Source organism: Oncorhynchus kisutch, linkage group LG27 (assembly GCF_002021735.2).
Source record: "Oncorhynchus kisutch isolate 150728-3 linkage group LG27, Okis_V2, whole genome shotgun sequence".
Classification (NCBI taxonomy): Eukaryota; Metazoa; Chordata; class Actinopteri; order Salmoniformes; family Salmonidae; genus Oncorhynchus; species Oncorhynchus kisutch.
Window position 1 is genome coordinate 20,909,551 of NC_034200.2, and position 278,433 is coordinate 21,187,983.

The 278,433-nt window shown below is 41.9% G+C and overlaps 3 protein-coding genes across 9 annotated transcripts; 1 reads left to right on the top strand and 2 right to left on the bottom strand.

The window, feature by feature from the left end:
* Positions 1-67,491: 67,491 nt before the first annotated feature.
* On the bottom strand, positions 67,492-68,784 carry LOC109871544 (pancreas transcription factor 1 subunit alpha-like). The gene is made up of 2 exons (XM_020462432.2): positions 68,111-68,784; positions 67,492-67,990 (listed from the first exon to the last, which is right to left on the bottom strand). The coding sequence occupies exons 1-2, from the start codon at positions 68,703-68,705 to the stop codon at positions 67,782-67,784; spliced, it is 804 nt and encodes a 267-aa protein (XP_020318021.1). The 5' UTR covers positions 68,706-68,784; the 3' UTR covers positions 67,492-67,781.
* Positions 68,785-81,104: 12,320 nt separating this feature from the next.
* Positions 81,105-201,312, bottom strand: LOC109871568 (disks large-associated protein 1). 6 transcript variants are annotated; one of them, XR_004205811.1, is made up of 13 exons: positions 201,144-201,312; positions 156,201-156,281; positions 119,602-120,737; positions 107,613-107,839; positions 102,639-102,834; positions 100,913-101,153; positions 87,448-87,842; positions 87,076-87,161; positions 85,530-85,969; positions 85,233-85,324; positions 84,970-85,122; positions 82,776-83,073; positions 81,612-82,581 (listed from the first exon to the last, which is right to left on the bottom strand). XR_004205811.1 is itself a non-coding variant. In XM_020462464.2 (12 exons), the coding sequence occupies exons 3-12, from the start codon at positions 120,679-120,681 to the stop codon at positions 82,858-82,860; spliced, it is 3,018 nt and encodes a 1,005-aa protein (XP_020318053.1). In that variant the 5' UTR covers positions 120,682-120,737; positions 156,201-156,281; positions 201,144-201,312; the 3' UTR covers positions 81,105-82,857. The 6 variants fall into 6 exon arrangements, 5 of the variants coding, with proteins under 5 accessions (XP_020318053.1, XP_031662933.1, XP_031662930.1 ...); XM_020462464.2 differs by having other exon boundaries at positions 81,105-83,073; positions 119,710-120,737; XM_031807073.1 differs by having other exon boundaries at positions 81,105-83,294; positions 119,710-120,737.
* Positions 201,313-206,193: 4,881 nt separating this feature from the next.
* Positions 206,194-215,987, top strand: LOC109871599 (carbonic anhydrase). 2 transcript variants are annotated; one of them, XR_004205812.1, is made up of 8 exons: positions 206,571-206,957; positions 207,265-207,462; positions 208,812-208,930; positions 209,041-209,133; positions 209,256-209,318; positions 209,429-209,584; positions 212,956-213,743; positions 214,066-215,987. XR_004205812.1 is itself a non-coding variant. In XM_020462506.2 (7 exons), the coding sequence occupies exons 1-7, from the start codon at positions 206,924-206,926 to the stop codon at positions 213,073-213,075; spliced, it is 783 nt and encodes a 260-aa protein (XP_020318095.1). In that variant the 5' UTR covers positions 206,194-206,923; the 3' UTR covers positions 213,076-215,987. The 2 variants fall into 2 exon arrangements, 1 of the variants encoding a protein (XP_020318095.1); XM_020462506.2 differs by having other exon boundaries at positions 206,194-206,957; positions 212,956-215,987.
* The last annotated feature ends 62,446 nt before the right edge of the window (positions 215,988-278,433 follow it).

Sequence of the window (278,433 nt, forward strand, 5' to 3'; positions counted from 1 at the left end):
TTAGTGAAGCGGTGTATTAAAGAGATTGAGTGGAAAATGTTTGTTCTGCTGAGTGTGACTCTCTATAGAAGCTTTCATGTCATGATATTCAGATGGATTTTGAGACGTGCACAATTTTTGGGGAGCTGTTTTGGCTCGTGAGCTCTACTTTCAAAACGACTGGCCGAAATGATACAAAACCTTTATGACACATCCAAGTTCACATCATCAGATATTACAGATATACAGGTGTACTGACAGACAAACTAACAGATAAGCTTAGTTGTAATTTAAGATAATGGTAGGCTACCTAGATGTAACAGGGATTTGGTTAGAATATCTCTGAATAATTCATGGATTCTTTGGACAAAATCCAAACAGTTGATGTGTGTTTAGATGACAGGAGAGATTGGATGTGTTAGAAAATGCCATGGCAGAAAACAGTAACAACTAAAATATAGGTGGATACAAATAAATATAATGTATTACAATGACAGAAACAGGGTAAAGAAAATAGCTGGGTATGGATCAAATAAAACACCATACTGTAGCGTAGCATGTGCATGTCAAAATCCATCTGAATAACATGACATGAAAGCCTCTACAGAGAGTCACACCCAGCAGAACACACTTACCCAGACACTGAAACGTGCCAGACACTCTCCTGATTCAGAGGGGTTGGGTTAAATGTGGAAGACGCATTTCAGTTGAATGCATTCAGTTGTACAACTGACTAGGTATCCCTTTCCCTTTCCTTTCTCCTGCCTCATTTTGAAGAGTCGGGAGAATTCAGGAAGTATTACTGACCCAGTGATCCTCCCAGTATCCGATGCTCTCAGACGCCAACGCTCATAGCCTCCATTGCCTCAAGAGGATTAGGATGTGAAATGTGTCAGTCAGATAAACAGAGCCAGGAAATCACAAATGAAAGCCATCATGTCAACTAAACACCCTTTCCCTAAGCCTTTCTTTGTGGGCACATTTAGAATCTTACGTATGTAATGATTTCTCCTTAAAGGCTGGCTGGGGTTGGTTTTTTACATAATAATAGATTAAGTTTGTATATAATCCCTTCTATTAAAAGAGTGCACATAGGGTATTGTGGTGAAATTCATCTGTCTGTGTTGCTGGTTGGAACTAACCTCATTCTTATAGCCATAGAAACCCACAGTACAGGTTCTCCAACAGTTAAATGTGTTGGTAATGGAATGTGGTTCAGCTTCTCACTAAACCACTGATCTCCACTCTCCCTATCCTACTAGACCTCCAGGAGTTAAACTAAATGATCTGTATTACAATCCTCTATTAAGTCCTGGCCGCCTCACAGTTAAATGACCCAGTTCAATCCTATAGTATAAGGGACCGATTCTCTCTGTAGTGATGGAGGATGAAGACTCTTCCATTGGACTGTTCCCTCACCATGATACTGACACAGGATGGTAAAACTTCATCATCATGAGAACAGCCCTGAGGGTTCCATGGTATTTGTTAATGAGGAGTTTTTGCACTGATCACAGAAGCCCCTGAATATTGGTGACTTAACATTTGTATGGCACTGAAACATTGAGCAGAAGTCCTGCCATAATCCTTTCTGTAGGGTGAAACTTTGGCTTGCTGAAATTCTTACCTTGAAGTTGTAGGCTTAACAATGCCTTGGAGACTGTTCTTGTCTTCAATAGAGTAGACCCCCAAACCATCTAAAACACATCCAAATAAATAAATAAAATGTTTATTCACAAAAGGACATTCACAATCTAATAAGACAGCTAAGTATATTATTTTACTTACAGAACATTTCAAATGTAGAACATGTTTATTGTTCAAATCAATGCCCCCAAAAAGAGCCATCATGCAAATTTCCGGAGACCAATTTAAATGTAGCTCAGTCAGTAGAGCATGGCTCTTAGTGGATTCGATTCCCCATGGCCGCCTATACATGAAACATTAATGCCCGCATTACTGTAAGTCGCTTTGTATAAAAGCGTCTGCTAAAAAGCGTCAGTATACATGACATTATAGGCCACTAGGTGCTAAAACACTATGTTCTAAACTGTACAGACAGTATATGCATACAGAGACATAGGAGTGTGTAGATTAGATGCATCATTAACTGTCATCATCCTCATAGTCGGAGAACCGCAACCATTTTGGGGGATTTATTTTGTATTTTGGGGGAAATCAGCTAATTTACTGCATTCCAGACTAAGATATGGCTAAGATTCGTGTTTTGCAGTTACAAAGCTAATTTCCTGGAATTCTACACGTTTTGCCATGAGGCAGGGATTTTCTTCTTCTGTTTTATTGCTCATCTCATGTTTTTGTTCATATCATTCACATTGTGCTATCATATGCTATCTGGGGGCCCCAACCCTCCCAAAATATACAGTATATATAATTTTTTGCGTTGGGGGCCCCCTGGAGATTGGGGGCCTGTGGCACATGCCCTGCGTGTCCATTTGGTAACCCGGCCCTAATCATCATAGTGATTAAGATCACTGTCCTGGCTCTCTGTATCATATATGGGAGTGTGGTCTATTTGCAGGCTAATGTCCAAAAATATCTCCCCACCACATGTTCCAGGGGGAGACAGTTTCTGCTGTCATGATTCTCTGAAGCATAAAAAAATGGCTTTAATAGGGCTTTATTTTAAGAAGCTCTGCTCTGTCCTTTCATGTCCTGAGAAAGGGCCTGGCCAAGGGGGTTTCCCTAGCCCTGAGAAATAGCACACAGACACAGGCAAGGAAGCACACAGAGGTCCCTAGCTATGCTTTAGGGTTATGGGAATATGACCTGGCACAAGCAGTATGACCAGTATTTAGTGGGCACTTGAGAGGGCACTGTTTTACAGTGGGGTAAATTGATCAATTCCAGATTAAAGCCTTGCAGAGAAACACCAGTAACTTAGAGGAAATGCTTGAAGATATACACCACTGATTAACGGGGACTGAGCTAGAGAGGTGTTTGTGAGACAAGGGCGGATCCCAAAGGGGTTCGGGGCCGGGTCTTTTCTACAAAAACGTCTGTAGATTCCGAATTGTTTGAGCTACAAGATTGTTTTCCTCAACGACTCTCACAAGCTACAAAGAGTCGTTAGAAGGTAATGGGTTCCTCAACATAGAAGATCATTGGAAATCCTAGGACATACAGTAGTGTCTATAATACTATAATAAGCTCACATAGTTTCTGTGACAAACTCCAAACTCCACACAGTTGTCACTGACTAGTTGGATATTCATTTCCCATTGAGCAAACAATTCCTGTACTTACATCATTCTTATAAATTCATTTTTTATCAGGTTTTTCTTTGGTGGACCTTATTTTTTTGATTGTCAATAAAACTCATGAATGCAACTGTTTATGTCAAATAGTTTTGTGTTCTACTTGTATCCCTGGTTGTCCTGAAAAGAACATGGTCAAACACTTCATTGTGAGGCGAAATATGCAGTGCTTTCAGAAAGTATTCACACACCTTGACCTATTCCACATTATGTCGTGTTACAAGGTTTTTGTCAGCGATTTACACAAAATACTGTATTGTCAAAGTGGAAGAAAAATGAGAACATTTGTAAACAAATCCAAAAAAGAAAACATTTATACATCTTGATTACATAAGTAGAGTCCATACACTTATACATCTTGATTACATAAGTAGAGTCCATACACTTATACATCTTGATTACATAAGTAGAGTCCATACACTTATACATCTTGATTACATAAGTAGAGTCCATACACTTATACATCTTGATTACATAAGTAGAGTCCATACACTTATACATCTTGATTACATAAGTAGAGTCCATACACTTATACATCTTGATTACATAAGTAGAGTCCATACACTTATACATCTTGATTACATAAGTAGAGTCCATACACTTATACATCTTGATTACATAAGTAGAGTCCATACACTTATACATCTTGATTACATAAGTAGAGTCCATACACTTATACATCTTGATTACATAAGTAGAGTCCATACACTTATACATCTTGATTACATAAGTAGAGTCCATACACTTATACATCTTGATTACATAAGTAGAGTCCATACACTTATACATCTTGATTACATAAGTAGAGTCCATACACTTATACATCTTGATTACATAAGTAGAGTCCATACACTTATACATCTTGATTACATAAGTAGAGTCCATACACTTATACATCTTGATTACATAAGTAGAGTCCATACACTTATACATCTTGATTACATAAGTAGAGTCCATACACTTATACATCTTGATTACATAAGTAGAGTCCATACACTTATACATCTTGATGACATAAGTAGAGTCCATACACTTATACATCTTGATTACATAAGTAGAGTCCATACACTTATACATCTTGATTACATAAGTAGAGTCCATACACTTATACATCTTGATTACATAAGTAGAGTCCATACACTTATACATCTTGATTACATAAGTAGAGTCCATACACTTATACATCTTGATTACATAAGTAGAGTCCATACACTTATACATCTTGATTACATAAGTAGAGTCCATACATTTATACATATTGATTACATAAGTAGAGTCCATACACTTATACATCTTGATTACATAAGTAGAGTCCATACACTTATACATCTTGATTACATAAGTAGAGTCCATACACTTATACATCTTGATTACATAAGTAGAGTCCATACACTTATACATCTTGATTACATAAGTAGAGTCCATACACTTATACATCTTGATTACATAAGTAGAGTCCATACACTTATACATCTTGATTACATAAGTAGAGTCCATACACTTATACATCTTGATTACATAAGTAGAGTCCATACACTTATACATCTTGATTACATAAGTAGAGTCCATACACTTATACATCTTGATTACATAAGTAGAGTCCATACACTTATACATCTTGATTACATAAGTAGAGTCCATACACTTATACATCTTGATGACATAAGTAGAGTCCATACACTTATACATCTTGATTACATAAGTAGAGTCCATACACTTATACATCTTGATTACATAAGTAGAGTCCATACACTTATACATCTTGATTACATAAGTAGAGTCCATACACTTATACATCTTGATTACATAAGTAGAGTCCATACACTTATACATCTTGATTACATAAGTAGAGTCCATACACTTATACATCTTGATTACATAAGTAGAGTCCATACACTTATACATCTTGATTACATAAGTAGAGTCCATACACTTATACATCTTGATTACATAAGTAGAGTCCATACACTTATACATCTTGATTACATAAGTAGAGTCCATACACTTATACATCTTGATTACATAAGTAGAGTCCATACACTTATACATCTTGATTACATAAGTAGAGTCCATACACTTATACATCTTGATTACATAAGTAGAGTCCATACACTTATACATCTTGATTACATAAGTAGAGTCCATACACTTATACATCTTGATTACATAAGTAGAGTCCATACACTTATACATCTTGATTACATAAGTAGAGTCCATACACTTATACATCTTGATTACATAAGTAGAGTCCATACACTTATACATCTTGATTACATAAGTAGAGTCCATACACTTATACATCTTGATTACATAAGTAGAGTCCATACACTTATACACCTTGATTACATAAGTAGAGTCCATACACTTATACATCTTGATTACATAAGTAGAGTTCATACACTTATACATCTTGATTACATAAGTAGAGTCCATACACTTATACATCTTGATTACATAAGTAGAGTCCATACACTTATACATCTTGATTACATAAGTAGAGTCCATACACTTATACATCTTGATGACATAAGTAGAGTCCATACACTTATACATCTTGATTACATAAGTAGAGTCCATACACTTATACATCTTGATTACATAAGTAGAGTCCATACACTTATACATCTTGATTACATAAGTAGAGTCCATACACTTATACATCTTGATTACATAAGTAGAGTCCATACATTTATACATCTTGATTACATAAGTAGAGTCCATACACTTATACATCTTGATTACATAAGTAGAGTCCATACACTTATACATCTTGATTACATAAGTAGAGTCCATACACTTATACATCTTGATTACATAAGTAGAGTCCATACACTTATACATCTTGATTACATAAGTAGAGTCCATACACTTATACATCTTGATTACATAAGTAGAGTCCATACATTTATACATCTTGATTACATAAGTAGAGTCCATACATGTGGCAGAGATTACAGCTGGGTGGGTGTAAAATCTTTGCACACCTGGATTATACAATATTTTTACGTTATTCTTTTTAAAATTCTTCAAGCTCTGTCAAGTTGATTGTTGATCATTGCTAGACAGCCATTTTCAAGTCTTGCCATAGATTTTCAAGAAAATTTAAGTCAAAACTGTAACTAGGCCACTCAGGAATATCCAATGTCGTCTTGGTGAGCAACTCCAGTGTAGATTTGTCCTTGTGTTTTAGGTTATTGTCCTGCTGAAAGGTGAATTGGTCTCCCCGTGTCTGTTGGAAAGCAGGCTGTACCAGGTTTTCCTCTAGGATTTTGCCTGTGCTTAGCTATATTCCATTTATTTTTTATTTACAATCCCTAGTCCTTGCCAATGACAAGCATACTCATAAAATGGTACAGCCACCACAATGCTTGGAACATGAAGGGTGGTTCTCTGTGATGTGGATTTGCACCAAACATAACGATGTTTATTCAAGATTTCTTCATCATTTCTTCATCATTTTTTTTGCAGTTTTACTTTAGTGCTTTATTGCAAACAGGATGCATGTTTTAGAATGTTAGTATTCTGTACAGGCATCCTTCTTTTCACTCTGTCATTCAGGTTATTGTTGTGGAGTAACTAGAATGTTGTTGATCCATCCTCAGTTTTCTCCTATCACAGTCATTAAACTCTGTAACTGTTTTAATTAAAGTCACCATTGGCTGGGTGTATTGATGCACCATCTAAAGTGTAATTAATAACTGCACCATGCTTAAAGGGATATTCAATGTCTGCTTTTTTGTATTTTTACCCATCTACCAATACGAGCCCTCCTTTGCGAGGCATTGGAATACCTCCCTGGTTTTTGTTTTTGAATCTGTGTTTGAAATGTACTCCTCGACTGAGGAACCTTACAGATAATTGTATGTGTGGGGTACAGCGATGAGGTAGACATAACTGATAGGGTTGAACATCACCTTTATGTAGCTAATAGCCAATGACAGGTGCTTTTCTGTGCTTTTCACAGCACAGGCTATAGGGTGAATTTTTCGATGTATTGAATGTCAATACTGTATTCTTCTTTAATATCCCAAATGTATTGTGTATAACCAGATAATTGTAGCTGTACTTTGGTGCTGTTATTGATACTGAATGATGACTTATTTAAATGTTTGGAACAAGGTGAAGGAACAAGTGTCTCCTCAGAGCTCTCTCTGACGCCCTCGTGTGGCCATACATGGATATCATATTTGGGAACATTTTCAGACGGATTCGTTAAACTTTAAACTTGTTTTATTAATGTAGAGTAAGTCATATACTATGCTTCATCAGTCAATGTAACATAACATTTTAAGGACCAGAACATCACATGACATTCAACATTAAAAAACAAGCAATGTTTGCTTCATGTTTCTGAATGAAACAAATCTTGCAGCTCATTTCAGCAGGGCTCAGAGAGGGCCCTTTATTCCTGCTTCTCTGAGTGAGTTATCAGGAAATGTGATGTTGTTATGTTCATTTAGTTGTGCTTCCCTGAAAGCAGCAGAAGAGGCACGTGAAAGGACAATCTTGTGTCCTTTGGCAGTGTAACTGAACTGACATAGAACATCCAATGAGAGGTGAATAAGAGAGGTTTGCCAAGTGACTTATGGTTTATTGATTTTATTGCCACTCTTGGCCACAGAAACTGATGGAGCGTTTACTATCACAGAGAAATGACAGAGAACATGGAGGATTATTACTAAAATATCCTTGTAGGCCTTCAAGTGTTTCCTCTCCATTAGGCCCTGATATAAAAGTGTTGCCAATTCACACACGGTTGGCATGAAATATGACAGTCATTATCTCCACAGACTGGGCATAAAGTGGTTGTGTGTCATAATCATAAAGGAGCCATTCTAGTTTTTACTGTTATTGAAGCACATTGCAATAGTCTCGACTAGGACGGGATATAATATGGCTGATGCTCCTCTCCTCAAAAGGCTTGTGACCATTAGAGATGCTATTTCTATGCGTGTGACGTCATCACATAAGAGATCAGAGATGATGTTGGTGGGAACAGATTATAATATTACAGAAGTAAAATATCTGTAGTCTGAATAATATACAATTAGTGTTCTGGCCCCTAAAATCAGTTTAAAACCTTTTGTATTACAACACTTCTCTGCTCCCACAAACAAACCATATGTCTGATTAAACCTCAAAGTGTCAGATGCTGCTAAACCTCTGAGTAATTAATTACTTTATTTATTTGCATATGTAGGCGTCGCAGTTCGGATTATTTCAGTACGGGACGCCATTTGTTCCAAATATTCAAGTTTCCTCTGCGTGATGTTATTGTTGTTGGCTGTCCTGGGTGGGTTGGCCTATAAGAGCTTTGTTTAGATTTTTTTCCTGTCCAATCTGGCTCTCTCTGTGTGTGGACCATGTTGTGATCCCATGGGGTTAATTTGCTGACTCTGTCTGTCCCCTTAACAAGTCGCCTGCTGTGGGCTCTGGCTGCCTCTGAATGATTGCGTCATGTGCTGCCAGGATTAATCTATTTTGTGGCCAGGGTATTTAGTGATTTCATCAGGCCTTGGCTTCCCCCACGTGAGCTATAACTTTTACTCTCTATTCTATTTTAGAAGCTACAGCAATGTGAGGTGATATTTTGGATGTTACAGATATTGTGGGCTGAAAGCAAGATGATGCTTGATTCTGATTAAATCGTTTAGCAACAAATGAAAAATATTATAATATAATTTTAGATTTCTTAGAATGTTGTCTTTTTTTGTGAATCAAAATTCAATACGCATGCTATGTGTATGCTGCTTGCAGATTATATGGAGTCTACATTATGGCAACAGCCTGTTGAATAATTGCCTGAGTGCCCAATGCTGCCTTGGTTGGGTGATTAAAAAACAACAGCTTTGCTGACCTGATTACCCCGAAGTACTAATAATATTAATTATTGGGGTACTGCATTACAAATGCCATTTGAACTATTGTGGTTATTACCAGTGCCGTCATTCAGGGCAGGTGTTTCAGCCTAGCTCAGTGCTTTCTGTGGCAGAGGGGCAGCCAGTGGAAAATCCAGAGCGTAGGGGTTAGGTAGTGTTCTCTAGTTGTGCTGTAATTGGCTCAGTGTTCTGTCACTCATGGGGACACTACACCACCGCCAAATCTAAGGGTAGAGCTTGAAAATTCAAGCCCCTTGGTTGCTGCCAAAGAGTTACATTAGAAGTGCCCATCCAAGAAGGCTCAAGGTCATTGGCCACAGATAAAATTACGTCAAATCACATTATATCTGCAGTAGCTTTGATTGGACTTTCAAAATCTGCAAAATCCTACTTTCAAAGTCTTAGCTAGCAGTCATGAATGAATGAAGTTGACAATCTACTGGCAAATCCTTTTAAATCCTTGTCATATGAAGAGAAATAATGAAGATAAATCATTGATAAAATGTATCAGTGCTCATTGGCCATTGGACATAAACATTACGTAACAAGTTGTAAATCACAAATTCAGCAATGAGTGGTTTGGAAGGAATCAGTGGCTAACTGCAAGCATCGCAAAGCATTCACTAACCTGATATTCAGTGGAGTGGGTGTGTGGTCCCAAGTCTGGACTTAAGGGTCTCTTTTCCAAGCTTAAAATAATTAACATTCAACATTGGCCTTGCTGTCAATCCAGCAAGATGTATGCCGTTCTCAAAACAATTGTTAACTCGGAACTGGGAAATCTGACTTCAGTGAGTTCAAGACAACTGGGAACTCTGGGAAGAAACGAGCTCCGACTGGGAAAATTTGTCTTGAACGGTCATCCAACTCAGAATTTTAAGTCGGGAACTCAAGCCTCTTTCTAGAGCTCTGGCCTGAAGATTACTGACGTCATCATGATTCAACCTCGTTTTTTATTTTAAGAGCTCCAAGTTGTCTTGAATGCACCATAAATCCAGAGAATGCCAGATTTGCTGAAAAAGTTTGATGACACATTATTTCCCACGAAGGACCTTCCTGTTCAAGTGAGTACAGTACAACAAGGTGTGTCAAAAAATGTATTGTATGCTGCTGCATAAATTATGTAATATGCCAGGGAGATATGTATACTGTAGCTAAGAAAGTAATACTAAGTGTATGTTGTGTAGTAAGCTGTTAGTAGCCCATGAGCCTCACCCTAGTCATTTGGTCTATTTTCCCCTCTTAATTTAGCCTACTCTTCTGAAGTTGGTAGTGCACATGTAGCCTATATCCTGTTTTAGAGAAATGTAATCATCGAATATTGTAAGAGTTTTCATTGTCTGCTTATATGACCCCTTTATTTATCCTATGGTTCTGACTTGGTGTACAGGGAGAATACTGTAAGAATGGCCCATATTCTGAATTCTGTCACTGTACATCTCAAAAGTGCTGAACAAATAGTACATTGAATACATCTGTCCTAGCTCACCTATTAATGTCTTAATCGAAATTACGGATTGCCTCTTATCCCTTAATGCTAAATTGTAATTATTTTGCCTCTATGACCTATTTATTGCCTACCTCCCTACTCTTCTACATTTGCACACACTGTACATAGATTTTTCTATTGTGTTATTGACTGTATGTTTGTTTATGTGTAACTCTGTGTTTTTTTTTTGTCGAACTGCTTTGCTTTATCTTGGCTAGGACGCAGTTGTAAATGAGAACTTGTTCTCAACTGGCCTACCTGGTTAAATGAAGGTGAACATAAAAATAAAAATATAAAAATATGCCGTAGTTTGTACATCTCAATTGTCAGTAGGAACCACATTTGTTTAAGCAAATTATATGTTTTTTAAGGCAGTAAATGAGTCTGAATGAACTGTTTCGCTGCGAGACAATGTTCTCTGATAGCAGGTGTAGCAGTGGTAAGGTATTGGGACTGCTGTTGGGACCCTAACAGTATGTGGGCACCTTTTGTCACCGTTATAGTGCAATTAATGTATTGTTTAGTGTTGTGTTGTGCAGTGGCTTTGCTGTCATACATCCCCCCCAAATTTATGGTTTACCCTACCAAGATTTACACACTAAAATAGCCTCTGGTTATTACCATTACAAATGTGTTACATAGGCCTCCAGCTCAGGGTTGTAAAATTAGATACACAATGTAACATTACTGCAATTAGCCTGCATCCACAGATTGACTCATGTGGCCTTTCCCTAAAATATGAATGTGATAGATGGGCAGTTTATCACTGCATGATCTAATTCCCCAAAGAGGCACTATCCTATTACCACCAGAGGGCAATGTGTATCCTACAACTCTGCACCATGACATCATTGTGGGAAATTGTCCTCAATTCCTTGCGTCCTCAGGTTCGTCCTCTTTCATTTCATACAAGCACATTAGGTTCCTCTCCTCTCCTCACTTCCGATTACCCTAGACCTTTTTCAAAATGCAGCGAGGATATACCCGAGCATCCTCTGCCGGGGGAGAGGAGCAAATTCCTCTGTTCAAATTGACACTCTCCTACATATGGCGACCACTAATCTCGATTAACCAGAAGTACAAGTGAATCTGTCCACGAGGGTTTAGGTGATCACTTCTCCGGAGGATGTAGGAGTCGAGGAGAGGAGGATGTAGGAGTCGAGGAGAGGAGGATGTAGGAGTCGAGGAGAGGACCGACTTTTCCAATTGAGAATCTCACAAAATATCAGTCATTCGTGACATAGGCCTAACCAATTTAAATTCCATGAAAATGGAAAGGTAAACAACAACACAATGGAAAGACCACAGTACAATCTTTCTCCCCTGCTTAATCAACCAATACAACTGAAATGTAAGCCTACGGACAATGTTATTTATTTTGGTTATAATGTGTTAAGTTGCTGACACTTCTTGCTTATGAATAAACTTGACTATAACACAGTCTATTAATAGCATTGCAACAGGGCCTATGCAAAGGCCAAACAACATCTTTACGTCTTTAAACTTTCAATTGCAATTAAAGCATTTAAACTGCAGTGAACATGCTTTTCTTACATGCCTCGGAATGACATTAGAAACAATTATATCAATTAGAGACACAGTGTTCACAATGTCTTTTCTCTATTGAAGAAACACCCTTCCAAAATACTCCACAAGGGCCCTTCAGCTCTAGCCCTGTTCCACTGGTGCACTAATTTGTGACAGTCAACAAATCAAATGACTGGTACAGCTCTCTCCACTAAATGCACTATGGGTAACCTATGTGCTTCATCAATAGAAATCGCCAGCTTTACTGAAGGAGCTGATGGGATGAAGGCTGTTCAACATGTATTTGATAGAGCAATGAGATATATTGATACATGCACTATCTAACCTGTGATGTTTAGAGCACGTTTTTTACATCCATTATTTTCAAACATTGACAAATGTGTTCCAAAATTCATAATTTGATCAAAAAGTCTTGCTTGAAATAATTATTACTTTTTTAATCTCCAATGTATGGTGACAAATGCTAGAATGAGACACTCATATTTCCAGTCGTAGTTGTTAACCAGTGTTACTGAACGGTGACCCCTGTGTTTCTCTTCCTTAAAAATGTGACATTGTTCTTGGCTGCAGATGTCCTATTGTTCTCACCCAGTATGGTCAGGACAAATGGACTCTGACAAGTTGCCCCTCAAAACCAACTGTCTGAAAAAACAATAGTTTAAGTTCTGTTTAAGTTAGTTCAACTTCCAAATACGCAAACAACCATGAATGAACAAGATGATTTCTGTATACACACACACTCCTCTGAATCTCCACGGCAGTTAGGATAGATCCCTATTGATGTGTGTGGTATGGATCTTCAGCGTGTCTCCATTCCGGAACCACACAGCTGTGAGTGAGGCACGGCATACAGAATATCTCATACAAATAGGATTATATTCACTAGTGAAGACAGAAAAAAATAAAAAATAACACCACCTTCCGTTTATTGGACTAAACAGTTTTTTAATTAATTAAAGTGACATATTGCCTTGGCCCTCAGGGCAGACTCAGAAGTACAGAAAGCAACGCTGTGCAAAGGGGGGAGGGGAGGGAACATACCTAGAGTCTGCTGCCTCCGTGACTGGCTATGATGGGGCTTTACCAGGGGAATACATTTCAGATTTAGGGATTATGTTGCTCAATCAGACTAAGAGATTATGCTATTTAGACAGACTATTTTAATAGTTTTCACATTGCGGGAAAACAATCAGCTTTGTGATTAGAGGCATCAAAGAACAACACAGATGTAAAGCGGTCCCTTTTGAGATAAACCTTTTTCACTAATCTTAAATCCATTAAAATGTAAAATGTGTACAATGTAATTGGCCCATTTTGGCCCGATTTCAATCATCCAAATACAATATGACAAGATCAAATCCCTAACAGTGAAGCCTGTTATGTCATATGTCATCATACATATGCACATCATCTGAAAGTTGCAGTTTCAAATATGACTATTTTTATAATGCCACGCTGTTAAGAGCAGTTGGTTGATATGAAAAAATATATATATAGAGCGTTGGGCCAGTAACCGAAAGGTTGCTAGATTAAATTCCTGAGCTGACAGGGTAAAAATCTGTCATTATGCCCCCGAACAAGGCAGTTAACCCACTGTTCCTAGGCCATCATTGTAAATAAGAATTTGTTCTTAACTGACTTGCCTAGTTAAATAAAGGTTACATTTAAACATGTTTTTTAAACATTTAAACACTTATTTACAATGACGGCCTACCCCGCCCAAACCCAGACGGCACAGGGCCAATTGTACGCTGCCCTATGGAACTCTCAATCACAGCCAGATGTGATACAGCCTGGAATCAAACCAGGGACTGTAGTGACACCTATTGCACTGAGATGCAGTGCCTTAGACCGCTGTGCCACTCGAGAGCCCTCCATAAAGGTAGGTTACTTTGTACATTGCTTGCATAATAACATAACTTTTTGTTTCTCCATACAATAGCTACATTCACATGTTATATTACAAAATAGATTTATACAATTTAAAAGTTTCTCTTTTCAAACAACTCCAATTAGTCTTGTGCTTTTTGTCTTAGATACAAAACACTACAATAAGACCTGCACCAAATAATGTGAAATGACTGACTGAAACTTGTGCATTCCTCTACATTTGCACAGTGATTAAATTCACTCAGTATCCCCTTTCATCTCATTAGTTAAAAAAATCCTATAACTTTAGGCCTAAATGCATGGGTCTTATATCTGGCCCAGTCCCCGCAGAGAGGGCAAATGGAGGCTTTGTTGTGGGGACGAGAGTGTTAGAAAGGGAGCAGCAATGACTAACCTTGCCTGCAGAGTTAAGCAAATTGATTGGCACACTAGAAACTTTGTGGAGTACTCAACCTTCAAAATTTGAAAGTGACACCAATTCAACAAAGTAGGAACCAAAACGAAGTAGTTACGTCAGCAGCTAGCCTGGTATCATAGACTAGATGTAACTGGGACACTTTGTTAAGACCCGGTTATAAACTCGGGTCTCCGGTGTGAGAAACAGTCACTTAGCAAACTGTGCCACTAATAGTCGGCAGAACCCATAAGATGAGGCAGATACAGCAGTACTTGAGACAGTGTTAATAAAGTAAAAAGGAAAGTTCTTCAGGCAAAAATATAAATCCACAACGTCAAAAGTAATTCCAAGAGAAAAAGGTAATCCTCCAAGTCAAAAGGTAAATCCACAAGGTGGTAGGTACAGCAGAATATAGCCTCAAAAGATAATCAAAAATAAATAAACGAGAACAAAACCAGAGTACCACAAGAGAGTCCAATTGGCGCAACAAATGTTCACAGCATCGCTGGTGCTGGGTGCTAACATTCAAACACAGAGCAAAGAACTGAGGAAAACTAAGGGTTTAAATACATTCAAGGGAAACGAGGCACAGGTGCAAATAATAACTGGAAACAAGGGAAAACAAAAGGGTCAAAAAGCACAATGGGGGCATCTAGTGGCCAAAACCGGAACAATCCTGGCCAAATCCTGACACACTCCAATTAGTTGATATGTTACATTTGGTATGGTTACATCAGACAGAACATTATTTAAAGCAAATATGAAGAGGGTGGTTGGTCGTGGTGGATGGGTGGGCATATATCACAGAATCTAGCAACCCAAAGGTTGTGTTTTTGAATCTCATCACAGAAAACTGTATCTAATTAGTAACTTTGCACCTCCTAACTACTTTTTTAGTATCTTGCAACTACTTAGCATGTTAGTTAACCCTTACCCTTTCCCCTAGCCCTTTTAGCTAACCCTTCCCCTAACCTTAACCCTTTAACCTAACTTCTAACCTTAACCCTAAGCGCCAACCCTAACCCCTAGTCTAGCTAATGTTAGCCAGCTGGGTATCTTGGATTTACGTACAGAATAATACGAAATGCTCTAAGACCAGGTTTCAGCCAGTAGCTGATTTAGTCTGACTATGCTAGCAGCTCAGTTAGATGCATGTCCCTTTAGTTTGACAAGAGCACAGTCTTGATGTGCATTTTGTATTTTAAAGTTAAAGGCTATAATACGTAAGAACATTTCATTATTTGGGGAGGCCTATTCAATTTATACGATATGTCGACTAAACAACATTTAGTTTACAGTATAAGAAGAACAATAATGCTAGATGCAGTTCAGTTGATGAATTGTGCTTGAATGTACTCCTGCTCAACATGTCTACATCCCCCTTTGCTTGTTACGATATAGATACCCTGAAAAAAGAGATTGTTTTGAAAATGATGTTCATACAAGCACACAATGAGCCCAGGCTTCAGCAAGAGGCAGAGTCCTTGTTGGCTATACCAGAATCTACGACAGCAGTGAAGAGTTTGGTGAATCATCATGAGGACGTGAGAGATATTGATTCATTTTTCAAATGTATTTTGTTATATAAATAATGACCATGTTCTGAAGAAAATATACTGAACACAAATATAAACGCAACAGACAACAACTTCAAAATTTTTCCTGAGTTACAGTTCATATAAGGAAATCAGTCAATTGAAATAAATTCATTAGGTCCTAATCTATGGGTTTCACATGACTGGGCAGGGTATAGGCCCGCCCACCGGGAGCCAGGCCCAGCCAATCAAAATGAGTTTTTCCCCACAAAGGTCTTTATTACAGAGAGAAATAGTCATCAGATTCATCAGCTGTCCGGGTGGCTGGTCTCAGATGATCCCGCAGGTGAAGAAGCCGGATGTGGAGTTCCTGGGCTGGAGTGATTACATGTGGTCTACAGATGTGAGGCCGGTTGGATGTACAGTACTGCCAAAATCTTTCATCAGCTTCTTGAAATGCCACACCTGTCAGGTGGATGGATTATCTGGGCAAATGAGAAATGCTCACTAACAGGGATGTAAACAAACTTGTGCAAACCATTTGAGAGAAATAAGCTTTTTGTGCATATGGAAAATGTATGGAATATTTTATTTCATCTCATGGGACCAACATGTTGCGTTTATATTTTTGTTTAGTGCATTCGGAAAGTAATCAGACCCTTTGACTTTTTTCACATTTTGGTATGTTATAGCCTTATTCTAAAAAGGATTAAAACATTTCATCAATCTACACACAATACCCCATAATGACAAAGCTAAAAACTGAAATATCATATTTACGTACACATACAGAGCCTTTACTCAGTAACTTGTTGAAGCACATTTGGCAGAGTTTACAGCCTTCGACTGTTCTTGGGTGTGAGTTTCTCCCATTCTTCTCTGCAGATCCTCTCAAGCTCAGGTTGGATTTGGAGCGTCGCTGCACAGCTATTTACAGGTCTCTCCAGAAATGTTCGATTAGGTTCTCATCCAGGCTCTGGCAGGGCCCCTCAAGGACATTCAGAGACATCTCCCGAAGCCACTCCTGCGTTGTCTTGGCTGTGTGCTTAGGGTCGTTGTTTTGTTGGAAGGTGAACCTTCGCCCCAGTCTGAGGTCCTGATCGCTCTAGAGCAGGTTTTCATCAAGGATCTCTCTGTACTTTGCTCCGTACATCTTTCCCTCGATCCTGTCTAGTCTCCCAGTCCCTACTGCTGAATTACATCCCCACAGCATGATGCCACCACCATGCTTCACCGTAAGGATGGTGCCAGGTTTCCTCCAGACGTGGCGCTTGGCATTTAGGCCAAAGAGTTCAATCTTGGTTTCATCAGACCAGAGAATCTTGCTTCTCATTGCCTGAGAGTCCTTTAGGTGCCTTGTAGCAAACTCCATGCGGGCTGTGCCTTTTACTGAGGAGTGGCTTCTGTCTGGCCACTCTACCATAAAGGCTTGATTGGTGGAGTGCTGCATAGATGTTTGTCCTTCTGGAAGGCCTGTTGTGACATTTTTTTGCCAACATGTACTTTACTTGCATAAAAACATTGGATGGAGACCTGGTTATAAATGCAATCCATGTAGTCAGAGCCATCTACAAGGTGGACACAGTCTGTGTGTCCCTAGTCTGTGTTACAACCTTTCAGTGTGCATTTATTCCCAGCCATCACCATGTCTTGAGACATCTTGAGACATCTGAAGGCATGTCTTAGAAAATGGAGATGTCTTTAAGACCGTCTATATACACTTCTCGAACATACCAATGTCTTGAGACATTTTATAATTTATGGTTGTTTTAATTTTTTATTAGTTATGAATATAATAATAATTCACTCTACAATCATTCACTTTTGGAAGAAATTAATGTCAATGTCAGTTGACTAAAGAATGTTCCATGAATTTTAAATGTTCAACATTTCAAAATTCTAAACATAGTTATGGTACAATTTTACATGAATGTCTTGAGACATGTCTTAAAGACACACATAACATGTCTGAAAACAGTGTCTCACCTCGAGACATGTCTTAAAGACACACATAACACGTCTGAAAACAGTGTCTCATCTCGAGACATGTCTTAAAGACACACATAACACGTCTGAAAACAGTGTCTCATCTCGAGACATGTCTTAAAGACACACATAACACGTCTGAAAACAGTGTCTCATCTCGAGACATGTCTTAAAGACACACATAACTAGTCTGAAAACAGTGTCTCATCTCGAGACATGTCTTAAAGACACACATAACATGTCTGAAAACAGTGTCTCATCTCGAGACATGTCTTAAAGACACACATAACATTTCTGAAAACAGTGTCTCATCTCGAGACATGTCTTCAAAATGTGTGATAAGACGTCTTGAGACGTCTCAATTGTATGCCACAAAACATCACAAGACATGTTAAAACAAAGGTGATGGCTGGGCATGTTGTCATCACTCTTATTGTACACCAAATATGAAAGAGCACTGTGTGTGCATGTCACTATGATGCTTTTGAAATATATTGACTGTGTATCGTTTTATTTCAGGATAACTACCTTAAAAAAAGAGAACACGTTGTAGCTTTTGCCAGTGACACAGGGAGTCTGAAAGATGTGAGGAATGAGATCCAAGAGAAGAACTTCAAGATCGAGTGAACAGCGGAGGGAATATGAGAAGAGAATCTTCACAAAGGTAGGATCAGTGTGTTCTTCACTTTACCCACTTAGTGTAGTGATGCAAATCACATATTTAACTTTGTCTTATAATATGGCTAATAATATTTGGAATGAAGAATGTTCAAAGCTGAAGAATATTCAAGAATATTTCAAGTTTCACCTTGAGCTGCCGGTGGTGAACAATAAGATTGTAGTTACTCATGGTTAGATTAAAATGCCTTCCAGAGAGGGGTGCTGATATAGACACCTCTTGTTTTACCAAAAGCTATTAATTTCTTATCACTCTTTCATCCCTCATACCTTTTATGTGGTGAGTGACACCCCCCAGAAATCAACATTAATGAGATATTTAGTGTTAAAAGGTGAGGTGCAGTCCCATAATTGCCTTGTTTTAATGAGCCCAGGCAGCCACTCATTCTATCTCCCTAAGTCCTCTCTTGGCCCTCAGTGTTTGAGTTTTGTCCAACCCAAGTGGGACTCTACTGTAGGCAGATGGTGGGGAGAGCAGTCACACAAAACCAGCCTCTCAAAGTGAAACGGATGACTGCAGCTCTGGAGAATCGCTCCTTTGTTCTTTGTGCTAATGAGACTGGTCACGGCCATGGGAGAACCGCATGGCTAATCACCCGTAGTTACCACTCTACGGCAGATGGTGGAGCCAGAGGTAAAGGAAGTAGTGTTTCTTCTTCAATCCCAGAGGAAACAGTCCCAGTCAGACATGCGGTGTTCTGAGTTTTAGATACAGTTGTTTAGAGAGAAACAGAGACAGAGGGAGCCTCCATAAAACAGGAAAAACGTGTGTCTATGGCTGTCACTCATAATTAGTAGACATGGTCTTAGATGGGAGAGGGAGAAGAAGGGATGGATGGTGTTTGGTGGTGCATGGAGAGGTGATCATCTGTTGATGTCGGTCGGGTTGGGGCTGTGCCAGGGTAGATGGAACGGTGCCCACGGTATTTACAGAGGGGACCAACTGGGTAATCCTCTGTGGCATGACATGCAGTCTAGCCTAACGCAGTGTCAAAACTGCAGTGTCACACGCAACGCAAGCACTCCTAACCTTGTAATCCCTCTAAATTGTTTATTCATTATTTGATTAACTCGGATACAGCAAAATTGGCTAGTCCGTAGAATGCATGCAGTTATGAAGCATGACTTTAACTATCTGTGTTCCGTTTTGCATTCTAATGTGGCTTTTGGCAACCTGAATGTATTGGGTGGGTCTCTGTTACAAAAATCTATTGAATTCACACAGTTTTGGACTTATTCCAAATTAAACAAAAAGGCATTCATATTATTTTAAAAAGTGAGATTTCTTTACTCAGATATGACCGCTCTTCACAAAAGTACTGTCTTCTTTCATTCTAAAAGAAGAGGAGGAAACAAAACAAGGGAAAAGGAGGGTGGGGGGGGACCTTGAAGCTTTGAAAGCCATTGAACGCCGGCACACTGCACAGTCCTAAGTGTGACAGGCATGCAAAAGCCCTGTTAATGTCCAGGGCATGAATGGTGACTGCAGCACAAAGTGGAGCGCCAATTGCGTGGATATCACAGGAACCTGATGGGCTCCATGCGGCTCCCAGTCTGCAAACTTCACTGCTCTGACATGTGATGTGATCCTGGTGACACTGGCAGCGCTGCCACTGAGGGAAGGCACAAAGGCAACAAGCCCCCCCCCTGGAAGCTGTGCACTCTGCAAACCCCCTGGTGTTGCACAGGCATACTACCCCCAGTCTCTCCCTTCAGCCCTGCCTAGTTACAGGCAGCGGTTGTTAGAGACCAGGGCAAAGACCGTGGATGGAAAGGCCCAGCTGCCTCTTTGGACTTCCAGAATAAATTGACCTGAATGACAGGGGCACACAAACAGTATGATGTGTATTATCCCTGTCAATAAAAATGTCCCCATTAATTATGGTCTTTGTATATAATGTACTGCCTTCTTTCTTCTGGGCAAAGAGGGGAGAGAAAAAACCTAATGGCCAGAGTTTTTTGTGTGTGTGTGTCTCAGCTTTTTATTATTCAGGGGGAAATCGTAGGAGGCAGAAAGTTGTACGATTGCTTTGTCTCTGAATAGGACTCATATTTGCCACGCAGCTTGAGCTGTGTGCCTTTTGTTTTGCAGATTCAAGAAAAAAACTAAAAAAGGAGTTGTCATTTTTTTCTTCAGATCAGCTCTGAGGGTGTGGAGGACTGAGACAAGAGAGTGAAAAGCTCAAAGATGACATTGACTCCATGCAAATTGTCATGGAGCAGGTCTGCAATTCTTTGGAGGCTAAAGAGAAGCGGTTGGAAGACTAAGGTATTGTGTGGATGTTTTTCTTTTTGGTAACAAATCCTATTCCCTGCAGTTTTTTTAAGCACTGCTTATTACCATTTTATAGGATTTAAGATGTTAAGTCATATACTATGGACCATAAAATCCATATTGATGTAATTCTGTGAATCTGTTTAGTGTAACTGATAAATCTTTACTTTTAAACCCCATATGCAATACTTCATGTGCCCCCTGGAGCAGATATTGTCTGAAAACATGAGCTAATGACTCACAGTTAGGCAGCCATTGGTCAGATTGTAATGTTTGACGGCACTTGTCAGAATGGCCATCCAGTCCACAGTGTGGGAGTCCTTCAAGAGAAAGTAAACAGTGCACAGGTGTATTTTCATGGATCAGTGCTCTATCTATCTAAATGTTTGATGTTCAATCATTGCTTATGTAACTTAGGTAACCATCTGAATATGTCCCCCCGAGTGTATAGACTCAAATGGAGCACAAACATATCTCGCCAGATAAATTGTGATAGCGCCAATGCCTCAGTTGACTCCTACATGTTATAATTCATATCAGATGGGGTTTTGAAGAGAGGGCATACCTCATTAATATGACTTTAACCATATTCTTTAAATGTGGTGTGTGGTGTTTGCCCAAGAGCATCTCCTCTTTTATATGCCCTTCATTAAAATACAATAAAGAACCACCTGCTAAAGGGTTTTGTATAGGCTGTGACTAACATTAAGAGCTTTATCTGAAGGAGTTGGGTGCAAAGTTTGCAAACCCAACTTGGCCCTTGAACTTAGCGGTTTTAGGTCAGACCAGAGGAACAGTGGGTGGTAGGCCAAGCTCATCAAGGGCGGAATTCCAGGTCAGAACCTTGTCAGGAACCAGGCCACACTGGTTTCAAGTGGACTTTCTCAGACCACCACTGTAGCATAATGGGATGTGGATGGTCATGTTATACGACTCTCTCAAACTCCAACAACCACGTCTCTTAGACCTACTCTCCCCCTCCGCCCTATTCCTCTGATAGCCCAAAACCAGGTGAAAGTGGAAGTGTTTCCTGTCTCTTGCTATTCATTAAAATAACCAAAGTGCTCTTTCTACTTGTTTCAGCCCATGATATGACTGATGTGAAAGCAAATTTATAGGGTGAGAAGAAATGCCCTTCAAAAGGTAAATGCAACAATGGTTGTTTTGCAAATAAAGCAAATGTAAACGTAAGGCAAAACAATTCAGCTGATCACCATGCATTGTTTTGTATAGAGTGGAGTGATCTAGGATAAATGGTGATCCCCCATTTGAATTCTAGAAGACCATTGACTACGAATATCTGAAAGTAAAACTCAACACTGAGGACACTACAAGAAAGAAGGTAAGTATTCTTTCTCTTGTCACCAGTCTTTACAACCTGGACGGCTCTGACTTAGAATACGTGGACAACTACAAATACCTAGGTGTCTGGTTAGACTGTAAATTCTCCTTCCAGACCCACATCAAACATCTCCAATCCAAAGTTAAATCTAGAATTGGCTTCCTATTTCGCAACAAAGCATCCTTCACTCATGCTGCCAAACATACCCTTGTAAAACTGACCATCCTACCAATCCTCGACTTCGGCGATGTCATTTACAAAATAGCCTCCAACACCCTACTCAACAAATTGAATGCAGTCTATCACAGTGCCATCTGTTTTGTCACCAAAGCCCATATACTACCCACCATTGCGACCTGTACGCTCTCGTTGGCTGGCCCTCGCTTCATACTCGTCGCCAAACCTTCTGGCTCCATGTCATCTACAAGACCCTGCTAGGTAATGTCCCACCTTATCTCAGCTCGCTGGTCACCATAGCATCACCCACCTGTAGCACGCGCTCCAGCAGGTATATCTCTCTGGTCACCCCCAAAACCAATTCTTTCTTTGTCCGCCTCTCCTTACAGTTATCTGCTGCCAATGACTGGAACGAACTACAAAAATCTCTGAAACTGGAAACACTTATCTCCCTCACTAGCTTTAAGCACCAGCTGTCAGAGCAGCTCACAGATTACTGCACCTGTACATAGCCCACCTATAATTTAGCCCAAACAACTACCTCTTTCCCTACTGTATTTATTTTATTTTATTTATTTATTTATTTTGCTCCTTTGCACCCCATTATTTTTATTTCTACTTTGCACATTCTTCCACTGCAAATCTACCATTCCAGTGTTTTATTTGCTATATTGTATTTCCTTTGCCACCATGGCCTTTTTTTGCCTTTACCTCCCTTATCTCACCTCATTTGCTCACATCGTATATAGACTTGTTTATACTGTATTATTGACTGTATGTTTGTTTTACTCCATGTGTAACTCTGTGTCGTTGTATGTGTCGAACTGCTTTGCTTTATCTTGGCCAAGTCGCAATTGTAAATGAGAACGTGTTCTCAACTTGCTTACCTGGTTAAATGAAGGTGAAAAAATTATAATAATTTAAAAAAAACTCTAAGTGCATCCATGTTGCATTTGGCTGGTGAGAAAACTATGTTTACAAAAACACACCTCAAAGCTCTCCATCTTCCACCTTGCCCAGGCTGAACTGCTGTTCTGTCCACATTACACAGCCTGGAATTACACATTACACTTCTACCTGGAAGTGTTTGCAGTCCACTAACATAGAGTGTGTGTGTGTGAGGGGGGGGGGGGGGGCAGGTGACTGTCCTGCTAGTTTTGTCTTCAAAACGGATTGCTCCGTTTCTCTTACTGTAAAGCAACTGGTAAGTGGAGGCAGACAATCTAAATGATTTTATGACGTACTATCAAGCTTTCACTGAGAAAACCAAGGTTAATATTTGACACGGTACAGGGGTTCCATTGGCAAAACATTTGGCAAATGGGCCTTGAGGGTCGTGCTTTAATGTGCTGGATTAGGATTATTTATCATGCTTTATTGATACTGTAAAGATATTTTATCTCTTTAATAGCTGCATGAGGTGTTAAGAATGTAATTCTGACAGATCCTTTTACTGAATTGTGCTAGAAATTCTACAAATTGTGCCTATCAACTCTTTTGGAAAGCTCACCCCTACAGTATATATTTCTTCATTATTGATAGGACCTACCAGGTGTCCTAGTGATTTGACCCATGTAAACATTTTTTTTTTTTTACAAAACAACTACCCCTTAGCTTTTGTTTTTTCATTTACAAAAGGTAGTAATCATCGCCCAAAGAAATGACACGGATTGTTGGTAAAGCAAATATACCAGTCATAATTGTTTTGACAGCCCCCTTCTCTTTTCACCCTAAATACTAACCGGCAGCGGGAGAATCAAAAAGCTGACACTTCCTGTGTTACTCAAGCACTTTTGCCACTTCTAACACACTATATTGAATGTGCTGCCCTGACCCTGTATGGTTGCTAGGATACATAATGCTGACATCATTTTAACCTAATTTAACTTTCGGATTAAGATTCACCTCATTGCATTCCAAATTTGTATCAATTGATCAATACATCATTTATATTGTATTAGGCATACATTGTTAGTTAATTTGTCACATAATACTTAAAATGTACTGCAGGCCTACTCCTCCCTCCAATCATAGGTTTCTTTGGAAATGCAAAACAATTGTCCATCTAAAGGATACGTTCATTATTAGTATCCAACAATAGCCTAGGTCATTTTGGGCGATGTGGTTGAAACGGTCAAAATAAGAGTGAACATCACAGAAAGCACTCAGCACATCAGTTGAAAGGAATCTGAACTTAGATACTGAGCGTCATCATAACGGAAACAACACTAATTGGCAATCTTGGTGAGAGGACGATCACCATTAGAAATTCAACAAAAACATATTGGTTGGAGATCAAAAGTGTGGCTCGTTGATAGACCCCACTCTCGTCACTTCAATAAACACAAAACAGCCAGGGATGAGTAGAGGTTAATGGTGTGTGGAGCAGATGGTGTGACAGAATCACCCCCAGAATCACCCCCTCCTTAGAAGGTGTCTAAACAGCTTCTAAAGAGCAGCTTTAGTTAAAGACTACTAATAAACACGTCCTTAATATAATTTCAATCATCAGTCAAAAGGATTATCCATATTTAGTATAACAATTCAGATCCCTCTCTTCTCAAATGTCTTTGTTGCCTGCCCTTTTGTACCCGTCCTGTGACAGACAAACTCAAAGTTAACTTCTACTATAATGTTTATACATAAAAATGGAAAATGGGGCGAAAAAGTTTTTCAGGTTCTTTTGGTGACTTTAATCAATGAAGCAGAAAATGTGATTCCATAGCTGTAGGCCACCGATGGAGAGACTTCCAATGGGAGGCCAAAGAGTAGCTACTGAAAGCCCAGCTGGGTGTAAGCTTAGCTACCCATCTCAAAGGATCCCTGAATGTCACAATCAGATAGAACACCAACGTTGGCTTGCATCAAGGATGAATTATGCATCTGTACTTGTAAGAATAGAAATGTATGTTCAGCTATAGGGTGACATTTTTACCATGGAGCGGAGATGTGCGTGTTACACCACTGCTTATAACTATAAACAAACTATCTAAGATGTGCCAAATAAATGATCTTCAGCTCAGGGCTCCAGCTATGCATTTGGAAGGCTAACTTGCTAACTAAGTGGCTAGATTGCAAGATCAAGCTTCTTGGTTCCAGCAGAGACAATCAACCTCTCCTGGATCAAGATTCCTGCCGTCCTAAATTTATTTTGTGCATTCCCCTGCCCTCAAAAATACTAATTCAAGGGTTTTTCTTTATTTTTCCTATTTTCTATATTGTAGAATAGTAGTGAAGACATTAAAACTATGAGATAACACATATGGAATCATGTAGTAACCAAAAAAGTGTTAAACAAATCAAAATATATTTGAGATTTGAGATTCTTCAAAGTAGCCACCTTTTGCCTTGATGACAGCTTTGCACACTCTTGGTATTCTCTCCAGCTTCACCTGGAATGCTTTTCTAATGGTCTTGAAGGAATTCCCACATATGCTCAGCACTTGTTGACTGCTTTTCCTTCACTCTGTGGTCCACCTCATCCCAAACCATCTCAATTGGGTTGCGATTGGGTGATTGTGGAGGCCAGGTCATCTGATGCAGCACTCCATCACTCTCATTCTTGGTCAAATAGCCCTTACACAGCCTGAATATGTGTTGGGTCATTGTCCTGTTAAAAAACAAATGATAGTCCCGCTAAGCACAAACCAGATGGGATGGCATATTGCTGCAGAATGCTGTGGTAGCCATGCTGGTTAAGTGTGCCTTGAATTCTAAATAAATCACTGACAGTGTTACCAGCAAAGCACCCCCACACCATCACACCTCCTCCTCTATGCTTCATGGTGGGAACTACACATGCAGAGATCACCCGTTCACCTACTCTGTGTCTCACAATGACACAGTGGTTGGAACCTAAAATCTCAAATTTGGACTCATCAGACCAAAGGACAGATTTCCAAAGGACATATTTATATTGCTCCTGTTTCTTTGCCAAAGTAAGTGTTCTTCTTATTGGTGTCCTTTAGTAGTGGTGTCCTTTAGTAATTTCTTTGCAGCAATTCAAACATGAAGCACTGATACATGCAGTCTCCTCTGAACAGTTGATGTTGAGATGTGTCTGTTACTTGAACTCTGTGAAGCATTTTGGAAAGAAACAGCGCCCCTTGTGTACATTGCCGGTAATACCGTATACCCCGGTATGGTATAGGAACGGTATGAAGGTATGAAAATCTGGATAAAGCCCAACCCTAGGCTTAGATTGTTGACAACATGTAAACTTAGTCTCCAAATGTTTATTGAAAAAATACATACATTTGCAAAATGTTTTAATTTTTTAAATGTATTTATTTTATTTAACCTTTATTTAACCAGGTAGGCTAGTTGAGAACAAGTTCTCATTTACAACTGCGACCTGGCCAAGATAAAGCATAGCAGTGTGAGCATACAACAAAGAGTTACTCATGGAGTAAACAATTAACAAGTCAATAACACAGTAGAAAACAAAGGGGGGGTCTATATACAATGTGTGCAAAAGGCATGAGGAGGTAGGCGAATAATTACAATTTAGCAGATTAACACTGGTGTGATAAATGATCAGATGGTCATGTGCAGGTAGAGATACTGGTGTGCAAAAGAGCAGAAAAGTAAATAAATAAAAACTGTATGGGGATGAGGTAGGTAAATTGGGTGGGCTATTTACAGATGGACTATGTACAGCTGCAGCGATCGGTTAGCTGCTCAGATAGCAGATGTTTGAAGTTGGTGAGGGAGATAAAAGTCTCCAACTTCAGCGATTTTTGCAATTCGTTCCAGTCACAGGCAGCAGAGAACTGGAAGTAAAGGCGGCCAAATGAGGTGTTGGCTTTAGGGATGATCAGTGAGATACACCTGCTGGAGCGCGTGCTACTGGTGGGTGTTGCCATCGTAACCAGTGAACTGAGATATGGCGGAGTTTTACCTAGCATGGACTTGTAGATGACCTGGAGCCAGTGGATCTGGCAACGAATATGTAGTGAGGGCCAGCCGACTAGACCATACAGGTCGCAGTGGTGGGTGGTATAAGGTGCTTTAGTAACAAAACGGATGGCACTGTGATAAACTGCATCCAGTTTGCTGAGTAGAGTATTGGAAGCTATATTGTAGATCACATCGCCGAAGTCGAGGATCGGTAGGATAGTCAGTTTTACGAGGGTAAGTTTGGCGGCGTGAGTGAAGGAGGCTTTGTTGCGAAATAGAAAGCCGACTCTCGATTTGATTTTAGATTGGAGATGTTTGATATGTGTCTGGAAGGAGAGTTTACAGTCTAGCCAGACACCTAGGTACTTATAGATGTCCACATATTCTATGTCGGAACCATCCAGGGTGGTGATGCTAGTCGGGCGTGCGGGTGCAGGCAGCGAACTGTTGAGAAGCATGCATTTGGTTTTACTAGCGTTTAAGAGCAGTTGGAGGCCACGGAAGGAGTGTTGTATGGCATTGAAGCTCGTTTGGAGGTTCCAAGGAAGGGCCAGAGGGCCAGAGGTATACAGAATGGTGTCGTCTGCGTAGAGGTGGATCAGGGAATCACCCTCAGCAAGAGGAACATCATTGATATATACAGAGAAAAGAGTCGGCCCGAGAATTTAACCTTGTGGCACCCCCATAGAGAATGCCAGAGGACCGTACAACATGCCCTCCGATTTGACACACTGAACTCTGTCTGCAAAGTAGTTGGTGAACCAGGCAAGGCAGTCATTAGAAAAACCGAGGCTACTGAGTCTGCCGATAAGAATATGATGATTGACAGAGTCGAAAGCTTTGGCCAGGTCAATGAAGACGGCTGCACAGTACTGTCTTTTGTCGATGGCGGTTATGATATCGTTTAGTACGTTGAGCGTGGCTGAAGTGTACCCGTGACCGGCTCGGAAACCAGATTGCACAGCGGAGAAGGTACGGTGGGATTCAAGATAGTCAGTGATCTGTTTGTTGACTTGACTTTCAAAGACCTTAGATAGGCAGGGCAGGATGGATATACTGTAGGTCTGTAACAGTTTGGGTCCAGGGTGTCTCCCCCTTTGAAGAGGGGGATGACCGCGGCAGCTTTCCAATCCTTGGGGATCTCAGACTATACGAAAGAGAGGTTGAACAGGCTGGTAATAGGGGTTGCGACAATGGCGGCGGATAGTTTCAGAAATAGAAGGTCCAGATTGTCAAGCCCAGCTGATTTGTATGGGTCCAGGTTTTGCAGCTCTTTCAGAACATCTGGAGGGGGGGGGGGGGGCGGAGCTGTTGGCCGAGGTTGGAGTAGCCAGGAGGAAGGCATGGCCAGCTGTTGAGAAATGCTTGTTGAAGTTTTCGATTATCATGGATTTATCGGTGGTGACCGTGTTACCTAGCCTCAGTGCAGTGGGCAGCTGGGAGGAGGTGCTCTAGTTCTCCATGGACTTTACAGTGTCCCAGAACTTTTTGGAGTTAGAGCTTCAGGATGCAAATTTCTGCTTGAAAAAGCTGGCCTTTGCTTTCCTGACTGACTGCGTGTATTGGTTCCTGACTTCCCTGAACAGTTGCATATCGCGGGGACTATTCGATGCTATTGCAGTCCGCCACAGGATGTTTTTGTGCTGGTCGAGGGCAGTCAGGTCTGGGTGAACCAAGGGCTATATCTGTTCTTAGTTCTGCATTTTTTGAACGGAGCATGCTTATCTAAGATGGTGAGGAAGTTACTTTTAAAGAATGACCAGGCATCCTCAACTGACGGGATGAGGTCAATATCCCTCCAGGATACCCGGGCCAGGTCGATTAGAAAGGCCTGCTCGCAGAAGTTTTTTAGGGAGCGTTTGACAGTACCCGTAGCGGATACAGGCAATGAGGCAGTGATCGCTGAGATCCTGATTGAAGACAGAGGAGGTATATTTGGAGGGCCAGTAGGTCAGGATAATGTCTAAGGGGGTGCCCATGTTTACAGATTTAGGGTTGTACCTGGTGGGTTCCTTGATGATTTGTGTGAGATTGAGGGCATCTAGCTTAGGTTGTAGGACTGCCGGGGTGTTAAGCATATCCCAGTTTAGGTCACCTAACAGAACAAACTCGGAAGCTAGATGGGGGGCGATCAATTCACAAATGGTGTCCAGGGCACAGCTGGGAGCTGAGGGGGGTCGGTAGCAGGCGGCAACAGTGAGATACTTATTTCTGGAGAGAGTAATTAAAAAAATGTGTAGTTTGAACTGTTTGGGTATGGACCTGGAAAGTTTGACATTACTTTGCAGGCTATCTCTGCAGTAGACTGCAACTTCTCCCCCTTTGGCAGTTCTATATTTACGGAAAATGTTATAGTTGGGTATGGAAGTCTCAAAATCTTTGGTGGCCTTCCAAAGCCAGGATTCAATGAGCACTTGTTGTCTCTCAAAGACATTGTTACAGTTGTTGGTTCGTTAGCTAGTGAATTTTAGTCATATTAGCATATAACATTAGTCAAAAAAATACATGGTATCAAGAACAAGATAAAGGTAGTTGAAACGAGACACCTACGATTCCCCACATAGCAGCTTCTTGTCATTGTCGCTAGCTGTATAGCATCCCGGAGTCGCCTCTTCACTGTTGACGTTGAGACTGGTATTTTGCGGGTACTATTTAATGAAGCTGCCAGTTGAGGGCTTCTGAGGCATCTGTTTCTCAAACTTGACACTCTAATGTACTTGTCCTCTTGCTCAGATGTGCACCGGGGCCTCCCAACCCTCTTTCTATTCTGGTTAGGGCCAGTTCGCACTGTTCTGTGAAGGGAGTAGTACACAGCATTGTACGAGATCTTCAGTTTCTTGACAATTTCTCGCATGGAATAGCCTTCATTTCTCAGAACCAGATTAGACTGACGAGTTTCAGAAGAAATGTCTTTGTTTCTGGTCATTTTGAGCCTGCAATCGAAACCACAAATGCTGATGCTCCAGATACTCAAGTAATCTAAAGAATGGCACTTTTATTGCTTCTTTAATCAGACAACAGTTTTCAGCTGTGCTAACATAATTGCAGAAGGGTTTTCTAATGATCACTTAGCCTTTTAAAATGATAAACTTGGATTAGCTAACACAGCGTGCCATTGGAACACAGGAGTGATGGTTGCTGATATCAAATCAAATCAAATCAAATTTTATTTGTCACATACACATGGTTAGCAGATGTTAATGCGAGAGTAGCGAAATGCTTGTGCTTCTAGTTCCGACAATGCAGTAATAACCAACAAGTAATCTAGCTAACAATTCCAAAACTACTATTTTCTAGACACAAGTGTAAGGGGATAAAGAATATGTACATAAAGATATATGAGTGAGTGATGGTACAGAGCGGCATAGGCAAGATACAGTAGAGTATATTGAGTGCAGTATATACATATGAGATGAGTATGTAAACAAAGTGGCATAGTTAAAGTGGCTAGTGATACATGTATTACATAAAGATGCAGTAGATTATATAGAGTACAGTATATACATATACATATGAGATGAATAATGTAGGGTATGTAAACATTATATTAAGTAGCATTGTTTAAAGTGCCTAGTGATATATTTTACATAATTTCCCATCAATTCCCATTATTAAAGTGGCTGGAGTTGAGTCAGTGTGTTGGCAGCAGCCACTCAATGTTAGTGGTGGCTGTTTAACAGTCTGATGGCCTTGAGATAGAAGCTGTTTTTCAGTCTCTCGGTCCCAGCTTTGATGCACCTGTACTGACCTCGCCTTCTGGATGACAGCGGGGTGAACAGGCAGTGGCTCGGGTGGTTGATGTCCTTGATGATCTTTATGGCCTTCCTGTAGCATCGGGTGGTGTAGGTGTCCTGGAGGGCAGGTAGTTTGCCCCCGGTGATGCGTTGTGCAGACCTCACTACCCTCTGGAGAGCCTTACGGTTGTGGGCGGAGCAGTTGCCGTACCAGGCGGCGATACAGCCCGACAGGATGCTCTCGATTGTGCATCTGTAGAAGTTTGTGAGTGCTTTTGGTGTCAAGCCGAATTTCTTCAGCATCGTGAAGAAGGCGCAGCAGCACCTCTTCAACCTCAGGAGGCTGAAGAAATTCGGCTTGTCACCAAAAGCACTCACAAACTTCTACAGATGCACAATCGAGAGCATCCTGTCTGTGTGGGTGGACCAATTCAGTTTGTCTGTGATGTGTACGCCAAGGAACTTAAAACTTACTACCCTCTCCACTACTGTTCCATCAATGTGGATAGGGGGATGTTCCCTCTGCTGTTTCCTGAAGTCCACAATCATCTCCTTAGTTTTGTTGACGTTGAGTGTGAGGTTATTTTCCTGACACCACACTCCGAGGGCCCTCACCTCCTCCCTGTAGGCCGTCTCGTCGTTGTTGGCCTACCACTGTTGTGTAATCAAGCCGACCACTGTTGTGTCGTCCGCAAACTTGATGATTGAGTTGGAGGCGTGCGTGGCCACGCAGTCGTGGGTGAACAGGGAGTACAGGAGAGGGCTCAGAACGCACCCTTGTGGGGCCCCAGTGTTGAGGATCAGCGGGGTGGAAATGTTGTTGCCTACCCTCACCACCTGGGGGCGGCCCGTCAGGAAGTCCAGTACCCAGTTGCACAGGGCGGGGTCGAGACCCAGGGTCTCGAGCTTGATGACGAGCTTGGAGGGCACTATGGTGTTAAATGCCGAGCTGTAGTCGATGAACAGCATTCTCACATAGGTATTCCTCTTGTCCAGATGGGTTAGGGCAGTGTGCAGTGTGGTTGAGATTGCATCGTCTGTGGACCTATTTGGGCAGTAAGCAAATTGGAGTGGGTCTAGGGTGTCAGGTAGGGTAGAGGTGATATGGTCCTTGACTAGTCTCTCAAAGCACTTCATGATGAGGGAAGTGAGTGCTACGGGGCGGTAGTCGTTTAGCTCAGTTACCTTAGCTATCTTGGGAACAGGAACAATGGTGGCCCTCTTGAAGCATGTGGGAACAACAGACTGGGATAGGGATTGATTGAATATGTCCGTAAACACACCAGCTAGCTGGTCTGCGCATGCTCTGAGGGCGCAGCTGGGGATGCCGTCTGGACCTGCAGCCTTGCGAGGGTTGACACGTTTAAATGTTTTCCTCATGTCGGCTGCAGTGAAGGAGAGTCCGCATGTTTTAGTTACGGGCCGTGTCAGTGGCACTGTATTGTCCTCAAAGCGGGCAAAAAAGTTATTTAGTCTGCCTGGGAGCAAGACATACTGGTCCGTGACTGGGCTGGTTTTCTTTTTGTATTCCGTGATTGACTGTAGACCCTGCCAAATACCTCTTGTGTCTGAGCCGTTGAATTGAGATTCTACTTTGTCTCTATACTGACGCTTAGCTTGTTTGATTGCCTTGCGGAGGGAATAGTTACACTATTCGGTCATGTTTCCGGTCACCTTGCCCTGATTAAAAGCAGTGGTTCGGGCTTTCAGTTTCACGCGAATGCTGCCATCAATCCACGGTTTCTGGTTTGGGAATGTTTTAATCGTTGCTATGGGAACGACATCTTCAACGCACGTTCTAATAAACTCGCTCACCGAATCAGCGTATTCGTCAATGTTGTTGTCTGACACAATACGAAACATATCCCAGTCCACGTGATGGAAGCAGTCTTGGAGTGTGGAATCAGATTGGTCGGACCAGCGTTGAACAGACCTCAGCGCTGGAGCTTCTTGTTTTAGTTTCTGTCTGTAGGCAGGGATCAACAAAATGGAGTCGTGGTCAGCTTTTCCGAAAGGAGGGCGGGGCAGAGCCTTATATGCGTCGCGGAAGTTAATGGGCCTCTGTATGCCTGTGTAGATATTCCATAAGAAATCAGCCATTTCCAGCTACAATAGTCATTTACAACATTAACAATGTCTACACGGTATTTCTGATAAACTTTGTTATTTTTAATTTGTTGTTTTTTTTTGTTTTGAATTTGACCCCTTTTTCTCCCCAATTTCGTGGTATCCAATTGTTAGTAGCTACTATCTTGTCTCATCGCTTCAACTCCCGTACGGGCTCGGGAGAGACGAAGGTTGAAAGTCATGCGTCCTCCGATACACAACCCAACCAAGCCGCACTGCTTCTTAACACAGCGCCATCCAACCCGGAAGCCAGCCGCACCAATGTGTCGGAGATTTCACCGTGCACCTGGCAACCTTCGTTAGCGCGCACTGCGCCCGGTCCGCCACAGGAGTCGCTGGTGCGCGATGAGACAAGGATTTCGCTACCGGCCAAACCCTCCCTAACCCGGACGATGCTAGGTCAATTGTGTGTCGCCCCACGGACCTCCTGGTCGCGGCCGGTTACGACAGAGCCTGGGCGCGAACCCAGAGTCTCTGGTGGCACAGCTGGCGCTGCAGTACAGCGCCCATAACCACTGCGCCACCCGGGATGCCCAACTTTATGTTATTTTAATGGGAAAAAACAAGGACATTTATAAGCGACCCCAAACTTTTGAACGGTAGTGTATTTATATGGGATGCTGCACCAGTTAGGCTGGGTGAGGTCAGTAATGAAATTAGGATGAAGTTAGGTCCATCATTCAGACAGGTGCAGCCTGGCATCTTGCTAACCCTGTAGGTTCTGTCTTCCTTTACACAAATTATTATTGGAGCTTTGTGTTCACCCACAGTGTCTTTAGAGGGCTCTTCAGTCAATGCAACTGAAGAAACGTACAGTACCAGTCAAAAGTTTGGACACACCTACTCATTCCAGGGTTTTTCTTTAACTATGAAATAACACATATGGAATCGTGTAGGAAGCTGATGACAGCTTTCTCTGTAACAGCCTTGTTTATTCATTTCACAGATGAAGTCGCTGGAACAAGAGCTGGCAAAAGATATACAAAGCATTGAAGATTTCCGCCAGAGTGAAGTAATTGATATGGCATGCTAGCGTTTTGTTACACCCGCAATAACATCTGCGAAACATGTGTATGGGACCAATCAAATTGGATTTGATTTCAATTTGATTTGCAAACGTTTTGTGTGTCGTGGAGGCAACCATTATATTTCCAATACTCTACAGGTAGGAACGTGCCAGGGTCAAGTGCTGCCATCTGCGTTAGGATATGAGAGATCCAGACGTCTCTCCAGTGAAAGACAGTTAGTTCGTCATACCAGACATTAGGCTCATAAAGCAAAGAGAGGGGATAATGTGCTGGGATAGTGTGTTGACTCTGTCCTATTGATATTAACCATGGGAGTTGGGTTAGAATACAACCTGTTCCACATAAGTCAACAGTGAAGTGCTGAATCTTGTAACTTTAAAGTCCTGCCGCCTCATAGCATATCACCATATTGCTTCTGTCCTCACATTACCCAGCTGGATTTATTGAAGCACAAAATATATACTTTGTTATAATTGCCCCAGCATATTTTTTATTATACACATTTTATGATTGTTTTAACACCTAGCCTTGATAACCCCCCCCCCCCCCCCAAATCACCTCACCTCCACCACTATGTTGACTCTATTCAGTTTACTCTATCAACAATAAAGCTGCAGCCCTACAGCTACATATCGCTCTCAGTCTTGCTTATTCATCCCTTGGTCCGGGGGGAGGATAGGGGGTTGGGGGTGTTTCTGTCAACACACTGACCACATAGAGACCGACAGCCCCTGTGCTGAGAGAGAGAGACAGACGGGGACGGGGGGACAGGGGTAGAAAGAGGCGAGAGACAGGGAGAGACAGAGAGAGAGAGAGCGGAATGCAGTGTGCAGCTGACACAACACGCTGATGGCTGGAGTGGATGGGCTCGCCTGATTAATGGGCCTCCACAATGAGGGGAGTTGAAAGTCCACTTCATAAAGAATGACTTAACAATACAGGGAGCATAGTGCCTGACCATTATGGATCTGTGGAGTTTTTGAATGGACAATGCGTACTGTCTCATCCTACTTAGGGCCATGGTCTTATTTAACACGTGCCCCTTGTACAGAAAGTCTCTAACCCGACCAGTTGACACGTTTGCTTTGGTTCCTGTTATTTGTCAGTGCAATGGGCTCAGTTGTCTATTGTTTCGGCATCTATGTGAGGCAACAAAGGTCTTCCTACATACAAGACGATTTTGCTGGGAGGTTTTCTCGGTACCTAAATTGTTATGAAAGAGAAAAAAAACCAATGATGATCAAACTGGAAAATGGTATGGATTTTTTATTTTACCTTTATTTAACCAGGCAAGTCAGTTAAGACCAAATTCTTATTTTCAATGACGGCCTGGGAACAGTGGGTTAACTGCCTGTTCTACGACAGATTTGTACCTTGTCAGCTCGGGGGTTTGAACTCACAACCTTCCGGTTACTAGTCCAACGCTCTAACCACTAGGCTACCCTGCCGCCCCAGGGTAACATATTCTTGTTACGGCCTGGTGGTTTATCCAAGCTGATGAGACTGGCTGTAGGCTACACCCTATTGATGCGGATAAACACCTATGCATTTTCTCCCTTTCTAAAGACAATGAGCCATCCTTTCTTTTATTCTCAAACTGAGACGAAACCAAAGCCCATCCTGACATCCTTGGCTTAACTAGACTAACAACACAGGTACTGTATAATATTCCCACCACTCACCATGGCAAGTCTTCGTCTGTCCCTATTCATACATTTCCACATAGGAACCAACTCGCTCTCCATCTCAAGCCTTTACAACGAAGACCTGCGTTACTCCCTCAGATTATGGGAACATACAATATTTCCTGCTGTTTAATGGCCATTTCAATTCATGATAGGGTATTCATTGATTATTGAATAATATAACTAAGAATAAATCTATGATTTCATGAGCATACATTTCCCCAGCCCCGCCTCTCTTCTTACCAAACAAACAAAGTGTCAGGGTTAGGCTATTGATTTTACAGATGCATTTAAGACATTTTCATACAACAGACACCCAGATCTGTCTTGAGAGTCAGAATTCGTCCTTTGAGGTCTCTTACTTGATGGAGGTCCTCTTAAGAAAAGAGGATGTCCAGCAGTGACCTGAGTTGACCTGACCTTCACACGCCCCGGACCATATGCACTAAATCAGCTAACATGGCCATTCACAATGCCGGCTTAGATTCTGATTATAATGGTCACTAGTTTGTTTAAAAGTAACCATTGTTAGACCTGAGTTAGTGGGATGGCACAAAACATAAGACCCCCTATTTAAATAGAGTTTGAAAATGGATAAAACACCACTGATGTTCACTGATCACCACTGAGTTCCCAGAACTGTTTCAGTAGCCATGTTTTAATTTCTGAAAGAAGCTGAGGAGAAATTGAGTGCAGAGAAGTAGAACCAAAACAGAGGAGTTATGCTTCCTCAGGAGGCCATTTTAAAAGGTCAAGCAGCAATAAAACAGCCTGTGGTAAGATTTGTTCTCTTCAATATCCATGGACATGCATGACATGATTTAAACTAACAAAACAGTAGAAGGAAACCGCTGAATAGATTCACCACTTATTTCTTTCTCTACGTCCAGGTTGTTGAAGGGGGGAAGGTGTTGATCCAACAACTCGATGAGCTGAAAAAGACGACCATACAGAAAAAATAAACAGAGAAGTATGTATCTAATGCATACAATCTCATTCATGTAGGATTGTAAAGAAGAGAGACATGAATAGGTCAGACAATAATATGGTATAATGCATTATCTGGTACTAGTATTACAGTGGTGATGAGTTGGCCTATATGCCACTATCACTCTTCATTGCAGCGTCAAAGATCAACCTTGCTATAACAAAATAATCTATAATAACACATATCATTCTAATCTCAGTGCGTCAGACTCGTAGGGTACATTGCAACCAAGTGGCAGAATGTAGCGCTGTGCTATATATTACCGCTGGATTTCTTAAAAACGCCACTAACAGGAGATTACCTGCATCTGCTTGTTAAAGCAAACTTGCTTGCAACTAAAAACCCACAAGATGAAATCAGCAGATCAGTTGATCTCTCATTGTTACTGTGTCAAGTGATTATGATACTAGACAGCTGCGTGCGTCTAGGTTCTCTACTCCCGCCCCCAATGAAATATGGTTACTAAATACTTAGAGTATAAGTAGTAGGCCTAAATTTCGTTCAAACGTTTCACCTTAAATGGCAAAATAATATAACATATGCAAATTTGAAATAAAAGTTTTTTTGCCTACATTTTCATTCAAGAAAAATATGTAGATGATATAACTAAATCATGATTGATTTAGTTACACACCTCAAATATGGACAGTCCAGGGAAATTTTTCCCCTGGTCTTGATAAGAAATGACCATACCAGACAATTTTATTTTAAAGACAGTTGTATTTAATCAATATCATAAATTGGAAACATAAAATAGAAGAGTAGACTACACCAACACTACTTTTCCATTCATACAACATGTGTCGGATAAATTGCCACAGTAGACTTTCGTGGTAAACAAGGAAATACATGATCTCAGTTGTATGCAATGATTGCCAAATAATGGGGGAATCAGCTAACTTCAACACATCTTTCCATGGTGCAGAGAGAAACATTGGTTATGGTTATATAACAGTTAAACTGAATTGGTCCACTCACACAGACAGCATCGTGAAGAAGGCGCAGCAGCGCCTCTTCAACCTCAGAAGGCTGAAGAAATTCGGCTTGTCACCAAAAGCACTCACAAACTTCTACAGATGCACAATCGAGAGCATCCTGGCGGGCTGTATCACCGCCTGGTACGGCAACTGCTCCGCCCACAACCGTAAGGCTCTCCAGAGGGTAGTGAGGTCTGCACAACGCATCACCGGGGGCAAACTACCTGCACAACGCATCACCGGGGGCAAACTAACTGCCCTCCAGGACACCTACACCACCCGATGTCACAGGAAGGCCATAAAGATCATCAAGGACAACAACCACCCGAGCCACTGCCTGTTCACCCCGCTATCATCCAGAAGGCGAGGTCAGTACAGGTGCATCAAAGCTGGGACCGAGAGACTGAAAAACAGCTTCTATCTCAAGGCCATCAGACTGTTAAACAGCCACCACTAACATTGAGTGGCTGCTGCCAACACACTGACTCAACTCCAGCCACTTTAATAATGGGAATTGATGGGAAATTATGTAAAATATATCACTAGCCACTTTAAACAATGCTACCTAATATAATGTTTACATACCCTACATTATTCATCTATTATATAACTGTATAACTGTTACAGTTATATAATGCTATTCTACACATTTTGTCATGAGGTTAAGAGAAAATGTTGCAGTTTTAAAGCTAATTTCATGCAATTCCATACTTTTTGCCATGGGGCAAAATAATAATTCTACACATTTTTCTATCATATGCTATCTGAGTTGGGGCCCCCGTGCATTGAGTAATCTGGCCCTGGCAAGCAGGACTAAGGTAACACTGTCACGAGATACAAGGAGTGGTGGGTGGAATCAGGCGCAGAGAGCAGGGTTCAGTAGAGTGTCAAAACGGTCACGCCAACACACAGGGCGCATACAATTAACCAGCCCAAAACACCGGACCAAAATAGTCCGGAGAATACATGCACGAAAAACCACCATACAACTGAGTAACAAAAACAATCCCGCACAAAACAAGGGCGGGACAACCTACTATATATAAGGACGCTAATTAAACTAAAATACACACAGGTGAAACTAATAAGACAAAACCAACAGACAAACGAAAAAGGGATCGGTAGTGGCTAGTAGGACGGTGACAATGACCGCCGAGCACCGCCCGAACAGGCAGGGGAGCCAACTTCGGCGGAAGTCGTGACAGTACCCCCCCCCCCTGACGCGCGGCCCCCTCTCAGGAGAGAAGGGTCCAAAATGTCCCCCACCGGAACCCAGCATCTCTCCTCCGGACCGTACCCCTTCCAGTCCACGAGGTACTGTAGGCCCCCCACCCGGCGTCTCGAATCCAGAATGCCCTGAACCGTGAACGCCGGGGACCCCTCGATGTCCAGAGGGGGCAGAGGGACCTCAGGCACCTCACCTTCGTGCAGGGGAGCAGCCTCCACCAGCCTGAGGAGAGACACATGAAACGAGGGGTTAATACGGTAATACCTAGGAAGTTGTAACCTGTAACACACCTCGTTCATTCTCCTCAGGACTTTGAACGGCCCCACACACTGCGGCCCCAGCTTCCGACAGGGCAGGCGGAGGGGCAGGTTTCGGGTCGAGAGCCAGACCCTATCCCCCAGTGCAAACACGGGGGCCTCACTGCGGTGCTGGTCAGCGCTCCTCTTCTGCCGTTCTCCCGCTAACCTTAGCGAATTCTAAACGGCTTTCCAGGTGTCCTTGGAGCGCTGTACCCATTCCTCCACCGCAAGAGCCTCGGTCTGGCTCTGATGCCATGGGGCCAGGACCGGCTGGTAACCTAACACACACTCAAAAGGGGACAAGTTAGTTGAGGAGTGGCGTAGGGAGTTCTGAGCGAGTTCAGCCCAAGGAACATACCGTGCCCACTCACCAGGCCGGTCCCGGCAATAGGACCGCAGAAACCTGCCCACATCCTGGTTTACGCGCTCCACCTGCCCATTACTCTCGGGGTGAAAACCTGAGGTTAAGCTGACCAAGACCCCCAGTCTCTCCATAAACGCACTCCACACTCTGGACGTGAATTGGGGACCCCGATCAGAAACGATGTCCTCAGGCACCCCATAGTGCCGGAAGACATGGGTTAACAAGGCCTCCACAGTCTGCAGCGCCGTAGGGAGACCGGGCAACGGGATGAGACGACAGGACTTAGAAAACCGATCCACAACGACCAGGATCGTAGTACTTCCCTGGGACGGGGGAAGGTCGGTAAGAAAGTCCACCGATAAGTGGGTTCACGGCCGCTGTGGAACGGGGAGGGGTTGTAACTTCCCTCTAGGCAGGTGCCGAGGAGCCTTGCTCTGAGCACACACTGAGCAGGAGGAGACATAAAATCTCACGTCTTTAGCCAGCGTGGGCCACCAGTATCTCCCTCTAAGACTCCGTCCTGTCCTCTCGATGCCAGGATGACCCGAGGAGGGGAGAGTATGAGCCCACCGGATCAGCTTATCCCGGACCCCCCTCGGCACGTACTGAGTCCCCACTGGACAGTTAGGGGGGGCCGGCTCTAACCGTGAGGCCTCCTCTATCTCCGCGTCCACCTCCCATACCACCGGTGCCACGAGACATGACGGTGGAATGATGGGAGTTGGCTCAACGGACCGCTTTGGTGTTTTGGGAGCCTGGCCGGTATGAGATGGTAAACCGAAACCTGGTGAAAAACATGGCCCATCTATCCTGACGTGGATTTAGTCTCCTCGCTGCCCGGATATACTCGAGATTACTATGGTCAGTCCAGATGAGAAAAGGGTGTTTCGCCCCCTCAAGCCAATATCTCCACACCTTCAGAGCCTTACAGCTAACAACTCCCGGTCCCCCACGTCATAGTTCCGCTCCGCTGGACTGAGCTTGCTCGAAAAGAAAGCACACGGGCGGAGCTTGGGTGGCACGCCCGAGCGCTGGGACAGCACGGCCCCGACCCCCGCCTCGGACGCATCCACCTCCACTATGAACGCTAAAGAGGGGTCCGGATGCGCCAACACGGGCGCATTGGTGAACAGCTCTTTCAAACGACTGAAAGCTGTGCCCGCCTCTGCTGACCAACGCAAGCGCATTAGTCCTCCCTTCAGCAGTGAGGTAATGGGAGCAGCCACCTGACCAAAACCCCGGATAAACCTCCGGTAGTAATTGGCAAACCCTAAAAACCACTGCACTTCTTTCACCGTGGTCGGAGTCGGCCAATTACACACGGCTGTAACGCGGTCATCCTCCATCACCACCCTGGAGGTGGAAATACGATACCCCAGGAAGGAAACGGACTGTTTGAAAAACTCACATTTCTCCACCTTGCAATACAGGTCATGCTCCAGCAGTCGCCCAAGTACCTTACGCACCAGAGACACATGCACCGCGCGTGTGGCAGAATAGATCAAGATGTCATCGATGTACACTACCACTCCCTGCCCGAGCAGGTCTCGGAGAATCTCATCTACGAAAGATTGGAAGACGGCTGGAGCATTCTTCAACCCATATGGCATGACGCGGTACTCATAATGACCAGATGTAGTACTAAATGCGGTTTTCCACTCATCTCCTCCCCGGATACGCACCAGATTGATTATACGCGCTCCTCAGGTCCAGTTTTGTGAAGAAGTGCGCCCCGTGAAATGATTCCACCGCCGTAGCGATGAGAGGTAGTGGGTAACTAAACCCCACTGTGATCGAATTTAGACCTCTATAATCAATGCACGGACGCAGACCTCCATCCTTCTTCTTCACAAAAAAGAAGCTCGAGGAGACGGGTGATGCGGAGGGCCGAATGTACCCCTGTCCCAGCGATTCAGCAACATATGTTTCCATCGCTACCATCTCCTCCTGGGACAATGGATACACGTGACTCCTAGGAAGTGCAGCGTTCTCCAGAAGGTTTATCGCGCAGTCCTCTCGACGATGGGGTGGTAATTGGGTTGCCCTCTTTTTACTGAAGGCGATAGCCAAATCGGCATATTCAGAGGGAATGCGCACGGTGGAAACGTGGTCTGGACTCTCCACCGTAGTCGCACCAACGGCAACTCCTATACACCTGCCTGAACACTCCTCTGACCACCCCTTAAGAGCCCCCTGTCGCCAGGAAATCACCGGGTTGTGTTGAGCTAGCCAGGGAATTCCCAACACCACTGGAAACGCAGGTGAATCTATAAGGAACAGACTAATCTGCTCCTTATGATCCCGCTGCGTTACCATGTCCAGCGGCACCGTAGCCTCTCTAACTACTCCTGACCCTAATGGTCGGCTATCTAAGGAGCGCACGGGGAAAGGTAGGTCTAACGACACCAGGGGAATCCCTAGCCTTAATGCGAGCCCACGATCCATGAAATTCCCAGCTGCGCCTGAATCGACTAGCGCCTTATGCTGTAGAGAGGGGAAAAACCCAGGGAAAGAAGTCAACACATACATATGACCGACAGGAAGCTCTGGGTGAGTCTGGTGCTTACTCACCTGGGGTGATCGAGTAGTGCTCCGCCTGCCCTCCCGACTCCCAGACGAGTTCCTCCAGCACCGGTCGGCCATGTGCCCTCGTCGACCACAACTGGTGCAGAAGGACACTCCTCCTCCGGTCCCCCTCGAAGCCGCCCCTCCTAATTCCATAGGGATAGGGGCAGGAGGGCTGGAAACGATAGGACCTGATCTGAACGCCCACAGGCAGCCAGCAGGTTGTCGAGACGGATAGCCAAGTCAATGAGTTCATCCAGTGTGAAGGTGGTGTCCCGACATGCCAGCTCCCTGCGGACGTCCTCCCTGAGACTGCATCGGAAATGATCTATCAAGGCCCTGTCGTTCCACACTGCTCCTGCGGCCAAGGTCCTGAACTCCAGGGCAAAGTCCTGTATGCTCCTCGTCTCCTGACGCAGGTGGAACAGCCGTTCACCCGGGTAATTCTGGGTAATTATCCCTCGCCGAGTCCGGGCCATTCCACACTGCGTTGGCCCACTCGAGGGCTCGCCCAGTCAAACAGGATACGAGGGCCGTCACGCTCTCCTCTCCGGAGGGAGCAGGACGCACGGTAGCCAGGTACAGTTCCAGTTGGAGAAGGAAACCCTGGCACCCAGCCGCCGTTCCGTCATACTCCCGTGGGAGCGTCAGCCGAAGAGCCCCGGAGCCAGATGTGGTTGCAGGAACAGGAGGTGCTGAAGGAGGGGGTGCTGTAGATGAGGTGGGAAGGCCACTCCTCTCCCATCGATCCATCCTCTCCATCATTTGGTCCATGGCCGAACCAATCCTGTGAAGCACGCTGGTGTGATGGAGGACCCTCTCCTCCATCGATGGGAGAGGAGACTCGGCTGCTCCATTATTCCAGTGCGGGATTCTGTCACGAGATACTAGGAGTGGTGGGTGGAATCAGGCGCAGAGAGCAGGGTTCAGTAGAGTGTCAATTTATTCTCTGGCGCACAAAACGGTCACGCCAACACACAGGGCGCATACAATTAACCAGCCCAAAACACAGGACCAAAATAGTCCGGAGAATACATGCACGGAAAACCATCATACAACTGAGTAACAAAAACAATCCCGCACAAAACAAAGGGCGGGACAACCTACTATATATAAGGACGCTAATTAAACTAAAATACACACAGGTGAAACTAATAAGACAAAACCAACAGACAAACGAAAAAGGGATCGGTAGTGGCTAGTAGGACGGTGACGACGACCGCCGAGCACCGCCCGAACAGGCAGGGGAGCCAACTTCGGTGGAGGTCGTGACAAACACCAGCATCAGCTTTTAGAGAGCGGTAATGAGGTGATCAATAATGGAGATCAGCTGTGTGGGTAAATTTAGTACATATTGATGAAACATCAACTGGTGATAATCTGGTGATAGCAACAAATTAAAATACAGTGTGAGTGAACTAACTTGAGATTCTGAAGGCGAGGTATGTATGAATGCCAGTTGACATTTTGTTTATTATTTTTGACCACATTTTTCTCTAAAACATTGATTTAAAAAGTTTCCGAGCCATCAGAGTTCTTATGACAGACGTCGCAGCGGCAGGTAGCTTCACTGCAACAGCTACAGGGTGAGAAACAAAGCATTTAACATGAGATTTCGGGGCATTGTTTGCATGTAAAGATGTATATTAATACATTTGTATAAAGGTAAGGACAGTACGGTGATCTGAAAGGAGCATGTAGTAGGGATACATTTCACTGTGTATAACATTCAAACCTTTGGTGTGATTTTGTAACAATTCCTTGGCTCAGTCACATGAGGAAACCAACACCTGTGGAATACACAGACAGACAGACAGACAGACAGACAGACAGACAGACAGACAGACAGACAGACAGACAGACAGACAGACAGACAGACAGACAGACAGACAGACAGACAGACAGACAGACAGACAGACAGACAGACAGACAGACAGACAGACAGACAGACAGACAGACAGACAGACAGACAGACAGACAGACAGACAGACAGACAGACAGACAGACAGACAGACAGACAGACAGACAGACAGACAGACAGACAGACAGACAGACAGACAGACAGACAGACAGACAGACAGACAGACAGACAGACAGACAGACAGACAGACAGACAGACAGACAGACAGACAGACAGACAGACAGACAGACAGACAGACAGACAGACACACACACACACACACACACACACAGTCCTTATTACATGAGGCTTTTCCTTGTTTTTTAAATGGATACATAAGAGCACAAATGTCAGAGTTTAACAGGTGTTGCCCCATTGAGCCCCTCATATAGTCCTCAATTGGATGTTGTTTATGAAAATTCTAAGGTTTTTTGTTGTTTCCCCCCTCTTTTCCACATATGGCTGTTCTCCTTGAGCTCGGCATGCCACAAGTCAATCATTAGGAAGACAATTAAGATGAAAACAGGGTGGTGTTAAGATCCTAATGCTATGCATGTGACTTTCACAATGCTATACACTGATCAAGCATCAATGCAACCAATTGCAAATAGTTGGCTGCTCCAATTATAAAGATAGACAAGGCTTGTCATATAAATGTCCTTTTTATTTCCTGTAGATGGACAGTCCCAGTTCTTACCAAAGTCCTGTGTACAATAGATTCAAAATGCTGAGCAGATATGCTTTTCTTTTGTTTGTACCAAAAGAAAAAGACAAACATTGAAACTCAATTATTCTATGTTGGATTCTTCAACTAAAGTCGTCTCTGTGTCAGCCCAACATAGGTGGTTGTTTTCAGAAGATGGACAGGATAAGACTATGGACATCAGTGTGTTGAGTGGCAGAGGAACAAATTGTTCAGGTAAACAATTTAACCGACCATTTGGACCAAACCCTAACCAGAGACACACATGCATAGCTCAAAGCTTATCCTCCATTGTCATTGATGCAGGATTTGCATGAAAGTTGAAGTACGTGCTTTTAATCTTTGGTGTCGAATAAGAAATTATCTATTTCATATTTAGAAAAAAATCCAGGAATTTATTATTTCAATATCCCTGAAGGTGTCTTTTTGAGACACGGCTACGACCTATATGAAGAGACCTGTATCTACCGTCCTAACACATACAGTGTAACTTTCCTGATTTAAAAATCATTTTCCATATAGTTCATATACTGTACATGCATGTCCATTTGCCTTTGAAATTAGATTACAGTTGTCTAGGGTTAGGATCCCCTTGCTAACATGTGGTATCAGGAGTGAAGAAAACAGGAATTAACCTGACTAAGCTCTCTTTAATCTCTCTATTTGTACACTATTGACCTTCTGATAATTGGGATCCCTGCTAATGAGCTTAGCAGACCTGACTAATTAATTAAGTAGGCTGAATTAATTATGTCAATATGAAAGCTCTCTCTCAGACAGAACTATCTGATGCACAGAGGCCAAAAAATGTATCCGCTTAGATTATCTCGGTCATCCTGCTGAAATGTGTAAACAATCCAATAACCTAAGACAATGTAACAGTGTCATTAGGAATGGCTACTTCCTTTTTTCCCTGTAAAATGTTTTGATGTCACAGATATGATATTATTCAAATTTTTACGCCAGCCCACACTGTATGTCACTTTTGGTTAAAGGTATCAATTCAAATTTGATGGCAAATATGGATATACATTTTATAGTTTATATATGATTACATGTAGAACTGTTAGTTGTAGTAGAGTTAATGCATGTTTTTGTGATCTTTATATCATGTACTATATTTGTATGCTCTGTGAGGTTTTATAACTTGCTCTAGCCGTATCCAAGTGTCCATTGATACAGATCTAGCTTTGTGTGAGAGATCTAAAGGGCCCTTGATGCAATAGCATAGAGTCAACAAGGCTGACAAGCAGCGTGGTGAAGGGTGACCAAGTTGAAAAGCCACTGGTCTTCAGACCGAGTGGTCCGTGGGCAGTGAACTCTACATTATGCAGCCAGCCCCTGACTAAACCATGGGAATTCAGCCCATAGATCACCATTGACACTCCATAATTGAAACATTGGAGATAAGGCACCAGCCAGCATACAAGTCCTGACACTTATAAGGAGTTGACTAACACTGTTGTCACACAGCATATTCTGATTATTCTGTGGGTCAGTAATCTAAGATGTTCGGAATGATTTTGGCCCTGTGTTGCATGCTTGTGCTCTTTGATTGCTGACCATTTGGATGGAAAGGATTCAGATACTGAGTGAGTGGTGGGCATCCACTGAGCAAGGGGCACATATTACATTGCTAACAGACTAAGCTATAGGCAGTGATTGGAGAATGTATAAACATATTTCTATAAATTATAGTACCAGTGAGGATTTCTTACACCGGACAACGTTTTACAGCTGTTGATAAGTCATCGATAATAATCTGCCAATTTTTTTCATGTCATTACATGAAGATATAATGGGGGTTCATAGCTATATTCGATATAATTCACGAGTTGATTTAAAAACCTACGTTTTACCCTTTATCATGGTTGATGTCTTTGATGGATTTGTCCAAAATCTGTCCTTGCATTTATGGCAGTGTAAGTTGTCATTATATCATATATTAAGCATTAATCATTTAAGTTATACAACTTGAATCCTGTAAGAATCCTGGATATAGCTGTGTGACAGTTTCTTGTATAGAGATCTCAGAAATGCAGTGTAACTAGCTAACATTTCTGTCTCCTTATGTTATGGGGTGAAAACAGTTTCCATGAGCACACAAATCGAATGCTTCTAACCCGGATGTCACATTACCTTGATGCTCTAAACCTAAATCGATACTGTCATTAATGTGGTTCTTCAATAATTACGCATAATACTTGTTGGATGCACATTTGTTGTCCAGCTGATTAGTTATGCTGTGATATTTTCACACAGGAGTTTTCCGATGACAGTCAAGTGATGAACTGACTCACAGCAGGGTCTCCTTAAATTTAACAGAGAAAGTATCAAGGTAATGTGTTCCTGTTTTTGTGCCTCGACGTGGACACTCAGTGTGCAATTGTGAACAGGATAGACTATTGCGCAACACCCAATGCAAGGGGATTGAAGTAGCCTACCTACTTGAACTTGAATTTTGAGCTCAGAAATTCAAGTACTGGAATAGATCTACCTTGAAACTCAGACTTTAAAAAAAAAATTTTTTAAAGATCCCACGTGGTTTTTGGTCACTTTCTCATTATAAAAACAGTGATGGTGAGATTCAAATGGTCAGATTAATGCTACCGCATTATTCATGGCTATATTATGTGTGCCTGTGTCGGCCACTTAGGCTACAGAAAAATTGTCATGCATGCATCCAATCTATTTAGTAAGGCAATGTCCACATTATTCTCACATGTTTTGGAATGTAATGATACTATGAATATCAATGCATTGGCAAGGCCTAAAAAAGGCAGTATTCTTAAAGTGCTAATGACCTACTTTGACACTTTTTGCATGGTTAATTACAATTAATTGTTTGAAAAAGTCATTGAATTTGACTTGCCTATGTCTGTATGAACCCTGCTTAAATTATGCATAGTCCTAGTCCTATGTTGTTGTATAAAGTTGGTGGAGTTATGGGCCGATTTGCATATATTCACTTTTATTCCTCTAAATACACATGTGAAACTGCATGAAAATCCTTTTTAGTTTTGTTTCAAAGCATTTAGAAATGTTGATCCCAATGTCACACATTGTCCCCATTATTTATAAAAAGAGCCTTAATTGTTTACAATTTTTGTTACAGATACATTTTAGATAACTATCGTTTTTCTTAATATATGCACATACTATTTATGCATATTGTTTTTCTCATCATAAGCAATAAGACCCATTGTTTGCTTTTAATCTATATAACATTCCAAGAAAAGCTGAATCTAAACACATACAAGTTAATGCTATCTAAAACCAAAAATCAAAAGGGTATAAATGTTATATTTTTATGGCAAGCTGTTTAAAATGCTTTGATTTTATGCAAAACAAATGCCCTCAAAATATGTTGTTAGAAGAACATACAAGGTAATACATTTTGTCCGTCTTTGTCAGTGAATACGTCTGGACCCCATATGCTTCAGTACAAAGCTATGTGAATAAGGCATTTACAAACCCAGGCCTACCCCATTAAACACTATAACAATCTTTGTTCATGGTAAGTTATCAGCCTCAATTAATCAACTTCAACAATGGAAATTCTGATGTGTTCAAGCACCCTGAAAGCTCTAGGTCAGTAGAAGGGCACATCAGAGCCCCGTTCTCAATTCAGCATCCTTTTCATTTTATTGCCTTTTTCAAGTCTTAAACATTGTTTTCCTATATAAATGTTTCATATTTGAACAACTACTAGAAAAAGAAGGAATAAAATAAACAAAAAAGAGAAAAAGATCAGAGAGCCTAAAATGTTATTTATTCATGGATTTCTAATTGATTAAAAGCCTCCTAGTCACTCCCAAAGGACCATGTCCTCTGTGCTACAATGTGAATGGCATTGTTATGGCCATTCCTCTGCTGTTCAAAGGAGGTAACCACTGGTTTGATTCAGTTACACGGTTTAGTAAAGTTCCCCTCCCACTGCTTTGGGGTCTATGGAGCATCTATGACCTGTTTAGTATTGGCCAGGGATATGTCGTGTCACCCCTCCCATGGGCATTACCCACATACATTTTTATTGGTATAGTGAAACCACTGCTTTCAAATCACAATTTATTGGACCGGACAAGAAATATACACACTGTAAAGGTGGGAATCAATCCACAAGGATGGAGCAATAGTCCAGACTGCAGTGTGTTCTTCAAAGTGGCAATGATCTTTGAATTAAGAAACTATACCAAACAAATGTATGTATAAGTTTGTAAAATGCATTTGCTGCACACATTGAGTTTGTTGCGAGATATTATACATGTCGTCAAGTAGATTTATAAAAACTATATTGTAATGACAGTTTTAAAGGTCCAGTGTAGTCAAAAAAGTGATTTCTCCCGATTTTATATATTCACACTATAAGGTTGGAATAATACTGTGAAACTGTGAAAATGATGATAATGCCATTTTACTGTAAGAGCTGTTTGAAAAGGCCGCCTGAAATTACAGGCTGTTTTGGTGGGATGGAGTTTTGACCTGCCTGGCGACATCATCAGATGGTATAAGTTAATAGACCAATAACATAGAGTGTCAAACCTCGCTGCCAATAGCAGATGGTTTTCAGGTTACATATCCCTCCCAGTAGACTCATCCAAGTATGCCTCTCAATAAGACCACTCCCACTAAGGTACCTTACTATAATTTATTATAATTTTTTTATTTATTAAAATGGTCAAAACGAAACAAATTGCTTCTTAGCAAAGGGAAATTTCTCAAGCAAGAATTTTGCTAGGATTGTCTGGGACTGGGTCTTATTGAGAGGCATTGGCACGTCATTGTTACCCAGTTGCAATGGGCCTTTAGCTGTTTAACTTACAGCCCATGATACCAATATATTAATGCCACATTGATTTCATTCCATAATCCCAGATGAAATCAGCTCCCTCTCCCTCTGTCCCATCAGGTAAACATCATCCCTCACAGATCTGCAATCTGCCCTCCCTCAAAATAAGATACCTATACCAACCTTTATGCTTTCCAGACAATTAAACCAATTAGAACGTTTCATTCCAGATGCATTTCAGTAGCCTCTTTGACCTTATTATTGGAATACACATGCAATCGAGTTGCTATAAACGGGTGTAGGTTTAGTTCCTCCTCTTTCCTGCATGTCTTTCAATTGAGAAAAACTAAGAATTAATAGACAATCATATTTGTCCAAACTAAAAAAAATTACAAATACAACAACAGCATTGATATGTGTTCTTAGGAATAGGAATTTAAAAGAAAGTATTGGCATTCATTAACTCTCATTGATGTATTCACCGAGTGCTTCTCTGTTGCTGGAATGAGTTGTGGAAACCGTCCTAACTGCATGCAGTCGTTCGCCACAAAGTCCAGTGTGTCTTGTGGATATTCTTTAGCTTTCCGCATGCCTCGTACAGCACAAAACCTGTGGAATGCAAGGCTTTGGAGAGGCTCTCAATAGCTCTGCGGCCATACTCACAATGAGTGTGTTGGGGCTCTGATTCACATAAGCCTTTACATAGTCCCTCAGTGAAATGGAAGGGTCAAAAAACGTGCCTCAGAAAAGGGCCATCTGCTCTCCAATTCTCTATATAATCTGTTATACTTCGTATAATATATTGAGGATACTAAGTCAATGTTGCTTTCCCTCCTGTGTAGATGTATATTTAAGGTGGGAAAATTCCTAGCATACTTCAGCTGTTTGTCTTCCCTAATGTTTGGGTATGTATGGGTGGATGGTATCTTAGCTGTATGCTGCAACATTATAAGAAAATCCAGCCAGCCACGTCTCAATTTCCTCTCCCTTTTCCATGGCTGCATGCAGAAAAGGCCCCACAGTCCTCTGCTGCAGGCCCCTTTCATGTCCATCCTCATGACGTTCAACGACAAAAGCTTATAATCAATTAGCAATTTCTCCTTCAATTAAACTTAATTTATTACTGATGATGGTTGGAATATGATGGTCTCTTTCACTGTGCCACAGTCCTCTTTATAGAGATTATGTGATTATGCATGGACTCTTTATTTTCAACAGTGGGCCATTTGGTGACTTTAATAAGACACTTTTACATTCTCGTCCGGCCTTCAGTAAAAAACCCTATGGGCTGTAAGCTAACCATGTTGTCATAGAAACTGCTGGCATATATATTATGTCTCTTAACAGTCTCAGGAGGGTTTCTTACTTGGGATGCTGCTTCCTCTTTCAGAGTTTCTGCATTGGTTGTGAAACAACAAAGTGGGGAATTTTTGTTGGACTCAAAGTAATTGCTTTCATTAAATGCTGGATAAATAGCAATTGCTGGTATGGTGGAGTCCAGCAGAGTTTGAGCACACAGGGTTAATCAGAGTCAGTGTTGGCTGGAAACCTTCCCAGTACCATGGCTCTCAGCCAGTCACCCAAGCTTATAGTCACTTAGTACAAAACTTCTCAGATCAAGATGAATAGACCCACTGTCTGCAAGATACACAATCCCTACACATTAGAATAATATATGCATTTGTCATTATTGATTTATTTGGATGTTCTTCTGCTGCACCAATCTATTAGCATAATTTTGTGAATATCTTTACAAAGTAACTTTTGTAGATATATACAGATCTTCCATAAAACATTGTCAGAATGAAAACCCCATCATCTTGTCTTATTTAATTTAACAATTTTGTTTTCATATGAATCTGAATTTATCCTTCTAAACTGAAACATTGTGTCACTTGACTCTCAACTGCATTTGTCCTGCAAACACATCCCTGCTGCGCAATGCTTAGAATAGGAAAATTGATAATTTGGAAAGACAGCAGTGAAGTTCAAGCTAGCGAATAAGTGAGGGGCCTGTTTCATAGATTTACTTTTGTGAATATTAAAATGGGACCTGGTGAAAAATGATGCATGCTTTTACTCTTCTGAAACCTGGCAACTGAGAGGAGAAAAAATCTTTGCAGAACTCCATCTTGAAGAACAAAAGAGCTGGACACATTTAGCTGGATTGCAACGAGTTTTGTGTCCCAGTCACATGAAGTCTATCACGGAAACATATTGTATCGAAATAGTTTTGAGGAGAATACTGGGGATGAAAGAGAAAGGGTCTCTTTGATCAGGGCCCTGGGGTCCCCGGCTCCCCGAGCGCAGTAAGACTGGCTGCAAGGCGTTATTCACATTCAGCTAGACACACTTACATTGCCTGTGAATGAAATTAGCATATTTGTAATTTATCACATTTTTGTTGAATTTTTTTGTTTCGTTATGCAAGCTAAAAGTTGACTAAATGAAAGTAGATCCATCATCAGCGGAGAGAGCCTTGCAATTAACAGTTTCCCAAAAGGCAGAGAACGCATTAATCAAAATCTCTGTGTTTGATGAGATGTGGAACAAATGAGTTCCTAGCATAACTTTTAAAACATACTTTCAAACGGTTTGTTGTGGAAATGTCCTAATATGCCTTTTATTTTTGATTGAGAAACCTTATGTTTGTAGACTAATCAGTAACTGTCAGGAATAAAGCAGGTCTACCAAAAATGTTTAATGGCTTAATTACGTTTAAGGTAGATGTAATGGCATGACAATTATTGTAATGAATCTTTATAGGACATATGGCTGTAGAAAGATATATATATATATATATATAATGTTTAAATTAAAATCAAAACGCGGTGTCTTGTGATTTTATGAACTCAGAACTTTCAACCCAAACTTTTACTGCATCCTTGACGTGAAAGAGCATCAATGAAAGGACAGTAATATTTCATATGGGGCAAGCAAAAGCTGTGTACAATGCCTCATATTAAGCACGATATCCACTCCTCTTTCAGTCGAACAAAGGTCATAGCAAGACGTCTTTATGGCTAATTCAGTCAAAAGCCCATGTCCCATTCCCCCGTGGAAAGGTCAGTGTTGTTGTGTTTGGTCCACCAAGGGGGCTTTTCAAGCCAGCTGTCTGTCATTGCCCAGCTATTGGGTGAGCGCACACTCTCATGCTTGTTATATTGCTATATAGGGTTACTGATTAAAACATTCTGCAATAAAGAACGTAATTATTTACAATACTTGTGTAGCATATACAACAAAATCACCAACATAATTAAAACGGAGGTACAGTTTGAGATCTTATTTCTACAAAATAAAACAATTCAAACAATGTTATTGGCCTGTAATAGAGGATACCACTCCAGATATTCTATACAATTATCAAAAACAAAATATACTAAAGTATGTGGACACCTTCAAATTAGTGGATTCGGCTATTTCAGCTACACCTGTTGCTGACAGGCAGGGGTGGAAAAAGAATCCAATGTTAATTTTTAAAAAACATTTATTTATTTAACCTTTATTTAACCAGGTAGGCTAGTTGAGAACAAGTTCTCATTTGCAACTGCGACCTGGCCAAGATAAAGCAAAGCAGTGTGACACAGACAACAACACAGAGTTACACATGGAGTAAAAAATACACAAGCCAATAACACAATAAACAAATCAAAGACACAGTAGAAAAAAGTCTATATACAGTGTGTGCAAAAGGCATGAGGAGGTAGGCAATAAATAGGCCATAGGAGGGAATAGTTACAATTTAGCAGATTAACACTGGAGTGATAAATGAGCAAATGATGATGTGCAAGTAGAGATACTGGTGTGCAAAAGAGCAGAAAAGTAAATCAAATAAAAACAGTATGGGGATGAGGTAGATAGATTGGGTGGGCTATTTACAGATGGACTATGTACAGCTGCAGCGATCGGTTAGCTGCTCAGATAGTTGATGTTTAAAGTTGGTGAGGGAAATAAAAGTCTCCAACTTCAGCGATTTTTGCAATTCGCTCCAGTCACAGGCAGCAGAGAACTGGAAGGAAAGGCGGCCAAATGAGGTGTTGGCTTCGGGGATGATCAGTGAGATATACCTGCTGGAACGTGTGCTACGGGTGGGTGTTGTTATTGTGACCATTGAACTGAGATAAGGCGGAGCTTTACCTAGCATAGACTTATAGATGACCTGGAGCCAGTGGGTCTGGCGACGAATATGTAGCAAGGGCCAGACGACTACAGCGTACAGGTCGCAGTGGTGGATGGTATAAGGTGATTTGGTAACAAAACGGATGGCACTGTGATAGACTGCATGCAGTTTGCTGAGTAGAGTGTTGGAAGCTATTTTGTAGATGACATCGCCGAAGTCGAGGATCGGTAGGATAGTCAGTTTTACTAGGGTAAGTTTGGCGGCGTGAGTGAAGGAGGCTTTGTTGCGAAATAGAAAGCCGATTCTACTTGAGTAAAAGTAAAGATACCATAAAATATAATGATTAAAGTGAAAGTCAACCAGTAAAATACTACTTGAGTAAAAGTATAAAAGTGTTTGGTTTTAAATGTACTTAAGTATCAAAACTAAAAGTATAAATAATTTAACATTTCTGATATTAAGCAAACCAGACAACACAATTTTCTTGTTTTTTAAATTTACGGATAGCAAGCGGCACAGCTCAACACTCAGACATAATTTACAAACGGAGCATTTGTGTTTAGTGAGTCTGCCAGATCAGAGGCAGTAGTGATGACCAGGGATGTTCTCTTGATAACTGGGTGAATTAGACATTTTTCCTGTCCTTGCTAAGCTTTCAAAATATAACAAGTACTTTTGGGTATCAGGGAAAATGTGCAATGCCAAACATCGGCTGGAGTGGTGTAAAGCTTGCCGCCATTGGACTCTTGAGTAGAAACGCATTCTCTGGAGTGATGAATCATGCTTGATCATATGGCAGGTCGAAAGGACAAATCTGGATTTGGCGGATGCCAGGAGAACGCTACCTGCCCGAATGCATAGTGCCACCTGTAAAGTTTGGTGGAGGAGGAATAATGGTCTGGGGTTGTTTTTCATGGTTGTGCTAGGCCCCCTAGTTCCAGCGAAGGGAAATCTTAACGCTAAAGCATACAATGACATTCTAGATGATTCTGTGCTACCAGCTTTGTAGCAACAGTTTGGGGAAGGCCCTTTCCTGTTTCATCATGACAATGCCCCCATGCACAAAGTGAGGTCCATACAGAAATGGTTTGCCGAGATCGGTGTTGAAGAACATGACAGATCTGCACACAACCCTGACCTCAACCCCATTGAACACCTTTGAGATTGATTGGAATGCCGACTGCGAGCCAGGCCTAATCGCCCAACATCAGTGCCCAACCTCACTAATGCTCTTGTTGCTGAATGGAAGCAAGTCCCTGCAGCAATGTTCTAACATCTAGTGGAACGCCTTCCCAGAAGAGTGTAGGCTGTTATAGCAGCAGAGAGGAGGACCAATTTTGTTGTTGCAGCCTGCATTTAAATGGATTACATTTAGATTGTTTTGTCACTGGCCTACAATACCCCATAACGTAAAAGTGGAATGATTCTTTTTCCTTTTTTTTTTACAAATGAATTACAAATTTAAAGCTGAAATGTATTGAGTCACTAAGTATTTAACCCTTTTGTTATGGCAAAGTTACATAAGTTACATAAGTTCAAGAGTAAAAATTTGCTAAACAAGTCACATACAGTTGAAGTCGGACGTTTACATACACTTAGGTTGGAGTCATTAAAACTCATTTTTCAACCAATCCACAAATTTCTTGTTAACAAACTATAGTTTTAGCAAGTCAGTAAGGACATATACTTTGTAGACACATGAAAAGTGGGATGTACACGGAAGGTACGGGGCAACAGAAGACTAACAGCAGAGGGGCTAATGACTTTGGAGATGGGGAAAGGACCAATAAACCGGGGGGAAAGTTTGCGAGATGATACCGGGGAGCCGGGGTCCGGTGGTTTTCCGCTTGTCATCAACACCTGGAGGTGGTCTTGAGAAGGGCCGACCGGGCTCTCTTCCAGGTATGATGACAGCGGTCATCTGGGGTGGAGTTAGCTGGGGTGGAGCCCGGAGGATGGGGTTGTTGCCATCAGATGGGTAGAGACCTGTGACAAAGTCCAGGGCTATGTGAGACCAGGGATGGTGAGGAACAGGCAGAGCTTGAAGGAGCCTGAAGGAGACAGGCAGAGCTTGCACAGACCATGCATGCGGCGACAAATGCAGGAATAATGGTAGGCCACCAAAAGCATTGTCGCTCAAAGGCCAGGGTCCGACGGGAGCCCGGGTGGCAGGCAAGCCTGGAGGAGTGGGCCCCCTTCAGGACCGAGGAGCGGACCACGTCAGGAAGAAACATCCAGTTATCTGGGCCACCCTCAAGGTTCGGCTGGGAACACTGCGCCTCACAAACCAGCTTCCCTATCCCCCAGCTGAGTGCCGTCACCGGGCATGAGGTGGGAAGGATGTTCTCAGGATCCTGTGTTGTATCCATGGGGCTATAGCAGTGTGACAGCGCATACTGCTTGACATTCTTGGATCCCGGTTGGTATGAGAGGGAGAAGTTGAACCGGGTAAAAAGCAGGGCCCATCTAGCTTGCCTAGAATTGAGACGCTTGAGCAGATATTCCAGGTTCATGTGGTCGGTACCACACAATGAACGGATGTTCCTTCCCCTCCAGCCAGTGCCGCCACTCCTCCAACGCCATCTTCACAGCGAGACACTAACGATTCCGTAGATCGTAGTTCCTCTCCATGGCGTTGAGGCGATGGGAGAAGAAGGTGCAGGGATGTAACTTGAGGTCAAGGGCAGAACGCTGGGACAGGACAGCCCCCACTCTGGCATCCAAAGCATCGGCCTCCACCATGAACTGGCGGGACAGGTCAGGATGAACCAGGATGGGAGCTGTGGTGAAACGTTGTTTGAGATCCCGGAATGCCCGGTCAGCAGCAGGTGACCACGTGAACGGAACCTTGGGAGAGGTGAGTGCAGACACGGGCGAAGCCATGGTGCTGTAACTCTGGATAAAAGTAGCCAAATCCCAGGAAATGTTGCAGCTGCACCCTGGACATAGGCTGAGGCCATTCCAACACCGCTCTCACCTTCTTGGGATCCATCTGTACACTCCCTGCAGCGATGATGTAACCCAGGAAGTGGATGGTGAAGCGATGGAATTCACACTTCTCCACTTTCATAAAAATCTGCCTCTCCAAGAGGTCGTGGAGCATGTCTTCTTGGGCGGAGCGGGTGAATACGAGGATTTTGTCGAGGTAGACGAAGACTAACCGATTCAACATGTCTCAGAGAACATCATTGATCAGAACCCGGAACACAGCTGGGGTTTTGGCATGGCCAAATGGCATGACCAGATACTCATAGTGACCGCTGGCTGTGTTGAAGGCAGTCTTCCACTTGTCCCCTTCCCGTATCCGCACCAGGTGGTAGGCATTCCGTAGGGCCAGCATGGAGAACATTATGTCCCCCTGAAGCGCGCGAAGGCCGAGGAAATGAGTGGTAGTGGGTAGCGGTTCTTCACCGTGATGACATTGAGACTCTGGTAGTCGATACATGGGTGCAGGTTTTTGTCCTTCTCCACAAAGAAGAACCCTGCGCTGGCGGGGGAGGCAGAAGAACGGATGAACCCTGCAGCTAGGGAGTCCTCAATGTTGGTCTCCATAGCCTAGATCTATGGATCCGACAGTCGTCCCCGGGGCAGAGTGGTGTCTGGGAGAGGTCAATCCTGCAGTCATAGGGTCGGTGTGGCTGAAGCGAAGTGGCCCGGGTCTTACTAAACACCTCCCGAAGGTGAATGGCGGAGAGGTCCGGGGTACCTTCTGAGCCCCAGGAAGACGTCCCGGGGCAGGCTGCACTGACTTCAGGCACTGAGTGTGGCGGAACAGGCTCCAACCCATGATGGCACCAGCAGACCAATCAATAAGCGGATTGTGTCGCTGCAGTCAAGAGAATCCCAATACTACGGGAACCTGAGGAAACCTCTAGGCTACGTGGGATGCTACTGTCCCACCTGATCAACACTAGTGAAATGGCAGAGCGCTAAATTCAAATTAAATTACTATAAATATTCAACTTTATGAAATCAAACACGCAATACAACCAAATTAAAGCTACACTTGTTGTTCATCCAGCCAACGTGTCAGATTTCAAAGAGGCTTTATGGCGAAAGCAAACCATGCTATTTTCTGGAGGACAGCACCCCATCAAACAAACACAGACAATCATATTTCATCCTGCCAGGCGCGACACGAAACTCAGAAATAAAGATATAATTCATGCCTTACCTTTGACGAGCTTCTTCTGTTGGCACTCCAATATGTCCAAAAACATCACAAATGGTCCTTTTGTTCGATTAATTCCATCATTATATATCCAAAATATCCATTTATTTGGCGGGTTTGATCCAGAAAAACACAGGTTCCAAATTGTTTACCATGACTACAAAATATCTCATAAATGACCTGTAAACATTTCAAACAACTTTCCTAATACAACTTTAGGTATTTTTTTAACATAAATAATCAATCAAATTTAAGACAGGATAAACAGTGTTCAATACCGGAGGAAAACAGGTCACGCACCTCTATCAAACAATACACTTCCCTCGAGCCTCGTTCTGAACAGGGCTACTTCTTCATTTCTCAAAGGAAAAACATCAACCAATTTCTAAGTGTAACAGCACACTAGGTGTGGTGAAGGAGAGTCGGACCAAACTGCAGCATGTAGATTGCGATCCATGTTTAATGAAAACAAACGTAAATACGAATAAACACAAAACACTACAAAACAATAAATGTAATGAAAACCGAAACAGCCTATACTTGTCAACTAAATACAGCGACAGGAACAAAGACACTAAGGACAATCACCCACGACAAACTCAAAGAATATGGCTGCCTAAATATGTTTCCCAATCAGAGACAACGATAAGCACCTGCCTCTGATTGAGAACCACTCCAGACAGCCATAGACTTTGCTAGATAACCCCACTAGCTACAATCCCAAATACATACACACCAAAACCCTAAGACAAAACACACCACAATACAAAAACTCCATGCCACACCCTGGCCTGACCCAATACATGAAGAAAAACACAAAATACTTAGACCAGGGCGTGACACTAAGACTGTTGACATCCAGTGGAAGCGATAGGAACTGCAAGCAATTGCCTTAGAAATCTAGAATCCCAATGAAAAGCGAGTGACCTCAAAATATTTTTTTTTCCTGGATGGTTTGTCCTCGAGGTTTCCCCTGCCAAATACGTTCTGTTATACTCACAGACATCATTCAAACAGTTTTGAAGTTTTCAAAAGTATACTCAGAAGTATTGAGTATTTTCTATCCAATTATATTAATAATATGCATATCCTAGCTTCTGGGCCTGAGTAGCAGGCAGTTTACTTTGAGCATGTTTTTCATCTGGACATGAAAATACTGCCCCCTATCCCAAAGAAGTTAATGAGCAGGAATTGGATTGTCTCGCTGTGGTTCCCTGACACCCATAGGTTGATGGGGTGGCATTGTGGGTGACCTGGCCTATAGAGCGCCTGTCCAGCGCTCTAACATCCATGGGAATGGAGAGGGGCTGAGTGGGGATGCCTAGCTCGGACGCCATGATAGCGTCCATTAAGCTCTCATTAGCCCCAGAGTCGATGAGTACCCGAAAATATTTAAACTGGTTTTCCCACAGCAAAATGGCATGAAAATTGAAAAGGGATGCGAGTAAGGGGAGAGGAAAAGTGATCCTTATGACCCACCAGAGTCCACGCTCCTACCGGTGGCCCTGGTCTTTTACTGGACAGGTGGAGACAAAATGGCCAGTAGTTCCGCAATACAGGCAACTCTTAGTCTGAGTCATGAATAGTTGTTCGGCTGGAGACAGCCTAGCGCTGCCTAGTTGCATTGGCTTGGGAAGAGGTGAATCGGCAGCCTTCGGAGACTCGGGGGAACTCGGGGGAACTCGGGTAACCTCGGGTTCTCTCGGCAACTGAGCCGTTGGGGACTTCCGGGATGCCTCAGAGGCGAGGTGGAATCCTTGGATGAGCGAAATCAAATCTCCTCTCCTTCCTTCATTCCCGTAGTTGCCCATGGATGCGAATGGTGGTTCCCCGGCCGCAAGCTCATCCTTTACTTCCTCCGATACTCTGTGCAGGAACATGTCGAACAGTGCTTCCAGGTTCCTAGGCACTCTCAGCTCCCAACATGCGGAAACCCACCACATAGTCTGTCACACTGCGGGAGTCTTGTCGAAGCTGGAGTAATTTCTGGGCAGCCTCTCTCCCGGACAATGGAGCATCAAGCTTTCTTTACCTCCACCACAAACTCCTCCAGATTGAAGCATATGCCGACTGCTGTTCCCATACTGCCCTGCCGTAGCCCAGGTGAGGGCCCTCCAGGACATCAGCGTGATGAGGTATGCTATCTTAGAGCAGTCTGGGGGAAGGAGGAGGGCTGCAGCTCGATAATGATGAAAAACTGTGTGAGAAACGCCCGACAGGTGTCCGACTCACCATCAAAGTGTTCTGTGGGAGGTAAACAGGGTTCCTGGGAAACTGGGGTGGCAGGGGTGGCGACGCTGCTAACAGCCAGGTTACTGAGGGGCTGGGAGGTTACCGTCGTGGTAGGCTGCTTAACAGGCAACCCACAATGTGTTCAACGCTCGGTCATGGCGTTCGGCCAAGGCCTGGAACCATTCCATAAGACCATGAAGCAACTCCTCGTGACTTCTGATGATTGCTCCTTGGGAGGAGTTGGCATGGCGGAGCTGGTCTACTGGGTCAGTCATGGCCAGTTCGTACTATCACGTTTTAGGGAATACCCAGATGCAGACAGTGTCGAAGTAACAAAAGTTTATTACTAGAACAGGGTCAGGCAAAACAACCGGTCAAGGGCAGGCAGAGGTCAGCAATCCGGGACAGTGTGACAAGGTACAGAACGGCAGGCAGGCTCAGGGTCAAGGCAGGCAAAATGATCAAAACCAGGAAAACTACAACACAGGAATTATAGAAAGACAGGAGCAAGGGGAAAACGCTGGTAGGCTTGACGGACAAAGCGAACTGGCAACAGACAACACAGGTATAAATACACTGGGGATAATGGGGTAGGTGGGCGACACCTGGAGGGGGGTGGAGACAAGCACAAAGACAGGTGAAACAGATCAGGGTGTGACAGTACCCCCCCCCCCCCCCCCCCCCCCACACACACACACACCTGGCGTCCTACCTGGGCGCATACCTGGTTGACCGGACTGTTATAGTTCTATTTCTATTTTTGCCCTGTTTATCAAAAGTGTTGGAAAAACAATTAAAAAAACACACAAAGAAAATAAAAAATTACTGCCTGGCTTTCTTGATGCCTATAGTATCCTCTGATATGCAATCTGGTTCTGCTCAGGTTTTGGATGTGTCACTGCAACATTAACGGTCCTCAATGATGTCAACACTGGCCTTGATTCTAAGCAATGTTGTGTTGCTATTTTTATTGGCTTGGACAAAGATTTTGATACGGTAAACCATTCCATTCTTGTGGGCCGGCTAAGGGGTATAGGTGTCTGTCTCTGAGGGGTCTTTGGCCTGATTTGCTAACTATCTCTCTCAAAGAGTGCAGTGTATAAAGTCAGAACATCTGCTGTCTCAGCCATTGCCCAAGGGAGTACCCCAAGGCTCAATCCTAACAAATGTTAGAATTTTTCTTCAACTTTGACATTAGAGTATTTTGTGTAGATCGTTGACAAAAAATGACATACAGTGTATAGTGCATTCAGATAGTATTCATAGCCCTTGACTTTTTCACATTTTGTTACGTTACAGCCTTATTTCAAAATTGATTAAATTGTTTTTTCCCCCTCATTAATCTACACACAATACCCCATAAAAAACTTGACTTTGCTCCGTTCACCTTTCCTTCGATCATGACTGGTCTCCCAGTCCCTGCCGCTGAAAAACATACCCACAGCATGATGCTGCCACCACCAAGCTTCACCGTAGGGATGGTGCCATTTTTCCTCCATGCGTGACGCTTGGCATTCAGGCCAAAGAGTTCAATCTTGGTTTCATCAGACCAGAGAATATTGTTTATCATGGTCTGAAAGTCTTTAGGTGCCTTTTGACAAACTCTAAACGGGCTGTTGTGTCTTTTACTGAGGAGTGGCTTCCGTCTGGCCACTCAACCATAAAGGCCTGATTGGTGGAGTGCTGCAGAGATGGTTGTCCTTCTGGAAGGTTCTCCCATCTCCACAGAGGAACACACAGTGACCATCAGATTATTGGTCACCTCCCTGACCAAGGCCCTTCTCCCCAGATTGCTCAGTTTGGCCAGACGGCCAGCTCTAGGAAAGAGTCTTGGTGGTTCCAAACTTCTTCCATTTAACAATTATGGAGGCCGCTATGTTCTTGGGGACCTTCAATGCTGCAGAAATTTTTTGGTACCCTTCCCCAGATCTGTGCCTCAACATAATCCTGTCTGGACTATTCCTTCGACCTCATGTCTTGGTTTATGCTCAGACATGCACTGTCAAATGTGGGACCTTATATAAATAGGTGTGTGCCTTTCCAAATCATGTCAAATCAATTGAATTGACGACAGGTGTACTCCAATCAAGTCATAGATGATCAATGGATCAATGGAAACACTGATGATCAATGGAAACAGGATGCACCTGAGCTCAATTTCAAGTCTCAAATGGTCTGAATAGTATGTAAATAAGTTCTTTCTGTTTTAAAATATATATATACATTTGCAAAAATGTCTAAAAACCTGTTTTCGCTTTGTAATTGTGGGGTATTGTGTGTAGATTGATGAGAAAAAGAATCATTGTATCAATTTTAGAATAAGGCTGTTAATTAAGTAACAAAATGTGGAAAAAGTCGAGGGGTCTGAATACTTTCGAATATACTATATATAGTCTTCACCGCACTTGCTTGAGTATCCATTAAAGTTAAGACGTCCTTTCACTTTCACTCTGATCTCACGCTGCATCAAACATCACCCTCACTCACTTCACCCACCCAATGAGTCACTCACTCCTTCAACATTCAGCGTCTTTTCTCAGTACAATCTCACATCCAATGTTCATTTCTTGAGCGTGTCTTGGTTTAAATGTGGCTATAATTGGTTAAATAATGCCAAATTACGGTCGGCCAACAGGCTGTGGGGTGGTTTTAGATGGCTCTGATTGGTGCGCTCGTCTGAACGTGCCAGACTATTTTACCTAATATCTGCATATGATTTTCATAATTTAAGATATGTGCGCGTAAACTTCAGTGCATTTTAAGATTCGACTATGGAACTATCCGTTACGCGTAAATGTATTGGATTTATATTTTAATTTAACCAACATAAACCCATAATGGCACGAACTGAACGACCAACCCTACATAATTTGAGGTCTTATTTGGTTATAGACCTGGATAATGTGGTAACATTGACGCTACTACTGCTGCATAGGAAATGTATGTTAGATAAGCCTGTTCAAGTGAAATATTTAAGCGAACATGGACCAAGTACACGACCTGTGATATGGGTACTTTAGTCTAGATTCAGAATTGGCAAAAAAGAACAGAGAAGCTCTCCATGCGCAGCCTTACCTATCCATACACAGCCGAGGATATGGCTCCATGCGCAAAACGGACGCAGAATTTGGAGTATGTATGTCCTTCTCCTTGGGTCCACATTTACAATATTTTTCATCAATAACTGGTGTTCATTTTTCAAGGAGGGTTACAAATGTGTTGAAATTGCGAAATTACTCTTGTTTTATGCTCCAATTAAGAATATTGTCCTTTTTAAAAAACAACTTGCACCATATTGTACGCGCGCGCATTGGGAACACGTGTTGCCATGATCCGTAAGGCTATTGAGAAGTTAATATCCCGTAAAACACAAGTTACCATATCGAGGGCTTCCCCAGTTCAAAAGACTGGTGCCTTAGCACCATATGCTTAATGGATTCAGCCGTGGATGCTTTAATAAAGGTAAAATGCGGTCTTTTAAAAGTTGGAAAGGGTCTTTTATTTAATTTAGATGGAGTACTTGCGCACAAACCAAAGCGCGCCCGGGCATTGACTCGCCCTTTCTTTCAGGAAGCAAAGCGACCATCGTGGAGCGTGTTTCATTACAGCATAAGCTTTTCATCACCCTGCTTTGTCCCGAATGAAAGTAATGCTGTGAATTAAAGAAATGCCAATATTTTCTATCAGCTTGAACATCCAAGAGAAGGGCCCTCGAGCTTGGCAAAAATCAGCCACATCATTCATCATGTCATCCCGCACCTGTGGTCTTGCATTGAAAGTACACAAACCTATTCCTATTAACCTTAATTATTCAAAAACGCCACAATGGTTGAAATAGAGCAGGATGAAGTCTGTTTATTGGTCGTAAATGTTTTTCTGAAGATCTCCCCAACCTCTTTGTTAGTTCGGCGCAGAGTCCGCCTCTTTCTTTCAGACAGAATAGCCCTGGAGTTTTCCATTTTCAATCGTAACATCTGCTTAATCTTACGGATCAAAATATGGAGACAAAACATATGTAATGGAGGATTTGTGAAATCCTTGTAATGAGTTATTAACAGGAGAAAACAATGGGGCAGGATGGAAAGAGCCTTATGGTAACAAGAGTCGCCAAATGAAACGCCTGACAGTTTCCTTGTTGGTAAATGGAACCCGTTTGAACGCCAGGTGATGGTAAGAAAATCAATGTCCTTATGAGCCAACCCAGCTCTAAGTTCTTTTTTCTAATTGGAAAATTAGCAGACATAAATTTAATTGGCTTATCAAGACCCAGCAAAAGGCCGCAGTAATTGCCTGCAGATAGACGGGGGGACACAACAAGATTGAATGTTTGCTGGCTCGTATTAAGGCTTTCAATCCAAGTGTATCATTGAACATGTTTTATTATAACAAAACGTCATGCTTTACAGTTCCCATATTGTATAGACAATGGTTAATGGAACATTAAAGACGAAAACCATGCCAACAGGTCTTGGAGACATTGTAAGGGCCTCTCTCTTTGCTTGTTTTAAGCAGCTGCTGTCCAGGACCCAGAAGCACAAAAAGAACAAGTTTGTAATACCAGGTGCATCCTAAAGAACCTCGACGGGGATGGATATGTTACAGCCTAGGACATGTGAGTAGCAATAAAGATAGGCCTATCATTTGGATTGTAAGGCGCCTCCACGCCCTGTAAAAGGAGAGGCGCCTGGGCAGTGCGTTCTCTGGCAACATCGCCCTCCCCTCCATGGGTCTCTCTGTACCCGTATCCCCGGGCCAAGTCCTAACACCTGTTGGCTAGCCAAGTGCTAACGTCCATACTAACACAATAATCTATTTTGAATGATCACATATAATTATTGAATAATATGTGCGTATATTTTTCAATAATAATTTTTCCCCATTTGAGCATTTTGGTGCTTGGTGCGAAGGATTTAAAAGGCTACTTGCGAGGGTCACACTGCCCCATGGGCAGACTCAACTGGTGTTTGTTCAACCTCGCAGCTGGTACCCCGATGCCACAGTGGAGATACGTTAATGAAATCGCGGGATTTCGGGGATTTACAGACTCTGGGCCCATATTCTTATGCGCGATAATCCAAAGTATCAGCAGTTACTTACAGTTCATGAGAATCTTGTTAGACGTCCTTCCCAGTGTTTACCATACGCTTATCTACGGATTATTATAGTATTAATGGATTATGCATTTAGCCATGTTACTTTCATCTGATTAATAGAGATATGACTGAAATATGTTGGATATCATTAAGTAGAACCAGCATACCTTCATGAAATAGCATAATGTTCTTAGAATTTGGATTTCCAATACAGTCTAATTATTTGTTATTCTCACTGTTGTCATTATTAGCCTATCACAGCTTTTTGTTGTATATTTCTGCATATCTTTGATCTGTCTTCTCCAATTTATGCGCAACAGTTATCCTGTCGTTGGCTCTGAGTTGCATGCAAACTGATGCGCACAGGGCTGCGCTTGTCACGAACAGCCTGGTGCGTCATTTTTTATTTGCAACAACTTTCAAATGGTAACAATAGGCTTGATATGTTAAAACCCACGAACACATTGGGAAAGGTGTCACTGTAATTGACAGCGCACAATGACATAGCACATCCATAACCCTCGTGTTTTTGTTTTTGCCAAGTTGGCACAGGCATACCTTGGAGCCACTTGGGTCTAAATACGACTACCGCGCTAACATACGGCGGTTTTCTATGCCTCGTGACACATTTACTGACTATAAACTTGCCTTGTATGCCAAAGCAGTCAGCAACATGTAGTCAAAGGCTACTCGAATGCTATAGAGCATTGCACGCCATTTCAGTATCACTAACTTATTTTTAACGTAATTGGAGTTTGGCATGGTTTTCCAATGTTTAGCCGGGTAAGAAAAGGAATAAAACCTGTCAGCCTGTAAATTGTGCTCTTTTAAGCCTTGCCAAGACCAAGCACAACAGTGACAAGATAGAGACCCAAGTGTTTGACTGCTTAAGCCTTTCCCTTCCGTTTGATTGGTATTGCACTAAAGGATGTTTTGAGGGGTTTTGTACTGTGCTTGCGCACCAAAACGCACTATCTCAATAGCATTAGGTGTGACCAAACAACTATGCTATACTGTTGTTTTGATGTTCTCTGCCACTTCACCAAATTAAATAGAAATTTTGTCCCCGACAAAATAGATGAAGCCCAGCTACTTCCTGGGCCTTTTATTTCGTTGAAGGCTGACTTGCTGACATTTGACGCTCGAATGAATGTAATTAGATGACATGGTCTCTTGTGTCGTGTCTAGGACGCGCATAACTGTGCTGTTAATGTGACGGTAATACAACAAGAGATGAAATTATAGGTCTACTGAGATTTCCAAAAAAGCAGATCCACGGAAAACTTGTAAAAATATTAACATCCAGTTTCAATTTAGAAAAAAAGCACAATCTCATTCATATTTAGCAACACATTCGAGTACAGTAATAATAAAGACAATAATAACCATAATAATATTATATAATACGATGTATCGTTATTATTAATAATAATATAGCAAGAAGTAAATAATCGAATTGCAAAGACTAATACAGAAAATGAATCTACCTTTCTTTTACCCCCATCCGAAATGCACGTGTTAACCCGAAATGCTCTTAGCCAGTTGGTTTTATGAATGTGTGTTTGCAAGTTTGGGCACAGGCATATATCTGGGCTACCACTACATAGATATGGGAGAGCTGGCGTAAAAATGACAAGGGAACAGGTTGAAAGGATGCCGCTACCACGGGAAGAGTTTTCCTTGAAGCACCTGCAGAACATTGAAGCTAACAGTTTTTACTGCAAGCCATCGGGTTTAATGTACATCTGATGTGCATACCTAATGTAGTTTTACATGAAGTGTGTGTTTGTTTAAGCTACAGAGCTAAGATCCATACAGGCCGCAGCTTCATAAAACGTAGGCCCTGTGAAGGAGTTTTCAGACTCCATCAGATACCCAGTAGAATGAAGATAGTTGCTCATAGAGTATACGCACATGCATGGGTTGAGACCGAGGCCCAGTGTGCATTGCAATTCAACTAATAATGCTCGATATCACTTCAGTTCATTGATTTATGCACGGTTCTGCATGCGTATAACTTCCTTTTATGGATATGTTATCTTCACAACTTGGATATTCAATGATACTTCTTAAATATTTGTAAGCATATTAGCCTATGAAGAAAAGTGGTATAGACCAGACAACACAAAGTATTCATAATTTAAGAGCATTTATCAGATTGCATATACATATAAATTATTTTACAATTCAGTAGGCCTATAAAAATATTTTGGTTTTAGTACAATTAAATACATGTTGCTATACATGATGATTGCCATGCTGCCTGAATTAAGAATAGAGATCATTGCCATATAAATATATTATTTACACTTAAATAATCAACGTTACATAAGAATCAACGTTAAGAGAACATTATATATTAACATGGATTTACCATGGGTGTATAACAATAGATACCTTTAGACATAAACATAAAATAACATTTATTGGACTGAGATTAAGGTTAAAGGAGGCTCGTTTTCAATGTTGGACAGGGAGGATTTCATGTTCAGTTTCCGTGGGTCCTCAGGTGTCCAGACTTTAGCGGTTCTGATTATGTTCTGGTCTTTCAGCTCTTTCTCGTCTTTCCATGACAGAGAGTGTCCGGCGAGGGGAGGCAGCCCGTAGTCAGGATCACTTGGAGATGGAGATCCTGAGAAGGGGACAAATGATTAGTAACGGACCAAGTCTTTAACAAATGAGTAACAATACAGTTCAAAGTTAAGTCATTATCATAGGCATTATCTAACCATATGAAATGTAGGCTACTTACTTGTTCCTCTGTGGCAAATTATAACTTTTTTGGATTGTGTCAGTGCGTCACTGTTGGAGTTTCGGATGCGCATATCGGACTGAACGAGCTCAGCGAGGAAGTTGATGTAGCCAATGGCCAGGCGCAGGGTATCGACTTTGGATAGCCTCTTTTCGTACGGTAGAGTGGGGATGTGAGACCGGAGTCCCTCGAAAGCATCGTTAATTGACTGCATCCTCCGCCGCTCACGGATGTTGGCAGCCTGCCGTAATTGTTGCATCTCCATATCGGATCTCATCCGCCTCCGCCTTTTCAGCATCGGACTTTCTCCTCCCACCTGAGGCGACAGCTCTGAGGTGCTGTCAGTGCATTCATACGAGCAGGTAGACGAGGAGGAAGAGAAGGACAAGTTACTGATGTCACAATAGTCGTGCGCTATCCTGCTGTCCTTATAGTAATCTTGGAAATGGCTGGTGAGAAAGTTGACATCGTCATTCAGAAACTCGTCGGTGTCCAAGTGGTCCCTGGAGGACTGGTCAGTAAAGAAATCATCGTCATCAAAATAAGGGGAGGAGAAGGAGTCCAGTCCAGTAAATGGATCCAAGACAGTGTCCATTTTTAGCTGTTGTTTTCGTGTTGCCCAGTAACAGCAAGTTTGCTCTTTGCGCTGTCTCTGGGTGCTCAAGAGTTAGTTCAGCTGAAGGCTGGCACGCGAGGACTCTTATAACTACATCCAAAGTCGTGTGCCATTAACCAAAAAAAACCAGCCAATCAGCGTTGAGTATACACTACGCTCGGCAGCGGAGGGTGCACCTAGAGATAATAATCTCTTACCACTCAGCCCCCCCCCCCTTCCATTTATGGCGCAGCGTTTACCCCCCTCCTGCCCTACATGGAAAACTGAACATAGGGGAAGCAAAGCATTAGAGGACCAATGACCTACTAAGTCTAAAACCTGCAGCCACCCTAACATTGTACCCTAACATTGTACCCTAACATTGTACCCTAACATTGTACCCTAACATTGTACCTTTTATTCAATACAGTTATTTTTGAGAGGAACTCGCACACTGCTCTTGCACGGATCACCTTTTAATATTATATTTACTTATTAAAGCTTAATTAACCTGTCGGCCTCATTCTTGGCCTTCATCAGAACTTTTGTGAACATCTGTATTTCAGCAAGAGCCGTGTGCAGGTTTCTCTTTTCTTTGAAGTACTCGTATTATTCCCATTCCTTTATTGAATGTTTGTTTCAATACAACCATTACATTATTTACTTGCATCATAAGTGTCCACATCTGGTTGCACGTTTCCACAAGAATAGATTATTATTAGGCTGTTATATTGTAATACACATCAGAGTCCTTTCCGAGGCTCCGCGGAGGCTCCACGTCTTAATTCTCGTATTGATCTTTTGTCAATGCAATCTAAATTGGTTTCCTCTTATTCAAAATCTCAATTTCGAGAACAGAAAAAGTCTGCATTGAATGGGCTTATCTTGCATCTACTACACGCTTGCATCCATTGGGACTAACCAATGTGTAAAGTGAACAAAAAAGATGTAGTAATTAAAGGGTCGGTCATATAACAATGATAACATCTCTGATACCTCATGAAGGCAGTCATCTTAAAGCAGGTACCTGCCCAATTCAATAGCCGACCTTTGGTCTGAGCACTTCATTATTGGAGGAGTCCAATTTCTATTAGAACCCATAGAACGCAGAGTAAACATTTGTATGAGAATAATGTCATTGAAATGAGACGTAATTTCAGTGATAGACAGGCGAACATAATGATGTGTTCATCAGTCATAGGTTTTACGATGCTGCTCTGCCTACCCATTGGCTCTGCACAGTGGACACTCGCCTGTTCACGCCGCAACAATCAAAAGAGAATAGAGAGCACTTTACCGACAAAGCAGGGGCGTTTCTTTGCCTCTCAATAGCGACATACCCTCTGTCACCGTAAACGAGTAATTTATGACAAGAAGTGCTCTTATCTTAAAAAAAAATGTGAAAAGGGCACAATGCAAAACAGCCACAAAACATTGAGAGCCCCTTGCAAGTGTGACTACAAAATCTGTAGCTCAAAAAATAATATTAGGCTACAGCAAAACAATATATATGGAATTTCTCTTTGATAAACAGAATAGTTGGAAATCGGCCTACTTTTCCTATTGCCAACAGGGATGTTTTATTACGTGTCGTCATATATATGAGACTTTATGAAGTCCTATCATAATGTTACGATGTCTTAAAATATAGGGGAAAGGTTACAGACTGAGAATAGCTGTAGTTATCGTCATCAGTATGAGATTATATTACGATACAAAAATGGGTTATACATGCTTATGATTTGACAAAGAAAGCTTGTATAACTGCATCATACCTGTTGATTTGAATGAAACCTAGTGGGATGAGGGATTATCTGTGGATGATCATCTGTCTCGTGCAAAATTGAAATATATCCTATATCGCAGGCAATGCTCAAAATAAGTTATTCATTTTGTTTGATCTCAATCAAAGATAAGGATGCAATTATAGTGCAACACTTATAGTGCAACAGGTAGACTACCTGAAGGCGTAGTGAAATATGGGCGGGGTAGCCTATTAATATCAAAAGCAGCCACAAAATATCAGGCTAGCAAAATGTTCAAACTAAACTTGCATCATTTTAAAATCTCATTGACATTTTTTGTTTCAGTTTTCACATTAAAGGTTGAATTCACCTGCCTTTAATGAAAAGTAGTCTTTCTCGTCGTCTTGAAACCATGTGTGCTGGAGTATTTAAAAAAAAAAGGAACCTTTATTTAACTAGGCAAGTCAGCGAAGAAAAATGATTTACAATGACGGCCCCTGAACAGTGGGTTAACTGCCTGGTTCAGGGGCAGAACGACATATTTTTACCTTGTCAGCTCGGGGATTCTATCTTGCAACCACTATTATTACAGTCATAATTGTACCCCAATGACAATGATATAAATTGTCTGATTAGGAAATATCTGACGATTTGTATCATGTGTTGGGCTAATATGTTGGATAAATGTCTGAAGAGGTTACAGGAGACGTACATGTAAAAAGTGTCCCACTTTTTCTGAATTCACGCCTATAACAGTACTACAAGAAAATACGTAGTATTACAAGAGCCAGAGCCTTGCCTAAACATACGGTGGGGGTGGGGAACAAAAATGGTTGCTAAATATATTTTCAAACACCAATACATAGTATCCACATTTACATCCCAATTTGGCACAGTGCATTATTTATTCGTTTTATAACCTTAACATCAAAACAGAAAAAACGATGTCAATGATCTTACCATATGCGTCAGGGGATGAGCTTCCTGTTTGAAGCTTGCTCTGCCCCCCTCTATGATGTCACACCAATGTGATTTTGATCATGTAGTTTCTCTGCAAGGAATATTTAACAGTAGGTTTGATTTTCTCTAGTCAGACCAAGATATAAATGCCTCGGGATTAAGCTTTGATAATGTCCCATTATCCTTCTTCACCCTAGTTTAGATTTTTAAGGGAGGTTTATTTGTGTTCCAAAATTATGTTTTTGATGTTTGCCTTTTTAATTGAGCTATTGTTCGTTTTTTCTAGACTGCAGAATTGTGTAAAATAAGGATAAAGCTAGAAGTTAAGACAATATTGCTGATTTACATTGGCTTATATCAATTAACATTTCATTTGGTCGTATTCAAAACGAGCTCTGAATGTGCGTAAAAATGTGCCCAACATTCTATGAATGCGATACCAAATAGTCCATAATATTGTAAGAAAACTCGATTTAAATCCTTCAGGTGTTCAGCACCATAATAAAAGTTCTTAAGCCTAAGTGGTTCCATGAACATAAATAAATTCACCAGTAAAGAGACCGACACACTGACGACAGCAAGTATGTTTTTTTTAATGGGGAAACTGGTGTCAGAGTAAAGGTAATGTGCCCTCACAGTGCGCGGTCAGAGGGCGTTTACGCCGGTACCTGAAATGTTGACTGGTCGGAGTCTACGAAACTCCCATTCACTCCCATTCAGATTAAGATGGAGGGGGTCACTTTGTTAGTCGAAGGAGAAAACAAGTCTTTAACTGTAGGCTCGCCGCAAGCTACAACATGAGGCATTGGAGGCACAGGCCGTGGGAATAACGCCACTTGCGCGGTGAGCTAGTCAATGCAACACGTTCCATAAAAATGAGTGCTGATGCTGCTTTGCACCTTGCATGCCGCATTTTGGTTTTCTTATAATAGGCCTACGTTTATGTTAGAAGAGCTAATACAACATAATATAATATATTTCCACCTATCCTAGAACTTTTAAAGATATTTTGGAATTGGAAAGTATACTATGAATCAGATAATAAACACATTTTCTTGATTCATACTGGCTTAAATGATATGTTCATGTTTACATGCAATAGATCCACAGGTCTGCATGATGGTTTATTGCACCAGTCTGGTGCCTGAGTGCTGACTGGTCGTTTATTTACAAATTGCTCGCAGACAGGACCGTGACTGTCAACGTCACACGATCAATTCACCAGTGTGACATACAGTATCTCAGTGCCAGCGGACGCTGCAAAGCGAGCGCCGGCATGGGAACAGCAACACTTGGGTCGCTTCAACAGACGGTATAATGGTGAACATTATAAATTAGGTGTATTACGAAGGTCATGGTGTATTACAATTCATGGTGTGAGGGAGGGCCAGTGATGCATGATTCCAGGACTCAATAGCCTACGCCTATAGTTTAATTGTAGATTTTTCAAAGTAGTTTTACGCTCACTAAATCAAGTGATAAATTAACATATAGCCTACTTGGTGTCTGCTGTGCTCAAAACACATGGATATGGAAAATCTCTTTGTTAGAAAGTGAAAAGCCCAGTGCAAAAGGTGGCGGTAATCATCACAGAAATCCATCTTGTGTGTCCAAAATATTAGAGAGATGCAAGACAAAAATGCAAACTAAATGGTTTAAACAGATACAAAACGATTAAATAAATGTTACACCTTGCTATGCAAGTTTACACGTGCTTTGGAGCGCACATGTAAACATAGTATCAAGTGGCAAGGTATTTTTGGGGTTAAGAAAATGTGCTATAAACATTTATGCCGAATATGAACGTTCTCAGGTGAACACTAGCCTATGGTCCTAATCATTAATAATAGCACCTGTAACTAATACATTCATAGGTAGTGCAATTTACCATAACGCGTCCACACAGAACGAATGATGACAGAAATCAAAATATTAAGACTCACAGGTTACCCAATGTAACCAGCATAATCTGTGGTGCTGGAGTCAGCCCCCGCGCCATAGTCGCACGTCCAGCCTTGTGCCATTAAATTGCTTTTATTCTGCTCGCACGCTTTTCTTTTTATCTCACATTTTTAGTGACCTGGTACCTGAAAAGCTTGCTGGTAAAGTGCCATTGACTACCACAAACATGCGTTTTCATGGCCTGATTGAGGAGGTCAGAGTGTCAGCGCGAGGTGGATGAGCAAGCTGCCGAAACACTGGTGATTCCCTGGGAATCCCACCACATGCGCCGTGGCAACTGAAATAGCGCGCGGGGCGCTCGCTCTCCAGATTGCAAGACAAATTAGAACGGTGCTCATGGGGTCTGGAGAGTCTTGAGGCATTGATAGCAATGAATGCGCACGAAGTTCTTAAACCAATGTATTGTTTGAGATATTGTCTTCTAATTTTCCACCGACACACTATTTAGGCGTTCTCTGCTCACCAAGTGCAGCATCCATAACTTGTTAACTAAATGTTTGAAGGCTCATTGGCACACAACGCAGAGCAGAGTCTTGTGTTTATGATGTAGTGTAAATTATCATTACTTTGATAATTTCCAACAAGTCTGATGACTAGCCTATGATTCAAACAATTATTAAACATTTAATCAGCGCACTTCAACAGGTAGCAAAATAAATGACCCCACTAATCAAAGCTCCCAATGTCTCTCTCCCTCCACCCATATACCCCTCTTCAGTCGACAACATATTAACATTACAATTGCTTAAGTATATCATATATATATATATATATATATATATATATATATATACTATATATATTATAGTTGCCATGGAGCTATGATATACTTAAGCAATTGTAATGTTAATATGTTGTCGACTGAAGATATATATATATATATATCCTCATAGTTTAAGGAAGATTATTGATTCACTATTCCTTGGCCTGATAGATTTTTAGCACTAATCTGAAAGTCTCGGACTGGAGCCCTGGGCGGTTAAGGCTGTTTCACGCAGAGAGATTAGGGTAGGGATATTCGAGCGTCATACACATTGTAATAAACGAAGGAAACCTGGTGCTTCCTGTGTGGTTTGGTCTCGTTTACAAAATCTAATATTTCGGTCTGTTTCCTAAGTAGCCAAAATAGCAGTTTAGTCAAGTGGCATTAGATGATAAGTGAATAACTAGCCCGACATATGGCTAACCGTTCTGTATATGATATATCCATATCGGGTTTCAGGGTGGCAATCTGGTGACCCGTGTTAACCTGTAGGTGGCCATTTACTGTTTCTCTCCCATTGCGTCAGAGCTCATAGCGTCAGACAGACAGACAGACAGACAGACAGACAGACAGACAGGCAAAATAAACACATAGGCCTACAATTTAAGTTGATTAGTTGGAATCAAGTGTGACATGGAATAAAATATGCTGCTGCATGGGACAAAAATACCCTGCAGTTCTATGGCTCGTGTCTTGTCTCACCTGCATATGTCGAAGAGGTAGCCTTAATTGCATTTTTTATAATTTATCACACCTTCCTTTTCAAACCGACTTTTGATTTTGAATATGATTATGATTTGCCATAGATAGGTGGTGTGTTAAGCACATTTTGTGTGGGAAATGCGCTCTACAAATAAATACATTTAGCATTGGCTATATTATTTGATAGAATCTTGAGCAAATTGTTTTAATACTATTGCACCTATCATTTTACTTGTATGTATGTAAATTGACACAATCTAGTCTAAAGCAATAACCTGAAGAAAAGTTGAAGGTAGAGTAAAGAGTTTCAATTAGCCAATTAGCCTAATAACTGGGAATTTGACACGATATAAAAAGTCAGGTTGAGAATCTAGCCGGGACACTGGGGTTAACTCAATTGGGATTAGTGTCGGGTTAGAGTTTTTAGCAGAGGATCTGTACAGAGTTCTCAGTACTGCCTGGGGCGTTTGAGTGTAGAGCGATAAGTGCCCCCTACTGGCAATTCAATACCATGCACTTCCAGCAGCATCTGGTCTCCCATCTAGGGATGGAGAGGCCCAACACTCTTGAGTATCAGATTGCCCTGGGGCAGGTTTAAATCCAGATCAAAATAATGTTAGATTATTTTCTCCCGATATCCTCGGTTCATCCTCCTCCTTGTTCAAATGGAAACGGGAAAGTTAATTAATATTTCAACCAAATGTCATGGGATTATTAGCATGATCTTGATTACAAACTACAATGTGGTATCATCGGATGTAATCAAAAAGCAAGGAGGGACCAACATAATTTAAGATGGCACAGGGTTACTTTAACCCCCCCCCCCAAAAATAAAGGTGAAAAGTTGATCCCTGATGTGAAATTTCACCCATCTGCTCTACCCTATCTTGAAAGGTAAATGATATGTTCATATGCATATGCATATCTGAATATGAATTATTGACAAACAACGGAATTGAACTTTTACACGAAAAATAGTTTTGATGCACAGTTCTTTTAAATGGCGTAATTTAATTCGAAATGTAATATACCATCAATGGGGTGCTCCTAATAAAGTTGCAGATAGAAATCTAATGTGTAGAGCTGACCATATTTACCCTACACTTAACGAAAAGTAGGTCCATATGTGGAACCCTTTCACCACTAAAATGCTGTATAACCTTTTTCACCACCAAAGTGTTCTACCTGGAAACAAAAAGGGTTCTCCTATGGGGAAAACGAATAACCCTTTTCTGTTATATACACTCTTAGAAGTAAAGTAGGTCTGTGTCTGTTCTATGCAATAATTTTTTTTTATCTGAACATTCTGTAACGTTTTCTAGGAAAAGCCCCAGTTGTTTCTGGCCATTGAGGACGCCTGGTGGTCAACAATGATATTATCATAATGTGCAGGTATTAAACACGGCTTAACCATGTCAAGAGCATGCATACTGTAGCTTCTCCTCCTTTGTACATCTACATTTTGGGCATATTTTTATTATACAATATGTTTCATTTATTTATGTCCAAATATTGCAGATATAATGCTGTTTTTTTGGTCAAGAAGTGAATCATAAATGGCGAGGCATCACATTGAAGAAAAAATGCTCACAACATACCAGAAAACAACTTTGGAGTAGGCCTATTTTAAATGAAATTATGGGCACAAAGACACATTCAACTCCATCGTTCATAGAATCAGAATCAAAAAAACATTTGTTGTTCCCAATTATTTGAATGATTCCTTCACTGGCAAAGTGGACAAATTTAGGCAGGAAATGCCAACAGTGAACAGTGAGCCATCATACTCATGCAACAAAATAAAAATAAAATAAAATCATTAGAATTTTGTAAAGTTAGTGTGGGGGAGATGGAAGAATTATTATTATGACAAACCTCCTGGCATTGACAACTTAGGTGAGATACCTAAGTTAGATTTCAGTGCAGCCTTTGATATTATTGACCATAACCTTTTGTTGAGAAACCTTGTGTTATAGCTTTTCAAACTCCATATTGTGGATGAAGCGCTATCTAATTGAACTCAAAGGGTTTTCATGAATGGAAGCTTCTAATGTCAGACATGTAAAGTGTGGTGTACTGCAGGGCAGCACTCTACTCTTTTCTATCTTTACCAATGACCTGCCACTGGCATGAAACAAATCATGTGTGTCCATGTATGCTGATGATTCAACCATATATGCATCAACAACCACAGATAATGAAGTCACTGAAACCCTTAACAAAGAGTTGCAGTCTGTTTAGGAATGGGTGGCCAGTAATAAACCGGTCCTGAACATCTCTAAAACTAGGAGCATTGTATTTGGTTCGAATCATTCCATAAATTCTAGGCCTCAGCTGAATCTGGTAATGCATGGTGTGGCTGTTGAACAAGTTGAGGAGACTAAATTACTTCGTGTTACCTTAGACTGTAAACTGTCATGGTCAAAACATACAGATTCAATGGTTATAAAGATGGGGAGAGGTCTGTCTGTAATAAAGAGATGCTCTGCTTTTTTGACACCACACTCCACAAAGCAAGTGCTGCAAAGACCTAGTTAAGCTGCAGCTGGCCCAGAACAGAGCCGCACGTCTAGCTCTTCATCGTAATCAGAAGGCTAATATTAATACGATGCATGCCAGTCTCTTGGATAAGAGTTGAGGAAAGACTGACTGTGTCACTTCTTGATTTTATAAGAAACATTAATGTGTCGGAAATTCCAAATGTTTTGTATAGTCAACTTACACACAGCACTGACAAACACACATACCCCACTCAACATGCCACCAGGGGTCTTTTCACAATCCCCAGGTCCAGAACAAATTCAAGGAAACATATAGTATTATACAGAGCCATGAGTGCCTGGAACTCCCTTACATCTCATATAGAGCAAGTGAACAGCAAACCTGGTTCCAAAAAACAAATAAATCAAAACCTCACGGCACAAAGCCTCGCCCTCATGTGACCTACTTGTTGTGTGTATGTACTGACATGTACAGTGCATTCGGAAAGTATTAAGACCCTTTGACCTTTTATTCTAAAACAAATTAAATACATGTTTTTCTCAATCTACACACACAACCCCATAATGACAAAGCAAAAACAGTTATGACATTTTTGCAAAAATGTAAGAAACAGAAAGAACTTATTTCCATACAGTTGAAGTCGGAAGTTTACATACACTTAGGTCAAACTCATTTTTCAACAACTCCACACGTTTCTTGTTAACAATCTATAGTTTTGGCAAGTCGGTTAGGACATCTACCTTGTGCATGACACAGTAATTTTTCCAACAATTGTTTACAGACAGATTCTTTTACGTATAATTCACTGTATCACAATTCCAGTGGGTCAGAAGTTTACATACACTAAGTTGACTGTGCCATTAAACAGCTTGGAAAATTCCAGAAAATGATGTCATGGCTTTAGAAGCTTCTGATAGGCTAATTGAAATAATTTGAGTCAATTGCAGGTGTACCTGTGGATCTATTTCAAAGCTTACCTTCAAACTCAGTGCCTCTTTGCTTGACATCATGGGAAAATCAATAAGAAATCAGCCAATACCTAAAAAAATGGTCTGGTTCATTCTTGGGAGCAATTTCCAAATGCCTGAAGGTACCATGTTCATCTGTACAAACAATAGTACGCAAGTATAAACACCATGGGACCACGCAGCTGTCATACCACTCAGGAAGGAGACGCGTTCTGTCTCCTAGAGGTGGACATACTTTGGTGCGAAAAGTGCAAATCATTCCCAGAACAACAGCAAAGGACCTTGTGAAGATGCTGGAGGAAACAGGTACAAAAGTATCTATATTCCACAGTCAAATGAGTCCTATATCGACATAACCTGAAAGGCCACTCAGCAAGGTAGAAGACACTGCTCAAAAACCGCCATGAAAAAGCCAGACTACGGTTTGCAACTGCACATGGGGACAAGATCATACTTTTTGGAGAAATGTCCTCTGGTCTGATGAAACAAAAATAGAACTGTTTGGACATAATGACCATCGTTATGTTTGGAGGAAAAAGGGGGAGACTTGCAAGCCGAAGAACACCATCCCAACCGTGAAGCACAGGGATGGCAGCATCATGTTGTTGGGGGTGCTTTGCTACATGAGGGACTGGTGCACTTCACAAAATAGATGGCATCATGAGGATTTTAAAATTATGTGGATAAATTGAAGCAACATCTCAAGACATCAGTCAGGAAGTTAAAGCTTGGTTACAAATGGGTCTTCCAAATGGACAATGACCCCAAAAGCATACTTCCAAAGTTGTGGCAAAATGGCTTAAGGACAACAAAGTCAAGGTATTTGAGTGGCTATCACAAAGCCCTGACCTCAACACTATAGAACATTTGTGGGCAGAACTGAAAAAACGTGTGCGAGCAAGGAGGCCTACAAAGCTGACTCAGTTACACCAGCTCTGTCAGGAGGAATGGGCCAAAATCCACCCAACTTATTGTGGGAAGCTTGTGGAAGGCTACCTGAAATGTTTGACCCAAGTTAAACAATTTAAAGGCAATGCTACCAAATACTAATTGAGTGTATGTAAACTTCTGACCCACTGGGAATGTGATGAAATAAATAAAAGCTGAAATAAATCATTCTCTTTACTATTATTTTGACATTTCACGTTCTTAAAATAAATCCTAACTGACCTAAGACAGGGAATTTTTACTAGGATTAAATGTCAGGAATTGTGAAAAACGGAGTTTAGGTGTATTTGGCTGAGGTGTATGCAAACTTTCAACTTCAACTGTATGTTTTCTGACCCTTTGCTATGAGACCCAAAATTGAATTCAATTGATTGGACATAATTTGGAAAGGCACACATCTGTCTATATAAGGTCCCACAGTTGACAATGCATGTCAGAGCAAAAACCAAGCCATGGGGTTGAATAAATTGTCCATAGCGCTCCGAGACAGGTTTGTGTCAAGCCACAGACCTGGGGAAGGGTACCAAAACATTTCTGCAGCATTGAAGGTCCCCAAAAACACAGTGGCCTGCATCATTCTTAAATGGAAAACGTTTGGAACCACCAAGACTTTCCCTAGAGCTGGCCTCCTCTCATAATGAGCAATCGGGGGAAAAATGCCTTGGTCAGGGAGGTGACCAAGAACCCAATGGCCACTCTGACAGAGCTCCAGAGTTCCTCTGTGGAGATGGGAAAACCTTCCAGAAGGACAACCATCTCTGTAGGACTCCACCAATCAGGCCTTTATGGTAGAGTGGCCAGACGGAAGCCACTCCTCAGTAAAAGGCACATGACAACACACTTGGAGTTTGCCAAAAGGCACCTAAACGACTCTCAGACCATAAGAAACAAAGATTCTCTGGTCTGATGAAATCAAGATTGAACGCTTTGGTCTGAATGACAAGCATCATGTCTGGAGGAAACCTGGCACCATCCCTGTATTTCAGTGGCATGGACTGAGTGACTAGTCAGGATCGAGGGAAAGGTGAACGGAGCAAAGTACAGAGGGATCCTTGATGAAAACCTTCTCCAGAGCGCTCAAGACCTCAGACTGGGGTGAAGGTTTACCTCCCAACAGGACAACGACCCTAAGCACACAGCCAGACAAGGCAGGAGGGGCTTCGGGACAAGTCTCTGAATGTCCTTGAGTGGCCCAGCGAGAGCCCGGACTTGAACCCGATTGAACATCTCTGGAGATACCTGAAAATAGCTGTGCAGCGATGCTCCCCATCCAACCTGACAGAGCTTCAGAGGATCTGCAGAGAAGAATGGGAGAAACTCCCCAACTACAGGTGTGCCAAGCTTGTAGTGTCAATCCAAGAAGACTTAAGGCTGTAATCGCTGCCAAAGGTGCTTCAACAATGTACTGAGTAAAGGGTCTAAATACTTGTGATATTTGTTTATTTTTTATAAATTAGCAAACATTTCTAAAAACCTGTTTTTTCTTTGTCAGTACGGGGCATTGTGTGTAGATTTGAGGGGAAAAAACAATTGAATCGATTTTAGAATAAGGCTGTAACGTAACTGAAAACTTTAAGAATGCACTGTATGTGTGACTGATAGACGCACACACATTTCATGTTCATGTTTTTAAATGTATGTAAATTGTAAAGTATTTCGTATTATCTTTTTTGTTATGTGTCGGACCCAAGTAAGACTAGCAGTCGCCATTGGGGTCGGCTAATGGGGATCCTAATAAATCAAATACATTTTTTATCAGCGGCACCGATTGGTCAAGACAGAAAAATAACATCAGGCTGATTGAAAAATAGAATCAGTCAGCAAATGAATACATGGTCAAGACCGGGAACAGAGTTCATAATTATTTTATTCTGTGTTCATATGTATGCACATATAATCCCTATACAATACAACATAAGATCACAGTAGCATAACAGACCACTAATACAGAATCCAAACAGTAAAAAAACTCAATCATCAATAAATAAATAGTTAAATAAATAAACGAATACAAGTATAAATTAGGTATAGATTTTGTATTTCTAATATTGTCTGCATGCTTAAAGGAACATCCTCATGTATAATTTCTGTACAAACACACACATGGCTATTTTCAAGTACAAGTGTTGTTTTGACTATGTACATTATGTTCATGAGGCTACTTGACCATATTGAATAAAGGCCAACATATCAAACGAGGAAATCAGGAAGCACTTTAAGAGACCCACACTCAAACACACACACCTCTAAACACTGATGGACACAAACCGACACACACACACACACACACACACACACACACACACACACACACACACACACACACACACACACACACACACACACACACACACACACACACACACACACACACACACACACACACACACACACACACACACACACACACACACGACCAGCACTAGGAGACCCTGATTTGACAGACTGAATTTCCATCTCTTCCTGAGAAATAACAGAGCTAAGCCTGCTCAACCACAGTCACATGGCATTCCAGGAGTCCATTTGGGATTAAACTAACATACCAAGAAACAGTTTACTAATACAATTAAGCCACTGAACTTGCTACTGGAAAGACATTGTTAAGAAATGAAACAACTTGCATTCCAGAGATGTTTTTTAGTGTCCCTCTCTAAGTGTTTAGGGTATTTCATATTGGGCTGCTTATCACCACAAAGATCCTCACTTGTCATACAAATCTACTTTAGACACCTGTCTGAATTTACAGAAGGGAAAACACCAGGGTGAGTTAAGTACATGTATCAATTTTTTTTGTCTCTAGTTGTCCTTGTACCATTAATGATTAAAATGTTTAAACAGATAGTGATTCTCTAGAATAAGCAACTATGTCTTTACAATTGACAGCATCAGCAGACAAAACCAACAGAATTGGCTACAGAAAGGAAGGCATCCTCTTTATCTAAAATCTCTGATCTTTACAGATGGGACAAGTGTTCAGTTGTTTTACACATTTACTTGATCTGATTTCAAATGAATATTGCTTAAGCATAATATACCCTGTTTGTTTGCCAATTATGTTACAATCCCCCCAAAAATATTGAGAAGGTTGAATGGGGCATCAAGCAAGGGATTCTGTTTGGCCCATGCTTAGGTAAAAGTAAAAATAGCTAAAGAAACCAAATACTCAAACATACTTATTTGCTATCTTTTAGGATATCAACAGGTGTCTACATTGATTAAGAATGCTATACATTTCACAAGATCATGATTTATGTTACTCAGGTGTGGGTAAAAGTGATACACTTTTTAAAAGAAGGATCACGAAGGAGTCATCTTCAAGCGAGGATCTATGTTACATAGATGGAAACAAGACCAGGATCAAATTTGTGAGAGAGACAAGAATATGTAAAAGAAACAACTATACTGTTGGCATTTCTCTTCCCACTACAGAGAAAAGAGTTAGTGTAGTTATATTACAAAATCTGTGTGGGTCTGTGTGCTCACAGGAACCATACCGTTAAAAGCATATGTGTGCGTTTACCTGTGTGTGAGATCTAGCGGTGTGTGAGATGTAAGTGAATCTGTCTCTATGGGTAGTGGTGAAGGTGTGCCTGCCGCGGAGCTCATAGCCTGGTCTGGGCCTCAGGGATATAGATCTCGATGCTGTCTGCACTCTCGGTGGCTGAGTTCTGCCGCACCGACGCGGCTCGCTTGGCGGCCATCAAGCGCTTGCGCGCATCCAGCCGCTGCTTCTCTGAGCTCTCCAGGGACCTATCACGGGCCAGGGGAGGGTGACCTTTTGGGGGTTTCTTTGGCACAGGAGGGGGGATCCGTCTCTCCTGAACAGGGATGACAAATAGTCAGTTAGCCCTCGGGGGGAGGGGGGACAGGAGCGTAGACAGCATTAGTACACCTATAGCAGCACACGGCTAGCGCTACAGATAGACAACCACACACGACGCAGCAGCGGGGGGGCGACTGACTGCATGAGGTACGGTGGCCCAGCGAGGTCAGGCCCCGTGGTGCGTGCCAGATGGAATGACTTCTCAAAACCAGCTCACTGTCGACAAGAACAACAGAACAAAAACATGGAGAAGCGGTCAGGAAATCAATAGTATAAGATGCAACAGCCATGATACTCTACAGTAACAACATCTTTACAGTCGCTAATACAACAAATGACAGGAAATGGCAACATTCAACTTTTGGGTGTGAGGTGTTTCACTGTGTTAAATGATTGTGTATAAAACTGAATGAATATGATGGTGTATAAAACTATTGATGGCGTATAAGTTGTAATGTGTGATTCACGCCATGTGAAGCACTTAAAGGTATGCGGTACATCTCATAAACCCTCACCATCTAGACCAGTGGTCACCAACCGGTCGATCTCCAAGGTATTCCTAGTCGAGCACCAAACATTTCTGTAAAAACCCCAATGATAAAGCCTTGCATTCCTATTTTTATTTATTTTTTCATGCTGTTGGCGGTAGGTGCTCTTGATTCAGCAGCCCTAGTGCCGGAAGGCAAAGTGTTCCCATTTTTTAAACTATTTCATGTGTCTGAAGGGAGAACTCCATCTACCCAGCAGGCCCAGAGAGCAAATCAAGTGCACCTATAGGCCTACCACTGGCCAATCAGATAGTGCAGATCACGGTGTCTGCACAGTTTCATCAAGCCATAGGCTGTAAAAAGAAGACTCGATCGCACAGCAAAATCGATACTGTGAGATTTCAAATGGTTTAAAAACATGAGACTCAACGAATACAGAGAGCTGCTGTTTTTATGAGCAAAAGCTCATGTTTAAGTTGTTATTTAGCAATGTCAACACTTAAAATGCACGTTCTCCCTACTTCCACTTACGCTACAAACAGCACTGCCGCTGCATTAAAGGAGTAGCCTCTAGCAAAGTGTTCCCATAAGCTTGCATTGTTATTATTAGCGGCTTGTGTCTTAATTTAATATCCAGGAATATTTCACTTTCTCTGGTTATAGGAGTAACATGGATTGGTCCATGAGGCAGAAATAATGCAGTGCCACTTGAGTTTCGCCATCAACTGAAAGACTGCGTCCCCTTTTGTCAGTGGAGGGAGGGACAGCAAAGGGACAGTGATTCGGGTGAGAGGCAGCCTCACTGCTGCTCTCTCCCTCCCCTCAGACTGACCATCAGATGCAGGCCATCAGTCAGCTGTGCCTCACAGGTAATACAACAAAGTATCTATTACCAGTGTGATCATATACCTCCATTTAAAAAATATATAATTTAACAATAGTCTGAGAAGAACAACATTGGCAGGGCAATTCAAGCATTAAAATTATGCAATGATAATGTTTTGGGTGTATAGCCTACTGCACAAATCTCATTGCTACAGACCTGTTTTAAAATGGTTAATGTTGCATAGGCTTACGTTAAAGTCATGTTTAAAAATAATCTGAGCGGTAGATCTCAAATTGTATTTTGACTCATGAAGTGATCTGGACTCAGAAAGGTTGGTGACCACTGATCTAGACAAAAGTAATTTGTTGCCAAACCAGAGAAAATCATTGATACAGTATGTTATTAATAAATAATAATTGTGAAGTTACAACAGCAATACTAGATCATGCAATGAGTTGAAGCTACTGATTTGTTTCTGCATGATCAGTATATCTTGGCTGGTCGGAATGCTGAGCTGAGTCTCCATTGACTTAGACAGCACAGACAGATACTAGCTGGTCCTGGATGCCTGCTTTACCTTTCTCTCCGGGGGGTCCAGGGGCTTCCAGTTGTTGGCCCTCAGCTGGTGCAGCTCATCAAACTTCAGGCTGATGTTCTCGATGGACAGTTGGAGCATGTCCCAGAAACCAGCCAGGTCCTGAGAGATGGGCCGCGGGCGGGCGTTGGGGTTCTGATCCCAGATCAGTAAAAAAGGGAAGAACGAAACAGAGTTTTACCTCAGATTTTATGTGAAGAACAGGGGGAGTCAAAGGAAACTGAAGAACTAGAAGAGTCGCACACCAGGTTCTCCTCACAAAGCTCCCGGAACTGCTGGAACTTCTGTGACATCAGGAGCTGAGCACTTCCTACGGCAAGCCTCATTTTCCCCAAGACTGTAGAGAGGAAGATCATGTAAATACAGATCAGATCACACAGGGAGAAATCAGAGGACTGTCTCATTGTAATGGCTGGAATGAGGCCACCTAATTGTACCTATCACAAGTACAATTACGCACAACTACGCGGCACTAGCCTCCACTGCTCTCACACAATTGTGATAGGTAGTGGTGTAAATGCTTTTGGACAGGCCTGACTCACTGTCATCCGGCAGGTCGTTCTCCTGTTCGTCCTGCTTCATCTGTCTGCACCAGCCCTTCATGCGGTCCGTCTCGGCCTGCAGCAGCTTGAGGAACCAGCGTCCGTCCCTCTGGCACACAGACTTCTGGACTACCTCCAGGGGATCTTCAGTCACACTGTCGATCCAGGGGTCAGGCGGGGGCAGGATGGACGGGTCGAAGCACACGTCATCGTAGTCGTCTGAGGTACAGGCATGGTAGTGGTTGCCCGAGCCCTGGATGCTGACGGTGGAGGCAGAGGCTGGCGAGGTGGTGGCTTCGCGGGAGTACTTGCGGGACACAGAGCCTGAGAAGGGCAGGTCTGTTTCTGGGGAGTCCAGGGGGCTGTCTAATATGTCAGGCATGTCCAGGTCTGCCTGTACTGCTGCCGTTACACTGTTGGAGCGGATGAACTGCCGGTATCTGCCAACAGGGGGAGATATACATCAGTGCTCAGTCTGAGGTGACCTGACTAGGAAAAACTTGAACCTAATTTAAGGCTATACGTAAGGTGCAGAGTTTTTCTGGCCAGGTCACAATGTGGTCAGAAGAACTTAAGGCCCTGCATTTGCTCTGAAACTACCAGTACTGCAATATTCTATTCTCCATCCATTCTGATGGATGGAAGGTTCATTTTACCACATTTTGAGCCAATCCATGGTACCATGAATGAACATCCCACACAGAGTGTTAGTGTGGGAGGTGTACAGAGACACAGAGTAAGGGAAGGGAAGGGGCCCTAGGCTGCAGTCATCACGGAGTAAGCCTACTACTCTAAAACACCCACCAGCCATGACTATTCCTTTAGAGGGAGCGCCCTTCACTGCAGACACAGCAGAGCTGTACAAGAACTGCCTCACGATGCCGATGACTATCGCTGCTATATTTGTCCTATACAACACATAGGGTGGAGCAGAACACACGTAGCACAAGGAAGAAATATACAATAAGGTGTATAACGTGAATCATTCCACTCTGATTCATATTCAAACTCTCACAGTCTTTAGTATGACTAAGCTGCTGTAGTGGGCAGTCAGTGCTCCTCATTAACAGACAGAAGTTGGAGAAACCAGCTGCAGTCAGCTACTTTAAAGTCTACCCAGACTATTTCTCCAACTTCTATCTCCAGTATCAAAAATTAGAGAATAATCTTGTGAGTGAGAGTAGGCGTTTGGTTTGCCTCATCAGACTGCAGTCGCAGGTGAGCTGGAGATGACTCAGCTGAAGTCACTGAAGAGGCGAGGCCAACAGACAAACACAACTCACTCACCATTTCCCTTTCAGAGAAACGGGGCAGGAAATGCCATAGTTCCAAATGTCTGTTTTGCTAGCGCAGCTGTTCCACCGTATTAACAACCCTGGGCACAAGCTGCTTCTCCCAGCAACCCTTGACTCACTTAGTAACAGCCTTCATTTGTAAATGGATGGCTTTCTCTGGACATTCACACAAAAAGGTAATGAAGGCAAGAAACAGTGAAGGACTGACATTCTGAACTGACTGATAGAGAGAAAGCGAGAGAGAGACTCACCCCCTCTCGTCCTCCACCTGGACCCCAATTGATTGGTACTTGGACTGGTCTTCCATCTCCAGAGCTTCCTCTTCTGGCCCATCCACCTGGACATAAAATTATCCAAAAAACGAATTCACCTATAAACTAGACATCTATTTTTCAGTCACTACAATATCCAGAACACCAGGATGAAGTAATGTAAACATCTGCCACTAGAGGACAGTATAGAGCAAGAGTAGAACCTGTCAACACAGAAAGGGGATGAGGATCCAGTCTCTCAAAACTTGGCTTGTGTGTCAACTAATTCATTTCTTATTATTCCCATATCAGATCAAACAAAATGTTAAACGACACCAGAAAAGTGGTTGTGAGGTAGTGTCTACCACAGACCTGGATGCCGATGGACAGCTGGCACTTGGCCCGCCTGGCCTGCTCCTTCCTGCTGTCCTCAGTGATATGGGCCAGGGCCGAGGTGGTGGTGGTGATGGTGATGCTGCTGTTTGCAACATGCTGGCTAGCAGGGCCGTGGACCTGGGCGTTGGCCGCCTCAATGGCTGCCGTTAGGGCCTTCATGCTGTCGATGCTCTCTGTGGAGTTAGACAGGCCTGACTGGATGGTCATGTCTCCCTGCGGGTGACTATCCCTGCCCCCCTGGCCATGGCCATCCATGTAGGCATCCTGGGCCGACTCGGTGCTGCTCTGGGCTGTGATGGAGATGAAGGGTTTGGAGGTGCGGGGCGGCACCGGGGGAGGGGTCTTCTTATAGGTTGTGATGCATGATGACACTGTGGGGAACCATGGGAGAGGTAAAGTACTTGCGAGGGGGATATTTAACACACACATGTCATAGCTTTCTAACATATCAAAGTAGGAATGTATATTCTACTCTCCCGCTGTGGACAGGTTTTTGATGTTCTCATACACACAGTCAAATCTATAGGTGATCAGGGGAGGGCAACAAGTCTCATTGATGAAGAGGGAACATGTTAAAATCTAAAAAGGTAATGGTGATAGTAGTGGTCGAGGTCTGCGAGCAAATTTATAGAAAGACATGAATAAAACACAAGGGTTTTTTATTCCTACTCTTTCCACCTCTTTTTCTCGACCACACTCACCCTCTTTTAAAAGTTTGTGATAGCTTGTTTTTGTGATGGCTTACACAATCTAGTCAAGAGTTAACTGCTCATTACAAAATGTGCAATTACAGCAAAAATAATGAGGGTTAGTCATTCATGTAAAAGTAGAGGGAAACACCAAAGCACAGCAAATGAACAGCCGTGGAGTTTCTCATAGAGTGCGGAACTGTGAGATGGTAAATCATGCAACACAAATGAGCAGACAGACAATACTATGCATTCGGAAAGTATTCAGACACCTCCATTTTTCCCCATTTTGTTATGTTACAGCCCTATTCTAAAAGGGATTACATCTACACACAATTCCCCATAATGACAATTCAAAAACAGGTTTGTAGACATTTTTGCAAATATATATTTATTTTTTAAAACTGAAATATCACATTTACATAAATATTTAGACCCTTTACTCAGTACATTGTTGAAGCACCTTTGGCATCGATTACAGCCTCAAGTCTTCTTGGGTATGACACTACAAGCTTGGCACACCTGTATTTGGAGAGTTTCTCCCATTCTTCTCTGCAGATCCTCTCAAGTTTTGTCAGGCTGGATGGGGAGCGTCGCTGCGCAGCTATTTTCAGGTATCTCCAGAGACGTTCAGTCGGGTTCAAGTCGGTCGGGCTCTGGCTGGGCCACTCAAGGACATTCAGAGACTTGTCCCAAAGCCACTCCTGCATTGTCTTGGCTGTGTGCTTAGGGTCGTTGTCCTGTTGGAAGCTGAACCTTCTCCCCAGTCTGAGATCCTGAGCGCCCTGGAGCAGGTTTTCATCAAGGATCTCTCTGTACTTTGCTTCGTTCATCTTTCCCTCGATCATGACTAGTATCCCAGTCCATTCCACTGAAAAACATACCCATATGTGTGCCTTTCCAAATCATGTCCAATCAATTGAATTTACCACAGGAAATTGAAGAAACATCTCAAGGATGATCAATGGAAACAGGATGCACCTCAGCTCAATTTCGAGTCTCATAGCAAAGGATCTAAAAACCTGTTTTCGCTTTGTCATTATGGGGTATTGTGTATATTGCATATACGTTTTCTTTCATCCATTTTAGAATAAGGCTGTAACATAACAAAATGTGGAAAAAGTCAAGGGGTCTGAATACTTTCCCAAAGGCACTGTACAGTACAGAGAAAAACGTCGTACTTCTATCCATAGAAACATCAATACAGGTCCAACTGTACATCAATACAGGTCCAACTGTACATTAATACAGGTCCAACTGTACATCAATACAGGTCCAATTGTACAAGAAAAATGCTTTTCAATTGAGTTCTTAAATGAATGTTTCACTTGTGAGAAATATTGGGATCGTCTACAGCACATATTAGATATTTTATTCCATGGCAAGCTAACAAAGTGTGGTGTCTGTGGAGGAATGATCCATGTAGGGCGGCAGGATACTTATGTTACGTCGATGGAGAGAGTCTAGGCCCAGCCCCAGGTTCTGTCTGCTTTGACAAGTACTTCAAAACACAAACTCTGACAGGACTGAATAAATAGCACCATGCCCTCAGACCACACAGAAGCAAAGAACAGTCTCTCTCTCTCTCTTTATCTCTCATACACAGACACACACCAACTCATGATCTCTTTTGACATCGCCACTTCTAAAACTTTGACGATAGAAATCAACTGTCTGGCTTTGTTTTTGATGAGCGATGGCTGGCAGGGAGAGGGAGAAGGAGCACACAGACACCACCAGCTCTGACAAACTGTGGAGCTTATTAGTGTGTAGCAGTGACCCCGCTGCACTCCGCCCCCTCTGCCCTTGGACCCCCCCTGGCCCTGCTGCCTGTACTGTATCTATTACACACACACCTGAAAAATCTATAGCTAATAACAAAACCATAATTTGTCACAATACTCATTGAGGCAGAAAACACATATTATGCTGTTAAATCAATAGCCTCCTAGTAGCAGGTCCTTCCAGGGTTGTGTATGACATATACTCCCCTCCATATGCATTTGGACAGTGAAGCTAATTTATTCTTAATTTGGCTCTATACAACACCATTTTGGATTTGAGCTCAAATGTTTCATATGAGGGTATTTTCATACATATCTGTTTTACCATTTAGAAATGAACGCTCTTTATGTATCTAGCTCCCCATTTGAGGAAAACATAAGTATTTAGACAAATTCACTTATAGTGTCAATGCTACATCAAGTTTGCGACTATACAAACTTGTTGGATGCATTTGCAGGTTGTTTTGGTTGTGTTTCAGATTATATTTTTGCCTAACAACAAGTGAATTGTTAATACATGTATTGTGTCATTTTGGAGAAACTTTAATTGTGAGTAACAATAGAAGATGTTTCTGAACACACATACCATGGTTATGGATATGATTATGAACAATCATGGTAGCATCCACATGAATGTAGAAGTGTTCAGAAAGTTACAAAAGACACAAAGATCATTGACCCACCCACCCCACAAAAAACATACCTCCCATTATTGGTAATGGTGAGAGGTTTTGTTTTGTTGTAGCCTCTAACCTTCTCACTCATCATTATTAATGAATTAATTCCTGATTTGTCTTAATCATGGCATTATCTGGATTAATTCAAAAGTGTTCAGGAACATCTTATCTACTCACTGAGAAAGAAAATTACACCAGTCATCACTCAGTTTCTATTGGGTAAAACATGACCCAAAAGTTTTTAGGACTATCCAATCTAATCATCACATTAGGAATGGCGCACGTGTGCAGACGGTTTAGGTTCCGTGTAGCCCTGCTCTGTCTTGCACGGAACCCAAATCGGCTGCGCGCGTGCGCCATCATGCATAAATGTATTTTGTCTCCCCACACCAGATGCAATCTTTTATTTATTTACCTTCATTTAAGTAGGCAAGTCAGTTAAGAACAAATTCTTATTTTCAATGACGGCCTAGGAACAGTGGGTTAACTGCCTGTTCAGGGGCAGAACGACAGATTTGTTCCTTGTCAGCTCGGGGGTTTGAACTTGCAACCTTCCAGTTACTAGTCCAACGCTCTAACCACTAGGCTACCCTGCCGCCCTGATCATGACACGCAGGTTAAAATATCAAAACAAACTCTGAACCAACTATATTAATTTGGGGACAGGTCGAAAAGCATTAAACATTTATGGCAATTTAGCGAGCTAGCTTGCACTTGCTAACTAATTTGTCCTATTTAGCTAGCTTGCTGTTGCTAGCTAATTTGTCCTGGGATATAAACATTGAGTTGTTATTTTACCTGAAATGCACAAGGTCCTCTACTCCACCAATTAATCCACACATACAACGGTCAACTGAATCGTTTCTAGTCAACTCTCCTCCTTCCAGGCTTTTTCTTCGACTTTATATTGCAATTGGCAAGTCACCCATGTGGGCATAACCAATGAGATGGCACGTGGGTACCTGTTTGGGAGTTGCAGGACTTGCAGCGTGATCTGCGTCAAGAAATAGAATTGACTTCTATGTTAGCCCTTGGCAACGCAGAATAATATTGAATAATATAGATATCTAAATTTATTTTGCAATGCTCGTGCACGCCACGCAAGCTGTGTAGTCAGCCTGTTAGAGGACAGGCTGAATGACACTGACACTACCAAGAAGACTAATCAATCCCGGCCAGATCACTAGTCTCCATTTCACGGACAGGCAGCACAGATCTGTGTGTTCCCTCTCTAAAGGCTCACACATCACACCGAATGTGGATCTAGCGTTCGTCTGCAAATTTTCTCAGCGCACTGTGTATTAGTGACCACCCAAAATTTTACATGTGATTCTACATGTAGAATCGGTGCGCAGTCGGTTCACAAATTACATTCAGCGATGTTAAGTACTTTCAACCAGCAAACACCATTGGTGTGTCTGAGCCCTAAGTGTGTGTGTTCCCTCCCTTATACACAAGAACAGACCGAAATACAGAGATGGATGTGTGATATAGCACACGAGCTATGTGGAATTCTTATTTTTTTGTATTCAGCCATGCAGGTAGTGTAGGTGGAAGTATGTAAATTCTTGTGAGTCATATCTTATGTCTATGTTTATACGTTGCACATCTGGCTTCAGGGAAGAGTACACTCATTAGCTAAGTACAGTGTTATGCGCCATGATCTAATCAGGACCTTCATACAGTGGAAACAACAACCACAGCAACAACAAACATGGCTGCTTACAAAAAAAGTATTACTTGAGTTATTGATACCATCCTTACCTTCACTATTCTCTGTCACCAGCACAGTGTGGAAAATAAATTAAGATATGATTAAATTAAGATATAGGTAAGAACCCAAGAGAACGGATGGAGAACTTGAGTGTGTATGACTCAGCGTCTTTTTATTCAGAGAGAGAGATAATCCATCATAATTGCGTTAGTAAGAGCTAAATATGAAGATGTAGGAGTAGGTCACATATGCTATAAACCACGCTGGAGGTTACTGTGGACCAGGGCATCCATTGTAACACAAAGTACCATGACAACCATTTTACCATGACAACCATTTCCTTTTAATTGCCTACAATGTCGTCACTTTCTTCTCTGTGCGAGCCCTGGTGAAATGTGAAAAGGAATATGTGCCTTGTTGTGCTACAGTGCTGTGCCTCTATGCACTGTATCTTTTTAAAGATCTCCATGGTACTGTACATGTTCTGGATCACGATGTGAGGCAGAAAAACATTAGAAGACTTCAAAACAGCCCCAATCCTCAACCGCCACTGCAGGAATCTATAAAAGGATCCGCTTTAGCTCCATAAAGCCATTGGACTAACTGCTAAACATGTACTGCAGTGCATAGTAAAGATGATCCCATATTAACCCATGTAACATGCTTACAAACCCTGTCATTCAGGAATCTAATACCATTCCTTAACCATTTTCAAATAATAATACAAATCAACTTCTTCCCATATGCATCTCATCTCGTCTGTTCCAGTCCGCAGTAGGAAGTCGCTGTCAACAGATTCACAGTTTCAGCAGAATATTCAAGTATTCCTTGACAGGGTCAGAGTGGAGGCAGAACCCCTCGTGTGTGTTGGCACACGCAGTGTCAGCGGAAGGAAAGACGGGCTCATTCATGCCCTGCTAGGCTGGAGGTTAACAGTGGTTGACAGACAGGCAGGAGCCAGGGCAGGGCCGGAGGGTGATGAATGAGGCCTTCTAGCCGTAGAACACAGATGGGTCATTCACCAGCGGTGTTACTCAGGCTGCCTTGGGGGAATGATCTCAGTCCATGATGGACTTCTTTCTGGGAATGAGGCATGGAGACAGGCCACACGACTCCGATCTCCAGCTATAACCAGTGTTGTTTACACTGTACGACAGCGTCTGAGGAAATAATAGTTGAGGGTAAGATGACGGCTATTTGTATTCTACTGCCGTGCTTGGCTTGCTGGAGATGAAGGTCACTATTTTTTAAATAGTTTGTAAGTGTAAATGCATTGCCTCTTGAAGAAGGTATTATCAGCTGGCAGTTGTAGAAACACTGTAAATGTCGCTGAAACACCTGACTACACTAGAACAACTAGTGCTTTGAGAGTGCTTTCTTTCCCAAAACACTGATCCCTACACTGAGTACCACCAGTACCTACACTCTATTCTCTAAGTCCAGGGGACATCCTCTTGTAACAGCTCTGACTGCACAACTCCTGAGCTGTAATAGTATCCCCTCCTCATTTCGCTCTTTTTCTCCTCATCGCTCACTCCTCTGCTGTATGTATGAGCCAGCAGGAGTCCTAGGGCTCAGCTTGCACCAGTATTACACAGATGTCATGTACAATCACCCATATCTACTCTCAGCAGCAGCAGCACCCACACCCACTCACCGCTACACACCAAAGGCCTCTTGGCATCCCATCATCTTAGCTGTTTAGGGAAACACGTCAATCACACACATCAGTCTCACAGATTAGTAAGGATGGGAGGATGGATGGAAAACACTTTCACAAGTATCATGGGATTAAGAAGCTTTATATCTGATCTGCCTCGTACCGTATGGAAAAATATAGCCTCGCTTTCCAGGCTTCCTCAAGTGATTAACAAGACTTGGAAGGATGGCATCACAAGTCTAGTAAAATATGACACAAATAATCAAGAATCACATGGTAATTCATCAGATAAACAGAATAAATTTTATCTGACCTACAAGGCTTCCTTGTAAATTGCATTCACCTAAAATAACCTAGAAACCTGAGTTACAACTTTGAACTATGCCCATCTCCTGCTTTCCATTCCCTTAGGCAGATGGTATATCTCAGGGAGCCAGACTCAGAGCCATGTACGAGGGGTTGAGGTGCCCTCTGAATGTCAGCACCAACACTCCTCCCCATTAACTCTACCATAAGACTCTCTCTCCTCTCTCTCTCGTACAGCAGCGTATAAATCTCTCACAGCACCATGGCGATGAGCCATCACTGGGATCGCCCCCTTCCTCCACTGCACACCAAGCGTCAATGTCAGGGCCTAACTCTGACGAGCTTGGCTCTCTTATTTCTGCCTCAAAACCTTGTGGACTTTCTTTTTCACAAAACCTTGAAGACCAAACCCCTTTTCCTCTCAAAACATTGTGGACCAAACCCCTTTTCCTCTCAAAACCTTGTGGACCAAACCCCTTTTCCTCTCAAAACCGTGTGGACCAAACCCCTTTTCCTCTCAAAACCTTGTGGACCAAACCCCTTTTCCTCTCAAAACCTTGTGGACCAAACCCCCTTTCCTCTCAAAACCATGTGGACCAAACCCCTTTTCCTCTCAAAACCGTGTGGACCAAACCCCCTTTCCTCTCAAAACCGTGTGGACCAAACCCCTTTTCCTCTTAAAACCTTGTGGACAATTTCTGTTGAACTGTGTTATTAGGAGAAGAGTCCACAAGGTTTTGTGAAGAAAGGGTTTAGGTTCACACGGGTTTGTCAGGGCTGTACGCTCTGTCTCTACTCCTCACAAAACAGCTTATGACGTTGTTGCTGCTGTTTTCAATTCACACACAAGCTTATCAAAGGATGTCGACGCCCTGTGTTCATATTAATATAATTATATATTTTTACGCAGAATTATCTACAAAAAATGTAACGGCTTGTCTGCCTTTTTGAAATGGGTGGGGAAATTATAAATGGTGGGAAAGTAGGATATCAGAGATGCAGATAAGTCAAAGCACAGAAAGGGGAAGTGATTTGCATGGGCTTTAGATGTCTTAGCCTGGCTCTTAACTGAGGGTGACCTCTTTCAGGGCCATGCTCCCCTAATGCCTAATTAATCTGCTGCCTCATTAGAAATCTTCTTCAACTGCTTTTATTTGATGTGGACAAGGACGTCATAGGACAGATTATCGAGAATTGATGAAAACGTATGATGCATAGACAATAACATACCTGTACAGCTTCTGTGCCCACATACAATGAAACATAGTACCACTCTCAAGCCCATTATCTAACATGCAAACTAGATTTCGGCATCATGTTCAAACTTATGAGAGCAGCCTCTGATCCCCCCCCGCAGCTCAAATGTCTAGAGATGATGTGGAGAGCTGACGGCAGAGTCGGGACAGGACGCAAATGCCAGCTTGATGTTTTCACTCAGACCCAACGGCCATCGTGAAATATCAAATATTCCAGAAACTTCCCTCCACACATTTTCTCATCTAGGGTTGCAAAGCTACCGTTAATTTACCAATGTTAGTGGAATCTCCAGTAACTAACAGGTCATCTATGGTAACTTTGTCAATTTATACTTGAATAACTTAAAAGAAATGTATTCATATATAGTATTCTTTAACATTTAACTTTTATTATTTTACATCTGTGTCCATATAGACCATATGGTCCAAGAGAAATTTGTCCAATTAATGAAAAAATTATCTAATCAACAATGGCATTATTTTTTTATTAACTCTGAAACTCTTTTTTTCTCACCTGCCACCAGTTTGGCACATAAACATTTACAACAAAGACATATTGACATCGTGAAATAAATAATGTCTATAAAATAAATAAAATATATTTCACACGTTTTTCTTTCCCTCTCTTTTCTCCACTCAAGCAGCTCTCCTGCGGGTCCAGCCCATATGTCTGCCTTGACTACCCCGGGTGCAGAGCAGCAGGATGGAAAGTAGCAAGCGCACATCTTCATTCAGACATGCAGCACCAGCAAAGAGTTGGAGGTAGAGTTAAAGAAAGCCCTTATTATTTATCTGTTTCAGATGACTGTACCTAGCTTATTTTTCATCAACTATGCATATCTGAAGTCTTTTGTTGTTGCAGTACTGAAGCATTATACGTTTTAAGAGCTAAACGAGAACATAAGCAAATGGCTCCTTTATTTTCCCAAGACAACTCAACATCAGTTAGAGAGATCTGTCCTTCGCAGTTGTGTTATTATTTCATTCTACCTCTGCATGGTAACAGCACTTCCATGATTATCTATGAACTCAACAATTATTTTCAAACTACATGTTGGTTTAATTTAAAATATGGCAAAAATGGTCCTGATGATCATTTCCTGGGACTACAGAGATGTCTCTTAATGTTTCATCCTGGGAGGTCAAACAGAGCCTTGTTGTCAGCGGATTGCCACTAGGAGAACAAGAATTCCCAGAGGAACAGTCAAACTAGGTTGCAGGAAGTACAACTGAAATCAGCACTGACACCTGGGACTCATCTGATGGGGCAGTCTCGAAGTTTGATAAAGTCCTTTGAAGCATTTCAGTGAAATTATAAAAACACAGAATTAAAAAATAATAATAATAAATAACTTGATAAGTGAATTAGAGAGGGTCCTTATCATATACACACACTTTATCTCCGAAAATATTGTATTAATTACAGAAAATGTGTTTTTCTTGTAAGGATTTTCTTCAGATCCATTAACCACATTTGAGAAATTAGTGCCATTTCCAAGCCTATTACACACACCAGCTCGGATTTAAAATGTTCTGTATATAACAGTGATTTAATATACCAGGGAGAGACGATCATGTTCCTCATGCTGGACTGGACCAGGCAAGCAGCCATGTTTTGACAATAGCACCAATAAAAGTAATCTCCTCTCAAAGAGATACAGTGGTGATAGGCCTCAGGCTCAGCTCTACTTCTCCTGCTTAGAGCATCCTCAGGCTTAGTGCTGCTATGAATGTGTGTTGTGTGAGGGTGGTGTATGCTCTGGGAGTCAGGTGAACATACTGTGATCCTGTGGAGAGAGTCTTTCTTGACATTGACCTTTGCTGGTATGTGCTGCCCTGACAGTGTTGGTACAGTAGATCAATGTGCGTTGTGAAAGTGATAAACACAGACCTGTGGTGCTTTTGAGCGTCTCCATAGTGGTGGTGGTGTGAATTATAGGCGTTCCAGGGGAGACATTGACCTTTATTGGTCTATGCAACGCTGACAGTAGTGTTTGTTTTTGCTCTTGAGGGTCTAATCGTGGTGGTGGATAGAGAAGACACTTCCTTTTGCTACAGTGGTATGACAGACCAGTGCGTGTTTTGACTCGCCAGACAAACAGCGCAACAGATCAAATCAAATTGTATTGGTCACAAACATATTTAGCAGATGTTATTGAGGGTGTAGCGAAATGCTTGTTTTCCAACAGTGCAGTAGTATCTAACAAATCCCAACAATACACACACATCTAAAGTAAAATAAGGGAATTAAGAAATATATAAATATTAGGACAAGCAATGTCGGAGTGGCATTGACTAAAATACAGTATATACATACTGCTTTACTCATTTCATATGTAAACATTATTAAAGTGACTAGTGTTCCATTATTAAAGTGGCCAATGATTCCATGTCTATAGGGCAGCAGCCTCTAAGGTGCCGGGTTGAGTAACCGGGTGGTATCCGGCTAGCTAACAGTCTGATGGCCTTGAGATAGAAGCTGTTTTTCAGTCTCTCGGTCCAAGCTTTGATGCACCTGTACTGACTTCGCCTTCTGGATGGTAGCGGGGTGAACAGGTTGTGGCTCGGGTGGTTGATGTCCTTGATGATCTTTTTGGCCTGTGACATCGGGTGCCCCCGGTGATGCCTTGGGCAGACTGCACCACCCTCTGGAGAGCCCTGCGAATGCGTGCAGTGCAGTTGCCATATCAGGCGGTGATCCCATCTGTAAAAGTTTGTGAGGGTCTTAGGGGCCAAGCCAAATTTCTTCAGCCTCCTGAGCTTGAAGAGATGCTGTTGCGCGTTCTTAACCACACTGTCTGTGTGGGTGGACCATTTCAGATCGTCGGTGATGTGTTCGCCGAGGAACTTGAAGCTTTTCACCTTCTCTACTGTGGTCACGTCAGGAGAGTGCTCTCTCTGCTGTTTCCTGGAATCCACAAGCATTTTTTTTTTCGTGGTATCCAATTGTTAGTAGTTACTATCTTGTCTCATCGCTACAACTCCCGTACGGGCTCGGGACAGACGAAGGTCGAAAGCCATGCGTCCTCCGAAACACAACCCAACCAAGCCGCACTGCTTCTTAACACAGCATGCATCGAACCCAGAAGCCAGCCACACCAATGTGTCGGAGGAAACACCGTGCACCTGGCGACCTGATCCAGCCCGCCACAGGAATCGCTAGTGCGCGATGAGACAAGGATATCCCTACCGACCAAACCCTCCCTACCCTGGACAACGCTAGGCCAATTGTGCGTCGCCCCATGGACCTCCCGGTCGATGCCGGCTGCGACAGAGCCTGGGCTCGAACCCAGAGTCTCTGGTGACACAGCTAGCACTGCGCTACCCAGGAGGCCTCTAGTCCCGAGCTTAATGATGAGCTTGGAGGGCACTATACTGTTGAAGGCTGAGCTATAGTCAATGAACAGCATTCTTACATAGGTATTCCTCTTGTCCAGATGGGATTTGGCAGTGTGCAGTACGATGGCATCGTAGGTGGATCTATTTGGGCACTATGCAAATTGAAGTGAGTCTAGGGTGTCAGGTAAGGTAGAGGCGATATGACCCTTAACTAGCCTCTCAAAGCACTTCATGATGACAGAAGTGAGTGCTACGGGGTGATACTCATTTAGTTCAGTTACCTTTGCTTTCTTGGGTACAGGAACAATGGTGTAAATATTGAAGTGGGGACAGTAGACTGGGAGAGGGAGAGATTGAATATGTCCGTAAACACTCCAGCCAGCTGGTCTGTGCATGCTCTGAGGACGTGGCTAGAGATTCCATCCTGGCTGGCAGCCTTGCGAGGGTTAACATGTTTAAATGTCTTACTCACGTTTGCCAAGGAGAACGAGAGACCACAGTCCTTGAGAGCGAGCCACATCAGCCACTTTGTTATCCTCAAAGCGGGAGAAGAACGTGTTTAGCTTGTGCGGGAGCAAGACGTCGGTGTCCTCAATGTGGCTGGTTTTCCTTTGTAATCCATGATTATCTATAGACCCTGCCACATACGTCTCGTGTCTGAGCTGTTGAATTGCGACTCCACTTAATCTCTGTACTCACGTTTTGTCTGTTTGATTGCCTTATGGCGGGAATAACTATACAGTTTGTATTCAACCAAATTCCCAGTCACCTTGCCATGGTTAAATGTGGTGGTTCACGTTTTCAGTTTTGCACAAATGCTGCCATCTATCCACGGTTTCTGATTTGGGTAGGTTTTAATAGTCACAGAGGGAACAACATCCGCTATACACTTCCTGATGAACGTGTTCGTGTTCACGTCGATGTTGTTCAACCTGGAACATATCCCAGTCCACGTGATCAAAACAATCTTGAAGAATGGATTCCGCTTGATCAGACCAGCATTGAATAGACCGTAGCACGTTTACATCCTGTTTGAGTTTGCCTATAGGAAAGGATGAGCAAAACGGAGTCATGATCTGATTTGCCGAAGGGAGGGCGGGGGAGGGCCTTGTAGGCTTCCCGGAAGTTGGAGTAGCAGTGGTCAAGTGTTTTAGCAGCGCGAGTACTACAGTCAATGTCTTGATAGAACTTTGATAGCGTCAAATTTGCTTTGTTAAAATCCCCAGTTACAATAAATGCGGCCTCAGGATATGTGGTTTCCAGTTTGCACAAAGTCCAGTGTAGGTCTTTGAGGGCCGCCGTGGTATGACCGAAGATAATTGTCTTGGGAGGTAATACAGTCGGCATTTGATTGTGAGGTATTCTAGTTTGGATGAACAAAAGGACTTGAGTTTCTGTACGTTATCACAATCACACCATGAGTAGTTAATCATGAAACATATACCCCCGCCTTTCTTCTTCCCCCGGAGAGTTCTTTATTCCTGTCTGTGCAATGTGCTGAGAACCCAGCTGGCTGTAAGGAGGGGGTCAGTATATTCGGACAGCCATGATTCCGTGAAACAGAGTATGTTACCGTCCCTGATGTCGCTCTAGAAGGACATCCTCAGAGACTGAACATTAGCGAGTAATATACTCGGCAGCGATGGATGGTGTGCACGCCTCCTGAGTCAGACTAGAGGTCCACTCTGTATACCTCTTCTCTGCCAGTGGAGTTTTGGAGCAGCCTCTGGGATAAGTTCAACTGCCCTGGGGGGTACGAACAATGGATCCAATTCGGGAAAGGCGTATTCCTGGTTGTAATCTTGGTTATCGCCGCTCTGATATCCAAAAGTTATTTCCGGCTGTATGTAATAACAAAAAACTTTCTGGGCTAATAATGTAAGAAATAAACAAAAAAAGAAATACTGCAAAGTTGCTTATGAGCTAAAAGCAGAGCTGCCATGTCTGTCAGCGCCATCTTGCCAGACTGACCTGTGACTAATCCGTGTGTAGTGTAAGAGTGATTAACCAACTGACCTGTGCTGCTCTGGATGGTCCTGACAGTGGTGGTGGTGGTCCTGGGGGGTGAGGCGGGCAGCAGAGACATCCCCTCATCCTCGGAGCAGCCCTGGTCCATGGCCCTCACATAGCTGTGGCTACGCATGCGGAAACAGCTCGGCATGGGCAGGTCCAACGCATCCATGGCCTGCGACTCCATCTCGCTGAACATCTGCTCACACACCTGCTCTATCTGCCCGTTCACCTCCACCTCACTCACCTGCAAGGGGACAGGGATTGGGGGACGATGGGGGAGAGAGGGGGGGTGCAGCACAACCAGATATCAAAATATCAGTATACTAATCCTAACCTGGGAAACGCATATAGAATAGTCACTTACCTAGAGTTTAATAGCCGTTAACATTTAACGCTGAGGGGCAGAGTAAACATATCTGGAATCATTAGGAGAAGTAAAGGGAGAGAACTACAACAGAAGAAGAGGAACCACAAAATAGCAGTAACAAGAGGAGGAAGAGTCGGAGGGAATGGGAGAGTGAGGGTCAATGTTAATTGGAGAACAAGCAAGTGCAGTGCCTAGAGAATGTTTGGGATGAGGAGGTGGCTTTATTCAGGGTCTAAACCAGAGTTAGGCATTCCCTTCTCAATTTGTCTTTCCTCAAATCCTGGCATACTCTCTCCTCGACTGCATTTCAAAAAACATTGGAGGAAAAGGAGGAGTAAGAGGGGAGTAACCTTGGATCTTCAAGAAAAGACTAATTGAGAAAAAGCCCTAGTCTATGAGGGTGAGGGGGTCTTGCAATGGATCAGCGCAGAAACAGAGGATCATGGGAGATGCAGGGGATGGGCCTGACAGTAGGTAAGACGAGTACCAGAACATCTAAGATGGTTCAATAACATACTGTAGGTTTAGGTGGGATAAGGAGGGTTTGGATACAGTCTAAAGCATACCACTCCTACACAAAAAGATGAGAGCTTGAGGCGCTTTTGGCAAGACTAACGCTGAGATGTTTTGTAATTCCATCTGATTTTCACTGATAACTGAGGGAGGGTATTAAAGAAGAAACAGTTGGTGAATACTGATCCTTTATCCAAATATTTATTGCATTTTAGTTTGGGAGATGATTGTTCAGTGAGTTATATTTGTAATTTCAGACATGAAAAGCAAAAGGCATAAATAAGGTGACTGATTTTGGGTGACTTGTTTACTCCGAAATGGAATGTCCTTGGAATAGTTGAACATCAATAAGAATATGGTACGATACTTTGATTGTTATCTTTATCTGAATCAATCTTAAAATGATTATTTAGCTGAGAGTTAACATGAAGTAATGTGCATGACATACAGTACATTATGGAAGTCATATGATAATGGTTTATTTTTTATTATAATTTATTCTGTTATGCTATCTTTGAAATACTATGAAACAATTCACAACCGGCTTTAGAAGGCAGTGGGCTAGGATTTTTACACTGGTTGTAAAGGCAGACAACCCGGAGCATTTTTCCTGTATCAAAACTCGTGAGAGTTTTAAATGATAAATGGAACGGTAGTTTCATTTGGCTTCTCCTCTTAGGTTGACTCTTGTTGTTTGAGGGCTGAACATTGACATTGGTTTGAAATAAAAATTCATCTCATCGCTGGAGAGATGAATTTGTGGCTGAGTTAATGGCTGACTGGACGTGACTTTCCTCCCTTGCACAGACGTAGCACCAGAGATGGTGACGTAATGCCGGGAGCACCAACCTGGCTGATGGTGCTCATTGCCCTCATGTAACTCTCGTTTCGCGAGCGGTATTGGGGTGAGGAGAGCAGCGCTTTGGGGTCCAGGAGCCCTTTGGGGTCCAGGGTGTCCAGGCTCCTATTGATGGAAACTTCACTCACCGCCCGCAGGTAGCTGTGGCTCCTGATCTGCAGCTTCGGAGAGTGTTCGTTGGAGATCCTGCCAATGAAGACAAGTCAACAGATTTCAAACAGGTGTTAATAATATTGGCCTCCTGTCGTTAGCCTGATCCCAGATCTGTTTGTGCATCTTCCCAACTCTTTGTCACTCATTGTGAGTTTGTGTGACATTGAGATGGCAAGATCGCACAATCAGGCTACTCTGATGTCATGGTCTCTCATAAATGTGGACGTCATTGATGCATGTTAGTTATAGTCTGATTCACTGTGATCAGCAGTCAAAGGTATGGTGCAGTAGTTATGTCTGATGGACAGATCAAAGAGAGACATTTCTGGAGCACTGGCAAGTTGTACCGGTGTCATAATTATAGTTTCATGAATCACAGCAACAGACTGGAACATTGTATGAAACAAATATTTTTTTCCACACTAAGAATGTTTCTTTAACATGCTGGGCTCTATTTTAACACAATGGTAAAGCTAAGTGCAGGCGGTAGCGCTATAGATTCAGCGGTGTGTCAGAAATATTTTTTGCTATTTTCACGATTACAATTAACGGCGCGAAGGGGCTGGGTTTTGATGAATAAGCAAGTTGTGGGTGTGTTGAGGCTTGGCCTCTCACCGGCCAATCACAACATGCTCCATGGCGAAATACTATATGTGGTAGCTTTAAGTTGTGTATTTACGTAATTTTATGTATGGCCCTGGAATCAACTCCAATTCCAATGTTAGTCCGTTATAGTTTGATAAATGACTTACAGAATTAAAATAACAATATGTAGACCTGTCTTTGCTAAATACGTTAACTTGAACCCATTTGCACTGTTCTAAGTAATTTAATGGCTTCAATAGCATTCACACTGATATATGGGCTAGGCATACTGTAAATTGGATTATGTCTGAGCAAAAACATGACAAACATTGTCAATAAGCAAGATGAAATAAATGATTGATAAGGCCTAAAAAGAGAACAACAATAAAACATTTAAAAACAAAACAACTCGTTTTAAATAGGCTATGTCACACTTACAGGCACCATAATGTATTCCTGTGGACATATAATATTAAAACAGCGAAGACTATGGAGGGTTTTACACACATCCAAACTGCTCTCAGTAGCTGGACAAAGATCCAATATAAAGAGAAAGGGAGAATGTCCACTGACCGTTATACTGCTCCCAAATAGGCCTATTTTATGAACATAATCGGAAAAACATCTTACAGATCTGATCGCATTCACACATCTCCAGAAGTTCCATAAAACCAGGAAGATTAATCATTCTAATACGTTTGGTTGTAATACAATGTAACGAAGAACAAGCTGTTTAAAAATACAACAATAAATACATGTAATGGTATCATAAAATGGCCAGGATATAAAAAAAAAGACAGGCATTGCTGTTGAACCAGCCTTCATTATAGTAGGCCTAAGGGAGTGCTTGGGTTTTGAACAGATGGAACGTAAAACAAGCCATTTTTACAGGTTACAGATAACTTCTAAATACAAGGTTCATCAGTATTCACCCAGGTACTCATCTCTCGTTTCATGTTGGGCATGGACACATATCATGGAAGGGGTTTTACGCACGTCCAAAACGGGACCTGCATGGATAAAATAATGTGAGCCTGCCTACAATGCATAGATAAAAAGTGAATGTCAGCTCACTGTTTTTCTCCTCTCAAACTTCATATTTTAATAAAGCTTTGGTGATTAAGATTTATTTCCAAGCGGTCTCAGGAGCCAAACCCTTTATCGACAGTCTTGACTACTTTGAGATTGCATTGGGCAGACAAAAAAAGCCTTCGTTGAGAGGGTGGGAGGGTATGCACCAAAAGCACTTTAGGCTACTCTTGTTTCATGTGCATATGGGCAGTGTACGTCACGGCTGAATAGGCTAAGTTTCCGCTGTCAAAATTCATGCCATAACCAGCTTTTGGTTGGTTTTAAATATCCATATCAGCGCTGCCAGAAATTAGCACTTTGGATCATGTTTTTAAGGACACGCCTAAAATATTTCTACCCTGCCCATCTGAGCGCAAGCGAGCTAAAATAAGACAGGTTAATTGCTGAACCTGGCGTTAGAGCTGGAAAATGCCAGAGCGCCAGTTTTTACATGACGAAATTGCAAACTAACGTCCGTTTGACACTAGCGCCGCCTTAACACCAGCCGAAAATAGAGCCCGCTGTGTCTCATTTTCACCATCAAACAAAATCAAACCAGGTGAAATTAGATCGCAACAATGTGGCTGATCTCCTCTCATCAAGACGGGCATGCTCAGTGCACGTCACGTTCACATCAGATTTGCTTAAACCTCAATCTGAGAAGTTAAATACGTCCAGCGAATCTCTTGATTGATTGACTTGATGTTTGTCCACTCTGCTCCCTGCATGTATTATAATATGCATGGTTTTAAAATAGACCCTGGTTACAGCTGCAAAGCCCTACCTACATTATGCACTCTCCCATAAAGCAGGTCGAGCCAGCCAGCGACCACAGTGCTGAGGAGAAACAGCTAAATTCACTTAAGGCCACCCACGCAACACTCTAAGCAGCAGCAGTGAGGGAAGCCAAGCAGACAAGACAGCTAGGACAGTGCTGGGTTGGGTTGGCACTTGAGAAACTCTGTGTCTAAACTCGGTCTGCTCTGCTGCTGCAGCATGGTTCATTCGGTTCAGAAACTTCTACTGAAACTCCACTGTGGTCCAAAAAGCCTTCTGGGAGCTGGACTCTGAATCCAGCAGAACAAAAGATATTGAAAAAGTTGGGACCTAAAGTGCTTGAAGGGCCAAGCTGCGGATTCCTCGGTGTTTGGCTCTAAAGGGGTTTGGTTATGCCTGATGTCACTGAAGCAGAAACATTTTGGCTTATTTTACACCAATCAGAGTTGGGGTTGTGTCGTCCTTTGACATATGTGCTGCGTGCTCTCCTTCCTTCACATTAGCCACCTCTATGACTATCACTGTACTGTCCTATCAATGGCATGAAATAGCACTGCGTCATAAATGGTATTGCAATCAATGTTCACAGTAGTACAGTAATTGTACACCATGTAGTAGATCTCACAATATACTTGATGCATTATGGCAAATAAAAACACATAAACCAACACACTGGTCATTAGTCATAAGACTCTTGATCATTCCAAAGCAAATTATATGAGACAGCAATGGGATTCATGACAAAGCATATTTGTGTCTCTCTGGTATTATATCCCTATGATTTCTTGATTACCATTTGGTAACAAGAATCACATGACTGTGGTGTATTATCTAACAAGCACTGAAGGAAAACAGGTAAACGTCAAGAATACGCACGCACAAACACAGAAATGTGGGACACGTACAAAACATTGACTTATCAAACATTACCATAACATTATCAATAAATAAATCCAAACCCGGCCTATACAATAACTGCATCAAAATGGAAATAACATAAATGAATGACACATACCCTCTGCCTGTAATCCAAGTCAGACAAAACAGCAATGAGGTTCCATTCTGTGAGTGCAGCACTTTTAAAGAGAAGTCCCCAGGCTAATTAATGTAATTACTCACCATACCTTCTCCAGCAGTGTGGGTACTTAGAGATAGAGACATGCATGGTGTGTTTGAGGAGAATCTAATTCATATCCCTGCTGTTAGTGAAAGGTCCAGGGAGCCTAGATACTACTGTAGGCCTATGTCATAGAGTGACAAAGAAAGAAATGCCAAACTATTAAACTATCTTCTTTTGTGTAATAAGTCAACCTTGTTCTTGTTGATTGGGAAGATGATTTATCAGTGTAGATTATCACATCATACTCCACACAGTGAGTGGAGCAATAGGCTGCACCATGCGTTTACACAGGCAGCCCAATTAGGATCTTTCTTCCACTAACTGGTATTTTGACCAGTCACATCAAATCTGTTGTTTCAGTGCTGACCTGATTCGTCAAAAGACCCATTAGTGAAAAAATATATCAGAATTGGGCTAACTGTAAACGCAGTCCGAGGGCCTGCCAAACTGTTTCTAGCACCTAGTGGAGTTCAGAACTGGAACAAAATAACTAGGAGAGGCACAGTACACTATCAAAGGCCAAGAAGCATGCAGACCTTCAGATAAAAAGCTAATACAAGCAAAGTTCAGAAAATGGATCACAGTCAGCCATGTTTTTCACTTATGTTGTTCTTCAACCAATGCCTTTAGTGAAACGTTTGTCAAAGATCCCTTTCACATTTGCATTGAGATGATTGTGTTGCTCAGGGATTGACAGATTTGTTCATTGTGCACATTGCAATGAACCAATAAGACTAGAATTAAGATCATTAACTGAAATGTTAATTTACACAGGTGTTTTTCACTTTAGCCACTTCATGTAAAACTAGGAAAACCTTACATTCATTTCCCCTGGTGTTTGAAACGTTAATACTCTTTACTCATCGAGTGGAAAAGGATGCAGAGGGGATGTATAAGCACCAGGCTGGGTTGTCTTTTGACTTGGATGGCGCTTAAATAAATTCACAAATGCGAGCTGTACGCCCCAGATATGTCAGAGTGATACTGAAGGCTACGAGCAGCCTCTCTATATAATGGTATCAAATTATCCACCACTCGAAGGGAGTCAAAAGTACCATTAAAGCTGGAGGTTGGAGAACCTCATCCTGTCACTGTTGTCCGATTTCTTCACGCTATGCTTCTACACCACTGCAGTAAAACATTCCAGTAGGTACATCCCATGCCCCAAAGAATTCAACATCATAAGAACTATGATAGTTAGTTACATTAATTTAATGTTAAAGTTATTTTTAAAATGAGTTAAAGAGAGGAGTCTTACTTTAAGGTGGTCATTTCAGTCAGTGATGGCTGGGTGGCTTTGAGATAGCTGGCCCGTCGACCTTGGGCCTGGATCTTTGGACACAGCTTAGGACTTTCTTCTGAGTCTCCGCTGTCTTCATCCTCTGCCATAGCCTTCACGTAGCTGCCGCTGCGCATGCGCCGACACGGGATATCGTCCTCCTTCCCCTCCAGAGGTGAGAAGCCACTCCACTCATCCTGGGGCACCTGTGGGGATAGGGAAGGTGACAACAGGGCTTCAGGCACCTCCATGGATGACTGCATGGTGCCATGTACCATCCACCTGGTCCAGTCCGGCAAACGAGGCGTCACAACAATATCCAACACAGTCAGATGCGCCTCTATTTATCTCTCTGTCTCGTACTGAGCGTCGAAGGTAATAGGTAATTAAGAGACGGGTGTGAGTTCGCATGATTACACTTAAAACCCTTTCCTGACAACCTGGGCATCTGTTAGCTTGGAGTCTCCCTATGGGCACAGCCTTATGAACAGGATGCTCACAGAGAACTAGGGTGTCAGGGTGGTATGACATTTTAATTAATCTGACTGACTACTATTGTGGGTTAAGGAAAATAAATGATTGAAGGAGAAACAATGAGCTAGCCATATATATGGGCTAAACTAAATATTATAACTAGGGCACAAACACAACCTGAACTGAAACTATTATTAGTTGCTTAATAATAGATGAAGTACTAATATGAATACAACTAAATCCACTCCTCCGTACTGAGAGGAATTATGGCACCCTTGGCTCAAAAAGGTTAATTCAGACACTTTGAAAACATTTGTTACCAGAGAGTATCAATTCATCTTCCAATGATATACCTCATTTGGGTAGTTAGCATTGAGCATACAAAAATACTTTGGAGACTAAGTTGATGCTGGAGAAGAGAGAATCCCACTCCTCTGAAGTCTTAGTAATTACACGAATCACTACAGAGGGAGAGGAGCCTTGGTAACTGAGGAGAAAGCCAGAGCAGAGCAGGCTAGGATGCTAGGGCCTTTGACATCAGAGCAGAAATGAGCAGGTTGTATATAAAAGGAGGCTGTGGAGGCAGAGCGACTCAACCGCCAAGCGGCTCTATGCCCACACACTACAACACAGTACACACCGTGCTTGTGCTGCCTGTGTCCCCTGCTCGTCACAGAAATAGGCCTATCTTCACAAGTTCACACAGACCCACATGTACCTTAGCTACCATACTGGATGTGTTCAGTGCTTTGTTGTTGTGATAACTCCACTATAACAGCTCTGTTTACTTTTATCTACTGTACCGAAATGGTCAATGCACATGGTGTGGGGCTGAATAGTTCAAGATCTGAATGTTGTGTTGCTTGGCTACTGCGGTAGCAAATCATTTATGAGTTATAAGAATATGTCAGTAATTGAGTACTGTATGTTTGTGTATTTGTCACTGGGTTAAACCTGTTGAACTGTTTGTTTGTGCATATATTTACAGAATACAGTATCCATAATACTTTAGTATACATAACTCAACAAATCTATTCACAACATAACATTGACAGCAAAATAACTACACTAATTTAGAAGTTTTGATTTCAGAAAAGCTGCATAACATTTTGGGCATCAATTCTCCCATGGCACTGAACTTACGGACATAACTGGTCTCCATTTGTACTAATAATGCAGCCACTGCTATCCTATCCCAGCATTCAACTCAAACCTGCCAATAATGTTGGTAGGTGTTTCTATGGTAACAGGGTAACTATATTACAGCAGAAAAAGATAGCAGGATATGAGGGAGTAAATGGGAAACATCTATGCAGACCAATACTCCAAGTCGGTATTCACGTAATAAGAAGGAATTCCACTCGACCACGCACACAAATTGGGAAAACAAACATTCTTTCCTATTGACCCCCATTGTAAAAGAGTCAAATTTGTTGCTGATCTATTGTTATACAGAGATACGTTGTTCCAACGTACATGCAAACAGGTTTAAAAAATCCCGAACTACGGTTCGCAATGCTCCCACGTAGGGAAATAGAGCCTGCCAGAAGAGCCCTGAGGGTTCAGGCTATTGGGAGAGTGGGAAATGTGGGGACCATGTGTCCAAGTAGGCTTCACATACTGTAGCTATGTGTGTGGAAAACATTTCATCACAGGTAAGACATTTAACTTGTTTAGTATAGTCCCTTTGTAACGCCCTTCACTACTTGCAGCTGTATAGTCTGTTTGTTTGTGTTATTGGTCTTGGCTAGCTTGATGTTCGGGTTGGTAACTAACTAGCACTCACACACGTGGCACCATCATGAAAAGGGGCATGAGGGAAGCCAAACAATTTTCAGTAGTTAGAAAACTCGGGAGCAGGCAATGTTAAAACGTAATCTTTAGTCATGTTCTACTTTTCTTAAATGTAGTTTTGTAATTCACTAAAACAAGCAGACAAGAAAATTGTGTTCGAAAAAGGCGAGATATTTGCTGAGAGCCAATGGGGTAACCTAGGTTACCACAGGTTATTTTCTGTAATTCTGACTACTGACTGTCCAAACAGCAAGTTACAAGTGACTAAATCGTATTTGTGTGTGTTCAGACAGCGGTCATCTGCTGACAAGGTTTTGCTAGTTGTCATAGTAACAACAGGTGTGTGCGCAGTGGTGTACGTTGATTGATGGTGGTGCTCCTGCTTCCTATCCCTCAGAAGTGATGTAGCAAGTTAAGGTGACAACATTGCCTGCTATGGACGTTTCGCAGTTGCTTTGAATGTTCAAAATCATTGTGTAATAAACACTTTTAAAGCCTCAAAGGATAAGATGATCCAACTTTCAAAACGAGTCCTAGCTAGGTAGCTTTCTAGCACATTCAATAATTTGTTTGTGAAACATTAACAAGCTAGTTAGCTACCACATGTTCAATGCCAAATAGTCTAAAAACCACTTGAGGGCAAATAAATTAGAATGGACCGCTCAGACTTCAAGTCACATGGCCAGGAATCAGTTTTGGATCTGACTTCAAACCACCTAAAAAAGGTGGTTTGAAATGTGGCTTGAAATATCTGATTCCATGTGCTTTTTGGCTGTTCAGACTGCAGGAAAAATAACATATTTGAATCGGATATGCAAATAAATAGGATATTTTTATTACCCCCCTTTTCATGATATCCGATTGCGATCTTGTTTCATCGATGCAACTCCCCAACGGGCTTGGGAGAGGCGAAGGTCGAGTCAAACAATGCTCCTTAACACCCGCCTGCTTAACCCGGAAGCCAGTCGCACCAATGTGTCGGAGGAAACACCATTCAACTGACGACCTAAGTCAGCCTGCAGGCGCCCGGCCCGCCATAAGGAGTCGCTAGAGCCGTGATGAGCCAAGTAAATCCCCCTGGCCAAACCCTCCCCTAACCCGGACGATGCTGGGCCAAATGTGTGCCGCCCTATGGGACTCCCAGTCACTACCAGTTGTGATACAGCTTGTGATCGAACCTGGGTCTGTAGTGATACCTCAAGCACTGCACTGCAGTGCCTTAGACCGCTACGCCACTCGGGAGGCCCCAAATAAATAGGATTTGAGTCACTGCCAATGTGAACGCGGCTTTAGAGACTTACCCAGAAAGACTCACATTTGTAATCGCTGCCTAAGGTGGTTCTACAAAGTATTGACTCAGTGGTGTGAATACTTCTCTAAATGAGGTAATTCATTTTCAATAAAGTGACAAAAATATCTAAAACATGTTTTCACTTTGACATTATGGGGTATTGTGTGCAGATGGGTGAGAAAAATATTTAATCCCTTTTGAATATAGGCTGTAACACAACAAAATGTGGAATAAGTCAAGAGGTGTGAATACTTTCTGAAGGCACTACTACCGGTGACTTTTTATGTATAAACCCACCTCATCCAATATAGTACCCCTGCACATTGAATAAGGTGCTGGCACTGACCTCTATATACTACTTGGCGTTCGTATATATTTCTTTAAATCTCATAGAAGATGCGTGTGTTTTTTATTTAATTTAAGTTTTTATCATATTTTCTATATTATTAGTGATGCACCGATATGACATTTTTGGCCGATTCCTATATCCGACATTTGCCTTGCCAAAAAACCCTGGTCTTTTAAGCATTCTAGTACAGTTAAATAGTTAACACAAACAGCGGTCTAAGGCACTGCATCTCAGTGCAAGAGGTGTCACTGGTTCGAATCCAGGCTGTATCACATCCGGCTGTGATTGGCAGTCCCATAGAGCGGCGTACAGTTGGCCCAGCGTCGTCCAGGCCGTCATCGTAAATAAGAATTTGTTGAAGAACTGACTTACCTAGTTAAGTAAAGGTTACACACACACACACCAAAAAGTAATTTTTTTGGCATGTACGTATGTCCCCATTACCAGTAAAACATCATCAAAACCTATTTCGTTCACTTACTTGCTGTGCTGTTTCGTTGTTCAGTCGTTTCATTCTCAACCAGGATTTCTATGGAACGGCATTTGGGTCTTTGCACGTCAAACAACGTTACTTGACATGTCAAACAACGTTACTTGACACGTCAAATAGTGATTGTTGACCTGAATATGACTACACGTTACATAATCATTTAACGTATTCATTGATTGACATAGTTATTACACATTGATTACACTATCACTCGTATTTCATATGTCACAACGATTCATCAATACGTATGCTATGATGCTGGTAAGCAAGCATTTTGCTACACTTGCATTAACATCTGCTAACCATGTGTATGTGACCAATAATATTTGATTTGATAAAGTTGTATTGCACACCTACAGTGTTGGTCGTAAAAAAGCTAGCTAGCTCATGGATGCAAACAATTTTCTACCCCAAAAACATAGCAAAATGACAATCTAGGTATCATCTAAAGAACCTTAATTTATAAAACAGTTCTTATTTGATTAATGGTGGTCGGACACATCTATGTGAAGCTAGACACAATAAGGATTAGCCACAATAGTGGACTTTGAGGTTAGCCTTCAAAATAAAAGTATGGCCGGCCCGGTCGAGCCTCCGTAGCCAGATGAAGATAGCTGGCTGCTTATAACGTTAGCTCTGGACAACAGGGTAAGTAGCTGGCTAGCTATTTATTTTCATGAATGAAAGTTTAATTTCAATAGGCTAACAACAAGTGGCAACCTAGCTAATACTTACTCACAAGGATTCCTAAATAATTGCTAAGAAAAATGAAAATGACTGCAGTTTCTATTGGTCATTGTTTTCAGGCTGGTTGTATTGGCGCTAGCTAGGTACCAAGCTAAAGCTAGCTACCCCAGAAGTTGCGGTTGAACACATTATGCTTCATTACCAACACAGTATTGTAAGCATACCATTCGTGGCCGGTGTTTGCTTGTTTGCAGACTTTTTTGAACAGCTTTGACAGTACTACTGTATATCTTTTGACACGCAAGAACCAAAAGGCATTCCATAGTATGTATGTCGTGAAGCTAATAGCAGTGACGCTATTACTGTGCAACATCTGAAAAAAAAGCGCACTTAGTAGTATGTAACAGTGCTCGACCAGTCAGCGAAAGCCAACATCATCCACGACAGAGAACGGTTGATTGTCAAGGGCAATGAATTCAATTATCTTGGCTTTAATGGATTTCGCCTTTGAGTTGTCTCGCTGAAATTTTCTTACCCTTTCAAATGACTGCTCGACTTATTGACTGCTCGACTTATTGACTGCTCGATCCACACAGCATACATTGTGGGCAAGGTTAGGAATGCTGTGTTGCACGTGTAGTGCAAAACTTTACATGGCGTCATTACCTCATATAGGTATGCACGGTAACTCTGACATCGGTTTTTAACATCGACGTTAAACTATCGGGCCAATACCAATGTTGGCATTTTCAGCTAATATTGTCCGATTCTGATATGTTCACTGATATATCGTGAATATCTAATTATTATTATCATCATCACTGCATTGTTGGGAAAGAGCTCTCACGGTAAGAATTTCAATGTACTGTTTTACATCTGTTGTATCCTGTGCATGTGGCAAATAAACTTTGAAACTAGAAACTGCTGACCAATGGTCTGCTTTCAGACACTTTTGTACTTGGTATGGGGACAAGAAAACAATGCCTGATTATACCTTTAATTTTTGCAATGGCAATTTAGCCTCTAGCACGGTGTTATTGTATGTGAGTGATCGAATACAGTCGAAGTCAGAAGTTGACAAACAGTTAGGTTGGTGTCATAAAAAGTAGTTGTTAACAACAATTGTTAACAGACAGATTATTTCACTTCTAATTCACTGTATCACAATTCCTGTGGGTCAGAAGTTTATATACACTAAGTTGACTGACTTAAAACAGCTTGGAAGATTCCAGAAAATTATGTCATGGCTTTAAATAGGCATAATTTTATAATTGACATAATTCTAGTCAATTGGAGGTGTACCTGTGGATATATTTTGTAGTTCAATGGCTCAGACACAAGAGGCATGTGGCAGGGTCTACAGTCAATCACGGACTACAAGAAGAAATCCAGCCCAGTCACGGACCAGGATGTCTTGCTCCCAGGCAGAATAAATAACTTTTTTGCCCGCTTTGAGGACAATACAGTGCCACTGACACGGCCTGCAACGAAAACATGCGGACTCTCCTTCACTGCAGCCGAGGTGAGTAAGACATTTAAACGTGTTAACCCTCGCAAGGCTGCAGGCCCAGACGGCATCCCCAGCCGCGCCCTCAGAGCATGCGCAGACCAGGTGTGTTTACGGACATATTCAATCAATCCCTATACCAGTCTGCTGTTCCCACATGCTTCAAGAGGGCCACCATTGTTCCTGTTCCCAAGAAAGCTAAGGTAACTGAGCTAAACGACTACCGCCCCGTAGCACTCACTTCTGTCATCATGAAGTGCTTTGAGAGACTAGTCAAGGACCATATCACCTCCACCCTACCTGACACCCTAGACCCACTCCAATTTGCTTACCGCCCAAATAGGTCCACAGACGATGCAATCTCAACCACACTGCACACTGCCCTAACCCATCTGGACAAGAGGAATACCTATGTGAGAATGCTGTTCATCGACTACAGCTCGGCATTCAACACCATAGTACCCTCCAAGCTCGTCATCAAGCTCGAGACCCTGGGTCTCGACCCCGCCCTGTGCCTACAGGGCGGGGAGGAGGTGAGGGCCCTCGGAGTGTGGTGTCAGGAAAATAACCTCACACTCAACGTCAACAAAACTAAGGAGATGATTGTGGACTTCAGGAAACAGCAGAGGGAACACCCCCCTATCCACATCGATGGAACAGTAGTGGAGAGGGTAGCAAGTTTTAAGTTCCTCGGCATACACATCACAGACAAACTGAATTGGTCCACTCACACAGACAGCATTGTGAAGAAGGCGCAGCAGCGCCTCTTCAACCTCAGGAGGCTGAAGAAATTCGGCTTGTCACCAAAAGCACTCACAAACTTCTACAGATGCACAATCGAGAGCATCCTGGCGGGCTGTATCACCGCCTGGTACGGCAACTGCTCCGCCCACAACCGTAAGGCTCTCCAGAGGGTAGTGAGGTCTGCACAACGCATCACCGGGGGCAAACTATCTGCCCTCCAGGACACCTACACCACCTGATGTTACAGGAAGGCCATAAAGATCATCAAGGACATCAACCACCCGAGCCACTGCCTGTTCACCCCGCTATCATCCAGAAGGCGAGGTCAGTACAGGTGCATCAAAGCTGGGACTGAGAGACTGAAAAAACAGCTTCTATCTCAAGGCCATCAGACTGTTAAACAGCCACCACTAACATTGAGTGGCTGCTGCCAACACACTGACACTGACACTGACTCAACTCCAGCCACTTTAATAATGGGAATTGATGGGAAATGATGTAAATATATCACTAGCCACTTTAAACAATGCTACCTTATATAATGTTACTTACCCTACATTATTCATCTCATATGCATACGTATATACTGTACTCTATATCATCGACTGCATCCTTATGTAATAGATGTATTACTAGCCACTTAACTATGCCACTTTGTTTACATACTCATCTCATATGTATATACTGTACTCGATACCATCTACTGTATCTTGCCTATGCTGCTCTGTACCATCACTCATTCATATATCCTTATGTACATATTCTTTATCACCTTACACTGTGTATAAGACAGTAGTTTTGGAATTGTTAGTTAGATTACTTGTTGGTTATTACTGCATTGTCGGAACTAGAAGCACAAGCATTTCGCTACACTCGCATTAACATCTGCTAACCATGTGTATGTGACAAATAAAATTTGATTTGATTTGTATTTCAAGGCCTACCGTCAAACTCAGTGCCTCTTTGCTTGACATCATAGGGAAATCAAAAGAAATCAGCCATGACCTCAGAAAAGAAATTATAGACCTCCACAAGTCTGGTTCGCCCTTGGAAGTAATTTCCAAATGCCTTAAGGTACCACATACATCTGTACAAACAATAGTACGCAAGTATAAACACATTGGGACACTGCAGCCACTATACCGCTCAGGAAGGAGACGCGTTCTGTCTCCTAGAGATGAACGTACTTTGGTACAAAAAGTGCAAATCAATCCCAGAACAACAGCAAAGGACCTTGTGAAGATGCTGGAGGAAACAGGTACAAAAGTATCTATATCAACAGTAAAACAAGTCTTGTATCGACATAACCTGAAAGGCTGCTCAGCAAGGAAGAAGACACTGCTCCAAAACCGCAATCAAAAAGCCAGACTACAGTTTGCAACTGTACGTGGGGACAAACATCGTACTTTTTGGAGAAATGTCCTCTGGTCTGATGAAACAAAAATACAACTGTTTGGCCATAATGACCATCGTATGTTTGGAGGAAAAAAGGGGATGCTTGCAAGCCGAAAGAACACCATCCCAACCGTGAAGCAAGGGGGTGGCAGCATCATGTTGTGGGGGTGCTTTGCTGTAGGAGGGATGGCATCATGAGGATGGAAAATTATGTGGATATATTGAAGCAATATCTGAAGACATCAGTCAGGAAGTTAAAGCTTGGTTGCAAATGCGTCTTCCAAATGGACAATGACCCCAAGCATACTTCCAAAGTTGTAGCAAAATGGCTTAAGGACAACAAAGTCAAGGTATTGGAGTGACCATCACAAAGCCCTGACCTCAATCCTATAGAAAATCTGTGGGCAGAACTGAAAAAGCGTGTGCGAGTAAGGAGGCCTACAAACCTGACTCAGTTACACCAGCTCTGTCAGGAGGAATGGGCCAAAATTCACCCAATTTATTGTGGAAAGCTTGTGGAAGGCTACCCAAAATGTTTGACCCAAGTTAAACAATTTAAAGGCAATGTACCAACCACTAATTGAGTGTATGTAAACTTCTGACCCACTGGGAATGTGATGAAAGAAATAAAAGCTGAAATAAATCACTCTTTACTATTATTCAGACATTTCAAATTCTTAAAAGAAAGTGGTGATCCTAACTGACCTAAGAGAGGGAATGTTTACTAGGATAAAATGTCAGGAATTGTGTAAAACTGAGTTTAAATGTATTTGGCTAAGGTGTATGTAAACTTCCGACTTCAACTGTACATTCCATCTTTGCCTTGTTCAAATGTTTATAGGATTATAGTGCAGTCTCAGGATACAAATTAAAACAATGACAAAAGTGAGGTAATGCTGAATAATATGGATCATGCTACTATTAGAAATCTTTTTTTGACCTCTGAAATAGTCACAGGAGGGTTTTAAGTACCTTGGTAACATGTAAGGAAAGAATGTTATACTTTTGTGAAAGATAATCATAGGACTATACTAGATATAACCAAGATAGATATCAATAGAAGGATGCACTGCTTCTTTCATAAATAGGAAGAGTCAATAGATTTTTTTTTTATATCCTCCCCAAATTATTATACCTATTTGAAGCTACCTGCAAATTTATTACAACATGTAAATAAAGTAATATCTTATTTTCAATGGCAGAAAAAACCTGCCCCTGTAAGCATTCAAACTCTTCAAGCTCCTTATCCCAAAGGAACACTTACACTTCCTAATTTTGAACTCTATTATCAAGCCACTCATTTCTGTCCTATACGGTGTCTATCAATAGAACAGCAATACATTACATCTGTAACTTTGAAAGGGATCCACTTTGTGGGACACCAAAATAATAGCATTTACAAAGAATCCCATCATCAAAAATACTTTTAACTCATAGCAGAGAGCTCATAAACTGCTTGTATTCAATAACATACTTTAAAGATCTATTCCGTTAATGAACAATCCACTTATTCGAAAGGCAATTGCTAATAGAACAATACATTTATGGAACTCTAAAGGAATTTCTATTGTTGGGTACTTATATAAGGAGAATACATTCATATCATTTAAACAACTCAAAGACGAGCATGAGCTTCCTCAAACTAGTTTACAAAAAAAACCTTTAGATATGGCACTGGGTAAAAGAAATGACAAAATACAATTTCCCTAATACTCCAGAGGAATCACTGCTCAAAAATCGTATCCATAGTACTAGGGCAACTCGAGGTCTGATCTCAAGGAGGTATAACATACTCAATAATAATCTACCTACATATAATAACCTAAGATAGGTTGCATTTATGACTCAGTTGACTGGGATGACTTGATTGAAACCTCTCAAAGCTTCTTGATGGCAACCAAACATAGACAGATGCAATTCAATATATTGCACAGGACATATTGTACTGCATATAGACTGAATTGACTTGATAAGATAACTGACAAATATCCTAGATGTGAGATAAGTACTAGATATATTTGCCTATGTTATGGAGTTGTCCCTACCTATAGAATTTGTGGGAAAATATCAGTAAAATTACATCAGAGATATTAGAGACAGAACTTCAAAATTACACCAGGATGCGGGTGTTAGGGAATATAACCTTGTTAAATACAGTATCAGATAGCACAAACAAATATGTATTTCTTCATGCTGCTACAGCAGGTAAAAAGTACATCTTAACTAAATGGAAATCAGAACATGCTCCATCAACACGACAATGGTTGAAGGAGGTGATGTCATATTGTACCCCAGAGAAAATATCATGCTCTATCAGGAAAAGCTACTCTCAATTCAGGAAAATCTGGGGTCCTTTAATAGATTTTCTTTCTAACATTCAAAACGTTTCTGATTGAGTGGAAGTTATCTGCTGATTGATGTCTCCACCAATTTTTTTGATTACTACAAATGCCTTGCCTACTTGTTTAGGCTATATTTTATAATGTACATTTTCTTCTTATGGTGTTTTATTTTATTTGAGTTATTTAGTCCTGTGGTTTGTCAGTTTTGTTTGCAAAGTAAAAAAGAAAATGTCCAATAGGGATCGTTATGTAAAAATGGAAGAGCCATATTGATTTTGTTTTGACTGATTTAGAATATAGAACAAGTGAGAAAGAGATGAGAAACTAGCATACTGCACAGAACCACATTTACATATAATTTAGCTACATGAACATCATAATAATTTATAATCCTTCGTTTGATACTTCTGTAAAAACTGTGTGGAAGTGGAGTGCTTAGATCTATTTAGAGATGTGCTATTTGTGCTTCTGATGGGCCAACTCTGTCTTGAATGTGGAATTTCAGATTTGATGGGTTTAGCAGCAATCTTAGTGAACAACATCAGGAGAATAGTACACAATCATTCTTGCGCACACACACACACACACACACACACACACACACACACACACACACACACACACACACACACACACACACACACACACAGAGAAATAATTAAGGAACCCCAAAACTGGGAAATCTATGAAATTAAGAGGTTTATAAACAGGAAATAATGCCAGTCACTGATGGGTTTAAATGAAAAAAGCCTACTAAAGGAAGTAAGGCCACTACTGGTTTGCACTTACTTCTCTCTTCAAATCAAAAGAAAGTAGAGGGGGGGTAGGTCCTCTCCAGTGGGGTAACTAGGTGGATAAGGGGGAGGTTTAGGGGTACATTTTAAGAATTGCATACCTGCAAGAACTGGCATGAGCGCTCCTGCTGACAAGCCTCAGATTTCACTAGTGCTTTATGATCTAAGTTAACTGAGGCCTTCTGGTAGACTTCGCGAGCCCTGCTCACCGTTAGACTGGACGACCACAAGCTCTTCTTCATGAGCTGGGCGTCCATGCTTATGGGGATATGGGAGGGGACACAGGTGTGTTTTACTACATCGTTATTGCTGCGCGACGTTTTCATGGCGTGTTCGCTGATGGTGTTGTAGGCCTCCATGAAGTACTGTGACTGGGACTTGTCAGGGTGGCGGCCCATGGTCATGACTCCGGTGGGGCTGTGGAACAGGCTGTGGCTGTGGCAGACGTCTCGGTCATCCAGGAGGTCGTCTGAGCTCCAGTAGCCCGAGGTGGAGCTCCTTTGCTTTGGCTCTGCCGACTTGCAGCGCTCCCTGCTCTTGCTGCGTTTGCGGTGCTTCTGCGTGGGGGGCGTCTCACTCTCGGGGCTATTCCTGCTGCCATTGATGCTTCCCTGCTTGGAGTGAGTTTGTGGACCCTCCAGGGAGTGGGACTTGGCGAAGAGTTTCTGGACGGAGTGGACCAGGTGGCGGATGCGTCCGGGGCTGTCGCTGCGTTGCTCCAGAGCCGTCCTCTTGTACTGCAGCGTGTGGTACCCATCCCGCGTGAACGACGGCTGCCTCTCAAACTGGTCCAGCAGGTTGACTGGCAGGCGGACGTTGACGCCCTTGTTGGGGACCATGTTACCCACACCAACACCCACACCATAGGGCACCACAGGACACTCATCCTTCCCCATCCGATCCTTCAACTCGTAGTGTGAGCTACTGTAGTGTCGTCTGGGGAAGGTCCCATAGGGCACCACACTACTGTCTGAGGGGAAGGCAGTGTGGTTCCTCTGCTGGATGTGGCTCTGGACCTGGCCATAGTAGGGGTGGTCAGAGGGGTGAGACATGGGCATGTCCATTTGATTGATCAGGTAGGGATTGCGATCAGGGTGGTGGCCATGGCCTAGGGCATCATAGGAAGCAGGGTCATAGGTGACCACATGGTGGTGACTGCGGCTGCTTGATAGACCCTTCATGGTGTCTGTTCAGTCCACAGCCTGGGAACTGCTGCAGATGATGTTCCTGATAGGAGCTGTGAAGACAGGAGGGGAGAAACCACAACAAACTGTTAGAACAACTGGAAATCCAGACGGTAGACATTGTATGTTCCTTTTGTTTGTGCGCTTAGTGCTCTCAAAACAATCCACTCAGTAATAATTATTTTTCAAATCTACTCAAATAATTGTGAAGGTTAGGATTGCGTGGGGAGAGCTGAGATCCTAAAATCAGTATTTTCAACGCACACAATGTTTTCTCAGTGAAGTATTCGTTTCTGAGAGGTTATTCAAACACTCACAACACCAGAGGAGTATTGGGTTCCTAGCATAGAGAATGACAGACAAAGAGGACATGTCAAGGAGTAAAAAGCTTCACTTCAAGAATACTGTCACAGTTCAGCTTCGATTTCATAATTCTGCGACACTAGCTAGTTTTCCTGGGCCCATGGCTTAGACTGGCTAACTGGTACTTTGATGTGCTTGTCATTAGTGAATCTTCATGAATATCAAATGTTGGAACAGCGGGAGCGGCATCCTATCCCCTGGTGATGTCTCATGGTAGATCATTACTCTACTCGAACCATATGGAGAAAGACCTTTTTTATTTTAGGGGTGGATCGAAATTTACAGAATTGGTACCTGGAGGAAAATGGGGGAGGGCTTTTTCAATTGCAGTCAAGGGGAGGCTTTAGTCTTTTTTGATCTTGTCCAGGGGAGGGTCATGTCATTTGTAATTGATAAAATTGATATAATTCTGTGTTTTAGAATCAGTTGCTTATTAGGCTATACAGTGTGGGAAAAAAGTATTTGATCCCCTGCTGATTTTGTACGTTTGCCCACTGACAAAGGAATGATCAGTCTATAATTTTAATGGTAGGTTTATTTGAACAGTGAGAGAGAATAACAACAACAAAAATCCAGAAAAACGCATGTCAAAAATGTTATAAATTGATTTGCATTTTAATGAGGGAAATAAGTATTTGACCTCCTCTCAATCAGAAAGATTTCTGGCTCCCAGGTGTCTTTTATAGAGGTAACGAGCTGAGATTAGGAGCACACTCTTAAAGGGAGTGCTCCAAATCTCAGTTTGTTACCTGTATAAAAGACACCTGTCCACAGAAGCAATCAATCAATCAGATTCCAAACTCTCCACAATGGCCAAGACCAAAGAGCTCTCCAAGGATGTCAGGGACAAGATTGTAGACCTACACAAGGCTGGAATGGGCTACAAGACCATCGCCAAGCAGCCTGGTGAGAATGTGACAACAGTTGGTGCAATTATTCGCAAATGGAAGAAACACAAAAGAAATGTCAATCTCCCTCAGCCTGGGACTCCATGCAAGACCTCACCTCGTGGAGTTGCAATGATCATGAGAATGGTGAGGAATCAGCCCAGAATTACACAGGATGATCTTGTCAATGTTCTCAAGGCAGCTGGGACCATAGTCACCAAGAAAACAATTGGGAACACACTACACCGTGAAGGACTGAAATCCTGCAGAGCCCGCGAGGTCCCCCTGCTCAAGAAAGCACATATACATGCCTGTCTGAAGTTTGCCAATGAACATCTGAATGATTCAGAGGACAACTGGGTGAAAGTGTTGTGGTCAGATGAGACCAAAATGGAGCTCTTTGGCATCAACTCAACTCGCCGTGTTTGGAGGAGGAGGAATGCTGCCAATGACCCCAAGAACACCATCCCCACCGTCAAAAATGGAGGTGAAAACATTATGCTTTGGGGGTGTTTTTCTGCTAAGGGGACAGGACAACTTCACCGCATCAAAGGGATGATGGACGGGACCATGTACCGTCAAATCTTGGGAGAGAACCTCCTCTCAGCCAGGGCATTGAAAATGGGTCGTGGATAGGTATTCCAGCATGACAATGACCCAAGGCAACAAAGGAGTGGCTCAAGAAGAAGCATATTAAGGTCCTGGAGTGGCCTAGCCAGTTTCCAGACCTTAATCCCATAGAAAATCTGTGGAGGGAGCTGAAGGTTCGAGTTGCCAAACGTCAGCCTCGAAACCTTAATGACTTGGAGAAGATCTGCGAAGAGGAGTGGGACAAAATCCCCCCTGAGATTTGTGCAAACCTGGTGGCCAACTACAAGAAAGGTCTGACCTCTGTGATTGCCAACAAGGGTTTTGCCACCAAGTACTTAGTCATGTTTTGCAGAGGGGTCAAATACTTATTTCCCTCATTAAAATGCAAATCAGTTTATAGCATGTCTGACATGCGTTTTTCTGGATTTTTTTGTTGTTATTCTGTCTCTCACTGTTCAAATAAACCTACCATTAATATTATAGACTGATCATTTCTTTGTCAGTGGGCAAACGTACAAAATCAGCAGGGGATCAAATACTTTTTCCCTCACTGTATATCAATGTGTGCCTGATGCCCCTCTTGATCTCTAATTCTCCACTCGGCACACAATATCAAGTGTGCCTATAGGCTATGTAATTTGGTCTCAATCAAATGATCCATAGCCTATAGGCTATAAGCTACGAAGTGCATGCTGGGAGAAGCACAGAGCAAAGTTACATTTCTAAGATAGCTGCTGGGATGGTGTAAATAAAACGAGGCTACATTACACACAGCAATGAATATTACAACCCTGAGCCCCGACCTGCTCTGCCCTTGAGGATAAAAACCTTTTTTGTGTGCTGCCTAACCAGTGCTGTGCTGTGTAGGCCTACATTGGCAGTTCAGTAGAAGAGTCAAAGACTTCCTCCCCACAACATTTCTTTCTATTAGGTCTATCTTGCGGGCAGACTAGCCTATAGCCTATGTTATTTTCAGTTTTAGAAAGAGAGTGTGACGATGAGGAGGCGGACCGGAGATAAACGTTGATACTATAGCTTGCTACTACTCTAATTACATTTTCATAAAAACAACTTGTTTCTTGCCCATGATGTATTTATCAGAGTTATTGACCTCACAATAAGCCAGATTTGAGTAACTGACAATTTGGTGCTGAAAGTTGAAGCAGCCACCTCGGCAGAATCAATCAGATATGGACTGCTCATGGTGCTCAAAGTAGGCAAATTCCAGTAGACATAATTGATTTAAACAGTCTTAATTTAAATTAGACTTTACTAACAACAAGATGACTTTGTTTTGGAGCCTATTTCTTTTTATAAAAAAAAATAAGAGGTAGGCCTACCTTTTTGACAGACGAAATTAGGCTATTAGCTGCAATATCCATAGATTTGTCTGCCAATTCCTCCACCCACCATGCACTCTTTAAATAACAACGATTCACTGACACGGAAGTAGGCTAAGTCAAAACCCGGACTCGAATTGAGGGGGTATGAGGGGGTATTTTATTCAAAATTGCAAAAAGTGATCTATAAGAGCGCTTTGATCCACGATACTTTATGCTACAAACAAGTTGTAAATACCTGGGAAAGACGTGACTCCGATGCATATGGTGAAATCATTGTTTTGTTTCTTTGACATTCAGAGGCTGAGCTACAACCTTCTATAGCCGAGGAGAATAATTGACTTTGCTTGGGAATGAGCCTAATTCTCTCACTATCAATTGATTAAGCAATTCAATTTCTGTACAATGGAATATTTTTTAACCCAGATAGTTTAGGGAAACACTTGTGACCTTCTCTTGTTGGGTTATGCCACAGAAGAAGTGGAGCCAGCAGTTAAAGCATTTTTCTGTGTCGGTAGGCCTACTGTCTTTTTTTCCACCAGGTAGACCAGTTGAGATCTAGTTCTCATTTACAACTGCTACCTGGCCAAGATAAAGCAAGGCAGTGCGACACAAACAACAGAGTTACACATAAACAAACATACAGTCAATAACACAATAGAAAAGAAAAATTGAAAAATCTATGTAGAAGAGTATGGAGGTAGGCAATAAATAGGCCACAGAGGCAAAATAATTACAATTTAGCAGTAATACTGGAGTGATAGATGTGCAAATGATGATGTGCAAGTAGAGATGCTGGGGTGCAAAAGAACAAGAGGGTAAATAATAATATGGGGATGAGGTAGTTGGGCGTATATGCTATTTAAAGATTGGCTGTATACAGGTACAGTGATCGGTAAGCTGCTCTGACAGCTGATGCCTAAAAGTTAGAGAGGGAGATATAAGACTCCAGCTTCAGATAATTTTTTTATTAATTCCAGTCATTGGCAGCAGAGAACTGGAAGGAAAGGCGGCCAAAGTGTTGGCTTTGGGGATGACCAGTGCAATATACCTGCTGGAGCGCGTGCTATGGGTAGGTGATGCTATGGTGACCAGCGAGCTGAGATAAGGCAGGGCTTTACCTAGTAAAGACTTATAGATGACCTGGAGCCAGTGGGTTTGGCGACGGATATGTAGTGAAGGCCTGCCAACGAGAGCACAGGTCGCAGTGGTGGGTAGTATATGGGGCTTTGGTGACAAAACAGATTACATCCAGTTTGCTGAATAGAGTGTCTGTGGTGAAAAGGTAGGCAAAACTTTTAAAGTACCATGCTCAGATTCTTAATGACGTCTCAGATTGGTTTATTTTCAAACAGAGACAGTTTTGTTGCAAACCAGACACAAACTGATTTGGCATTAGAGAAATATGATAAGATGAAACACATAGGCATATCTCTGTCCATTCTTATACTTTGTAATTTGAGTAATTTGTGTGGTTTAAAAAATATTCTGCTTATATGTAAAATTATGTAGAATTGTATGAAATGTTTATAAAAGGCTATTGTTTCTCGGACCTGCAAATACGATGACAGATTCATGCACTTACTATAAACTAGATCTTTCCACCCCTACTCTTGTCCACGGTTGTCAGTGAACCCACAACCGTCTGGCCCACAGCCCTCTGCGCTATAGAAATCCTGTGTTGCCATGTGATGCTTACAGGACAATGATAAAATCATTTATAAGGTTAAAAGATAAATGATTAAATAATTCTACCCGGAAACTTAACCATTAGGGATTAGAGGTTATGTAGCATGGATAAGGAGTAATTAAAAACATTAAACATAAGTCCGACTAGGTTAGACTGGGAGAGAGAGGAATGTGTGTGTTCCCAAGAAAACACCTAGAACAATTAAACTGTGGTTGAACCGACCCGGCTATAACTCTGAGAACGTACGATAGGACAGGGAGTACCCAAATCAAATAACATTTATTTATATAGCCCTTCGTACATCAGCTGATATCTCAAAGTGCTGTACAGAAACCCAGCCTAAAACCCCAAACAGCAAGCAATGCAGGTGTTGAAGCACGTTAGCTAGGAAAAACTCCCTAGAAAGGCCAAAACCTAGGAAGAAACCTAGAGAGGAACCAGGCTATGAGGGATGGCCAGTCCTCTTCTGGCTGTGCCGGGTGGAGATTATAACAGAACATGGCCAAGATGTTCAAATGTTCATAAATGACCAGCATGGTCAAATAATAGGTCTGGGACAGGTAGCACGTCCGGTGAACAGGTCAGGATTCCATAGCCGCAGGCAGAACAGTTTAAACTGGAGCAGCAGCACGGCCAGGTGGACTGGGGACAGCAAGGAGTCATCATGCCAGGTAGTCCTGAGGCATGGTCCTAGGGCTCAGGTCCTCCGAGAGAGAGAAAGAAAGAGAGAGAGAAAGAGAGAAAGAGAGAGCATACTTAAATTCACACAGGACACCGGATAAGATGGGAGAAGTACTCCAGATATAACAAACTGACCCTAGCCCCCTGACACAAACTACTGCAGCATAAATACTGGAGGCTGAGACAGGAGGGGTCAGGAGACACTGTGGCCCCATCTGATGATACCCCCAGACACGGCCAAACCCCTCCAGGTTTCCCTTATCTGGGGGGGGGTGGAACTGTCAGCTGGGTAGTGATAAAATATGGTGAGAATTCTGGAGAAGAAGATAGCTCTCCTAATGTTAGTGTGCATGTGTGTGCATAAGAAAGAAGAATGTTATAAAAGGAATGTATTTGTATATGAACGGCAGAGCTCTCGTGAATAAACCTTGATTTGATTATTGTGAGCTGGGAATTCTGTCGGTTTCATTTAAACCAGAACTTTACACACTCTGGTTTGCAGACCGATTAGAATAATTGAAATGTATAAACATTGATAATAGAATTCCACATCAGACAATAACAGTTTTTAATATGGCATATCTAAGCCTCTGGTCTGTCCATGAAGTGAGGGTAAATGATAGGCATGTTCACTGCTATCCACTTTGTTTTAATTATTATTTTGGGTATAGGGGAGTGTCACTTTTATTTTTAAGCCTCCTAGAGTGTTTAGGTCAAATATATTTTGCAGAGGGGAGGGACATCCATTTTCATTTCAGAGCGGTCCGACTTTCGACACATAAACCTTTTTAGAAATTAATGCTCACTCCCTTATTACTTTTAATGGAGTGACTAAAAAACAAACATGTATCATTGCATTATGCAATCTCCTGACATAAGGTAGGATGGAAATGAAGATTGTTTTTTATTTATTTTTTATTTTGAATGCTTTTGATCGCAAGCTGGGAATAAATGTAATTGTAATATGAACCACAACCCAGTCTAATCACAGTCAAAAGAGAAAAGCCTCTCCACCAACCAATACTGACAACAACATATTCACTGAGTCTTCTTCTGGTTGCACTGTACAATAGAACAGATCATGCTAGGCGCATCATAGTAATTGCAGCAGGCGGAGAGCCCCTCATTCAGCTGTGTTGACTGTGTGAAGTTCGTCAGGACAGGAAGCAGAACCCGCAGGGTCGCGCAGCAGGAAAGAAGGGGGCTCAACGGGGGGCAGAGAGAAAGCAGCCAGCCCTGTTATTATTGGACTATTATTGGCCCCTGTGATCCTCTAATGACACTGGGGGTTGAACCCCAGGATCCTGGCATCACTCACTGTGGAGGCATGGATGTAGTCTAGAAGGCTGTCTCTGCTAGTTGACTGGCTTTAGCTGCCTGGTTTCAACTAAGTGTAAATGCTAACACCTTTAGAGCATTTAGATTTGCATTTAGACTAGACAAGTCAGTTAAGAATAAATTCTTATTTACAATGACGGCCTACACCGGCCAAACCCGGACGACGGTGGGCCAATTGTGCGCCGCCCTATGGGACTCCCAATCACGGTCGGATGTGATAAAGTCTGGATTCGAACCAGAGACTGTAGTGATGCCTCTTGCACTGAGATGCAGTGCTTTAGACCGCTGCGCTACTCGGGAGCCTCGAGTGTGTAGCAACGGTAACTTTGGAAGCACACAATGACAGCCCACACAGTAATGATTTATACGTTTATGATAGAGCCATCATGTCTAGCAATAACACAAATTACACTTGTGGAGAGGAACTGGCAAGATTGGGAGGCGATCTTCTTGAAAATCATGCTTGATTGTTATATTTGCCTATTGAACATGACAATCTGAAAAATGATTGGGAATTTAAATATATTTATTTTTTATTTACAGTATGTATATCTGCTCTGCTGTTGTCTAGGGATATTTAAAAACAAATCTGGAGGTGTTACAGTGGCTGATCACCCTATTCCCTATATAGTGCAATACTTTTGACCAGAGCCCTATGGGCCAGAGACAGTGTGTGAGGGGAGTCTGGAAGTTGGTCTCCTCTACACCTTCAGAGAGAGGACATCTGAAGTACAGTATGCAGCCTCTCTTACTCCACAGAGGACCATCTTTCTGTGCTGCTGGCTTCCCTGACCTACTTGGTCTTCATTAGGCAGCAGGCTGCTTAACATAAGATGACAGCTCCACTAGTACTGTACAGGCCAACTCTAACAAGGTGCACTAGCTACCCTTCACTGCTGAATCCTAAAGCATGGGGAACTTTGAATAATAACTTGCAGTTGGTTGCTCAGTTTGTTGCCCAACAAACAATGTAACCAGAGAGGCAGCTACTTGTCAACACTTTCCCAGATACATTACCCAAATGGTGCATTTGGTTGTATTAAGCATTTCGCTACACTCACATTAACATCTGCTAACCATGTATGTGACAAAATAAAATGTGATTTGATTTAATACTGCTTCATCACAGTTTTGATTGAGGCAATATTACAGTAAAGGAGGCTTAATGAGATCTGTAGTTTCCAAGTGAAAAAGAAATAACTTATTATTTTCAACTTAACCTTATACTGGATACTTCACATTGTATGTTCAGATAGACTAAGGGTCTGTTCAAAGTTGTGGAAAAAGCCGTTTGAATGTCCCAACCTCCAATCAGAGTCATTACCAGTAGGAGAAGGCTAACTACAGTTACAGTACATGTATATGTTTAATTACAACAGTGTTGCATGAAAACTATCCATCTGTCTGTTTCATAACTATTAATGAGAGTGGTTACGGTTAGTGAGTAATTGGTCTCTGAGGGAAAAGGGTCATTACACAGAGGCAAGGAGAGCAGATGGAACAAAAGGAAGAGAGAGAGATGGAGAGAGAGACAGCAAGCGAGAGAGCGAGTGAGAGAGCGAGAGAGAGAGACACACCGAGAGATGGAGAGCGAGACAGCAAGCGAGAGAGAAAGGGTGAGAGAGAAGAGAGAGGGGGGATAAAAATAAAAAGAGGAAGAGAGCATAGAAAGATCAGGTAGTTAGCTATCCCATTTCCAAACATACCATCAAGCATTTGAAACTCCACTGGGAAGCAATTTTCCTAACAAACAGAAGATAATAGAGAATTGTAATTCAAGGCAGGGATCTGACAGACACACGGAGAGAAGTGCTTGCTTGACAGTATTAGAGTGCTGTCGACAGACAGACCAAGTTGTCTACATTTCAAAAGGGACTCAGTTCTCGCCTTTGATCAGTTGTCCTCTACGGCTTTTCTCACGTTTCTTTGGAGCCAGCAACATACGTACATTTGACTACCTGAACAACTGAGAAAAAGAACCATACAGTGACAGCATTATCAAAAGCATTCACGGAATCCTGAAATTACACTACTGCTTCAGATATTGTCTTTGCATTCCATTGCCCGGGTTCATATTCTGAACATACCAAATATTTCAACACTAGGTGTGCATCCCAAATGGAACCCTATACCCTAGTGCACTGCAGTGCACTGTATATGGAATAGGGTGCCATGCCCTCATCTAAATTAGAGCACAATATAGGGAATAGGGTGCCATTTGGGACAGAGATTAGGTTTTGATGTCTTCCCAATTACAGATAAATTATCAACTTCTGTTACAATCAAGAGTAACCAATCAATCAATGACCTAGTCTCTTACTATTTCCTGTGGATTACCACTCTGTAAAGGGAATCCAACAACAACAACCAACTCTTCCAGGGTTATGATATAAATGAATCATGATATTTCAGGTCTCCTCCACAATAGTAGTGACAGGCAACTGAACGTTCAATATCTTGCTATTATCCTTTTTGAAGTACAGAGATCCATCATGTGATGTCTCCTGACAATCCTCAGCCAACCCATTAGAGTTCCACCCAGCTCTACCTGTCTGTAATGAGAGGGCCACCTCCCCATCCATCTCCCTGTCACAACAGACCCTGCCTGGGCCTGGGTGACACACAGAGGTGAAAATGTGACATCTATATGGCCTTCAAAAGTCTCAAATTCACCGTGCTGTCATGTAGTGAGTGAATTTCCGTCTGGACTTAGCTTTGACTATCATTCACAGTTTTGGTTAGGTACAGTAAGTGAATGTAAAGACCAGGCATTTGACCGGTCTTACTCATGCAGTTTGAGATATAGAGAAATGTGTTGTTATTTTTTCCCACCTCACTGTAATACCAACATCATTGAATACAATTTTACACCACCACCGCAGCAGTATATTGTTGCTCTAAGGCTTTTCTGAAATGATGCATGATTTGGTTCATTTGATTTAAAAGGACCCAAGCTGCCTATATCAGGCAGACAGGAAGAATAAGAGACACAAATAGAACAACCATGGCCATTAGATTTGTGCATTGTTGTGCTTTGGGGACGAGAAAAACAACTTGAAATGTTCAAATTAGCATGTACAGGATATTCATTCTCAAAAACTCACTTAAGGAAACGTATCTAAATGCTGGACAAACTGCATTCCCTAATGGAGGAGTGGAGACATCAGAAAAACACATCAGATTGACAGTGAAAACCTCTCGACGGTCATTTTCAAAGCGCATGTGCCAAGCGTTTTGATGTCTGTTTATTTTAGAAAGCCGGCAAACAAAAGCCTTTGAGTCACAGAAATGCAGGCCAACACTACTGAGCGACAACACAGACTCTACATATCTCACTATATGGCCATCTCTTTATGGTTTGTGTGTTGCTTGGTAGGACATAATTATTATAATAATGTGCAATCATTGGATGCTCTCCTGTGTTGGAAGTGTCATTGGTTTAACCCTTAGATGCATAACCTATGGAACTAACACATTTCCATAACAGGTACCACACATTAGATTATGTTATATAAAATATAAAAGGGACAAACTGACCAATATGTTACAGTACAAATCTTCATCAATAAACGAGATCAATTTGACACATTTGAATGTAATTTGTCACTGTGCACCTCCGTGGCCCATGTTATGCATGAAGGCGTAAAGAATAAGCAATTAATGGCCAAGGCAACGATTACAATGTGTCAATGTCAAACAGGAGTCCGGCAAAGTCATTGAATGAAGCAGGAGACTTGCATCATTTAAGGTAACTGTCCAGTAACCATTATTTTATCTCATACCCATATTATGTTGTTGACTCATCCTATACTCATGTGGCAAAAGCATGAATTACAGAAATAAACACTTAAAAAACCCAGTCTCAAACAGACCATTTAAAATAATGCTTTCCATTTCCTCAAAGAGAATAATATCATCAGTCAGCGGTCTACTCGCATTCATGTTTTTAATGACTGGTATATTTCACTCATATTGTAATTAATTATAGGTCATATTTCATAGAAATCTGTAAACACTGGACAGTTACTTTAAACAATGGATATATTTTTTCTCTCTCTGTAACACTAACAATTTAGGTGTTAGATGTTTAATGTGATATTTGTATTTATTATGGATCCCCAAGCTACTCTTCCTGGGGTCCAGGAAGAGTAGTAAAACAATCATTACATTACACAACAGATTTGTGTGCCTGTGTGTGTGTGTGTGTGTGTCCCTGCTTATCCATAAGGTGTATTTTGATCTGTTTTAAAAAAATCTGATTTTACTGCTTGCATGAGTTACTTGATCTGGAATAGAGTTCCATGTAGTCATGGCTCTATGTAGCACTGTGCACCTCCCATAGTCTGTTCTGGACTTTGGGACTGTGAAGAGACCTCTGGTGGCATGTCTTGTGGGGTATGAATGGGTGTCTAAGCTGTGTGCTAGTCGTTTAAAAACAGACAGCTCAGTGCATTCAACATGTCAATACTTCTCACAAATACAAGTAGTAATGAAGTCAAGCTCTCGTCTATTTTGAGCCATGAGAGACTGACATGCATATGATTGTTAGCTCTTTGTGTACAGTTAAGAGCCAGCCATTCCTGAGTCCTTTTTTGTGGCACCTGACCACAGGACTGGACCTTAGTAATCCAGGTGTGACAACTAGGGCCTGTAGGACCTGCCTTGTTGATAGATTTGTTAAGATTCCCACTAGTTTATTATTAGCTACTGGTTGCAACAATATGTTTTGACCATGACAGTTTACAATCCAGGGTTACTCCGAGCAATTTAGTCTCCTCACTTCTACATTATTCATTACAAGATTTTGGGTTTAGTGAATGATTAGTTTAAAAAAACAATGTAAAGCCCAGCTCTGTGGAGTGTACGGCTAAGTGATCCTATGGACAGATACTCCAACCTCCGCTGTGGAGCTTTGCAGCTTCTGCAGGGTTATCAAATCAAATGTATTTATATAGCCCTTCTTACATAGCTGATATCTAAGTGCTGTACAGAAACCCAGCCTAAAACCCCAAACAGCAAGCAATGCAGGTGTAGAAGCACGGTGGCTAGGAAAAAATCCCTAGAAAGGCCAAAACCTAGAAAGAAATCTAGAGAGGAACCAGGCTATGAGGGGTGGCTAAGTCCTCTTCTGGCTGTGCCGGGTGGAGATTATAACAGAACATGGCCAAGATGTTCAAATGTTCATAAATGACCAGCATGGTCAAATAATAATAATCACAGTAGTTGTTGAGGGTGCAGCAAGTCAGCACCTCAGGAGTAAATGTCAGTTGGCTTTTCATAGCCGATCATTAAGAGTATCTCTACCACTCCTGCTGTCTCTCGTGATGGACGGTCTTCTTTGTTGCCTCTCTGATTAATCCCCTCCTTGCCTGGTCCGTGAGTTTTGGTGGGCGGCCCTCTCTTGGCAGGTTTTTGTGGTGCCATATTCTTTCCATTTTTTAATAATGGATTTAACGGTGCTCCGTGGGATGTTCAAAGTTTCAGATATTTTTTATAACCCAACCCTGATCTGTACTTCTCCACAACTTTGTTCCTGACCTGTTTGGAGAGCTCCTTTGTCTTCATGGTGCCGCTTGCTTGGGGGTGCCCCTTGCTTAGTGGTGTTGCAGACTCTGGGGCCTTTCATAACAGGTGTATATATATTTTTACTGAGATCATGAGACAGATCACGTGACACTTAAATAAAGTCCAGCTGTGTGCAATCTAACCAATTAAGTGACTTCTGAAGGGAATTTGTTGCACCAGATCTTATTTAGGGGCTTCATAGCAAAGGGGGTGAATACCACTTTTCCATTTTGAATTGTTTTGAATTTTTTAAATTTCACTTTACCAATTTGGACTATTTTGTTTATGTCCATTACATGAAATCCAAATAAAAATCAATTTAAATGACAGGTTATAATGCAACAAAATAGGAAAAATGCCAAGGGGGATAAATACTTTTGCAAGGCACTGTACATAGACACATAGGCTTTACACAGAGCCAGTGCCAGATCATTAGTAAAGATTGACAAAAGTAAGGGGCCTAGAAAGCTGCCCTGGGGAATGTCTGACTCTACCTGGATTATGTTGGAAAGGTTTCCACTAATTAACAACCTCTGTGTTCTGTTAGACGGGTAGCTCTCGATCCACAATATAGCAGGGGATGTAAAGCCATAACACATACGTTTTTCCAGCAGCAGATTATGATCAATGTGAAAAGCTGCATTGAAGTCTAACAAAAGAGCTCCCAATCTTATGATTAATTTCTCTCAGCCAATCATCAGTCAATCAAATTTCAATCAATCAAATGTATTTATAAAGCCCTTCTTACATCAGCTGATGTCACAAAGTGCTGTACAGAAACCCAGCCTAAAACCCCAAACAGCAAGCAATGCAGGTGTAGAAGCACGGTGGCTAGGAAAAACTCCCTTGTCATTTGTGTAAGTGCCGTACATGTTGAATGCCCGTCCCTATAAGCATTGCTGAACATTTGTTGTTAATTTGTTTACTGTGAAATAGCATTGTATCTGGTCAACACAATTATAAACACAGCTATTTATGTGATTTACTGGTAATTTACTGATAATCAATTTTCGAGCTGAAAGAATAAGAACCAGAATGTTACATGGACCTGAATGTTGATGGTTGTCTCATCTGATTCGATACTTTTTCAGTAAGGGTAATATTCCGAAAATATATTAACAGTCTCAAATTACCAGGTCTGAATGAGTTAATATGTGGTGCACATAAAAACCAGAAGCCTCTATAGCCCCTAACAACTGTAGCTAAATGCATCCTTGACAAATGGATTTCACCATGTGGCGCAAGCTCAGGATGGGAGGGGATGTTAATGGATCTAAACAAGGCTGTGAAAGGCTCTATCAAACATACTAAAATGATATAACACACTACTGTACAATTTACTGTTGATTACAGGTCTATTTCAAGTGGATGTTGTTTACAGTAAAGGACACATTACTGCAACATATTTTCACATTTCCATGGCCTTTAGTTTGGGGTGTTAATATGGGTAGTCAAAGTGAGGCATGCGTGTGTGTTTATATATATACATGCTTCAGAAATATTGCTGAAGGAAAGGAAGGATGTCACCATGGAAACAAAATAAAACCTTGTTGCAAAAGTTGTGCACACATATCTGATACATTCAATAACAGCTTGAACAATGACAAAATCTAATATATAGCCACCAACAGTGGAAGTGACTCTTTGGTTGATGTCAATAAAGACACTGGTTGATTTCAATAAAGGCATGGAGGAAGACAGTCCTGGCATACTCAGCCACTGAGAACAGATAGTGCTCTACGACAGGCTCAATATGCAAGATGGATACTACATACTTAGATGGTTTTACATTCAAGTATCTACTAACAGTTTAAAATCACAAACTTAGTGGGAATCTGAGGCGTCTGCGTAAGGGAGCAGTGTGTTTTTTTCTTTATTGACTATTGTCTTTGAAGTTTTTATGTTAATTACAACACGTTTTACTGAACTATGTTTCCTAGAGGAAAGCTGCTGGGTGAGTGGATGGGGAAGTAAAGCCATGGGGGGGGGGGGGGGGGGGGAGTTTTCTGGAATACCAAATAGGGCATTCTAAAATGCCCAAATCTCACAGCACTGTGAACACAGTTAAATGAATAGTATAAATGAAATAATGATGAAATATGACGTGATGCTACTTCTTATTAATTTGTCAAAAATGTTTTGTTTAAAAAAAAATGACTGTGACTATCATTGGGATCAAATCCACCACCAATACCATGAAGTTTGAATTTGGAGTAGAGAAACAGCGATAGAGCATTCAAGGCTAATTCATAAGAAGCTAACAAGTTTTCACTGCGTTGTGTTCCCATGACTGGCTTGTCTGTGAGAATCACTATCAAGCAGGCGGGCTGGCTGTGCAAAAGCCACCCCTGAAGCAGCAAGACAGGCCAGCCACATCTCTAAACTAATTTTAGCATGTATAGTACAGTAGATCTACTATAGAAAACTATCCAATCCACAGGAGTAAGACAGAGGAACAAGAAAATGAGCTATGGGGCTCTCAGTGGCCTACATTCTCCATTCAGTGTTGGGGCTGTTTCTTATAAGACATTGAATAACAATGAACAACACTAACGGTGGTTTGAGGCTGACTCTCCAAGACATTAAATAACATGGTTCAAGGCTGCCCTGACTGACACTCCAAGGAGTGCACTCGAAGAACTCAAATCTGGTGAGGGATAGAAAATTCTCCTCAACTCTGTGATTGAAAACCCTATATAATTTTGCTCCCTAAAGTAAGGGACTATTGTCTGACCAAGCCAAATCCTCAGATTTATCACAACATGTCAGTTAATAAATGGTTTAGATGCTAACAGATCACTAGGCCTATGCCAAATACTTGTGGATGGCCACATAGGTGCCAGAGCCAGACAGACTATTTATATTCAAAACAGAATTTGATATTATTTCTAATAGTATCTTTAACTATTAGAAAGCTTTAACATTACTTTGCCAAGGGAAACCCTCAAACTAACACACAGTAAGGTGATCTATCTAGGAACTGTAGTGTAGTGCCATGGTTGTTATAGTTAGTTGTTATCCTGAGCCTAGGTATAGTGCACTCACTGCTATCCAAATCAGCAGATCCATGTTACTGTAAGGGCATACCAGAGGAGGCAATGCTATTTGTGACACGCCAGCCCAACGTGGGTGGATGACGCTAGTTCCTACTTCACACTAGGGCCTTTAAAAAATATATATTTTTGTGTGCAGAAATGCCTTCTTGAACATGTGAAATGTCATGTGCCTTAAAGACAACATTTTATGGGATCCTTAAATATGAATACAATTTTAAATTAGGAGCCTAGTTTAGACAAGGAGAAAGCACTGCTATATAGGGAAAAAGACCGGATCCTTCCTGGCTAGCCATGATTGGATGAGATAATGGAGGGGTTTGACCATGCTGATGGTTGGCCATGTGTTTACATGTGGAATCTTAAAGAGATGTGTGGGTCTATGGCTTAAGAGGGTGTGGACGGTGTTGAATGGGCGTAAACAAAGAGCTCTCAAGCACTCATCAAAATCTTTGTCTCCTAAGTGGGATAACAAGTTTATACATGTTTAAAGCAGCATAACTGTCCCATGTGTCCTCCAATCACAGTGAATTTACATTTCATTTTGGAGCTCTGAATCTGAACCTTTGTAATCTGTAAATACAAGCATTTGGGATTTTTCTACATTAACACCAGTTGGGATGGGCCCTCACATTTATGTTCAGGAGGCAGAGTACTGACAATCACCCAGCTGACAGTGGAAGGAAACCCTGATGGCAGCTCCATAAATCAAAGCAGACAACAGCACGAGGACCCTGCTCAAGTGCTCTCTGGATTTGTATCACGTGTCTTCTGCACACTGACCTGACCTCCTTCATTCATCTGCCTCTATGATGAAATCCATGGCGTACGTGTACACACCCCACTGTCTTACACCCTCCTCTAGCCCATTACAATATATGACCTGTACGCTGCAAGTCTGAACAGGTCAGCTCAGAGACTGTATTGTTATCTGTTGCAGGCCATAAATCAATATTTACAGCTTTGTCCAGCCTAGCATCCATATTAGTGTGAAAGGAAATGGTTTGGTACTGTATGGAGGTTGCGTAATTCAAAAAAAAATGGTGTTTGCAATGTATGCATATACATTTCCTGTCTGCTGTCATAGGTCAACGATGACGTCATTCTGTTAAGAGTACAGACTCCCATAATACATAGTCACATTAAAATTAGAAAGTGCGAGAAAAATAAATGTCAGAGAAAAACCTGCTGGAGGCTGTGTTCTCCAGTGCGCCAGGGATATACGTCAGAGCAGAATCTCTGTCTTTCTGAGGAAAGAAATGCGTATCCCTCCCACTCACTCTTATGATTCAGCCCAGCCTGCAGAGCGTGGGCTCAGACTCCTTTCTCTTTCACACAGAAAATAGCAAGCTCCAACACGCTTTTCTCTGCCATTCTGTTCAAAATGCAAAGATGAGCATCTGGACCAAATATGTTTTATGTAAAGATTGAATACCCAAATGCATGTCTGCGTATATGGACATTGTATGGACCCACCAGTGAACTGGCTGTTAACCATATTTTAATGGTATTCTATATGTAATCCCTCTGTCACATGTAGAATAGTTAACTGTCGGCGGAGCAACAATGTGAATGCAAACAACAGTTTTAATTCCCATTTCTAGCAATGGAGCAGATTGCTGGCTGGCTGAGCCTATAGCGAGAGTCACTGATGTCACCCCAATAGGATGCTCCTATAGGATTTTGATCTATAGATTCAAACATATTGTCGCTACCATTTGCAATTAAAATAAATCACCATGCATTACCACACTGCAGATGTAGGATATGGATTGGAAAGCAAATAAAAAAACAGCATAAAGACATTCATAATGTATAGGTGACAACTCCATCAACTGCATACATAATCCACTTATGGCAATCAGTATTACTTTCAAGAGAGGAAAATCTCATTCCATCATATTTCAAACAACAAGCTTTGATTCCTAACAACCAACACCCTTTGAAACAGAGCTATTTAGGTTGTAAAATAGTTCTGGCTAAATTCCAAGAGAGCGAGAGAGAGAAAGATCCACCATTTGTGTTCCACATGAAAACATGTCCTAGAGGCATGCACTGTCATTAATGTGCTTCTGTACTTTCCCTCCTCACCAAACAAAGAGCAAGCAAATATCAAAGGCCTGTAGTGCTAACATATTCACTTGGAAAATATGCTAGCTATCTGCATTGATTTACAGTTCCTGAAAGAGCACAAACCCTAGAAGCAGAGAAACAAAAAACAGCATTTAAATTCAATAACAAATTGAAGACATACAAGATCTCCTTGGTCCATAATTTGTTCTCAATAAATACATTTCTTCAAGACTGTGAAATCATATTGAGAATAATCTATTTTACTCTAAGAGCTGAGTCATAACTGCACTTACTTTTTACCAACAGAAAAACTATTAGTCGTGACAATCCACAGAACATTGTAAAAAATGAACTTTATGATGAATGTACCACAGCTAATTGTTCAGTGAACCCAACCATGTTTTCATTTTGAAACGGTCAACACATCATTAACATATCCTATGGCTTTATAGCCAAGACAACATCCAAAATAATATACACAGTCTATACATGTCACTGCCCTTTATGTAAATGCCTCATATTATCTGTGGCGTGGGGGGAGTTAGAAGCCTTTCTGGTTTTTAGTCTTCAGAGTGAGTTAATCTGTCCTGAGCTAATTACTGCAAACTAAGGAACTTTCTCTCTCTCTCACACACACACACACACACACACACACACACACACACACACACACACACACACACACACACACCTCTCCTCAACCCTAAAAGTCTGAGTCAGATCTTAATTACATACACTACCTACGGGAAACATTTATTCATCAAATGGCCCATTTGTTCCCTGTAGATCTACAACAACCCACTCCTCCAGCCTTATCCTCCTGTTCAGTGCACTGCAGGGGGCTCTAAACATCCCTATCTCCCCACTGCAGAGAAACCTGGCTTCCATTAATCCATGTTAGGAATGAACCATGGTGTCTCTGTAACACAGCACTACTGACTATGTCACATGTTTCTTTTGCTCTGCATCCATCTACTCGCTCAGGCTTTGGATGAATCCATTTCCAAAATACTGGGCAGCTCTGTAGAATGGACTCTGTTCAGCAGCAGTCTGTTGACATGCAATGTAATCTCTCTGATACTGAACACATCCTTTTGCCCTTTGAATTTTCATATATCTGTATTATTTTTACTCACACAGAAGAATGGATTGGGTTGCAAAATAAAGCCCAAATAAACCCACTGTACATTATCACAGCAGTTCACAACTGCTGTCCTCTTCATGAAGAAAACCAATGCAGCTTTTCAAGAGACTGATATTTGGAACAGATTCATGCATGGGTAATACACTACATGACCAAAAGTACAGTGCCTTGCAAATGTATTCATCCAACTTGGCATTTATCCTATTTTGTTGCATTACAACCTGTAATTGACAGGTTGTAATGCAATTTCACTTCCAAATTGGTGAAGTGAAATTTAAAAAATAACTTGTTTCAAAAAAATTTAAAATGGAAAAGTGGTGTGTGCATATGTATTCACCCCATTTGCTATGAAGTCCCCAAATAAGATCTGTGCAACAAATTACCTTCAGAAGTCACATAATTAGTTAGATTAGACACAGCTGGACTTTATTTAAGTGTCACATGATCTCAGTATATATATTATACATACATACATACATACATACATACATACATACATACATACATACATACATACATACATACATACATACATACATACACATATAAACACATATATACACACACATGTATGTATACACACACACACACACATACATACAGTACATAGATTCATACATACATACAGTGGGGCAAAAATGTATTTAGTCAGCCACCAATTGCGCAAGTTCTAAAAAATATCCGAAACTTTGAACATCCCACGGAGCACCATTAAATGCATTATTAAAAAATGGAAAGAATATGGTACCACAACAAACCTGCCAAGAGAGGGCCGCCCACCAAAACTCACAGACCAGGCAAGAAGAGCATTAATCAGAGAGGCAACAAAGAGACCAAAGATAACCCTGAAGGAGCTGAAAAGCTCCACAGCTGAGATTGGAGTATCTGTCCATAGGACGACTAAGCCGTACACTCCACAGAGCTGGGCTTTATGGAGGATTTGCCAGAAAAAAGCCATTGCTTAATGAAAAAAAATAAGCAAACAGGTTTGGTGTTCGCCAAAAGGCATGTGGGAGACTCCCCAAACACATGGAAGAAGGTACTCTGGTCAGATGAGACAAAAAGTTAATGTTTTCCTTGATGGCCAAAAACCTGTCTGGCGCAAACCCAACACCTCTCATCACCCCGAGAACATCATCCCCACAGTGAAGCATGGTGGTGGTAGCATCATGCTGTGGGGATGTTTATCATCGGTAGGGACTGGGAATCTGGTCAGAATTGAAGGAATGATGGATGGCACTAAATACAGACAAATTCTTGAGGGAAACCTGTTTCAGTCTTCCAGAGATTTGTGACTGGGACCGAGGTTCACCTTCCAGCAGGTCAATGACCCTAAGCATACTGCTAAAGCAACACTCAAGTTTTCTGTTTACTTGTCATCTCTTGTTTGTTTCACAATAAAACATATTTTGCATCTTCAAAGTGGTATGCATGTTGTGTGAATCAAATGATACAACCCCCTCAAGGTCGTAAGGCAACAACATAGGAAAAATGTGAAGGGGGGTGAATACTTTCACAACCCACTGTATGCGGACACCTGCTTGACGAACAGCTCATTTTAATATCATGGGCATTAATATTGAGTTGATCACTCTTTGCTGCTATAACAGCCTCCCCTCTTCTGGGAAGCCATTCCACTAGATGTTGGAACAGTGGAAAAGGTTGAGAGCCTCAAGTTCCTTGGTGTCCACATCACCAACAAACTAACATGGTTCAAGCACACCAAGACAGTCGTAAAGAGGGCTCAACAAAACCTATTCCCCCTCAGGAGACCGAAAAGATTTGGCATGGGTCCTCAGATCCTCAAAAGGTTTTACAGCTGCACCATCGAGAGCATACTGACGGGTTGCATCACTGCCTGGTATGGCAACTGCTTGTCTTCCGACTGCAAGGCACTACAGAGGGTAGTGCATATGGCCCAGTACATCACCAGGGCCAAGCTTCCTGCCATCCAGGACCTCTATACCAGGCGGTGTCAACGGAAGGCCATAAAGAATGTCAAAGACCCCAGCCACCCCAGTCATAGACTGTTCTCTCTGCTACCGCACGGCAAGCAGAACCGGAGTGCCAAGTCTACATGTACATATCACCTCAATTACCTCGACACCGGTGCCCCCGCACATGGAATCTGTACCGGTACCCTCTGTATATAGCCCCGCTATTGTTATTTACTGCTGCTCTTTAATTATTTGTTATTATTATCTCTTATTATCTCTTATATCTCTTATTTAAAGGTATTTCCTTAACTGCATTGTTGGTTAAGGGCTTGTAAGTAAGCATTTCAATGTAAGGTCTACACCTGTTGTATTCGGCGCATGTGACAAATATATTTTTATTTGATTTGAACATTGCTGCAGGGACTTGCTTCCATTCAGCCACAAGAGCATTAGTGGGGTCAGGCACTGATGTTTGGTGATTAGGCCTGGCTTGCATTCGGTGTTCCAATTCATCCCAAAGGTGTTCGATGGGGTTGAGGTCAGGGGTCTCTGCAATACAGTCAAGTTCTTCCACACCGATCTCAACAAATTATTTCTGTATGGACCTTGCTTTGTGCACTGGGGCATTGTCATGCTGAAACAGGAAAGTGCCTTTCCCCAAACTGTTGCCACAACATCATTGAATACTGTATCATTCAGATTTCCCTTCACTGGAACTAAGGCGCCTAGCCGGAACCATGAAAAACAGCCCCAGACCATTATTCTTCCTCCACCAAACTTTACAGTTGGCACTATGCATCGGGGCAGGTAACAGTCTCCTGGTATCCGCCAAACCCAGATTTGTCAATTGGCCAAATGGTGAAGTGTGATTCATCACTCCAGAGAACGCATTTCCACTGCTCCAGAGTCAAACGGCGGTAACGACGCTTGGAATTGTGCATAGTGATCTTAGGCTTGTGTGTGTCTGCTCAGCCATGGAAACCCATTTCATGAAGCTCCCGACAAGCAGCTCGTGTTGACGTTGCTTCCACAGGCAGTTTCGAACTAGTGAGTTTTGCATCCGAGGACAGACAATTTTTACACGCTACAACACTCGGAGCTCCCATTCTGTGAGCTTGTGTTGCTACCACTTCGGGTGTGACTAAAATAGCCAAATCCACTCATTTGAATGTCCACATACTTTTGAATACATAGTGTATATCTCATTCATGAATAGATCTGAAATGCACAAATACCTATATTGAGCTAATCCTTTCCATTGAAGAATCAGCTACCACCTACTGTGACAGCTGGATCCATTCCGACTGCATCATCATCCTCCCATACACGAAGGCTGCGCATCCCAAATGGCACCTTATCCCAAATGGCACCATAGGGCTCTGGTCAAAAGTGGTGCACTATATAGGGAATATGGTGTCATTTGGGATGCAGAAGCCTTTCAGCTGGATGGATGATCCCACAGAGCTGATTGTTCCACACTTCACCACTTATTAACTGCAGTGCCAGACAGCTCTGAGCAACCTCATTGGCTTTCACACCAGAGCTTTGGCTTTCACACCACAGCTGTGAGATGAGGTATAGTACCCTCCCTGGGTAGCTGATTCCCATCTTTGGCTGTTTACCAAATGGCACCCTATTACTTACAAAAGTAGTGCACTACGTAAAGAATAGGTTGCCATTTGGTAAATACCCAAGGATGGGAATCAGCTTGGGTGCCATTTGGGACGCAAGCTTTGTCTTCCTGCTTATCTCCAGTGAGTGACAGTGGAATTAGAGCATGCACATCCAGTCCCAGTCACAGGTGGATAGGCTTTCATCTGTGTTGATCAAAGGATAAGGTCCAAACATGTACAGAAGACGTCTGTCACTTTGCATGACTATTAATAGTTGCTACCCACATGAAAAAAATACTACACTATGGTACAAATAGTAAAAACAATACAGTGAACACTAGTATTCACTGTAGTGTTTTGCAAACTTTACTGTCGTACTTACTGTAGTATACTGTCATATTTACAGTTAACTATAGTACAATTATTGTAGTAAAATAAAATTGTAGTGTATACACTGTAGTAATTAATGTAATGAAAAAAATTATCACATTTAGCTGCCTTGAAAATTCAAATCTAAAAAGAGAATACATTCCATTTTTTCCCCTGCAGATCTACACAACCTAATCTACATTTTCAAAGTGAAAGAAAAATGTCCAAATGATTGCATATGTCTTCACACCTCAGCGTTAATGGAAACCCCTTTGGCAGCCATTACAGCTGTGAGTAATTTAGAATAAGACTAACTTTGCCAAACTCTTAGGTCAACATTTATCCATTGTTTTTGTCAAGCTCAGTACATTTATTCAAGCTCAGTAAATTTGTTTTGGAATCATTGATGGAGAGAAATATCAAACCTTTTATAAAAGGAAATTCAAGTCATGACTGAGACTGGACCACTCAGGAACACTCAACACCTCTTGGAAAGCAATTCTGATGTGCCTTTGGCATTACAAATTGTGTAACTGTCTCGCTGAAAAATAAAACTATCCCAGGGTTAGGGTTTCAAAAGACTGAGGCGGGTTTTCCTCTAAGTTTTTACCTGTGGTTTGCTGCTTTCATATTTATTTTGATCCTAACAAACTCCCCAACCCTACAGGTGACAAAAATGCACATAACATGATGCAGCCACCACAACACTTGAAAATAGAGGGTTTAACTCTGTGTTGCATTGAATTTGATCCAAGCCTGTAGTTTTAAATTTATGCCAAAAAATTCATTTATTTGCAGTGTTGTCTTGCAGTATTACGTAACAGACTTGTTGCAAATGTAATGGATGATTTGGAGTGGATATTTTTAACACAGGCATCCTTCTTTTCACTTTGTCATTTAGACCAGTAATGTGGAGTGAATACAATGTTGTTGTCGTATGCATTTCAAGTATTGTGTTAGTAAGCTAGTTGCAAGGCCTCAATTTGAGATGCCCCTTCCTGAGTAAGAACAAAACACAAACATGTTTTTCACATCTCTAATTTCTCCAATGAAATGGATGGTTGTTTAAAAATGTTTAACTGAAAAAGTGGTTCAATGAATAGATATTGTGACACACATAAGCTCAAAAAGTGCAGAATAATGCCTGGCTGGAGGGGGGGGGGGCACAAACACACAGATACAATAGGCAGAAATATCAAATTTGAATATTTATGATGAATGCAAGCTTACTTTTTGGTAGCTGATTAATAGACAACTCTCATTCAGAGTAGGGTTAGTGGTACTCAGTGAAGTGTTGTGTTGAATTTGCCCCAAACATAATGCTTTGTATTCAGGACATAAAGTTAATACCTTTGCCACATTTTTATTGCAGTTTTACATTACTGCCTTCTTGCAAACAGGATGCATATTATGGAATATTTGTATTCTGTAAAGACTTCCATTTAAAAAAAAACTTTGGTTAGTATTGTGGAGTAACTACAACATTTTTGATATATCCTCAGTTATCTCCTTTTACAGCCATTAAACTCTGGAACTGTTTTAAAGTCACCATTGACCTCATGGTGACATCCCTGAGCGGTTTCCTTCCTATCGGAGTTAGGAAGGACGTCTGTATCTTTGTAGTGACTGTGTGTATTGATACACAATCCAAAGTGTAATTAATAACTTCACCATACTCAAAGGGATATTCGATGTCTTATTTTGGAATTTTTACCCATCTACCAATAGTTGGCCTTCTTTGCGAGGCATTGGAAAACCTCCCTGGTCTTTGTGTTTGAATCTGTGTTTAAAATGTACTGCTCGACTGAGGGACCTTACAGATAATTGTATGTGTGGGGTACAGAGATGAGGTAGTCATTCAACAATCCTGTTAAACACCATTACTGCACACAGAGTGAGTCCATGAAACGTATTATGCGACTTGTTAGGGAGATTTTTACAACTGAACTTATTTAGGCTTGCCATAACAAAGGGGTTGAATACTTATTGACATAAGACATTTCAGCTCTTCATTTTAAAATGAATTTGTAAACATTTCTAAAAACATAATTCCACTGACATTATCGGATATTTGTATTTGGATCCATGCTGCAGTTGTGTCACGCAACAATGCCACAGATGTCTCAAGTTTTGAGGGAGTGTGCAATTAGCAAGATGACTGCAGGAATGTCCCCCAGAGTTGTTTCCAGAGAATTGAAGGTTAATTTCTCTACCATAAACTGCCTCCAACATAATTTTAGAGAATTTGGCAGTATGTCCAATCAGCATCGTGTGGGAAAGCGGTTTGCTGATGTAAATGTTGTGAACAGAGTGCCTCATGGTGGCAGTGGGGTTATGGTATGGGCAGGCATAAGCTACGTACAATGAACACAATTGCATTTTATTGATAGCCATTTGAATGCACAAAGGTCCCGTGACGAGGCCCATTGTGAGGCCCATTATTTTTAAGGTATCTGTGACCAATAGATGCATATCTGGATTCCCAGTCAAGTGAAATCCCTAGATAAGGGCCTATTTTTTTTTTAAATTGACTGATTTCCGTGTATGAACTGTAACTCAGAACGAGCTACAAAAATCTCTGAAACTGGAAACACTTATCTCCCTCACTAGCTTTAAGCACCAGCTGTCAGAGCAGCTCACAGATTACTGCACCTGTACATAGCCCATCTATGGTTTAGCCCAAACAGCAACCTCTCCCCCTACTGTATTTATTTTTGCTCCTTTGCACCCCATTATTTCTATCTCCACCTTGCACATTCTTCTACTGCAAATCTACCATTCCAGTGTTTTACTTGCTATATTGTATTTACTTCGCCACCATGGCCTTTTCTTTTTTTCTTTTTGCCTTTACCTCCCATCTCACCTCATTTGCTCACATTGTATATAGACTTACCTTTCTACTGTATGTTTGTTTTACTCCATGTGTAACTGTGTTGTTGTATGTGTCGAACTGCTTTGCTTTATCTTGGCCAGGTCGCAATTGTAAATGAGAACTTGTTCTCAACTTGCCTACCTGGTTAAATAAAGGTGATATAAAAATAAATAAATAAATAAAATCTTTGAAATTGTTGCATTTTGCATTACTATTTTGGTTTAGTATAGGTTTCCCTAAGAGTTGTACAAAGTTAGTAGAATCTTATTCATTCAAAATTATTCACAGCTGTAATGGCTGCCAAATATGCTTCTACTAAGTATTAACTCTTGGGTAGGAAGACATACGCAATCAAGACATCTTCCTTTTGAACTTTTAATTCAATTGGACAATGTTCTATAATTTGTCTTTCACTTTGAAAACGTTGATTAGGTTGTGTATATCAAATGTAATACATTTTTTTTGTGAAAGACTGTGCAAGGGGTGTGTTAGGTGCCTCCTAAGAAGAGGTAGGTGCAGGAGTCAGGAGAGCAAGGAATTCCAGTTTGCACAGTCGTTTAATATAAGTCCCAACCCATCAACAACAGGCAGGGAAAATCATGAAACACACAGAGGAGAAACCTATACTCCTAACACAGTACCAATGGTACAACGACTGTGAGGGAAAAAACCCTGTGGCGCAAAAACGCACCCCTAACAGAGCTAACACAGCAAAATAATCCTGGACAAAGGCTAGCAGGCAACGGAGGTTAATAAACTCAACCAAAATGAACTAATCAGACACAGGTGATAACAGACACAAACTAAAAGGAAAAATGGATCGGTGGCAGCTAGTTAGCCGGCGACGACAACCGCAGAGCACCGCCCGAACAGGGAGAGGAGCCACCTTCGGTGGAAGTCGTGACAGTACCCCCCTCTTGACGCACTCCTCGAGGACGACCCGGAGGACGAGGCGCAGGGCGATCCGGATGGAGGCGGTGAAACTCACTCAGCAGAGACGTCCTCCACCGGCACCCAGCATCTCTCCTCCGGACCGTACCCCTCCCAATCCACGAGGTACTGCAGGCCCCTCACCCGATGCCTGGAATCCAGCATGGATCGCACTGCGTACGCCGGAGCACCCTCGATGTCCAGGGGGGACGGAGGGACCTCCCGCACCTCAGCTTCTTGAAGCGGACCAGCTACCACCGGCCTGAGGAGAGACACGTGAAACGAGGGGTTAATACGGTAATAAGGGGGAGCTGTAACCTATAACACACCTCGTTTATTCTCCTCAGGACTTTAAATGGCCCCACAAACCGCAGACCCAGCTTCCGGCAGGGCCCCGGTGTTCTGCGGTGGCGATCAGCGCTTGCTTTCTGCTGCCCTTCGGCCCGTTTCAAGTGCCCGTGGATGGCCTCCCAGGTCATACCCATACCTCCACCACAGGAGCCTCGGTCTGGCTCAGATGCCATGGTACCAGGACCTGGCTGATACCCCAACACGCACTGAAAGGGTGAAAGGTTAGTTGAAGAGTGGCGGAGTGAGTTCTGAGCCATCTCTGCCCATGGAACGTACCTCGCCCACTCCCCAGGCCAGTCCTGGAAAAATGACCGCAAAAACCTACCCATATCCTGGTTAACTCTCTCCACCTGCCAATTACTCTCGGGGTGAAAACCAGAGGTAAGACTGACCGAGACCACCAGACGGTCCATGAACGCCCTCCAAACCCGGGACGTGAACTGGGGACCCCGATCAGAAACTATGTCCTCAGGCACCCCGTAGTGCCGGAAGACGTGTGTAAACTGGGCCTCCGCAGTCTGTAGGGCCGTAGGGAGACCGGGCAAAAGGAGATGACAGGACTTAGAAAACCGATCCACCATGACCAAGATCGTGGTGTTGCCCTAAGACGGAGGAAGATCGGTCAGGAAGTCCACCGACAGGTGTGACCAAGGCAGCAGTGGAACGGGGAGGGGTTGTAACTTCCCTCTGGGCAGGTGCCTAGGAGCCTTGCACTGAGCGCACACCGAACAGGAAGAGACAAACCCTCACGCACTTAGCTAAAGTGGCCCACCAGTACTTCCCCCTAAGGCATCGCACCGTCCTATCGATACCCGGATGACCAGAAGAGGGTAACGTGTGAGCCCACCGAATCAACCTGTTGCGAACACCAAGCGGGACGTACTTCCGTCCAGCTGGGCACTGAAGTGGAGTAGGCTCTGACCGAGATGCCCGATTGATGTCCACGTCCACCTCCCATACCACCGGTGCCACCAGACAAGAGGCCGGAAGTATGGGGGTGGGATCAATGGACTGCTCCTCTGTATCATAAAGACGGGACAGTGCATCTGCCTTAGCGTTCTGGGACCCTGGTCTATACGATATCCTAAATCTGAATCTGGTGAAAAACATGGCCCACCTTGCCTGGCGAGGGTTCAGGCTCCTCGCCGCCCAGATGTACTCCAGATTACGGTGGTCAGTCCAGATGAGAAAAGGGTGTTGAGCCCCCTCAAGCCAATGTCTCCACACATTCAGAGCTTTTACGACAGCCAGCAACTCCCGGTCCACCACGTCATAGTTTCGCTCCGCCGGTCTGAGCTTCCTCGTAAAGAAAGCGCAGGGGCGGAGCTTCAGTGGCGCACCAGAGCGCTGTGAGAACATGGCTCCAATCCCAGCCTCGGATGCGTCCACCTCCAATATGAATGCCAAAGAGTGATCCGGATGCGCCAACACGGGAGCCTCAGTAAACAGAGTCCTCAAGCGACAAAACGCTCTGTCCGCCTCAGCCAACCACAGCAGACGCACCGGTCCCCCCTTCAGCAGTGAAGTAATGGGAGCAGCCACCTGCCCAAAACCCCGGATAAACTTCCGGTAGTAATTGGCAAACCCTAAAAACGGCTGCACCTCCTTTACCGTGGTGGGAGTCGGCCAATTACGCACGGCTGCAATGCGGTCACACTCCACCAACCCTGATGTGGAAATGCGATACCCCAGGAAGGACACGGCCTGTTGGCATTTCTCAGCCTTGACGTATAGGTCATGCTCCAACAGTCGCCCAAGTACTCTGTGCACCAGAGACACATGTGCGCGCATGTGGCGGAATATATCAGAATGTCATCGATATAAGCCACCACACGCTGCCCGTGCAGGTCCCTGAGAATCTCGTCTACAAAGGATTGGAAGACGGCTGGGGCATTCTTCAACCCATACGGCATGACGAGGTACTCATAATGGCAGGATGTGGTACTAAACTCTGTCTTCCACTCATCTCCCTCCCGGATACACACCAAGTTATACGCGCTCCTGAGATCCAGATTTGTGGAAAAGCGTGCTCCGTGAAATGACTCAATCGCCGTAGCGATGAGAGGTAGCGGGTAACTGTACCCCACCGTAATAGAATTTAGACCTCTATAGGCAATGCACGAATACAGACCTCCCTCCTTCACAAAAAATAAACTTGAGGAGGCGGGTGACGTGAATGCCTCAGAGATTCAGAGACATATCCGTGCTTCTACACCTGCATTGCTTGCTGTTTGGGGTTTTAGGCTGGGTTTCTGTACAGCACTTTGAGATATCAGCTGATGTACGAAGGGCTATATAAATAAATTTGATTTGATTTGATATCCATAGCCACAGTCTCCTCCTGTGACAGGGGATACACGTGACTCCTGGGAAGTGCAGCGTTTACCTGGAGGTTTATCGCACAATCCCCTCGTCGATGGGGTGGTAAATGGGTCACCCTCTTTTTTTTTTACAGAAGGCGATAGCCAAATCGGCAGATTAGGGGGGAATGCGCACGGTGGAGATTTGGTCTGGACTCTCCACCGTCGTTGCACCGATGGAAACTCCCACACACCTACCTGAACACTCCTCTGACCACCCCTTTAGAGCCCTCTATTGCCAAGAAATAGTGGGGTTGTGAAAGGCCAACCAGGGAATCCCCACCACCACCGGAAATGCAGGGCAATCAATGAGGAGAGTAATTCTCTCCTCATGACCCCCCTGCGTAACCATGTCCAGTGGAGCCGTGGCCTCCCTGACCACACCTGATCCTAATTCTCGACTATCTAGGGAGTGCACGGGAAGGGTTTGTCCATCTGAACCAGGGGAATCCCTAACCTATGCGCGAAACTATGGTCCATAAAATTATGCCTGAATCTACTAGCGCCTTAATGATGGGAATGGGGGGAAAAGAAATCAACACACACATGTGACCAACAGGGGGCTCTGGGTGAGACTGGTGCTGACTCACCTGGGGTGTCCGAACAGTGCTCGGCCTGCCGTCTCGACTCCCAGACGAGTCCCTCCAGCACCGGTCGGCTGTGTGCCTTCTCCGACCACACCTAGTGCAGGAAGGGTCTCCTCCTCCGGCCGCCTTCGCTGCAGCACCCCCTAACTCCATGGGGGTTGGCGTGGAGACGCTGGGGGATGGAACCAACAGGACCCAATCCGGACGCCCGCGTGTAGCCAGCAAGTTGTCCAACCTTATGGACATGTCCACTAGCTGGTCCAGGGTGAGGGTGGCGTCTCTGCATGCTAGCTCACTCCCTCGTGAGCGCGAGCCGATACCGCTGGGGCCAGACGACATCGGAGAAGGTGGTGGTGCTGGTTGGAGTGTGGCTGGTGGAGGGGTAGGAAGGCCACCCCTCTCCCATCTCTCCATCGTCACCATCACTTGATCCATGGCGGTCCCCAGACGGTCGAGAATGGTGGTGTGGTGTTGCACGCGCTCCTCCATGGAAGTGGAGAGTGCGTCAGCTCCTGCTGACTCCATTTCATTATGGTGCGGGAGTCAGGAGCAGGAGAGCAAGGAATTCCAGTTTGCACAGCTGTTTAATATAAGTCCCAACCCACCAACAACAGGCGGGGAAAAATCACGAAACACATGGAGGAGAAACCTCTACTCCTAACACAGTACCAATGGTACAACGACTGTGAGGGAAAAACCCTGTGGCGCAAACACGCACCCCTAACAGAATTAACACAGCAAAATAATAATGGACAAAGACTAGCAGGCAGCGGAGGTTAATAAACTCACGAAAATTAACTAATCAGACACAGGTGATAACAACAGACACAAACTAAAAATGGATCGGTGGCAGCTAGTAGGCCTTCGACGACGACCGCCGAGCACCGCCCGAACAGGGAGAGGCAGGGTGTGTAGGGTGTGTAGAGGGGTGTAAATGCTAAACTGCTTACTGACTATACACTAACGTTACTGCATGATTGTTGAGGGTTTACTAACACATGAATTATATTAGCTATGTTAACAATGACATTACTTTAGCTAATATGGTGACAAAGATGTGAGCTGTGTGTAGTTGATATGATATGTTTTGGCTTGGAAAGTTTTTTTTTGCATGGTCAGATACTGCTGATGTTTTGTGCATTGAAGTCCACAAACGAAGGGAAAATGTGATGAGAAAAGCGCATAGATGCAAGAAGCAATAAAACATGGCTGCTATGAAAGTGAACTGGGGGGGTATTCATTTCCCCTGATTCTGTTGAAAAACGTTTCTTAAACAGAAGCAAATGTAATGAAACAGGGTTAAACATTACGGATATTGTCCAATAGAAACTCTTGTTTGCAACTCTTGGACTAATGATTACAGCCTAGATCAGCTAGATGCAGGAAAGAGTGTGCAAGGCGGTATTGAATGTGTCACTGTCTGTCCATGTGTCACTGTCTGTCACCTCAATTTTTTCTCTTGACCTGTGCACCTACGTTGTAAACATTCATTCATAGAGTAGGTTATAGCATACTCATGATGGGTATAGGGAAAATGTGAGTATCATGTAGTAGCCTAAACCTATCGATGTTACTGGGTGATTGGAATATGAATGACAGTCATCCAATATTGTGTAATAGAAATAAGGCCATTGTCCTCCCTCATTTTAAACAGAACCGACTGCCACTGGTCTTCAACTATATAATATGTAAGGAATAATGAAAGAAGGGCTATGTATTCTTTGGAAAATAATGAACGACTTGGAAGGTGTGTTCCACGATGCGCTAGTGGAGTAGAAGTAACCTTCCATGGATTATTTTCCAGAGAACGCATAGAGCCTCGAGTTGATTATCCCTTTGATATCATGGCTATAATTTCACACATTTACCGTTAGAAATGTGTTCAACATCCACTGAAGTAGCTAGCAAGCTTACTAGATAGAACAGTAGTTGCCTTGGTAACAAAAAAACTTGCTAGTTTAGCTAACCAAACCATCAGTCCTAGCTTGCAACTATGAACATTTAATTTAACAATGTTTTCCATTTGACTTTTACTTTCATAAGCAGCTCAAACATTGAACATGTAAGAATTAACTATAGCATTTCCACGAGGGGCGAGGATATTGGAAATTTAATCAAGCCTACTGAATGATAACTGACTTTTTCCGCAATAACGTAGGTACAGCAGATCCCCCTTATTGTATGGGACACTTATGTGCCTTTAGAGGCCATGAAATTCAGTACTCATCTAAGGAAATGGAAGGACTAACAGTACAGTTAGATAGCAATAAAAACCGTACCATAGAGGCTCAGAATAAGTTAGAGGAAAAACAAAAAGAAATGTAGGAACTTTATCAAGAAAGATCAAGTGCAATATATTTTTTTAAATAAAGCGAACTTTGTACCAAATGCACTAAATTATTTTTTAATCTTCAACATAGAAATGCTACCAAAAATAATATACTGAAACTTGTTACAAATGTTAGTCACCCATTTTCACCAAACAATATTTTGAAAGAGGAAGTAAAGTACTTTAAGCATATGTTTTTGTTTCAGTCTCCTCCATCTCCACTAACTAAGCTAATTGTATAGATTTTTCAATTAATAATGTCAAATTAACAGCTGTACAGAAAGACTCATGTGAAGGACAAATTACAGAGGAGGAACTTCTTGATGCAACTAAAGACCGGGAAAACTCCAGGGCAGGATGGTATACAAGTGGAGGTATACTCAGAGGACCGTTATTAGCATGTTCTAACCACTCATCTATACATGGTAGAATGTCAGACACTCAACAAGGTCGTCTGATTTCATTATTACGGAAACAGGGTTCAAATTGGAAATATAAAGATCCAGTCTATTTAAAAAACCGGAGGCCTCTCACAAAAACTTTAGCAAAATGATTAGCGCATAGAATTAAAAAAGGTATTGTCGGATATTATTAATCCGAAATCAGACAGGTTTTTATACTTCAACGATACATTGGAGATAATATAAGACAAGTACTGGAAACAATAGAATACTATTGTCACGGCCGTTGGTGGAAGAAGGTGAGGACCAAGGTGCAGCATGGTACGTGTTCATTATTTATTTATTAGCAACTGAACACTAAATACGAAAATGACAAAAATAATAACCGAAACAGTTCTGTCTGGTACAGTTACGAAACAGAAAACAACTCCTCACAAAACCCATGTGGGCAAGAGCTACCTAAGTATGGTTCTCAATCAGAGACAATGACAGACCGCTGTCCCTGATTGAGAACCATACCCGGCCAAAAACAAAGAAATACAAAAACATAGAAAAAATAACATAGAATGCCCACCCTAGTCACACCCTGGCCTAACCAAAATAGAGAATAAAAAGCCTCTTTATGGCCAGGGCGTGACAACTATGAAATATCGGGGAAACCAGGACTGGTTTTCATAGCTGATTTTGAATTTGCTTACTATATTTGCTTCTGGTTTTGCCTACACCTAGTGAGCTGCTTTTTAAATTATATGAAGAAAAAAAGTATTCAATATTACATGGAATGGCAAGCCAGACAAATTAAAAAGGGCCTATTTATATAACAATTGTGAATTTCAGTTCACTTTCAGTTATATGAAAATGAAATCTCCAAAATATTGTTAGTTTTTAAACTAGCCTTAGAAAGTTCGTTGCAATTTCAGTTTAATTCACCTGAAAAAGACAGACCAAATAATACAACAAATAGTGGTTAAACTCAAATATACGAACTGATCAACAAAAAAAAAACGTATTTGTCGCTATTTTTTTTTTAAAGTAATTTTTGTATATATACTGTGCGTTATAGGAAGGTAATGCACACTCTAGAAACGACTATTCAACAATGCCATGATAAAATTAGCATTACAAACTGGGTGGTTCGAGCCCTGAATGCTGATTGGCCGACAGCCGTGGTATACGATGTGTATGACAAAACACGTATTTTTACTGCTCAAATTCTGTTGGTAACCAGTTTATAATAGCAATAAGGCACATCGGGGGTTTGTGATATATGGCCAGTTCACCACAGCTAAGGGCTGTGTCCAGGCAGTCCGTGTTGCGTTGTGCGTAAGAACCGCCCTTAGCCTTGGTGTATTGGCCATATACCACACCCCCCCGGGCCTTATTGCTTAAGTATGACAGAGTGAGCTGATGTCAAGTGAGCAGCATCAGTTGTAAAGCAGACAGACACCCACAGTAACGTATTATGCTTGTCATCAACTCGTCAAACATATGTCTTGGGACTGCTTTCCAAGCTTCCATACAGCGAAGCTACAGTACTTGAGTACAGTTTTTGAATATATTATAGGCAGGGTTTTATTTTATGCTTCCACTCATCATGCTTCTACACCAAATTCTACTGTTAATACATTACTACCAGCCAAAACCCTTAGATTTCTAACATGTATAATCCAACAATGATTGTTGTTCATGCTTCCTTCTCATCTAATCCACTATACCATCAGATCTCTGCCCCTCCCAGAAATAACACCACTAAAAATAAATTAAAATACACAATTTCTCTTAAGATTTAATGAGCAGTGTTTTTGCCAGGGGCGAATGGAGTACAGATTCCAAGTGAGTGCATTTTGCACTACGTCTCACCTTCTGGTGCACTTAGGAAAAAAAACATCACAGCTGAAACTGCTGGAAGCAAGATTTTAGTTTTTTTACTTTCACATTTTTAACCACAGACCCAAAAGCGGTTGATGGAGTCGCTTAGGCAGAATTCTGACACAAATGTGTACTGTTAACTTGGCACAACCAATCAAATTGCAAGGGTCAGCTGTGAAAACACATGGGGTAGAGCCAATGCAGGGCAACATAAAAATTAAGGTTGTGTGTGCAGCTGTTAAAAGAGGCAGTGAATATTATGAGACAGTGTGAAAGCCCTCTGATGTTCACTTATGGGTCCTCTCCACTGTAGTCTTCAAACTGAATTGAGAATGCTGCCCTGCTGTGGTTCTGATCAGACGGCTTACTCCCTTTCTCTCTTCTTGGCTCCTCTCCACCCCACTCCTCTCCTCACCAGCTCAGTGTGTCATAGCTAAAAGCTTGTTTCTTTACTCCATCCCGGGACATCATGATCTCCATTTCATCAACAGCTACAATTTGTTGTTTAGCTGCAGGCTTTCCCTTCAAAACATATCATACTTGGTATTCTCATGGCATTGGTTGCGGTGATATAAAGAACTAAGAAGACAATCATCCAGACACGTGCAATGTGAGGTTAACTGGCCTCTCTCCCTGCTACCAGACCCTGTCTGTGTCCCAAATGGCACCCTATTCTCTATTTACCGCACTGCTTTTGACCAGGCTGTCCCAGGCTGCTGCAGAGCCTCTGTGCGTCACTTTGCTCCTGTTGTCTGCCTGTTGTCTCTCACTCCCCCATGTTACACTGGGCCAAACTGACAGCTCTGACTGCCAGGTCAGTCATCTGCCTGTCGCTTTGGCCTCCTCTTTCTGTGACCAGCATTTTGAAGTGTTACTTTATACCTCCAGCTACCACTGGAAAGTCTGTTCTGATTTCTGCCTCAGGCCTTTAGAGGTCCCTGTTATGATCCTTTATCACCCCTCTTCCCCTCTAAATATAAGAATTGCGGTACGTATCTATGATCGAGTGGGTGTGTGGCTGAGGGGTTGTTTGGCTGAATGGCTTCAAGTGAAGATAAATGTGTTTAGTCTGGTCTGACCTAGCCAGTGGCCACAGTCAATATAATGTACACATGTATACATTTCAATGAACCCTAAACAAACTCTTGATTAACTGTTAGTGATCCTACTCACCCTCTTCAATTCCCCATCATAGATTGTTGTCTGGAAGGCATCAGAATCCCAGTGTGTTAGCCTTCACACCGATATAGTCCACTGGAAAAGACAAAAGCAAACAAACAGAAAGGGTCATTTCATTAGGATGTATTAGAGACATTTTTAAAAAGTAAATTGAATTGAATTTTCAGTTCAGATGACACAGGGTTCACACCGAGCCAGTTGCGCAATCAGAGATCCTGAAGTGATAGTTGGGACGCATGGACACTTGAATTCCTTCATGCTAATTTGGCCAGCTACAGTACAGTGGTGCAGACGGAGATACCACATCTAAATTATGAAATAGCTTCTTCAGCCGTTACTCCACAGCCCTTTGTTCTGAAAGAGGAGCCATGAGTACAATTTGAGATAAGCCCCAGCTTTGCCCAAGGTCTAAAAAGAACATGTCCCTGATTACACATCGCCAGTCCCCCTAGCCCTAGGATGTAACACAGCACACGCTGTTCCGGCAACATTATTATTCACACAGACAAGCATCATTGGCTTTGATCATTAGATGTTATCTTTGATGAGACTCCATAACATAAACTTTGTAAACTGCCAACAAAAAGAGGATATAATGACTTTGAACACAGTGTTGATTTCCCAGATGAGCTGAATTTATGGTGTGTGCTGTGATTCTCTCTATTCCCAATCTCCCACAATGCCCCCAAATGTTCGTAACAATCAAAATCACTACACACACAAGGACGCACACACGCAACTCTCTCTCGTCATAATAGGTTAGTAATAAGTTCAGGTAGTCGATTGGAGCACATGGTGGTTGCCTGGTTAAGCAGTGCAAAACAGTGCACACAAAAACTGTTTAGGCTGTTTATTTCAGTACACTGCAACCATACCCTAACATGTCCAACCCACCCTCTCCTGTCCTCCTGACCATATCTATTCCCCAACACTTCATTCATTCAATTCATACCCAATGTAAAATCATGTTTGACAAGGTGGGAAGTAGACCCCCCATCTCCCTCTTTTCACTAACATGAAGAGGGTTATCTGGCTGTTAGAATTCATATTGAGCTTAGCCTAATTCAATTGTCAGCCATTTGCAGCCATTATTGTAGCAAAGGTCATCATTAACATTAAGGATGGAACACGACTGGAACCACACACTCACCTACACTGTCTAGACTGCCTCATTAATTACTGTTGTTATCACGTTATGTTACAAACAAGCGTGTCAATAGCATGGTACCCTCAGTTTAAGTATCAACACGCTTGGCTCTAGATTACACCTATCTATACATACTTTACATTGTTTGTGAGATCAGACATAATAGCATTATAATCAGAGTGTTCATTTTTTGTTGTTGCTTTCATTTCAGCGCATCTAATTTGTTAAAGTTTCAACTGTAGCAAATGACTTATTTCAAATTCCACAAAAAATGAACACCCATCCAAAGAAATGTAGCTTTCTTCTCTTTCTTGTGATGTAAGTGTTGAGATGTGTTAAATCCCTGACGAAGCTTTAGCATTCTTATAGACACATCGGAAAGACAATATATTCCATTGAGCCCATTTCAGCCATTACCGGGGTGTGTTCGACAGGTAAGTACAAACATTTCGTAACTTTAATGGGGGGGTGGGGGGAACGACATGCACAAGCAAGCATATGAAAGAGTCACAGGAGTAAAATGAAAATCAATCAATCCTGCGAGATTTAAGTGACAAGTGGATGTTGCACCACTCAAACAGGAAATAGACGGCTGAAAAAGACAGATGCTCAGGTGGACGTGGCACGCGCATTGCTCCTTATTATTATTATGCCTCTTCCGCAGCCTCAGCGCTCTATGACTGATGGGGATCATTTATGAGCCTCTATCTATTACTTCATGTGATGAGGCAGCGCCCCCCCCCCACCCCACCCCCCCGCTGCAGCGTCAAACCCAGTCACCGGGACGCTGGGGAATATTAAACCAGTGGCACAATGAGAAGATACAGCAGAGGAGCAGAGTAGAGCAGAACAGCCAGGGCCCTTGATGTATGGCACTGCCTAAGGGGCTAGGGGAACACATAACTGCGGGTGGATAATGCCATATGTTCAGATTTGAAGGGACACGGGTTGAATTTCACTGGGAGATTGAAGGTCTGCTACTCTGGCAAAGGAATTAATGGAGGATGTTGATGTAAGGTGAAGAGATTGGGGTTTTGTTTTAAAGCAAACTTCCGCTAGACTTTGCAGGTGGTAGTAAAAGAAGCTCTTGTTGTGTGCCATGTCAGAACAGGGAAAGGGAAGTGACGCGGAAGGAGATTCCTCCACTTGTTCTTTGCCCTCCTGGTTTAAGTTGTTGCAATATAGCCATCTCGTAACATTTATCCTCTTCCATATGCTTTTGCTGTGTGTTATGTGACAATCTGAGTGAATGTGACATCACATAAAGGCCTCGGTTGGTGGGAAGTGTATGAAATTAAACCTCCCTTGGCCACGGCGTTTATAGAACGGCTTAGCAACGGCCTCAGGAAAGCATAAGGTGGGTACTATTCAAAGTTAATTAAAATGTAATTTTAGATTATTAGCTGGCAAGGAGAAAGGAGGCAGAGAGAGAGCAATGCGGCAGGCAAAGCAGTTTAAAAGCAGAAAGGAACTGTACGGAAGCATATAGCAGCTGCCAGGGATCATTGTGCTGTAAGGAGGTTTGTTCCACCTCAAAAAGAACAAGAGGACTTCAACACCCACCATCTCAGATTGTTATGAAATAATTTCTGTAGTTATTAACAGATACGATTAGTATTCCTGAAACATTATTTAGTTGAAATATAATTTGATCTCGGAAAATTTCAGCTAATTGTTTTGCACCCAAAATGACCATTTTAATTTCTAGGATTCAGATGTTTCAGTAATGCCAATAGTATCTGTTTCGAACTACAGAAACAATTTCAGAACAACCTGAGATAGTGGGTGTCATGGCTTGCTGAAATGAAATGGAACTATTCAGGATTCAGATGTTAATAATGGGCCCCCTCTCTCCCTCTTCTCAGGGTTGATTTTACAGGCAGTACTTCATCATCTGCACAAGTGATTTGTGGCACTGTTGTTTCACAAACTAATTTGTTTGTCAAAAATAATTTGTCACTCGACTGGCAAACATCTTTTGGAACGGAACGCTAAAAGTCAAAGTTGTTGACTTGAAATTGGCTTATTAAAATCCAACCACTGACAAACACACACTAGGAATGAGTTTGCATGTCAAAAGCACATCTGTCGGCGTACAATTTACTTGGACCGGGACAATACCAGTATCGCCAATTCTTTTCCATGACAAAAATCTTACCACACAGCAGACCAAACTCTGGTCCTTTAAAAGCCTACTCTATGTAAAATATAGTGCGCTATTACTCTTATAACTCTTGAACCAGTAGCTGTCCCAGAAGTAGCAATATACACAGAGTGTAAAAAACATTAGGAACACCTTCCTAATATTGAGTTGCACCCCATTTTGCCATAAGAACAGCCTCAATTCGTCGGAGCAGGGACTACTAGGTGTCGAAAGCATTCCACAGGGATACTGGCCCATGTTGCCGCCAATGCTTCCCACAGTTGTGTCAAGTTGGCTGGATGTCCTTTGGGTGGTGGACCAGTCTTGATACAGACGGGAAACTGTTGAGCATCAAAAATCCAGCAGCGTTGCAGTTCTTGACACACTCAAACCGGTGCCCCTGGCACCTACTACCATACCCCATTCAAAAGGCACTTAAATCTTTTGTCTTGCCCAGTCACCCTCTGCTTGCCCAGTCACCCAGTCACCCTCTGGCACACATACACATTCCATGTCTCAATTGTCCCAAGGCTTAAAAATCTTTCTTTACCATGTCTCCTTCCCGGTATCTACACTGATTCAAGTGCATTTAACAGGTGACATCAATAAGGGTTCACACCTTTCACCTGGTCAGTTTGTCATGGATAGAGCAGGTGTTCCTAATGTTTTGTACACCCAGTGTATGTATGTATGTATGTAAGTAAGAGGAAAGAAGCACCTTGCTCTTGATTGCTGGATATAAAATAGGAAGTTTGAATGGCGAGAGCTTCTTTGGTGTAATGTGACCACATTCGCTGGTGGTAAAAATTAAATTAAGAGGAATCCTCTGTTCTCCCCGCACCCATTGTTTATCTTTACAATGAAATGTATTATGTCAGAATGCTCAAATGTTTGAATTTTCCAATCAAATGTATGAACTGTGTTAGGAAAACGTTCTCTCAGTCTAATTTGCATAAACATTGTGATTGGAAGACAGCTGTGAGGGTTAGCAATCAGGATCAAATCCTCTGATCTCCTCAAGCTCATTAATGATAGAGTGTTCATATTTGAAGATTGCCAAAAGGCCAGTTTCAGGAGTGGCAAGTAGTGGAATGTAATAGCTGAACAGAGACAGCAACCAGGCTAGCTGTGTAGTGCTGGGGCAAAGACAAAAATGTGTAGCCCTTTGGGTCCCCAGGACCAGGATGGAGAACCACTGCTCTAGGCTAGATGATGAAGACCCATTCAGTTCAATAACGACACAGAGAGGATATGATGCAGCTGTAGGCTAATTCTCTGACTTTATGTAAACACACTATATATGAGAGAGAGGAGGAGAGAACATGAATGGTGACCGGGGCGTGAAATGAGCTATTCTCCTAAATAACATGAATATTTAACTTCTATATTGCTTTTTATAATTGAGATTTCTAAGTGCTTCATAAGAAAAAACAAAAACTAACATGCAATATATCATTGCCATTCTTACAAAACGAGACAGCCTATAGGGAGGAGGTCAGAGACCTGGCCAGGTGGTGCCAGAATAACAACCTATCCCTCAATGTAACCAACACTAAGGAGATGATTGTGGACTACAGGAAAAGGAGGACAGAGCACGCCTCCTTTCTCATCGACGGGGCTGTTGTGGTGCAGGTTGAGAGCTTCAAGTTCCTTGGTGTCCACATCAACAACAAACTAGAATGGTCCAAACACACCAAGACAGTCTTGAAGAGGGCACGACAAAGCCTATTCCCCCTCAGGAAACTAAAAAGATGGGGCCTCATGGGTCCTCAGATTCTCAAAAGGTTCTACAGCTGCAACATCGAGAGCATCCTGACTGGTTGCATCACTGCCAGGTATGGCAATCGCAAGACACTACAGAGGGTAGAGCATACGGCCCAGTACATCACTGGGGCTAAGCTGCCTGCCACCCAGAACCTCTACACCAGCCGGTGTCAGAGGAAGGCCCTAAAAATGGTCAAAGACCCCAGCCACCCTAGTCAGACTGTTCTTTCTACTACCGCATGGCAAGCGGTACCGGAGTGCCAAGTCTATGACAAAAAGACTTCAACAGTTTTTACCCCCAAGCCATAAGACTCCTGAACAGGTAATCAAATGGCTACCCGGACTATTTGCATTGTGTGCCCCCCTTTTACGCTGCTGCTACTTATAATATATGCATAGTCACTTTAACTATACATTCATGTACATATGACCTCAATTGGGCCGAACAACCAGTGCTCCCGCACAATGGCTAACAGGGCTATCTGCATTGTGTCCCACCCACCACCCCCTCTTTTATGTTACTTTAACCATATCTAAATGTACATTCTACCTCAAATCAGCCCGACTAACTGGTGCCTGTATATAGCCTCATTACTGTATATAGCCTGTCTTTTTACTGTTGTTTTATTTCTTTACCTACCCATTGTTCACCTAACACCTTTTTTACACAATTGGTTAGAGATGGTAAGTAAGCATATCACTGTAACCTGTTGTATTCGGCTCACATGACAAATAAACTTTGATTTGAAAGCTAGGTAGCTAATGCTAACGTTATCTAGGTGGCTAACGTTAGCTAAGCTAGGGGTTAGGAGTTAGGATAAAGGGTTAAGGGAAGGGTTAGTTTACATGCTAAGTAGTTGCAAAGTAGCAAAAAACTAGCACGTAGTTACAAAGTTGCAAATAACCTAAAATGATAAAGTTGTCCATGATGAGATTTGAACACCTAATCTACCCATCTGTTTTATGCCCACCCACCCACCCCGACCAACTACCCTACTTTTGTTTTTACCTAAGTAACCTTCTGTCTTATGTTATAATTGGTATGGTTACTAATTTCAGTGTCCCGGATTCACATTTATAATGTTACGTCTAGTCTATGAGACTAGGCTGCTTAATTATCATTGTTCTTCTCCCCCCCATTAGTTCCTAATAGTTTAAACACATTAGTCTCCTTAATTAGGACTAGCAGGGTCACAAGAGATTTGAATCTCATAGTTGTGCCATTATTCCCCAATAGCATAATAAGAGAAGGTAGCCTAAATTAAAACCTGAATGGCTTCTCACCACTATCCCCTAGCTCTCCAGACATACTGGACATAGTGTATATAACAAGGGGGTGACTCTGATTAATCACAGGATCCATTAACCTGCTGCCACATATAGGTCACTCCATTACCTCACAGACCCTTCTGTCTGTGGATGAGCCAACAGATTCTCTCCTCGAGACACAAACAGACTGAATGATGAGTCACAGGCTCACAGGGGCAGAATAGCTCTGTGTGGGCCACAGGGAGGATCTTTGGCCTTTGTAGAATAATTATCTTTCATCATGATACAAGGAATAATAAGAAACGTAGAATATCGACTCTCATAGAAGGACCATGAAGGCCTGTGGGTGGGCCACGATTTGGACTGAACTGATCTTAAACTGTACAGTTAGTCTTCGACTATGAGAAATTTGACATTACTCCCACACTGGAAATACTGTACTATTAAAGTTAAATACCACATGTATCATCAGTTATCATTTAGGCAGGGACTCACTTTTCAGCCTAAAATGAACAACAGTCCTCAGCATTGGAGTAGCTGACGTCACAGAACGATTAAATACACAACATTTATTTTTTTCCATCAGGGGATTTTAAAAAGCTTTGCAGATATTAATCTTTTTTATTCCTTTGTAACGCCACGTTAAACCCAGAAGAGCGCAGTATGCAGTGTGTATAAATAAATGAGAAATATTTCACAAGGTCATCTTTTTGGCTAAGTCAAATTGTCTTGACCTGTAGACATAATTTCAGTGTAAAACGCAGCAGTGACCTGACAATACTGCCCAACCAGACGGTAGAGTGGCCATCCCTCTAGACTAGTCTAGGGTTAGGCCTACTGCATAACCAATCAGGTGTTAGGTCAAACGACAGTTGATGGCATTAATCAAGACCATGTTACCCAGATGAGATAATGTAGTGGGAGCTAACACAAGTCTTCCTACAATACACTTTGTCTGCTTTGAATGATCAGGGTCACGGCACCAATGTAACCGATTATTACACATCAACCCTGAGTAATTTACATAATCCAATGTTTTTCAAAATGTAAATATTGGCGTTTTTAAGAACAAAATGTCAATAAACATTTTCTACAAGTATAGGTCTATAGCTAGGTTTCCATCCAATTGGCGACAGATTTTCATGCAAATATTCTACAATGTTTATATTTGATATTTTCCCACCAGAGATGTGTTTCCATCAAACTGACTTATTGTGGATAAAAAGGCTGTGCGTGATGACGTACAGTAGTGCACATAAAAATAACATTTGTGGTTAAATTCCTATGTACTGTTTCCATTGCATTTTCAACACTACTAATGGTATTGTCATAAAAACTGTTGCGTTATATCGCAAATGTGTCTACTCTAGTCTTGGTAAGTGCTTCTCTAGCCAATAGCTCACAGATACAGTGCGGGTAGGCTACCTACATGATGAGATTATTATGGATAAAATAGATTTTTATTTGTCAAACGGCTGCCAAGCATTTATCATCATGTCACCAGAATAAGACCTTGGATATTTAATGGTACGTACACTTTCGCCACGCTCTGAGGTTCATCATAATTGATTTATTCTGTAGCCTAATAAAATGCATGCATTTCCACTGACATTTCTACCTCAATTAATTTTACCCACACAAAAGGATCCCAACATGTCGATCGATCAAATTCTCTTTTGCAATTTATAAATTGTACCAGCATTTCCTGCTTCCATAAGCCTGGTCATGACTTTCATCCGTATGAAATCGTTGGATGGAAACCTGGTTGATGTGATGAATAAAAGCACAAGACACAGTTGTGCTTTTAACCCCAGATGGGTACTCTAACCTGTAGTAAAACTGTAGGTGTAAGATGGCGCCGGACAAAATGGCAGCCGTTTTAGGGGCGCCTAACCAATTGTGCTATTATGTGTTTTTTTTTGTACATAATGTTTCTGCCACCGTATTTTATGGCAAAAAAATAGCTTCTGGATATCAGGACAGCGATCCTTCACCTCGGATTAGATAAAGATTTTTTCTTCAACAAGCAGGATGCAAAGGATGTACTTCAGACACCCGACGAGGCCGAAATCCTCGTCATTGGCAAGAGAAAGATACGCAGGTATAGAGGGCACAGGGTGGGGTGCCTTGTAAAAATCTGCTGACGGCGAGTGAGAAATCTGCCCTTACCATCAATATTACTTGCCAATGTACAATCATTTTAGGCAACTGAGCTAAAAGGGTAGAGCTGCCGCTTTCAAGGTGTGGGACTCTAACCCGGAAGCTTATAAGAAATCCTGCTATGCCCTCAGACAATCCATCAAACAGGCAAAGGGCCAATACAGGACTAAGATTGAATCATACTACACCAGCTCCAACGCTCGTCGGATGTGGCAGTGCCTGCAAACTATTACAGACTACAAAGGGAAGCACTCCATATATTCTATGCTTCTGATCTATCATTTATTTAATATCTCAATGTTAAAAGTTTAGCCAATTCCAACAGTAGGTAGCAACACAGCTGCCACGCTGATCCTCAATACTGGAGCCCCTAAGGGGTGCGTGCTAAGTCCCCTCCTGTACTCCCTGTTCACCCATGACTGCATGGCCAGACACGACGCCAACACCATCATTAAGGCCTAATCTCCGACAACGATGAAACAGCCTATAGGGAGGAGGTCAGAGACCTGGCTGTGTGGTGCCAGAATAACAACCTATCCCTCAACGTAATCAAACAAGGGAGATGATTGGGGACTACAGGAAAGGACAGAGCACGCCTCCATTCTCATCGATGGGGCTGTAGTGGAGCAGGTTGAGAGCTTCAAGTTCCTTGGTGTCCACATCACCAACAAACTAGAATGGTCCAAACACACCAAGAGAGTTGTGAAGAGAGCACAAGAAAACTGATTCACCCTCAGGAGACTGAAAAGATTTAGCATGGGTCCTCAGACCATCAAAAGTTTCTACAGCTGCATCACTGCCTGGTACGGCAACAGCTCGGTCACCTGTATATAGCCTCACTACTGTTATCTTCACTGTAATTTTACATTTTCTCTCTTTACTTATCTATTGTTTACCTAATTTTACTTAAGTAAACATTTCACTGATGTATTCGGCACACGTGACAAATACATTTGGATTTGATTAGGTAATAAAACCGTATGACTTCTGTTACTAGAACACTGTTTTTTGGTCTCTGACTATGACTTTAAGCATAAAATCAGTAATTGTCACAGACTATTTGATATTATACAGTTGAAGTCGGAAGTTTACCTGCTGTTCATCGACTACAGCTCGGCATTCAACACCATAGTACCCTCCAAGCTCGTCATCAAGCTCGAGACCCTGGGTCTCGACCCCGCCCTGTGCAACTGGGTACTGGACTTCCTGACGGGCCGCCCCCAGGTGGTGAGGGTAGGCAACAACATCTCCACCCCGCTGATCCTCAACACTGGGGCCCCACATGGGTGCGTTCTGAGCCCTCTCCTGTACTCCCTGTTCACCCACGACTGCGTGGCCACGCACGCCTCCAACTCAATCATCAAGTTTGCGGATGACACAACAGTGGTAGGCCTGATTACCAACAACGACGAGACGGCCTACAGGGAGGAGGTGAGGGCCCTCGGAGTGTGGTGTCAGGAAAATAACCTCACACTCAACGTCAACAAAACTAAGGAGATGATTGTGGACTTCAGGAAACAGCAGAGGGAACACCCCCCTATCCACATCGATGGAACAGTAGTGGAGAGGGTAGCAAGTTTTAAGTTCCTCAGCATACACATCACAGACAAACTGAATTGGTCCACTCACACAGACAGCATCGTGAAGAAGGCGCAGCAGCGCCTCTTCAACCTCAGGAGGCTGAAGAAATTCGGCTTGTCACCAAAAGCACTCACAAACTTCTACAGATGCACAATCGAGAGCATCCTGGCGGGCTGTATCACCGCCTGGTACGGCAACTGCTCCGCCCACAACCGTAAGGCTCTCCAGAGGGTAGTGAGGTCTGCACAACGCATCACCGGGGGCAAACTACCTGCCCTCCAGGACACCTACACCACCCGATGTTACAGGAAGGCCATAAAGATCATCAAGGACATCAACCACCCGAGCCACTGCCTGTTCACCCCGCTATCATCCAGAAGGCGAGGTCAGTACAGGTGCATCAAAGCTGGGACCGAGAGACTGAAAAACAGCTTCTATCTCAAGGCCATCAGACTGTTAAACAGCCACCACTAACATTGAGTGGCTGCTGCCAACACACTGACACAACTCCAGCCACTTTAATAATGGGAATTGATGGGAAATGATGTAAATATATCACTAGCCACTTTAAACAATGCTACCTTATATAATGTTACTTACCCTACATTATACATCTCATATGCATACGTATATACTGTACTCTATATCATCGACTGCATCCTTATGTAATACATGTATCACTAGCCACTTAACTATGCCACTTTGTTTACATACTCATCTCATATGTATATACTGTACTCGATCATCTACTGTATCTTGCCTATGCTGCTCTGTACCATCACTCATTCATATATCCTTATGTACATATTCTTTATCCCCTTACACTGTGTATAAGACAGTAGTTTTGGAATTGTTAGTTAGATTACTTGTTGGTTATTACTGCATTGTCGGAACTAGAAGCACAAGCATTTCGCTACACTCGCATTAACATCTGCTAACCATGTGTATGTGACAAATAAAATTTGATTTGATTTGATTTGACCTTAGCCACATTTAAACTCAGTTTCTCACAATTCCTGACATTTAATCCAAGTAAAAATTCCCTGTCTTAGGTCAGTTAGCACCACTTTATTTTAAGAATGTGAACTGTCAGAATAAGAGTAGAGCGAATGATTTCAGCTTTAATTTCTTTCATCACATTCCCAGTGGGTCAGAAGTTTACATGCACTCAATTAGTATTTGGTAGCATTGCCTTGAAATTGTTTAACTTGGGTCAAACATTTCGGGTAGCCTTCCATAAATTGCCCACAATAAGTTGGGTGAATTTTGGCCCATTCCTCCTGACAGAGCTGGTGTAACAGTCAGGTTTGAAGGCCTCCTTGCTCGCACACTTTCAGTTCTGCCCACAAATTTTCCATAGGATTGAGGTCAGGGCTGTGTGAGGGCCACTCCAATACCTTGACTTTGTTGTCCTTAAGCCATTTTGCCACAACTTTGGAAGTATGCTTGGGGTCATTGTCCATTTGGAAGACCCATTTGCGACCAAGCTTTAACTACCTGACTGGCGTCTTAAGATGTTGCTTCAATATATCCACATAATTTTCCTCCCTCATGATGCCATCTAGTTTGTGAAGTACACAAGTCCCTCCTGCAGCAAACCACCCCCAAAACATGATGCTGCCACCCCTGTGCTTCACGGTTAGGATGGTGTTCTTCAGCTTGCAAGCCTCCCCCTTTTCCTCCAAACATAACGATGGTCATTATGACCAAACAGTTCTATTTTTGTTTCATCAGACCAGAGGACATTTCTCCAAAAAGTACGATCTTTGTCCCCATGTGCAGTTGCCAACCGTGGTCTGGCTTTTTTATGGCGGTTTTGGAGCAGTGGCTTCTTCCTTGCTGAGCGGCCTTTCAGCTTATGTCGATATAGGACTCGTTTTAATGTGGATATAGATACTTTTGTACCCGTTTCCTCCAGCATCTTCACAACGTCCTTTGCTGTTGTTCTGGGATGAATTTGCACTTTCGTACCAAAGTACGTTCATCTCTAGGAGACAGAACACATCTCCTTCCTGAGGCATATGACGGCTGCGTGGTCCCATGGTGTTTATACTTGCATGCTATTGTTTGTACAGATGGACGTGGTACCTTCAAGCGTTGGAGATCTACAGGTTTTCAGAGGTCTTCGCTGATTTCTTTTGATTTTCCCATGATGTCAAGCAAAGAGGCACTTAGTTTGAAGGAAGGCCTTGAAATACATCCACAGGTACACATCCAATTGACTCAAATGATGTCAATTAGCCTATCAGAAGTTTCTAAAGCCATGACATCATTTTCTGTAATTTTCCAAGCTGTTTAAAGGCACAGTCAACTTAGTGTATGTAAACTTCTGACCCACTGGAATTGTGATACAGTGAATTATAAGTGAAATAATCTGTTTGTAAACAATTGTTGGAACAATTAGTTGCGTCGTGCACAAAGTAGATGTCCTAACCGAATTGCCAAAACCATAGTTTGCTAACGAGAAATTTGTGGAGAGGTTGAAAAACAAGTTTTAATGACTCCAACCTAAATGTATGTAAACTTCCAACTTCAACTGTATGTGTCTGTCTCTAGGTGAGGTGATGTCATATGGTTTGGAAAGCTGAAAGCTCCCCAAAGTAATTTGCAACAAATGCCGTCTCGAGCAAAGACTTAATGAAATAAATATGTAAAAGCCTAACTGATTGTTTCAAACTCCTTGATCTGCTCCTAGAATCCCATCTTTAATCCTAGATTAAGATTAATAGTGATTTAAACATGCACAATGCATTAGAATCTGTCCCATGTCCTTGTCCTGAGAAAACTGCTCATTTCCTAAAACAGTTTGTTATATCAAATGACATGTTTTATCGATTGATGCATATTTGTCTCTTATCACTTGGCCTAAGGAATTTACTTGGCCCTTTGAAGCAATCTGTTTATGTATTGCTCTCATTCATTTAAATGTGTGTTAATTCACAAACTGTTTCACGTCAGTCCTTCAAATGTAATTACATTAAAGAAACAATATTTGATCACTTGTTGAGGCAAAGTCAATTTAGTCAATTACTGAGTAGAGTCAGATTTCACCCAATAGAAATGAATTGTTACCAGAAATCTGAAACCCAGATCACATGAATCTAATACTTACTGTTATCTGTCTCTTCCCCAGACCAACCTGTTAATATTCCTATTTCCTACAAACTCTCCAAAGTTCTGTACTGTAACCTGTACTGTACTGCAAGCTGTATGTTGACAAGTCAATCGTCCAACTTTGCTCCCTCTCTGCGCTAAACTGATAAGATTATGAGCTTTAGGGATCTATCTCGCTCTCCCGTTTCACCAGTAGCTGGGCTGAGAGAGAACAGTTACTGTCTGCAGTACAGTCTGAGGCCCTCTCACCGTCTCATCTCAGGTTGTACACTGCTCATCTCAGGTTGTACACTGCAGGTTGAGTTCCCCTTCATATCCACTAGGAGGGTGACAAAATGTTGTGCACTATATATATATACATATATATATTGGGAGGCATAACATATGAGACATTCACAGCCTGCCTGTGCTGTAATAAAGAAACACTTTGTTGCCTTGTTGGGGACTAATCCCCTTTTCTAGGATGCAAAGGATTCTCCGCGTCAGCTGGAATGATTCAAGTCAATGCTGCTGTTGGCATTGCCACTCTCAGTCAGTCAGAACCACAACTAATATGCTGCTGGCAATCCAATCCCCCCTCCCTTCTCCTCTTTCCTCCCCACCTCGCAGTTCTTTCTTCCCATTCAGCCATCCATTGTGACAGAGCCTAGCTCCGCATATAGCTGAGGATCCTCTGTTCCTCCACCCCAGCTGCAGTGGCCCAGATACTGTTAGTGGATTATTCCTCTGACATCACGGCATTGTGCGTTCCCATGCATTTTTCACTGCCTTTTGTGCGGGCTGTAACCACTCTTGATCTGTGTGTTTAAGCCTGTGGCCTTGCCCAAAGTGGTCTGACTGCAGTCACTGCACTTTTTCCTTCAGGAGGCTTGAGTGGCTCCATCCTCCCAGCAGGGGAACACACTGCATGCGCACACAGAGTGATGCACATGCATGCGCACACAGAGCGATGCACATGCATGCGCACACAGAGCGATGCACATGCATGCAAGCGCGCACACACACAGGACTTTAATCTCCACCAAAACACAGTTTTGTCTCAACAGAACCCACTATCAATTAGAGATAAGAAGCTGCGTTGGCAAGTTGATTAATTAAGCAGGCTTTTGCGATAGTCTCTGCAAGATACTGTATACATCCCAGTTTCATTGTTTACATGGCATACTTCCCTACATTCCTCTTCCAGAGGGTAGAAGTACACAGGGGCGAGTGCATGGGGAAATCCTCATCCAACCTAAAAGTGGATCCTTCACAGTCTAGTTATAGTATCGGTCTCTGTAAGGCTACCACAACCACACCACCACCCTCATCCTACAGAAACCAGGCCAGTATCACAAATCTGAACACTTAGCTCATGAGCTGGGACACTAACCTACTGAACCGTACATCCATCCATAATTCACACAGCATGTTACTACGTGAACATTCTCTGAATAGCTTCTACAGTTGAGGGGAGCGCTGAGCAAAGACAGAATAACAGCAAGTATGAGAACCAATTTCATGACAGAGCTGTATGAAGTCAATTTCTGATCATCAACAGACATTCACCATGACAAATAATGCAACAGTGAGTTACTTTGAAACACTGCAATGGGCAAGTTTGGTGGTGAGGTCTGCTTGGCGCAATCCATGGTTCTGAACTAGCACCACTGATCTGATACTGTGTGAATAATACAGCCTTTTCTCTGAGTTTGACAGCATTCAATCTACAACCCTAACAGCAGTAGGGATATGAGATGAAGGAATATGGGTGATATCTGTCTTGTGTGCTTACCGCTGTTAAATCCTACGTAGAATCTACTATGGCAGTCACAATGGCTCATCATAATGGCTAAATGTGACTCACCACCTGGATTATTTTCGGTCATATGTAGCAAAATCTGAAATGGTGTTTTTACATTATATAAAAGTAGAGACTTAGAGCTACAAAATTGTATATCATACACTGCATTTGAGGAACAATGGGAAAGTAATTCTGCTTTGAAAGTTGATCAACTTGTAAACTCACTTTTGAGAAAATCGCCTTTGAATGTTTTGCTATCTAGTGAAGAGCTCTTCTTTGTCTACACCCATTCAGCATTGTTCATACCCTCACCCTAAGCTTTAGCCCCACCCATCTAGTTTTGCCCTCGAAGCGAAACAAATTGACGCTCTGGCCGATGATTTGTTTACCTCCGGATAACATGAAAACAGCCTAAATTGCTGGCAACAATGTTATTACGTTTTTTTGCAGACCTTTACTAACACCGGCCATATTCAACGGGTGTTGTACACACGTCACATTAGCTAACAAGCCAGCCAGCCAACGTTAAAGTTAGTTAAACAATAAACAGTGCCAACAATGCCACAGTGCTGGGAGCTAACCAACCATGTTCAATGTTAGCTAGCTAACATTAGGCTCTAACCTGAACAGCACACGGTTCTGGGAAACGAAAAATAACATCAGCTAGGGAGCCAGCCAGCTAACGTTACCCATCTAGCTAACAGTACACTTCAGCTTAAGACATATAGTTTGCTAGCTAGGTAAACAATATACCTATCTAGGTAAACACTGTGTAAGTGCACACACGTCACATAATGTTAGCTAATGACCCAGCCAGCTAACATTAGCTAGTTAAACAACAATGAACAGTGCCAACAATGCTACAGTGCTGGGAGCTAACCAACCATGTTCAATGTTAGCTAGCTAACATTAGGCTCTAACTAGAAGACCAAACGGCTCTGGGAAACTAATGATAACATCAGCTAGGGAGCCAGCCAGCTGACGTTAGCTAGCTAGCTAACAGTACACTTTAGCTTGAAATGAAACCACTTTCTGTCAACATTAGAAACATGTAATATCTGAAAATGTAACATTAGCTAGATAAACGCTAGACTATCTTACCTGTATAGATCATCTTGCATGGACGCGTCTCCCTGTCAGGAATGCCATACCACGGTTGCCCTTAGTTTGAAGATGTAATCCGGAGACAGATATTTCCTCCATCTCTTTAGCTATCATTCTCCAATTCCACTGATTTTAAAACTTGATCCTCCAGAAAGTGGAGAGCCACACTTATGCAGCTCCACTATACAACATTTAAGAAAAAAGCTGTGTAAGACAATATTACCAACAGACTGCCACGCTTCTATGGCAAACCAATCCGAACTCCTCTCTCGGCATGTCCAGCCCACTCATTATCTCAGCCAATCATGGGAAGGTTGCTATCTTTTCTGTGGCTTAACCAACTAGACTCATAATATAACTATTTTATTCTTATTTACAGATGGCATATGATTTTGATATTAAGGCACATGAACGTTCACATGTTCAAGAAGGCATTTCTGGCAAAAAAAAATGTTTACATTCAAATGGCTCCCCTGTGAAGTCGTGACTTGTGACATACGCCTAGTTTCCTGAATCAGGTCACAAATGTAATCATTTCTTTAGAAAGGTGAAAGCCATGTTTCGATATCTTCACAGTACCGCGAGTTAAATAGAAAAATGCATTAATTATCACATGATAGCCCACTAATGTGTAATTTCATGATTCATCTTGGTTTCATGAATACACAGAAATCATAGTTATATGGCATGTAGTAGTATTGCATTGGGGCATTCCAAGATTGGATGATATCCGTCATTCTGAAAGGAATCAACACAGTGACTATTAAACCATGAAATACACAAACCTATGTCTGTTCTTACTAAAACACTATTACCACCAACATTTTAAATATCTTCAATTCCACTTTTTTGTCGACCATTGACATTTAAGGATAACATATGACTAGTAAATTATGGGAACCAACATATCTACTTGAGATTTAAGTGAAACATTGCAGTCAGAATTTGGAGTAAGACACAGCTCCCCACCATTTACTGGTTTCTAGAAAATAACATGTCCATCTTTCTCATTAACTGATATTACAGTAAGCTCTCTTTTGTACTGCACTTTTATAGCTTCAGACAGGGATTGATAAAACATATGGCCTGGGCAAAAATCTATAGAGCTTTTGATATTCATAACATTATCAAATAAATTATAATTTCAAGAACTGCAGAACCAAGTCAATTACTGTATTTGTATTTCGTTTGGAAAAAATATTTTAATCTCTATTCACTCTCCCAGAGGACTTGTTGAGATGAGGATTCAAGTAATTAGAAAAATGAACCCGTTAATCCATTATGAAACAGCTCTCATAGCGTGCAGGTTAAAGCATGTCAAAGAAGTAGATTAATAAAATGATAATTTAATACAGACATATCAAATGTTATTTGTTACAGGCTTCGTAAACAACAGGTGTAGACTAACAGTGAAATGCCAACAATGCAGAGAGAAAGAAAATAGAGAAGTAATAACGTGTAATAATAAAAGTAATAAATACACTGAGAGTAACGATAACTTGGCTATATACACGGGGTACCGTTACAGAGTCGATTTACAGGGGTACGGGGTAAATGTGTACAGTGTCTATATAATATATATAGAGAGAATAGTCAAAAATAGCCATTCTGATCAATTTAAAAAGTGTACTATAATAATGTACTCTAATCTTTTTATAATCTCAAACAGCTATCATAGTACACTCATATTAAACATCAAATAAGGACATACTGCTTTCCCGGGAACAGGGCCAAATCCCTGTCATTTACATGAAGAGAAGATGGAGGTCAGGCTGTCTTCTGAGAATTTGTAAATGATCTAATAAACCCCCACTGCCATCCGTTCTACTAGCTAACATGCAAACAATCGGAAATAAAATGGACGACCTAAGAGGAAGATTAAACTACCAACGGGACATTAAAAACTGTAATATCTTATGCCTCATTGAGTTGTTGCTGAACAATGACATTATCAACATACTGCTGGTTATGTATTGGCATGATGGAACAGTGGCGTCTGGTAAGACAAGGGGGAGTCAAACTATGAATATTTGTAAACAACAGCAGCTGGTGCACGTTATCTAAGGAAGTCTCAAGGTTTTGCTCACCTCAGGTAGAGAATCTCATGATAAACGGTAGACCACACCATCCACCTAATCTGTAATTTCATAGCTGTCTACATACCACCACAGACCGATGCTGTCACTAAGACTGCACTCAATGAGCTGTATTCTGGCACAAGCGAACAGGAAAACGCTCATCAAGAGGCGGCGCTCCTAGTGGCCGGGGACTTTAATGCATGGAAACTTAAATCCGTTTTTACCAACAACAACAACAAAAAATTCTAGACCACCTTTACTCCACACACAGAGCTCTCCCTTGCCCTCTATCTGGCAAATCTGACCATAATTCTATCCTCCTGATTTCTGCTTACAAGCTCAAATTTAAGCAGGAAACACCAGCAACTCGGTCAATAAAAAAAGGGGTCAGATGAAGCAGATGCAAAGCCAGACGACTGGTTTGCTAGCACAGACTGGAATATGTTCCGGGATTCTTCCCGATGGCATTGAGGAGTACACCACATCAGTCATTGGCTTCATCAATAAGTGCATTGATGATGTCGTCTCCACAGTGACTGTACGTACATACCCCAACCAGAAGCCATGGATGACAGGCAACATCCTCACTTCGCTAAAGGCTAGAGCTGCCGCTTTCAAGGAGTGGGACTCTAACCCAGAAGCTTATAAGAAATTCCGCTATGCCCTCCGATGAACCATCAAACAGGCAAAGCTTCAATACAGGACTAAGATCTAATCGTACTACACTGGCTCAGATGCTCGACGGATGTTGCAGGGCTTGCAAGCCATTAAAGTCTACAAAATGGAAGCACATCCGAGAGCTGCCCAGTGACATGAGCCTACCAGACGAGCTAAATGACTCTAATGCTCGCCTGGAGGCAAATAACACTGAAACATGCATGAGAGCACCAGCTTTTCCGGGCAACTGTTTGCATCACTGCCTTTTATTGCAACTGCTCATCCTCTGACAGCAAGGCACTACAGAGAGTAGTGTGTATGGCCCAGTACATCACCGGGGCCAAGCTTCCTGCCATCAAGTACCTCTATACCAGGCGGTGTCAGAGGAATGCCCTAAAAATGGTCAAAGACTCCAGCCACCCTAGTCAAAGACTGTTCTCTCTGCTACCGCACGGCAAGCGGTACCGGAGCGCCAAGTCTAAGTCCAAGAGGCTTCTACCCCCAAGCCACAAGACTGCTGAACATGACTTGCATTGCCCCCCCACCCCCTCTTTTACACCGCTGCTACTCTTATCATCTATGCATAGTCACTTTAATAACTCTACATACATGTACATATTACCTCAATTACCTCGACTAACCGGTGCCCCCACACATTGACTCTGTACCGGTACCCCCTGTATATAGTCTCGCTATTGTTATTTTACTGCTGCTCTTTAATTACTTGTTCCTTTTATTTCTTATTCTTATTTTGTAAGCCTTTCCCTGTAAGGGCTACACCTGTTGTATTCAGCACATGTGACTAATAACATTTCATTTGATTTGAATAATGCATATACTGAAACATCAACATGTCAGAACTAATGGCTGTTCCTGAAACAAGACAAATATCAACAAGACAATTCCTCTCCACAGAATTTTGTGATGTTTTCACATAAAAAATTATACTCTGAAATTGAGAAATAGACTGCTACAGTGAATGATGGGGAAATTATATACAGTTAAGTTGATCAGTCAATCTGCCACCATCTGTTAGCAATCAATTTGACTATCTTCCAATTCACTAACAGTGACTCACAGTGTACACTCACATAGGTTACTGTTGTGTCATCACAGAGGTCTTTAACCAGCCATACCAAGGTAACAATAGTTAGTCACTTGGGCTCCTCAGCATGTCCTGTTGAGTCTGTCAGAGCACACAGTTCCCCAAATCCTGATTAACATGTTACAGTCACAACTGCTGAGGCTGGAAGAATGACAAGATTATAATCTCTCCACCTCTTTCCTACAGCGCTCTCGATTTGTATGGTTGGGGACCTGGGGTTTACAGATACAAACCTATGTTGTCGGTGTAACTCAAGATCACGATAGCCCACTGAGCTACAGTAGAGCTTAGGCATGAGCTCTCGGAGCTAGCATGGGTCTTCAGGTCTCAGGTAGAGTTACTCATTCTGTACACCTAACCACCTCAGCCACACTTGCATGCATTCTCTTTTGAAGAAAATTTGTGCTTGGTCAAAACATGTTTGGGTAGAGAAAAATAGTGTGTAAAATGATATTTCACAAAAGGAAGTATATATAATTTAACTAAAGGATTTAAAAATAGCTGTATAGCTATGGCCCATTAGAGTAATCTTCACATGCTCCAAAACAGGCAGCTATTGAAATGTACTTAACCTTCTCACAGAGACACCAAGCAGTCGGAAGAGTCAACATCTCGTGAGGTGACTTGACACAAATCTAGAACAAAAAACTCAAACCGGGCAAGGATTCCTCCTCTAAGAATGTTCTAAAAAATAACAAGACACCTGATTGAGAAAGGCGACTTGGTAGGGTGCCAAGGAACATTGTGAAGTCAAGGGACTGGACTGGCAAGGGTCCAGCTAGAAATGAAAAGTGAAGCACGCTCCAGTGGTCAGTCGGTTCCTGCCTGTCAGATCAACTACAGATGTAGGACCTTCATTTGATCTTAACTTTAAAACTTGTAGGGTATGAGGTTTAAAAAGGCTTCTGAAGTTTGTAATTTCCACATGGACATTTTTTACATGATTTTACCTTACGAAAAATGCATCAACCCTTACAAAAATGTCCATTAATTATACTCATATTAATTAACATTTCCTGTCGCTGCAGGATTATTTTACTTCTGTAGCAAATTAAGATCTGACATCTGTAGTGTGGAGTGTAGGGACCAGGGGAGAGATTCAGGCCACGCCTTCGGCGCATTCAATTACAAAATAAAGACGAACACAAGAGGCATGCAGTGCAATAGGGAAAGTAGTTTTACTAAGGCACATTAATAAACTATGATTCAGACATTTGGGAGTGAATAAATGACTCGTTAAATTTTTTTTTTACACAGTTTGGGGTCATTTCAACTCAAGTTATGTATTTCCTAATGAGCCAAAAATCTATAATTAGCTAAATATTGAAATGATCATCAGGATTGGAGCTGTGGTGTGTAACAACATATTTAGCACACCTTCACATAATAATATATGATACTCAGGGGAGTGACTTGAATAGTTTTTTTAACCAGCGAAATATGAATCATCCATTTATTTGAGAGCCAGACAGAAGTGAGACTTAATACATAGAAATAGTCACAACATTTTCCATGCACAAGCAGACATGTTTCATGATAGTACATCCATTTTGCGCAATGTGAAACATGACAAGTTGTTCAAGTTTAATTTTGTGGTTACTCAAGTCTGATTTAGATATATTTGGCTATTTTCGCATTATATGTAGAAGTTGTCCCTTTTCAGGTTTAGAAAAAGTGACTTCTAAATGCTAACTCCCGTTCGTAAAAGCTGGTTAGCATAGCTAACATACATAAGATACAGTGCCTTGCAAAAGTATTCATCCCCCTTGGCGTTTTTCCTATTTTGTTGCATTACAACCTGTAATACAAATAGATTTTTTATTTGGATTTCATGTAATGGACATACACAAAATAGTCAAAATTGGTGAAGTGAAAAAAATTAACTTGCTTCAGAAAATTCAAAAAAAAATAAAAATAAAAAATTGGTGCGTGCATATGTATTCACCCCTTTGCTATGAAGCCCCTAAATAGGATCTGGTGCAAACAATTGCCTTCAGAAGTCACATAATTAGTTAAATTAAGTCCAACTGTGTGCAATCTAAGTGTCACATGTTCTGTCACATGATCTCAGTAAATATACATCTGTTCTGAAAGGCCCCAGAGTCCGCAACACCACTAAGCAAGGGGACCCACCAAGCAAGCGACACAATGAAGACCAAGGAGCGCGCCAAACAGGTAAGGGGCAAATCTAATCTGCCCGAGGGAGTTATTCAAATGGCCCCTCTGTTGCGATGTCCCCTGAATGCCCATCTGCTAGACGTGGCCCACTAGCTGTCTGGAGCATATCAGCTGTTAGCTGAATAGGTCCATCGGACAATTTCTTGGGCCACTATACCTATTCTGTCATTTGGACTGGTCCCCTTTACCGCACGGAACTGGTCCCCATTACCAATCCATCACGACTGGTCTACCGACGTAAACGCACGAGGAGGCTCCGCACAAGGAGGCTATAAACAGACTTTCCCCATCGCGATGTCCCTCTGAGGCCCTTCTGTTAGCTTGTTATCCCCAGCCCGCTAGCTGTCTGAATCGCCGCGTCTCCAACCAGCCTCACTACTCACTGGACCCTATGATCACTTGGCTACGCATGCCTCTCCTTAATGTCAATATGCCTTGTCTATTGCTGTTCTGGTTAGTGATTGTCTTATTTCACTGTAGAGCCTCTAGCCCTGCTCAATATACCTTAGCCAACCCTTTAGTTACACCTCCCACACATGCGATGACATCACCTGGTTTAAATGTTTCTAGAGACAATATCTCTCATCATAATTACTCAATGCCTAGGCCAACCTCCACTGTATTCACATCCTACCATACCTTTGTCTGAACATTATGCCATGAATCTATTCTATCGCGCCCAGAAACCTGCTCCCTTTACTCTCTGTTCCGGACGTACTAGACGACCAGTTCTTATAGCCTTTAGCCGTACCCGTATCCTACTACTCCTCCTCTGTTCCTCTGGTGATGTAGAGGTTAATCCAGGCCCTGCAGTGCCTAGCTCCACTCCTATTCCCCAGGTGCTCTCATTTGTTGACAACTATAACCGTAAAAGCCTTGGATTCATGCATGTTAACATTAGAAGCCTCCTCCCTAAGTTTGTTAAATTCACTGCTTTAGCACACTCTGCCAACCCGGATGTCCTAGCTGTGTCTCAATCCTGGCTTAGGAAGACCACCAAAAACCCTGACATTTCCATCCCTAACTATAATATTTTCCGACAAGACAGAACTGCCAAAGGGGGCGGTGTTGCAATCTACTGCAGAGACAGCCTGCAGAGTTCTGTCTTACTATCCAGGTCTGTACCCAAACAATTCAAGCTTCTACTTTTAAAAATCCACCTTTCCAAAAACAAGTCTCTCACTGCTGCCACTTGCTACAGACACCCGGGCCATCCTACAATCTAAGCTTGATGCCCTCAATCTCATACAAATGATCAATGAACCTACCAGGTACAACCCCAAAGCTGTAAACACGGGCACCATCGTAGAGATCATCCTAACCAACTTGCCCCCTAAATACACCTCTGCTGTTTTCAAACAAGATCTCAGTGATCACTGCCTCATTGCCTGCATGCGTAATGTGTCTGCGGTTAAACGACCAAGCCTCATCACTGTCAAATGCTCCCTAAACACTTCAGCGAACATGCCTTTCTAATAAACCTGGCCCGGGTATCGTGGAAGGATACTGATCTCATCCCATCAGTAGAGGATACCTGATTATTCTTAGAAAGTGCCTTCCTCACCATCTTAAATAAGCATGCCCCATTCAAAAAATGTAGAAACAGATATAGCCCTTGGTTCACTCCAGACCTGACTGCTGGCCATGCTTTCTACCTGGCTACACCTACCCCGGTCAACAGCCCTGCACCCCCCATAGCAACTCACACAAGCCTCCCCCATTTCCAAATCCAGATAGCTAATGTTCTGAAAAAGCTGCAAAATTTGGACCCCTACAAATCAGCTGGGCTAGACAATCTGGACCCTCTCTTTTTCTAAAATGATCTGCTGAAATTGTTGCAACCCCTATTACTAGTCTGTTCAACCTCTTTTGTATTGTCTGAGATTCCCAAAGATTGGAAAGCAGCCGCGGTCATCCCCCTCTTCAAAGGGGGAGACATTCTAGACTCAAACTGCTGCAGACCTATATCTATCCTGCCCTGCCTTTAAAGTCTTCGAAAGCCAAGTTAACAAACAGATTACCGACCATTTCGAAACCGACCGTACCTTCTCCGCTATGCAATCTGGGTTCAGAGCTGGTCATGGGTGCACCTCAGCCACGCTCAATGTCCTAAATGATATCACAACCGCCATCGATAAGAGACAATACTGTGCAGCCAAATTCATCGACCTGGCCAAGGCTTTCGACTCTGTCAAATCACCACATTCTTATCGGCAAACTCAACAGCCTTGGTTTCTCAAATGATTGCCTCGCCTGGTTCACCAACTACTTCTCTGATAGAGTTCAGTGTCTCAAATCGGAGGGCCTGTTGTCCGGACCTCTGACTATGGGGGTGCCACAGGGTTCAATTCTCGGGCCGACTCTTCTCTGTATACATCAATGATGCCGCTCTTGCTGCTGGTGATTCTCTGATCCAACTCTACGCAGACTACACCATTCTGTATACTTCTGGCCCTTCGTTGGACACTGTTAACTAACCTCCAGACAAGCTTCAATGCCATACAACTCTCTTTCCGTGGCCGTGCTCTTAAATGCAGGTAAAACTAAATGCACGCTCTTCAACCGATCGCTCCCCGCACCTGCCTGCCCGTCCAGCATCACTACTCTGGACAGTTTGACTTAGAATATGTGGACAACTACAAATACATAGGTGTCTGGTTAGACTGTAATCTCTCCTTCCAGACACACATTAAGCATCTCCAATCCAGAATTAAATCTAGAATCGGCTTCCTATTTCGCAGCAAAGCATTCTTCACTCATGCTGCCAAACATACCCTTGTAAAACTGACCATCCTCCCGATCCTCGACTTCGGCGATGTAATTTACAAAATAGCCTCTAACACTCTACTCAACAAATTGGATGCAGTCTATCACAGTGACACCGGTTTTGTCACCAAAGCCACATATACTACCCACCACTATGACCTGAATGCTCTCGTTGGCTGGTCCTCGCTTCATACGTCGCCAAACCCACTGGCTCCAGGTCATCTACAAGTCTCTGCTAGGTAAAGCCCTGCCTTATCTCAGCTCACCATAGCAGCACCCACCCGTAGCACGCGCTCAAGCTGGTATCTCACTGGTCACCCAAAGCCAATTCCTCCTTTCCTTCCAGTTCTCTGCTGCCAATGACTGGAACGAATTGCAAAAATCACTGAAACTGGAGACACATATCTCCCCCACTAGCTTTAAGCATCAGCTGTCAGAGCAGCTCACAGATCACTGCACCTGTACTTAGCCCATCTGTAAATAGCCCATCCAACTACCTCATCCCCATACTGTATCTATATAGCTCCTTTGCACCCCAGTATCTCTACTTGCACATTCATCTTCTGCACATCTACCATTCCAGTGTTTAATTGCTATATTGTAATTACTTCGCCACCATGGACTATTTATTGCCTTACCTCCCTTATTTGCACACACTGTATATATAGATTTTTTATACTGTATAATTGACTGTTTATTCCATGTGTAACGCTGTGTTGTTGTATGTGTCGAACTGCTTTGCTTTCTTGGCCAGGTTGCAGTTGTAAATGAGAACTTGTTCTCAACTAGCCTACCTGGTTAAATAAAGGTGAAATAAAAACTATATATTTTTTTAAGTTGTGGAGAAGTACAGATCAGGGTTGGGCTATAAAAAAAAATCGGAAACTTTGAACATAGCACGGAGGACCGTTAAATCAATTACAAAAAAATGAAAGAAAATGACACCACAACAAACCTGTCAAGAGAGGGACGCCCACCAAAATTCACAGACCAGACAAGGAGGGCATTAATCAGAGAGGCAACAAAGAGAGCAAAGATAACCCTGCAGGAGCTGCAAAGCTCCCCAGCGGAGATTGGAGTATCTGTCCATAGGACCACTTTAAGCCGTACAATCCACAGAGCTGGGCTTTACGGAAGAGTTGGCCAGATAAAAAGCCTTTGCTTAAAGAAAATAATAAGCAAACACATTTGGTGTTGACCAAAAGGCATGTGGGAAACTCCCCAAACATATGGAAGAAGGTATTCTGGTCAGATGAGACTAAAATTGAGCTTTTTGGCTATCAAGGAAAAATGCTAAGTCTGGTGCAAACCCAACACCTCTCATCACCCTGAGAACCCTATCAGTGAAGCATGGTGGTGGCAGCATCATGCTGTGGGGATATTTTTCCATCGCCAGGGACTGGGAAACTGGTCAGAATTGAAGGAATGATGGATGTTGCTAAATACAGGCAAATTCTGACCCTATGCACACTGCTAAAGTAACACTTGAGTTGTTTAAGGGGAAACATTTAAATGTCTTGGAATGGCCTAGTCAAAGCCTAGACCTCAATTCAATTGAGAATCTGTGCTATGACTTAAAGATTGCTGTACACCAGCGGAACCCATCCAACTTGAAGGAGCTGGAGCAGTTTTGCCTTGAAGAATGGGCAAAAATCCCAGTGGCTAGATGTGCCAAGCTTACAGAGACATACCCCAAGAGACTTGGAGCTGTAATTGCTGCAAAGCAAAGGGTGGCTCTAAAAAGTATTACTTTTTTTGTGGGGGGGTGAATAGTTATGGATGCTCAAGTTCTGTTGTCCTATTTCTATAAGACAAATATGTTGCATTTTCAAAGTGGTAGGCATGTTGTGTAAATCAAATGATACAAACCCCCCAAAATCCCTTTTAATTCCAGGTTGTAAGGCAACAAAATGGGACAAATGCCAAGGGAAGTGAACATTTTTGCAAGCCACTATTTATATAGGGAATGTATTGAAAGTCCCTGGAATTTTGCAACCCTAGACACGACAATCTTGTTGTTTGTGGGAATACTTTGGAACTAAAACAAACTTTTTGCCGACCCCTGAAATAGTGTGATTATATACACTAGAAGTCATACACCTTAGCCAAATACTTTTAAATTCAGTTTCAGGTTTGTAGACCTCCTTGCTCGCGCACGCTTTTTCAGTTCTGCCCACAAATTGTCTATAGGATTCAGGTCAGGGCTTTGATGGCCACTCCAATACCTTGAATTTGTTGTCCTTAAGCCATTTTGCCACAACTTTGGAAGTATGCTTGGGGTCATTGTCCATTTGGAAGACCCATTTGCGACCAAGTTTTAACTTCCTGACTGATGTCTTGAGATGTTACTTCAATATCCACATAATTTTCCTCCCTCATGACGCCATCTATTTTGTGAACTACCCCAGTCCCTCCTGCAGCAAAAGCACCCCTACAACAATTTGCTGCCACCCCGTGCTTCACTCTGGGGTGGTGTTCTTCAGCTTGCAAGCCTTCCCCTTTTTCCTCCAAACATAACGATGGTTATTATAGCCAAACAGTTCTATTTGTTTCATCAGACCAGAGGACATTTCTCCAAAAAGTACGATCTTTGTCCATGTGCAGTTGCAAACGGGAGTCTGGCTTTTTTATGGCGGTTTCGGAGCAGTGGCTTCTTCCTTGCTGAGTGGCCTTTCAGGTTATGTTGATATAGGACTCGTATTACTGTGGACATAGATACCTTTGTATCTATTTCCTCCAGCATCTTCACAATGTCCTTTGCTGTTGATCTGGGACTGATTTGTACTTTCGCACCAAAGTACGTTCATCTCTAGGAGACAGAATGCATCACCTTCCTGAGCAGTATGACGGCTGCGTGGCCCCATGTTTATACTTGCGCACTATTTGTACATATGAACGTGGTACCTTCAGGCATTTGGAAATTGCTCCCAAGGATGAACCAGACTTGTGGAGGTCTATAATTGTTTTTCTGAGGTCTTGGCTGATTTCTTTTGATTTTCCCATGATGTCAAGCAAAGAGGCACTGAGTCTGAAGGTATGCCTTGAAATACATCCACAGGTACACATCCAATTGACTCAAATTATGTCAATTAGCCTATCAGATGTTTCTAAAACAATAAAAATTTTCTGGAATTTTCCAAGCTGTTTAAAGGCACAGTCAACTTAGTGTATGTAAACTTCTGACCCACTGGAATTGTGATACAGTGAAATAATCTGTCTGTAAACAACTGGTGGAAAAATGTGTCCAGCACAAAGTAGATGTCCTAACCAACTTGACAAAACTATAGTTTGTTAACAAGAAATTTGTGGAGTGGTTTTGTAAACAAGTTATAATGACTACAACCTGAGAGTTTGTAAACTTCCGATTCCAACGGTATGCATTCTCTTAACTCGCGACCAATTTGGGCCCCAACCCATAGTTTAAGAAAGACCTGCTATATGGGGTGGAAATGCTGGAATCCCCATGCAATGCTTGCTACACCACATACCATTACACTTTCCCTGATTCCCTGGACCTTCTGCAATCAACGCAATGGTCAAACCCTGCAACACAAAGGGTTTCAACAGGCAACAACTGTGCAATGTGTAGAAACTAATTTGCATTTCCAGATAGACCCTTGAATGCATAAACCAATCTCACACTCAACATTCAAAATGGCTGGGGATTACGTAGGTCTGTTGTAAGACATTCTGAATGCATTTACACATTTTCTTAATCCTGAAGCAAATACTTTACATCTCAACAGTTTGATGAAAATTACTTTTAGGTTTTTTGGACACTGCCATTCCGTACATTTGAAAACATCACGTCTTAGTCTTTTTTGTTATACCAACCAGACCATGTCCAGCATTGATTAAAACTTCATCCTAAATGAAAAGTGTCAAAGGTTCAGCAACATAGAGTGAATGCCTCAGCAGGTGAATAAGCCAGCATATCAAATATTTTAGTAGCCCAACGCAGGCAGGAAGAAATCATGTAAAATTAATGATATTGAAAAACTTTGCACATACACATTTCATATTAAACGTTTATTATCAGCAAACTTAACATGTGTAAATATTTGTAAGAACATAAGATTCAACAACTGACACAAACTGAACAAGTTTCACAGACATGTGACTAATAGAAATGGAATAATGTGTCCCTGAAAAAAGTCAAAATCAAAGTCAGTCAGTCAGTATCTGGTGTGGCCACCAGCTGCTTTAACTACTGCAGTGCATCTCCTCATGGACTGCACCATATTTGCCAGTTCTTGCTGTGAGATGTTACTCACTCTTCCACCAAGGCACCTGCAAGTTCCTGGACATTTGTGCTGAATGCCCTAGCCCTCACCCTCGGATCCAACAGGCCATAGACGTGCTTCAATGGGATTGAGATGCTCTTTGCTGGCTATGGCAGAACACTGACATTCCTGTCTTGCAGGAAATCACGCACAGAACGAGCAGTATGGCTGGTGACATTGCCATGTCTTCCTTGTAATGCACAGCGTTGAGATTGCCTGCAACAACAAGCTCAGTCCGATGATGCTGTGACACATCGCCCCAGACCATGACGGACCCTCCACCTCCAAATCGATCCCGCTACAGAGTACAGGCCACGGTGTAACGCTCATTTCTTCGACGATAAACACAAATCGGACCATCACCCCTGGTGAGACAAAACTGCAACTCGTCAGTGAAGAGCACTTTTTTGCCAGTCCTGTCTGGTGCAGAGATGGTGGGTTTGTGCCCATAGGCGACGTTGTTGCCAGTGATGTCTGGTGAGGACCTGCCTTACAACAGGCCTACAAGCCCTCAGTCCAGCCTTTCTCAGCCTATTGCGGACAGTCTGAGCTCTGATGGCGGGATTGTGCACTCCTGGTGTAATTCGGGCAGTTGTTGTTGCCATCCTTTCCCGCAGGTGTGATGTTCGGCTGTACCGATCCTGTGCAAGTGTTACACGTGGTCTGCCACTGCGAGGACGATCAGCTGTCCTGTCTCCCTATAACGCTGTCTAACGCGTTCCATTCCACAGGTGCATGTTCATTAATTGTTTATGGTTCATTGAACAAGAATGGGAAACAGTGTTAAAACGTTCACAATGTAGATCTGTGAAGTTTGGGATTTTTATGAATTTTCTTTGAAAGACAGGGTCCTGAAAAAGGGTCATTTCTTTTGTTTTGCCGAGTTTGACTTACATTATGTGTGTGCTGTTTTGTTATACTTTATTAAGGAGTAAAATATTATGGCAAAGATGGTTCTTCTTGTATTCAACCATTTCCCATTTATAGAGATGCCCTGCACCTAAAGGTCAAATATGGGACAGGTAAACACAATTTTGCAGGCAGTCAATAAAATACAACTGTCACACCCTTTTAGTGCAGACCTAAAACATAAAGTGCTTGCTTGGCTATCTTTCACATGTTCCTTTCCAGCAGGGTTCCAGCAACTATGGTGGATGGGTGACAGCACAGTACAGCTTGCTCTGTCTTGGCTTGTATTAGTCGTGTGAAAAGGTTCAAACTGTCCTGAGAGATTGTGCCTACACCTGACCTAATGTAGTGTGACGTTCCCTAGCGGTTCAGCAGTTCAGAGGTTAAGCCATTGGAAGGACTCTCAGGGGACTAGTGGAGGAGGTTTGAGAGGAATAGGTCATTGCTGGGTTGACAGATAACCCAAAGCTAACTATTATGAGGAAATAAACCACTATTGACTCTACCAGTCAATGATTGTAACAATAAACTGAGCGTGTACAGCAGTACGTGATCCAGGAGTGTTTCTCCTTTAGATCCATACAGAAAGTGGTCTGCAAGACCACAGATAGTGTCGGTCAGTTACAAAGGTCTATCACAGAGTCTTCTACAGGGTACCCAGCTTCCTATCAGATTTCACATCTATTTCAAATTGAACCTCAGCCTTACGAACAGCTTTAAAATCAGAGGAAATGTATAATCTTGATAAATTACAACATGATTAACACTACACTGATCTATCTCCTGCTTTCGACTAGACAGTCTGAAAAACAGTTTCTGCTCCAGCCCTATATAATAGAATCCCATCTATTCTATAGTGGTAGAGACAGAGCTAGCTACAGTTCTAAGAGAAAATCCTTGGCTGGCGTCTATTTCTGGCTGTATGGAGCCGATGCTGTTCAGAGATGAACTGGCACAATGTCAGTTCACTTGACACAGTGGACTAGCTGGGCTCTAATAAATCTGATTATGCACCCTCCTCCACAGTTGGACCTGCCTCTCTACTCCTCAGGACCCACTTGCCATCTAGCCCACTGCACATAGCTGCGGGAAGTAGGGGTGCAGTGTTTAAAGTACTTCAGTAAAAATACTTTAAAGTACTACTTAGGTAGTATCTGTACTTTCCTAGGTATATTTGACTACTTTTACTCCACTACATTCCAAAACAAAATAATTAACTTTTACTCCATGAATTTTCCCTGACACCCAAAAGTACATTGTTACATTTTGAATGCTTAGTAGGACTGGAAAATGGTTCAATTCACACACTTATCAAGAGAACATCCCTGGTCATCGCTACTGCCTCTGATCTGGTGGACTCACTAAACACAAATGCATTGTTTGTAAATGATGTCTGCGTGTTGGAGTGTTCCCCTTGGCTATCCATAAAATAAACAAGAAAGTCTTGCCGTCTGGTTTGCTTTATATAAGGAATGGGAAACTATTTATACTTTAATTTTGATACTATACTTTAATTTTGATACTATATTTAAATGTTGATACTATATTTTAACAATTACATTTACTTTTAATACTTAAGTATATTTAAAACCAAATACTTTTAGAATTTTACTAATAGTATTTTACTGGGTGACATTCACATTTTCTATAAAAGGTATCTTTACTTTTACTCAAGTATGCCAATTGGGTACTTTTTCCACCACTGGTGCTGTAAATGAGATGTTTTTAATTTTAATATATTTGCAACAAAAAAACTGTTTTCCCTTTGTCATTATGAGGTATTGTGTATAGATGAGGATTTGTTTTATTTAATCCAATTTAGAATAAGGCTGGGGGGGTCTGAATACTTAACGAATGCACTAATATATATCACATACATGCATGGACTAATAGGAATAATAGTGGAATAATAGTGAAGACATCAAAACTATGAAATAACACATATGGAATCATGTAGTAACGAGAAAAGTGTTAAATCAATGTTATTTGAGATTCTTCAAAGTAGCCACCCTTTGCCGTGATGACAGTTTTGCACACTCTTGGAATCCTCACATTCAGCTTCAGCTTCCCACATATGCTGAGCACTTGTTGGTTGCTTTTCCTTCACTCTGCGGTCCAACTCATCCCAAACCATCTCAATTGGGTTGAGGTCAGGTGATTGTGGAGGCCAGGTCATCTGATCACTCTCCTTGGTAAAATAGTTCTTACACAGCCTAGACGTGTGTTTTGGGTCATTGTTGAAAAACAAATGATATCCCACTAAGCGCAAACCCGATGGGATGGCGAATCGCTGCAGAATGCTGCGGTAATCATGCTGGTTAAGCGTGCTTTGAATTCTAAATAAATCACTGACAGTATCACCAACAAAGCACTGCCACACCATCACACCGCCATGCTTCACGGTGGGACCCACACATGCAGAGATCATCCGTTCACCTACTCTGCGTCTCACAAAGACACGTCGGTTGGAACCAATCATCTCAAATTTGGACTCATCAGACCAAAGGACAGATTTCACCAGTCTAATGTCCACTGCTCGTGTTTCTGGCCCAAGCAAGTCTCTTATTATTGGTGCCCTTTAGTAGTTGTTTCTTTGCAGCAATTCGGCAACAAAGGCCTGATTCACGCATTCTCCTCTGAACAGTTGATGTTGAGATGTGTCTGTTACTTGAACTCTGAAGTGTTTATTTGGGCTGCAATCTGAGATGCAATTAACTCTAATGAACTGATCCTCTGCAGTAGAGCTAACTCTGGGTCCTCATTTCCTGTGCCGGTCCCTCATGAGAGCCAGTTCATCATAGCGCTTGATGGTTCATGCGACAACACTTGAAGAAACGTTCAATGTTCTTGAAATTTTCCAGATGGATTGACCTTCATATCTTAAGTAATGATGGACTGTCGTTTCCATTTGCTTATTTGAGCTGTTCTTCCAATAATATGGACTTGGTATTTTACCAAATAGGTCTATCTTCTGTATACCACCCCTACCTTGTCACAGCACAACTGATTGGCTCAAACACCTTAATTAACTTTTAACAAGTCATACCTGTTAATTGAAATGCATTGCTGGTGACTACCTCACTCCGTTCAGAATTGCGCAAACTGGCCCTAACCAGAATAGAACGAGTGGGAGGCCCCGGTGCACAACTGAGAAAGAGGACATGTACATTAGTGTCTAGTTTGAGAAACAGATGCCTAACAAGTCCTCAACTGGCAGCTTCATTAAATAGTACACAAAAAACACCAGTCTCAACGTCAACAGTGAAGAGGCGACTTCGGGCTGCTGGCCTTTTAGGCAGAGTTGCAAAGACAAAGCCATATCTCAGACTGGCCAATAAAAATAAAAGATTATGATGGGCAAAAATAAGACACTGGATAGAGGAACATACTTTCTATGAAACTATTTTATGAAGCTGCCAGTTGAGGACTTGTGAGGCGTCTTTCTCAAGCTAGATACTCTAATGTCCTCTTGCTCAGTTGTGCACCGGGGCCTCCCACTCCTCTTTATATTCTGGTTAGAGCCAGTTTGCGCTATTCTGTGAAGGTAGTAATACACAGCGTTGAACGAGATCTTCAGTTTCTTGGCAATTTCTCTTCATTTCTCAGAACAAGAATAGACTGACGAGTTTCAGAAGAAATGTCTTTGTTTCTGGCCATTTTGAGGCTGTAATCGAACCCACAAATGCTGATGTTCCAGATACTCCACTAGTCTAAAGAGGCCAGTTGTATTGCTTCTTTAATCAGAACAACAGTTTTCAGCTGTGCTAACATAATTGCAAAAGGGTTTTCTAATGATCAAGTAGCCTTTTAAAATGATCAACTTGGATTAGCTAACACAACGTGCCATTGGAACACAGGAGTGATGGTTGCTGATAATAGGCCTCTGTACACCTATGTAGACAATCCATAAAAAAATAAGTTTCCAGTTACAATAGTCATTTACAACGTCTACACTGTATTTTGGATACGTTGATCCTATTTTAAATGGACACTTTTTTAGTTTTTCTTTCAAAATCAGGAACATTTGTAAGTGACCCCAAACTTTTGAATGGCAGTCTATGTAATCCTGATATAGTTCTAACACACAGTGAGAGGGGGACTGTGATGCAGAGGATACTTGGTGCTTGACAATCAGTTCCATTTTGTGATACTGTGATAGTGCAGCCTGTAATGTGAAGACACTGACACTGCTACATTATCTACAAACAGTATATTATTGGGCCTAACTCAATTGAAATGCAATATCTATCCTCCCTCGTAGTGTGTGGCACAATGAAGTTGACAACCAAATCTTTCTAAGTTGATTCCTCCGGTGTTTAGGACTCTTGCTGACAAATAAGAAGTAATTAAAGTAGTAATTTCAGATTGTGACAAAACAAGTGTAGAGAAATATTGTACCATCTAAACCATTGTGAAATATATTTTCAATCACCAGCTGTTTTAAGCTGTTGTCAAAAAATGAAAGTAAAAGATGCAAAAACAAAACATAAGAACAGAAAGCATAGAAAAAGCATTAGAACTACTGCTTTTTAGACTTGCTTTCAATGAGACTGATCTAACTCACATTTATATAGGGAATTTGGTCAGTTGCCCCAAAAGGTTATATTGCAGCTTTAAAAAGGAATACTAATCCAGTGAAATGTCAAAAGTGGCCGAGGATGATAGTAGCCTAGCCCAATACGTTCTTGGAGAGCAGAGGTCTTTCTTAGAAAACGGCAGAGCCTGACAGATGCCAGTTAAGTCAAAATGTCCTGTATATTACATAGATTTTTTTTTTTCCAACTCTTTACTCAATTACTCCCTGCTCTGTCTCTGGACCAATTTTGACCTTTTAATCAAATGTAATGCCTTTTGTTATGGTCTTTCCACAGAACAATACTTTTACAATCCCACTGGTCTCTAACATTGCTTGCTCTTGCTGCTGGTGAGTCCTTGATCCACCTCTACGCAGACGACACCATTCTGTATACTTCCGGCCCTTCTTTGGACACTGTGTTAACAACCCTCCAGGCAAGCTTCAATGCCATACAACTCTCCTTCCGTGGCCTCCAATTGCTCTTAAATACAAGTAAAACTAAATGCATGCTCTTCAACCGATCGCTACCTGCACCTACCCGCCTGTCCAACATCACTACTCTGGACGGCTCTGACTTAGAATACGTGGACAACTACAAATACTTAGGTGTCTGGTTAGACTGTAAACTCTCCTTCCAGACCCATATCAAACATCTCCAATCCAAAGTTAAATCTAGAATTGGCTTCCTATTTCGCAACAAAGCATTCTTCACTCATGCTGCCAAACATACCCTTGTAAAACTGACCATCCTACCAATCCTCGACTTTGGCGATGTCATTTACAAAATAGCCTCCAATACCCTACTCAACAAATTGGATGCAGTCTATCACAGTGCAATCCGTTTTATCACCAAAGCCCCATATACTACCCACCATTGCGACCTGTACACTCGTTGGCTGGCCCTCGCTTCATACTCGTCGCCAAACCCACTGGCTCCATGTCATCTACAAGACCCTGCTAGGTAAAGTCCCCCCTTATCTCAGCTCGCTGGTCACCATAGCATCTCCCACCTGTAGCACACGCTCCAGCAGGTATATCTCTCTAGTCACCCCCAAAACCAATTCTTTCTTTGGCCGCCTCTCCTTCCAGTTCTCTGCTGCCAATGACTGGAACGAACTACAAAAATCTCTGAAACTGGAAACACTTATCTCCCTCACTAGCTTTAAGCACCAACTGTCAGAGCAGCTCACAGATTACTGCATCTGTACATAGCCCACCTATAATTTAGCCCAAACAACTACCTCTTTCCCAACTGTATTTAATTTATTTATTTATTTTGCTCCTTTGCACCCCATTATTTTTATTTCTACTTTGCACATTCTTCCATTGCAAAACTACCATTCCAGTATTTTACTTGCTATATTGTATTTACTTTGCCATCATGGCCTTTTTTGCCTTTACCTCCCTTCTCACCTAATTTGCTCACATTGTATATAGACTTGTTTATACTGCATTATTGACTGTATGTTTGTTTTTACTCCATGTGTAACTCTGTGTCGTTTTATCTGTCGAACTGCTTTGTATTATCTTGGCCAGGTCGCAATTGTAAATGAGAACTTGTTCTCAACTTGCCTACCTGGTTAAATAAAGGTAAAATAAATAAATAAATAAATAACATGGTACATATCATACGATGCATATCCCACAAACTCAGCAAAAATAGAAACGTCCATTTTTCAGGACACGGTCGTTGAAATATTTGTAAAAGTCGAAATAACTTCAGATCTTCATTGTAAAGGGTTTAAACACTGTATCCCATGCTTGTTCAATGAACATGCACCTGTGGAACAGTCATTAAGACACTAACTTTAACAGCTTAGACAGTATGCAATTAAGGTCACAGTTATGAAAACGTAGGACACTAAAGAGGCCTTTCAACGGACTCTGAAAAACACCAAAATCAAGATGCCCAGGGTACCTACTCATCTGCGTGAACGTGCCTTAGGCGTGCTGCAAGGAGGCATGAGGACTGCAGATGTGGCCAGGGCAATAAATCGCATTGTCCGTACAGTGAGACGCATAAGACAGAGCTACAGGGAGCCAGGACAGACAGCTGATCGTCCTCGCAGTGGCAGACCACGTGTAACAACACCGGCACAGGATTGGTACATCCGAACATCACACCCACGGGACAGGTACAGGATGGCAACAACAACTGCCCGAGTTACACCAGGAACGCACAATCCCTCCATCAGTGCTCAGACTGTCCACAAAAGGCTGGTCCTCACCAGATATCACCGGCAACAACGTCGCCTATGGGCACAAACTCACCATCGCTGGACCAGACAGGACTGGCAAAAAGTGCTCTATACTGACGAGTCGCGGTTTTGTCTCAGCAGGGGTGACAGTCAGATTTGCGTTTATCATCAAAGGAATGAGCGTTACACCAAGGCCTGTACTCTGTAGCGGGATCGATTTGGAGGGGGAGGGTCCATCATGGTCTGGGGCGGTGTGTCACAGCATCATCGGACTGAGCTTGTTGACATTGCAGGCAATCTCAAGGCTGTGCGTTACAGGGAAGACATCCTCCTCCCTCATGTGTTACTCTCCCTGCAGGCTCATCCTGACATGACCCTCCAGCATGACAGTGCCACCAGCCATACTGCTCGTTCTGTGCGTGATTTCCTGGAAGACAGGAATGTCAGTGTTCTGCCATGGCCAGTGAAGAGCCCGCATCTCAATCCCATTGAGCACGTCTGGGACCTGTTGGATCGGTGGGTGAGGGCTAGGGCCATTCCCCCAAAAAATGTCCGGGAACTTGCAGGTGCCTTGGTGGAAGAGTGGGGTAACGTCTCACAGCAAGAACTGGCAAATCTGGTGCAGTCCATGAGGAGGAGATGCACTTCAGTACTTAATGCAGCTGGTGGCAACACCAGATACTGACAGTTGTTTTTGATTTGGACCTCCCTTTGTTCAGGGACACATTCTTCAATTTCTGTTAGTCACATGTCAGTGGAACTTGTTCAGTTGATGTCTCAGTTGTTGAATCTTGTTAATGTTCATACAAATATTTACAGATGTTAAGTTTGAAAATAAACACGGTTGACAGTGACGACGTTTCTTTTTTTCTGAGTTTATTGTACATACAGTTGAAATCGGAAATTTACATCCACCTTAGCCAAATACATTTAAACTCAGTTTCACAATTACTGACATTTAATCCTAGTAAAAATTCCCTGTCTTAGGTTAGTTAGAAGAAAGTGGTGATCCTAAGAATTTGAAATGTCTGAATAATAGTAGAGAGTGACTTATTTCAGCTGTCAGAATAACAGTTGAGTATCTTCAGGCATTTGGAAATTGCTCCCAAGGATGAACCAGACTTGCGGAGGTCTACAATTTTTTTCTGAGGTCTCGGCTGATTTCTTTTGATTTTCTCATGATGTCAAGCAGACACACTGAGTTTGAAGGTAGGCCTTGAAATACATCCACAGGTACACCTCCAATTGACTCAAATGTCAATTAGCCTGTCAGAAGCTTCTAAGCTGTTCAAGGTGTTTAAAGGCACAGTAAACTTAGTGTATGTAAACTTCTGACCCACTGGAATTGTGATACAGTGAATTATAAGTGAAATAATCTGTCTGTAAACAATTGTTGGAAAAATTACTTGTCATGCAAAGTAGTTGTCCTAACTGACTTGCCAAAACTATAATTTGTTAACAAGAAATTTGAGAAGTGGTTGATAAACAAGTTTTAATGACTTCAACCTAAATGTATGTAAACTTCCGACTTCAACTGTATCATATCCCAACCAAAAACCGTGGGTAAATGGCAACAAAATCAATCAGATACAAAAACACAGTACAGTGACAAAATGGAATCGCAATTCAATCATGCAAGACATGTTGCAAGGATTACTGTATAAAAGGGAAAACCAGCTACGTGGCGAACACCAATGCCGCAGTCCCAGATGAGCTAAAAACCTTTTTACGCTTGCTCCAAGGAAAACATTGATCCTCCTATGAGAATCCCCGCTGCAGGGTGCTCTCTTTCTCTGTGGACAAAGTGAGTAAGACTTAAGTCTGAGAATACTTTCAAAGCAGCCGGCCCAGATGGTATGGCTGGAGTATTTATTAACATATTCAACCTCTCCCCATCTCATTGTGTAATCTCCACATGTTTCAAGTTGTCCATCATTGTCCCTGTACCCAACCAAACAAAGGAAACTTGCCTAAACAGCCATCGCCCTGTGGCACTTCATGATGACAGAAGTGAGTGCTTAGAGAAGCTGGTCAAGGACCAAATCAGCTCCACCTTACCTGACACCCTGGTTACCTGACACCCTGGTCCCACTTCAAAATGCATTGCACCTCAACAGATCCACGGACAATTGCCACAGCACTGCATACTGCCCAATCACATCTTGACTAAATGAATACCTATATGAGAATGCTATTAAATGACTACAGCTCAGCTTTCAACACCATAGTCCCTTCCAAGCTGGTCATTAAGCTCAGGGCCCTGAGACTGAACGCCTCCCTGCTATGATCAATGCCTCTCCGTAGCCAATGTTTTTTATTTTATTTTTTAATTAACAGGTAGGCCAGTTGAGAACAACTTCTCATTCACTACTGCAACCTGGACAAGATAAAGCAAAGCAGTGCGACACAAACACAGAGTTACACATGGGATAAACAAACAGTCAATAACAATAGAAAAATCTATATACAGTTTGTGGAAATGTAGTAAGATTAGGGAGGTAAAGGCAATAAATAGGCCATAATGGCAATATAATTACAATTTAGCAATTAAACACTGGCGTGATAGATGTGCAAGTAGAGATACTAGGATGCAACGGAGCAAAACCCTTACCCTTTGTTAGAGGCGCGTGACCTGAAAGCACGCTCCACTTTGTTTTCCTCCGGTATTGAACACAGATTCAGTCTTCAATTTGATCAATTATATACGTAAAAAAAATACCTAAAGTTGTAGTACAAAAGTAGTTTGAAATGTTTAGACAATGCTTACAGGTAACATTTGAGATATTCTGTAGTCACGTTGCGCAAGTTGAACCTGTGTTTTTCTGGATCAAACGCGCCAAATAAATTGACATTTTGGATATATATCGATGGAATTAATCGAACAAAAGGACCATATGTGATGTTTATGGGACATATTGGAGTGCCAACAGAAGAAGCTCGTCAAAGGTAAGGCATGAATTATATTTTTATTGTGGCGTTTTGTGTCGCGCCTGCAGGGTTGAAAAATGCTTCTTTGTTTACTGGGGTGCCATCCTCAGATAATAGCATCGTTTACGTTAAAGCATTTTTTAAATCTCACAGGTTGGTTGGATTCACAACAAGTGCAGCTTTAATTTGGTATATTGAATGTGTGATTTCATCAAAGTTGAATTTTTATAGTATTTGAATTTGGCGCTCTGCATTTTCACTGGATGTTGGCCAGGTGGGACGCTACCGTCCCATTTGTCCCAGAGAGGTTAAAGCTACTGAGGAAGGGTTCAGTGATTCAGTGTTTTTTTTTTTTTTTTTTTACAATTCTTTCCAGTCATTGGCAGCAGAGAACTGGAAGGAAAGGCAGCCAAAGAAGGAGTTTGCTTTGGGGATGACCAGTGAAATATAACTGCTGGAGCGCGTGCTACGGGTGGGTACTGCTATTGTGTCCTGGGAAACGTTCATGTTACTTACAACCTCATGCTAATCGCATTAGCCTACTTTAGCTCAACAGTCCCGTGGACGGCACACCAATCCCGCATGACGTTGTAAGTAACAAGAACATTTCCCAGGACATAGGCATATCTAATATTGGCAGAAAGCTTAAATTCTTGTTAATCTAACTCCACCGTCCAATTTACAGTAGCTATTACAGTAAAAGATTACCATGCTATTGTTTGAGGAGTGCAAAATTTTGAACATGAAAATGTATTAATAAACGAATTAGGCACATATGGGAAGTATTGATACAACATTTTGAACAGAAAAACGAGCCTTTTGGACCTAGACTTGGCGCTCCGGTACTGCGCGGTAGCAGAGAGAAACGTCTATAACTTGGGTGACTAGAGACTATGAACATTTTTGGGGCCTTCCTCTGACAACGCCTTGTATATAGGTCCTAGATGGCAGGAAGCTTGGCCCCAGTGATGTACTGGGCTGTACGCACTACACTCTGTAGCACCTTACGGTCGGATCCCGAGCAGTTGCCATACCAGGCGGTGATGCAACCAGTCAGGATGCTCTCAATGGAGCAGCTGTAGAACTGAGGATCTGGGGACCAATGCCAAATCTTTTCAGTCTCTTGAGGGGGAAAAGGCATTGTTGTGCCCTCTTCACAAATTTCTTGCTGTGTTTGGACCATGATAGGTTGTTGGTGATGTGGACACCAAGGACCTTAACTCTCGACCTGCTCCACTATAGCCCCGTCAATATGAATGGGGAAGTGTTTGGCCATCCTTTTTCTGTAGTCCACAATAATCTCCATTGTCTTGCTCACGCTGAGGGAGAGGTTGTTGTCCTGGCAACACAATGCCATGTCTTCAACCTGCCCACTATAGACTGTCTCATCGTTGTCGGTGATCAGGCCTGCCACCGTTGTGTAGTCAAAACTTAAAGATGGTGTGTGTCATGCTTGGCCACGCAGTCGTGGGTGAACAGGGAGAACAGGAGGGGACTAAGCATGCACCCTAAGAAGCCCCCGTGTTGAGGATCAGCGTGGCAGATATGTTGTTGCCTACCCTTACCACCTGGGGGTGGCCCGTCAGAAGGTCCAGGATCCAGATGCAGAGGGAGGTGTTTAGTCCAAGGATCCTCAGCTAAGTGAGCATTTTCTTGTTTGTTTATAGCCTTATACAGCTCGTTGAATGCAGTCTTAGTGCCAGCATCGGTTTGTGGTGGTAAATAAACGGCTACAAAAAATATAGATGAAAACTGTTGGTAGATAGTGTGATCTACAGCTTATCATGAGGTATTCTACCTCAGGTGAGCAATACCACGAGACTACCTTAAATATTAGACATTGCGCACCAGCTCTTATTGACAAATAGACACACCCCCACCCCATCGTCTTACCGGATGTAGTTGTTCTGTCCTGCCGATGCAAGGGAAAACCCAGCCAACTACACTGCTCAAAAAAATAAAAGGGAACACTTAAAACAACACAATGTAACTCCAAGTCAATCACACTTCTGTGAAATCAAACTGTCCACTTAGGAAGCAACACTGATTGACAAATTTCACATGCTGTTGTGCAAATGGAATAGACAACAGGTGGAAATTATAGGCAATTAGCAAGACACCCCCAATAAAGGACTGGTTCTTCAGGTGGGGACCACAGACCACTTCTCAGTTTCTATGCTTCCTGGCTGATGTTTTGGTCACTTTTGAATGCTGGCAGTGCTTTCACTCTAATGGTAGCATTAGACTGAGTTTACAACCCACACAAGTGGCTCAGGTAGTGCCGCTCATCCAGGATGGCACATCAATGCGACCTGTGACAAGAAGGTTTGCTGTGTCTGTCAGTGTAGTGTCCAGAGCATGGAGGCGCTACCAGGCCAGTATATCAGGAGACAGAGGAGGCCGTAGGAGGGCAACAACCCAGCAGCAGGACCGCTACCTCCGCATTTATGCAAGGAGGAGCAGGAGGAGCACTGCCAGAGCCCTGCAAAATGACCTCCAGCAGGCCACAAATGTGCATGTGTCTGCTCAAACGGTCAGAAACAGACTCCATGGGGGTGGTATGAGGGCCCGACATCCACAGGTGGGGGTTGTGCTTACAGCCCAACACCGTGCATTAGGTACCGAGATGAGATCCTCAGACCCCTTGTGAGACCATATGCTGGTGCGGTTGTCCCTGGGTTCCTCCTAATGCAAGACAATGCTAGACCTCATGTGGCTGGAGTGTGTCAGCAGTTCCTGCAAGAGGAAGGCATTGATGCTATGGACTGGCCCGCCTGTTCCCCAGACCTAAATCCAATTGAGCTCATCTGGGACATCATGTCTCGCTCCATCTACCAATTTGCACCACAGACTGTCCAGGAGTTGTCGGATGCTTTAGTCCAGGTCTGGGAGGAGATCCCTCAGGAGACCATTCGCCACCTCATCAGGAGCATGCCCAGGCGTTGTAGGGAGGTCATACAGGCACACACACTACTGAGCCTCATTTTGACTTGTTTTAAGGACATTACATCATAGTTGGATCAGCCTGTAGTATGGTTTTCCACTTTAATTTTGAGTGTGACTCCAAATCCAGGCCCTCCATGGGTTGATAAATATGATTTCCATTGATAATTTGTGTCAGCACATTCAACTATGTAAAGAAAAAAGTATTTAATAAGAATATTTCATTCATTCAGATCTAGGATGTGTTTTTTTAGTGTTCCCTTAATTTTTTTCAGCAGTGTATATATTATCCATGTCGTCGTTCAGCTATGACTCCGTGAAACATAAGCTTTTACAGATTTTAATGTCCCGTTGGTAGGATAGTCTCAAACGGAGCTCAGTTTATTATTATTATTCTCCAGTGTTTGCACGTTGGCCAATAGAACAGATGGTAGAGGCAGGTTACCCACTCACTGACATTCTCACAAGGTACCCTGATCTCTGCCCCCTGTATTCCCTTCATGTGAATGACAGGGATTTGGGCCTTGTCTGGGAGCAACATTTTATCCTTCGCGTTCAACTCAATAAAGAAAAAATCTTTGTCCAGTTTGAGTTGAGTAATCTGATCTGGTCAGATTACTCACTGATATCTGGTCTGATATCCAGAAGCTTTTTTCGGTCATAAGAGACGGCAACATCAACATTATTTACAAAATAAGTTACAAACAATGCTAAAAGAACTCACAAAATAGCACAATTGGTTAAGAGCCCGTAAAACGACAGCCATCCCTTACGGCCTCATTTTTAAACCTCCCTTTGCAACTGGATCCTGGACATCCTGATGGTCCACTCCCAGGTGGTGAATGTAGGCAACACATTCACCATGCTGACCCTCAACAAGGGGGGCCACTTAGGGGTGCATGCTAAGTCCCCTCCTGTACTCCATGTTCAGCCACGACTGTGTGGCAGTGCACAACTCCAACAATATAATTAAGTTTGCAGATGACAACGGTGGTAGGCTGGATCACCGACGACAATGAGACAGCCTACAGGGAGGAGGTCAGAGACCTGGCAGTGTGGTGCCAACCTTTCCCTCAATGTCAGCAAGACAAAGGAGATGATCGTGGACTACAGGAAACAGAGGGCTGAGCACCCCCATCCACATCGACAGGGCTGTAATGGAGCAGATCCAGAGCTTCAAGTTCCTCGTTGTCCACATCACTAAGGAATTATCATGGTCCACACACACACACACGCAGTCATGAAGAGAGCACGACAACGCCTCGTCCCCCTTCAGGAGGCTGAAAATATTTGGCATGGGCCCACAGATCCTCAAAAAGTTATACAGCTCTACCCTTGAGAGCATCTTGACTGGCTGCATCACCGCTTGGTATGGCAACTACTTGGCATCCAACAGCAAGACACTACAGAGGGCAGTGTGTACAGCCCAGTACATCACTGGGGCCGAGCTTCCTGCCATCCAGGACCTCTATGTCAGCGGAAGACCCTAAAAAAGTGCCATCTGATGTAGGTATTAATAATATTTCGGAGGGGAAACCCTGGCAATACCTGCTTAGTAACATATATAAATCTGCAACACTGATGTCTTCTCTCTCGTCTTCTCTCTGCGAGAATGATAACGCCCATCTCTGTCCATGACTTGAAGCAATACTTTAGAGCAACAGTATACATCTATGAAATACTACAATTTGTCTCCTGGTTAGTAGGCTATTTGATATACTAATCGGAAGAAAGTGTGTTTGATCAAAACACTCATGTTCAACTATGCAAATAGCAAAAACTTGTTTCCAAACACTTATTGAACAGTAAAATGACCCAAAAGCTATAGACACAGCATGCACTGCATTCCAAGACGAGAGAAATTATAGAATACTGTCAGAAAATGTGCATGCATTCATCGATAGCTTTAACTCAAACAGCGCACAGACTATTCACGACATGTGTAGGAGCAGCAGGCTTGGCTTTTGCGGTCTTCATCGTGCTTCATATGTTGCGCTGCTGTGTGCAACTGATGTGGGCTGCTGTATCGGCGCTAGAATTATGGAATTTCATTGTGCGATAAGTGTTTGTGTGTGTTACAACCATCATGTTGGTGGTTACAATGTAGCCTATTTTAAAAGAATGCCTTTCGGCCAGCAAACAGTTGTCAAAGAAGGTAGATAGTAGGCTAATGTGGTCCATTCCTCACCATCAGTATATTCATCAAATCAACCACTTGCTATTTGTATGGAGGAAAATATTGAGAGCTTACCTTCAGAGTATTCTCAAGTCAACATTCATGAGTGGAATGATATTCGATAAATCCTAAATGAAACAACCGTTTATGAGAAATAATAGAAGCGACTGGTGATGGGCAGTATAGGTATCAAACCGCACGAGCCTCTGCTCCATGCACCTGACAGCTCGCTCTGTTGATGCAACGCATAGAGGAGGAAAACCCACACAGCAGAAATCAAGATGCCACTAAGACCCGGCATGGCGGATGGACTAGGGACAATTAATTGTTTTGGGCTGCTAAAACTGTTGTGATGAAGACAATTGCGTAGGGAATATAGAGTATAATTATGAATTATTTATAAAAATGTTTTCCTTCAGCACATAGACAATTGCCACCAAACATAGAACTGACTTCACAAAAATGAATTGCTCTATCATATTTTCAACAAAACATATACACCGAGTGTACAACACATTAAGAACACCTTCCTAATATTGAGTTGCAACCGCTTTTGCCCTCAAAACAGCCTCAAACCGTCGGGGCATGGACTATAAGGTGTCGAAAGCTACCCACAGGGATGCTGGCCCATGTTGACTTAATTGCTTCCCACATTTGTGTCAAGTTGGCTGGATGTCCTTTGGGTGGTGGACCATTCTTGATACACACGGGAAACTGTTGAGCATGAAAAACCCAGCAGCGTTGCAGTTCTTGACAATCTGGCGTGCCTGGCACCTATTACCATATCCCGTTCAAAGGCACTTAAATCCGTTGTCTTACCCATTCACCCTCTGAACGGCACACATAGGCAATCCATCAAGGCTTGAAAATCCTTCTCTAACCTGTCTCCACCGCTGCAGATGTTCCTAATCTTTTGTACACTCAGTGTATTATATTTTTGGGGGTATTTTAAAAATGGTTAAAAAATATTTTTTGTCAGAGATATGAATACTTGTGCCGAACAGATTTATGTAAGCATACATCTAGACCTTGTAACATCCAGTTATTTAGATGGCTTATGTTGATAAGAACTGAGGCATTCATATACTTTAGTTTAACTTTACTCAGAAGTGTGCTGGCATTACATAGTTCACATGGCATATCCCTCCCACCCGCTGGCTACTGTAAAACATGGAACTGGAATCCCACACGATGAAAAGACAGACTGGATTATGGCATAACGTTCACTACATTACAGGCCTAACAAAGAAAATTGACTGTGGGCTATTAATAGCCTAATTATACAGCATTTCCTAGAGTTGTGTCCAATATAATCCCTAAAAAGCAACAGCAGATTGTTCCCATCCATTGCCAGTAATACTGATCCATGTAAGTTTGTTTTTATCTCAGCATTGTGTAAAGAGAGGGGCAGTGTATTGTGTGTTAGGGGCCCTTAGAAAATAAAATACAACAGTTAGTGTGCCCAATTTTCTAATTATTATCTCACACACAGTGTAGCTGTGTTAGTAACTAATGTGGCAATGATTGCATGATTGAAAGCAATGCTTTACATGTTAAAGTGAAATGCTGAGGGATTTACTTTCAGGACTACAAAACTCAGTGTCCTCCAGCCCCCTGCCTAAAATTCTGCAGTTTTGATAGTAGTGAACTACTTACCATAACAGTAGCATACAAACAATCTTTACTGTTTATGTCCAATGTGTGCTATAGCTTTACCAGTTTTATACACTGAGTGTACAAAACATTAAGAACACCTTAATATTGAGCCGCACCCCCTTTTGCTTTCAGTACAGCCTCAATTCTTCTGGGAATGGACTCTACAAGGTGTCGAAAGAATTCCACAGGGATGCTGGCCGATGTTGACTCAAATGTTTCCCATAGTCGTGTCAAGTTGGTTGACCATACTTGATACACACAGGAAACTGTTGAACGGAAAAAAACAGCAGGTTTGCAATTCTTGACACACTCAAACCTGTTCGCCTGGCACCTACTACCATAACCAGTTCAAAAGCACTCTCTTTTCTTGTCCATTCACCATCTGAATGGCACACATAACACTCCATGTCTCAATTGTCTTAAAGCTTAACAATCCTTCTTTAACCTGTCTCCTCTCCATCTACAATGATTGAAGTGGATTTAACAGGTGACATCCATAAGGGATCCTAGCTTTCACCTGGATTCACCTGATCAGTCTGTCATCAAAAGAGCTGTTTTGTACACAGTGTCTCTCACCCATTGACATTTTTTATGAAGAAACATCACATACTGTAACTATACACTCGCACAGCTCAACATGCTGACCTATCAAAGCACTAGACAATAAGAGATTCTCCCACCCTGTGAGGTAATAGGGACTGTGCATGCAGAGAGGAGATGGCAGGTTATTCAGTGGAGATCAAATGGGGACTGGCATCTGCTTTGAAAACAGACTGGGCTTGTTCACAACTGTGGCTCATTAGCTATCATGCTGTCACTATAAACAGAGGGGGACATGACGAAAACCCATGACAGCTGCAATTTAGTCCACCACAGAATTCTGCTGATAAATCAAAACTGTGAGAAACGACAACAAATTAGTTAGTGAAGATGTAATAAAGTTAAGTTTGGGACTGAAGAAAGTTAAATCTTGCTTTTTGGAGAGATTGACATTCATTTTGTATGAACTGACCATTTAGGCTATAGTATACTCTAAATATTTCCTGATCAAAAACAATGACATGGATGTATTTATTTTATAAGTGTATAGAAACATAAAATTTGTGAGGAAAAGCATTCCACTTGGTTGTCTGTAAAGGTCAAACTGTTCTGTCTTGTCAGACTGCTGATGCCATTTCCTGTCGGTCAGAGAAATCGGCATAGGAATCAAATATTGTAGAGAAATGAATGGGCCAAATGAGATCACGTCAGAAGATCCTTGCGTTAGTGCCATTTGTTCCCATACTCAGGCTTACTATTCCATCTGAACTGGGGACAAAAACACACATCTGTGCCATGAAAAGAGGCTAAATCACACCCTTTCAGAGCTGAGATTGCCCCGTATTGATTTTGTTCATAGGATGAGATGTTTTTTTGGTAAGAAGAAAAAAAAGCTGAATGGATAAAATCACGATAAATGTTTGATTTGCTTCAATTGTAAAAAGGCTCATTTAGTCTAAGTAAGATCTCAAATGGCTGCATTACATTTATTTTACAATAAACACTCACTATTAAATAATGCCTTGTAGATGTTTTAGGTTTACTCGCTGTACCAGATGCCAATTTATTTCTATTCTACCCTAACAATGTTGTCTACACCATCAATGGGCCTCTGAGTAGTGAGATCTTTGTTGAAAGGTCCCCAATCATCTGTAAATCTAACTTATCTAATTTTAGTACTCTGATTTATACATGACACTACCCCATCCTCTCTCCCACTATAGACCCAATTAGTCATTGTCATTTTGTCCCTTGCTAATAGTTTATAGGTAGAAATGACAAATCAAGCCCTTCTTTCTGTGGGCTTAATGAGTCCTTTTCACTGAGACTTTGCGAGAGCTTGGGACTATAAGGTTCTATGTGCAAAAAGACGTTTGAGATAACTGGCTTTAAAGTTCCGAACCCTCATTGGTTTGAATGGTCAGCCATTTTTTTTAAAATTGTATTATTTTGACCTTAACATGAATTGAGGTATTTAGAGTACTATATAGGTAGAGAACATTGAACAGAAGGCTATGTCAATAACTTTGTTTGGACAGAAATGCAATAATGTTCTAAAGTCTCGTAATAGTACTAATCTTCTTTGGGCCACTTACTCAACTGGAGGGCTGATGTGTGTGGTCATATCAATACAATTACAACTAATTACAGAGGAGAGCCTCTCTTTTATGTAAATGTATCTACACAACTTTTGACTATTTCTGGCATTCTTTGGATGGAAGGTTGGTCATGCATGCCTTTTTGTTTCTTTGTGTACCTAACAAGATGTCTAAATAAGATGAGTCACAGTATGATTTGCCCTGATATGACTTGACAATATATCATACTGATATTGTACAATTAAAAATATCTATAATTGCTGACACAAACTATGCCGCACCCTAACAAAAGTGTGTGCATGTGCATTTTGCAGTGAAAGAAATTGTGGCAAAAAATAAATGTAAAAAAGTTAAGGATGCTGAAGCATAATTTAAATTATATATTCTTAAAGCGGACATTTTACTTCCTACTTCCAAGATATTCTGTACTGTGTTAATCATGGGTCATCTCATCCAGCCTTTGCAGGTCAAAATGCACAAAGGGATGTGTTGGCATTGAGTATGTGTGTCAGTGACAAAAACAATATAAAAGACTAGCTACAGTACATGTGAGAAGCAACTGTCAAACATGGGGATCCAATCACGGCTTACATAAAACACATCAACGTGTTTGTAAATAAAGAACTGGCACAACATGTGTGTGATTGTGTCATGATAAATATGCTAATTTACATTCACCACAAGAGAATGGAATACTATCAAAATTACAGTGAAATGTTGATTTATTTCTAATCAACGTTTCCGCATTGTCAGTTTAGAATTTTTCTGATATAGAAAAGTCATGCTTACTGCACAACTGGTTAGATCCCAAACTGTATCGCATATAGCCTATTCATTATTATTAAACTCACCTGCGTCACCTTGTTAAAGTTTGGTAGTAATTGTGTCAAGAAGCAATACCCAGCAATTGCCACATGTTGCAGTCATTGCTAAGAAGAGAGTAGACATATGCGAATGCCAATGTCTGTGATACATCATTGTACCAGTAGATGGAAGCAAATGCACATGACATTTTCTTGGTTTTGACATAAAGCAAAATGTCCTTTAACGATTAAAATACACAAATCCCGAAAAAAAGCATTTGAAGGAATATTGTGAATTACCAAAAACTATGCGTCACATTATCAACAAAATGGAACGTGTACTTCATTAGCACTTGTTTCATATCAGTCAACTCATTCCAAATGACATTTGTTTAACCGATGTTATAAAGTGACGAATAAACTGGTAGGCGCATAAAAACAAGTTTTGGCAAATAATTTATGCACATCTGGGCAAATATTGTGCCAAGTCTAATTACCTGTAGGCCTACTACTGGTGACTGACGTCCTATAGTCTTTGTCCCTATAATTAAACACTGGAGAGGAGAGTCTATTGCGCGTATAATATTAGGTTTTTACGCTGACAGGACGCCGCCTTCAAAGGGACATCGGCAGTTCATAGAAAAAATTAAATGCATTGCAGTTTGATTTGCATACTTGTTTTCCATCTTGTCGATTCTGCTCTTTTCACATCTCACATACGACAGGCTAAGTATTCTACTACTGGCTGAGACTACGTAGAAGAGCTCAATGTCAGTGAAACTGGCAGGCCTCGCTAACAGAAGAAAGAAACATCTATTTTGGGATAGCACTAGAAAAAACCCTCAGAGGACACCATGCTGAAGGAACTACACATGAAATGTGTGTAATTTATTAACAGCAAAGCTTTTGGCAAGACTACATTGTCTGGAATGCACTCACTCAACAGGTTCTCCTTCTTTCTCAGCATCTGAGACCAGGTCGACTGATAGAGCGACACGCTCCACAGTAAATGGGACCAAAAGAACGTGGTGTGATCCGGTTCATGTATTGATTCTGCTTGAACACCTGCTTTGATGACGCCAAAAGATAACGAGGCTAAACCCACCCACTTGAGGTACAGGACAACTGATACGAGGGGAAGTCTATATAGCCTAAACCCTGACACCTGTTGTTCAAGGGTATCACAAATTGGATCCTTGCATCGAGGTCTAACCTTTTGAAAGTGATTATATTTGCGTAGGAGCAGACGTCAATAATCATGTCTCATGGCTGGGGTTACGGACCATCTGACGGTGAGGCATTCAGTGTCATCTGACGCTGATTGCACTTTTGCAACCTACTAGTTGAAACTAAATTGCAACAGTTGCATGAAAGAGTAGCTCTATGCATTTATTATCTGGGGGAAAAAAAACTGTAAATAAGTGTTAATATTTTCTGGTGTGTTACTGTAAATAAATCATTAGCCCTACATTGTTAGGTTATTGTCATAAATTCATAAACGTATCTGTGAGAACACAATTGGACTGTTTAGAATAGAGTGAATGATACATTTGTATGTTTTTTCTGTTTTTGTCTTTGTCCTGTTTTTTTCTATCATAGGACCTGTCAACTGGTGTAAGGACTTCCCCATTGCTAATGGGCCCAGGCAGTCTCCTATTAATATTATTAGTGGCCAAGCATCCTACGATTCTGCCCTGAAGCCCCTCAAACTGAACTATGACCCATCCAACTCCACAGACATTCTGAACAGTGGCCATTCCTTCCAAGTTGGCTTTGTGGATGATACTGACAGTTCAAGTAAGCCTTTATCATGTCAATATGTAATTATATATATTACATGATTATCTCCGTTTCTCACTTCACAAAATATGACCTTCATTTTCTATACAAGTTACATTCTGATGGGTTCTGAGGCAGGGATTCAGTAAGGTAAGGGGCAACGAGAATGAGGCTTGCTGCAAACTGGTTACATATTAACTCAGTGGCTGTGTGTCAAATATCAAACACTGGTGAATTAATTTCTGTATGCACTGTCTTTGTGCATATAGGCTGCAGAACAGTAGATGATATTGATAGGTGGGTTGCAAGTAGGCAGGTGTTTGAAAAGACGCTAGTTGTCTGGTTGTTGTCTATTGACGTGGTGCCGGAAAGCAAGCACACCTGTCTGCAGACTAGATTGTTCAAAACGAACGTTTCCTACCCTACCTTATCGTTTATTTTATAGTAGTGTATTTTACGATCAGGATAATCTATGAAGTAAGCATATTGCGGTATTGCTTCCCAACGTGTTCCTTTTGAGTTGTTAGGGAGATAGTACTTTTGCACATATAACACACTGTGGCTGAGAAAAGGCACTACCAATATAAGTGAACCCCCAAATCATGTAGTTCTTATCATATTTGTGCCTCTTCGATGGTCCATCGTTCGGCTTTCCCGGGTAAGGGAGCAGTAGCTCTTCGACTGCATCAGATTCACAACTGTCACTGTCAGTGTCCATGCCAGATGGGCTAGCAACAAATGTAGAATTACTGATACTAGCTTTGGATGTCCTCGTGGAAGCTGAACAACTTGTCGTTGACAGGTGCAGTACCGATGGTAGTAGCAGTACTACCAGTAGAGCTGGTATGTGTGTCTATGGACGCGGGCATGACTTTTTTTTAAATCAATTTTCGAGCAAACGGAATGAGCATCAGCTACATTTGTCTACATACGGACCGTTAGTGGAATTCCCGCGACAGAGTAACGTTTAATGTGATCGGATTTTAATTATTTGACTAGGCTACCTGTATATGACATTGTGTTATTTCGCTGAACACTAGATGGTTTCATTTTATTTTGGGCAGTGAAATGAGGCTACTCAGGCGAGGGGATAAAATCCTCACCCAAATGTATAGCCCCGTTGGAAAATATAAATTGACTTAAAAATTTTGAATTTAAAAAAATAGAAATGTGAATCACGTTTTTATTTGGCGTACCCCTGAGGAACACCTGCCTTAAATCAATTCAAACGCAACAGCCTGTAACTGTAGTAGATGACTAGTAATCATCTGTCATTTGCCTGCATTTGGACACTTTGGATATTTTGAAGAGCATCTATTAAAAGTGTGTGCGTGTATGTTTGTGTGTCTGTGCGTTCCCGCTCGCAGCACTGACCGGAGGCCCCATCACCGGCACATACAGGCTGAAGCAGTTCCACTTCCACTGGGGAGCCAGTGATTACAGGGGCTCTGAGCACACCGTCAATGGAATCAAGTTCCCATGTGAGGTAGGCAGTTCAAGACCTAGATTTTACAACCGGACAAGCTGTATGGCTTCAGATCAGTATTTTGATTGGCTACCTGAGCTAAACCTGACATCATCTTTCTGTTTTTAAAGCTCCATCTGGTGCACTGGAACACCAAGTACCTCAGCTTTGGTGAAGCTGCTAGCCATCCCGATGGTCTTGCTGTAGTTGGAGTGTTTCTGAAGGTACAGATCTAATACAATTTAAATGTTTAGAATTAGTTCATATGCTATTTATGCTTCCTTGTGATTTAATTCTAAAAGTAGCCTGATTCCCTTGTTTAACTGTGAATTCTTGTTTCCTATAGCTTGGTGCTGCAAACCCCAGACTACAAAAGGTTCTGGATGCTCTGGAGGCCATCAAATCAAAGGTGAAATCAAAACTGACTACTACTCAAATTTAGCTGTAGTGGGAATTGGATGGGAATGTTGAAGTAAGGCTTTGTTTAAACATGTATAAATCACAATTTGTCTTCTGTAGGGGAAGCAAACTACATTTTCCAACTTTGACGCCAAAACTCTGCTGCCTGACTCACTGGACTACTGGACATATAATGGCTCCCTGACCACTCCCCCTCTGCTGGAGAGTGTCACCTGGATTGTCCTGAAGGAATCAATCAGTGTCAGCCTTACCCAGGTACAATAATTTTACACAGCACCTTCATTGTCACTAATCAACTTCATCAGTTCAGCCCCAATTCATTGACCAAGGTCAGCACTGGTGTAGCACACCCTGCCACACAGACAACCATGCCACACAGCCCCCGCAAGGTTAGTTGTACTCTAGTTTTTATAGTCAGAAGTTTAGCCATTCACTTAATGGACTTGGCCGCTTTCACTTTAGATTACTTTATCGGGGTGGCCCACAGTGCTTATTTAGTAACTCCTGCCAGTATCATTTGAATAGCCCACCACTTCTATGAAAGTAGCCTTCACCCATATTGATATACCAAGCATGCGTAGTAAAGGTATGTTCTTTCCCTATATCATGGGCAAAAAAAGTTTTTGTTGTTCCATGCGGTCCTAGAACTTCCGAAGTCTGTCTGTAAATAATTTATAAAGACAATCTGTCTTCCTATGATGAAATAAGAAACACATCTGCAACAGTACATAGCTACACAGCAGACACCTCCCCAATTATTAGACATTAAAGAGTGGACTGTTTCTTTTATATAGTTTTTTTACTATGTGTATTCATACAGTGCCTTCGGAAAGTATTCAGACCCCTTGACTTTTTCCACATTTTGTTACATTACATCCTTTTTCTAACATGGATTAAATATTTTTTTCCCCCTTAATCTACACACAATACCCCATAATAGCAAAGCAAAAACAGGTCTAGAAATGTTAATTTATTTCAAATAAAACAGTGAAATCACATTTACATAAGTATTCAGACCCTCTACGCAGTACTTTGTTGAAGCACCTTCGGGTATGACTGCTACAAGCTTGGAACACCTGTATTTGGGGAGTTTCTCCCCTTCTCTGCAGATCCTCTCAAGCTCTGTCAGGTTGGATGGGGAGCGTCGCTGCACAGCTATTTTCAAGTCTCTCCAGAGATGTTTGATCGGGTTCAAGTCCATGGCTTTGCATTGTCTTGGCTGTGTGCTTAGGGTCGTTGTCTTGTTGTAAGGTGAACCTTCTCCCCAGTCTGAGATCCTGAGCAGGTTTTCATCAAGGATCTCTCTGCACTTTGCTCCGTACATATTTGCTTCGATCCTGACTAGTCTCCCAGTCCCTGCCACTGAAAAACATCCTCACAGCATGATGCTGCCACCACACTTCACCATAGGGATGGTGCCAGGTTTCCTCCAGACGTGACACTTGGCATTCAGGCCAGAGTTCAATCTTGGTTTCATCAGACCATAGAATCTTGTTTCTCATGGTCTGACAGTCTTTAGGTACCTTTTGACAAACTTCAAGCAGGCTGTCATGTGCCTTTTTACTGAGCAGTGGCTTCCATCTGGCCACTCTACCATTAAGGCCTGATTGGTGGAGTGCTGCAGAGATGGTTGTCCTTCTGGAAGGTTCTCCCATCTTCAAAGAGGAACTCTAGAGCTCTGGCAGTCACCTCTCTGACCAAGGCCCTTCTCCCCCGATTGGCCGGGGGGCCAGCTCTAGGAAAAGTCTCGGCGGTTCCAAACTTCTTTCATTTAAGAATGGAGGCCACTGTGTCCTTGGGGACCTTTAATGCTGCAGATTTTTTTTGGTACCCTTTCCCAGATCTGTGGCTTGACACTTTGCGCTCTACGGACGATTCCTTCAACCTTTTGGCTTGGTTTTTGCTCTGACATGCACTGTCAACTGTGGGACCTTATATAAACAGGTGTGTGCCTTTCCAAATCATGTTCAATTAATTTAGTATAACACAGGTGGACTCCTATCCACCTGTAGAAACATCTCATGGAGGATCAATGGAAACAGGATGCACCTGAGCTCAATTTCGAGTCTCATAGGGTCTGGATGCTTATGTAAATAAGGTTGTTTTTTATTTTTAACAAATGTTCATACATTTCAAAAAACCTGTTTTCGCTTTGTAATTATTGTGTGTAGATTGCTGTGGATTTTTATTTAATCCATTTTACTGTAAAGTAACAATGTGGAAACAATCAAGGGGCTTGAATAGTTTTGAAAGGCACTGTATTCTTGATAGTTCATTCTAATATACCTACTACTGTACATTGCATTTTGTTACACTTTATGTATACACTGTATTCTTGACAACTCATTGTAATGTGCAGTATCTACTGCTGTACATATCATTCTTAGTATATATTATTGGTGTATATATGCATATATTGTATTTGGATTACTGATAGCGTTATTTGGGTTGTTAACTGAATTAATTCTGATTTCTTATTTCTAGTTTTTTTTGTGTACATGTTTTGACATTTTTGCTGCACTGTTAGGCGCTAGTAACACAAGCATTTCGTTGCATCCGCTATAACATCTGCTAAACTGTATACGCCACCAATAAACTTTGATTTGATTTATTATTGAAGCTCCATGCTGAGCCTTGGGGATATCAAATGCCGAAGTCCAATTTCACCAGCTGGCATTTACATTTGGTCCCCAAGGAGACTTGTTTACTGAACGCTCAAAAAGCTGCAGTCAAAAGCATTGTCTCACAAATGTCATCATGATTGTAGCCCTCCCTAAATCGACACTTTCAGCCATATGCATTGCTGAGGTTAAGGTGTAGCGCAAGGCAGCAATAACTTGGATGGAGAGTTTCACAGTTCTGACAGAGTACTGATGCAATGTCGTGTTGGAAAAAGCCTTTCACCTACATACAGTAGGACGGTCTAGGACCCATGCCTAAAGAGTGTGAGACTACAGAATAAAGAAAATTAATGCACTTTCATAATTTTTGGGGTGATTTCACGTTTCGCTGTCAATGAGAACAAGTTGAACAGTGTGTCAATTGATATGGTCTACACCTACATTTTGAACTTTTACTAGGAAATGAGACTGTACAGACTCTGCAGCCGGTCATTGTCATGGTATGCATAGTAATATCAATTTAGTGAAGACATTTTCATTCTTATAGGAACCTGGATGTACACTCTTTACTTACTTGCTTATGGCTGTACGTCTGATTACTTTGATTCCAATTGTGGAGTTTGTGCTAATGACAAATGTATATGGCTTTGCAGGCGATTGAGACCCACATGGTTTAACATGTGAGGTTTAGGTGAACTCTCTACCAGAGAGGGGTTCCCAAGCTGCACGCTGGTGTCATTGCGCATACTGTTCTATTCTCCCCTCTGATTTTTGTCCTCCACTCTTTATCCTCAAAACTTCACTCTACATTGATCAGTTAGACGTCTATAGGAACATTGGTACTTATTTGGTATTGTTTTAGGGATTATATGATCTAAATATAGGAAATCGTTTTTGGAGAGCAGTAGGCCACAGCAACCACTTTAGCATGAGTCAAAGGCCGCAGTGTTGACATTCTGATTCTAACCATTGTATCTCCCTTTCTTGCGCTCTCTCGCTTGACAGATGGGTAAATTCCGCAGCTTGAAGTTCAGTGGGGACGGAGAGGCACATTGCTGCATGCAGGACAACTACAGACCCACTCAGCCTCTCAAGGGACGCAAGGTCCGCCGGTCCTTCAAGTAAACAGCCACGTGTCACACCATCCCCCATCCATCTTCCCCAGGTTATATACACACCGTGTGCCATTTTAGCACATGCATTGGTGTCAGAATTTGCTAATGGTTAACCCCATTGACAAAACCATCAGTAAATACTACAAAACAGAAATGTAAACCTAAACCAATGCAATTTAGTAACGAGCCAGTGCAGATGAGATTTATGCGCTGGTATGGATGGATAGCAGCTCCTGTAATCCCTGACGATCAGCCTCAGGATCACCCCAGATTAATGTAATTTAGCTGCCTGCCCCTGCAATAACAGATGAGTCAGAGATAGAGGCCTTTAATGGTATAATACTACAGGGCTTTTTTTTCTTCTAGACTCTCAATAAGCACAAACAGTTGCTATGCAAGAGATGGAATCTTGAATGAATCCTTAAACACTTTCCATTTTTGTATTGTATCCTCACAACATCAATGTATTGTTTGATTTTTGTCACTTTAGATTACAGGTCCATGCCAAATATAAGAGATGTAATTTAAGTGTTTATATATATGTAATATTTTTGTACTCATAACTTACCTCTCTACCTACCGTCACCCCAGTGCATTATCGTTGTCTTAAAATCACGAGTGATAGAAAATGGGTATATTGAATTACCACACTAGAGAAATGTCAGTTGCCCTTTGGCTGTGTGGGATCAGCCTTACCCAGCTAGGGAAACAGAGACCCCACTGTTGATAATCAGATATCTTCCTTTAAAGTACGGACAGAAGGCTTATTTTACAGTCACGTGCCCTTAACGAGGAAGTATTGACCTGAGTTCTCCACCTCGGTGGTTCAGGACAAGTTAATCATGTTGTGTGGTACAAACAACAGTCACTCCAACTTAAATATGTCTTTGTGATTAACCTGTTCACATCCTTGTACAATATCAAAATGCGCCTCAGAACAAATTACTTTTGGTGTAAATGCATGGAATTTGGTGTCAACATAGTAAACGGGTCTAGACAGGCCACATTGAAATGTTAAGATTATCATACTTCCAGTGTCAAAGTTGGGATTTTGAAAATATTTTTTTAATCGTTAAAATGACTTCAGCATATGTATGTCGACTCATATAGTATTGCTCTTTGACCTGTTCTAAACCCAACTATGTCTAATATATGATTCAACTCAGTAGTTTGTGACCTACAGCTATTTCTGTATAGTACTATATTTAGTCTTTGGACACATGGGTTACTGTTTTTATTACACATTTCAAGAATCAAGTCATGTGAATACAATCAAAAGATCAGAATAATTTTTGGTATATAGATTGACAGGACCAATATACACTGCATATACGAAACCTGCTCTTTCCATGACAGACTGACGAAAGGTGAAAGCTATTATTAATACCTTATTGATGTCACCTGTTAAATCCACTTCAATCAGTGTAGATGAAAGAGAGGAGACATGTTAAAGAAGGATTTTTAAGCTTTGAGACATGGATTGTGTATTTGTGCCATTCAAAGGGTGAATGAGCAGGACAAAATATTGAAGTGCCTTTGAACGGCGTATGGTAGTAGGTGCCAGGCACACCGATTTCGAGTGTGTTAACTGCAACACTGCTTTTTCACACTCAACAGTTTCCCATGTGTATCAAGAATGGTCCACCAGCCAACTTGACACAACTGTGGGAAGCATTGAAGTCAACATGGACCAGCATCCCTGTAGAATGCTTGACACCTTATAGAGTCCACCTCAATGCCCCTAATGAATTGAGACTGTTCTGAAGGCAAAAGGGGGAAGGTGTTCTTAATGTTTTGTGCTCTCATTGTAGTTGTCTATTTTGTATTATTTAAAGATCCCCACACTCCTGGGGTCTTGCAACATTAAGGCAGATATATAGAATTTTATATATTTTATAATTTTATAACACTTTCAGGCCACTACTCCACTATCCAGGCCACACCTCCCATAGTCTATCCTTGACTTGGAGATGGTGAAGAGACTTGCTGGCATGTCTTGTAGGGTATGCATGGGTGTCTGAGCTGTGTGCTAGTAGTTTAAACAGACACCTCGGTGCATTCAGCATGTTAACACTTCTTACAAAATCAAGCAGTGATGAAGTCAATCTCTCCTCCACTTTGAGTCATGAGAGTTTACATGCATATTATTAGTGTTAGCTCTCCATGTACATATAAGGGCAAGGCATGCTGCACTTTTCTGAGCCAATTGTCATTTTCTGGAGGTCTCTCTTTGTGCCACCTGACTACACGGCTGAAAAGTGCGACAAAATTAGGGACTGTAGGAACCTGCCTTGTTGATAGTGTCGTTAAGGCAGAGCAGAGCTTTATTATGGACAGACTTCTCCCATTTTAGCTACTGTTGTATCAACATGTTTTGACCATGACAGTTACAATCCAGGGTTACTTGCTCAATTTCCACATTATTTATTACAATATTTAGTTGAGGTTTATGGTTTCGCAAATTATTTCTCACAAATACAATGCTTAGATTTTGAAATATTTAGGACTAACTTATTCCTTGCCACCCATTCTGAAACTAACTGCAGTGATTTCACTCGCTGTAGTAGCTGATGTGTATAGTGTTGAGTCATCCACATACATAGACACACTGGCTTTACTCAAAGCCAGTCACATGTCATTAGTAAAGATTGAAAAAAGTAAGGGGTCGACCGCTGCCCTGAGGAATTCCTGATTCGACCTGGATTATGTTGGAGAGGCTTCCATTAACCCTTTGCCACGTACGATCACATATTTGTGATCATTGTTAACTGGTTCCTGCAGAATATCATCACAAATATGTGATTGGAACAGTAGTAACAGAACACATGATGGAACAAACTTGTCTAAACAGTATTGTTTTCTGAAAGCATCTAAACAATGCTTTGTACTGCTGGGAAATAAAGGTCTTCACAACTTTATTCATCAATTTCACCTTTTATTGAAAAAGATAAATGCGAACATCATCATCCAAATATCACACAGAACACATCCACAGCCAAACTCATTCCGTAAACCAGTCTAAATAAAAGGTTGCGCTAACAAAAAACAAAACAGTTAGCAACCTAACAGCTAGACTTGTTTACAATGTACCACATCTCTGGTGAGCACAAGAGAGAAATGTAATATGGTTTAGAAAAGAGATGGGTGTCAGCTAAGCTAACAGCAGCTACATTCTTTATGATGGCAGCCATGTTTGTTTATGTTTGACAAGCGAAAACTCCCAAATCCCAGAATGCCATTCACTATAAGACGCAAATAAACAAAGTCAAAGATGGCTGCGCCCATTGCTTGAAAATATGAACTTAATTTGTCCATTTTTCAGCATATTACAAATCTTCAATGTACTTGTTACAGTGTATACAAGAACTGGAGCACATGACTTGACAAGTTATTTACAATTTTTGACAAAGCAATTATAATGTTATCCCCTCACAGATCATCACAACAAATACAAGCCTACTGCCTAGCCTAACCGTAGTGTGAAAGCTAAACAGGGATGAAACCATTTTAGGGCGGGTTTGTGGGGGTAGAAATGGAGCGAGGTTTCGTGGAGGGATGTGATGCAGGAAATATTACTATGATGGGGGATTTATTTATAAAATGGGGGGCAAACACAGGAGAAGTTTATACGCTAAATAAAAATAAAAACCCTGGAAGGGGGGGGGGGGGAGGTCTGAGCTGGCAACCCCGAGGTACCATAGCTACAATCTGGTGCCGTGTTCAAGACAACTACAACTCGGGAAAACATGAGCTCTGAATGGACAAAATCGTTTTGAACTGTCATCCAACTCGGAATTCCAGCTTGGGAACTCGGGCCTCTTTATAGAGCTCCGACCTTCTGACCTGAAGTTCACTGACGTCATGATTTGGCATCGTATTTTACAGAGTTCCCAGTTGTCTTGAAAGCACCATACGTCAGTCAAGTGAACTATCCCTTGTTATAACATCTTTGGTCTGACAGACACTTACGTGACAACGAGAATGCATTGTATGATGTCAACAAACATGGCACCACACATAGCTGGAAAATAGCTTAGCATTAGCTTATCATAATCAGTACAATCTTCAAAAAAGATTACAATCTATGCAAGAATTGTAATGCATGATTTGACACCAGTACTTGAAAACGTGAATAAAGCAGCAAATGATCGTGGATGTCAGGAAACAGCAGAGGGAGCACCCACCTATCCACATCGACAAGAAAGCAGTGGAGTAGGTGGAAAGTTTTAAGTTCCCCGACATACACATCATGGACAAACTGAAATGGTTCACCAACACAGACAGTGTGGTGAAGAAGGCGCAACAGCACCTCTTCAACCTCAGGAGGCTGAAGAAATGTGTCTTGTCACCTAAAACCCTCACAAACTTTTAGAGATGCACAATTGAGAGCATCCTGTTGGGCTGTATTAACGCCTGGTAAGGCAACTTACTGGTAAGGCACCGCCCACAACCGCAAGGCTCTCCAGAGGGTGGAGCGGTCTGCAAAACTCATCACTTGGGGGCAAACTACCTGCCCTCCAGGACACCTACAGCACCCAATGTCACAGGAAGACCTAAAAGATCATCAAGGACAACAACCAACCACCCGAGCCAATGCCTGTTCACCCCACTACCATCCAGAAGGCCGCTCTGTCATTGCTCATCCATATATTTATATGTATATATTCTTACTCCATCCCTTTACTTATATTTGTGTGTATTAGGTAGTTGTTGTGGAATTGTTAGAATACTTATTAGAAATTACTGCACTGTCGGAACCAGAAGCACAAGCATTTCACTACACTTGCAATAACATCTGCTAACCATATGTATGTGACCAATAAAATGTGAATTGATTTGAAATACATTATGATCCATACATACGTACAGCATGCTACAGTAGAAACAACATGATATACAGAAAATTTAAAAAAGTTTGTGCAAGTTCTGACTAGAGATGTGCAATGTCTTCAAACTTGATCTAGGGAAATACTGGGGAAGTGCTTGGTCTCTCGTTGAAGAGAGAAGTTTGTCCGGCTCAGTAAAGCCTCAAACATAAATGGTCCGCAACAGTGAAATGAGGAGGCGGATCACACCTCAATTCAAACTGTTGTTCGAAAATACAAGTTGTTAAATTTTTTGTTGTTGAAATGGACAAGTTGAAACATAGTCTATAGATAATTAGCAGACAGAGTTCCTTGGTTTGAGGGCGAGCAGGTTAACTGTCGTGTTACGTAACAATCACATTTTGGAACAGTGAGTGCATTCTGACATCATACACATAAAAAACTCACGCTGTGGCAACCGTTAGAGACATTTGGAACTCACACGTGAAAAGGTTAAAGAACACCCTCTGTGTTCTGTTAGACAGGTAACTCTTTATCCACAATATTGCAGGGGGTATAAAGCCATAGCACATACGTTTTTCCATGGCAAATAGGAGTGGCTATATCGTCTGCTATTATCCTCAGACCTCGGTGGTTTGTCATTGTTGATAGATACTTTTTTCACTTCTTCCACATTTTATGGAATTCAAAATTACAATGCTTGTCTTTCATAATTTAATCAGTTATACATGGATGTGTAGTATCAGCGTTTGTTGCTGGCATGTCATGCCTAAATTAGCTAATCTTGCCAATGAAAAAAATCATTAAAGTAATTGGCAATATCAGTGGGGTTTTTGACGAATGAGCCATAGAGATGGCGCTGGAGTAGATGGCTGCCGTTTTACAGGCTCCTAACCAATTGTGTTGTGTGTTTTTTTGCGTTATTTGGAACTTATTTTGTACATAATGTTTCTGCCACCATCTCTTATGACCGAAAAGAGCTTCTGGATATCAGGACAGCGATTACTCACCTCGTAGTGGACTAAGAGTTTTTCTTTAAGGAGTGGACGCAAAGGATTTACTTCAGACACACGGCAAGGCCCAAATCCCCACCATTCACTTGAAGAAGAGACAGAGATATCTACAACGTACGTCGGGGTGCCTTGTAAGGAACCCGAGGGCGAATGCGTAATCCGCTTCTAACATCAGTCATTTTAGCCAACGTGCAGTCAATGGATAATAAAATGGATGAGCTCCGATCAAGACTATCCTAACAACGGGACATTAAAAACTGTAATATCTTATGTTTCACCGAGTCATGACTTAACGGCGACATGGATAACATACAGCTGGCTGGGTTTTCAGTGCATCGGTAAGATAGGACAGCTGTCTACGGTAAGTCTGGGTGGCAGGAAGTACCAGTGACTCGCTCAATAAGAAAGTGGTCAGATTACTCAGATGCTAAACTACATGACTGTTTTGCTAGCACAGACTGGAATATGTTCCGGAATTCTTCCGATGGCATTGAGGAGTACACCACATCAGTCACTGGCATCAACAATAAGTACATCGTCGTCCCCACAGTGACCGTACATACCATACCCCAACCAGAAGCCATGGATTACAGGCAACTTTCGCACTGAGCTAAAGTGTAGAGCTATACCGCTTTCAAGGAGCAGGACTCTAACCTGGACGCTTATAAGAAATCCTGCTATGCCCTCCGATGAACCATCAAACAGGCAAAGCGTCAATACATGATTAAGATTAAATCGGTCGACAACGGCTCTGACACTCGTCGGTTGTGGCAGACTATTACAGACTACATTGACACAAGCCTACCAGACGAGCTAAGTGACTTCTATGCTCGCTTCGAGGCAAGCAACACTGAAGCATGCATGAGAGCATCAGCTGTTCCGGACGACTGTGTGATCACACCGTAGCCGGTGTGAATAAGACCTTTAAACAGGTCAACATTCACAATCAGATGGATTACCAGGATATGTACTTTGAGCATGCGCTGACCAACTGGTAAGTAAGTGTCTCCGCTGACATTTTCAACCTCTCCCTGTCTGAGTCTGTAATACCAACATGTTTCAAGCGGACCACCATAGTCACTGTGCCCAAGAACACTAAGGTAACCGGCCTAAATAACTACCGATCCGTAGCACTCACGTCTGTAGCCATGAAGTGCTAATAAAGGCTGGTCATGGCTCACATCACCACCATTATCCCAGAAACCCTAGGACCCACTCCAATTTGCACTCCGCACAGCCCTTTCCCATCTGGACAAAGGAATACCTACGTGAGAATGCTATTCGTTGACTATCTCTCAGCATTCCACACCATAGTTCCCTCAAAGCTCAACACTAAGCTAAGGACCCTGGGACTGAACACCTCCTTCTGCAACTGGATCCTGGACTTCCTGATTGGCTGCCCCTAGGTGGTAAGTGTAGGTAAGAACACATCTGCCATGCTGATCCTCAACACGGGGGGCCCTCAGGGGTGAGTGCTCAACCCCCTCCTGTACTCCCTGTTCACCCATGACTGTATGCCCAAACATGACTCCAACACCATCATTAAGTTTGCCGACAACACAACAGTGGTAGGCCTCATCACCGACAACGATGAGACAGCCTATAGGGAGGAGGTCAGAGACCTGGCAGTGTGGTGCCAGGATAACAACCTCTCCCTCAATGTGATCAAGACAAAGGAGATGATTGTGGACTACAGGAAAGGAGGTCCGAGCACGGCCCCATTCTCATTGACAGTGGCTGTAGTGGAGCAGGTTGAGAGCTTCAAGTCCACATCACCAAAAAACTATCATGGTCCAAACACACCAAGACAGTAGTGATGAGGGCACAACAATGCCTATTCCCCCCTCAGGAGACGGAAAAGAATTGGCATGGGTCCTCAGATCCTCAAAAAGTTCTACAGCTGCACCATCGAGAGCTGCATAACCACCTGGTATGGTAACTGCTTGGCCTCCGACCGCAAGGCACTACAGAGGGTAGTGCGTACGGCCCAGTACATCACTGGGGCCAAGCTTCATTCCAGCCAGGACCTCTATACCAGGCGGTGTCAGAGGAAGGCCCTAAAAATGGTTCTCTCTGCTAGCGCATGGAATGCAGTACCAGAGCTCCAAGTCTAGGTCCAAAAGGCTTCTTAACAGCTTATACCCCCAAGCCGTAAGACTCAAATGGCTACCCGGACTATTTGCATAGTCACTTTACCTCTACTTACATGTACATATTACCTCAATTACCTCGGCTAACCTGTGACCTCGCATATTGACTCTGTACCGGTCCCTCCTGTATATTGCCTTGCTACTGTTCTTTTATTGGTGCCCTTTAATGATTTGTTATTTTTCTATTCTCTTTTTTATTTACATTTTTTTTACAACAGTTTATTTTAGTAAATACTTTAACAAATACTCTTAAAACTGCATTGTTGGTTAAGGGCTTGAAAGTAAGCATTTCACTGTAAGGTCTGTGATAATGTGATAATAATATTTTATTTTATTTGATATGATTCAATAAATGTTGCAGTTGAGTTAGCCTTTTTGCCAAAAATTTCACTTAAGGTGCTGCAAAGCATTTTATTATCATTGTTTATGTAATTTATCTGTGTTTCATTGTATGCAGTGCCTTCGGAAAGTATTCAGACCCCTCGGCTTCAACAGTTTCTTTACATTACAACCTCATTCTAAAAAGGATAAAAAAATGTATCAACAATCTACACACAATACCCCATAATGACAAAGCAAAAACGGGTTTTTAGATATTTTTGCACATTTATATAAAAAAAATACAAAAAAATACCTTATTTACATAGGTATTCAGACCCTTTGTTATGAGACTTGAAATTGTTTCCATTGATCATCCTTGAGATGTTTGTACAACTTGATGGAGTCCATCTATGGTAAATTCAGAGAGTTTTTCCTAGCCACCGTGCTTCTACACCTGCATTGCTTGCTGTTTGGGGTTTTAGGCTGGGTTTCTGTACAGCACTTTGAGATATCAGCTGATGTACGAAGGGCTATATAAATAAATTTGATTTGATTTGATTTGATTGGCCATGATTTGTAAAGGAACACGCCTGATTAGTGGAGTGCTGCAGAGATGGTTGTCCCACAGTTGAAAGTGCATGTCATAGCAAAAACCAAGGAATGAAGTTGAAGGAATTGTCCGTAGAGCTCCGAGACAGGATTGTGTCGAGGCACAGATCTGGTCAGGGAGGTGACCAAGAACCTAATGGTCACTTTGACAGAGCTCTAGAGTTCCTCTGTGGAGATGGGAGAAACTTCAAGGAGGACAACCATCTCTGCAGCACTCCACTAATCAGGCCTTTATGGTAGAGTGGCCAGACGGAAGCCACTACTCAGTAAAAGGCACATGGCAGTCTGCTTGGAGTTTACCAAATGGCACCAAAAGACTCTGACCATAAGTAACAAGAATATCTGGTCTGATGAAACCAAGATGTAACTTTTTGGCCTGAATGCCAAGCGTCACGTCTGGAGGAAACCTCACACCATCCCTACGGTCAAGCATGGTGTTGGCAGCATCATGATGTGGGGATGTTTTTCAGAGGCAGGGACTGGGAGACTCGTCAAGATCGAGGCAAAGATGTACAGAACAAAGTAGAGAGATCCTTGATAAAAACCTGCTCCAGAGCGCTCAGGACTGCAGACTGGGACAAAGATTCACCTTCCAACAGGACAACAACCCTAAGCACACAGCCAAGACAACACAGGAGTAGCTTCTGGACAAGTCTCTGAATGTCCTTGAGTGGCCAAGCCAGAGCCCGGACTTGAACCCAATCGAACATCTCTGGAGAAATCTGAAAATAACTGTGCAGAGCTCCCCATCCAACCTGACAGAGCTTGTGAGGATCTGCAGAGAAGAATGGGAGAAACTCCCCAGATACATGTGTGCCAAACTTGTAGCGTCATATACAAGTAGACTCAAGGCTGTAATCACTGCAAAGGGTGCTTCAACAAAGTATTGAGTAAAGGGTCTGAATACTGTAAATGTAAATGTCATATTTCAGGTTTATATTTTTTATAAATTAGCACAAAAAAAATGCTTTAGCTTTGTCATTATGGGGTATTGTGTGTAGATTGATGAGGGGGAAAAACAATTTAATCCATTTTAGAAAAAGGCTGTAACGTAACAAAATGTGGAAAAAGTCAAGGGGTCTGAATGCAGTAGTTTCTTATTTTTTTAAATTCAGTTTATTCACATGATTTCTCAATTTGCAGTAGCGTGCTAAAGAATAATAACTACAGTATGACAAGATTTTCCATGAAACAGCAACAAGCCCAGACAAGCTAGCTAAACATTGTTTCAGCGTCCGGCAGTGATCAGCTTGGTGGTTGCATAGGAACGGCGTCACCAACCTGAATTCTAATTGAGCTGGCGCCAGTTGTGAAACTGGCTGTGCTGGCTCGGGTTTCACTTGACCCAGCTCAAATTTGAAGTACAAGTGAAAACGGGGCTCAAGTTTTTGTCTAACTTGTTCGGAAAGTGATAAAAACGGCAGCTGTTTCATGAAGTTAGGAAGAAAAGCTAGTTATCTGGTTCTAAAACAGCTGCACTGTTTGATTGGTAGACTATATTCCTGTTCTGATTTGAAAAGCAGCGAAGTAGAGGAAGATTTCATATGCTCTAAATTGGTGCAGATATATTGTATAGATACAAATAAATGTTGATATTTGCATTTTGCAATGCATTAAATGTCTTTGAATTAATACATTACTTCATATTTTTTTGTCTGCTGTCATTTTCCTTGGCTAAAATATGAAAATATGAAATATTTTCCCACAAACTCTTCTCAGTACATGATAGGTACAGTTCTGGCAGGCCATGACAATTTCAAAGAACACCATCTAGACCAGGTATGGAAGTCGCATGACCAGTTTCACAGCTCAAGGCAAGAACACACCCTATGATAGGTGTGGAGATTGCATGACCAGTTTCACAGCTCCAGGCAAGAACACACCCCTTGGCCAGATATGGAGATTGCATGAACAGTTTTACACTGTCAACTTCAGATGCATTTTTTATGGATTTCATCAATTTAAACTTAGTGTCTCATTTGTTCGTAATACTGTGCAGCAAGTACTAGTAACCAATATAAACAGGGTACATTGAGGGCCGGAATTATTGGATCCCTTGATAAAGATGAACCAAAAAGACTGTAAAATGCATAATACAAATCGGAAGGTCTATTGTACAGCTGAAGTCAGAAGTTTACATACACTTAAGTTGGAGTCATTAAAACTCAATTTTCAACCACTCCACAAATTTCTTGTTAACAAACTATAGTTTTGGCAAATCTGTTAGGACATCTACTTTGTGCATGACACAAGTACTTTTTCCAACAATTGTTTACAGACAGATTATATCACTTATAATTCACTGTATCACAATTCCAGTGGGTCAGAAGTTTACATACACTAAATTGACTGTGCCTTTAAAAAGCTTGGAAAATTCCAGAAAAATATGTCATGGCTTTAGAAGATTCTGATAGGCTAATTGATATCATTTGAGTCAATTGGAGGTGTACCTGTGGATGTATTTCAAGGACTACTTTCAAACTCAGTGCCTCTTTGCTTGACATCATGGGAAAATCAAAAGAAATCAGCCAAGACCTCAGAAAAAAAATGTGTAGACCTCCACAAGTCTGGTTCATCCTTGGAAGCAATTTCCAAACATTGGAAGGTACCACGTTCATCTGTACAAACAATAGTACGCAAGTATATACATCATGGGACCACGCAGCCGTCATACCGCTCAGGAAGGAGACGCGTTCTGTCTCCTAGAGATGAACGTACTTTGGTGCGAAAAGTGCAAATCAATCCCAGAACAACAGCAAAGGACCTTGTGAAGATGCTGGAGGAAACCGGTACAAAAGTATCTATATCCGGGGAGTCCGGGAGGGCTCCAGTACCTGGTGGACTGGGAGGGTACGGCCCAGAGGAGCGCTGCAGTACGAAAATTATAATGCTATCAAAGTGAAAGAAGTGAAAGAAGAAGAAGAAGAAGAAGAAGAAGAAGAAATCTTATTATGTAAGAAATCTAAAGTTTTGCTTTGTTTTCAGCAAGCACACCTAAGAAATCTGGTGTCTTGGCATCAGCAAGCATATCAAATAATAACAGTATGTAAGAAATCTAGAGTGGTCTTGTCTTCAGCAAGTACATTAATACGAGTATGTAAAAAAAATCTAGAGTTATGCTTTGGTTTCAGCAAGCACACCTAATAGGTAAGAAATAAGTCGTAAATATTTCAAGTGTGGCTGCAAGCCACATTAACAAAAAGTCAGAAAAAAAAGATACAGAACTTAAAGTGTAACCTAACTTTGCAGGCGTAAAAGAAATGCGCGAAACTATATTCACTACATACTGGAGGAGGAGTTCAGATGGAGTGTCGCCATGTTAAAGTCCAAAAGTTGTAGTTGAGTCACAGACTCTTTTTCCATTTCCTCTGAAAATCGGAACAGACGGTTTTGGGGACTCAGCAGAGGCTATTTAAAGTCTGGTTGATTTCGCAAGCCACACTAATAATTGTCTGGACCAATATACGCTGAGTGTTCACAACATTAGGAACACCTCCCTAATATTGAGTGGCACCCTCTTTTGCCCTCAAAACAGCCTCAATTCATCAGGGCATGGACTCTACAAGGTGTCGAAAGCGTTTCACAGGGATGCTGGCCCAATGCTTACAACAGTTGTGTCAAGTTGGCTGGATGTTCTTTGGGTGGTGGACCAGTCTTGATATATACGGGAAACTGTGAGCTAGAAAAACCCAGCAGCGTTGCAGTTGTTGACACACTCAAACTGGTGCGCCTGGCAGCTACTACCATACCCTGTTCAAAGGCACTTAAATATTTTGTAGCTTTCAGCTTTCACCTGGATTCACCTGGTTAGTCTTTCATGGAAGGTGTTCCTAATGTTTTGTACACTCAATGTAGATACAGTGCATTTGGAAAATATTCATTCCCATTCATTTTTTCCACATTGTATTACGTTACAGACTTATTCTAACACTGATTAAAATGATTTGTTGTCCCTCATCAATCTACACACAATTCCCCATAATGAGAAAGCGAAAACAGGTTTTCAGAAATGTTTGCACATTTATTCAAAATAAAAAACAGAAATACCTTATTTACATAAGTATTCAGACCCTTTGCTATGACACTCGAAATGACTGCTTTGAGTCATGTTTGATTAATTATTGCCTGTGTTCATGCTTACATAAGCCATTATGTGTTTGCGGGTTCCTTCGCCAGGCAGGTACACTTTGTGAGTGAATTCCTCTGGATCATTATAGGTACAGTACCCTTACTGACAGTCAGTAATTCACCCCATCCATTCTCAGATGGATGGTACACCAGTTCACTGTAGCCTTAAGACTGTGGAGTGCTGGTAATAAAATGTACACCAGATTTCAGGTTAGTAATTCAATGTCAGTTAGTATATACAGTACCAGTCAAAAGTTTGGACACACCTACTCATTCAAGCGTTTCTTTATTTGGACTATTTTCTACACTGTAGAATAGTGAAGACATCAAAACTATGAAAAAACACACATGGAATCACGTAGTATCCCAAAAAGTGTTAAACAAATCAAAATATTTTATATTTGAGATTCATCAAAGTAGCCACCCTTTGCCTTGATGACAGGTTTGCACACTCTTGGCATTCTTTCAACCAGCTTCATGAGGTGGAATGAATTTCAATTAACAGGTGTGCCTTGTTAAAAGTTCATTTGTGGAATTTTCTGTCCTTAATATGTTTTAGCCAATCAGTTGTGTTGTGACAAGTTGTAATGACCGTTGTCCTCCTCAGATGAGGAAGAGGAAGGATCAGACCAAAACGCAGCGTGGTAACAGCTCAAATTAGCAAAGAGAAACGACAGTCCATCATTACTTTACTTTATACATGAAGGTCAGTCAATGCAGTCCCAAAAACCATCAAGCGCTATGATGAAATTGACTCTCATGAGGAACGCCACAGGAAAGGGACACCCACAGTTAACTCTGCTGCAGAGGATACGTTCATTAGAGTTAACTGCACCTCCGATTGCAGCCCAAATAAACGCTATCATTTGTTTTCAACAAGCCTATGACCCAACACACACCTCCAGGCTGTGTAAGGGCTATTTGACCAAGGAGAGTAGTGGAGTGCGGCATTAGATGACCTGGCCTCCACAATCGCCCGACCTCAAACCAATTGAGATGGTTTGGGATAAATTGAACTGCAGAGTGAAGGAAAAGCAGCCAACAAGTGCTCAGCATATGTGGGAACTCCTTCAAGACTGTTGAAAAAGCATTCCTCATGAAGCTGGTTGAGAGAATGCCAAGAGTGTGCAAAGCTGTCATCAAGGCAAAGGGAGGCTACTTTGAAGAATATAAAATATATTTTCATTTGTTTAACTTTTTCCATATGTGTTATTTTATAGTTTTGATGTCTTCACTAATACTCTACAATGTAGAAAATAGTACAAATAAAGAAAAAACCCTTGAATGAGTAGGGGTGTCCAAAATTTTGACTGGTACTGTATATGTATAAACAACCACAAAAATGATATATGCGAGGAAAATGCAAATTATGTTTGCTCCTCCATAATGTAAATTATATTTGTGCCCCAACTACATCATGGTTTATTACAAGTACTGTATCAGTCGCCATGGTAATTTGTTTACAACGTTAAAGCTGGTGTTAATGAATCGGTCTCTATGTAGAGGAACAAGGATGAGCATGCTGTCCAGAGTGCAGAAATGTAGAGAGGAGAGGAGAGGAGGGCAGGGAGTGGGAATGGAGACGAGGAAATTAATATTATTCAAGAGAGAGAAGAGAGTAAATGGAATCATTGAGAGCATGTACAGAGATAATAAAGCACGGAGAAGATATATAAAATATAGACAGGAGAGAAGAGTATGAGAGAGAGAACAGGGGATATCATTAGATAAAGTGGAGGAATGGTGAATGCAGATGGAAAAGAAGAAATGTGAGATAAAAATAGATTTCAAAGCTTTCCTCTCTATCCCTGATTTCATGAAGGGAAATATAGACAACAACAGCTTGAGAGGAGGAATCTCTACACTGTCTCTACTTGCAGTGCTTCCTCCCCACAGTATTGAGGCTTCAGTTTATTTTATATGTGAATTGCAGGGTGCTGTACAGTTTGTGGCCATTCAGCAAATCAGTAATCAGCTACCGTATGTGAGATACATTCCATATTACTGTAACAGAGATGTTATAAGTTTATGGTGATCATTACACTGTATAAGGTTGAGTTTCATTGACAAAAAAGTTGCAAAGTCAAAATAAGATAAGATTGAGTTAAATAAGCTTCGTAAAATCTTACAAAAGAGCAGGACAACAAACTTGAAACTTGAGCTGCCAAGATACAAACCAGTGTCTTGATGAAATACAAAGTAGTCTGATTCAGGGCGTTTTTCTAGCAGTAGCCACTTGGCCAACACCAAACAAACATGCCATTAAATTCAGTAAGGGATTTATTTAAGGATAAATATCAGATTCACTTTCTTCCAGGTAAGTTGAAATGAAATGGAAGTAGAAAATAATTAATTGCCAACTCTCCATGCACCTTTACTAATTTTAACATTGCACAAAGGCCTACATATTCAGCCATTTTCATGCACATTTCCAAACCACAAATACACTGTCCAGATGTATACCAGACAACGTGTAGACAGAAATGTTGCCACTGCAGCCCGCTTTACCAGTCATCAGTGGCTTAAGTTTATAAGCTTATTCAAGCCTCACCAATATGCTGAGCTTGGAATACAAAGAAGCATTGGAATAATACAAGGAATCCTATTCTACATTTCTTTGGGATTATACCTTCTTTTTTTAGTATTGCGTGTCCTTTGGATACATGTCATTAACTTTGAAGGGAAGTACAATGCAGCTCTAAAGGGGTAATATAAATGCTATATTTAGAAAATAAGCAAATGCAGGACATCACTCTTTTATGTACAGTATAACTGAACAGGGCTTAATCTCTTACTGAGAGGTCACTGTCACTCTCTTGACATACAATGCCTTGCAAGAGTATTCATCCCCCTTGGCTGTTTCCTATTTTGTTGCATTACAACCTGTAATATACATTTATTTTTATTTGGATTTCATGTAATGGACATACACAAAATAGTCCAAATTGGTGAAGTGAAATTTAAAAAAAGCGTATTAAAAAAAATTCTAAAAAATAAAAAACGAAAAAGTTGTGCATATGTATTCACCCCCTTTGCTATGAGGCACCTACATAAGATCTGATGCAACCAATTACCTTCAGAAGTCGCATAATTAGTTAAATAAGTTCCACCTGTGTGCAATCTAAGTGGCACATGATCTGTCACGTGATCTCAATATATACACCTGTTCTGAAAGCACCCAGAGACTGCAACACCACTAAGCAAGGGGCACCACCAAGCAAGCGGCACCATGAAGACCAAGGAGCACCCCAAACAGGTCAGGGACAAAGTTCTGGGGAAGTACAGATCAGGGTTGGGTTATAAAAAAATAAACAAAACTTTGAACATCCCACGGGGCATGATTAAATCCATTATAAAAAAATTGTAAGAATATGGAACCACAACAAACCTGCCAAGAGTGGGCCGCCCACGAAAACTCACAGACCAGGCAAGGAGGGCATTAATCAGAGAGGCAACAAAGAGACCAAAGGTAACCCTGAAGGAGCTGCAAAGTTCCACAGCGGAGATTGGAGTATCTGTCCACAGGACCATTTTAACTCCATAGAGCTGGGCTTTACAGAGGAGTGGCCAGAAAAAAAGCCACTGCTTAAAGAAAAAAAATTGGAAAAATGTGGGAGACTCCCCAAACATATGGAATAAGTTACACTGGTCAGATGAGACAAAAATTTAGCTTTTTGGCCATCAAGGAAAACGCTATGTCTGGCGCAAACCCAACATCTCTCATCACCCTGTGAACACCATTTCATCGACAGGGACTGGGAAACTGGTCAGAATTGACGTAATGATGGACGGCGCTAAATACAGGGAAATTCTTGAGGGAAACCCGTTTCAGTCTTCTAGAGATTTGAGACTGGGACGGAGGCTCACCTTCCAGCAGGACAAGGACCCTAAGCATACTGCTAAAGCAACACGAGTGGTTTAAGGGGAAAAATGTAAATGTCTTGGAATAGTCAAAACCCAGACCTCAATCTGTGGTATGATTTAGAAATTGCTGTACAACAGCGGAAACCATTCAACTTGAAGGAGCTGGAGCAGTTTTGCCTTGAAGAATGGGGGAAAAACCCATTGGCTAGATGTGTCAAGCTTATAGAGGAAGACCACCAAAAATTCTGAAATCTTAATCCCAAACTACAACATTTTCAGACAAGATAGAACTGCCAAAGGGGGCGGTGTTGCAATCTACTGCAAAGATAGCCTGCAGAGTTCTGTCCTACTATCCAGGTCTGTACCCAAACAATTTGAACTTCTACTTTTAAAAATCCACCTCTCTAAAAACAAGTCTCTCACCGTTGCCGCCTGCTATAGACCACCCTCTGCCCCCAGCCGTGCTCTGGACACCATATGTGAACTGATTGCCCCCCATCTATCTTCAGAGCTCGTGCTGCTAGGCGACCTAAACTGGAACATGCTTTACACCCCAGACATCCTACAATCTACGCTTGATGCCCTCAATCTCACACAAATTATCAATGAACCTACCAGATACCTCCCCAAAGCCTTAAACACGGGCACCCTCATAGATATCATCCTAACCAACTTGCCCTCTAAATACACCTCTGCTGTCTTCAACCAAGATCTCAGCGATCACTGCCTCATTGCCTGCATCCGTAATGGGTCAGCGGTCAAACGACCTCCACTCATCACTGTCAAACGCTCCCTGAAACACTTCAGCGATCAGGCCTTTCTAATCGACCTGGCCGGGGTATCCTGAAAGGATATTGATCTCATCCCGTCAGTAGAGGATGCCTGGCTATTTTTTTTAAATGCCTTCCTAACCATCTTAAATAAGCATGCCCCATTCAAGAAATTTAGAACCAGGAACAGATATAGCCCTTGGTTCTCCCCAGACCTGACTGCCCTTAACCAACACAAAACATCCTATGGCGTTCTGCATTAGCATCGAAAAGCCCCCGTGATACGCAGCTGTTCAGGGAAGCTAGAAACCATTATACACAGGCAGTTAGAAGAGCCAAGGCTAGCTTTTTCAAGCAGAAATTCAAGCAAAAATTATTTGCCGAAATTGTTGCCACCCCTATTACTAGCCTGTTCAACCTCTCTTTCGTGTCGTCTGAGATTCCCAAAGATTGGAAAGCAGCTGCGGTCATCCCCCTCTTCAAAGGGGGGGACACTCTTGACCCAAACTGTTACAGACCTATATCTATCCTACCATGTCTTTCTAAGGTCTTCGAAAGCCAAGTCAACAAACAGATTACTGACCATTTTGAATCTCACCATACCTTCTCTGCTATACAATCTGGTTTCAGAGCTGGTCATGGGTGCACCTCAGCCACGCTCAAAGTCCTAAACGATATCTTAACCGCCATCGATAAGAAACATTACTGTGCAGCCGTATTCATTGATCTGGCCAAGGCTTTCGACTCTGTCAATCACCACATCCTCATCGGCAGACTCGACAGCCTTGATTTCTCAAATGATTGCCTCGCCTGGTTCACCAACTACTTCTCTGATAGAGTTCAGTGTGTCAAATCGGAGGGTCTGCTGTCCGGACCTCTGGCAGTCTCTATGGGGGTGTCACAGGGTTCAAGTCTTGGACTGACTCTCTTCTCTGTATACATCAATGATGTCTCTCTTGCTGCTGGTGAGTCTCTGATCCACCTCTACGCAGACGACACCATTCTGTATACTTCTGGCCCTTCTTTGGACACTGTGTTAACAACCCTCCAGGCAAGCTTCAATGCCATACAACTCTCCTTCCGTGGCCTCCAATTGCTCTTAAATACAAGTAAAACTAAATGCATGCTCTTCAACCGATCGCTACCTGCACCTGCCCGCCTGTCCAACATCACTACTCTGGATGGCTCTGACTTAGAATACGTGGACAACTACAAATACTTAGGTGTCTGGTTAGACTCTAAACTCTCCTTCCAGACCCATATCAAACATCTCCAATCCAAAGTTAAATCTAGAATTGGCTTCCAAAGCATCCTTCACTCATGCTGCCAAACATACCCTTGTAAAACTGAACATCCTACCAATCCTCGACTTCGGCGATGTCATTTACAAAATAGCCTCCAATACCCTACTCAACAAATTGGATGCAGTCTATCACAGTGCAATCCGTTTTGTCACCAAAGCCCCATATGCTACCCACCATTGCGACCTGTACGCTCTCGTTGGCTGGCCCTCGCTTCATACTCGTCGCCAAACCCACTGGCTCCATGTCATCTACAAGACCCTGCTAGGTAAAGTCCCCCCTTATCTCAGCTCGCTGGTCACCATAGCATCTACCACATGTAGCACACGCTCCAGCAGGTATATCTCTCTAGTCACCCCCAAAACCAATTCTTTCTTTGGCCGCCTCTCCTTCCAGTTCTCTGCCGCCAATGACTGGAACGAACTACAAAAATCTCTGAAACTGGAAACACTTATCTCCCTCACTAGCTTTAAGCACCAACTGTCAGAGCAGCTCAAAGATTACTGCACCTGTACATAGCCCACCTATAATTTAGCCCAAACAACTACCTCTTTCCCTACTGTATTTTATTTATTTATTTATTTATTTAGCTCCTTTGCACCCCATTATTTTTATTTCTACTTTGCACATTCTTTCACTGCAAATCTACCATTCCAGTGTTTTACTTGCTATTTTGTATTTACTTTGCCACCATGACCTTTTTTTTGCCTTTACCTCACTTATCTCACCTGATTTGCTCACATCATATATAGACTTGTTTATACTGTATTATTGACTGTATGTTTGTTTTACTCCATGTGTAACTGTGTCGTTGTTTGTGTCGAACTGCTTTGCTTTATCTTGGCCAGGTCGCAATTGTAAATGAGAACTTGTTCTCAACTTGCCTACCTGGTTAAATAAAGGTGAAATAAATAAAATAAATAAATAGAGACATACCCCAAGAGAAGTGCAGCTGTAATTGCTGCAAAAGGTGGCTTTACAAAGTATTGACTTTGGGGGGTAAATAGATATGCTGTCACGTTCTGACCTTTATTTCCTTTGTTTTGTATTTATTTAGTATGGTCAGGGTGTGAGTTGTTTATGATTTGGGGATTTGTATGTTTCGGCCTAGTATGGTTCTCAATCAGAGGCAGGTGTCATTAGTTGTCTCTGATTGAGAATCATACTTAGGTAGCCTGGGTTTCACTGTTTGTTTGTGGGTGATTGTCTATGTTGATTGCTTGTGTCATCACAGTTCTCATTTAGCTTCACGGTCGTTATTTGTTTATTGTTTTGTATAGTGTGTTTCAATGTTCAGTGTTTTCGTCATTAAATATCAAGATGAACATAAACCACACCGCATTTTGGTCCGCTTCATACGACGAGCGTGACATATGCATGCTGAAGTTTTCTGTTTTTCTTGTCTTATTTCTTGTTTGTTTTACAACAAAAAATATTTTGCATCTTCAAAGTGGTAGGCATGTTGTGTAAATCAAATGATACAACCCCCCCCTCCAAAATCTATTTTAATTCCAGGTTGTAAAGGCAACAAAATAGGACAAATGCCAAGGGGGTGCATACTTTCACAAGCCACCTTATGGTTGTTTCAACTAACTGGTATTTTGGTGTCTGCCTTTCATAAAGAGGTGGAATCAGAAATATCAGCACTGGAAATGTTCTATATTGGTTGTTATTAGTAAAGAAATCTCGGAGCAGGCTCAACCGTCATAAATTAACTGTCTTTCACTTAAACAATGGGGAGGAACCAGAAAGATCAGTTCTATGCTATTGGAATTTTTGCAGTTTGGTTATTTTCGCTTAAAAATAAAAAACACTTGCCCAACGAGGTAACCTCGGAGCAGGCTTAATCTGTGCTACGGCTCAGTTCACGTGCACGAGGCAATAGTCCAGCCCTTAATGTCAATCCCTAAATGGGAGGTACTAAGAACATAATTACAGAGAAACAAGCGTTATCAGCTGAAAGGGGAGAGGGAGCATGGCTAAGTAGGAATAGTCTTGAATATGTAATTGAGGTTAGTGGGAATAGTACTTTAGCTCTAAAATATGGATTTGATGCAATTAGTTTGAATATCCTGGTAACTAGATGAACAGAATTTTAGATTACTGCCATGGTATCTGTTAGTCAGAAGTCACTACACTGCTCATAGTTAGCCCATTGTAATGGAACTTTCCTGCCTTCCTCCTTGATTGATATACACTGTGGCCATAACTACAGTCAGGCCCCTGAGACCAGTAAATGAAACAGGTGTGTTTGAAAAGCTTCTAAACATCACTTCACACCTGTTCCTATACCCAAAATGGGCTTGTCTAATTTACAAATTATCCTACAAAATCAACAACATAGAGGACAAGTAAACCTTATATGACCAAAGTACAGTAAACTATAGTCCTGCGAGCAGTGCATGTTATTTGGCATTAATACATGTCACATATCAGTTTGCAAACAATGTAAAAAAAAAAATATATATATACTGTTTATCATTGAGTTAATAAAGCCACATACAAACATGGTCTCTTTTGTTTTTTGAGTAAGGCAGCTCCAAAATGCAGGTGTTTCAGGCTAGCTCAGTGCTTTCTGTAGTGGTGGGGCAAGCCAGCAGAAAATACGGAGCGTTGTGCTGTGATTGGCTCAGTGTTCCGTCACTCATGGGGACACTACGTCACTGCCGAGTCTAAGGGTAGAGCTAGAGAATTCAAGACTCTTGGGTGCTGCCATAGAGTTACATTAGAAGTTCCCATCCAAGAAGGTCATTGGCCACAGATAAAATTACGTCAAATCACATATCTACAGTAGCTTTGAATGGACTGACTTCAAAATCTGAGCTAGCAGTCATCATCATGAATCAATTCGGCAATCTACTGGCAAATCCTTTTTAATCCTTGTCATATGAATAGAAATAATGCAGAGAAATTATAGATAAAACATATCGGTGCTCCACGGCCATTGGACATAAACATTACACAACAAGTTGGAAATCACAAATTCAACAATGAGTGGTTTGGAAGGAATCAGTGGCTAACTGTAAGCATTGCAAAGCCTGCTATTCAGTGGAGTGGCTGTGTGGTCCCAGGTCTAAGATTAAGGGTCTCTTTTCCTAATTTAAAAGGAATGCTCAACATTGGCCATGCTGTCAATGAAGCATGATTTTTGCCACGCTCAAAACTACCGTTAACTCGGAACTGTAAAATCTGACTTTAGTGAGTTCAAGACATCTGGAAACTCGGGAAAAATGAGCTATGACTGGAAAAAACTCAGAAGTGTAAATTCAGAACTCAGGTCTCTTTCTAGAGCTACGACCTGAAGATCTATGACGTCATCATGATTCAACTTTTTTTTCGAGTTCCCAGTTGTCTTGAAAGCACCATAAATCCAGAGAATGCCAGACTTTGATGAAAAAGTTTGATGACAAAATTTGCCAATGAAGGACCGCAGCGCTAGCCTCCTGTTCAAGTGAGCACAGCACAAAAAGGGGAGTCCAAAAATGTTTTGTATGCTGCTGAATAAATTATGTAATATTCCAGGGAGATATGTATACTGTAGCTAAGACAGTAATACTAATTGTATGTTGTGTTGTAAGCTGTTAGTAGCCCATGTGCCTCACCCTAATAATTTGGTCTATTTACATCTCTTAATTTCACCTACTGTTCTGACTTGGTGGTGCACATGTAGCCTGTAGCCTGTTTTTGAGAAATGTCATCATTGAATATTGTAAGAGCTTTCATTGTCTGCTTATAAGCCCCCTTTATTTATCCTACGGTTCTGACTCGGTGTACAGGGAGAACAATGTTGTGTCTTTGGCTATGCCGGATTAAGTGATATGACATGCTATTCTATAAAACCCTTTCACCGTAATAAATATTACCTGATTGAGCTAATCATGTAAATGTAATTAACGAGAAAGTCGGGGCACCACAAAATAATATTTATAGAGCTGTTATCTTCCGAATAAACTCTTAAAGACCTAGTAATATTTTACATCAATAGCAGTCAATATTAATCGTCACCTTAATTCAGTCTCATCTGAAAGTTGTAAATTCTTGGTAATCTTCACGAACCCTGGCTAACAAGTTGAATCAGCAATACAAAATTGGGTTTAATTATTTATTTACTACATACCTAACTAATTACACATACACATAATTAATCATAACTTGATCACAAATGACGTCATAAAGGAAAACATCCCTAGCGGCAGAACAGATATGACAGCTTGTTACACAAAAGAAAAGGGGTTGGGTTTGAGTGAAAGAGCGGGAAGACTGTGTAACAAAGGAAGAAGCTGTGCTATCATAAATACAGTATCTTATGCATTCTAAATTACCGCCCATTTGGAAAAGGAAAGTGCAATAAATATTTACTCTGAGCTGTGCTTCAGTAGGTTGGTGGTAGATGGAAGGCCGTGTTGCCAAACCGAGTCCTTTGTCCTTTGAAGAATGTCTCTGGTGGTCAATTGGATACGTTGTAGTAACGTCGTTGTGTGATAGACAGGATACTCTGTCTGTTCCTTCTTAACCCTCGTTTGCAGCTGCTATTGCTAACTCAACGGCTAGGAAGTATCACTTCTGTAGTGAATAAGAGTTCAAAGTTCATACCATTCGCAACCAAAGCTCACGCTGATGTTGGCTTCGTTCTGTAGTTATTATCTGAACCATTCTGACATCGGACCGTTGTCCTCACATCCTCGGAACAGGAGGTTACATTTTCGTCAAGGCTTTATATAGTTGGAGGGAGAAAAGGTGTGTGTTTCATAGTTTACAATCTATGTCTCTTCAAGTGGGCGGGCCTAATTCACTCATGAAAACCCAATTCTCACATTTTAGAAGCTACAGTGCCTTGCGAAAGTATTCGGCCCCCTTGAACTTTGCGACCTTTTGCCACATTTCAGGCTTCAAACATAAAGATATAAAACTGTATTTTCTTGTGAAGAATCAACAACAAGTGCGACACAATCATGAAGTGGAACGACATTTATTGGATATTTCAAACTTTTTTAACAAATCAAAAACTGAAAAATTGGGCGTGCAAAATTATTCAGCCCCCTTAAGTTAATACTTTGTAGCGCCACCTTTTGCTGCGATTACAGCTGTAAGTCGCTTGGGGTATGTCTCTATCAGTTTTGCACATCGAGAGACTGAAATTTTTTCCCATTCCTCCTTGCAAAACAGCTCGAGCTCAGTGAGGTTGGATGGAGAGCATTTGTGAACAGCAGTTTTCAGTTCTTTCCACAGATTCTCGATTGGATTCAGGTCTGGACTTTGACTTGGCCATTCTAACACCTGGATATGTTTATTTTTGAACCATTCCATTGTAGATTTTGCTTTATGTTTTGGATCATTGTCTTGTTGGAAGACAAATCTCCGTCCCAGTCTCAGGTCTTTTGCAGACTCCATCAGGTTTTCTTCCAGAATGGTCCTGTATTTGGCTCCATCCATCTTCCCATCAATTTTAACCATCTTCCCTGTCCCTGCTGAAGAAAAGCAGGCCCAAACCATGATGCTGCCACCACCATGTTTGACAGTGGGGATGGTGTGTCCAGGGTGATGTGCTGTGTTGCTTTTACGCCAAACATAACGTTTTGCATTGTTGCCAAAAAGTTCAATTTTGGTTTCATCTGACCAGAGCACCTTCTTCCACATGTTTGGTGTGTCTCCCAGGTGGCTTGTGGCAAACTTTAAACAACACTTTTTATGGATATCTTTAAGAAATGGCTTTCTTCTTGCCACTCTTCCATAAAGGCCAGATTTGTGCAATATACGACTGATTGTTGTCCTATGGACAGAGCCTCCCACCTCAGCTGTAGATCTCTGCAGTTCATCCAGAGTGATCATGGGCCTCTTGGCTGCATCTCTGATCAGTCTTCTCCTTGTATGAGCTGAAAGTTTAGAGGGACGGCCAGGTCTTGGTAGATTTGCAGTGGTCTGATACTCCTTCCATTTCAATATTATCGCTTGCACAGTGCTCCTTGGGATGTTTAAAGCTTGGGAAATCTTTTTGTATCCAAATCCGGCTTTAAACTTCTTCACAACAGTATCTCGGACCTGCCTGGTGTGTTCCTTGTTCTTCATGATGCTCTCTGCGCTTTTAACGGACCTCTGAGACTATCACAGTGCAGGTGCATTTATACGGAGACTTGATTACACACAGGTGGATTGTATTTATCATCATTAGTCATTTAGGTCAACATTGGATCATTCAGAGATCCTCACTGAACTTCTGGAGAGAGTTTGCTGCACTGAAAGTAAAGGGGCTGAATAATTTTGCACGCCCAATTTTTCAGTTTTTGATTTGTTAAAAAGGTTTGAAATATCCAATAAATGTCGTTCCACTTCATGATTGTGTCCCACTTGTTGTTGATTCTTCACAAAAAAATACAGTTTTATATCTTTATGTTTGAAGCCTGAAATGTGGCAAAAGGTCGCAAAGTTCAAGGGGGCCGAATACTTTCGCATGGCACTGTAAAATCACATTTCATCCCATCACGAATAATTTCACATTCAAACATGGAGGCTGAGCTGTTGCCACACCAGGCAGTGATGGAACCTGTCAGGATGCTCTCGTCCACAATCATCTCCTTTGTCTTGATCACGTAGAGGGAGAGGTTGTTGTCCTTGCACCACACAGTCAGGTCTCTGACCTACTCCCTATAGGCTGTCTCGTCATTGTTGGTGATCAACACACTGTTGTGTCATCGGTAGACTTAATGATGGTGTTGGAGTTGTGCCTGGCCGTGCAGTCATGAGTGCACAGGGAGTGCAGGAAGGGACTGAACACACACCCCTGAGGGGCCCACGTTTTGAGGATCAGCGTGGCGATGTGTTGTTATCTACCCTTACCACCTGGGGGAGGCCCATCAGGAAGTCCAGGATCCAGTTGCAGAGGGAGGTGTTTAGACCCAGGGTCCTTAGCTTAGTGATGATCTTTGAGGGTACTACACTGAGCTGTAGTCAGTGAGTAGCATTCTCACATAAGTGTTCCTTTTGTCCAGGTATGAAAGGACAGTGTGCAATAGAGATTGCATCATCTGTGGATCTGTTGGGGCAGTGTTCAAATTGGAGTGGGTCTAGGGTTTCTGGGATAATGATGTTGATGTGAGCCATGACCAGCCTTTCAAAGCACTTCATGGCTACAGATGTGAGTGCTACGGGTCGGTAGACATTTAGGCAGGTTACCTTAGTGTTCTTTGGCACATGGACTATGGTGGTCTGCTTGAAACATGTTGGTATTACAGACTCGAACAAGGAGATTTTTTAAAATGTCAGTGAAGGCACTTGCCAATTGGTCAGCGCATGCTCAGAGTACACGCCCTGATAATCCGTCTGGCCCTGCAGCCTTGTGAATGTTGACCTATTTAAAGGTCTTACTCACATTGGCTGCAGAGAGTGTGATCACACAGTCGTCCAGAACAGTTGTTGCTCTCATGCATGTTTCATTGTTACTTGCCTCGAAGCGAGCATAGAAATTATATAGCTCATCTGGTGGGCTCGTTGGAGGGCATAAGGGGATTTCTTATTAGCTTCCAGATTAGAGTTCTGCTCCCTGAAAGCTGCAGCTCTACACTAGCTCAGTGCGGATGTTGCCTGTAACCAATGGCTTCTGGTTGGGGTATGTACGTACAGTCACTGTGGAGACGATGTCATCGATGACCTTATTTATGAAGCCAGTGACTGATGTGGTGTACTCCTCAATGCCATCGGAAGAATCCCGGAACATATTCCAGTTTGTGCTAGCAAAACAGTCCTGTGGTTTAGCATCTGCTTCATCTGTCCACTTTTTTATTGCGCGAGTCACTGGTGCTTCTTGCTTAAAACCTCTCTTGGGTAGGGGGCAGTATTTTACATTTTGGATGAATGAGGTGCCCAATGTAAACTGCCTATTACTCAGGCCCAGAAGCTAGGATATGCATATGTATGGTAGTATTGGATATCCATCCAGGAAGTGGCATTGTTTTGAATTTAGTGTTTTTCCATTGAAAGCCTATCCACCATATAAATGGATGGGACCTAGATTGCAGTTCCTATGGCTTCCACTAAACGTCAACCGTCTTTAGACATTGTTTCAGGCTTTTATTCTGAAAACTGAGTAAGAATGACAACATTATCTGAGTGTTCGGTCAAATGAACCAGAGCTTTTTGCACGCGAGACCAGGAGCATGCCCTCCGTTTTTTCCCTTTGTATTGAATACGCTATTGTCCGGTTGAAATATTATTGATTATAAAGACAATAGACAACCTGAGGATTAATAGAAAACATTGTTTGACATGTTTTGACGAACTTTACCGGTGCTATTTGGATCTATTCGTCTGCCTGTTGTGACCGCCTTTGAACCAGGTTGTCTACTGAACAAAATGCGCCAACAGTTTTTGGGATATAAAGAGGGACTTTATTGAACAAAACAAACATTTATTGTGTAACATGGAGTCTTGTGAGGGCAACCCGTTGAAGATCATCAAAGGTAAGTGATGAATTTTATCGCTATTTCTGACCTTTCGTGACTAATCTACTTGGCTGGAAAATGTTTGTATGCTTTTGTAAGCGGCGCGCTGTCCTCAAATAATCACATGATATGCTTTTGCCATAAAGCCTTTTTGAAATCTGACACAGCGGCTGGATTAACAAGAAGTTCATCTTTAAACCAATGTATAAGACTTGTATGTTTTATGAATGTTTATTATGAGGATTTCTGTATTTTGAATTTCTCGCTCTGCAATTTCACCGGATGTTGTCGAGGTGGGATGCTACCATCCCACCTGCCCATAAAAAGTTACATTTTTTAGCTTGTAAGCAGGAATCAGGAGGATAGAATTATGGTCAGATTTGCCAAATGGAGGGTAAGGGAGACCTTTGTACATGTCTCTGTGTGTGGAGTAAAGGTGGTCTAGAGTTCTTTTCCTCTGGTTGCACATTTAACATGCTGATAGAAATGAGTTAAAACTGATTTAAGTTTCCCTGCATTAAAGTCCCCGGCCACTAGCCACTGTATTTTTCTTAGCTGTCTTGCATACCACCACAGACCGATGCTGGCACTAAGACCGCACTCAATAAGCTGTATACAGCCATAAGCAAACAGAAAATGCTCATCCAGAGGTCACCTCTGGATGAGCATTTTCTGTTTGCTTATGGCTGTATACAGCTTATTGAGTGCGGTCTTAGTGCCAGCATCGGTCTGTGGTGGTATGCAAGACAGCTAAGAAAAATACAGATAGAAAATCTCTAGGTAGATAGTGTGATCAACAGCTTATCATGAGATACTTTACCTCAGGCGAGCAAAACCATGAGACTTCCTTCGATATGGTGCACCAGATATTGTTTACAAATATATATATATATATACCGCCACCCCTTGTATTACCAGAGACTGCTGTTTTATCCTGCCGATACAGTGTATAACCCACCAGCTGTATGTTATTAATGTCGTCGTTCAGCCATGGCTCAGTGAAACATAAGATATTACAGTTTTTAATGTCTTGTTGGTAGGATATACGTGCTTTTAGTTTGTCCCATTTATTTCCCAGAGATTGTATGTTGGCTAACAGTACGAATGTCAAAGGCAGATTAGCCACTCGTTGCCTGATCCTCACAATACACACTGATCTCCTTCCGCAAAATCTCAGTCTCTTTCTCCTGCGAATGACAGGGATGAGGGCCTGTTCGGGTGTTTGGAGTAAATCCCTTTCATCCGACTCATTAAAGAAAGGTTATTTGTCCAATTCAAGGTGAGTAATCGATGATCGGATTTCCAGAAGCTCTTTTCGGTCATAAGAGACGGAAGCAGTTAACAATATGTACAAACTAAGTTACAAACAATGCAAATTTAATTTAGAACCAATAAAACGACAGCCTTCCTCTCCGGCACCATAAACAAGGTAGGGCAGCGTGAATATGCCTGCCAGATGATCTGCGCATGCTCTGAGAACGCGTCCTAGAATACTGTCCGGCCCCGCGGCCTTGCAAACGTTGACCTGGTTAATTAAAGACCTTACTCACATAGGGCTCTGAGAGTGAGATTAACCAGTCCTCTGGGTCGGTGTGTTGCAGATACACACGGTACGATGTTGTTATTGTCGAAGCCTGCCAAAAATGCATTGAATTCATCTGGAAGCGTCGTATGGCAGATCACGGCCGGTATTCTTCCATTGTAATCCGCAATGGTCTGTAGCCACTTCCACATGCGGTGGGTGGCGAAACCTGTGTACTATTCCTCATTCCTTATTCCTATATTGTCCTTTTGCTCATTTGATGACTCTGCAGAGGTCGTAGCAGGACTTCTTGTTCTTGTTCCTGTCCTCAGCCGTAACCTCAGGGTTGTCTGCGATAGCCCTGTGTGCGGTAGCCCTGTCCTTTATTTTAGCTCTAACCTCTGTGTTAATTCAGGGCTTTTGATTGGGGAAGCAGTGAACCTTCACATTGGGGACAACATCGCCGATGCATTTCCTTATGAAGCCGATGACTGAGGTGGTTAGCTTGATGTTATCCACGGAGACTCTGAACATATTCCAGTCACCTCTAGAAAAGCAGTCCTGTTGCATAATCTCAGATTTTTTTCTCAAATGGCACATTTTAGAGTGGCCTTTTATTGTCCCCAGCACAAGGTGCACCTGTGTAATGATCATGCTGTTTAATCAGCTCCTTGATATGCTACACCTGTCTGGTGGATGGATTATCTTGGGCAAAACATTGAGAAATTAGCTTTTTGTGCGTACAGAACATTTCTGGGATCTTATATTTCAGCTCATGAAACATGGGACCAACACTTTACATGTGTGTACACCAACACTTTACATGTTTATATATTTGTTCAGTATATATTGTCCTTTAAACCTTTATCCTCTTATGATTGCACAGAAAATTGGACTGTTGGTGGAGGCTGCAGTGTGCACCTGGTGAGGGGGTGAGCTAGTGGTTAGGTAGTGGGCAGGGTACACGTGTTCCTGGTTAGGCCACTCACCTGATCACCAAACAAAAACAGTTCTCTGAGCCTCTGCAGCTGGACACTTCTTGTGATTTACTGCCTCTGGCCAATGGTCACCCATAATGCTCCTCTCTATAGAACTCAATGGGCTTCAACATTCTATTATACTCTTATTATTTTCTGTTCTATAATCTTTACATTATATAATTCCTACTATCAACAACCTTTACCGAATTTAACACATTGCCTCTTCCCAGTATACATTTTTACTGGGCTAGTTCCAACATGCACAATAAATTATACTAACATATCAATCCTAGTTGTTCATTCAGAGATTTATAGTGAGACTAATTAGGCTAGTTGAGGCAATCCCTACAACCTTGGGTAGATCAACTGCTCTGAGCGTTTGTGAAAGTGATGACGTTAGAGGGTAATGACAATAAATCAACCAATGTCAATACAAGAGGTCAATCCACTCAATCCACTGGTTGGGAAGATATGCTACTGTACTGTATGTACACAGACAAAACAATGGAAAACAGTGGTACAGTGAATTATCTTTCACATCAAGTGATCCATCCATGAAGAAGCAGCATATCTGGTAATAGTTCTGTTTCATCAAAATAAGTTATAAATTGGAGGCCATTACGTAACATGGAACTCACTCTTAGAAGCCCAGTAATTTCTGTGTGATCATACTGTAATTGCCCGGTGTGGGAAACACATTCCCTTGGCTGTCCAGTGATTAAGTACTCCAGCTAAAACAACAGCAGTTGATGGTTTATCATTGATCTCAACTATGCCCTAGACCCAGTAGTGTGATCTGTAACTTTTACAACATCGAAAATATATACTGTTATGAAAGCCTTGCACTGTAAGCACCTCCTTACCATGGGAGCCAAAATACCGTATAGAAAACAGGAAGAACCTCAATCATTGTGAGAGGTTAGAGCCCATATAGGAGTAGGTGTAATTTAGAATAGAATGTACTGTAATTATGCTGTATGTAAAGTAGATGTCTTTCAGGGTTTCTCACAGTGAAATGAATCTCGAGAGTCCAAAAGTTAAAAGAGAGGAATCTACATATCACATAATCAGCCTCTAACATGAAGTTAAATCTGAACCTGTTAGAGCTGTAGGTAGGTCTCAGAAGTAGGAAAGCTATTATGTCTACTACTAGAGATGTAAATGAATGAAAATAGAGACAGAGAATGTCTTATGTAAAAAAAAAAATATTAACTGTTAACTGTTTTAGGTTTGAGTGTAAAAGGCACCTAACACTGTCACTTTGCAAAGAACAAAGACTCTGTTTGACTTGTAGGCTAGTCTAAGAAAATGCACTCATGTCCTGTTCATTCCATGATATCTCTTCTAAGTGAACACAAAGTAAAAGACACGCACACCACCTGTCACATAGCACACATGCTTTCACAATTAATTTAAGGCAAGTAAACAAAGTCAAAAACCTGATGTAAAATGTACATTTTATTTTGTTTATCATACTTCCGTCATATAATTTCTATGAATTTTAACCACATTCAAATGAACATAAAGAGTTAGGGCTAGGGTAAGGGTCAATAGATAGTTGAAATGTTAATAGTCTGTAGAGCATTTTTATTTAGTTATTCATTTAACTAGGCAAGTCAATTAAGAACAAATTCTTATTTATAATGACGGCCTACCAAGAGGACGGGGGCTGGGATGACAAATAAAAATGTAGGACAAGCGAAGCAGCTACATGAGTCAATAAGAGTGGATAGGAGTCGTCTTTGAAAGTAAAGATGGAGATAAAACTTTCCCGTTTGAAATCCAGTCATATGAAATCCATTGATTAACTGACTGACTGATTTCCTTATATGAACTGTAACTCAGTAAAAGCTTTGAATATGTTGCATTTATATTTTTGTACAGTGGATATAGGATATCTTCATCTTTTTGTACACTGAACAAAAATATAAATGTGTACAAAAAGATGAAGATATCATAAGATGCCAGACTTCAAGGTGAGAGCAGTGCTAAAATAAACCAATGCATAATACTCAATTTACATGTCATATTATACTGAAACACCAAAACATTGCCTATTGTCCATCCACAGTCTATCTTGTCATTGATGATATTGGTCTATCGATAGGGTTTTGATCAATTGCGAGTAGGCCTACAATCCAGTCCAAGACAGATGGAGATGTTTTGTCCATACATAGGCCTATTGCATGACATACCATCTGTGTTGAGGGCATAGTTTATCTAAATCATCCATCTTTTATTTATAGTTTTACACTACATTAGCCTAATGTTATCAAACTTTTTGGACTGAGTCACCCATTTCCTGTTTACTTTTTTATTATATCTAATGTCCCCATCTTGTGGCCACTTTGTGCACTGGCGTTAGGAGCATGTATAAATCACTATGAAGCCCTCCAGTGTCCTCTTGTGGTTAAATTCTGACAGTTTGGCTTTCTGCAATTACAAGGAGTATTTCCTGATCAGGTTTCGTGATCAGAAAAACTATTGGTCCTATGTATAAAAGTTCTGTGGAATAGGCCGCAGGATACCAGAACTCCAAAACAGGAGCATTGTTTCCAACCCACAGCCTGAAGTAAATTATTTGCAAATTGTCATCATGATACAATTACACTTAACGTCTTTGAATTGAGTCGGACGGGCCTTGTTCATAACCGTTTGTTGAAGTTCATGTATGGGCCAAATAATAAGCAGGAAATACAGCAAAATATACACTACCAGAAAGTTTGGACACCTACTCATTCAAGGGTTTTTCTTTATTTGTACTATTTCTACATTGTAGAATAAGTGTGTAGCAGGATCAAGGGTGTGGGGTTTCTACATCACCAAGTTCAATAACAAAACAGGCACTAGTAGCACAAATAGACTGCTAAGGTGAAGTTTATTAGGGATTTTTTGTACACAGGGAAAGGGGGAATTCACCAATCACCTCACAGTCCACAAGCCATTCTCTTTGAAAGTTCCTTTCCCAGGAGTAACTCTCACACATTCGGGCTTTCAGCCAATCCGATCTGGTACACAGGGGGTTAGTCTGACAGTCCAGGTCACAATGTGTAATCTCACAGATGGTTTACTCTCTTACTCTCTCTGCCCTGTTGTGCATGCTGCTTACCCCTTTTATCCCCAAACCCTCCCTGGCTTAACGAGTTACATTCTTGCCTTGTTGGGGCAGGAAGTCCATATAAGGCCTGGGGGTGGAGCCAACAAACTGCCAGATATCTCCCTTCAATCACCACTCCCCTCACCTCTCCCTGCCGGCTGCCACAAGTGAAGACATCAAACTATAAAATAACACATATGGAATTATGTAGTAACCAAAGAAGTGTTCAACAAATCAAAATAGATGTTATACCTGAGATTCTTCAAAGTAGCCACCCTTTGCCATGATGATAGCTTTGCACACTCTTGGCATTCTCTCAGCAGTTTAAGGGGTGGTAGGTAGCCTAGTGGTTAGAGAGTTGGGCCAGTTACTGAAAGGTTGTTTGATCAAGTCCCTGAGCTGACAAGGTAAAAATCTGTCCCTGAACAAGGCAGTTAATCCACTGTTCCCCAGTAGGCTATTGTTGTAAATAAGAATTTGTTCTAAACTGATTTGTCTAGTTAAAAAAAACACTGCTTCACTGGGAATGCTTTTCCAACAGTCTTGAAGGAGTTCCCACATATGCTAAGCACTTGTTCGCTCATCCCAAACCATCTCAAATGGGTTTGGGTTGGGGTGATCATCTGTTCACCTACTCTGCGTCTCGCAAAGACACGGCGGTTGTAACCAAAAATCTGTGATTTGGACTCATCAGACCAAAGGACAGATTTCCACCGGTCTAATGTCCATTGCTTGTGTTTCTTGGCCCAAGCAAGTCTCTTCTTCTTATTGGTGTCCTTTAGTAGTAGTGGTTTCTTTACTCAACCATGAAGGCCTGATTCACGCAGTCTCCTCTGAACAGTTGATGTTGAGATGTGTCTGTTACTTGAACTCTGTGAAGCATTTATTTGGGCTACAATTTCTGAGGCTGGTAACTTGAATGAACTTATTCTCTGTGGCAGAGGTAACTCTGGGTCCTCATTTCCTGTGGCGGTCCTCATGAGAGCCAGTTTCATCACATTGCTTGATGGTTTTTGCGACCTCACTTGAAGAAAAGTTCAAAGTTCTTGAAATGTTCCACATTGACTGACCTTCATGTCTTAAAGTAGCGATGCACTGTCGTTTCTTTTTGCTTATTTGAGCTGTTCTTGCCATAATATGGACTTGGTCTTTTACCAAATAGGGCTATCTTCTGTATACCACCCCTACCTTGTCACAAGACAACTGATTGGCTCAAACACATTAAGAAGGAAAGAAATTCCACAAATGAACTTTTAACAAGGCACCCCTGTTATTTGAAATGCATTCCAGGTGACTACCTTATGAAGTTGGTTGAGAAAATGCCAAGAGTGTGCAAAGCTGTCATCAAGGTAAAGGGTGGCTACTTTGAATAATCTCAAATATAAAATATATTTTGATTTGTTTAACACTTTTACGATTACTACATGATTCCATATGTGTTATTTCATAGTGCTGATGTCTTCACTATTATTCTACAATGTAGAAAATAGTTTAAAAAAAAAGAAAAATCCTGCATTTAGAAGGTGTGTCCAACTTTTGACAGGTACTGTATATTAATGTGTTTGATGTAGTAATCGTATTCTAAATGCATGCATAATTCACTAATCCATCCATTTTAATGTATTCACTATTAACACACTCATATCTTTGATTTGGTTGATTTAGACTGATTAGACTATCACACAGCGCCATTGCTCTATTCTACAAGAGTGGAATGAATGTAGAACTGGCATGCCGCCATATGCCTCACAGGGGAGAACAGATTCCCACACTTGTCAATTTCATGGTTGATGGACTTTAATTACTAGACAGGAGACTAAAAGTTAAACATGATCTGAGCTAAGAGGGACACCTCTGGTCTCTAGACCTGCCACTGACTAATTTATCACCTCTCACTGTATTTTCTCCCCATAAATTGTGTGATGGTGCGATCTAGGTGAAATCTTCACAATTCAGGCACAAGTATTCGGATAGTTGTCCTTGCACAGTGTGAGCGGGTCAACATCATCAGTAGATATGCTTGGATTCTCTGGATCGCTGTAAAATGTGAGGGGTAGAACATGATTTCCAACAGAGCACTGCCAATAGCTGTCAGGTGATTCCACACCCAACCATTGTAAGTCACACAGTATATGTGCCATGCACAATGCTACAGAAGCATGAGGCTCATATGCAAAAAAATTAAATGTAGTTTATCCTGTCATGCCACTAGATGGTGTAATCTTTCTGCCTAAGTATATACACAGGGTAGGAACTGATCTGAGTGGTGGTTGAGAATAAATACTAATACAGGGGTTCCCAAACCTTTTCACTCAGACCCCCCTTCTGGCATTGGGGAACATCCCACGCCACCCCCCTGCGAGCGTGTGCGCCATGTCTATTTCTATATCCACAAGCACTGTCCATGACACAAACTGTTCACACCCATCTTGTTGGTGGAGAGAACATATTGCAGGTTTAATGCTTGTTTCCTGCAATTCTCTACATTTCGCTATGTCATACGTGTGTTGATGCAATACAGCATTTAAGTGACTCAAACATTACAACTAAATCAATAGGCTAAACAACCTCGAGAAAAAATGTTAGCTGACACGGGCTAGTTGATCATGACATTTCTTACAAATTATAAATAGCTCTCTAAGGTCTGCAATGACTGACATGACTAGTAGAAAACTGCTGATGATATACCCAATAAAAAAAATTGCACCTTGTGTATTTTACTATTACAACTTTCAGGAATAAGTTGAAATCCGGACTGAGTTCCGGTGAGTGAGTAAACCTCCACTAACATCCGTTCTATTGGCCAATGTGCAATCATTGGAAAACAAAATGGATTATATACGATCAAGACTATCCAACCAACGAGACATTAAAAACTTAAATATCTTATGTTTCACTGAGTCGTGGCTGAATGATGACACAGATAATATAGAGCTGGTGGGATTTTCCATGCATCGGCAGGACAGGTAAGCTACGTCTGGTAAGACGAGGGGCGGGGGTGTGTCTATTTGTCAATAACAGTTGCTGCGCAGTGTCTAATATTTAAGAAGCCTCGAGGTATTGCTCGCATGAGGTAGAGTACCTTATGATAAGCTGTAGACCACACCATCTACCAAGAGTTCTCATCTATTTTATTCATAGCAGTCTATTTACCACCACAAACCGATGCTGGCACTAAAGGAGGACATCAAGGCATTCAAAATGGCTACAGGGATGGATGTGAAGGAGTCAGGGCTTTGGGTCTGGGATCCTGGGTGCCTCACCAGATGGTCTGACCTCCAGTAGTGGAGGTCAAGTGTTTTTTTTCTCATCAATCTACACACAATACTCCATAATGACAAAGCAAAAACGGGTTTTTAGACATTTTTTCAAATATATATATATATATATATAAATACAAAAAAACTAAATATAACATTTACATAAGTATTCAGACCCTTTACTCAGTACTTTGTTGAAGCATCTTTTTGCAGCGATTACAGGCTTGAGTCTTCTTGGATATAACACTACAAGCTTGGCACACCTGTATTTGGGGTGTTTTCCCATTCTTCTTTGCAGATCCTCTTAAGCTCTGTCAGGTTGGATGGGGAGCGTCGCTGCACAGCTATTTTAAGGTATCTCCAGAGATGTTCAATCAGGTTCATTCTGGGCTCTGGCTGGGCCACTAAAAAACATTCAGAGACTTGCCAGGAAGCCACTCATGCGTTGTCTTGGCTGTGTGCTTAGGGTTGTTGTCCTGTTGGTAGGTGAACCTTTGCCCCAGTTTAAGGTCCTGAGGCCCTCTGGTTTTCATCAATGATCTCTATGTACTTTGCTCCTTTCATCTTCCCCTCGATGCTGACTAGTCTCCCAGTCCCTACCACTGAAAAACATCCCCACAGCATGATGCTGCCACCACCGTGCTTCACCGTAGGGATGGTATTGCCCAGGTGATGAGCGGTGCCTGGTTTTCTCCAGACGTGACGCTTGGCATTCAGGTCAAAGTGTATAATCTTGGTTTCATCAGACCAGAGAATCTTGTTTCTCATGGTCTGAGAGTCCTTTAGGTGCCTTTTGGCAAACTCATGCGGGCTGTCACTTGCCTTTTACTGAGGAGTGGCTTCCGTCTGGCCACTCTACCATAAAGGCCTGATTGGTGGAGTGCTGCAGAGATGTTTGTCCTTCTGGAAGGTTCTCCCATCTCCACATGGTCACCTCCCTGACTAAGGCCTTTCTCCCCCGATTTCTAAGTTTGGCCAGCTCTAGGAAGTGTCTTGCTGGTTTCAAACTTCTTCCATTTAAGAAAGATGGAGGCCACTGTGTTCTTGGCACCTTCAATGCTGCAGACATTTTTTGGTACCCTTCCTGTCTCAGAGCTCTACGGACAACTCCTTTGACCTCATGGCTTGGTTTTTGTTTTGACATGCACTGTCATCTGTGGGATCTTATATAGACAGGTGTGTTCCTTTCCAAATCATGTCCAATCAATTGAATTTACCACAAGTGGACTCAAATCAAGTTGTTGAAACATCTCAGGGATGATCAATGGAAAACGGATGCACCTGAACTCAATTTCGAGTCTCATAGTAAAGGATCTTAATACTCATGTAAATAAGGTGTTTCTGTTTTTTATCTGTAATACATTTGCAAACATTTCTAAAAACCTATTTTCAATCTGTCATTATGGGGCATTGTGTGTAGATTGCAAAAAAAAAATTGTATAAATGTTTATAGTAAGGCTGTAACGTAACAAATGTGGAAAAGGTCAAGGGGTCTGAATAATTTCCGAATGCACTGTAGTCTTGTTAACACCTTGTTAGCGTAACAGCTAACAGCTAAACTAAACTCTAAATAGATCAGACAGTGATTAAATGATTGGAGCAGACCCTGTACTGACAGCTGTCTGGGTTCAGGACTTGACTGGCAAGAAGATTTCTTCGCTTTTCTGACACTTCTTGATTCATATCTCCTCGGTGTTTCATGATCACGGTAATCTGTAAAAAGTGTTGTTTTTGTGTCTTTCCTGCCTTGTTAGAGCAGCCAAATACTGCACAGAGATTGACCATGGTGATGAATCCAGTCATTTTAGGCACTGTTTGGGGTAGCCACTCATCTGTTGTTGTTGTCGGAAGAATTGATGCGGTGGTCTTCCAACTTGGCCGTCTCTCACTTGTGTTGGTGACAGTATGTGTCATGAGATGGTAATGTGACAGACAGACTGATTGGCAGTGACACAACTCAATAGGTGATCATGTTTTCACATATATTAATAGCACATAGTTTTACATAGCAGAGAATTGGTGACATCATTAGTGATATAATTTTGTATTACACGTGTTAATGGGGTAAATAATATATTTAACTAACCCTTAGCATTTAATTTCAAATTTTCAGAAAACCATTTCAGTTTCTCAAAATGAATCGATTACATATACAACCATTTTGCTGATTCAATACAATACATTACGCAAACACAATATATTCCAATCTGTTCCAGTCTACGTTCCATTCATAGTAAACCTGTTTCCTCTCCCTCTGAGCCACCCTGAGAACATAGTGTGGTGGCCTGCTGCTGGACGTAGATAAGGTTTAGTATTCGGTGAGCCAGGTTGAACTAAGCTCGGCTGATCCATCTAGGTGATTGAATCAGGTGTTAGGACACTTACAGTTTTTTACAATCGCTTACACACTAAAAGTGGTACTTGAGGCACACTCAATGAAACCATTAACTCATGTACCTAATCTTCAAACCAAGTCTGCAAAACTGCAACTGCTTTACACTCAGTTTGCAAGTGTAAAACACACTTTTTTGCAAAACACTAAACACAGTTCTCTACATTAGACACATCATTCAAAACTTACAGGTCTTGTGTTTTGTTTGGAAAACACTGCCATTCCAAATGCCACACTCATTAAGCGATTACCTACACCCAGTGCTCACGTGTGAAAACACATATAGCTAATTTTTTTACTTAGAAATCAGAGCTTGAGCACTATAAATAGGCTTCCGGTTGGCTTTCTGGACAACAATGTAGGCCAATTTTGGAGAGAGAGTTAGAGGAAGAGAAGTGAGAGTGGGACAAGGACAATGAGGAGGAGGAGGACAAGGACGAGGATGAGGAGTGGGACAAGGAAGAGGAGGAAGGAGAACAATCACAGATGAGATCCGGGCCACTTTGGCTGACCATGGTTTGAGTTTCAGGGAGGCTAGGCAGAGGGTCCAGCCTAACTTGAGCCGATACACTGCAGCAAGTTTCATCCGAACATTTCGAAATGAGAACAGGTACCAGCTGTTCACAGCAGAGCAGGAACAACACATAGTGAATATGGTAATTTCAAACAACAGCATACGTTTACAACAACTGCAACATCACTGACAACACTATACAGTAATATACAGTTTTACCCAATTGTTTACACATTAAATGTGAACTTGAAACACAATCACCGAAACCTGAAACTCATGTACCAAATCCTTAAACCAAGTCCGCAAAACTGCAAGTACAATTCCTGCTTTACACTCAGTTTTCAATTCTATATCACATTTTTTGCAAAACACTACACACAGTTCTCTACAATAGGCACGTCAAAATTTAAATATCTTTAGTCCCTTTGGAAAGCAACGCCAATCATAATGCCAAGCTCTATACACCAATTGGCAACACCCACTCCTCACAGGTGTGAACAATAGTTGCTGAATTGTTCACTTAGAAATCAGAGCGTTAGCACTATAAAAGGCCCCAGATGAGCTCTCCTGTTTTGAAGGAAAATGGAAGTCAATGGTGAAGCAAGAGCTAGAGGTGAAGGAGTGAGAAGGAGGAGGAGGAGGAGGAGGAGGAGGAGGAGGAGGAGGAGGAGGAGGAGGAGGAGGAGGAGGAGGAGGAGGAGGAGGAGGAGGAGGAGGACGACGACGACGACGGACAGACAGTTCTCAGATGAGATCAGGGACACATTGGTTAACCATGTGCTCAATCATGGATTGAGTATGAGGGAGGCTGGGCAGAGTTCAGCCCAACCTGAGCCGCTACACGGTTGCATCTATCATCCGTACATTAAGAAATGACAACCGGTAAGTTACCTACCATCTACACTATGCTCCTCATGTATGTATACTCTAATATGCTGCAGTCCGACATATCAGTAGGCCTATGTTACTCAGTGATTGTTCGCCAATGTTACAGTAATGTCATTTCATATTGAAAGGAAATATTATTTTAGCTTACTGTAACCAATCATATCATATTTGTGGATCGTCTGCAGAACTGAGAGATGGTGGAAGACATCAGCTGTTCACACCAGATTTGGAGACCGCTATTGTGAACATGGTGGTGGCAAACAAAACCATTAGACTACGAGAAATCCACAACTACATAATTGCAGACAACACAATATTCAATAACATTTACCAGGTGGGTTTGTCTACATTGGATCGTGTATTACAGGGCAACTGAATCTGGATGAAACAGGTCTACAGGGTACCATTTGAGTGAAACTCTGAGAGGGTTAAAGAACAGCGCTGTGAATATGTGCAAGTAAGTACTACACTGTGGATTTACTATCATATCAGCAGTATAGAAACATTACAGTACTGTAATCCAGTGTATTGTGCTTCACCATTTTGACTGCTCTAGGTCTATGTCACATATTGTCTTGTCTGTCAGAGAGTCTTGGAGCTGGATGCCGCTGCAATTCAGCACGTTTATATTTACATTGATGAAGCTGGCTTCAACCTAGCCAAAAAAAGGGGACGGGGAAATTACATTATTGACCACCGTGCCATTGTGAATGTCCCTGGACAGCGTGGAGGGAATATCACCAGCCAGCAAGGCGTCCTCCATCACCAGGCCAGCATCCCGGAGTCGCCTCTTCACTGTTGACATTGAGACTGGTCTTTTGCAGGTACTATTTAATGAAGCTGCCAGTTGAGGACTTGTGAGGCGTCTCTTTCTCGAACTAGACACTTTAATGTACTTGTCTTCTTGCTCAGTTGTGCACCGGGGCCTCTCACTCCTCTTTCTATTCTGGTTTAAGCCAGTTTGCTCTGTTCTGTGAAGGGAGTAGTACACAGCGTTGTAAGAGATCTTCAGTTTCTTGGCAATTTCTTGCATGGAATACCCTTCATTTCTCAGAACAAGAATAAACTGAGGAGTTTCAGAAGAAAGTTCATTGTTTCTGGCCATTTTGAGCCTGTAATCAAATCCACAAATTCTGATTATCCAGATACTCAACTAGTCTAAAGAAACCAGTTGTATAGCTTCTTTAATAAGATCAACAGTTTTCAGCTGTGCTAACATAATTGCAAAATGGTTTTATAATGATCAATTAGCCTTTTAAAATGATAAACTTGGATTAGCTAAAACAACGTGCCATTGGAACACAGGAGTGATGGTTGCTGATAATGGGCCTCTGTACGCCTCTGTGTTACGGGATTCTTCCGTCGAAAGAGAGGAGGCCCAAAATGCAGCGTGGTTATTTGTAAACGTCTTTAATAAAGATGAATACTACGAACAGTATATAAAACAATAAACGTGAACCCGAAACAGCCCTATCTGGTACAAACACAGAGACAGGAACAATCACCCACGAAACACTCAAAGAATAAGGCTGCCTAAATATGGTTCCCAATCAGAGACAACAATAAACACCTGCCTCTGATTGAGAACCACTCCAGGCAACCATAGACTTTTCTAGACAACTCCACATACCACAATCCCAAAACCTACAAAAAAACCTAGACAAAACCAACACTTAATTCACCCATGTCACACCCTGGCCTGACCAAAATAATAAAGAATATACTAAGGCCAGGGCGTGACACTATGTAGATATTCCATAAACAATCAGCCGTTTCCAGCTACAATAGTCATTTTCAACATTAACAATGTCTACACTGTATTTCTGATCAATTTGATGTTATTTTAATGGACAAAAAAAGTGCTTTTCTTTCAAAAACAAGGACATTTTTAAGTGACTCCAAACTTTCGAATGGTAGTTTACAGTAAATGTACGTGTGAGTGCTATGACAAACTGCCGTGGACTCCACTGCACACTGAACATGCAAAAGACACAAGATAGTAGTGTTTTACATTTGTCACATCCATGTGTAGTTGGTGTGTATAAGAGCTAATCATTTGATGGTTTGTGTGTAGAGTTTGATTTAAAAAAAAACATTTTGAGAAGATATAAAATAGTTTTGAATGAAGTGTTTGGTTTTGCAAGAGATGTGTCACGTTTTGCATGTTGTGTGTGTGTTTTGTGAGTTGAGTCTAGAGAAAAGCAGCCATAATTTCTGAAATCATGTGTAAGCATTTGTCAAACTGTAACACTTTAACATCAATAAAATACAATACCCCAAAGATGTCTTATAGCCTCTTCACACTTGCTATACTTTTCATAAAAAACATAACGTCAGCTACACACATTATTCAAATGTAATTGAAGTTCACACCCCAGATTTTGATGTCAACACAGTCCCATTATGGGAGGTCCCAAGATGGCGGCTTGAACAGACCCTTTTTTACCGAGCTCCGTACCAAACTTCAGAAAGATTTTGGGAAAAAAAGCACGTTTACAGTCATTACTATTTTTATTTTCTCAAGATATAAGACCTTTCCTGTTACTGGAATAATAATTGGATCATTTATTTCAGCATGTCCATGCAAAGTCGTGACAAAAAAAGAAAGGAAGAAGTTAGCCATTTTATTGCTAATCAACAAGAGAGAAGTGCTTATAGACAACTGCCATAACTACGCTTGGCCTATGGATAATGCTTTCGAATGCTGTTGAAGATGACGAATTCCCCTCTTTACCGGTTACTCCGTGCGAACCTCCACCCTCCAAAAATGAACTCTGACATCGTGGCTACCCTAATCATCAACTCCAGGTCTGACACCATTGAGAAAATGGTTGGCGTGAACATGATGGTTATCGAAGGCTTGAAAAATACTGTAGTTTGCATGTGGTGATATCAAGGATGTGAAAACAAGAGTGGCAAAAGTTGAAAAAAGTGTGGAAAAGGTGGAAAAGAATAACAATGTCTACCATAGACGTCTCACTGATCTGGAACAATACACAAGAAGATGGAACCTGAGACTCTACGGCTTGCCAGAGGTGGAGAATGAAGATGTGCGAGGAGAGGCTATCCTCAGGTACTTCAATGTATTAGTTTGTTCTTGTATGACCAGAAGACCTATTTTGTTTACAAACTTATGAAGAAAATTGAAAGCTGTATTTATTTTTTATGTATACAGTAACTAAGATACTGTTTAAGGACATACAGGTCTGCTCTGACTTTATACGATTATTGCTCTATTTAGTTATTAATACCTATTTCCAAAAAAAGATCTTAGGAACGTGTATATGTAAAACATTTTTTCCCAGTTATTTTATGATCAGTTTTCAAATGCACTTAAAATAGTAGGTACCTTTTTTTATTTCAATTATTAATTTGTATTTTGTTTCTGAGAATAGTTCCTGATTCCAAAGAGGGTTTTTAGTCTCTCTTACTACAAGAACCCTTGGTTTGGTCTTGAACATAATTTTCAGTGTAATTTCAAAGCCGGACAACGTCTAGCTCAAAGTTTATGGAATAAGCTATTTTCACTTTAAATTGACTTAAATGGTGCAGATCTCGGTTCCTTATCATTTACGTTCACTGCTCCTATATCTTTGACTCATCCTAATACAGTTTATACTTTTATATAATCTTTGTTTTGTCTATCTTTAGTTTCTCTTAATGCTAGGGGGTTACGAAACAATGTGAAGGGCAAGGCCTTATTTTTATTTACTAAACAATTTCGAAGAGATTTTTGCTTTCTTCAAGAGTCTCACTCAATTTTGGCTGATGCCAACTTCTGGAGGTCACAGAGGGGCAACGATATTTGGCTTTCCCATGGATCTGAACGCTCCGCTGGTGTCACTACAATGAAAAATACCTTTGGTGATATTCTTCACTCGGAATGTGACCCCTTTGGTCACTTTATTTGTCTTGTGATCCGTTACAATGACATTACGCTCATTACTGTAAACTTCTACGGGTACAACACCAAACATGAGAATGATGAACTGCTTGAATCTATAGAGAAACATATACAGTTTCCAAAAAGAAATGGCACTCTAAAAATAACACTATCCATAAATTAAACATAGATGGTGTTATTACAGATGACCAAAAATGTATCTCTAAATACTGTAGCAATTTTTACAGAAAATTGTATAGCTCTACGTACTGTCAGGAATCCACAGATATGTTTTTTAACTCACTGAATAATATTCACTCTATCAGTGATATAGAATCTAAACAGTGTGATGAACCCATCAAAGTTGAAGAGATTATAGTCTATCAAACATCTAAAGAACAATAAATCACCAGGTGTTGATGGAATTACATCAGAATTTTACAAATTAAGTAGCTCCCTTCCTATTTGAAGTCTTTTTAGAGAGTATTAAAAACAATGTTCTCCATTCTACAATGAGTCAGGGGTTAATAACACGGATACCTAAGCCTAAAAAATAAGTGCTGCTCATCGATAACTGGCGTCCAATTTGTCTTCTTAATAATGATTATAAGATATTAGCCTTACTACTTGCAAAAATAATTAAAGAAGTCCTGGATGCAATCATTGATGAAACAGTCTGGCTTCATGAGGAAAATACATATTTCTAACATTGTCAGGCTAGTATTAGACATATTTGACTACTCAGACCTAATAACTGAGGATAGCTTCATATTAATTTTAGATTTTTATAAAGCATTTGACACAGTAGAGCATCAGTTTCTCTTCCACACCCTTGAGAGACTTGGCTTTGGGTATTTTTCTGTAAGGCTATTAAGGCTACTCTCTATGCAAATAGTAACAGTTCTATCAAATTGAAATATGGCACCTCACCTAAATTTGAGTTAAAGAGAGGAATTAGGCAAGGTTGTCCGATCTCCCCATACCTGTTTTTATTAATCACCCAACTTCTTGCAAATTCTTTAAATAATAGTCCTGTGCAAGGTATTTCCATAGCTGTTAAAGAAATTGTTATAAGCCAGCTGGCTGATACTACACTTTTTCTGAAAGACGCTAACCAAATTCCCATATCGATCAATGTGATACAATTATTTTCCAAAGCATCTGGTCTATAACTTAACATTAATAAATGTGAACTCATAGCTGTCAAAGATTGTGTGACACCTTCATATTATGGTATTCGAGTAAAAGAAGAACTTACATATTTAGGCATAACCATTACAAAGGTTATCTTTTAAAGGTTGAGTCCTAATAACCAAGGCCGACGGTATCTCTAGACTAACATATGGTGCTCTATCTTTATATCTTGACAGTAAAATAAGCAAGGAGATAGACCAGATGCTTTTCAACTTTCTTTGGAGAAACCGTACCCATTACATTAGGAAAACTGTTGTAATGAACACTTATGAGAATGTCGGACTGAATTTTCTGGACTTTACTACTTTAAATAATACTTTTAAGATCAATTGGATAAAACAATTCCTAAGAAGACCCACTTCTATCTGGAATTTTATTCCTCATCATGTCTTCTCTACTTTTGGTGGCCTTAACTTCATGTTTTGTTAATATTGACAAACTTTTCGCTTTTAATCGGAAGGTTTTCTTGTCATGGTCCTTAATTTATAAACACAATTTTTCTCCACACAGATATATGGAATAATCGGGATATATTGTATAAAAATACTACTTTGTTTTCAGAATAATGTTTCCGAAATAATATCCTATTGGTGAGACAACTGGTAAATGCAGAGGGTCTTTTACTCAGTTATAAGGAATTCTTATCACTTTACAAGGTCTGTAACACCTAAAGATTTTGCAATTGTTTAGGCGCCATTCCCTCAGGTGTTGCTCTGTTATTCAGGAACGTGTTAAGACCTGACCCTCAGAGCCTACCTTCTATTGACCCTGTTGACTCATCAGTAGGAAAGATTTGTTTCTCTTTTAGTCCATTCAACTACAGAGCGATACGAACCTTGTTTCAGCAGGGTGTTTTATCTATGCCATGCCTTATTGGAATGGATTTATTGATAATATCTGTTGGGAAAAAGTTTGGATGTTGCCACACACATACCTACTTGTTAACAAAATTAAGGAAGTTTCCTTTAAAATTATTAATAAATATTATCCTGCCAACCACTATATGAAGAAGTTTAAGGAAAAAATCAACTCAAATTGCTCCTTTTGTAATGACCACCCAGAAACAGTGTTGCATCTTTTTTGGCATTGTATTCATGTAAGAAAACTGTGGCAAGACATCAGTAGATATACACTTGATCACATTTAGGAAGATTTTACACTAGTGGAGAGATGTACTGCTTGGATTATTTACATACGATAGAAATAAGCTGAAGCATTTTTGTAATTATTTTCATTATTCGTTTGGACAAATTTCATATAAACAAATGTAAATTTACAACAACAAAAAACACATGTTCTTACCCTAATAAAAAAGCTGTGTATGTATGTCCCTTAAGGTCCTTGTGTAATTGTAATGTGATATTGTACCCCCTAGCTCGATTGTCCATTGTATGTAGTCTATATGTACTTGTGTTCCCTCACTTTCTGTATTGATTTGTTGTTAATAAAAAAATTAAAAACTTGCTTCTCAACTGCTACCTCCGGAGGTAGCACACAACACTCGCCTGACAGTTGTCCCGCTTAAAGCAGGTATGGGTAGCTGCAGCTCAATATGGTGAGGAGTGGGTGTGTAGAAAGGAGTGTGTATATGGAAAGCGAATCAGCTAATTGGGCAGATTTGTTGCCACTCAAGACAGTTTTGCATGGTTTATTGTGCTGCACTACTGAGTCGACAGTAAGCCGGCAACAAGTACTACTCCAGTGTTGTGCTTGCTTCCTACTGGGTATCATGGTCATGGTCATGTCCCTGGCAGTAGCTACGTGGCAATTTATTTTTCTTTCAATTAGGATAACAGCCTACACAAGAAATCACTATTGATAACCATCTAGATGTCACCTTTATACATACATACATACATACATACATACATACATACATACTTACATACATACATACATACATACATACATACATACATACATACATACATACATACATACATACATACAGTCTATTACTCAATGTGGAGGGCAGGAATGGCAAGATGGCAACAAAACCAGGACACAGTACCCTTCTCTCCCAATTGACAAACACTAGTGTCCTGCAATGGCGTAGGAAGTAGCTACCTAGTAGCCAATATCAGGGTGACAATCACAGTAAGCACAAGCATACAACACATGAAGCAATAGTACACACATCATCAAACGTTTTAATCAAAAGTAAACAATTGTTAGTTGTATAACTGAAAATGTATAATTATTTGTGTAAAACTAACAGTGAAATACGGCTCAGACTCATCCTTTGAGTAAAAACAGAAACGGAAGAAAATGAACACTCCATCAAACTGTCTAACCTATAGCAGAGTGCATTGACACACCCACTCCTTTCCACACACCCACTCCTTTCCACACACCCACTACTTTCCTTTCCACACCCACTCCTTTCCACACACCCACTCCTTTCCTTTCCACACACCCACTCCTTTCCACATGACCATTACTTTATTTTCGGCCTCTCATTTTAGAATGGGTCCGCCGTGGTTCTGTGTGTCCGAGTTATGCTAATATATTTGAGACCAGTGTATTGCAGTTAATTTCGTCTTTGACTTCAATAAGTAGAATATCTTTGAGTAGTAAACAGGCAAACAGCAATAAGTCCCAGACAGTTCGCAATAGAATATACAGTACCAGAGCCTGGCATCGTTTACTAGGCTACCTAAAATATTGGAATCATCTGGTTACCACCAGTGTTTGGAATACATTAAGTTTGTTGACAAAACAGTCCATGGGATTCCTTGTCACACTGAGATTTATTTGTCAAAGGGGTCCGCGGTGGGTATGTGTAAACTATGTGATTATATTACAGAGATTTATATTAGTGAATGTCATTGCTTGTATGGCCTTTTTTTAAACAGATCGACTTATCTTCCCACACCGGCTGCACTGAGCCCCATTTATTTTATTTCATGTAGATCATACAAATAGGATACATTTTTTAATTTGTAACATTGTGTAGTGATTTCAGAGGTGGTACCACAGGTCGTCTCCCTGTGTTTCATAAATGTCTTTCAGTTCACAAGAGGCTGAATGTATATCACCAGAGAAAGCATCTGGGTGAACAAAATAGTGCGCCTCTGTCTCAGTATGTGTAGCATATCTATCCGATGCTGTCTGGTCTGAAAGAGTATACATTGTTGACACCCGTAGCATTGAATGCAAGGGAAGACAGTGAGTGTTTGGCCTCCCTTGATAAAAAATAAATAAAATAAAATAGCCAGCATTGAGCAAAACTGAGTGAGCTCAGCTGTGAATGGTCCTGGCGCACCAATAAAGCCAGTTTGGATTTGGCTTCAGACCAATCACATCACAAGCCAAATGTCATTATTGACATAAAAAAACTTGAATTGTTGCATCTCTATGTATTGTTACCCCCTGGTGACTAGCTAGCTAGCTAAAAGCGTCCCTTTCCTAAATTAGCCATGGATGGACATAGGGATTTGGAATTGTGGTTTTTCTTAATTCTCCATACTGGCCAATGATTATAACAGTGATTCTGATCCAACCATGAATTCATACATTGTGCCCCATTCCTGAGAGGACGGAAGTTCCGCATGTAGCTAGATGTAGTGTGCTAATTTTAATTAGCTGATGTTAATTACTGCCCATGAAAGGAAGTTAGGCTAGCAGGCAAGTATTTTAGCCAGGTAGCCTAGGACAACAAAAACTAAGTGTGTACTTACAGTGACAGTCACCGTTTAGGAAACATGAAAGAGGAGGATGTCATTGGTGTTTCTCTAAATGTAGGGTGAATCAACATGTTTTTCTACGTTCACGCACGCACGCACATATACACACACGCACACACACAGAAATCAGTACCATAGACAGCCACATCATATTTAGCTTACGTTGATTGGACTTAATTGTTTTTGGTATCTTTTAGTTCTCACGGTATTAGACTAAGCATAGGTGATTAGATGATCCCCCTATCGGGATAAGTGTCATCAACAACTAATGAATAAACATTACTACAAATATTTATATTCATGAAATCCCAAGTGCAATATAGGAAAACACAGCTTAGCCTTTTGTTAATCCACCTGTCGTGTCAGATTTTGAAATTATGCTTTACAGCGAAAGCAATCCAAGCGTTCGTGTAAGTTTATCGATTGCACGACAAAACATTAAGTACACTTAGCATCAGGAAGCTTGGTCACGAAAATCAGAAAAGCAATCAAATTAATCGTTTACCTTTGATGATCTTCGGATGTTTTCACTCACGAGACTCCCAGTTACACAACAAATGTTCCTTTTGTTCCATAAAGATTAATTTTATATCCGAAATACCTCTGTTTGTTTGTCGCGTTATGTTCAGAAATCCACAGGAAAGAGCGGTCACGACAACGCAGACAAATTCCAAATAGTTTCCATAAAGTCCACAGAAACATGTCAAACGTTTTTTAGAATCAATCCTCAGGTTGTTTTTAAAATATATAATCGATAATATATCAACCGCAAATGTCTTTCACAGTAGGAGAGGGAAAAACAATACCTATCCAAACTCTGTTGCGCGAGCAAAACTCATGTGACCACTTGACGCAATTTTATCGTTCTGGCTCAGTTTTCAAAATAAAAGCCTGAAACTTTGTCTGAAGACTGTTGACACCTTGAGGAAGCTGGTTCATATCCCTTTAAATCCAGCAAAGGGAGGCTATGGAACATGGAGTTTTCAAAATAGATTCCACTTCCTGTATTGATTTTCCTCAGGGTTTTGCCTGCAATATCAGTTCTGTTATACTCACAGACAATATTTTGACAGTTTTGGAAACTTTAGAGTGTTTTCTATCCAATACTAATAATAATATGCAGACAGTGCCTTGCGAAAGTATTTGGCCCCCTTGAACTTTGCGACCTTTTGCCACATTTCAGGCTTCAAACATAAAGATGTAAAACTGTATTTTTTTGTGAAGAGACAACAAGTGGGACACAATCATGAAGTGGAATGACATTTATTGGATATTTCAAACTTTTTTAACAAATCAAAAACTGAAAAATTGGGCGTGCAAAATTATTCAGCCCCTTTACTTTCAGTGCAGCAAACTCTCTCCAGAAGTTCAGTGAGGATCTCTGAATGATCCCATGTTGACCTAATTGACTAATGATGATAAATACAATCCACCTGTGTGTAATCAAGTCTCCGTATAAATGCACCTGCACTGTGATAGTCTCAGAGGTCCGTTAAAAGCGCAGAGAGCATCACGAAGAACAAGGAACACACCAGGCAGGTCCGAGATACTGTTGTGAAGAAGTTTAAAGCCGGATTTGGATACAAAAAGATTTCCCAAGCTTTAAACATCCCAAGGAGCACTGTGCAAGCGATAATATTGAAATGGAAGGAGTATCAGACCACTGCAAATCTACCAAGACCTGGCCGTCCCTCTAAACTTTCAGCTCATACAAGGAGAAGTCTGATCGGAGATGCAGCCAAGAGGCCCATGATCACTCTGGATGAACTGCAGAGATCTACAGCTAAGGTGGGAGACTCTGTCCATAGGACAACAATCAGTCGTATATTGCACAAATCTGGCCTTTATGGAAGAGTGGCAAGAAGAAAGCCATTTCTTAAAGATATCCATAAAAAGTGTTGTTTAAAGTTTGCCACAACCACCTGGGAGACACACCAAACATGTGGAAGAAGGTGCTCTGGTCAGATGAAACCAAAATTGAACTTTTTGGCAACAATGCAAAACGTTATGTTTGGCGTAAAAGCAACACAGCCCATCACCCTGAACACACCATCCCCACTGTCAAACATGGTGGTGGCAGCATCATGGTTTGGGCCTGCTTTTCTTCAGCAGGGACAGGGAAGATGGTTAAAATTTATGGGAAGATGGATGGAGCCAAATACAGGACCATTCTGGAAGAAAACCTGATGGAGTCTGCAAAAGACCTGAGACTGGGACGGAGATTTGTCTTCCAACAAGACAATAATAAACATAAACATAAAGCAAAACATAAAGCAAAATCTACAATGGAATGGTTCAAAAATAAACATATCCAGGTGTTAGAATGGCCAAGTCAAAGTCCAGACCTGAATTCAATCGAGAATCTGTGGAAAGAACTGAAAACTGCTGTTCACAAATGCTCTCCATCCAACCTCACTGAGCTCGAGCTGTTTTGCAAGGAGGAATGGGAAAAAATTTCAGTCTCTCGATGTGCAAAACTGATAGAGACATACCCCAAGCGACTTACAGCTGTAATCGCAGCAAAAGGTGGCGCTACAAAGTATTAACTTAAGGGGGCTGAATAATTTTGCACGCCCAATTTTTGAGTTTTTGATTTGTTAAAAAAGTTTGAAATATCCAATAAATGTCGTTCCACTTCATGATTGTGTCCCCACTTGTTGTTGATTCTTCACAAAAAAATACAGTTTTATATCTTTATGTTTGAAGCCTGAAATGTGGCAAAAGGTCGCAAAGTTCAAGGGGGCCGAACACTTTCGCAAGGCACTGTATATTAGCAACTGAGACTGAGGAGCTGGCCGTTTACAATGGGCATCCAAGCTACTCAATACTGCCCCTGCAGCCATAAAAAGTTAACACACCCGATATCAAATCAAAGTTTATTTGTCACATACACAGGATACAGAAGGTGTAAACGATACAGTGAAGTGGTTACTTGTATAGTAGCAATATCAAAAACAGAAAGTTTCCAGATTTTACAAATATTTTATCATTATTAGATGACACTTACCCAACACACTTGTCTAAATTAATGGATCATGTGAAGGAAATGCTATAACCACCCACAAACCACATCTAGCTAAGTGGATGGGTCACTATTGTCTAGACGTTTAAACATGTTCATGAAATTCAATAGATGGCCATAATCACCCCCAGACATGCCTGGCTAATTTGATGGGTCATGTAATGTGGAGTGGAGTCTTTTGTTTAGACATGTAGCTAGCTACCTAATCCCAACTCATACTACTACGAATACAAACATTGTCATACAGTAGCTGTAGTATGAATCTACAGGTAGCTAAAGCTAACAAACTATGTTCAATGTTAGCTAGCTAACATTAGGCTATAACAATGCAAATGGATTTCTGATTCAAATAATATTACTACACAGATCATACACGTAACGTTAGCTAGCGAGCCAGCAAGCCAATGTTTGGTAGTTAACTAACAGTACACTTTAACTTGCAATAAAAACTATTTTCTGACAAAATTAGAAATGTATATCTGAAAATAGCTAGACTGTTAACCGTATACATGGATGAACGCGTCACGGCAGACTGGAACCATTTCACTCCATTTTGTTTGTAGCTACATCTCGTTTGACCAGCATTGTGTCAAGTCACTCCGGTTCACACTGACCGTGGCATGTGCAGAAAGTAGCCAAACACTTCTTCCAAGTTATCTGTCGATAGCGGCTGTTGAATTCAGGGCATCGATGTTGTTGAGAAAAGCATCAAAACTTTTGTAGTTCTCAATGGCTAACTTTAATCTTGCGGTAGAAAGGACTGTCAACACATACCGAAGCTCACTTTATAGACAGCGGAATGCTACATGGCAGAAGAATCCAAACTCATCTCCCGGCATGTCCAGCCCATCCATTATCTCAGCCAGTCATGGCTAGCGGGTAAACCAACTAGGCTTGTATTCGTATTTATGGATGGAAAACAAGTTTGTTATTAAGGCACATGAAAGTTCACATATTCCAGAAGGCATTTCTGCCCAAAAATGCATTTTGAAAAATAAAAATAAATTACGTTCCAATGCCGCTCCTGTGAAGTATTGACGTGCGACATATTCCTAGTTTCCTGAAACGAATCACAAATGTGTGGTTGATTTTATTTTGCCACTGGGTCTATTTATTTTCTTGGCCTTAGGCCTACATATCACAGTGTCAAGGCATATGAATTAATAGGTTATAGAGCAACCAATGCAATAATAACAAGACATAGGTTGCTTCGAGGCAAGTAACACTGAAACATCAGTCGATGTAAAACTTTTAAACAGGTCAACATTCACAAGGCCGCAGAGCCAGACGGATTACCAGGACGTGTACTCCGAGCATGCACTGACCAACTGGCAAGTGTCTTCACTGACATTTTCAACCTCTCCCTGTCTGTAATACCAACATGTTTCAAGCAGACCACCATAGTCCCTGTGCCCAAGAACACTAAGGTAACCTGCCTAAATGACTACCGACCCATAGCATTCAAGTCTGTAGCCATGAAGTGCTTTTAAAGGCTGGTCATGGCTCACATCAACATCATTATCCCAGAAACCCTTGACCCACTCCAATTTGCACCCCCCCCCAACAGATCCACAGATGATGCAATCTCTATTGCACTCCACACTGCCCTTTCACACCTGGGTAAAAGGAACACCTATGTGAGAATGCTATTCCTTGACTACAGCTCAGTATTCAAAACCATAGTGCTCTCAAAGCTCATCACTAAGCTAAGAACCCTGGGACTAACACCTCCCTCTGCAGCTGGATCCTGGACTTCCTGACGGGCCAACCACAGGTGGTAAGGGTAGGTAACAACATATCCACCACGCTGATCCTCAACATGGGGGCCCCTCAGGGTAGCGTACTCAGTCCCCTCATGTACTCCCTGTTCACTCATGACTGCACGGCCAGGCACGACTCCAACACCATCATTAAGTTTGCCGATGACAACAGTGGTAGGCCTGATCACTGACAACGATGAGACAGCCTATATGGAGGAGGTCAGAGACCTGACTGTGTAGTGCAAGGACAACAACCTTAACATGATCAAGACAAAGGAGATGATTGTGGACTACAGGAAAAGGAGGACCGAGCACGCCCCATTCTCCTCAACAGGCCTGTAGTGGAGCAGGTTGAGAGCTTCAAGTTCCTTGGCATCTACATCACCAACAAACTAACATGGCCCAAGTGGACCAAGACAGTCGTGAAGAGGGCGTAACAAAACCTATTCCCCCTCTGGAGACTGAAAAGATTTGGCACGGGTCCTCAGATCCTCGAAAGGTTCTACAGCTGCACCATCGAGAGCATCCTGACGGATTGCATCACCGCCTGGTAAGGCAACAGCTCGGCCTCCGACCGCATGGCACTACAGAGGGTAGTGCGTACGGCCCAGTACATCACTGGGGCCAAGCTTCCTGCCATCCAGGACCTCTATACCAGGCGGTGTCAGAGGAAGGCCCTAAAAATTGTCAAAGTCCCCAGACACCCTAGTCATAGACTGCTCTCTCTGCTACCGCACGGCAATTGGTAGCGGAGTACCAATACTAGGTCCAAGAGGATTCTAAACAGCTTCTGCCCCCCAAGCCATAAGACTCCTGAACATCTAATCAAATGCCTACCCAGACTATTTGCACTGTCCCCCCCCCCCCCCCTTTATGCTGCTGCTACTCTCTATTATTATCTATGCATAGTCACTTTAATAACTCTACCTACATGTACATATTACCTCAATTACCTCGACTAACCGGTGCCCCCGCACATTGACTCTGTACCGGTACCCTCTGTATATAGCAACGTGAGACCACATTGTTAATAAATTGCCATACAGTATCTACTCTCGTACCGTTTGTTGATCAAGCATTCTCAATGGAAGCTCTCAGATGGGCAGCAATATGAGACAACGCAGAGAAGCGGAGGAAAGTTTATAGGGGTAATTTGACATGCATAGGCGAGACGTGCTTTGATAATGCAACCTATGGATTACAGAAAAAATATATGAATTTTCATGCAAGACAGCAGTCAGGGTTTTAAGTTTCAGTTGGGTTAGGAAGATAGAAAAATTGCCTAGGCTCTATATGGAGGCATGCTAATGTTTCTGATCAGTGACAGATGATCAAACAAGTAAATTAGCTACCACTTCCACTTGTCCAGCCAGAGATCAATTAAACAAATATATGGACAGAGATTCATTGAAACACATTGATTATCAGGCAAGTCACAGGATTTTGGTCAGGAGTAGGACAGGCTACTACGCAAGTGAAGAGCAAGCAGACTTGCATAACATTTTAGCAAAATGTTATGATCTGCTAATATACAGTATGAGCAAATGTGAATAAAGATCATTAGCACTCACCTCAATTTATCTAACATTTCACCAGCCTAATTGTTACCAAATATCCATACAAAGAAAAATCTGACATTGATTGATTTAGCTAGTCCACCACGCTTTTCTCAAAGCAGGGGCTTCAGCTCACCGGGCTTGGGTCGGATCGAATTTTCAGTTCAGATGTGAACACTGCATTCGGGTCTCATGTGCAGTCCAGTAGTGTCAATTATGCGTGTGCTTTGAATTTATGGCGACTTTGATTGAAGTAAATGCGCTAGTCTGAAGGCTCCCATGTGACAACTTGTTTGGATAATGTGCTATTTAGATACTATATCTATACAGTGTTACTATAACTAGATGACAGTTATTTTTTACTGCTATGGCTGAGACAAACTTCAAGATAGTGGATGGATCGGGGGCAGTCAGCATATTCCACTACTTTCCTCCTGCTAGGCTAATTCACATTAGAACAGCAAAAGATAAGAGCACTGTGTTTTATGTTTGATGACGGAATCTGTGTGGTGGCTTTTAGCCTCTGATTATCTGTATAGTATAATCCAATTCTATTCCCAGATATTCAGTCAGGGTGAAAAACTGCCTTGCTCCAAAATCTGGGGGTACTTACTGCCACTACACACTACACAGAACCCCACTAGTCATATGACTTTGCCACCAGGAAATAACCCTGAAGTGAAACTTTCTTTAGTTGTCCATTAGGGTTACTGGTGGCCCAATAATTAGTCATTGCCATTGAGACAGAGTCTCATTTCCCAATAACAGAATCTGTTATGGAATTTAATTATGCCTACATGAGGCCTAATGGAGCTTCTGTCTGAGAACAAGCTGAAAATATTTTAAATGTAAGTCAGACATTCTTAAAAGTTAATCACTGATATCAAGACTTCATCCTAAATGTTTCATGGATAAAAAATAATGTCTTGAAAGGTGGGATGTGGGATGTCACAAAGAGATGCTTACATTTGAGGAAGAAATGGTGCAGTCAATTTAGGCTATGCAAAATCTGCACTCAGTGGTGCAAAATACTTACAGTTGAAGTTGGAAGTTTACATACACTTAGGTTGGAGTCATTAAACACATTTTTCAACCACTCCACAAATTTCTTGGCAAGTCGGTTAGGACATCTACTTTGTACATGACACAAGTAACAAGTAATTTTTCCAACAATTGTTTACAGACAGATTATTTAATTTATAATTAACTGTATCACAATTCCAGTGGGTCAGAAGTTTACATATGGTAAGTTGACTGTGCCTTTAAACAGCTTGGAAAATTCCTGAAAATTATGTTATAGGCTAATTGACATCATTTGAGTCAACTGGAGGTGTACTGTCACGTTCTGACCTTTATTTTCCTTTGTTTTGTCTTTATTTAGTATGGTCAGGGCATGAGTTAGGGTGGACAGTCTATGTTTTGTGTTTCTCTGTTTAGGTTTCTGTTTCGGCCTAGTATGGTTCTCAATCAGAGGCAGGTGTCGTTAGTTGTCTCTGATTTAGAATCATACTTAGGTAGCCTGGGTTTCACTGTTGGTTTGTGGGTGTTTGTTTCCGTGTGTGTGTTTGTCGCCACACGGTACTGTTTCTGTTTGGTTATTTCACGTATTAGTTTATTGTTTTTGTATTCCATAGTGTTCAGTGCTTTTCTTATTAAAATCGCCATGAACACTTACCACGCCGCATCTTGGTCCAATCCTTACTCCTCTTCAGACGAAGAGGAGGAAATCTGCCGTTACAGAAACACCCACCAACAGAGGACCAAGCGGCGTGGTAATGGGCAGCAGCAACAGCGGCCGAAGACACAGGACTCATGGACTTGGGAGGAAATCCTAGTCGGGAGAGGACCCTGGTCACAGCCAGGGGAATATTGCCACCCCAAAGCAGAGCTGGAGGCAGCGAAGGAAGAGAGGCGCTGGTATGAGGAGGCAGCACGGCGGCGCAGTTGGAAGCCTGAGAGTCAGCCCCCAAAATGTCTTGGCGGAGGGACACAGGGAGTGTGGCGAAGCAAGGTAGGAGACCTGCGCCAACTTCCTGTACTTACCGGAGAGAGAGACAGGCACCGTGTTAGGCACCGTGTTACGGCAGGCACCATGTTATGCTGTTGAGCGCACGGTGTCCCCGGTGCGGTACATTCCAGCTTCTCGTATCGGCCGGGCTAGAGTGGGCATCGAGCCAGGTGCCATGAAGCCGGCTCTACGCATCTGGTCTCCAGTGCGTCTCCTTGGGCCGGCGTACATGGCACCAGCCTTACGCATGGTGTCCCCGGTTCGCCAGCACAGCCCAGTGCGGCCTATTCCACCTCCCGCACTGGTCGGGCTATGGTGAGCATTCAACCAGGTAAGGTTGGGCAGGCTCAGTGTTCAAGAACTCCAGTGCGCCTGCACGGTCCAGTCTAGCCAGTGCCACCTCCACGCACCAGACCTCCGGTGGCAGCCCCCCGCACCAGGCTGTCTCTCCGTCTTCTGCCTACTGTCTCTCCCGTCTGTCCAGAGCCGCCAGAGTCTCCCGTCTGTCCAGAGCCGCCAGAGTCTCCCATCTGTCCAGAGCCGCCAGAGTCGCCCGTCTGTTCAGAGCCGCCAGCGTCTCCCGTCTGTCCAGAGCCGCCAGTCTCCCGTCTGTCCAGAGCCGCCAGAGTCTCCCGTCTGTCCAGAGCCGCCAGAGTCTCCCGTCTGTCCAGAGCCGCCAGAGTCTCTCGTCTGTCCAGAGCCGCCAGAGCCACCCGTCTGTCCTGAGCCGCCAGAGCCACCCGTCTGTCCTGAGCCGCCAGAGCCGCCCGTCTGTCCTGAGCCACCAGAGCCGCCCGTCTGTCCTGAGCCGCCAGAGCCGCCCGTCTGTCCTGAGCCGCCAGAGCCACCAGTCTGTCCTGAGCCGTCAGTCAGCCAGGAGCTGCCACAGAGCCGTCAGCCAGCCAGGAGCTGCCACAGAGCCGCCAGCCAGCCAGGAGCTGCCAGAGCCGCCAGCCAGTCCTGAGCTGCCCCTCAGTCCGGAGCTGCCCCTCAGTCCGGAGCTGCCCCTCAGTCCAGTGGGGCCCTTTAGTAGGGTTGCCAGTCCTAGGTTGGCGGCAAGGGTCCTAGTTCCAAAGAGGCCACGGAGGCGGGCGAAGGGGCGCATTAGAACTATGGTGAAGTGGGGTCCACGTCCCGCGCCAGAACCGCCACTGCAGATAGACGCCCACCCCGACCCTCCCCTATAGGTTCAGGTTTTGTAGCCGGAGTCCGCACCTTTAGAGGGGGTGGGGTGGGGGTGGGGGGGTACTGTCACGTTCTGACCTTTATTTTCCTTTGTTTTGTCTTCATCTAGTGTGGTCAGGGCGTGAGTTGGGGTGGGCAGTCTATGTTTTGTGTTTCTATGTTTAGGTTTCTGTTTCGGCCTAGTTGGTTCTCAATCAGAGGCAGGTGTCGATAGTTGTCTCTGATTGAGAATCAGACGAAGAGGAGGAAATCTGCCGTTACATGTACCTGTGGATGTATTTCAAGGCCTACCTTCAAAATCAGTGCCTCTTTGTATCACATCATGGGAAAATCAAAAGAAATCAGCCAAGACCTTTTGTAGACCTCCACAAGTCTGGTTGATCCTCGGGACCAATTTCCAAATGCCTGAAGGTACCACATTCATCTGTACAAGCAATAGTACGCAAGCCTAAACACCATGGGACCACGCAGCCGTCAAACTGCTCAGGAAGGAGACGTGTTCTGTCTCCTAGAGAAGAAAGTTATTTGGTGTGAAAAGTGCAAATCAATCTAAGAACAACAGCAAAGGACCTTGTGAAGATGCTGGAGGAAACCAGTATAAAAGTATCTATATCCACAGTAAAATGAGTCCTATATCCTATAAGGAAGAAGCCACTGCTCCAAAACCGCCATTTAAAAAAAATGTTTACCTTTATTTAACTAGGCAAGTCAGTTAAGAACAAATTCTTATTTTCAATGACGGCCTAGGAACAGTGGGTTAACTGCCTGTTCAGGGGTAGAACGACAGACTTGTACCTTGTCAGCTCAGGGATTCAAACTTGTAACCATTCGGTTACTAGTCCAACACTCTAACCATTAGGCTACCCTGCCGCCCCTTGTGCAGTAAAAGACATCTGTAAAAGACATCTGTCTTTTTACTGCACATGGGGACAAAGATCGTACTATTTGGAGAAATGTCCTCTGGACTGATGAAACAAATATAGAACTGTTTGGCCATAATGACCATTGTTATATTTGGAGGAAAAAGGGGGAGGCTTGCAAGCCGAAGAACACCATCCCAACCGTGAAGCACGGGGGTTGCAGCATCATGTTGTGGGGGTGCTTTGCTGCAGGAGGGACTGGTGCACTACACAAAATAGATTGAATCATGAGGGAGGAAAATTATGTGGATATATTGAAGCCACATCTTAAGTCACCAGTCAGGTTAAAGTTAATGTTAAAGTTAAAGCTTGGTCGCAAATGGGTGTTCCAAATGGACAATGACCCCAAGCATACTTCCAAAGTTGTGGCAAAATGGCTTACAGACAACAAAGTTCAGGTATTGGAGTGGCCATCACAAAGATCTGACCTCAATCGTATAGAAAATGTGTGGGCAGACCTGAAAAAGCATGTGTGAGCAAGTGGGCCTACAAGTGGGCCTACAACCTGACTGAGTTACACCAGCTCTGTCAGAGGGAATGGGCCAAAATTCACCCAACTTATTGTGGGAAGGCTACTCGAAACGTTTGACTCAAGTACCAAATACTAATTGAGTGTATGTAAACTTCTGACCCCCTGGGAATGTGAAGTAAGAAATAAAAGCTGTAATAAATCGTTCTCTACTAATATTCTGACATTTCACATTCTTAAAATAAAGTAGTGATCCTAACTGACCTAAGACAGGGAATTTTTACTAGGATTAAATGTCAGGAATTGTGAAAAACGGAGTTTAAATGTATTTGGCTAAGGTGTATGTAAACTTCCGACTTCAACTGTAAGTAAAACGTACTACTTAAGTCGTTTTTTGGGGTATCTCTACTTTCCTTTACTATACTGAACAACAATGTAAACGCAAAGTTCAACAATTTCAAATATTTTACAAAATTACAGTTCATATTAGAAAATAATCTATGGATTTCACATGACTGAGAATACAGATATGCATTGGTTGGTCACAGAGTTAGGGGCGTGGATCAGAAAACAAATCAGCATTTGTCTCATGCAACATCTCCCTTGTGTGAAGTTGATCAGGCTGTTGATTGTGGCACGTGAAATGTTTTTCCACTCCTCTTCAATGGCTGTGTGTAGTTGTGGATATTGGCGGGAGCTGGAACACTCTGAAATACACGTTGATCCACAGCATCATTCTCAATGGGTGACATGTCTAGTGAGTATGTAGGGCATTCAAGAACTGGGAAATGTTCAGCTTCCAGGAATTGTGAACAGATCCCTGCGACATGGGATGTGCATTATCATGCTGAAACATGAGTTGATGGCGTTTGATGAATGGCACAACAATGGGTCTCAGGATTTTGTCACAGTATCTTTGTGCATTCAAATTTCCATTGAAAAAATGCAATTGTGTTCACTGTCCATAGCTTATGCCTGCCCATATCATAACCCAACCACCATCAGGGGGAACTGTTTCACAACGTTGACATCAGAAAACCGTTGCCCACTTGACGCCATGAACGTGGTCTGCAGTTGTGATGCCGGTTGGATGTACTACCAAATTCTCTTTAACAATGTTGGAGGCGGCTTATGGTAGAGAAATGAACATTCAATTTTCTGGCAACAGCTCTGCTGGACATTACAGCAGTCAGCATGCCAATTGCACACTCCCTCAAAGCTTGAGACATCTCTGGCATTGTGTTGTGACAAAACTGCATATTTTAGAGTGGCTTTTTTATTGTCCCCAGCACAAGGTGCACTTCTGTAATGATCATGGTGTTTAATCAGCTCCTTTATATACCACACCTGTCAGGTATATATATTATCTGGCAAAAGAGAAATGCTCACTAACAGTGATGTAAATTAATTTGTGCACAACATTTTGCGTGTATGGAATATTTCTGGGATCTTTTATTTCAGCTCATGAAACATCATGGGACCAACACTTTTCATGTTGAATAAAATGTTTTGTTCAGTGTATTTATATTTTTGACAACTTTTACCCCAGTACATTCCCAAAGAAAATATGTACTTTTTACTACCATACACTTTCTCTGACACCCAAAAGTACTCATTACATTTGAATGCTCAGGCAGGACAGCAATGCGGTCCAATTCACATACCTACAGTATCAATATAACGAATTGCCATCCCTACTGCCTATGATCTGGAGTGCTCACTAAACACAACTACTGTGTTTGTAAATTATGTCTGAGTGTTGGAGTGTGCCTCTGTCTATAAAAAAACAACAAGAATATCGTGCTGTGTGGTTTGCTTAATATAAGTAATTTGATGTATAGCATTTACCTTTGTATTTCTGCTCAAGTATGACAGTTGAGTTCTTTTTCCACCACTGTACTTACATTTGAAACCAGATACTTCTAGATTTTTACTCAAGTAGTATTTTACTGGTTGAATTTCACTTTTACTTGAGTCATTTTCTATTAAAAGGAATCTTTACATTTACTGAAGTATGACAATTGAGTGCTTTTTCCACCATTGTCTGCACTACACCCATCCATCAAATCCTAAGGCCATATTCTCTCTCCAATGGCTATATTGTGGAATTATTCAAACGTTTTTTTGTGGAAGTTGCTTACATTGAAAGTGTAAGATCACAACTGCATAATTAGGTGTCATGAATTTACATTCTATCCACTTCTAAACCTTGTGAAATAAAGTCTGAATGATTGCATGATACAACCACCACACAGTCTGCTACAGCTCAGCAGCATATGTGGGCCAGTGCAATGCAGACACCTCCAGTTCTGCTTAGCACTCAGAAACGTCTCTTTCTGCAGTATCTAATGCATTCTCATCCCAGCAGTTTCAAACAATACCTCCACCCTGCAGTTTCTGAGCTTAACCTATATGTAGGATACTGTAAGTAGCAGAGGAGCAGGACATGCAGTAGTTCATAATAGCCTATACAGTTTGGAAGAGTTACTGCTGGATCCAGTCATTCATGAAATCTGCTCAGCAAAACTGCTCACTGTACATTTAAAAACGTAATTTATGTGCCGTTCCATGAAATGAGTGCCTTTTGCGCCCCTTTGATATTCTATGTAGAAATTGTACAGTACGCCAATATTGAATTTTAAAAGCCTGTTATATTCCCTGAAGTGCCCTTTAATATTGACCACATGTAAAATTCTATAAATCTGAATTTTTATTTGAATAAAGGCTTGTTAAAGTGCCAAGATTCAGCGTTGTGACCCACCTTCGGGCACCCTGTGACTTCTAGGAAGACTTTTACCCAATTAACCCCAAACATTTCTCCACGTTTTCACCATCATTGCAAAGCTCTAGTTATTTTGTTGATTTGACAATGTCATTTCTGAAGATTATAATTTATTTCATGTGATTTATTTACATCTATCCCTCATTTTTCAGGTCAACCCTGTTAAGTGAGCTGAACTCTCGTTTTAATATGGTGAAACTAACTGCCACTCCCTGTTGCATATATCAAGCTTCCATTCCCCTTGTCAGAAGGAGATTCATGGCTGATTTAAGATAAAAATGGTCAACCCTGTTACAGTCAACCCTATTACTTTATTTGGCACTTAATGTGCACTTTTATTTAAAAGGATGCTTTGGGATTTTGGCAATGAGGCCCTTTATCTACTTCCACAGAGTTAGATGAACTCATGAATACATTTGGCTAACTAGCGTTAACGAAATGACTGGAAGTCTATGGGTATCTGCTAGTTGCATTGGCTTATGAAACTACCTCTAACTTCCTTCATCCTGGACACAGAGACACACAAATGGTATCAACCAATTCATCTGACTCTGGGGAAGTAGATAAAGGGCATCATTGCCAAAATCCTGAAGTATCCCTTTAACCTGAAATGGGGAAACGTGTATTTTTATGAAGTTATTAAACATGTGCTGTTTATAACAGAAGGTTAAAATTAGGTCAAATCAAAATTGCCATTATACAATCTTTGGACTGCTTCAGAGCCTATAAGTGCACACACTTAGACGTTTTCTCATAAGTGGAACATGAAAGTACATAGGCTACAACAGTTAAGCATTTGAGACTTTAATGTGAAAATTGCTCCATATAGTGTTTTTTCAGTGTCTCCAGATTTCATGCAGAGACATTGAAGGTGGTCATGGCAGGCTCGAATGGAACAACTGGCGCTTGAAAGCCACCCTGACGTGCATAAGTTGGTCAAGGAGGAAATTGTTCCTACTAATGGAAAAGCTTTTTCTTTTCTTTTTTTCCTAGAGGAAATGTTAATCATGTACAAAAGTGGTCCAGTCTTTGAAATGTCACGGCAATACTTTCCATTGCCATCCATAATTAAGAACTTGTCAAAATGGTTCTTAATGCAGTTAGTTTAGTTCATCATTTGGTTGATTCAGACCCTTCTTGCTCCCTCAGGATACCCATCGGTACTCATCAGACATAAGACAGAGAAAAATATAAAATGTTTAAAGATAGCAAAGTTTCTAACATATAGCATAAAAAATGAAGACAAAATATCTTATTTCATACCACCTATCAAAATTGGTTTGGTAAAGTCCAGGTTGCTTTCATCAACTTTCAGGAAGTTACAGTGGTGAAGAGAGAGAGAGCGACTGAAAGTTGTGCTTCAAGAAAGTGTAAACTACACGCTTCCATGATAATGAAATTGATTACGTTGCTTCATTGCGTCTCATCCTTCCGTTCCCAATCGATTCCTTTAACATTTTCTTTGAAGTTGTTGCCACTCAGTTATCAGTGCCATTCTGTTATTTGTCCTTGACTTCCCTGTACAATAAAAAAAATAAAAAAACAGGTCATGAAACGGAATCCTTGAATCACTTTTTGATGTTTCAAAAAACGAAGATAATTTTTTGCACAAATCTTATCTTTTTCTCCCATCTTCTTTTGTGTTAGATATACAATAGACTTACATACTTATTTTTTGTTTATACGTTCTTTAGACTAGAGCCATGTACACTATGTAAAGCTAGAACTCACAGAATAGTCTTGATATCCATGAGGATGACATACTCTATATAATATCATCATTTATAATAATATATGCCATTTAGCAGATGCTTTTATCCAAAGGAACTTAAAGTCATGCATGCATACATTTTCCATATGGTTGGCCTTTGACCATCCGACCACCTTGTACCTGGATGCTATTGCTACTGTGAGGTATCCCCATGCATTGGAGCTGGTCTGGTGCGGTCTTCCTGTCCTAGCGTCAGTCTTCATCAGAGACTCCATCTCCATCCTGTCTGAACCACCTGACTTGCTTCTGTGCCTGCCATTCTTCCCTCCCTGTCCCCTGTCCCCTGCTGCGGAGACATGCCAGAGAGTACTCCTTCTAATTCCTCCCCCAGACAGCCACGATGCAATTGTGTTTGTCTGTCTTCAAGGCCAAGCAGCAGGATACCCTGCAAACGCTTCCATATCGAAGAGCCAAAGCCCCCCCAGAGATAGCTACTCCTACCTACGCCCTCTGTCTTGGTCTGGTCCCTGAGCCCCACGCACATCAACAATGTGCAGATCAGTGGCTGTCGCTGCCGTTTAAGACGAGGGAGGACGATGATGGCCTTATTTCTATAGCAGCATATTGGATGACTGTCATTCATTCATTCAACCAGCTAAATGTAACATGATACAACATTTTTTCCCAATACTCATCATGAGGTTGCTACAACCTAGCCTATGAATAAAAGTTTACAACGTAGGTGCACAGGTCGAGAGAAATTTGAGTAATCAAGACAGACATTAAATACCGCCTTGCACACGCTTGCCTGCATTTAGCTGATCTCGGGTGTAATCATTTGTCCAAAAGTTGCAAACTAGAGTTTCTATTTGACAAATTCAGTTATGTTTATCCCTGTTTTGTTCCGTTTGCTTCCGTTTAAGAAACGTTTTTCTACAGAATCGGTGGAATGACTATGTTACTGATCACATGGAAACACAGTTCACTTTCATAGCAGCCACATAAAAACAGCATGATCCCTTTGATCATTGTATAAATCACATCTAAGCACTCTCCTCCTCTCACCGTTTCAATTCGCTTGTGGACATCAGCTGTATGTGACCAGGTAGAAAAAATCCAAGC

Excerpts from the sequence above, each read along its gene's own strand:
- LOC109871544 (XM_020462432.2), bottom strand. The coding sequence starts at position 68,705 with ATGGACACTGTCTTGGATCCATTTACTGGACTGGACTCCTTCTCCTCC. Across the intron at positions 67,991-68,110 it reads AATTTGCCACAGAGGAACAA|GATCTCCATCTCCAAGTGAT; the intron begins GTAAGTAGCCTA and ends TCCCCTTCTCAG.
- LOC109871568 (XM_031807069.1), bottom strand. The coding sequence starts at position 120,681 with ATGAAGGGTCTATCAAGCAGCCGCAGTCACCACCATGTGGTCACCTAT. Across the intron at positions 101,154-102,638 it reads CAATGAGCACCATCAGCCAG|GTGAGTGAGGTGGAGGTGAA; the intron begins GTTGGTGCTCCC and ends GTCCCCTTGCAG. Across the intron at positions 85,325-85,529 it reads GAACGACCTGCCGGATGACA|TCTTGGGGAAAATGAGGCTT; the intron begins GTGAGTCAGGCC and ends TCCTCTCTACAG.
- LOC109871599 (XM_020462506.2), top strand. The coding sequence starts at position 206,924 with ATGTCTCATGGCTGGGGTTACGGACCATCTGACG. Across the intron at positions 207,463-208,811 it reads GGATGATACTGACAGTTCAA|CACTGACCGGAGGCCCCATC; the intron begins GTAAGCCTTTAT and ends TCCCGCTCGCAG. Across the intron at positions 209,319-209,428 it reads TGGAGGCCATCAAATCAAAG|GGGAAGCAAACTACATTTTC; the intron begins GTGAAATCAAAA and ends TGTCTTCTGTAG.